We start from the raw sequence: 273,847 nt of genomic DNA on the forward strand, positions 1-273,847 counted from the left end.
TATGTGTTGGGAAGTTGTTTCCTGTGCATTATTGTGTTCATATTTTAAATTTATTAGTCAAAGATGGTCTTGGTGAAATTAATAATATCATTGAGAATGTGGTAAGCGTGTCAAATTCATTAATCATTCTGAGGCAATCAAGACTTTTCCTAAAATTATGCATCAATTACAACTAGGTGCAAACAAGTTGGTCATTGATTATCAACTCATTGGAACTCTACTTATGACATTTATCTTCTGCATTAAAATTCAAATACGTATTTCCTAAATTCTTAGATAGAGAGTCAACTTAATATTTTTGCCAAGTCTTATTGAAGGGGAAAAGGTTAAAATAGTGTGAAATATTCTAGAAGTATTTAAAGCAATGACTAATATCATTTATGGGAGCGACGACCTTACTTTTAATTTTTACCTTGTGTGAGATATATAGGGTGAAAAAGTTTGAATCTTCATTCTATGAATGACAATGGTTTCAGAAGGACAAGGTCAGTAAAATGAAAAGAAATTTTGAGAAGTATGGGGGTGAATGCAACTTGTTAATGGTTGTTGCTTCAATTTTGGATCCATGGGTCAAATTAAGGTTGATCAAAATATGTTTCCCAGAGACAAAATGTGTTTATCAAAGATATATTCTGAAAATGGAAGTTACATTGAATGCAAACTTAGTTCATAAACTTTATTTGAGAGTCCATGTAAGCTATGCAACATCCATCATATCCAACTCACCACAAGTCTAAAGGAATCTTAATAATTCAAGATTTCAAGAAAAGTTTCTTGTCAATTTGGAAAATAATATTTTAAAAAGTTTGTTATCACTTAGGAAGAAAATATATTCCTTTGAAAAGTTTGTTGTTCACATGTATAATTAATTAAGGTGTCTGTGTAACTATATAAAAGGATTCAATGAAAATAAAACATCATCAAGAGTTCAAAAAATAATTTACATGTTTTGCACTCTTTGTATTCACTACATGAGGTGCCTCTCACCTCTTCCCATCCCTTGCAGACTGGTCCCTTAAGTGGTATCAAAGCCCGACATCATGTTTTAAGGCTTTGATGACGAAGAAGATTACAAATAATCCGAAAACAACTTGAGGTAGTCCAAATGTGAAGGGGAACTTCTCAGCTAGGTAATAGACCATCAAGAAATGGATGATATCATTATGTTCCACATACAATAATACCCAAATATGTATTGCAGAGAATTGTTCAACGAGTTGGTTTGGTATGACATATGGAAAGAAAGGTTGTGTAGAGATTTCCAGAGAATCAATTTGATTGAAGGGGATTGCATCAGGGTCTATCATGATGAAGTTGAATGTGAAATGAAATCTGATACCCAACAAACAAGTTTTTTCCACAAGTTCTAGAAACCCAAGAAACAATGAAAACTTGTCAATAACGCTAGAAGAGTCCATGTGGGCTATGTGACATCCATCATCTCCAACTCTCTAGGAGTCTAAAGGAACCTTAATAATGCAATATTTCACAAAAATCGGTTTGTCCTATTAGAAAGGAAAATTAGTGTAGTAATATTTTTAAACAAATTGTCATATAGTAAGGGAATATATTTCTTTTAAGAGTTTGTTATCCATACGTAATTATTCAAGGCATCTATGTAACTATATAAATGGAAGCAAAACATCATAGAGAATTCAAAAAACATATTGCATGTTTTGCATTCTTTGCATTCACTACACAAGATGACTTTCTTCTCTTCCATGCTTTTGCAAACAAATCCCTTAACTAGTAACAAAGCCAAGGTAACATACTTCAAGAAGCTTAATGTTGTTGGTTAGCATGATGTTTGAAGTGGATAAAATTGATGAAAATTGGGAACTAATCGAAAGTGAGGAACAACAACAAGACTTAGTGGCTAAAGATGAAAATTTTGAACTAGAATCATAGTCTTCGGGGTTTAAAGAAGCAAGTTGAAATAAAAGTTTTTTTGACTTCAAACAATTTAGACGAAGAAAAAGACACGTTGAGTGCCAAATCATCATTAGAAGACGAAAATTCATCGTTTCTTTACAATAAAGTATTATCTGATTCAAGTGATAGTAATGATGAATGCAATATTGAGCATTGAGAAAAGTTAGTATTCTCTTAAGATGAAGTAAAATCAAAAGTCCTTTAATGTACGCTTTCCTAGAGACTACAAAAAGATACCTCTAAAGTTAAACAATTTTTTCCTAAAAAAATTGTATCTTTAAAATTTGTCTTCTAATCTTTTAGAACAAACTTCTTCTAGTCTCTTAATATGGCTACATCAAATTCAAAAATATTATTGTTAGAATATGGGCCCAAGCCTACACGATCAAAGAAGACCCACACATCCAAGAAATGTGGAAGATGGGCTCAAACCTATAACACTAATGAAGGCCCACATCTCCAAGAGATATGGAAGATGGACTCAAGCCCATAGAGCAATGAGAAGGCCATAGGCCCACAAGTGATGGCATGATAGTAAACAAAGTCATCTCATAAAAATGGTATTGATGTAATTACTTTAAGTTTTAGGGATATTATAATAATATTATAATCTTATTCATCTGTAAATTGAGCCTCAGGGGGAGGGTTAGTACACGAGTCTATAACCTCTTTCTTCCTCCAATTTTTCCCCCAATATTTCGTGTCTCCTTTTCTCCATGAGCTAATCCATGGAGTCCTAAAAAATCAAGATGGTATCAGAGCACTGATTTTCAGGACTCACAACTATGGTTTTTTAGAATTTCAAACTTGCTATTGCTTGGTGGATGATCGATTTGCTGATGGTATCTTGTTGGTTTACAACGTTGGTTTATTAGTTGCCTTCGATGGTTGCTACCTTGCTGCTGATGGTATCTTGTCTTTGACGGTTCTTTGCTATTGTTGCTGCTGAGTTGAAACAATTGTGCGTCTATCTATTTCGAGTTTATTGCTATCAACTTGGAACTATTGAAACTCTTTTATTTGAATTGATGCTTATGGCTAGAGAAGTTGAACTCGGATTCTTCTAATGTTATGCTCGGGACTAGAAATTGCTCTTTGGTGGATGAAACTTGTTGTGTATAGCACTGGTCCTCTCTTGGTACCGTCTGTGGTTGTTTCGTTTAGCCTATAACATTGTTGTAAACACATCTGCCTTGTTGGTGATTTGAGGCTTCGGGCAGAAAACTAAGTATGTTGACTCGAACTTGATACTACTTGAGTATTCGTGATACTATTTGATACAAAATCCTATAACCTTGTTGGCATCTTTCTTATTTCTGGAAGTTTTGCTCTGCTCAAATTCATCATGTTGGCTTCTTGAAAGATTGCCTTTTGAACCGAATATTTACAGCTATAAATTGCAAGCCAGATTGGTTTTTCCATTTCTGTTTCTCGTAATTTGCTGTTGCGTTGTCTGATTTCGTTCTCTGGCTTGCTGTTATTAATCTGAGCTTATTCATCTCGTTTACTACCCGTCTATACCGATATTCTGCTACTACCAGTTACCGGCTGTTAGGATGTCTACCAAAATAACAGTTTGAAAAAACTTATTTATGAAAACAATGACAGCATCAACTTATTTGTAAAAATACCGAACTTTGACCGGTCCACTGTACATGTGGATAGTCAAAGACAACACGTAAGCTTTGACTGCTTATGTGTCACCACGTCATCAGTGTGATACGCTAGATGAACACATCGGCTGACACGTCATCTGCCATGTCAGTTGCCATGTCATGATTAAATTTTGAATAAATTTTAAAAAATAAAAAAATCAAATACATTTTTTTTACCTTATATCTAAAATAATAAATTATTTAAAAATTTAAAGAACAATTAAAATTTTAACCTTATTTTAAACCATTTAATATCAATTAAAATATTTACACTTTTCATTACTTTATATTTTTAAAAATAAAATAAAATAAGTAAAATAATTAGATTTAAAATATTAAAAAAATTAAAATATTTATAAATAGAAAAAATCTTACTCAGTAAGTCTTACCCACATATTATCAATAATGAAAGGTATTAATTAGAATAGAAGAAGATTTTTAATAAATTTTAATTTTATTATAATTACATGGTAGCTGATGAGGCATGACAGTGACGTATCCAATGACATATCAGTAACTTGGTATTTGACGGTGATGTGGTAGCTTCTAATTTTGTATGCCGACGTAGCGGATGGTGTGGTACCACATCGACGCTAAATGCTCACCAATTACGTTTTAACTAGTGGAAGAGTGGACCAATCAACAAGTAAAAAACAGAGAGGTGCAGTATCATCATTACCTGCGTCACCAATTAAATTATTGAAAGAGAGAGAACCGTCGTCTTTTTCCGCGGAACTCCCCGATGCGCTGTTCGCCGACCGACGAAAGCTCCCCTAAATTATTGAGACGAAGGGACCACTCACTTTTCTCGTCTCCGTATTTCCATGGACGCCCATTCAATTATTAAGAGAGAGGAAGACACCATCCCTATCCCACTGACTTTTCTTGTCCATGTGTTTCATAGACACCATTAAATTATTGTAAGAGGGAGAGAGAGATAGAGTCACTAGTCATTGTTCTGTTTGACTCTAAACATGTGGAAAGAAACCCACTGAATTTTTTCCTCTCTGAATTATTGAGACACTCACTTTTCTCACTTTTCTCGTCTCTGTTTCTCCGTGGACGCCATTCAATTATTAAGAGAGAGAGGAACTCACTTTTCTCTTGTGGATGTTTTGATTCCACTACAAATAGAGAGAGGAAGAGGTGTTAAGCATTTTATCATCCTGACACTTTCTCGACCCGACCCAAATGGATCATGAGAGAAACGTAAAGGTGAAGGAAGCAGATTCTTTTTTTTTTTTTTTTGTTTTTTTATCTTTGGTGGCCGACAATATTTCTTCAAACGGGGCATCCAAAAGCGTGGATGATAGTAAAGGCCGACTGAGTATGAGCATGATCCACGCTTTTGGATGATAGTCGGTCTTTACTTATCATCCACTCTTTTGAATGCCCCATTTGAAGAAATATTGTCGGCCACCAAAGATTAAAAAAACAAAAGCATCTGCTTCCTTGACATTTACGTTTCTCTCATGATCCATTATTTACGTTTCTCTCATGATCTCTCATGATCCATTATTTACGTTTCTCTCGTGATCCATTATTGGCCTGCGTCAGATTTGGGTCGGGTCGGGAAAGTGTCTTCCTCTCTCTATTTGTAGTGGAATCAAAACATCCACAAGAGAAAAGTGAGTTCCTCTCTCTCTTAATAATTGAATGGCGTCCACGGAAAAACAGAGACGAGAAAAGTGATTGTCTCAATAATTTAGAGGTTTCGTTCATGATCTCCCTCTTTCAATAATTTAGACGTTTCTATTTTTCGGGGATGCTGATGGGTCAGGGTGGGGTTTTACTTTTTGGGTTTTCTTCCAGTTTCAGGGTCAAGGTTCAGGATAATTTTAATATCTTAAGTATTCTATTTTTTAGTAGAGAGTGGCTAAGATTTAAAGAATAATAGAAGGAGAAATTTTACAACCCTAAATCAATCAAAATTCTAACTTTTTTTTTTCTTTTTGTTGCCAATAACAGATCCTTTAAATTATTGAGACGAAGGGATCCACTCACTTTTCTGTTTTTCTGTTTTTCCATGGACGCCATTCAATTATTAAGAGAGAGAGAGAGAGAGAGAGGAAGTCACTTGTCTCTTGTGGATGTTTGATTCCACTACCTTTAAGAATTGGATTCAACCATCAGATTCTTTTTTTTTATCTTTGGTGGCCGACAATCTTTCTTCAAATGGGGCATCCAAAAGAGTGATGATTCCATAGAAGAGAACAAAGACTGCATTTGCATTCTTACAAGGCCCTTATCTCTAGTAAATACTTTCCCACCTCTATTTTTCTACTTAGAAATCGGTGTTCATTGTGATCTCATCCTGCATCGTTTAAAATTTCTTTTGCTGTTGGTGCTCTTCCTTATCATCACCGAGCCCAAGGAGTTTCTGCTTGATCACTCTCTCCTCTTTGCAACGGTGTCTGCAAAGCAACTTGTGTTTTTTATCCGTAAGTTCGTTTCTCTGTTCTCCATTTTGTGTTTTTGCTTTCTTTGTTTTATACATATCCGTAAGTTCGTCTCTCTGTTCTCCATTTTGTGTTTTTGCTTTCTTTGTTTTATACAGTTGTTACTAAAACAAACAAGACAAACATTAGAAAGAGGGATCAAGGATGGAGATGTTTTCGCTCGTTTTTGAACTTGGGAAGTGCTTATATGTTCCCTTGAAACGCCATTGTTGTTATTTCTTTCACTATGAGAAGAATGTCAATGAATTGAAAAGTGAAGCAGAGTCTCTGTGTACACGGAGAGATGATACAAATAGGCAGCTTGACGAGGAAAGAAGGTCCCAGAGATTGCCTTTACAAGCTGTGGAGGTTTGGAAGACAGATGTGGAGAAGGTTGTTGGGGACGTTGAGAGACTAACCGAGCAGATGAGTACAGAAGAGCACAAATGTCTGATGGGATGGTGTCCCAACTTGAGTTGGCGTTATCGTGTAGGTAAAAGTGCAGCCAAGAAAATGGATCAAGTTAAAAAGCTAAATAACGTTCGGAATGAGTTGGGTGTTGCATTAGCATCTGATGCTCCTCCCGCGGATGTTGTGGAAATTAGGGGGGATCCTATTGTGCCAAATGAGGTGGGCCAGACGGTTATGGAGCAGGTCATGAAAGCTTTGGAAGATGACAATATTAGATCCATTGGTATTCATGGCATGGGAGGCATCGGAAAAACTACCCTCGTTAGAGACATTAACAATCGTATGCAGAAGGAATCAACACTTTTCAATAAGGTTATTATGGTGATTGTCTCTCAAAATCCAGAGTTGAAAACCATCCAAGATCTCATCGCTGAACGTTTAGGAATGGAGCTTAAGAATAAGGAAATCAACTTAAGAGCACATCAGTTGTTCGAAGAGTTAAATAAGCAGAATAGAATTCTGATCATATTTGATGACGTATAGACAAAACTGGAGGTTGTCCAACTGGGCATCCCACGTAAAGATGAGCACAGATGTTGTAAAATTATTCTCACAACAAGGATCAGAGATGTATGTCGTCAAATGGGCACAGATGCAGAGTTCGAAATGAAGCCATTGTTGGACCCGGATTCATGGGTCCTCTTTGAATCAAAAATTGGAGATGTGATTTCAAAAAATCCTAAATTGAGACCTATTGGAGAGGATATTGTAAGGGAGTGCAAAGGCTCACCACTAGCAATTGTTACACTTGGTTCATTATTGGCGAAAAAGGAGGAGCAATATGTGTGGAAAGATGTGTTAAGGAGATTAAGAAGCTCAGATCCAACTGAGCTAGACGGTATTATGTCCCATGTGATTTCAGCCATTAAAGTAAGTTATGATTATCTACGTGATGAAGGAATGAAGTTTTGTTTCTTATTTTGTTCCCTTTTCCCAGAGGACGATAATATCAGCCTAGAGGATTTAAGAGTTTTTGGCATCGGAGAAGGTTTTCTACGCGGTGAAGGAGATTTGCTTCAGGCGAAAGTAAAATTAAGATCGTACATTAGAAGCCTCAAGGATTGTGGCCTATTGTTAGATGGCGATTACAGTAACCATGTGAAAATGCACGATGTGGTGCGGGACACAGCCCGCTATATTGCTTCAAAAGAAGGACATGGATTCATCGAAAAAACAAGAAAGAGCTTAAGAGATTGGCCAGAGCTAGAAAATGAAGAGCATTGCAAACAATTGTCTTTAATGCAAAATGGTAATATTGTGGCATTGCCAGACTCACCCAAGTTTCCACAACTCCGCACTTTATTCCTTACACACTGTATTGGAATAGAGCACATTCCAAACAATTTCTTCCTAGGAATGTCTACACTTGTAAATTTAGATCTTTTCGAGACAAGTTTGGTAACGTTGCCACAATCAATTTCATCTCTAACAAGCCTAAGAACTCTAAGACTATGACAACATTTTAGGCCTCGGTAAGCTACCATACCTAGTGCCAGAGTGGGTCATTTGTTTGATTCAAAAAGTTGAGTGCCTTCAATTGGAGTGGAGACCTGATTTGAAGAATGTTTTACAGTTGGACACTGTGAGTACATTGAAACACTTGAGAATCTCAAATTGTTCGGTTATACAACATATTGCAAACACAGAAGAAGCTCCACTTTCAGACTATGCCTTGGGAAGATTGGAAGTGCTACGACTTGTTAAGTTACCCAGTTTGGAAAAGATTTGCCAAGGGCTGCTACCAGAGAGGTTTGTCATGAACCTCAGGGTTCTAGATATCAAGGATTGTGGTAAACTTTTAAACGCCCTTCCCCATGATCATTTGCAAGCATTACAGTCATTGGAGAAATTGTATCTTCGAAATTGTGATGCAATGACGCATGTTGCCAGCACAACTGAAGAGCCAAGTAGATTAGAAAGAAATGCTTTGGAGCATCTTGTTGAGTTGTCGATTGAGGATATGCCTAATTTGCAAAGAATATGTGATGGGCCAGTTCCAGAAGGATTTATGAAGAAATTAAAACGGCTATGCCTCAGCAGGTGTGGGAAGTTAACAATTGACTTTTCTCGTGACCTAGTGCATTGCATAGACACCATAGAGCTGATTGAACTAGAGGGAATTTATGCAGTGGATAAAATATTTGACTTTTCTTCATATCTGACTTTGCCAAAACCATTGGAAAGATTGAAATCTTTATCACTTACCAATTTTAAAACTTTGACAGTGGTGTTCGGAGGTCCACGATCAACTCATTTCTTTCCCAATTTGGAGTCCTTCACCATTAAAAATTGTCCTGAACTAGTAAGCATATGGTCTTTTGATAATAATGTACCATCGGAAAGGTGTCATGAAGTTGGCGACCTATGCCAGTTGTCAAATGTGGTGAGCAACTCTGATGGGCTGGTACACTTGCACCATTCATTGACTCCTAAGTTGGCACTAAAGCCAGCAGTGTTCCCAAGCTTAAAGAATATTTACATCTCCAGTTGCCACAACTTGAATAAGCTCTTCTCATTGAGCATGGTCCGACATGGCCTCCAAAATTTGCAAGATATAAAGTTAAGTGACTGCGGCCAGTTGAAAGCAATCATAGCAAAGGAGGATGGAGAAAAAGAGGAGGTGGTTCCCTTGGAGAGTTTGTTTCCTCTATTAAGAACCCTCGTGATAAAGGACCTTCCTGAATTTTTGGGTTTTTGCAGTTGGGAGAGATTTCTTGGACCCAGTTCCTTGATAGATATGAGCATAAGAAACTGTCCAAAGCTGGGGAAACATCGTTCTCTGGAATCCTTGCAACAAAGGCAGATGCCTCTGGTACTTTTTGGAAACACATCGAACCTCTCACCTTATTTTCCAATGGTGTTAGGACCAGAATGTAATGTACAAGAACTACGGGTTGCTAATTTTAGTGAAATACGACATGTTTTCTGGTTGGAGAAAAGCGTTGCAGAAGTAGGCAGAATCACGTCCACATTCTCCCAATTGAAAGTTTTACATCTATTTCAACTACCAAAATTGGAAAGCATTTGCGTGGGTTCCCTACCTCTTGGCAGCTTCTTCCAAAATCTAAGGATGCTAAATCTTGTAGGTTGTAACAAATTGAGATACTTGTTACCTCTTGGTCTTGCCCAACAGTTGCGAAATCTGGATTGGTTGACTGTTGGGTCATGTGAGAGACTTAAGAAACTAATCTCATATGAGGAGGAGCCCGCAGGATGGACGATGAAAGAGGAGGTGCTTCCTCGGATGAACTATCTTGTCCTACTACACCTACCAGAGCTAACAAATCTCTACAGTGGGGAGAGTTTTCTTCAACTCCCATCATTGGAGTACATCCAAGTGGCTTACTGTAGCAAGCTAAAGCAGCTCTCGTTGGAACCCAATACCAGCCCCAGGCTTAGAGAGATATGTGGAGGAGAAAAATGGCTTCGAGGTTTGGAACAGGAGATGAATCAAGAGATGAAGAGCCATTTCAAGCCACTCTTCCGAGTGAGAGCAAGGTATGTAAGAATATTGGATTTGAGTATATTTTCATCATGTGTTTTATTACTTCATCTACAGTTTTGGAATATCAATTTTATCGATATGAGGTTTCTGTTATAGTGATTTTTTGGATGTCTTTCCTGTGATTAAAGTCGATACAAGGAAAGCAATTTGATGTTTCTTAATTTTCTTGAAATGTTTGTATTCATTTTGGGGTTTAAATTGATTAATACATTCATCAATATTTAATCATTGTTTATTTTGTGTATGTATTTGTCTTTTTTATTCAGTATGGAAGAAGCGTCGGAAACAGAAGAAGAAAATCAGGAATAAAGGAAAAGGTTACTCTTACTACTGCCAATTTGGAAAACCATAATAGGTGATGATCATGGCTTAATCCCTCTCTTTGTTAAAATCGTTAAATAATCGTTATTTACTCTTTCTTCAACTACACATTTCCATTTCTTGTGCAGGAAAAATGAAGAGGAAGATGAAAATGAATTGAGTATAAAATGATAATCAGCATGTAACAAAAAACGGAAGAAGAGCGGAGGACGATGATCAAAGCAGGTTGGGCTTTAGTACTCTCATGGACAGGCTTCGGAAAATAAAATAAAATAAAATAGAAAGGTTTCTAGACATTCATTCACCATTTGTCGACATTGATAGGAGTGAATATGGAGGGCAGAAATGTGCTCATATTTTAGGTTTTCTCGACTATGCCTTGTTTCAGACTTTTGTTGCTAAAATTTTAATATTGGGTTTGGAATGATGGATTTTTCTCAAATGCGCTTGATAATTATGTCTTGGAAATTCTGTGGCATTTTAGGATGCAGTTTGTGGGAATGTTGTGCTAATTGATGTTCTGGTGAATTATTTATTGAGAGGAAAAGGACCCACTCACGTTTTCTCATCCATGTATTTCATGGACGCCATTAAATTATTGAATAGAGTTTGTTGAAGTCTCTTAATGCACATGTAATAGTTCAATAGTTTATTCTTCCTTTTTTAATGGAATAATCAAGTCTTCTGTATACTATATATTGTATACATGTGCTATGTTGTATATGTCTTTGAATGTTTTAATAACAAATTAAAAAAATTATTTCAAAAAATACCCAACTTTGATGGGTCTAGTACTACGTTGGATAATCAAAAGAGACATGTTACCATTGATCGCCGATGTATTGCCTCATCATATGCCAAGTCGACAAACAAGTTAGAAGGTGTAACATCATCATAAATAGAGGCTCATTGTACTTAAATTATAACAAGGGTAGTTTAATTGTTATTGGGTTATACTTTTTTTCACTATTATAAATAGAGGCTCATTGTACTTAAATTATAACAAGTCAGTGAAGTATTTATTTTTTCTAAAAATTTTATAATTTAATTATCAAGTATTTACCCAAAATGATGATACTCACTCTGAAAGGAAGAGTACCTTGATACATAAGGTGTCCCTTTGTGGCTCACATGTTGTGAGTAGTCCATACTTGTAGACCAAACATGCTTACAGAAATCGGCTTAAGGGTCGAATGCATAGGTTGTATTTAGAGTGTATTCAATGGTGTCCATTTGTATTCAATGGCATCTGAGTCTAGAACTACTGAAAGAGCCATTGCATCTTCATATCTTAGTTTTTCATCTTACGACCATGTTCTTCAATAGAATGTTCATGTTCCTCGGCACAATATTGTACATTCCTCACTTGATCCTAATTTTAGGATAATGTCTCTTTAGTTTATCGCAATTCCTCCTCTGTATATGAAATCATTCGAAGAAAAAAGAAAAGAAGAAAAGAAGAAGAAAGAAAAAACAGGAGAAGAGAAAAAAGAGGAAAAGAAGGAAAAGAATGAAAAAGGAAAATAAAGAAAACGAGAAGAAGCGGAAAAGGAGAAGAAGGAAAAAGAAATGGAAATTAAGGAAAAGAAGGAAAAAAGGAAAAATATGAGAAGAAAAAAAGAAAAGGAAAAAATTGGAGGAGAAAAAAAGAAAAGGAAAAACAATGAACAATTAGATAGATTTTTTCAAATAGAATTACTGTGAGATAAAAATATCTAATTATTTCACATTAAAGAGTTTTTTTTAAAATAAATTAGGTAATACTAAATTAAAATAAAAAAAATTATTACTTTATTCGTTCATTAATTATTCTTGTAGCATACTTTCTAAGAAAAATCTCAACCATAGATCGATTATTTGAAGCCATTTCAAATAATTCAATCAAATCATTATCTTTCTCCACCTTTGAGGTAACAAAACCCCCGTAAAAAAATGGAATTTTGGCCTTAATAAACATTTGATGAGTATCACCATCCTACCCCGTGAATCTGTACATCATTACCAAGAACTCGCTAAACTTAGTCGAAACTGCAATCTTTTTCATTTGTGATTGACCTCCTTCATAACTATGAAAATATCCAGACTTCTCCTTCAATTTTCCATTGTATCGACAGAAGAACCCAACAATTGACGCCATATTATCTATAAAAACTACATACATTAGTAAGAGTTCATTTATGCACAAAATGATCTAAGTTTTAATTTTTATGATTAGTCCTAACAATGCAAAAACACACCTAAGTCCAAATTCACCAAACACCCCTGATAGAGCCCCATATGACTTCGCAGTCACTACGAACCGTACCTCGTTAGTGATGGGGGTCGGGTTTCATTGGCTAATGGACGCCCGTGCAAGCGACTCAGCCTAGTTTGAACCGGACTCAACCCACTTTCCATTACCCAACCTACTCTTAATCAGAATTTGTACCCATCCTAGTAACTAGGGCAAACATAAAAAAACAAAAAAAAAACAAAAAAAACCATGTGGTGGATATTTATAACACCCAAAGCTCCTCACCACATGGAATGATCATTCCATGACACTTCAAATTTATTTAACAACAACTAGCAACTAAAATTCCTGCAAATCTTATCTCAATAGAGTAAAATGCAACTGCATAAATTAGAAAATTAAACAAAATTAACTAAATTAAACCAGCAACTTCAGAAAATACAACATTCAATGGCATAGGAATCCATAAACTAAAATACAGCAAATTATACAGAAAATCCATAAACTAAAATTAAACTTTACTATAATTTTAAGTTATATGCAATTGACAAAAATTTCATTAACATAAATCAGAAATTAAACAGTAAATCACAAAAAAATAAATACATTAAGTAAACACCTAAATTCAAATCAACATTATAATTAGACACTGTAATTAGATTTAATTAACAAACGCCCTAAAAAATCATTTTGCTAAATCGGCTTCTGAAATTCAAATTCGGGTTTGGAGGGTGAGTAGGGCTTCGGTTTTGAGAGAAGGGGCGGCGAGAGAGTGAAATAATAGGGTATTAAGAGAGGGGGCGCTGAGGGGAAATTATAGGGTTCGGTTTTGAGAGAGGGGGCGACAAAGAGATGAAATGATAGTTTTCGGTTTTGAGAGAGGGGGCGACGAAGAGATGAAATGATAGTTTTCGGTTTTGAGAAAGGGGCGGCGGGAGGATGAACAGAGGGGAACGGAGAAGAAGAATGAGAGATGAGGCTGAGACGAAGTCTAGGTTGAGGTGAAAGAGAGAGCGGTTGAGAGGGGGGCGTCGAGGGCGAAGCCGAGGCCGAGCAGCGGCAGCAGGGGAGTGGTCGAGGCCGATCGGCGGCAGCGGGGAGCGGCGAGAGGAGAGGGGCCAAGACGAGAGGCGAGGAGAAAGATCGAGGATGAGATTAGAACGAAACACATAAGTGAGGGCTGACATGGCGGGCGCTTACGTAGCCCTAGATGACAGGGCAAAAGACAGTAATATATAATGATGTGGCAGATTACATGGCAGCTAATGTGTCGAGATTATAACCTGGCAACTTATGTTTTAATCTACTCACGTTACACTGATGATGTGGCAACACGTAAGCAGTCAAAGCTTACGTGTTGTATTTAACTGTCTACATGTACAGTGGTCCGGTCAAAGTTCGGTATTTTTGCAAATGAGTTAATACGTGTTGTCTTTATTTGTCTACATTTAAAATTCTCTTGTTTGATTTAATCTGGCTCATCTCCTTCGTTCGCCGAGTTAATGGTAGTTCAGCGAGTCTAGTCTGTTTCTAGCATATCTTCAAATTCTTTTTTTCGCTTGCTCCGTTGTAGAAACATTAGGGAAGCTGAGAGAGAGAGGGCCCTTTTTGAATTTAATCTGTCGAGTTAACTACATATCAAGCAACGAAGCTATGAATCAGTGAATTATCTACCCGGACAAGGTTAACTCAGTACCAGCGAGTCAACTCAAACCTAAGTCACTTGTTTTTTGCTTTGATTATATGGGTCCAAGTCCGGAGTTCTATACCGATTTCTTTCGAGACTCGGCTTGGTTCTTTTTAGGATTTTCATTGTTTGGTACGTGTTATTTGGGTCCAAGCCCAAATGGGAGGAAGTGAAATCAAAGTCCTTTGATGTACGTTTTCTCGAGACTATAAAAATATACTTATAAAGTTACGGGATTCTTACCTAACAGTTTTGCCTTTTAATCTTTTAGAACAAACAAGTAAAAAAGAAACAATTAAATTATCGAAAGAGAGAACCGTCGTCTTTTTCCGCGGAACTTCCCGATGCGCTGTGCGCCGCCCGACGAAAGCTCCTCTAAATTATTTAGACGAAGGGACCACTCACTTTTCTCGTCTCTGTATTTCCATGGACGCCCATTCAATTATTAAGAGAGAGGAAGACACAAACCTAGCCCACTGACTTTTCTTGTCCATGTATTTCATAGACACCATTAAATTATTGTAAGAGAGAGAGAGAGAGTCACTAGTCATTGTTCTGTTTGACTCTAAACATGTGGAAAGAAACCCACTGACTTTTCTCCTCTCTCAATTATTGAGACACTCACTTTTCTCGTCTCTGTTTTTCCGTGGACGCCATTCAATTATTAAGAGAGAGAGGAACTCACTTTTCTCTTGTGGATGTTTGATTCCTCTACAAATAGAGAGAGAAAGACACTTTCCCGAGCCGACCCAAATCTGACGCAGGCCAATAATGGATCATGAGAGAAACGTAAAGGTAAAGGAAGCAGATGCTTTTTTGTTTTTTGTTTTTTTGTAATCTTTGGTGGCCGACAATATTTCTTCAAATGGGGCATCCAAAAGCGTGGATGATCGTAAAGGCCCGACTGAGTATGAGCATGATCTCAGGTTATTATTCGCTAAAAGAGACTAACCAGTAGATCCTTAGAAGAGAGAACAAAGACTGCATTTGCATTCTTACCAGACCTTTCTCTCTACTAAATACTTTCCCACCTCTATTTTTCTCCTCAAAAATCGGTGTTCCTTGTCATCTCATCCTGCATCGTTTGAATTTCTTCTGCTATTCGTGCTCTTCCTTATCATCCTCAATCCACCAGTTCCCACTTATTCTATTTTATACTAGAGAGTAGCTATATTTAAAGTATAATACTAGGAACATTTTTACGACCTAAATCAATTAAAATACATAAAACTTTTTCAATTATTAAGAGAGAGAGAGAGGAACCCATTCACTTTTCTCCTCACTTTTCTCCTCACAACAAGGAATAGACGTGTATGTCGTCAAATGGGCACTGATGTAGAGTTCGAAATGAAGCCTTTGTCGGAGCGGGATTCATGGGTCCTCTTTGAATCAAAAATAGGAGATGTGATTTCAAAAAATCCTAAATTGAGACCTATTGGAAAGGATATTGTAATGGAGTGCAAAGGCTCACCACTAGCAATTGTTACACTTGGATCAACATTAACAAAACAGGAGGATCAAGATGTGTGGCAAGATGTGCTAAACAGATTAAGAAGCGCAGATCCAACTGAGTTAGACAGTATTATGTCCGGTGTGATTTCAGCCATTAAAGTCAGTTATGATTATCTACGTGATGAAGGAATGAAGTTTTGTTTCTTATTTTGTTCCCTTTTCCCAGAGGACGATAATATCAGCCTAGAGGATTTAAGAGTTTTTGGCATCGGAGAAGGTTTTCTACGCAGTGAAGGAGATTTGCTTCAGGCGGAAGTAAAATTAAGGTCGTACATTAGAAGCCTCAAGGATTGTGGCCTATTGTTAGATGGTGATGACATTAACCATGTGAAAATGCACGATGTGGTGCGGGACACAGCCCGCTATATTGCTTCAGAAAAAGGACATGGATTCATCGAAAAAACAAGAAAGGGCTTAAGAGATTGGCCAGAGCTAGAAAATGAAGAGCATTGCAAACAATTGTCTTTAATGCAAAATCGTAATATTGTGGCATTGCCAGACTCACCCAAGTTTCCACAACTCCGCACTTTATTCCTTACAGGCTGTTATGGAATAGAGCACATTCCAGACAATTTCTTCCTAGGAATGTCTACACTTGTAAATTTAGATCTTTACAACACTCTTATGGTAACGTTGCCACAATCAATTTCATCTCTAACAAGCCTAAGAACTCTAAGACTACCTAATCTTCATACATTGGATGTGTCCTCTCTTAGGATGTTGAAGAACCTTGAGATACTTATCAGCACGAATACGGTTACTGCTCTAGTAGAATTAGCAGAACTGACAAATTTGAAGGTTTTAGATCTACGATGTATGGATTTGGAATCGATACCGGCAAATGTCTTAAGTAAGCTACATCGCCTTGAAGAGTTATACTTGGACACTATGGCACATTGTCACGGAAAAAGGAATGACGGCACTGCTAGTTTGATTGAGCTAGCTTCCTTGAACTGCTTAACCGTACTGGAAGTGAATGTAAGTGAAGAAGAACTTTTGTGTCAAAACATCTCCAATCGGTTGAGTCAGTTGAAAGAATTCAAAATTATTTTTGGTGATCATATTCTAAGAGGTTATTTCAAATATGACAACATTTTAGGCCTCGGTAAGCTACCATACCTAGTGCCAGAGTGGGTCATTTGTTTGATTCAAAAAGTTGAGTGCCTTCAATTGGAGTGGAGACCTGATTTGAAGAATGTTTTACAGTTGGACACTGTGAGTACATTGAAACACTTGAGAATCTCAAATTGTTCGGTTATACAACATATTGCAAACACAGAAGAAGCTCCACTTTCAGACTATGCCTTGGGAAGATTGGAAGTGCTACGACTTGTTAAGTTACCCAGTTTGGAAAAGATTTGCCAAGGGCCGCTACCAGAGAGGTTTGTCATGAACCTCAGGGTTCTAGATATCAAGGATTGTGGTAAACTTTTAAACGCCCTTCCCCATGATCATTTGCAAGCATTACAGTCATTGGAGGAATTGTATCTTCAAAATTGTGATGCAATGATGCATGTTGCCAGCACAACTGAAGAGCCAAGTAGATTAGAAAGAAATGCTCTGGAGCATCTCGTTCGGTTGTTGCTTGAGGATATGCCTAATTTGCAAAGAATATGTGATGGGCCAGTTCCAGAAGGATTTATGAAGAAATTAAAACGGCTATGCCTCAAAAGGTGTGGGAAGTTAACAATTGACTTTTTTCGTGACCTAGTGCATTGCATAGAGACCATAGAGCTGATTGAACTAAAGGGAATTTATGCAGTGGATAAAATATTTGACTTTTCTTCATATCTGACTTTGCCAAATCCATTGGAAAGATTGAAATCTTTATCACTTACCAATGTTAAAACTTTGACAGTGGTGTTCGAAGGTCCACGACCAACTCATTTCCTTCCCAATTTGGAGTCCTTCACCATTGAAAATTGTCCTGAACTAGTAAGCATATGGTCTTTTGATAATAATGTACCATCGGAAAGGTGTCATGAAGTTGGCGACCTATGCCAGTTGTCAAATGTGGTGAGCAACTCTGATGGGCAGGTACACTTGCACCATTCATTGACTCCTAAGTTGGCACTAAGGCCAGCAGTGCTCCCAAACTTAGAGAATATTTCCATCTCCGGTTGCCACAACTTGAATAAGCTCTTCTCATTGAGCATGGTCCGACATGGCCTCCAAAATTTGAAAAATATAGAGTTAATTGATTGCGGCCAGTTGAAAGCAATCATTGAAAAGGAGGATGGAGAAAAAGAGGAGGTGGTTCCCTTGGAGAGCTTGTTTCCTCTATTAAGAATCCTCAAGATAAAGGACCTTCCTGAATTTTTGGGTTTTTGCAATTGGGATAGATTTCTTGGACCCAGTTCCTTGATATTGATGAGGATAAGAAACTGTCCAAAGCTGGGGAAACATCGTTCTCTGGAATCCTTGCAACAAAGGCAGATGCCTCTGGTACTTTTTGGAAACACATCGAACCTCTCACCTTATTTTCCAATGGTGTTAGTACCAGAATGTAATGTACAAAGCCTAAGGGTTGCTGATTTTAGTGAAATACGACATGTTTTTTGGTTGGAGAAAAGCGTTGCAGAAGCAGGCAGAATCACGTCCACATTCTCCAAGTTGGAAGATTTACATCTAAAAAAGCTACCAAAATTGGAAAGCATTTGCGTGGGTTCCCAACCTATTGGCAGCTTCTTCCAAAATCTAAGGGATCTATATGTTATTGATTGTAACAATTTGAGATACCTGTTACCTCTTGGTCTTGCCCAACAGTTGCGAAATCTGGAAACGTTGAAGGTTTAGTCATGTGAGAGCCTTGAGAAACTAATCTCATATGAGGAGGAGCCCGCAGGATGGACGATGAAAGAGGAGGTGCTTCCTCGGTTGAGATATCTAGATGTTTTTGATTGTAATAATTTGAGATACCTGTTACCTCTTGGTCTTGCCCAACAGTTGCGAAATCTGGAATCGTTGGAAGTTAAGTCTTGTGAGAGACTTGAGAAACTAATCTCATATAAGGAGGAGCCCGCAGGATGGACGATGAAAGAGGAGGTGCTTCCTCGGTTGAGAAATCTAACTGTTGTAGGTTGTAACAATTTGAGATACCTGTTACCTCTTGGTCTTGCCCAACAGTTGCGAAATCTGGAATGGTTGGAAGTTGTGTCATGTGAGAGACTTGAGAAACTAATCTCATATGAGGAGGAGCCCGCAGGATGGACGATGAAAGAGGAGGTGCTTCCTCGGTTGAGATTACTATTCCTACGACACCTACCAGAGTTGACGAGTCTCTACAGTGGGGAGAGTTTTCTTGTACTCCCATCATTGGAGCGCATCGAAGTGGCTTATTGTAGCAAGCTAAAGCAGCTCTCGTTGGAACCCAATAGCAGCCCCAAGCTTAATGAGATATGTGGAGGAGAAAAATGGCTTCGAGGTTTGGAACAGGAGATGAAACAGGAGATGAAGAGCCATTTCAAGCCACTCTTCCGAGTGGGAGCAAGGTATGTAAGAATATTGGATTTGAGTATATTTTCATCATGTGTTTTATTACTTCATCTACAGTTTTGGAATATCAATTTTATCGATATGAGGTTTCTGTTAGAGTGATTTTTTGGAAGTCTTTCCTGTGATTGGAGTCGATACAAAGAAAGCAATTTGATGTTTCTTAATTTTCTTGATCATATTTGATGACGTATGGACAGAACTGGAGGTTGTCAAACTGGGCATCCCAAGTAAAAATGAGCACAGATGTTGTAAAATCATTCTCACAACAAGGAATAGACGTGTATGTCATCAAATGGACACTGATGTAGAGTTTGAAATGAAGCCTTTGTCGGAGCTGGATTCATGGGTCCTCTTTGAATCAAAAATAGGAGATGTGATTTCAAAAAATCCTAAATTACGACTTATTGGAGAGGATATTGTAATGGAGTGCAAAGGCTCACCACTAGCAATTGTTACACTTGGATCAACATTAACAAAACAGGAGGAGCAATATGTGTGGAAAGATGTGTTAAGGAGATTAAGAAGCTCAGATCCAACTAAGCTAGACGGTATTATGTCCAATGTGTTTTCAGCCATTAAAGTCAGTTATGATTATCTAGGTGATAAAGGAATGAAGTTTTGTTTCTTATTTTGTTCCCTATTCCCAGAGGACCATAATATTGACCTGCAGGATTTAAGAGTTTTTGGCATCGGAGAAGGTTTTCTACGCGGTGAAGGAGATTTGCTTCAGGCGAAAGTAAAATTAAGGTCGTACATTAAAAGCCTCAAGGATTGTGGCCTATTGTTAGATGGCGATTACAGTAACCATGTGAAAATGCACGATGTGGTGCGGGACACAGCCCGCTATATTGCTTCAGAAAAAGGACATGGATTCATCGAAAAAACAAGAAAGGGTTTAACAGATTGGCCAAAGCTAGAAAATGAAGAGCATTGCAAACAATTGTCTTTAATAGAAAATGACGAAATTGCAGCATTGCCAGACTCACCCAAGTTTCCACAACTCCGCACTTTATTCCTTACAGGCTGTTTTGGAATAAAGCACATTCCAGACAATTTCTTCCTAGGAATGTCTACACTTGTAAATTTAGATCTTTACAGGACTCGTTTGGTAATGTTGCCACAATCAATTTCATCTCTAACAAGCCTAAGAACTCTAAGACTACCTAATCTTCATACATTGGATGTGTCCTCTCTTAGGATGTTGAAGAACCTTGAGATACTTATCAGCAGGAATATGGTTACTGCTCCAGTAGAATTAGCAGAACTGACAAATTTGAAGGTTTTAGATCTACGATGTATGTATTTGGAATCGATACCGGCAAATGTCTTAAGTAAGCTACATCGCCTTGAAGAGTTATACTTGGACACTATGGCACATTGTCACGGAAAAAGGAATGACGGCACTGCTAGTTTGATTGAGCTAGCTTCCTTGAACTGCTTAACCGTACTGAAAGTGAATGTAAGTGAAGAAGAACTTTTGTGTCAAAACATCTCCAATCGGTTGAGTCAGTTGAAAGAATTCAAAATTATTTTTGGTGATCATATTCTAAGAGGTTATTTCAAATATGACAACATTTTAGGCCTCGGTAAGCTACCATACCTAGTGCCAGAGTGGGTCATTTGTTTGATTCAAAAAGTTGAGTGCCTTCAATTGAAGTGGAGACCTGATTTGAAGAATGTTTTACAGTTGGACACTGTGAGTACATTGAAACACTTGAGAATCTCAAATTGTTCGGTTATACAACATATTGCAAACACAGAAGAAGCTCCACTTTCAGACTATGCCTTGGGAAGATTGGAAGTGCTACGACTTGTTAAGTTACCCAGTTTGGAAAAGATTTGCCAAGGGCCGCTACCAGAGAGGTTTCTCATGAACCTCAGGGTTCTAGATATCAAGGATTGTGGTAAACTTTTAAACGCCCTTCCCCATGATCATTTGCAAGCATTACAGTCATTGGAGGAATTGTATCTTCAAAATTGTGATGCAATGACGCATGTTGCCAGCACAACTGAAGAGCCAAGTAGATTAGAAAGAAATGCTCTGGAGCATCTTGTTGAGTTGTCGATTGAGGATATGCCTAATTTGCAAAGAATATGTGATGGGCCAGTTCCAGAAGGATTTATGAAGAAATTAAAACGGCTATGCCTCACCAGGTGTGGGAAGTTAACAATTGACTTTTCTCGTGACCTAGTGCATTGCATAGACACCATAGAGCTGATTGAACTAGAGGAAATTTATGCAGTGGATAAAATATTTGACTTTTCTTCATATCTGACTTTGCCAAATCCATTGGAAAGATTGAAATCTTTATCACTTACCAATGTTAAAACTTTGACAGTGGTGTTCGAAGGTCCACGACCAACTCATTTCCTTCCCAATTTGGAGTCCTTCACCATTAAAAATTGTCCTGAACTAGTAAGCATATGGTCTTTTGATAATAATGTACCATCGGAAAGGTGTCATGAAGTTGGCGACCTATGCCAGTTGTCAAATGTGGTGAGCAACTCTGATGGGCAGGTACACTTGCACCATTCATTGACTCCTAAGTTGGCACTAAGGCCAGCAGTGCTCCCAAACTTAGAGAATATTTCCATCTCCGGTTGCCACAACTTGAATAAGCTCTTCTCATTGAGCATGGTCCGACATGGCCTCCAAAATTTGAAAAATATAGAGTTAATTGATTGCGGCCAGTTGAAAGCAATCATTGCAAAGGAGGATGGAGAAAAAGAGGAGGTGGTTCCCTTGGAGAGCTTGTTTCCTCTATTAAGAATCCTCAAGATAAAGGACCTTCCTGAATTTTTGGGTTTTTGCAATTGGGATAGATTTCTTGGACCCAGTTCCTTGATATTGATGAGCATAAGAAACTGTCCAAAGCTGGGGAAACATCGTTCTCTGGAATCCTTGCAACAAAGGCAGATGCCTCTGGTACTTTTTGGAAACACATCGAACCTCTCACCTTATTTTCCAATGGTGTTAGGACCAGAATGTAATGTACAAGAACTACGGGTTGCTAATTTTAGTGAAATACGACATGTTTTCTGGTTGGAGAAAAGCGTTGCAGAAGTAGGCAGAATCACGTCCACATTCTCCCAATTGAAAGTTTTACATCTATTTCAACTACCAAAATTGGAAAGCATTTGCGTGGGTTCCCTACCTCTTGGCAGCTTCTTCCAAAATCTAAGGATGCTAAATCTTGTAGGTTGTAACAAATTGAGATACTTGTTACCTCTTGGTCTTGCCCAACAGTTGCGAAATCTGGATTGGTTGACTGTTGGGTCATGTGAGAGACTTAAGAAACTAATCTCATATGAGGAGGAGCCCGCAGGATGGACGATGAAAGAGGAGGTGCTTCCTCGGATGAACTATCTTGTCCTACTACACCTACCAGAGCTAACAAATCTCTACAGTGGGGAGAGTTTTCTTCAACTCCCATCATTGGAGTACATCCAAGTGGCTTACTGTAGCAAGCTAAAGCAGCTCTCGTTGGAACCCAATACCAGCCCCAGGCTTAGAGAGATATGTGGAGGAGAAAAATGGCTTCGAGGTTTGGAACAGGAGATGAATCAAGAGATGAAGAGCCATTTCAAGCCACTCTTCCGAGTGAGAGCAAGGTATGTAAGAATATTGGATTTGAGTATATTTTCATCATGTGTTTTATTACTTCATCTACAGTTTTGGAATATCAATTTTATCGATATGAGGTTTCTGTTATAGTGATTTTTTGGATGTCTTTCCTGTGATTAAAGTCGATACAAGGAAAGCAATTTGATGTTTCTTAATTTTCTTGAAATGTTTGTATTCATTTTGGGGTTTAAATTGATTAATACATTCATCAATATTTAATCATTGTTTATTTTGTGTATGTATTTGTCTTTTTTATTCAGTATGGAAGAAGCGTCGGAAACAGAAGAAGAAAATCAGGAATAAAGGAAAAGGTTACTCTTACTACTGCCAATTTGGAAAACCATAATAGGTGATGATCATGGCTTAATCCCTCTCTTTGTTAAAATCGTTAAATAATCGTTATTTACTCTTTCTTCAACTACACATTTCCATTTCTTGTGCAGGAAAAATGAAGAGGAAGATGAAAATGAATTGAGTATAAAATGATAATCAGCATGTAACAAAAAACGGAAGAAGAGCGGAGGACGATGATCAAAGCAGGTTGGGCTTTAGTACTCTCATGGACAGGCTTCGGAAAATAAAATAAAATAAAATAGAAAGGTTTCTAGACATTCATTCACCATTTGTCGACATTGATAGGAGTGAATATGGAGGGCAGAAATGTGCTCATATTTTAGGTTTTCTCGACTATGCCTTGTTTCAGACTTTTGTTGCTAAAATTTTAATATTGGGTTTGGAATGATGGATTTTTCTCAAATGCGCTTGATAATTATGTCTTGGAAATTCTGTGGCATTTTAGGATGCAGTTTGTGGGAATGTTGTGCTAATTGATGTTCTGGTGAATTATTTATTGAGAGGAAAAGGACCCACTCACGTTTTCTCATCCATGTATTTCATGGACGCCATTAAATTATTGAATAGAGTTTGTTGAAGTCTCTTAATGCACATGTAATAGTTCAATAGTTTATTCTTCCTTTTTTCAATATATAGTATACATGGGATTTGGCCTTATTTCGCTTTCCCAAAGCAGACAGTCACATCTCACCTGTTGGGAAGGCGATTGTAATCTTTTTCTTTGTACGGGTAGGATTCACCCTTCTTGCGGGACCCACCAGATCGTTGATTCCTATGGAAGTTCCGCCTATGCTGATTCCAAGAATCTTAAAAGTACATAATGAACCGAGGAAACCCTAGTCCCACAATCTTGGACCGGGAATTAATTGATACCCGGGTCCGGTCTATTATTTTGAAGTTCAGTTCTCAAACAAGCCTAAGAAATTTTTGTGGTTGGAAGTCCATGACGGAGGAACTTATTGTCATATTTATGTTACTTCCCCATTAATATCATATGTTACTCTACCACTTGAGAGTTACCACTTGAGAGTCGTTGTCCTATGGAGTGACACGGTGGTGGAGGAGGACACTTCAGAGAAATATCTTAGCGGCTAGGAGGGATTTACTCTCACTAATATTATACCAGCTGGGCCTCATGAACGAGAGCACCAACTTGAGGGGGAGTGTTGGAAGATGAAAACTTATTATACAAGTAATAGACTGGATCTGACCAGAAGAACTCCTCATCCCGTGCGTCGCATAGCTGAGAAAAAGACGACTTGATTCACTCTCGTAAGAACCGCTCCCGTATTCCATCTTTCCCCTGCACTTGTTCTTCTTTGCAGCTTTGAGTTTTCACTTATTAAGAAGAACGAACCGAAGCTCCGATGCAGTTGTTCTGATTCTGATCGATCGATATCCTCTTTCGGTGGTGGACAGATTCCGTTCTTGGCCGTGGATTCCAAGGTTTTCAAAGGAGAGCCCGGTAAATGAAAACGTGCCTTATAAGATAATTGTGGGTTTCAAATAAAAATATTTTTTATTAAAGAATAAGAAATAGTTATACGGATTTATCATTATTAAATATAAAATCCGTAAATTGACAAAAAAATAAAACGTTATGAATAAGCACAACCAAGCCGGAACCGAATTTGACAACCGGCCCATTAATTTAACGAGTGGCACGAGATTTGGAGGATTTGGGAGAGTCAAGATCGAAGCGCCGAGCGAAGCGAGGTAGAAAAAATTCTTCCTCCCCTCGTCACCGACGAGCCCCTTCGGCCGTTGTTGTGGCTGCCTTGTCATCGTCGACAGCTGCCTTGCCGAACGCCTTCTGCCTTTCCCTCGCCACCAATTCTGTGGCCGCCGCTCGATTTCTTCCCCTTCGTCTACCTTTAGCTTTGTTTCTGTCACCACCGTCTCCATCGTAACATATTATCCCCGACGAAAGTTCCTCGGCGGAAAACCAAAACCAATACCTAAGTTATGGTGAGAAATAATTTCTCTCCACCCTCCCATCACGAAGATAATTTCGCACGTACGAGATCATAAAGTTTGAATCTTCATTCTATGAATGACAATGGTTTCAGAAGGACAAGGTCAGTAAAATGAAAAGAAATTTTGAGAAGTATGGGGGTGAATGCAACTTGTTAATGGTTGTTGCTTCAATTTTGGATCCATGGGTCAAATTAAGGTTGATCAAAATATGTTTTCCAGAGACAAAATGTGTTTATCAAAGATATATTCTGAAAATGGAAGTTACATTGAATGCAAACTTAGTTCATAAACTTTATTTAAGAGTCCATGTAGGCTATGCAACATCCATCATATCCAACTCACCACAAGTCTAAAGGAATCTTAATAATTCAAGATTTCAAGAAAAGTTTCTTGTCAATTTGGAAAATAATATTTTAAAAAGTTTGTTATCACTTAGGAAGAAAATATATTCCTTTGAAAAGTTTGTTGTTCACATGTATAATTAATTAAGGTGTCTGTGTAACTATATAAAAGGATTCAATGAAAATAAAACATCATCAAGAGTTCAAAAAATAATTTACATGTTTTGCACTCTTTGTATTCACTACATGAGGTGCCTCTCACCTCTTCCCATCCCTTGCAGACTGGTCCCTTAAGTGGTATCAAAGCCCGACATCATGTTTTAAGGCTTTGATGACGAAGAAGATTACAAATAATCCGAAAACAACTTGAGGTAGTCCAAATGTGAAGGGGAACTTCTCAGCTAGGTAATAGACCATCAAGAAATGGATGATATCATTATGTTCCACATACAATAATACCCAAATATGTATTGCAGAGAATTGTTCAACGAGTTGCTTTGGTATGACATATGGAAAGAAAGGTTGTGTAGAGATTTCCAGAGAATCAATTTGATTGAAGGGGATTGCATCAGGGTCTATCATGATGAAGTTGAATGTGAAATGAAATCTGATACCCAACAAACAAGTTTTTTCCACAAGTTCTAGAAACCCAAGAAACAATGAAAACTTGTCAATAACGCTAGAAGAGTCCATGTGGGCTATGTGACATCCATCATCTCCAACTCTCTAGGAGTCTAAAGGAACCTTAATAATGCAATATTTCACAAAAATCGGTTTGTCCTATTAGAAAGGAAAATTAGTGTAGTAATATTTTTAAACAAATTGTCATATAGTAAGGGAATATATTTCTTTTAAGAGTTTGTTATCCATACGTAATTATTCAAGGCATCTATGTAACTATATAAATGGAAGCAAAACATCATAGAGAATTCAAAAAACATATTGCATGTTTTGCATTCTTTGCATTCACTACACAAGATGACTTTCTTCTCTTCCATGCTTTTGCAAACAAATCCCTTAACTAGTAACAAAGCCAAGGTAACATACTTCAAGAAGCTTAATGTTGTTGGTTAGCATGATGTTTGAAGTGGATAAAATTGATGAAAATTGGGAACTAATCGAAAGTGAGGAACAACAACAAGACTTAGTGGCTAAAGATGAAAATTTTGAACTAGAATCATAGTCTTCGGGGTTTAAAGAAGCAAGTTGAAATAAAAGTTTTTTTGACTTCAAACAATTTAGACGAAGAAAAAGACACGTTGAGTGCCAAATCATCATTAGAAGACGAAAATTCATCGTTTCTTTACAATAAAGTATTATCTGATTCAAGTGATAGTAATGATGAATGCAATATTGAGCATTGAGAAAAGTTAGTATTCTCTTAAGATGAAGTAAAATCAAAAGTCCTTTAATGTACGCTTTCCTAGAGACTACAAAAAGATACCTCTAAAGTTAAACAATTTTTTCCTAAAAAAATTGTATCTTTAAAATTTGTCTTCTAATCTTTTAGAACAAACTTCTTCTAGTCTCTTAATATGGCTACATCAAATTCAAAAATATTATTGTTAGAATATGGGCCCAAGCCTACACGATCAAAGAAGACCCACACATCCAAGAAATGTGGAAGATGGGCTCAAACCTATAACACTAATGAAGGCCCACATCTCCAAGAGATATGGAAGATGGACTCAAGCCCATAGAGCAATGAGAAGGCCATAGGCCCACAAGTGATGGCATGATAGTAAACAAAGTCATCTCATAAAAATGGTATTGATGTAATTACTTTAAGTTTTAGGGATATTATAATAATATTATAATCTTATTCATCTGTAAATTGAGCCTCAGGGGGAGGGTTAGTACACGAGTCTATAACCTCTTTCTTCCTCCAATTTTTCCCCCAATATTTCGTGTCTCCTTTTCTCCATGAGCTAATCCATGGAGTCCTAAAAAATCAAGATGGTATCAGAGCACTGATTTTCAGGACTCACAACTATGGTTTTTTAGAATTTCAAACTTGCTATTGCTTGGTGGATGATCGATTTGCTGATGGTATCTTGTTGGTTTACAACGTTGGTTTATTAGTTGCCTTCGATGGTTGCTACCTTGCTGCTGATGGTATCTTGTCTTTGACGGTTCTTTGCTATTGTTGCTGCTGAGTTGAAACAATTGTGCGTCTATCTATTTCGAGTTTATTGCTATCAACTTGGAACTATTGAAACTCTTTTATTTGAATTGATGCTTATGGCTAGAGAAGTTGAACTCGGATTCTTCTAATGTTATGCTCGGGACTAGAAATTGCTCTTTGGTGGATGAAACTTGTTGTGTATAGCACTGGTCCTCTCTTGGTACCGTCTGTGGTTGTTTCGTTTAGCCTATAACATTGTTGTAAACACATCTGCCTTGTTGGTGATTTGAGGCTTCGGGCAGAAAACTAAGTATGTTGACTCGAACTTGATACTACTTGAGTATTCGTGATACTATTTGATACAAAATCCTATAACCTTGTTGGCATCTTTCTTATTTCTGGAAGTTTTGCTCTGCTCAAATTCATCATGTTGGCTTCTTGAAAGATTGCCTTTTGAACCGAATATTTACAGCTATAAATTGCAAGCCAGATTGGTTTTTCCATTTCTGTTTCTCGTAATTTGCTGTTGCGTTGTCTGATTTCGTTCTCTGGCTTGCTGTTATTAATCTGAGCTTATTCATCTCGTTTACTACCCGTCTATACCGATATTCTGCTACTACCAGTTACCGGCTGTTAGGATGTCTACCAAAATAACAGTTTGAAAAAACTTATTTATGAAAACAATGACAGCATCAACTTATTTGTAAAAATACCGAACTTTGACCGGTCCACTGTACATGTGGATAGTCAAAGACAACACGTAAGCTTTGACTGCTTATGTGTCACCACGTCATCAGTGTGATACGCTAGATGAACACATCGGCTGACACGTCATCTGCCATGTCAGTTGCCATGTCATGATTAAATTTTGAATAAATTTTAAAAAATAAAAAAATCAAATACATTTTTTTTACCTTATATCTAAAATAATAAATTATTTAAAAATTTAAAGAACAATTAAAATTTTAACCTTATTTTAAACCATTTAATATCAATTAAAATATTTACACTTTTCATTACTTTATATTTTTAAAAATAAAATAAAATAAGTAAAATAATTAGATTTAAAATATTAAAAAAATTAAAATATTTATAAATAGAAAAAATCTTACTCAGTAAGTCTTACCCACATATTATCAATAATGAAAGGTATTAATTAGAATAGAAGAAGATTTTTAATAAATTTTAATTTTATTATAATTACATGGTAGCTGATGAGGCATGACAGTGACGTATCCAATGACATATCAGTAACTTGGTATTTGACGGTGATGTGGTAGCTTCTAATTTTGTATGCCGACGTAGCGGATGGTGTGGTACCACATCGACGCTAAATGCTCACCAATTACGTTTTAACTAGTGGAAGAGTGGACCAATCAACAAGTAAAAAACAGAGAGGTGCAGTATCATCATTACCTGCGTCACCAATTAAATTATTGAAAGAGAGAGAACCGTCGTCTTTTTCCGCGGAACTCCCCGATGCGCTGTTCGCCGACCGACGAAAGCTCCCCTAAATTATTGAGACGAAGGGACCACTCACTTTTCTCGTCTCCGTATTTCCATGGACGCCCATTCAATTATTAAGAGAGAGGAAGACACCATCCCTATCCCACTGACTTTTCTTGTCCATGTGTTTCATAGACACCATTAAATTATTGTAAGAGGGAGAGAGAGATAGAGTCACTAGTCATTGTTCTGTTTGACTCTAAACATGTGGAAAGAAACCCACTGAATTTTTTCCTCTCTGAATTATTGAGACACTCACTTTTCTCACTTTTCTCGTCTCTGTTTCTCCGTGGACGCCATTCAATTATTAAGAGAGAGAGGAACTCACTTTTCTCTTGTGGATGTTTTGATTCCACTACAAATAGAGAGAGGAAGAGGTGTTAAGCATTTTATCATCCTGACACTTTCTCGACCCGACCCAAATGGATCATGAGAGAAACGTAAAGGTGAAGGAAGCAGATTCTTTTTTTTTTTTTTTTGTTTTTTTATCTTTGGTGGCCGACAATATTTCTTCAAACGGGGCATCCAAAAGCGTGGATGATAGTAAAGGCCGACTGAGTATGAGCATGATCCACGCTTTTGGATGATAGTCGGTCTTTACTTATCATCCACTCTTTTGAATGCCCCATTTGAAGAAATATTGTCGGCCACCAAAGATTAAAAAAACAAAAGCATCTGCTTCCTTGACATTTACGTTTCTCTCATGATCCATTATTTACGTTTCTCTCATGATCTCTCATGATCCATTATTTACGTTTCTCTCGTGATCCATTATTGGCCTGCGTCAGATTTGGGTCGGGTCGGGAAAGTGTCTTCCTCTCTCTATTTGTAGTGGAATCAAAACATCCACAAGAGAAAAGTGAGTTCCTCTCTCTCTTAATAATTGAATGGCGTCCACGGAAAAACAGAGACGAGAAAAGTGATTGTCTCAATAATTTAGAGGTTTCGTTCATGATCTCCCTCTTTCAATAATTTAGACGTTTCTATTTTTCGGGGATGCTGATGGGTCAGGGTGGGGTTTTACTTTTTGGGTTTTCTTCCAGTTTCAGGGTCAAGGTTCAGGATAATTTCAATATCTTAAGTATTCTATTTTTTAGTAGAGAGTGGCTAAGATTTAAAGAATAATAGAAGGAGAAATTTTACAACCCTAAATCAATCAAAATTCTAACTTTTTTTTTTCTTTTTGTTGCCAATAACAGATCCTTTAAATTATTGAGACGAAGGGATCCACTCACTTTTCTGTTTTTCTGTTTTTCCATGGACGCCATTCAATTATTAAGAGAGAGAGAGAGAGAGAGAGGAAGTCACTTGTCTCTTGTGGATGTTTGATTCCACTACCTTTAAGAATTGGATTCAACCATCAGATTCTTTTTTTTTATCTTTGGTGGCCGACAATCTTTCTTCAAATGGGGCATCCAAAAGAGTGATGATTCCATAGAAGAGAACAAAGACTGCATTTGCATTCTTACAAGGCCCTTATCTCTAGTAAATACTTTCCCACCTCTATTTTTCTACTTAGAAATCGGTGTTCATTGTGATCTCATCCTGCATCGTTTAAAATTTCTTTTGCTGTTGGTGCTCTTCCTTATCATCACCGAGCCCAAGGAGTTTCTGCTTGATCACTCTCTCCTCTTTGCAACGGTGTCTGCAAAGCAACTTGTGTTTTTTATCCGTAAGTTCGTTTCTCTGTTCTCCATTTTGTGTTTTTGCTTTCTTTGTTTTATACATATCCGTAAGTTCGTCTCTCTGTTCTCCATTTTGTGTTTTTGCTTTCTTTGTTTTATACAGTTGTTACTAAAACAAACAAGACAAACATTAGAAAGAGGGATCAAGGATGGAGATGTTTTCGCTCGTTTTTGAACTTGGGAAGTGCTTATATGTTCCCTTGAAACGCCATTGTTGTTATTTCTTTCACTATGAGAAGAATGTCAATGAATTGAAAAGTGAAGCAGAGTCTCTGTGTACACGGAGAGATGATACAAATAGGCAGCTTGACGAGGAAAGAAGGTCCCAGAGATTGCCTTTACAAGCTGTGGAGGTTTGGAAGACAGATGTGGAGAAGGTTGTTGGGGACGTTGAGAGACTAACCGAGCAGATGAGTACAGAAGAGCACAAATGTCTGATGGGATGGTGTCCCAACTTGAGTTGGCGTTATCGTGTAGGTAAAAGTGCAGCCAAGAAAATGGATCAAGTTAAAAAGCTAAATAACGTTCGGAATGAGTTGGGTGTTGCATTAGCATCTGATGCTCCTCCCGCGGATGTTGTGGAAATTAGGGGGGATCCTATTGTGCCAAATGAGGTGGGCCAGACGGTTATGGAGCAGGTCATGAAAGCTTTGGAAGATGACAATATTAGATCCATTGGTATTCATGGCATGGGAGGCATCGGAAAAACTACCCTCGTTAGAGACATTAACAATCGTATGCAGAAGGAATCAACACTTTTCAATAAGGTTATTATGGTGATTGTCTCTCAAAATCCAGAGTTGAAAACCATCCAAGATCTCATCGCTGAACGTTTAGGAATGGAGCTTAAGAATAAGGAAATCAACTTAAGAGCACATCAGTTGTTCGAAGAGTTAAATAAGCAGAATAGAATTCTGATCATATTTGATGACGTATAGACAAAACTGGAGGTTGTCCAACTGGGCATCCCACGTAAAGATGAGCACAGATGTTGTAAAATTATTCTCACAACAAGGATCAGAGATGTATGTCGTCAAATGGGCACAGATGCAGAGTTCGAAATGAAGCCATTGTTGGACCCGGATTCATGGGTCCTCTTTGAATCAAAAATTGGAGATGTGATTTCAAAAAATCCTAAATTGAGACCTATTGGAGAGGATATTGTAAGGGAGTGCAAAGGCTCACCACTAGCAATTGTTACACTTGGTTCATTATTGGCGAAAAAGGAGGAGCAATATGTGTGGAAAGATGTGTTAAGGAGATTAAGAAGCTCAGATCCAACTGAGCTAGACGGTATTATGTCCCATGTGATTTCAGCCATTAAAGTAAGTTATGATTATCTACGTGATGAAGGAATGAAGTTTTGTTTCTTATTTTGTTCCCTTTTCCCAGAGGACGATAATATCAGCCTAGAGGATTTAAGAGTTTTTGGCATCGGAGAAGGTTTTCTACGCGGTGAAGGAGATTTGCTTCAGGCGAAAGTAAAATTAAGATCGTACATTAGAAGCCTCAAGGATTGTGGCCTATTGTTAGATGGCGATTACAGTAACCATGTGAAAATGCACGATGTGGTGCGGGACACAGCCCGCTATATTGCTTCAAAAGAAGGACATGGATTCATCGAAAAAACAAGAAAGAGCTTAAGAGATTGGCCAGAGCTAGAAAATGAAGAGCATTGCAAACAATTGTCTTTAATGCAAAATGGTAATATTGTGGCATTGCCAGACTCACCCAAGTTTCCACAACTCCGCACTTTATTCCTTACACACTGTATTGGAATAGAGCACATTCCAAACAATTTCTTCCTAGGAATGTCTACACTTGTAAATTTAGATCTTTTCGAGACAAGTTTGGTAACGTTGCCACAATCAATTTCATCTCTAACAAGCCTAAGAACTCTAAGACTATGACAACATTTTAGGCCTCGGTAAGCTACCATACCTAGTGCCAGAGTGGGTCATTTGTTTGATTCAAAAAGTTGAGTGCCTTCAATTGGAGTGGAGACCTGATTTGAAGAATGTTTTACAGTTGGACACTGTGAGTACATTGAAACACTTGAGAATCTCAAATTGTTCGGTTATACAACATATTGCAAACACAGAAGAAGCTCCACTTTCAGACTATGCCTTGGGAAGATTGGAAGTGCTACGACTTGTTAAGTTACCCAGTTTGGAAAAGATTTGCCAAGGGCTGCTACCAGAGAGGTTTGTCATGAACCTCAGGGTTCTAGATATCAAGGATTGTGGTAAACTTTTAAACGCCCTTCCCCATGATCATTTGCAAGCATTACAGTCATTGGAGAAATTGTATCTTCGAAATTGTGATGCAATGACGCATGTTGCCAGCACAACTGAAGAGCCAAGTAGATTAGAAAGAAATGCTTTGGAGCATCTTGTTGAGTTGTCGATTGAGGATATGCCTAATTTGCAAAGAATATGTGATGGGCCAGTTCCAGAAGGATTTATGAAGAAATTAAAACGGCTATGCCTCAGCAGGTGTGGGAAGTTAACAATTGACTTTTCTCGTGACCTAGTGCATTGCATAGACACCATAGAGCTGATTGAACTAGAGGGAATTTATGCAGTGGATAAAATATTTGACTTTTCTTCATATCTGACTTTGCCAAAACCATTGGAAAGATTGAAATCTTTATCACTTACCAATTTTAAAACTTTGACAGTGGTGTTCGGAGGTCCACGATCAACTCATTTCTTTCCCAATTTGGAGTCCTTCACCATTAAAAATTGTCCTGAACTAGTAAGCATATGGTCTTTTGATAATAATGTACCATCGGAAAGGTGTCATGAAGTTGGCGACCTATGCCAGTTGTCAAATGTGGTGAGCAACTCTGATGGGCTGGTACACTTGCACCATTCATTGACTCCTAAGTTGGCACTAAAGCCAGCAGTGTTCCCAAGCTTAAAGAATATTTACATCTCCAGTTGCCACAACTTGAATAAGCTCTTCTCATTGAGCATGGTCCGACATGGCCTCCAAAATTTGCAAGATATAAAGTTAAGTGACTGCGGCCAGTTGAAAGCAATCATAGCAAAGGAGGATGGAGAAAAAGAGGAGGTGGTTCCCTTGGAGAGTTTGTTTCCTCTATTAAGAACCCTCGTGATAAAGGACCTTCCTGAATTTTTGGGTTTTTGCAGTTGGGAGAGATTTCTTGGACCCAGTTCCTTGATAGATATGAGCATAAGAAACTGTCCAAAGCTGGGGAAACATCGTTCTCTGGAATCCTTGCAACAAAGGCAGATGCCTCTGGTACTTTTTGGAAACACATCGAACCTCTCACCTTATTTTCCAATGGTGTTAGTACCAGAATGTAATGTACAATATCTATGGGTTGCTGATTTGAGTGAAATACGATATGTTTTCTGGTTGGAGAAAAGCGTTGCAGAAGCAGGCAGAATCACGTCCACATTCTCCCAATTGATAGTTTTACATCTATATCAACTACCAAAATTGGAAAGCATTTGCGTGGGTTCCCTACCTCTTGGCAGCTTCTTCCAAAATCTAAGGATGCTAACTGTTGTAGGTTGTAACAAATTGAGATACTTGTTACCTCTTGGTCTTGCCCAACAGTTGCGAAATCTGGATTGGTTGAAAGTTGAATCTTGTGAGAGCCTTGAGAAACTAATCTCATATGAGGAGGAGCCCGCAGGATGGACGATGAAAGAGGTGGTGCTTCCTCGGTTGAGATCTGTAATCCTAGGACAACTACCAGAGTTGACGAGTCTCTATAATGAGGAGAGTTTTCTTCAACTCCCATCATTGGAGCGCATCGAAGTGGCTTATTGTAGCAAGCTAAAGCAGCTCTCGTTGGAACCCAATAGCAGCCCCAAGCTTAATGAGATATGTGGAGGAGAAAAATGGCTTCGAGGTTTGGAACAGGAGATGCATATGGAGATGAAGAGGCATTTCAAGCCTCTCTTCCGAGCGACAGCAAGGTATGTAAGAATATTGGATTTGAGTATATTTCCATCATGTGTTTCTTTACTTCATCTACAGTTTTGGAATATCAATTTTATCGATATGAGGTTTCTGTTAGAGTGATTTTATGGAAGTCTTTCCTGTGATTAAAGTCGATACAAAGAAAGCAATTTGATGTTTCTTAATTTTCTTGAAATGTTTGTATTCATTTTGGGGTTTAAATTGATTAATACATTCATCAATATTTAATCATTGTTTATTTTGTGTATGTAATTTGTCTTTTTTATTCAGGATGGAAGAAGCGTCGGAAACAGAAGAAGAAAATCAGGAATAAAGGAAAAGGTTACTCTTACTACTGCCAATTTGGAAAACCATAATAGGTGATGATCATGGCTTAATCCCTCTCTTTGTTAAAATCGTTAAATAATCGTTATTTACTCTTTCTTCAACTACACATTTCCATTTCTTGTGCAGGAAAAACGAAGAGGAAGATGAAAATGAATTGAGTATAAAATGATAATCAGCATGTAACAAAAAACGGAAAAAGAGCGGAGGACGATGATCAAAGCAGGTTGGGCTTTAGTACTCTCATGGACAGGCTTCGGAAAATAAAATAAAATAAAATAGAAAGGTTTCTAGACATTCATTCACCATTTGTCGACATTGATAGGAGTGAATATGGAGGGCAGAAATGTGCTCATATTTTAGGTTTTCTCGACTATGCCTTGTTTCAGACTTTTGTTGCTAAAATTTTAATATTGGGTTTGGAATGATGGATCTTTCTCAAATGCGCTTGATAATTATGTCTTGGAAATTCTCTGGCATTTTAGCATGCAGTTTGTGGGAATGTTGTGCTAATTGATGTTCCGGTGAATTATTTATTGAGAGGAAAAGGGAGCGAACGGGGAGAGCAACCAGACGAGAGGGAAAGAACGGGGAGCGCAGCGCAAACACCAGTCGCACTTGATCAACACGACGACGTTGCTCCAACTCCTATAATATATTTTAATGGACGCCATTCAATTATTAAGAGAGAGGAAGTCACCCGACCCGTCTAATTTATTGAGAGGAAAGGAACCCACTGACTTCTCTCGTCCATGTATTTCATGGACACCATTAAATTATTGCAAGAGAGAGAGTCCCAATTCATTATTCTGTAGATGTTTAACCCAATTCATTCTTCTGTAGATAAACATTAGAAAGAGGGATCAAGGATGCAGATATTTTCGCTCGTTTCAGAACTTGGGAAGTACTTCTATGTTTTCCTTAAACGCCATTGTGGTTATTTCTTTCACTATGAGAAGAATGTCAATGAATTGAGCAGTGAAGCAGAGCCTCTATGTACACAGAGAGATGATACAAATAGGCAGCTTGATGAGGAAAGAAGGTCCCAGAGATTGCCTTTACAAGCTGTGGAAGTCTGGAAGAGAGACGTAGATATTCAGGATATTCAGAGACTAACCGAGCGGATGAGTACAGAAGAGCACTATTGTCTGATGGGATGGTGTCCCAACTTGAGTTGGCGTTATCGTGTCGGTAAACGTGCAGCCAAGATAATGGATCAAAAGCTAAATAACGTTCGGAATGAGTTGGGTGTTTCATTAACATCTGATGCTCTTCCCCCGGATGTTGTGGAAATTAGGGGGGATCCTATTATGCCAAATGAGGTGGGCCAGACGGTTATGGAGCAGGTCATGAAAGCTTTGGAAGATGACAATATTAGACCCATTGGTATTTATGGTATGGGAGGTACCGGGAAAACTACCCTTGTTAGAGGCATTAACAATCGTATGCAGAATGAATCAACACTTTTCAATAAGGTTATCATGGTGATTGTCTCTCAAAATCCAGAGTTAAGAACCATCCAAGATCACATCGCAGAACGTTTAGGAACGGATCTTAAGAATAGGGAAATCAACTTAAGAGCACATCATTTGTTGGAAGGGTTAAATAAGCAGGATAGAATCCTGATCATATTTGATGATGTATGGACGGAACTAAAGGTTGTCCAACTGGGCATCCCACGTAAAAATGAGCACAGATGTTGTAAAATCATTCTCACAACAAGAAATAGACGTGTATGTCATCAAATGGGCACTAATGTACAGTTCGAAATGCAGCCTTTGTCGGAGCGGGATTCATGGGTCCTCTTTGAATCAAAAATTGGAGATGTGATTTCAAAAAATCCTAAATTGAGACCTATTGGAGAGGATATTGTGAGGGAGTGCAAAGGCTCACCACTAGCAATTGTTACACTTGGATCAACATTAACAGAACAGGAGGATCAATCTGTGTGGCAAGATGTGGTAAGGAGATTAACATGCTCAAAGCCAACCGAGCTGGACGGTATTATGTCCGGTGTGATTTCAGCCATTAAAGTCAGTTATGATTATCTAGGTGATGAAGGAATGAAGTTTTGTTTCTTATTTTGTTCCCTTTTCCCAGAGGATGATAATATCAGCCTATAGGATTTAAGAGTTTTTGGCATCGGAGAAGGTTTTTCTACTCGATGAAAGAGATTTGCTTCAGGCAAAAGTAAAATTAAGGTCGTACATTAGAAGCCTCAAGGATTATGGCCTATTGTTAGATAGCGATTACATTAACCATGTGAAAATGCACGATGTGGTGCGGGACACAGCCCGCTATATTGCTTCAAAAGAAGGACATGGATTCATCGAAAAAGCAAGAAAGGGCTTAAGAGATTGGCCAGAGCTAGAAAATGAAGAGCATTGCAAACAATTGTCTTTAATGCAAAATGGTAAAATTGTGGCATTGCCAGACTCACCCAAGTTTCCACAACTCCGCACTTTATTCCTTACAAGCTGTTATGGAATAGAGCACATTCCAGACAATTTCTTCTTAGGAATGTCTACACTTGTAAATTTAGATCTTTTAGGGACTAATTTGGAAACGTTGTCACAATCAATTTCCATCTCTAACAAGCCTAAGAACTCTAAGACTATCTGCACCTGGACTTGTTACATTGGATGTGTCCTCTCTTGGGATGTTGAAGAACCTTGAGATACTTATCAGCACGATTATGGTTACTGTTCCAGTCGAATTAGCAGAACTGACAAATTTGAAGGTTTTAGAACTAAAGCGTATGCATTTGGAATTCATACCGGCAAATCTCTTAAGTAAGTTACATCGCCTTGAAGAGTTATACTTGCACACTGGGCCAATTTATGAAAGAAGGAATGGCGACACTGCTAGTTTGATTGAGGTGGCTTCCTTGAATTGCTTAACCGTACAGGTAGTGAGAGTAAGAGAAGAAGAATTTTTGTGTCAAAACACCTCCAGTCGTTGGAGTCAGTTGCAAGAATTCCAAATTATTTTTGGTGATTTTTTTTCCAATCAGTTATCCCATATATGGCAACATTTTAGGCCTCGGTAAGCTACCATACCTAAACTTATTAGCTTTTTAGCAGATGGATGGTCAGTGCTCACCTATTACTTTTAACTATCCAGCATAAGAGTGGACCAATCAAAGTTGAGTATTTTCCTAAATAAGTTTCTAACTTGGTCATTTTCTTAAATAATTTTTTAATTGGGTAATTTTCTAAAACTTCCCTTTTTATTATATACATGTACAAGGTGGGTGTATATATATGGTATCAAATATTTAAATAAATTTTAGGAATTTCAATTATATGTGCATTATTTAAAACACTATTTTAAATGTATATTGAACTCAACCAGGTAAAAAAACAGAGAGGTATATATATGTCATCATCACCTATGTCACCAATTATTAAGAGAGAGTAAGTGTTAGAAATTCCTTTCGTAACACAATAGGCCGAGTATCAAATTCAGGCCCAAACATAGGAGGAGGAAAAAGACTTACCTCGGGTGGATCCAACAACTTCACAGGTGCGGTGACAATTGGTGCTTCACGGGGTTGAGTAATATCTCCAGTAAACGGCATGAGCGGGCATGGAGTGGTAGGAGGAAATGTAAATCCTGGAGGAGCCTCATGTGAGGAGTAGAAGGAAGTGTCTTCAAAGAAAGTCACATCCCCAGATACCATCAACCTTCAAAGGGTAGGATTATAACAAATATATCCTTTCTGAGTTCGAGAATACCCAAAAAAAAATACACCTCAGAGACTGATGATCAAGTTTACTTTTTTGTGATGAAGTATCATGAACAAAACATGTGCAACCTGTTGAATTTAGGACCACTTTTCCAATATTCCAAGCAAGGGAAGAGGAAAGAAAAAGGAGAAAAGGGGAAGAAGGCTCTTGGGTAGAGAGAAGAAGAGATGAGGAACAAGGTGTGTGCCAAGCAAAGAGAGAGAGATTTACTCAAGAGAGAATTGTAGAACTTGATTAATTCCGAATTACAACACCTCTTTTTATCGTAGAGGAGGTGATAGAGTCCTTATACAATTAACCTTTAAATCTCCTAATTACATTCCAACTCTAACTCTTTAAGATAAGTCTATCATGAAAGGATAACACAATCTAATAGAGTTCTAATATAAGTTGAACTATAACTCTTCTTCAAGAACATGGACATAACGGAGGAGGCCAACTCGTGGCCTTATCCTTGTGGATCCCACACGATCTTCCAGCTCATATTGATAAGATTCCAGCTCGTGGTATCTTTGTGGGTCCCACTTGATCTTCAAGTCTTCTAACTCATTTCAGCTTGTGCTTTTTATCTTCTTAACTCGTGCTAGCTTGGGTGAGGACTCTTCTTGGCATCCCACGTCCTCAAGGTGGGTCCCACCAGCACGTGCACCATGGTGGGTCCCACATTGCAACACAACCAAACACTTTAAGAGGAAGAGAAAAAGGATCTTCACCATGAAACAAAACAAAATACAGAGTTTGATTGCTAAGCACTAGTGAAGGTGACCAATTGATGAGAAAATTTGCTGTAAGAATAGCATGAGGCTAATCAAAGTAGGGTACCTTCATGGAGTAGAGTAGACCCCGAGCAACTTCAAGGATGTGATGATTCTTTCTTTCAGCAACACCATTTTTTGACGGGTATAGGCACATGATGTTTGATGAACAAACCCATTACCCTCACAAAATGATTTAAACTCATTAGACAAATATTCCTTAGCATTATCAGATCTATGGATTTGAATTTTCTTCCCAAATTGCTTCATTACCATTGCATGAAAGATTTTAAAAATAAAAAGGAATTTCTAATATTTCTAAATTATTAAAAAATATTTTAGTTAATTAAAATTGTTACAACACCTTTTATTATCAATTTAAAATATTTATTAACTAAAAAAATAAATGTATCGATAAATTTGTAGGTTTAAAGCCCTCGATGGAAGCATTGAAGCAAAAAATGTTAAATTATGGTCAAGGCACAAAGGAAAGTAAATGTTGTACAATGATGTCAAAGAGATCGTTAATGGGATCCATGGCGTCCCAACATATTTGACATGGGTTCGAAATACTGAAATTATATTTCTTGAACCAAGTTATAGCACACCCAGTTTTTGTAACAACCTTCAGAGGACGAACCAAATAGACTCAAACTGTAAAACAAACCCAACATAGAGGACAAACCTAATTTATTTAGCAAGATAAAATTATGCATTCAACAAGTTTAAAAGTTGTCTCAAGTCTCAGTAGCCAAAGGTACACCTAGCTCATTCATCATCATCCTTCTGCCAAGTAGTTTCATCAATAAGAGAAAAATTAAAATCTCCCAGTGACTCTCATCTGATATCATTACATGACTCCATGCATAATCTACAAAGCCATTCTGGTCCGTCTCCAAGTCTATCCACCCATTACCAATCTGCACACAGTTTTCAATCTTTTTTTCTTAATTTGAAAGCTCTAAATATGATCAATGGAAAGTCGTATATTAATAAATAATTTTACATCAAAATGTCAAAGAATGTTAAAATTCTCATTCTTCTTTTGTCTGATTATAACAAAGGGCCTTGCCTGAAATTTCTTCATTTAGATAAACGTATCGGTCTTGGTCGGAACAACTCTTCCTTCTCTGTTTTGAAAAAGGAAAAGCATATTGAGGCATGAAAGTGAGGGACCATGAAACTAGTGTGACTTCCATTACAAAAAAAGTTAAAGAGGGAGAGAGAGTACTCACTTTTACAGTGTTATCGCAATGAAACTCATCGGCTCTGGTTCTGATGTTTAGCCATTTTCTCAAGACAGTTTTCGTCCATGATGACTGAAAAGGATCAACTTCAATGAGGGGTTCAAAAACCCCACTTCAAGCCCTTGTGTATTAAACCTATATAGATAATAGTTTGTACTAAAAAACAAGTCATGTAAACTTAACAATTCATATCATAAATATACAAACATAAATACTTACTCCTGTGTACGTGGTAATTCTTGTTCTTGGGGACAGGATGTTTCACTAATAAAGTTTCGATTCCTCGTACCTTCCCTTCCATGGGCTCTTTGTCTTGGGACCTTTTCTAAGAAAGGGGGCGACGAAGAGATGAAATGATAGTTTTCGGTTTTGAGAGAGGGGCGGTGAGAGGATGAACAAAGGGGAACGGAGAAGAAGAATGAGAGATGAGGCTGAGACGAAGTCTGGGTTGAGGCGAAGAGAGAGCGGTTGAGAGGGGGGCGTCGAGGGCGAGGCTGAGGCCGAGCAGTGGCAGTAGGAGAGCGGTCGAGGCCGATCGGCGGCAGCAGGGGAGCGGCGAGAGGAGAGGGACCGAGACGAGAGGCGAGGAGAAAGATCGAGGAAGAGATTAGAACGAAAAACATAAGTGAGGGCTTACGTGGCCCTAGATGACAAGGCAAAAGACGGTAATATATAATGATGTGGCAGATTACATGGCAGCTGATGTGTCGGGATTATAACGTGGCAACTTATTTTTTAATCTACTCACGTTACATTGATGATGTGGTGACACATAAGCAGTCAAAGCTTATGTGTTGTATTTAACTGTCTACATGTACAGTGGACGGGTCAAAGTTCGGTATTTTTGCAAATAAGTTGATACGTGTTGTCTTTATTTGTCTACATTTAAAATTCTCTTGTTTGATTTAATCTGCCTCATCTCCTTTGTTGGCCGAGTTAATGGTAGTTCAACGAGTCTAGTCTGTTTCTAGCATATCTTCAAATTCTTTTTTTCGCTTGCTCCATTGCAGAAACATTAGGGAAGCTGAGAGAGAGAGGTCCCTATTTGAATTTAATTTGTCGGGTTAACTAAATATCAAGCAACGAAGCTATGAACCAGTGAATTATCTACCCGGACAAGGTTAACTCAGTACCAGCAAGTCAACTCAAACCTAAGTCAACTGACTCTGTCAACTTGCTTCTTGCTTCGATTATACGGGTCCAAGTCTGGAGTTCTATACCGATTTCTTTCAAGCTCAGCTGGGTCACTTTTTAGGATTTTCGTCATTTGGTACATGTTATTTGGGCCCAGACCCAATTGAGCATTAAGAAAAGTTAATATTTGCTTATGAGGAAATGAAATCAAAGTCCTTTGATGTACGTTTTCTTGGAGACTACAAAAAGATACTTATGAAGTTATGGGATTCTTACCTAAATTTTTTGCCTTTTAATTTTTTAGAACAAACTTCTTCCTGTCTCTTAATATGGCTACATCTAATTCAAAAATATTATAATAAAATATCAATTTATATATTAATTTAAAAAAATCTTCTTATATTCTAATTAACACATTTTTATTATTGATTTAAGATATTTTATAATTTAAAAACTCAGTAAACAAAATCATTTTTATTTTTTAAGATCTTATTTGTGGGTAAATGTTTATTACCTTATATTTATTATAAAAAAATAAAAAAAATTATATATTAATTATTAAAAAATATCTTCTAATTTAATTAACACCTTTCATTATTGATTTAAGATATTTTATAATTTAAAAATATTTTAAAAAATTGTTTCTTCATATTCTTCAAGATTTTTTAAAAATAAAATGATTTGTCAAGTCAAAGATTTTTTAAATCAATAATGAAAGGTGTTAATTAGAATAGAAGAAGATTTTTAATAATTAATATATAAATTTTAATTTTATTATAATTACATGGTAACTGACGAGGCATGACAGTGATGAATCCAATGACATGTCAGCAACTTGGTATTTGACGGTGATGTGGTAACTTCTAATTTTGTATGCCGACGTAGCAGATGGTGTGGTGCCACATCGACAGGAAAAGCTCACCAATTACTTTTAACTATCTAGTGGAAGAGTGGATCAATCAAAATTGAGTATTTTTCTAAATAAATTTTTTATTTGGTAATTTTTTTAAATAATTTTTTAATTGGGTAATTATCTAAAATTTCCCTTTTTATTATATATATGGTATCAACCTAGGTTAAACTATTTTAAACATATATTGTCCTCAACCTGGGTCAAACTCGAATTTGAACTCAACAAGTAAAACTCAAGAAGTAAAAAACAGACAGGTGCAATGATAGTTTTTGGTTTTGATAGAGAGGGCGACGAAGAGATGAAATGATAGTTTTCGGTTTTGAGAAAGGGGCAGCGAGAGGATGAACAGAGGGGAACGGAGAAGAAGAATGAGAGATGAGGTTGAGATGAAGTCTGGGTTGAGGCGAAGAGAGAGCGGTTGAGAGGGGGGTGTCGAGGGCGAGGCCGAGTAGCGGCAGCAGGGGAGCAGTCGAGGCCGATCGGCGGCAGCAGGGGAGCGGCGAGAGGAGAGGAGCCGAGACGAGAGGCGAGGAGAAAGATCGAGGAAGAGATTAGAACGAAAAACATAAGTGAGGGCTGACGTGGCGGGCGCTTACGTGGCCCTAGATGACAGGGCAAAAGACGGTAATATATAATGATGTGGCAGATTACATGGCAGTTGATGTGTCGGGATTATAACGTGGCAACTTATGTTTTAATATACTCACGTTACACTGATGATGTGGCGACACGTAAGCAATCAAAGTTTATGTGTTGTCTTTAACTGTCTACATGTACAATGGACCGGCCAAAGTTCGGTATTTTTGAAAATAAGTTGATATGTGTTGTCTTTAATTGTCTATATGTAAAATTCTCTTGTTTGATTTAATCTGGCTCATCTCCTTCATTGGCCGAGTTAATGGTAGTTTAACGAGTCTAATCTGTTTCTGGCATATCTTCAAATTCTTTTTTTCGCTTGCTCCGTTGTAGAAACATTAGGGAATCCGAGAGAGAGAGGGCCCTTTTTGAATTTAATCTGTCGAGTTAACTACATATCAAGCAACGAAGCTATGAATCAGTGAATTATCTACCCGGACAAGGTTAACTCAGTCCCAGCGAGTCAACTCAAACCTAAGTCACTTGTTTTTTGCTTTGATTATATGGGTCTAAGTTCGGAGTTCTATACCGATTTTTTTCGAGACTCGGCTTTGTTCTTGTTAGGATTTTCATTATTTGGTACGTGTTATTTGAGCCCTGGCCCAATATTCGCTCAGGAGGAAGTGAAATCAAAGTCCTTTGATGTACGTTTTCTCAAGACTACAAAAATATACTTATGAAGGATTCTTACCTAAAATTTGTGGCTTTTAATCTTTTAGAACAAACAAGTAAAAAAGAAACAATTAAATTATCGAAAGAGAGAGAACCGTCGTCTTTTTCCGCGGAACTTCCCGATGCGCTGTGCGCCGCCCGACGAAAGCTCCTCTAAATTATTGAGACGAAGGGACCACTCACTTTTCTCGTCTCTGTATTTCCATGGACGCCATTCAATTATTAAGAGAGAGGAAGACACCATCCCTATCCCACTGACTTTTCTTGTCCATTTATTTCATAGACACCATTATATTATTGTAAGAGAGGAGAGAGAGAGAGAGAGTCACTAGTCATTGTTCTGTTGTTCTGTTTGACTCTATACATGTGGAAAGAAACCCACTGACTTTTCTCCTCTCTGAATTATTGAGACACTCACTTTTCTCGTCTCTGTTTTTCCGTGGACGCCATTCAATTATTAAGAGAGGGAGGAACTCACATTTCTCTTGTGGATGTTTGATTCCACTACAAATAGAGAGAGAAAGACACTTTCCCGAGCCGACCCAAATCTGACGCAGGCCAATAATGGATCATGAGAGAAACGTAAAGGTAAAGGAAGCAGATGCTTTTTTGTTTTTTGTTTTTTTGTAATCTTTGGTGGCCGACAATATTTCTTCAAATGGGGCATCCAAAAGCGTGGATGATAGTAAAGGCCCGACTGAGTATGAGCATGATCTCAGGTATTCGCTAAAAGAGACTAACCAGTAGATCCTTAGAAGAGAGAACAAAGACTGCATTTGCATTCTTACCAGACCTTTCTCTCTACTAAATACTTTCCCACCTCTATTTTTCTCCTAAAAAATCGGTGTTCCTTGTCATCTCATCCTGCATCGTTTGAATTTCTTCTGCTATTCGTGCTCTTCCTTATCATCCTCAATCCACCAGTTCCCACTTATTCTATTTTATACTAGAGAGTAGCTATATTTAAAGTATAATACTAGCTCAACATTAACAAAACAGGAGGATCAATATGTGTGGCAAGATGTGGTAAGGAGATTAAGACACTCAAAGCCAACTGAGCTACACGGTATTATGTCCGGTGTGATTTCAGCCATTGAAGTCAGTTATAATTATCTACGTGATGAAGGAATGAAGTTTTGTTTCTTATTTTGTTCCCTTTTTCCCAGAGGACTATAATATCAGCCTACAGGATTTAAGAGTTTTTGGCATCGGAGAAGGTTTCCTACGCGATGAAAGAGATTTGCTTCAGGCGAAAGTAAAATTAAGGTCGTACATTAGAAGCCTCAAGGATTGTGGCCTATTGTTAGATGGTGATGACATTAACCATGTGAAAATGCACGATGTGGTGCGGGACACAGCCCGCTATATTGCTTCAAAAAAAGGACATGGATTCATCGAAAAAACAAGAAAGGGCTTAAGAGATTGGCCAGAGCTAGAAAATGAAGAGCATTGCAAACAATTGTCTTTAATGCAAAATGGTAATATTGTGGCATTGCTGGACTCACCCAAGTTTCCACAACTACGCACTTTATTCCTTACACACTGTTATGGAATAGAGCACATTCCAGACAATTTCTTCCTAGGAATGTCTACACTTGTAAATTTAGATCTTTACAACACTCTTTTGGTAACGTTGCCACAATCAATTTCATCTCTAACAAGCCTAAGAACTCTAAGACTACCTAATCATGATACATTGGATGTGTCCTCTCTTGGGATGTTGAAAAACCTTGACATACTTATCAGCACGAATAAGGTTATTGTTCCAATAGAATTAGCAGAACTGACAAATTTGAAGGTTTTAGATCTAAAATGTGTGCATTTGGAATTGATACCGACAAATGTCTTATGTAAGCTACATCGCCTTGAAGAGTTATACTTGGACACTATGGCACATTATCAAGGAAAAAGGAATGACGACACTTGCTATTTTGATTGAGGTAGCTTCCTTGAACTGCTTAACCGTACTGGAAGTGAATGTAAGAGAAGAAGAACTTTTGTGTCAAAACATCTCCAGTCGTTGGAGTCAGTTGCAAGAATTCAAAATTATTTTTAGTGATCATTTTCTTGTCGATTATACGGGTCCAAGTCTGGAGTTCTATACCGATTTCTTTCGAGCTCAGTTGGGTCACTTTTTAGGATTTTCATCATTTGGTATATGTTATTTGGGCCCAGACCCAATTGAGCATTAAGAAAAGTTAATATTCGATTATGAGGAAGTGAAATCAAAGTGCTTTGATGTACGTTTTCGTGGAGACTACAAAAAGATACTTATGAAGTTATGGGATTCTTACCTAAAATTTGTGTCTTTTAATCTTTTAGAACAAACTTTTTCCGGTCTCTTAATATGCTACATCTAATTCAAAAATATTATAATAAAATATCAATTTATATATTAATTTAAAAAAATCTTCTTATATTCTAATTAACACATTTTTATTATTGATTTAAGATATTTTATAATTTAAAAACTCAGTAAACAAAATCATTTTTCTTTTTTAAGATCTTATTTGTCGGTAAATAATTTTTTAATTGGGTAATTATCTAAAATTTCCCTTTTTTATTATATACGTGTACAAGGGTGTATGTTAATTAGAATAGAAGAAGATTTTTAATAATTAATATATAAATTTTAATTTTATTATAATTACATGGTAACTGACGAGGCATGACAGTGACGAATCCAATGACATGACAGTAAAAGCTCGCCAATTACTTTTAACTATCTAGTGGAAGAGTGGACCAATCAAAATTGAGTATTTTCCTAAATAAGTTTTTAACTTGGTAATTTTTTTAAATAATTTTTTAATTGGGTAATTATCTAAAATTTCCCTTTTTTATTATATACGTGTACAAGGGTGTATATATATGGTATCAACCAAGGTTAAACTATTTTAAACATATATTGTACTCAACCTGGGTCAAACTCGAATTTGAACTCAACGAGTAAAACTCAAGAAGTAAAAAACAGACAGGTGCAATGTCATCATTACCTGCGTCACCAATTAAATTTTTGAAAGAGAGAGAACCGTCGTCTTTTTCCGAGGAAATCCCCGATGCGCTGTGCGCCGACCGACGGAAGCTCCTCTAAATTATTGAGACGAAGGGACCCGTTCACTTTTCTCGTCTCCGTATTTCCATGGACGCCCATTCAATTATTAAGAGAGAGGAAGACACCATCCTTATCCCACTGACTTTTCTTGTCCATGTGTTTCATAGACACCATTAAATTATTGTCAGAGAGAGAGAGAGAGAGAATCACTAGTCATTGTTCTGTATGACTCGAAATATGTGGAAAGAAACCCACTGACTTTTCTCCTCTCTGAATTATTGAGACACTCACTTTTCTCGTCTCTGTTTTTCCAAATTATGGTCATTGTTCTGTTTGACTCGAAATATGTGGCTATTGAAACGACAAGTCCTCTTCCAAATGAATATCAAAACCCAACAAGGACTGCATTTGCGTTCTCTCTATTAAATGCTTTAACCTACTTTCCCTTGTATTCGATGGACACCATTAAATTATTGAAAGAGGGAGATGAATCCAACTCCTCTAAATTATTGAGACGAAGGACCCATTCACTTTTCTCGTCTCTGTTTTTCATGGACGCCATTCAATTAATAAGAGAGAGAGAGAGGAAACTCACTTTTCTCCTCACTTTCCCGACCCAACCAAATCTGACGCAAGCCAATAATAGATCATGAGAGAGAGCTCCTTTCCAGCTCCTCTAAATTATTGAGAGCAAGGGACCCACCGGCTTGGGATCTTCTTAGAAGAGAACAAAGACACTGCATTTGCATTCTTACAAGCCCTTCCTCTCTAGAAAATACTTTCCCACCTCTATTTTTCTGCTTAGAAATCGGTGTCCCTTGTCATCTCATCCTGCATCGTTTGAAATTTCTTCTGCTGCTGCTCTTCATTATCATCCTCAATCCACCGAGCCCAAGGACTTTCTCCTTGAGCACTTTCTCCTCTTTGCAACAGTGTCTACGAAGCTACTTGTGTTTTTTTATCCGTAAGTTGCTCTCTCTGTTCTCCTTTTTTTTTTTTTTTGCTTTCTTGTTTTATACAGTTGTTACTAAAACAACAAGATAAACATTAGACAGAGGGATCAAGGATGCAGATATTTTCGCTCGTTTCAGAACTTGGGAAGTACTTATATGTTTTCCTTAAACGCCATTGTGGTTATTTCTTTCACTATGAGAAGAATGTCAATGAATTGAGCAGTGAAGCAGAGCCTCTATGTACACAGAGAGATGATATAAATAGGAGGCTTGATGAGGAAAGAAGGTTGGGGAGATTGCCTTTAAACGCTGTGGAAGTCTGGAAGAGAGACGTAGATAAAGTTGTTCAGGATATTCAGAGACTAACCGAGCAGATGAGTACAGAAGAGCACTATTGTCTGATGGGATGGTGTCCCAACTTGAGTTGGCGTTATCGTGTCGGTAAAAGTGCAGCCAAGAAAATGGATCAAGTTAAAAAGCTAAAAAACGATGGGAATGAGTTCGGTGTTTCATTAACATATGAAGCTCCTACCCCGGATATTGTAGAAAGTAGGGGGAATCCTATTGTGCCAAATGAGGTGGCATCGATGGTTATGCAGCAGGTGATGGAAGCTTTGAACGATGACAATATTAGATCCATTGGTATTCATGGTATGGGAGGCATCGGAAAAACTACCCTCGTTAGAGACATTAACAATCGCATGAATGAATCAACACTTTTCAGTAAGGTTATTATGGTGACTGTCTCTCAAAATCCAGAGTTGAAAACCATCCAAGATCACATCGCTGAACGTTTAGGAACGAAGCTTGGGTATAGTGAAATCAACTTAAGAGCACATCAGTTGTTCGAAGAGTTAAATAAGCAGAATAGCATCCTGATCATATTTGATGACGTATGGACAGAACTGGAGGTTGTCAAACTGGGCATCCCAAGTAAAAATGAGCACAGATGTTGTAAAATCATTCTCACAACAAGGAATAGACGTGTATGTCATCAAATGGACACTGATGTAGAGTTTGAAATGAAGCCTTTGTCGGAGCTGGATTCATGGGTCCTCTTTGAATCAAAAATAGGAGATGTGATTTCAAAAAATCCTAAATTACGACTTATTGGAGAGGATATTGTAATGGAGTGCAAAGGCTCACCACTAGCAATTGTTACACTTGGATCAACATTAACAAAACAGGAGGAGCAATATGTGTGGAAAGATGTGTTAAGGAGATTAAGAAGCTCAGATCCAACTAAGCTAGACGGTATTATGTCCAATGTGTTTTCAGCCATTAAAGTCAGTTATGATTATCTAGGTGATAAAGGAATGAAGTTTTGTTTCTTATTTTGTTCCCTATTCCCAGAGGACCATAATATTGACCTGCAGGATTTAAGAGTTTTTGGCATCGGAGAAGGTTTTCTACGCGGTGAAGGAGATTTGCTTCAGGCGAAAGTAAAATTAAGGTCGTACATTAAAAGCCTCAAGGATTGTGGCCTATTGTTAGATGGCGATTACAGTAACCATGTGAAAATGCACGATGTGGTGCGGGACACAGCCCGCTATATTGCTTCAGAAAAAGGACATGGATTCATCGAAAAAACAAGAAAGGGTTTAACAGATTGGCCAAAGCTAGAAAATGAAGAGCATTGCAAACAATTGTCTTTAATAGAAAATGACGAAATTGCAGCATTGCCAGACTCACCCAAGTTTCCACAACTCCGCACTTTATTCCTTACAGGCTGTTTTGGAATAAAGCACATTCCAGACAATTTCTTCCTAGGAATGTCTACACTTGTAAATTTAGATCTTTACAGGACTCGTTTGGTAATGTTGCCACAATCAATTTCATCTCTAACAAGCCTAAGAACTCTAAGACTACCTAATCTTCATACATTGGATGTGTCCTCTCTTAGGATGTTGAAGAACCTTGAGATACTTATCAGCAGGAATATGGTTACTGCTCCAGTAGAATTAGCAGAACTGACAAATTTGAAGGTTTTAGATCTACGATGTATGTATTTGGAATCGATACCGGCAAATGTCTTAAGTAAGCTACATCGCCTTGAAGAGTTATACTTGGACACTATGGCACATTGTCACGGAAAAAGGAATGACGGCACTGCTAGTTTGATTGAGCTAGCTTCCTTGAACTGCTTAACCGTACTGAAAGTGAATGTAAGTGAAGAAGAACTTTTGTGTCAAAACATCTCCAATCGGTTGAGTCAGTTGAAAGAATTCAAAATTATTTTTGGTGATCATATTCTAAGAGGTTATTTCAAATATGACAACATTTTAGGCCTCGGTAAGCTACCATACCTAGTGCCAGAGTGGGTCATTTGTTTGATTCAAAAAGTTGAGTGCCTTCAATTGAAGTGGAGACCTGATTTGAAGAATGTTTTACAGTTGGACACTGTGAGTACATTGAAACACTTGAGAATCTCAAATTGTTCGGTTATACAACATATTGCAAACACAGAAGAAGCTCCACTTTCAGACTATGCCTTGGGAAGATTGGAAGTGCTACGACTTGTTAAGTTACCCAGTTTGGAAAAGATTTGCCAAGGGCCGCTACCAGAGAGGTTTCTCATGAACCTCAGGGTTCTAGATATCAAGGATTGTGGTAAACTTTTAAACGCCCTTCCCCATGATCATTTGCAAGCATTACAGTCATTGGAGGAATTGTATCTTCAAAATTGTGATGCAATGACGCATGTTGCCAGCACAACTGAAGAGCCAAGTAGATTAGAAAGAAATGCTCTGGAGCATCTTGTTGAGTTGTCGATTGAGGATATGCCTAATTTGCAAAGAATATGTGATGGGCCAGTTCCAGAAGGATTTATGAAGAAATTAAAACGGCTATGCCTCACCAGGTGTGGGAAGTTAACAATTGACTTTTCTCGTGACCTAGTGCATTGCATAGACACCATAGAGCTGATTGAACTAGAGGAAATTTATGCAGTGGATAAAATATTTGACTTTTCTTCATATCTGACTTTGCCAAATCCATTGGAAAGATTGAAATCTTTATCACTTACCAATGTTAAAACTTTGACAGTGGTGTTCGAAGGTCCACGACCAACTCATTTCCTTCCCAATTTGGAGTCCTTCACCATTAAAAATTGTCCTGAACTAGTAAGCATATGGTCTTTTGATAATAATGTACCATCGGAAAGGTGTCATGAAGTTGGCGACCTATGCCAGTTGTCAAATGTGGTGAGCAACTCTGATGGGCAGGTACACTTGCACCATTCATTGACTCCTAAGTTGGCACTAAGGCCAGCAGTGCTCCCAAACTTAGAGAATATTTCCATCTCCGGTTGCCACAACTTGAATAAGCTCTTCTCATTGAGCATGGTCCGACATGGCCTCCAAAATTTGAAAAATATAGAGTTAATTGATTGCGGCCAGTTGAAAGCAATCATTGCAAAGGAGGATGGAGAAAAAGAGGAGGTGGTTCCCTTGGAGAGCTTGTTTCCTCTATTAAGAATCCTCAAGATAAAGGACCTTCCTGAATTTTTGGGTTTTTGCAATTGGGATAGATTTCTTGGACCCAGTTCCTTGATATTGATGAGCATAAGAAACTGTCCAAAGCTGGGGAAACATCGTTCTCTGGAATCCTTGCAACAAAGGCAGATGCCTCTGGTACTTTTTGGAAACACATCGAACCTCTCACCTTATTTTCCAATGGTGTTAGGACCAGAATGTAATGTACAAGAACTACGGGTTGCTAATTTTAGTGAAATACGACATGTTTTCTGGTTGGAGAAAAGCGTTGCAGAAGTAGGCAGAATCACGTCCACATTCTCCCAATTGAAAGTTTTACATCTATTTCAACTACCAAAATTGGAAAGCATTTGCGTGGGTTCCCTACCTCTTGGCAGCTTCTTCCAAAATCTAAGGATGCTAAATCTTGTAGGTTGTAACAAATTGAGATACTTGTTACCTCTTGGTCTTGCCCAACAGTTGCGAAATCTGGATTGGTTGACTGTTGGGTCATGTGAGAGACTTAAGAAACTAATCTCATATGAGGAGGAGCCCGCAGGATGGACGATGAAAGAGGAGGTGCTTCCTCGGATGAACTATCTTGTCCTACTACACCTACCAGAGCTAACAAATCTCTACAGTGGGGAGAGTTTTCTTCAACTCCCATCATTGGAGTACATCCAAGTGGCTTACTGTAGCAAGCTAAAGCAGCTCTCGTTGGAACCCAATACCAGCCCCAGGCTTAGAGAGATATGTGGAGGAGAAAAATGGCTTCGAGGTTTGGAACAGGAGATGAATCAAGAGATGAAGAGCCATTTCAAGCCACTCTTCCGAGTGAGAGCAAGGTATGTAAGAATATTGGATTTGAGTATATTTTCATCATGTGTTTTATTACTTCATCTACAGTTTTGGAATATCAATTTTATCGATATGAGGTTTCTGTTATAGTGATTTTTTGGATGTCTTTCCTGTGATTAAAGTCGATACAAGGAAAGCAATTTGATGTTTCTTAATTTTCTTGAAATGTTTGTATTCATTTTGGGGTTTAAATTGATTAATACATTCATCAATATTTAATCATTGTTTATTTTGTGTATGTATTTGTCTTTTTTATTCAGTATGGAAGAAGCGTCGGAAACAGAAGAAGAAAATCAGGAATAAAGGAAAAGGTTACTCTTACTACTGCCAATTTGGAAAACCATAATAGGTGATGATCATGGCTTAATCCCTCTCTTTGTTAAAATCGTTAAATAATCGTTATTTACTCTTTCTTCAACTACACATTTCCATTTCTTGTGCAGGAAAAATGAAGAGGAAGATGAAAATGAATTGAGTATAAAATGATAATCAGCATGTAACAAAAAACGGAAGAAGAGCGGAGGACGATGATCAAAGCAGGTTGGGCTTTAGTACTCTCATGGACAGGCTTCGGAAAATAAAATAAAATAAAATAGAAAGGTTTCTAGACATTCATTCACCATTTGTCGACATTGATAGGAGTGAATATGGAGGGCAGAAATGTGCTCATATTTTAGGTTTTCTCGACTATGCCTTGTTTCAGACTTTTGTTGCTAAAATTTTAATATTGGGTTTGGAATGATGGATTTTTCTCAAATGCGCTTGATAATTATGTCTTGGAAATTCTCTGGCATTTTAGCATGCAGTTTGTGGGAATGTTGTGCTAATTGATGTTCTGGTGAATTATTTATTGAGAGGAAAAGGACCCACTCACGTTTGACTCTGTAAAGAAGATAAAGAACTTTTCCCAGCACATTTGGGAAATTCGCTGGGATTCTTCCAACGAATTTTGTACGAGCTTCAGAGGGATTAGGGCAGCACATCCTTGCTTGAAAGAAACTGTTACCATACATTAAAGAGGCGATCTAAGGAGACCTTATCAACAACACCAGAGAAGAGGAAGAAAACGAATCATAACAAAATCATGGAAAATTAAACAAAACAACGAATTTACCGTTTTTAACCTCCCTCGATAACGAAAGATGAATATGAAAAACTAAAGTAGTAGACTGGATCTGACCAGAAGAACTCCTCATCCCGTGCGTCGCATAGCTGAGAAAAAGACGACTTGATTCACTCTCGTAAGAACCGCTCCTGTATTCCATCTTTCCCCTGCACTTGTTCTTCTTTGCAGCTTTGAGTTTTCACTCTCTAATTAGGAAGAACGAACCGAAGCAAGGATGAAAAACTAAAGTAATAGACTGGATCTGACTAGAAGAACTCCTCATCCCTCGCCACCAATTCTGTGGCCGCCGCTCGATTTCTTCCCCTTAGTCTACCTTTAGCTTTGTTTCTGTCACCGCCGTCTCCATCGTAGCATATTATCCCCGACGAAAGTTCCTCGGCCGAAAACCAAAACCAATACCTAAGTTACGGTGAGAAATAATTTCTCTCCACCCTCCCGTTACGAAGATAATTTCGCACGTACGAGATCATAAAGTAAAAAAAAAAAAAATTCTTAAATTCTCCTTCCTCATTGCTTTTGAAGAAATTTAAAATACATTTTAGTAGAAATAAGTTTCTAGGGAGTATTAGTGTCTCAAGTTTTTTGTAAATATTTTTTTAATTGAAAAATCTTATTAAAAAAATCATATAACTTTCTAAGTAAGATTTTTCTACCAAGATGGGCGTATAGAAAATTTTTGAATAAGTATTTGACAATTGATGTTGTAATACTTTTAGCATGGGGCAATTTTCATAGTAATTTTGTGTTTGATATTTTATTTGATTAAAAATTTATCGATAAGTATAGTAATATATTATATTGATTATTAATTTTTATTTATTTCCCTATAAGAGGCAATAAGAGGTCCATTTAATTTTCCTAAGAAATTTTTAAAATATTTCTTGTAATTTTCTAATAACTCACTAATAGTAATAGGATTTTATTTAAAGGTTTTTTTGGAAATATGTATCATAGGAAAAAATATTTCTAGTTTTTCCTAGAATATAAATTTTCAACTAGGGGCACTAAGGACGCCATAGTAAATTTATGGTCAGATTCAAAAATTACAAAATAAGTTAGACAACATTTGGAATAAAAAAAATTATTATTGGTGCGTTCTAATCCACTATTGAAATTTGTTAGTGTTTGTAGGTTGTGTTAAGTATTTGGCTTTTCGCACCTAACAGACCGGTCTTTTGGGTTGTAATGATTAGGTGCTTACATGGTATCACAGCTGGGCACGCCACGTCCCACGTTCACATCCAGTTTGGCGCGGTGACTTTGCATTTGACGGGGTGAGTGTTAGTGTTTATAGGTTGTGTTAAGTATTTGGTTTTCCGCACCTAACGGATCGAACCCTAAGCCAACCATACAATCCTGAACCTCCCCTATCATTATTTTTTAAAAATGTATGCATAATTTTATATATAATTTATTTGACATATATTTTATATAGATTATTAAATGTAGGTTAAGCTCAAACTTGAACTCGGTTAAAATTATTAGGCTTGAGTTCGATTACAATTTTAGGTTCGAGGCTTGGGTCGGCCGAGCTCTAGTTCAAAATATTTAAATCAAGCTCGACCTGAACAAGGTTCGGACTCAGCTGGATTCAATACCACCCTTATGTCCAATTTTAAGTAGAGGTCATTCTCAATTTTATGTAAAATATATATATAATTTTATATACAATTTATTTGACATGTATTTTTTGAAAAGTTTTAAATGAAGTTAAAATTATTAGGCTCGAACTCGAGTTCGAAATATTTAAATCAAGCATACGGGCTCGGCAAGGCTTGATGCCACCCTACCGGCTATAACTCGTTTTTTCCTCTTTTTTAAATTATTAATAAATAATTTGCCTCCAATCACAGACCGCGAGTCCAGTGAAAGGCGTGGATTTGCCTTCGACGCCACGCTGATGCGAAATCTCGGCCTCCGTCCCGCTGTTCTTTCGGTTTTTGGCCTTATTTCGCTTTCGTAAAGCAGACAGTCACATCTCACCTGTTGGGATTTGGCCTTATTTCGCTTTCGCAAAGCAGACAGTCACATCTCACCTGTTGGGAAGGCGATTGTAATCTTTTTCTTTGTACGGGTAGGATTCACCCTTCTTGCGGGACCCACCAGATCGTTGATTCCTATGGAAGTTCCGCCTATGCTGATTCCAAGAATCTTAAAAGTACATAATGAACCGAGTAAACCCCAGTCCCACAATCTTGGACCGGGAATTAATTGATACCCGGGTCCGGTCTATTATTTTGAAGTTCAGTTCTCAAACAAGCCTAAGAATTGTGAATTGTGACCACACAAGTCATAGAAAAATGGTTTTTTTTTTGTTTTGGCTAAATTTTAAAGTGAATAAAAATAAATTTTATATTATTTTAATTAAAAATAAAAAAGTTCTAAGGTATATTATAATTTTTTTATCATTCACCTCTTATCTTATTTTTATTAATAAATTTTTTTTCTAGACATAAATATGTAATTAGTTTTAAATATTATTTTATAGCAATATAAATGCAAAAACCTGTCTAATATTTTTTAACGAATATTTTAATCAATAAATAAATAAATATTTTATTATTATTTTGGTTTGCCTACGGCGTTAGAAATGGGTTCTGGTCTGGACTTATTCTCTTATCCGTCTGAGATGAATCGAACCCGGTCAGGAAACCTGCAAGCTCCTTCGCGAGTGGGAGCCAACCCAAACCCGGGGCGAGAAGGCGCGAGCAACATCACCAACTAATGTCCGCACAGATGTCATTTTGGTAATTTCAAGAGAACGGCATCGAGGGTGGTCGGCAGAAAATGAAAATCAAACGGAGGAGAGGTGAATTGCGGAGGGGATGAGCCGTGGTAATTGAGAAAGAAAACGACCCGGTGGCTAGCTGCTCGCCTTCCTCGTCGCTGCCTTCAGGAATTGAAATTTGCTTAAAATTCGCGTTATTATTTCACTTGTAGAGATCATGCAAGTAAATTAAGGAACGGTCTATCGAGACAGCGAGCGCTTTTTTGTCTTTTGGCTACGGCTCCCACAGCTCTCCCCCAAGGCAAGTCTCTCCTTCTCCCTCTCTCTTTCTCTCTGTTGTCTATCCCGTTCCGTTGCCGGGAGTCCTTTAAGCGTAACCGGTCATTTCATGAGTTTGTATTTTTATTCTTTTATTGATTGCTTCCGTTTTGGGAAGAGTTGAGTTTGGGTCTGTTGCCGGGAGACTTCAACAAATCAATGAAGTTGTGGCGCTGCTTGTGAGTTTTCGTGCTTGGGGCGCGTCGTATTTGGGTTTTTTCGAGGACCCATGAATGAATTTTGTTTGTGAACGGAATCGGTGATCGGAATTCAGCGTTGAATTTGGATACTTGTGCGTGTCTGCGTTGCGGGTGGCAGTGGATTATTTGGTATCTGCGTTTGTTTGTAAGTGGTATGTATAAGTCTAAATTTTGTAGCTTCGTGATTGAAGTTTTTGGTATCTCATTAGTTGGTGATCCAGTCTTTTAGGATTATAGGCTATCATGGTTCGGGCTTACGAATGAATTCTCTGTTTGTATTTGAAGTTACTACTAGGATCTCTGCTACTCCGTCTCTGTTGTGCTGGTTCTTTCAGCCAGTTGGGTCTACCTCCCTCTACAGCCACTTTATTAATAGAATTCGAGTATGAGAAGAAGTTTGAGTTAAGGAACTAATTCGGATTTCTAAAGCTAATTAATTTTGTGTTTATACACAAACTTTAATTGAGTTCTAATCCTCCAATATTTGATGTTTTGATAACTCTAACACTCCACTCAAGCTGGCACTTATGGGTCATAGATGCCCAGCTTGTAACAATAGGATATGTGCTGACCCTTCCTGAGCCTCAAAGTATTGCATGTGTGAAGAAAAAAAATTGACCCATTTCTACTATAAAACAAAACTATAAAAGATTTGAGGTTTTAAGTCTCATGATGAAAATGAGAAGATAGTTTACTATTTAAATATAACTATTATTGCAGGTCAAATATGCTCCTTTCATTACAAATTCAAACAAGGAGCCACAAGTGGACTCATTCAAAATGTATAAGCTAAGTTTCCAGGCTTTAGCAAAAAATTGGCAGTTTTATGTTTCTCTTGTTTGAGTGACCTTAACAAATATTTGGTACATTTACCATTTCAGAATTTTTTTGTATTTCATTCTTTAGTCATAACTTAAGAGGTAAATTTCAATTCAATTTATGCATTTTTTTTTTTCTTTTTGAGTTTTGCTTGATTGAAAATTTCAAGCTATGTTTACAACTTGTTTAACCAGGGTCTTGGAGGGTTGTGGAAGAGCTGAGGAACCTTCAAAAATCAATACTGCATTGTTGGCAGTGATGGAAGAGAGTATGCAATCTTTTTTTGCCCATGATTTTCTTCTTTATCTGTATGGTTCTTTAATTTGGAAACACCATCTTATTCTCTTAGATGTATCAAACTAAATCCGTCCTTTTACTTACTTAGGTGAGTTATGCTGGCACTATGTAAGTGGGACCTGTTATATGTTATTTGTATCTAATGCTTGTGCTCCTTGTGGAGGAGCCTTTGTTAGTTTTCCTGTAAGGATGAAAAAATACAACACAAAGTAGACGAAATGCAAGTCCCAGAAAATTTCATCACAGCTTATTTGTGCAATAAAATTATGTTCCAAGATGTTCTCCAACTAAACTTGTCTACATCTACTGTATTGCAAGCTATTATTTTCAAACAATCTATTAAAACAGGATTACTAAGAAACTGGATAACTGTTTGGTGACACTATTCCCATAATATGCTGCTCAATATAGCTTTTGAAACGAAATCCCCTGATACCCATTTTCAGTAACCAGCTTGTGCAAAAGATATTTCTATACTTCACCATTTGAGCAAAGCTTATTATTCACTGGCATTCATAGTATGGCAGTTTGATACTTCTGTTATACCCTTCTACCTCTTAGCTGTCATCAATCCTAGATTATAAAAGTTTCATGCACGAGTTGTGGTTCAGCATTTCAATCATACTGTGTACCTACTTTTGTCAATGCGGTAAATAATACCTTTAAGCGCCAAGCTCTCATTTTCAGCTGATTCTACTCATGCTGGAGAGGAGGGTTTTTTTTGTTAGAAACTGAAAAGCATATCAGAGTTCATGTTCCTTAGTAGAAAATGTTATTATCATTAAGAAGTATAGAAATGGAAAGTAAATTATTTTCATTTAGCTCATAATTCTTTGTTTTTTAATGTTGTTCATATTTCTTATTATTATAAAATTGAGTGTCAATTTCAGAGTTTTCGGTAGTAGAAAATGTTATTATCATTGAGAAGTATAGAAATGGAAAGTAAAGTATTTTCATTCAGTTCATAATTCTTTGTTTTTTAATGTTGTTCATGTTTCTTATTATTATAAAACTGAGTGTCAATTTCTGTTTTAAGTCAATTCAATTTGTTGATCTTTTTTTTTTATATACATATATAGAACAAGCCTTGGGAAACAAGGACAGTGAAATAACATATCCCCTCATAAGAGATCCAGAAGAGTTTCAAGCAGGAATATATGACAAACCCCTTCCATGCTTTGGCTGTGGACTAGGATGGTTCTTGTGAGTCTCTCTCTCTCTCTCTCATCCCTTCAACTGCAGCAAAACCTCTGATATGCTGCTCGATACCTCTACAGGTTTCTTTTTGGATTTGCCTTCCCATTGATGTGGTACTACGCTACAATTCTCTACTTTGGAAACTACTACCGCAAGGATCCAAGAGAAAGAGCAGGCCTTGCTGCATGTGCAATAGCTGTAAGTGCCATCTTACTTGTCACACCTTCACACATCTCCATAGCACACTAAAGATGAAAAGGGTGGACAATGGAGACTACACTGGGTCTATTGCTGTAAATTATCTGTCACCCGAATAAAAACAGAAAGCATGGATAACGTGGTCTTATGCTTCGGATAGTTTTCTATCATCTTTTAACCATAAGAGGAAGCTGACCTTTTTGTCTGGTTGGAAGATGTTGTTTGCTCATGACCAAATATCACCCTAACTGTCCAAACAAAACTAGTTTCAGTACTCATTATTTAGGATTATTAAAGTTCTTTACCCAATGGATGGAAATCCAACGCACAGTGGCTTCAGTTCATCTACCTCGAAGATGTCAGTTGACTGCTCTTTTTAGATGTACTGTGTTATGTGATTTCTAGACTCTCTCTAAAAGGTACTTCTTGATGCAGTAAATTGATGGAATTACAAAATCACGTTAAAATTCAGAAGTAAACAATCAAAATCATAGTAAGTTAATAAATAAAATTGTGAAGGAACTAGCTTATGTGATACTAACCAGAATCTTTCTCTCTTCCCTCGCATTTCGGGAGCTGTTGATCACTGCAGGATCCAACTGCATCGTAATTTAAGATTATGCTCTTGTGGTCAATGTGAATAGTTTTGCTTTTTTTATTTCTTTGTAATAGGTATTCATCCGTCCCAAGACCATTAATTGATCATCTAATATGGCCGAAAAATTGCATCTTCTTACTCGAGAACCATTTTTAGCTCTTCTGTACTCACTGACGTCAATAAGAAATTCTAACTCTGATCTCTTAGCATTACTAGCGCATTTCATTGTTTTAGTGTGATTGTGTTTCATTTAAAAAAACAAATTAATTATACATAGGCATTTAAATCACAACAGGATTTCTTATGTAGTTTCACGACTCTTGCTAACAGAACGATGTTTTGCAGGCGTTAATATGTTCAGTGGTGGGGTTGATAACAGTTGCTGCAATTGTATTCTAAATCATTGAAATCGTTGGTGGACGCCTTCTGTAAATCTTGTATTCTATTGAGCAAAGAACTGAAGAGGTAAAAAGATCTTGTTCGTATGTATAAAGTACCAATAAAAGAGAACAGGAGCAGTTAAAATCTATTTTGTGCAGAAACTGTGTTTAATGCTATAGATCACTGATCTCAGTGTGGCCCAGAGCTCCAAATATGGAACAATTGCAACAGCTAATGGGGTAAATTAACACTAACATACAGTTTTTTCAGCAGTTCCTACTGACTATTTCCGTGCTGGGTTCCAACCATCATCTTCAATTCTAGATAGATATGGGTTCACATTCAATAGTTGGTTTTTAACTGTTAAAACCCAATGTAACCTTCTTCACCTCCCTTTTTTAAAGAGAGTATCCAACTAACAGGGACTGTTTGTTCCCGCCACCAGAGGAAATTTAAAAAAGAAAGAATTATTAACCTTTGACCAATTTCTTTATTTTACCAATTTTCATGTGTTTGTACCTTGTTAGTTTATTTTTTCACTAAAATCAGAACAAACATTAGAAGATTTTGGTCCAGCTATAAACTTTCTGTTTGCATTTTCCCCTATGATTCTATCTTGGCACAGTTCCATCCTAATTGTGCCTGCAAATAATTTGTTTTCATTCTATTCAATCGTTTTGAAATAAAAAAAGGAAATGCAGTTGTTCAAAAAAAAAAAAAAAAAAAAAAGATGAATCAAAATGCAATGCCTCAAACCACAGTGCTTTATAGCCAAGAAGGTTGTACAGTTGGTAAATCAACATCAAATGTTTCATGCATAAGTCCTCAATACTATCAGACACATAAAAAATCCTTATCACAAAATTGCCTCAACAAAGTAATACCTCTACGGCCTCAAGATAGAAAAAAAAGGAAATGACCACCGCCCCCAAAAGGAACAATCAAGGATAATCATTGATGTTCCACTCATCTGAGGCTGAACCCAGGATTGTATACCCAGTCCCATATGATGAAATGAAAAATTGTGATAGACCACTCACGCCAGTTTGCAAAAGTATATGGCTTTGGATATCAGGATTCTTACCTGGATGCTAAGTGAACAAGTTTCTTATCAATAATAAATCGGGAGCTTGATTCTATCTGCAACACCCAAAAAGTGAAATATGAACAAGTGCAGGCTATACTAGATCAAAGAAAGAGATATCAGGTTGACCTTAATACCATTTACCTTGTGCGTCAAAGTGTCCCGAACTTCAGCCTCATCATGGGTAACCCCTGACTCCTGTAAAGATTTCAGGACAAGCTTCTGAAGCTTTTTTATCTTCAGAGCATTGTCTGGATCCTGCAAGCATAGAATGACAAAATAAGCGTCAAACAAGGGCAATAGTTGTGTTATAGATGTACGTGTGTAAGCACTCTGACCAAATAGCTGGATGCCTTTTACACAAATAGACTTCATCTCACATACTGTTGTGTAGAACATTTTGCCAATTGATGAACAGGTGAATCATATCCTAGATCTGAATCATCCTGTGCAAAGACTTTGTTCTGAAGTAGCAACTATTACCCTGACAATCCTAATCCTGTTTGTGATAACTTTGAATATTCCATATATCCAAATGTTTTAAGAACTTAGTGCCTTGTCACAAAGAACAAAACTTCCAAGTAAATAATGTTCAAACACCAGCAATGCCATGCATTTAAATAATTCATTATAACATTCTCTTGTTTTAAGACGTAGCAAGCAAAGCCTATAAGATTACCAAATCTTGCTTCCAATGAGAAAGTCTAAAAGATTTGCTGATTACTATTAATATTATACTCCAACTTTAACGTTCATCAAAATGATTAAGTCTAAACAAACTGATCATTACCATTTAGATGATGATAATCCAACAGAAGGCATAAGAGCACATAATCCAATCTCTAGTTTAACAGAAAATTCTCCATGGCAGCACAGCTCAATGCTATGTTAGGAACATATCTTTACCCCAAAGAAATGCAATAATTTTTCATGTGACGAATTGTCTCCTTTACTATATGAAAAATGCAGCATAAACAACAGAATAAAGTTCAGTCTGTTGTGATATGGTACTCACAGATTTTAAAATTGAAACAATAAGCTTCTTCCACTTGATTTTCTTGTTTGTTTGACTATCACAAGGTGCCAAGGATTTCATGGATTTCTGCTTCTTCTGCAAACCTTCAGACCCGTTTTCTGCTTGAATGGCCTCAACATTGCCAAAATCATGCTCTGATGCATTTAGTTTCCTCTTTTTCTTTGACTGAATTTCTTTCTCCACCTCTAAGCTAGATATGACAGTTTCTTTTTGCTGATCAACTCCATTAGGTTCATCCATCTTCCCCGTGCCATCTTTCCTTATTTCTCCATTTTGACTGCCATCAACAAGAGCGGTTTCCTTTGGTACAGATTCTTCTGCTTCCGTGAGTTGTTTATTAGCTGCATGGAAAGCCCGGGCTTTTGCTCTATGTTTCTTGCCTTCAGCATGAAGCAGCAATGTTTGTTTACTTGTGGTGTTCGTATTACAAAGGCTGAGTAGTTTACAAGCCAATTAAAAACTAAGTAAGTTAACACTGAGATATGTTTAAACATCTGCCAGTCCACTGCAGTTTATACTAAGAAGTCAAGCAAGTTTCGGGACTTGCCTCGAAATTAAAGGAGTAAAGCTAAAAGCAAAGACCACATCAATTCATTGTCTTTAATGATCATAACAAGCTAGTTTCTTTCCCATTGATTTTTTTTCACTAAATTCCAATATACAGTATTAAAACATGGATAGATCTACAAGGATAACAGGCAAAAATTAAAATCTGCATCTTTCCAAGCTACCTACAAGCCCAATAGGGGGCGGGAATATAGCCTAATATTTCTATAAATATCAGAATTTTACTTGTTTTCACTTTTGGGCTTTGCGGGTTTACCATTTGAAGCCTTCAAATGACCTTTTGGAAAAGGAGAAGAGCTAAAAGGGAAGACCACATTACTCATTCTCTTCAATGATCATTTTTTTTTTTTTTGAGAGGGGCGTGGCGCGATTCGAACTCGCGACCTGACGCACCTGGTGTAAAGAGAATACCACTAGACCAAACGGCCTTAGGTTCTCTTCAATGATCATTACAAGCTAGTTTCTTTCATATTGGTTTTTGGATGAGTTTTCTCACTAAATCCCAATGTACAATTTATTAAGACATGAATAGATCTACAAGCATGACAGGCAAAAATTAAAAGCTGCATATTTCTAACCTACCTACAAGCCCAAGGGGGGTGGGAAGATAACCCAACATTTATTTCAACATCAGAATTTTGCTTGTTTTCACTTTTGGGCTTTGCTGGCTTACCATTTAAAGTCTTCACTTGACCTTTTGGGCCATACTTTTCCTGAAAAAGAAATATAATAAGAAACTCGTCTTCTATTTGGTCAATAGTAGAACAAGACCATATCTAATATCTTCAAGCAGACTTGACAAAGAAATAAACATTTGCAGATTCCATGTGTCCTAAATATTATCCAATTAAGAAAAAGTGAGTCACCATACATGCAATTGACTACAACATAGTAAAAAATGGGTCGGAGATGACAATGAATGCATCTGAGTCTCATGGGGAGAGTCTCAAAATGCACATTGAGAGAAATATTAAAAAGATAAATGGTCAGGTTGTGAAGAAATTATAATCAATTAAGAACAACGAACCGCTTCAGTCATGCACTGAGTGTGACTTTGGACACTTTGCTGGGTGAACATTTCCCCGCAGTCAATGCATGATAACTGCAATAAAAGGAAAGGAAAGGAAAGGAAAAGGATTAGCAAAATATCTCTAAACATATGAGAGCAATAGACATATCCGTAGGAGCGATGTTCCATGACGTAATACGTAACACTGCCTGAATTGTTTAATCAACTTACTTCCAATGCAATTCAAAGGTCATCGATTATTGCATCCTAGCAGCTTATACTAGCTCCCGACATCTCACAGATTCAAACAATGAAATAACCGAAGACATATAAAATTCGACAAAATGGTAGCATGGTTTTATAAATAAGTATAGCAGAAACTACTGGCAAGGCAATGTGATTTATACAAAGTTATAAGAGAAAGCAAATATTTGAGAATAACGGATTTCAAAAAATATCAAATAACCGGGATGGGAGAAGGCTAAAGAGAAGGTTTTTTTATAAATTTTTGGGCTGTGAAAAGCACCTTCGTTGCCGAGCAACCTCTGAAGTGATTTGGCAGCTTAGGCTTCTTCAAATTCTCACCACAGTCCTCGCACTGAAACCAGACCATCTTTGGCTCCTTTAGAGGAAAAAGGAAACCACAACGTTCAAAAGTAACGCAGAAGCAGGCGTATCAGAAATGAGAATCACGAAAGCTTCGCGCCCCTGAATCCAACGAAAGCGAAGGGGCCAGAGCGTTTACCCGTAGATGTCAATAGGGTTTTTCTCTCACAGGGTTTAGAACTTTCCGGTCTTCCAAGAGAAAATATGACTTGTTTTTAAGTTTTTAACCAACACGAGGAGGCCATATGCGCGACTTGCTGTTCTGATGAGCAAGGACGAGTTGAACCGCCCTTACTGACCCGCTCAACCCGTGAATGGTCCAATGGGTTGAGCTCGGGTTCCCCTAAGAAAACTGCACGAAAACTGGGACAAAATATAGTGTTAAGACTTTGAATCGGTCGGTACCTAGTTGGTTAGTAACTTCTGAGTCGAATTATGACTTTGGCAGACTTCCTCAAACTCAGAGAAGGTTGGGGCAAGACGCAGAGTTTGAAGGGTCGAGTTAGACCCCTGACCCAACTCATTTAGACTTAAATTTGGTGAATCGTAATGATAAACTGAACTGTTAAGGTCAATATTTGATTTTAAAAATTTAAGTTTATGACTTTATAATTTTAAAAGTCACAGGTTAATGTGTGGATTTTATAAGAAAAATAAAGATTTATTTGTAAATAAATAAAATAAAAGGAATACTCAACTTGAGTTGGTTTTTTTATTAATGAAAGTTAACATGGAAACACGGTAAGTCTTCATCGAGTGATAAAATAAAAACCATTTTAATATATAAATAAGCAAATAGATTCATAGAAATTATAATACATAATCAGGTCTATGTAGAACAAAATGATAACAAAATTATTAAAATTCTTGCGTTTGTATAACTATCAAAAACAAAAAAAAAATCACTTTAAATAAATTTATCTATACTTAAAATATTATTATAAAGTTTGGATCAATTAGAAAAACTTAAGTTCTATCAGATCAAACACTTATCCGGGGCTTATATATAAGAGTACCGGAGGAGTACTTAAGTTCAATCATCTAGGTTGTTAGTTTGAACTTGTTTCTTATTGCATTCCACTAAGGTAGAGGGAACTTTAGGAGGTTTTGGTGGTAGATGTCGAAGGGTGACTAATGGAACGATGAGTTGTCTTTTATTTTGGATAAATATCGTTAATTTTAATTAAAAACTGTATGAAGAGATATTATGAATGTTTGTGGTGAACTTCGTTTTTCTTTTTTATTGGCTCGATCAACATTGAATATTAACACCTTCTATTCTCTTCGAATTAGCAATTAAAAATTTATTATTGTTAATTGTTCTAAGTTGGATTGTATATTGCTTTAGGATATTATTTATTTGATTTTTTTACAATTTTTAATCATTTTAAAACTTTTTTTTTATATAACCCCTTGAACTGGGTTTTTTTTTTAGAGGGGTGTAGCACAATTCAAACTCACAACTTGACACACCTAATGTAAACTAAATAGAATACCACTAGACCAAACGACCTTAGGTCTAAAAACAGGTGAGTGGGTTAAAACCAGACCCAATTACTTCATCGAGTTAGGGATCGAATCAGGTTTGATAACATTACTTAAAGCAACATAGAAAGATTTATAAATAATAAAATACTCAGTGAAGATAAAAATACAAGTGGTTACAACCACTTTAATAATTTTTAGTTCATTTTGTATATTTTTAAATATTTATTATTGAAGTAGAAAATTCATTTTCCTACCACTTGAAATATAAGAGGGATCAAACAAATTTTTTTATTCTAAATTATTGCACAAGCTTCATAAATTTGAGTCTTTAGAATAAATTTTTTCTTGTGAGCGAGTTCTGACCGAGTTCCTTGGATTTACTTGGAGTGATCGAGTGGCCGAGTTCCTAAAAAGACTAGGTTGATTCGATTAATACAATTTTTTCAGTGCTCATGCTGATCCGATTTACCTTGGGTGCGCCAGAGCGAGGTACCGAGTTGCTTCTGAGCTTGTGAGTTAAGGTTGGCCTTGTTCTCTTTTGGAGAATGATTTGAAGGTTTTGGTTTGGTCTCGCTCGTTTCCATGCACGCTTCTCTTGTTGTCTTCACGAGCCACTTCAACGGCCACAGTCACCCACTAGGGAGAAGACTCAACAAGGGAGGGTTTTAGATCTCCATGGCTTCTCATACGCCTCTCGACGATGTAAGTTCTTCGACAGCGTCCACTATTTTAACTTTCAGTACGGATTGTCACTCATCATGTACTCGTGTGACATTTAGGAGGACGATTTTGGCCGCGATTTCCCTGGCAGCCACAGCGGCAGAAGACCTGGTATAGTTCATACTTTTAGCTTGGGATCTGTGCCTGTTGTTATACTTTGTTGGTTTTCTATTCTCTGAAATTTGGATGTTGCAGGCCGTAAAAGAAGTTTTGAAGATCTCGATGACGACGACGAAGATGTTTTTGGTTCTAAGAAGGTCCACTTTTACTTCGTTTGTATCTGAAACGAGAGTAGTTTATTAAAGCGCATTTTATCTTGCTGCTTTTTAATTCTCAGAAACTTCTGTAAGTTGGTTGGAACCCCTTTAGTGCATTCATTGTAGGCTGCGTTTGTAAAACTTGCTTGTGAAACAAGAGGTAGTTTTAGGATGGTCTGTTGGAACTGTTATTCTAACTGAAAGGAAAAAAAAGGTACGCATTTGAGGGAAGTGGAGTTTCAAGATGAGGTATTGTATACGGTTTTATGGTTCTTTGCCTCAGTCTCAGTGCTTAATGAGTATTAGTGGACTCAGCTTGGGATAGTCATTAGTAGAAACATGCCATGCTAGGTGAAAGGTGGTTGATCATGTGGAGAGGATCTAGGTGGTCTCCTCTGTCTCTTTATCATATCCCGTAATCTGATGACTTGAATTAGTGTTCTGATTTTCTATTGTCTTTTTCAAGAAGATGCAAAGGGTTTTCTGAAACCAAGATGAAAAATTAATAGTATGCCCTAATAAACAAATTTAAGTTGGTCTTTTTTTTAAAAAATAGAGTAAATTTTTAGAAATTTCAGAGTTATTTTTTGGGTGGCATGTGGATAGATTAATGACCCCATATGGTAAAATTATAAGTATCTGGAAAGCAAATATAGGTTGTATGCATGATAGCAGCCTTTTTAGCTTATGTGTGAAAGCTATAGGGCTGTGAGAGGATTGGTTGAATAGGGTTTATGCAAGAGTGTGGGAGGACAAATGCAGGGAGATGTTGAGGACTCAATAGCTAACCGAGTCATACAACGGAGGCGCACTGAGTTACAGAGTTAATAGCTTTCTTTCCATATTTTTTTAAATTCGTTTTTATGTATTATTTAAGTTAAATTGTCATAGGGGTAGAATTGTAATATTTAACCCTAAAACTAGAGGGGACGTCAAGCCTACTTAGAGGGCAAGGGAACGAGAAAAAAGGCAAGTCTTAAATTAGGTTAAACAGGGTTTAGAGTTATCCTTGACGAGCTCTTGGTTCCCTCTTGAATCTGAATATCTTTTCTCTCCTAGTTTGATTGCTGTTTTACATTGATCAATACCGAAGAAGAGAGGGGAGTTGCTGTCCCTTTTCCGAGTTCAAACAGAGGCTTCAGCCTCCCTTCCATCATCAGCAGCAAGAGAGGGACTCTACCCTCCTTTCTGAGCAAGGGTTGAGGTTTCTCAATCCTCTTATCACGAGCAGCACCAGTAATAGTTCATCTCAGCCTCAAGGCCAGCAAGAAGAAGGTTAGGAACCCCTAATCCTTGATCCAAAGGTTATCCAAGTTAGAGGCTTTTCAGCCCCTAACACGAGCAGTAGCCAAGAGGGTTCCAAACCCTTTTTTCCGTGAGCAAAAGAGGAGTCTTTCCCCTCCTGTCCGAGCAGCAGCAGTAAGGGTTCTCTGCCTTTACCCAAAACAGCATCATAGATTCACAAAGGAGGCTGCTTTCCTCCTATCCGAGATCAACACAAAGAAAGGCTCTTTCTCCTTCCTTACCAAGACCAGCGGCTCTATTACAATGCTGGATTTACAAATCCCACGCCGAGTTACTCGATCCATGATTAGGGACCATAACAATTTGGTATTAGAGCGGGGTAACATGGGGGATACATCCAGCAATGAAGAACTTAGAAGCATGATAAAAAAGATTGAAGATGAACAGGCTGAAGTACGAGCAAGTTTGGAAAAAATTCTTGGTATGAACTTGCAACTCCATCGACGGACTAGCATGATGTCTGATCTCATGGCAGAGAGACACTCCATTCCAGACCCAAGGAGGGAGAATCATTCGCACAACCTAAGGGAGGAGCAGTTAGCTGGGCGCACTGCTGTCCAGGCACTGCAGAGTGGAGGTACAATGTCCAGGTACACAAAATTAGATTTTCTTACCTTTACTAGGTTAGTCGACCCTTTAATTTGGTTGCATAGATGCGATAATTTTTTTTCAAATCAAGGAACTGCTGAGTTTGACAAGGTGGGACTTGCCGCCTTCCACATGTTAGACGAGGCACAACTATGGTTTCACCAAGTGGAACTAGAAAGATTGGTGTTGGATTGGAATGAACACAATTTGATTTCGCCCTCCCGCCCACAACAACATCTTGGGAGATTTGGTCCTGTTGAGACAAACTGGGTCTGTTGAATTGTATCAAAAACAGTTCGAAGAAAAATTGGCTCGCGCTGGCCAGTTGGTACGAGTCGACCAGTACGTCCACTTATTTACAGCAAGCCTCACTAAATCTCTGAAGTTAGAGGTGAAACTTCATTCACCTTCAGATTTGGCTCGGGCAATGAATTTAGCTCGAGCAATGGAACAACGACAACGGCTTCAGCATCGTAGGCCAGTTTGGCAAGGGGAATGGAACATTACCTCCAATTGGCAAGGGCGACGAAATACTTCTCCTCAGGTGCCACATGCAGCATTACCACCTCCCAGAAACAATCCGAGTACTACTCTGTTAGCCGACATGCGCTCTAGTAATTCCCCACCTCAGTATATAAAAAAATTAACAAGTTCCGAGATGGTGGAACGGAGGTCCAAGAATCTGTGCTACAACTGTGATGAACCGTACAAGATAGGTCACCAATGTAAAAAGTTGTTCTGGCTCGAAGTGGATGAAACAGAGGATACAGAATATAGTGATGATCTTATTGAGGAGGAACCACCGGCAATCTCTTTGCATGCCATTACTGGGCAGAAATTTGCCAAAACTATGCAAGTCAGAGCTCGAGTCCTCGACCAGGAACTTGTGGGACTAGTGGATTCGGGACATACACACAATTTTCTTAGCTTGATAGCTGCTCAGCATCTTTAGTTATAGATCCTTCCACACCCAAAACCCACGGTTTCAGTGGCCAATGGGGAGAAGGTCCCTAGCTACGGGATCAACAAAGCGGTAAAATTTTCCATTGGTACTACTTTATTTCATTCAGAATTTTTTTTCATACCTTTGGCAGGATTTGATATGGTGTTAGGCATCAAATGGTTACAAACATTGGGACCCATACTGTGGGACTTCTCTGCTTTAACTATGAGTTTTGTATTGAGTGGTCGCCAAGTGCTATTACAGGGTAGTCAGGTGGACAAACCCCACCACCTTCATACCATACACACACAGGACCAACCGGACAACACTATTAAAAATCTTCTCGACGAGTTCTCCGACCTCTTCCATGAGCCTTCCGGATTGTCTCCCTTGAGACACTGTGACCATAGGATCTGTTTAAAACCAGGTTCTAATGTGGTGGTAGTTCGACCGTACCGGTATCCCCACCTACAGAAGGATCAAATCTAGCGACAGTGCCAGGCTATGTTACAACAGGGCCTTATTCGCAACAGTCGATCCCTTGTGTCTTCACCCGTCTTGCTCGTGAAGAAACATGATGGCACATGGAGATTTTGTATCGATTATAGGGAGTTAAATGCTCAGACCGTGAAGGATAAGTTTCCTATTCTGGTAGTGGAGGAGCTCCTGAATGAATTACATGGGTCGTGGGTCTTCACTAAACTGGATTTACGCTTTGGATATCATCAACTTCGTATGCACCCCTCCGACATTGAGAAGATAGCCTTTTGCACACATCACGACCATTTTGAGTTTGTGGTCATGCTGTTCGGATTATCAAATGCACCATCCACTTTTCAAGCACTGATGAATGATGTATTTAGCAACTATCTTCGGAAATTTCTTCCCCGGACTTGAAGAGCATTTAGCACATTTACAAATAGTTTTTGAATTGTTACGAGCCCATCAACTCTATTTGAAGAAATCTAAATGCTCTTTTGCGGCATCACATGTTACCTATCTTGGCCATATTATATCACATGCGGGGGTCACTGTTGATCCCGAGAAGTTTCAGGTAATTCATGATTGGCCACAACCTTAGTCTTGCTTAGCTTTGAGAGGATTTTTGGGCCTAGCCGGATACTACCGCAAATTCATTCAGAATTACGGTCCCTTGGCAGCACCATTGACCAGTCTCCTCAAGAAGAATTCCTTTAATTGGAATGAGGAGGCCACACAGTCCTTTGAGGCCCTCAAACGAGCTCTCACCTCCACTCCTGTCCTACAACTTCCCAATTTTGAGGACTTATTTTTGGTTGAGTGCGATGCGTCCGATGGGGGCATTGGGGCCGTCTTACAATAGCAGTCACACCCCATTGCATATTTCCGCAGGCAGTTGGCAGCACGTCATCACAAATTGGCAATGTATGAAAGAGAATTAATCGGGATGGTCAAGGCGGTCCAACACCGACGTCCTTACTTACGGGGCTGTGCATTTCTCATCCGTACTGATCATTATAGCCTTAAAATTCTTACTTGAACAACGCCTCACGACTTCGCCACAACATCACTGGATCAATAAATTGATAGGATTTGATTTTTCTGTTGAGTACCGTTTGGGGAGATTAAACAAGGTAGCGGATGCCTTGTCACGGCGTTTTGAACACCAACAGCTCATATATGCGATCAGCCAGCCTCGTTTCCTCATCCTAGACTTGGTGAGAGAAGTCCATGCCACTCTTCCTGTTCTACAGGAGCTACACAGAAAAATTACAGAGGGGACAATAGATTCTAAGTGGTCCATCCAGGATTCCCTTATTTGCTACAAACAGCGGATTTATCTTCCCCACACTTCCGAGTTGATTCCATCCATCTTCTCTGGCTACCATGACAACACACATGAAGGCATCTAGAAAACTTTGCAGCACATTCGAGTAGATTTTTATTGGCAAGCCATGAAGACCTCCATAGCCACATATGTCTCAGCATGTCAGGTATGTCAACGCAACAAAGCCGACCACTTAAGTCCAGCAGGTCTTCTACAACCTCTCACCCTCCCTACACAGGTATGGGCCGATATTTCGATGGACTTCGTTGAGGATTTTCCACAGTCAGTCGGAAAATCAGTATTATTTGTGGTGGTCGATCGGTTCTCCAAGTATACACATTTTATTCTTATGGCTCATCCATATACAACATCACGAGTGACAGACCTTCCTTGAGCATATTGTCCGCTTACATGACATTCCAGAATCTATTGTCAATGATCGGGACGCGGTATTTACCAACACTTTCTGGCAGGAACTTTTTCGTCTAAGCAGCACAAAGTTGAAATTTTCCTCTTCATATCATCCCCGGACAAATGGCCAAACCGAGGTGGTTAACCGCACCGTCGAAATGTATCTAAGGTGCCTTGTGGGTGATCGTCCGAAACACTGGGTTCAGTGGCTACCGTGGGCTGAATACTGTTACAACACTTCATTCCACTCCGCCTTGCAATCCACACCTTTCAGGGTTCTTATGGTAGGGATCCCCCCTCGGCTACTATCTTATACTTCGGGGTCCACCCGCGTGGACGCCATTGATCAGGCATTCAAGGATCGCGAACCAGGTATTACAAAATATTGCAGAATGCCTACGGTGAGCTCAGGTTCGCATGAAAGATGCTATGACAAGGGACACCGAGACGTCTCGTACAAGGTAGGGGATTACATTTGGTTACGCCTACAACTGTACCGCCAGCAGTCCATTGTCGGACCACCACGCCATAAGCTCTCACCCAAGTACTTTGGGCCTTTCTCCATTATTCGACGCGTGAGACTAGTGGTCTATCAACTACAACTTCCAGCCACGACCAAGCTGCATGATGTGTTTCATGTATCCCTCCTGAAACCATATACGGGATCACCGCCCACATCCACTCTGTTCCTTCCTCCAGTGGACAACGGACACGTCATTCTTACAACAGCCGCGGTGTTACATGCCCATTTAGTCAATGACCAGTGGGAGATTGTAGTCCAGTGGACAACTACAGAACCTGACGCAGCAAAATGGGAACACTTGGACACCTTCAAATAGGTCTACCTAGCTTACGAGCTTGAAGACAAGCTCTTTCTCCAAGGGGAGGCAGATGTTGAGGACTCAATAGCTAACCGAGTCATACAACGGAGGCACACTAAGTTACAAAGTTAATAGCTTTCTTTCCATATTGTTTTAAATTCGTTTTTTATGCATTATTTAAGTTAAATTGCCATAGGGGCAGAATTGTAATATTTAACCCTAAAACTAGGGGGGACATCAAGCCTACTTAGAGGGCAAGGGAATGAGAAAAAAAGCAAGTCTTAAATTAGGTTAAACATGGTTTGGAGTTCTCCTTGACGAACTCTAGGGTTCAGAGGTCTCCTGGATGAGCTCTAGGTCCAGGTTCCGAATCTGAATATCTTTTCTCTCCTAGTTTGATTGCTGTTTTACATTGATCCATACCGAAGAAGAGAGGGGAGTTGCTGTCCCTTTTCCGAACAGAGGCTTCAGCCTCCCTTCCATCACCAGCAGCAAGAGAGGGACTTTACCCTCCTTTCCGAGCAAGGGTTGAGGTTTCTCAATCCTCTTATCACGAGCAGCACCAGTAATAGTTCATCTCAGCCTCAAGGCCAGCAAGAAGAAGGTCAGGAACCCCTAATCCTTGATCCAAAGGTTATCCAAGTTAAAGGCTTTTCAGCCCCTAACACGAGCAGTAGCCAAGAGGGTTCCAAACCCTCTTTTCCGTGAGCAAAAGGGGAGTCTTTCCCCTCCCGTCCGAGCAGCAGCAGTAAGGGCTCTCTGCCCTTACCCAAAACAACAGCATAGACTCACAAAGGAGGCTGCTTTCCTCCTATCCGAGATCAACACAAAGAAAGGCTCTTTCTCTTTCCTTACCGAGACCTGCTGCTCTATTACAATGCTGGATTCACAAATCCCACGCCAAGTTATTCGATCCATGACTAGGGACCATAACAGGAGAGAGATTGAGAAGAGGCTCAAAGAAGACAAGTTTGGGTTTGCATATGTTACTCAATCAAAAACTTTTCTTTAAAGAGGTTCTTACATAGGGGTTAGGGGTGGGCACGGGTCGGGTCGGGTTTGGGTTTACCAACACTCGAATCTGAACCTGATCCTTGAACCCGAAAAACCCCGATTCATCAAACCCGAATTCGACCTGATCACCATCCTCGTAACCCCGTCTCTGCCCCGCCCCTGCAAACCTGAATTAAACTTGACCCGTTCCCACCCCATCCCTGTAAAACTCGACTCGTCTCAATCTCATTTTATATATTTGTCTCATATGTGGGTTGGGTTCGGGAAAACCCGTTCTTGAGCTAAAACCCAACGGTTTTTCTTCTGCCCCGTCCCTAACTCGCGGGGTGAAATTACAAACCCGAACCCGAGTTTCTTTGGGTTGGGTTGGGTCGGGTCGGGTTCCCCATAAAACCTAACCCAATGCCCAACACTAATAGGTGTGGACACGGGTCAGGTTGGGTCAGGGTTGGGTCCAATAGCCGAATCCGAACCCTATCCCCGACCCGAAAACCGAACCCAAAAAAAACGAACCCGACCTGATCACCGTCTTCATAACCCCGTCCCCGCCCCATCCCCGTAAACCCGAATTAAACCCGATCCGTCCCCGCCCCATCCCTGTAAAACCTGACCCGTCTTAACCTCGTTTTATATCTTTGTATCATATGTGGGTCGGGTTTGGGAAAACCATCCCCCCACTCAAAACCCGATAGGCTTTTCTTCCCCGCCCCATCGCCGACCCGCGGGGTGAAATTACAAACCAGAACCCACATTTTTCGGGTCGAGTCGGGTTGGGTTCCTCGTAAAACCCGACCCGATGCCCACCCCTATTCTGACATCTGCTATCTTTGCTGAATTCAAAGTCGAATTCCTAAACCTCCTAACTTGACTTAATGTAATATTTAAAGTTAAAAGTCCATTGGGGATTTACTTACCTTTCTTAAGCTTAAAAAACCTAATTAGAGACTGACTCGATATGATTTTTAATTGGAAACTTACTAAAGCATTCACCCTTCTTTGGCTTCCTATGGTTCCTATCACTTCACTCCCTTCAATTGAACCTTATAGTCAAGGTTGGAAATTGGGAAATCGATGAAGAAAATCATCTTCAAGTTCCTACTTTGTCTCTTCTCTGGGCCTCATGTCCACTGCACAATTATCTTAGTTCGTAGATGGTTGCTATGGCAAATTTGTCTTGTATACTGGATGGGCAGCAACTGTGGAATCAAGTCATTGTTGTCTGTCTAACGTCAGTAGATTCCTCTTTCAGCTTTGAATAGAAAAAAATAGCTATATGGTCAGTGGCTGGTGGAAGATTTTTTTTTGTTGTTTGCGGAAGTTAATCTGCTTAAGACAGTTGATTATTTTTCTGAAAAGCTAATATTTGGGAAACATTTTTGACTCCATCAAGTGAGTTTGTCATAATATCACCCAGAGTATAGCGGGGTCACTGGGGGATCTTTTAAAAAAAAAAAGAGTTTGAGAATGCATATGAAAATTTATTTGGCTTTCTGGATTGCATTAATCATATACTTATTTGACCAATAAAATTTGTTGATTGGCTAAATTCTGTAGTATATTCTCTTGTTCTGTATGAAATGAGTTGGTACTTCATCCAAGTAGCAAAAACATTTTATTTTCTTTTTGGAATGTGAATCAGAAGGGAGAAGGAAATATTCCTGGTGGTGCTACTGGAATGATATTGTCTCTTCGTGAGAGGTATTTAAGATCTACAAGAAACATATTTTCTTGCTTTTATCACAAATCTGACAAACATAAATACATTATCTATTCTGTTTGCCATTTTCTTCATATTTTTCTTGCAGCCTTCAGAACTGTACAGACAGTCTTGCAACTTGTGAGGTATGTTATCCCATCAATTGCTTGCTATAATCTGTATCTTCTGTTTATTATCTCTTTCTCATTTTTTGTTATATTATATGGCCTGGCATTTTTTTTGAGTAAAAAGGTGTGAATATAATATGGCCTGGCATATGAAAAGGTTATTTCAATGTTGAGCATGGTTACTGTTTTCATTGTGATGTTGACAATGTATCAAGTTTTGCTGCCATTACTATTAATGATACGACTCTGGAGCATAGTTCTCATGGATTTTTTGGTGGAAACATGTGTTTTTTTATGGAAATGAAGCTTTCCATGGGAACTTTGGCTAATGGTGCTGTTCTGAAACTGGAGTAAACATAAGCCCAAGAAACAAATTATGAATTTAGGAAATAACATGATTTTATGAGACATCTCTGAAGATGCAATCATTCAATTGATTTTTTGTTCTTGTTTCATGACTCGTTTTTTTTGCTGTTAGATCCAGCATAGACCTGGTCCCTTGTCAGGGTCTCCTCCCCCATTCTCACTGCCAACGGGGAGGGACCCCTCCCTCCATGCTGGTGCTCTATACTTCTGGTTGCCGGCAAAAGGGGCTCCCTCCCCTGCCCGTTGACAGTACAAACAGAGAGGTTGGGAAGAAGGGAGGCTCCACCCTGCTCTTCCCCATTCCTTATGTCGGCAGTGGAGGGATCCCTGCCTCCCTTTCCACACTTTGGAGGGAAAGAGCAAAGGCCCCTCTGCTTGCAGAAAGAAGATGGAGGCGCTGCCCCACCCCTCTGGTTTTAGTTTTAAACGATATGATGTCATCCTGGTACTACCACAAGCTTTTAAGGTTGAATAGATTGAACTGACAACCATCTTTCCAGGTCGTTGGCCTCTCTAGTTCTAATAACATTCATTGTTTTCACTAAAATGATGGGGCTGGTCATAGAAATTGGTAGAGTTGTTCATCTTTCTTCTTGAAGATCTCTCTTCTCTTCCTGTGCGCATAAATTTCTTTGAATCTATACCTGTACCCCGTTTTCTTAGGTGCAATAATTTATAACTCTCTTTTGTAAGTGCACACTTTTCTCTTTTCCATGTTTGATATACTTGTGTATGATTGCATACACTAGCATTGGATTGCTATCCGATTTTTATATCACATTTTTTGTTGGTAGTTATTTGAGTCAATTCATAACTTTTTTTTTTTTTTTTCAGAAAGAGCTTGAAACAACTAAGTCAGAAATTCAAAAATGGCGCTTAGCCTTTCAAAATGAATCAGCTATATCTCCTGGCGCAACACTAGGTAGAATACATTTAATAGTTATCCATTTTTATTATTCTATGTTATCTTTTACTGAATTTCTTTGTTGAACATGCTTGCACACACATGTGGAAATATGTATAGCGTTTTTACATTTTTTTCTGAAACTCATAATGTATTATTTCGGTGTAGAACCTGGGTTGGTGTTGGATTCTCTTCGGTATTTAAAATCTTCTGAAGAGTCATTAAGGGAACAGGTTGGTTGCTTCTTATTTTTTAATGATTAGAAGTAATTTTCTGCACGATATATATAAAAAACATCACAAATAAATTTGGAGGCATTTGCTTCATTAAAATTCATGTATCAAGTTTATTTTCTTTTTCAGCTGGAGAAAGCAAAGAAAAAGGAAGCTGCATTTATTGTGACATTTGCAAAAAGAGATCAAGAGATTGCAGAATTGAAGGTATGAGTTTGTCTACTGGATAAGTAAAGTTAATCACAAACGGTGAACTTTATGCTTTTCCTGAAAGACCATCTTTGACTTACTATATGAATCTTCAAACTGAATTACTTTGTTGCATTCTGTTACTTGGTTATTAGGTGAAGTTTGATGTGGCATGTAAAGTAAAAAGATTTATTTTACTGTTTTTATTACTTTTTATTTTTTGAAAAAGTGTTTTTAATAGCTTGTAATTGGACAAAAATGTCAATTAACCGAGATGGTGAGGAGCGACTGTAGAATGCTTGACAACCAGCACGACGGAAGGATCAAGATGTTGATGATAATTGACTGCAGGTCGCCATGTGACCAGCGTGACGGGAGACTAGGATGATATTCGTGGCTCCAGTAATCTTGTTGGAAAACAAGACCTGTCATGGGAAGCGACTGATCGTCGAGACGGAATGAAACAGAATGTCGCCGTTGTCTTTGATGACACCTGTGTTGCTGTTCCTGCAAATGTTTCAATCCTTCCTAACCAGAAGGAATCGATTGGTGTATCGTGAGTTATTAGAACTCCCATGATCGCCGGAGGTGCTTCTGATGGAGCAACTGCTACTACTAGAGAAGAAGATGATGCATGAGGATGGCAGACAGGGAATCGACACAAATTTAGCAGACGGCGAGCTCGCGGAATTAAGGAAGTTGTTAACCTGGCGGCCACCTTCCGAGTCAGAAATACTGACTTCTCCTTCTTGCGTGCCTCTGATTGTGCTGGCTAGATGGTTCACATCTTCTCTTCGACGGGAGGTAAACGATACTTCGTTTCCATCCCGTTCATTGCCTGCAATGCTTTCATCACCCAGTTTGACACTCGTATGCAAAATTCGATGCGGGCCTCCAAGGAGCTCTGGACCGGAAGCATTGTCTTCCGAATTTCTGTGCATATGTACATAAGAGCTCAGGAATGCAAGATTACTCAATGCAGTGACAGACTGATAATGGGGAGAATCAATTCCCAGAGTCATCTAACTCTGGTTTTGGATGGGAACAGTTCAAATCGTGCATCAACTGCATTTCTGGTATCCATGCTGCCAACCCCCCTAAAAAATCTCAAGCCAATCCCTTCCTGCCTTTGCCAACCCCAACATTTGCGCACCTCAACCCCCACACCTCACCTCCACCCACCCCAGCTCCTCCACCCGCTGCAAAAACCCCCACCGCCCTCCAACCACTTGATCCATCCTCTGTTTACTTGGACTCCCGTCATCTCAGCACTGGAACAGAACTGCTCTCTCACTCACTCATCATCAAAATTCACCAGCCCACCTTTGATATCCTGCCAATCCTTTCTTGGCTAACCAATACCCATCGAATCACCTACCAACCCAACCATTCCTATCTGAATGACCAAAATTGGCTTATCCATCTCTGAAATCGAACTGATGCAGACCTAGCTCTGCACATTCCTCTCACCCCAGACTCGCCTATCTTCAAAATTTGCTGCCGACCCCCCTTCCACCCAGAACTACTCCTTGGTCAATGGATTTACATCCTTGGCCTCCCTGCTAAACTTTGGCGGATGGATATCTTTCGTCGGATTGCTGAAAGATTTGGGCATTTCATGATGTTGCATGATGATACCTCCCGAATGTCTCGCCTTGACATGGCTCGTCTTTTCATCATTCCCACACAGCCAAATTCTGGATCTTCTCTCCTCAAGATCACCATTGATCCCCATGTTTTTTGGATTCTGGTCTTCTTCTTGGGCTCGGACCTTGGCTCCACCCCGACAACCGGTGATGGGAGTGCTAGGGGAAACCCGGGTCCGATTGGGTTTGGTGGTGTTATAGAGATGCCTCTGGTACTATTTTGTTCTCCTATGCTGGCCCAATGGGTGATTCGGATTCTACTGCTGCTGAACTCTTGGCCTTATAGCATGGGCTAGCTACTTTTAGTGAACATCTCCACGGCCCTCTCATTGTAGAAGGTGATTCCAGTGTTGTCATCCATTGGTGCTCCACTGCTGCTACTCCCCCTTGGAGACATTGGCATATTTATCACCGTGTTTCTGACTTTGCTGCCAACCTTACCTGTACTTGGTTGTTCAGCCAATTCTTTGGCTGACGGTTCGGCTAAACACGGGACCTCCCTCCTTTCTCTGGTTGTTCCAGGAGGCCCCCGTTTAGTGTAATTTTTCTCTTGTTTAATACATTCTCACTTTTATAAAAAAAAAAGCTTATACTTGGACAACATTTTTCCATTCCAATGCCATGGCTTCTTGATCTTTCTTAGGCATATTTAATGTCTTTATCTTTGTTAATTTTCAGTCTGCAGTTCGGGATCTGAAGGCACAATTGAGACCACCGTCAATGCAGGTATTCTCATTTCTGGCTTATGCTCTGTATGGTGGGATTGTTAAAAGTGAATTATATTTATGAAAAAGCAGAGAGGAAAGTAAGAAGGAAAGGATGAGACTCCTTTCTTGAAACTGGTGAGAATTTTATGCTGATAGAGGAAGGAATACAGAGAGCACATGTGAGGTAAGAGAAAAGGAAGAGAGGAAACATACAAAAATAAGTCCAACCCAAGTAGCTCTTAGAGGATTAATTATGTTAAGGAAAGGAAAGATAGGATCTGTTGAGCTTGTTCCTCAGGACAGTCAATCTCCCTATCTATGACTATTAAATTTGAGTAGTAGCACAATACAAAGTGGACAAATAACATGACTCTAACTTGTAACTTTTTTTTTTTTTTTGAGAAAAGGACAAATGCTTTTATTAGTAACAATTAGTGATACAAGAATCAAGTGACAATGTGGACAACCCCTAAGTTACAGTGACAGATGTCTCCAAAAGCTAGTTCTCTTCAGTATACTACTAACTCTTAACTTAGTGGTTCCCATTTCTAACTTTCATATCAACTAATAACTCAAATATGGTGAACATAGTGCCACTATACTTTCTAAATACAATATAATTTACTATTTTTCTGTAAACTGGATTCTACAAGAAATATTTCATCTGATTTCTGTTATCGGTTTTAAAGATGTGGCTGTTGATCTAAACTGAATCAACTAGTTCTCTCGAAAGTAGTAGTTTTCATGTATGTATTCAAGCAAATACTTGCTCAATATATGGTTTATGGTATTAATGCTTGCTGGACTTGGGTACCTTTTTAATTTCAAAAGGAAAACAAATGTAAAATGCTAAATAACCTTAATATGATAAGGCACCTCAAAATGAGAGAAAGGAATGAGGCTGCGCACTGCTCTTATATATATATATATATATTTGTGTAGGTGTGTGTGGGGATATGTGTGTGTGTGTCTATATATAATGTATATATACATATTACTAGAAAATGAGGTAGAGATCAGGTGTGACTATTTGCTTAGTATTAAAAAAATTAATTAACTGTGACAATTAACTTTTCTCACTCTTTATCCCCATATAAAATGCTCTAGCTTCGTAAAGTGATTTGTGGTCTATTCTATTTTGGGTAGGTTTTGTTTGAAGCAGTATTGGTATCCATTCCACAGAACTTTGATTGGCAATTTTTGCGAACTTCCTCTTGCTATCCTTTTCAATTTATGACGAATTCTTTTAGAAGTGCTCTTAATTTAAATCAGAGGCGTGGTAGTTTTTTGTGATTAACATAAACTGTTAAATTTGATTGCTATAGATAATTGCATTCTCCTTGTGAGCCTGCAGTTTTCTTTCCCTTTCTTCCGCAATTTTCGACACTTTTCTCTCAAATTTGTGCCATTACATCTTTACACACTGAATTTTTTGTATTTCCTGATCATGCTTTCAGTATGGTCTTTTATACTTCTGTGCTACTGACTATGCCCTTTTTTTTCTTTTTCTTTTTTGTGGTCACTGGCCTTGTATAGGCAAGGAGGTTATTGCTTGATCCAGCAATACATGAAGAGTTTACTCGTTTAAAGGTAAGCATCTGTGTTTCCAACAAAACAGTTGAGTATGATTTGTGATTTATGTTATGGTTTTTGACTGTCAATAATCAAGTTTACTGATCCTAATTCTATCTGTTTATTGTTATGTTTAGAATTTAGTTGAAGAAAAAGACAAAAAACTGAAGGAGTTGCAAGACAATATTGCTGCTGTGAACTTTACTCCATCAAGTAAGATGGGTAAGATGCTCATGGCAAAATGTAGGACCTTACAACAGGAGAATGAGGAAATTGGCCAGTTGCATTCTGAAGGAAAGGTATTGTTTGTTTTCATTTGATCAAATTTAGTGCAAATATTCTCTCCCTTGAGTCTTGTAGCCTGGTGGCTTTGTTTTCCTTTTAATAAAATCATCCTTTATCAAAAAATGAATTAAATTTGAGGAAATTAGCTTTTCCCAATTTACCAATGTATTGGAAGTGGGATATGAAATATCTCTGTTTATTGTTTTTATGTTTATTATAACAATGAGAAAGAGGATTCCATTAAGAAAGCTCCCGATGGAGATAGATACGACAAGAGAAAACACAGCAAAGAAAAAGGAAAAGGAAAGGGGATTCAAAGGGGAGAGAGGTTCCAGCAGCAAGGTGCTGCCATGGAACCTCTTCCGTAGCCAAGGAATCCTAGTTTTATGGTCATGTGCCATTATCAGTGTCTTTTTACCTTTTCTTCCTTAATTGTACTTTCCTTTTGGAGAAATGAAGATCTGTTACCAGCTTTTCTTTAATGACAGTGGTTTCAGAAAAATCCTAGTTTCACTATCAATTGAAATAATCAATTATGTATTATTAAATATGGATAGAAATACAGATTTCTTTGGTTTTATTTGATTTGAATGCACAAATACTTGGGTTGAGCTGATCTCATAAATGCTTAAGATTTGTTTTTATATTGTTGGTTGTTTATTTGTTTGTTTGTTTGGTTTTATGGATCTCCTAAAATTTGTTTTGAAAAGGGAACATTGCAAGGAGAATACTAAACTGTGGGTTATTGTTCTTTGTTTAACTTATTGGGTTTAAAAATAATTTATTGCATGTCAGTTTGGTCCTATAATGATGGGTGCTGTTGAATTCAAGCCAGAGCTTATGTAGCTCTTTTAGTCAAGCAGGGAGCTGTCTTATGAAGAAGTTTTTAAAGCATATATAAGCTGATTTTCCCAACCCTATTATTTCCTTTCTAATAACTCTCTCTCTCTCTCTGTTTCTTCCCCACCACCTCCCCATGTCTGAGTGCTTATCTAGTAACTTGTTTGCTGAAATGTGGAATTGTAGATTCATGAATTGTCGATGAAGCTTGCTCTGCAAAAATCTCAGAATGCAGAGCTGAGAACTCAATTTGAAGGTTAGTGTCATGCATAGTTAGTGGATGTGTGAGTCAGAAAGAAGAAATTAAATTGAAAATTGGTAAGTGTAGGAAGAATGATTCACTCATTAAAAACATTTTTTTAAGTAATGTTTTTTCAATGTGGAATGTCCTTGCAATATGGTAAGAGAAAATTGAACTATTGTATTTTACAGATTACTAGTCCTTTATCTCAATATATTTTATATTTTAAGTTTTTGTTTTGTTAAAGTTGGATTTTGGTCCATTTCAAAATGCCTACGAGAAGTTAGGAAGCCTTTGTCCAACTAAAAATCATAGGATCTTTCCTGGCATTAATCTGTGTGAGATTATTCCCACTAACACTCCTTACATCTGGCCTTGCACAAATGATTAATGGCCCTGAGACATGAACAACAGAATTGGGCATAAATCAGGCCTAATAGAACAGATTTTGTGCTTTGTTTTCTTGTTCAAGTTGGATCCAGGTCTATCCAAAATAACTAGTTGAGTTAGGCAGCATTTTTCCAACTTATAACCACATGATTTTTCCTGACATGAATCTATGTGGAATTTTTTTTATTAACATCTTTAATTTAATATTTAATGTAGGAGTCATGCACTCTCTTCATTTAGTACATTTAATTGAAAATCACTTTCATTTTCTTACTAGTTTTCGGGGGTTGCCAGTTCATCTATTTTATCTTTCGTAAAATATTCTTAGAAGTTTCTGACCCCATTTTCGTGCATTGGTTTTCCTATCTTGGTTGTATTTTTGAAATCCAATCCCCATTTCCTCTTTGTTTTTCTAATAGGTTCTTTATTATGTTTGTTTCTTGTGTCTCAATTGGTTTATGAAGGGCTTTTGTAATGCCATCTAGGGTGTTAGTAGGATGACAGAGATGATTTCCAGAGCTTGTGACTAGGCTTCCCATAAATCTTTACTTGAGGTGCGCACTATTCTAAATTGTTTTTGCTTTTACTGTGCAGGACTATGTAAGTACATGGAAGGATTGATAAATGATATGGAAAAATCAAATGAGAAGGTATATTTTTTATCTGTGGCTTCTTTAAATCTAGAATGTTTTGGCGGGTTAAGAACTTAACTCAATAATGATATGCAAACAGCACAGTCTTAGGTGGTAAATGATTTGTTTTGCAAAAAAGAGCTAGGTCTATTCTCATAGTATCAAGAACGTCCAAGATTTCCTCTGGGGTCTGCAGAGGTTAATCCGTCTTGTTTGTGATAGGACATGATGCTAGTATAGGCAATCTGCAATTTTTTCAAGTCTTGCATAAGTGGTCTGGATAGAAAAACTTCTGGTCTCTGTAATGGGTTTGCTTGCCAAAATCCCTTCTTTAACAAATTGAGGCTCGGATTGATTTTTCCAACATCTTGGAGTTAAAAATTTTGTAATCTCTGTTACAGGGGCTTATTTTGCAACAAAAGATGGCTGAGAAAGATTCTGAATTGACTAAACTAAAAGAAAAGCTGGTCCAGAAAGTAGTAGCTGAAGGAGGAAAATATTTGGTTATTGATAAGAAAGCTATAGACGAAGAGGCTATAGTGGAGATAGAACTTGAAGTCTAACAATCTCAAGGAAGGGTCCCACCATTGTATCTTTTACATTGATTTTATTTCTAATATGTCAAAACTGTGAATATAGCGTTTTGGTTCATTTAAGAAGAATAAACTTTAAAATGTTTCCTTGTCTATTTTGCTGGGAGATGTACCGATTATGCCACAAATTTTGAAGAATCAGTAGGTTTGCTCAACTCTACTTGCTTCCTCCTCAGGCTTCACTTGCAGGCATATAGAATAGCCTATAAATAAAAGCTGATTTGCCCATACTTTTAAAGCTTTATTGTATTTTCTAAGGAAAGAAAGATTATTTCCAGAAGGGTGAAAAAGGATTTTACATTAGAAAGAAAAGTAATAGGAAGAACAAATAGGTTATATTTTTTTACAGTTATTTTGATAATTGATTATGGCAAATGATATGGAGAGATGCATCTATCAAACTGATAGGGCCATCCTTTCAACACACTTGGGGTGAAAATAATTTCACATTTATTAAACCCTAATAATTCTTCATCTGTCTTTTGAGTGAATAGTACACTTGTCTATAGTATTGCTGATTCACTTGTCTAAGCTCACTGTCAGAGAGCCTCAATTGAGGCTTAGACCCCGCACTAACGGTTGATAAAAAACCTTTGTTTCAACCTAGATCTTGCAACAAAGGTAGTTAGAGAGGTTCAGCTCCGGCCTAGAAACCTTTGAAGGTGGCGATGAAGCCACTGGTTGGCATCCCTTAAGAGTATAAGGGATGCTTCTTCATTTTCACATCTACTATGGGAAGACAAAGGAAAAGTAAATGACCTCAACACCACACAATGACAAAGATGTTCTTACCTTTCTTTTTTTAATGTTGATTACAGAAGTACGCTTACATAAAAAGAAAAAATCGAACAGCTCGAAGGCACCTCATAGGTTTGAAATTCCAGTTTACTATGAAAGAACTAGTTTTACAAATATTTTGGGACTATTTACAAGAAATTCATTACGGATAGATAAATATGTCAATCACGGAAAATCTGCATGAACTCTTCTTTGAACAGAAGAAATAGAATTTTATTATTTCTAAGAATATAGACTTTCGTTATCAGAATACCGTTTGAGACCCATTCCAAAAGAACCCACATTTCCATAATCTTCAGCAATTCAACTCAAACCCAATGACAATCCTCTCTAGCTAGTTTCTTACGTCAACAAGTAATTGATGAAACCACAAAAGAGCGCACGATCGGACAGAAAAACTAAAAGAGAAAAAGATGGAAAGAGAGCCATAAAACTGTATGCAAGTGTCCATGTTTCATACTGTTGTTTTACAAGCATTTTCCCATTAGCTGCTAAATCCCACAGTAAAGAGTGAGATCCGCCCACCACTGTTACCAGAAACAAGAAAACTCAGCAAGATCAAACTTGAAGTGCCTAGAGTGACTACCAATTTCCAACTAGTGATCATAGCATTTAAAAACTGCTAAAAACACAAGTGGGTGGGTTCCCTATCAGCCAATGTTTTGAGATCCATCTCTCATCACCAAGACACCGTGTTGTATTTTATTTAACAATACGAAAATAAAAATGTGAACATAATATATTAAATGAAATAAAACAAACTACAAATATATCATATTGGCTGCACTTAACTGTTGGGCTAGACAGGTCAGTCCACCTACTCAAACGGCAAGGTCGGTTCCCACAACATTGGTTCCAGCCCCATCTGAATCAAGCCAAACATGCTGCATCTCAACATGGTCTTATACCAGCTTTAGTGCTTTTAACTACTGACTTCAGTATACTTGCATCAGTTTGGATCTGACACATGAATTCCGTGACGCTTGAAGAATTCCCGAAATCCATATGCACTGACATCATAGTTGAACTAGAGAGAAAAAAAAATCAACAAAAATATATATCCACTACATGAACCTGCACAACTGCTACTACTTGCCATGAATATTAATAATCAGGACTACAAAAATGAGCCAGATATGGTACAGTTTACCAATTTAACCATCTTTTGACATGAAGAGGCATTAAGTTTGAGAGTGTCCAGATCTCGTGACCCACAAAAAGAAAAATTGTAGCACTTCTCTTACAGTATGAAAGGCAATGTCATGATTGAAATGCAAACTCAAGTAAAGATCTAACGAAGTCCAGAAATGATTGAAAAAAACATCAGAACTTACAGGTAAAACTTTGACAGAGTACTTTGTAATATTAGGATCTGCCACCCTGCCTTGGTTGGCTGCCTGCACATGAAATAAAAAAAAGCTTCTCAAATAGCCAACATCAAAGTATTCTTTCTAGGATAAAGCTCCTATCTTCTTTATTAAAAAACGGACAATGCATGAAAAAATTTACAGGATTGCCAAGTAATCAAATATTTAGACAACACAGTTCAATTTACAGAGTCAACTTTCAAAAAGCAACCAAGAGAAAAGCTAACACAATATTTATTCATATGCCGGCTGAACAGGGTTAAAGTTACTCATACTGGTTAGGTATGGCTTAACTGCCTATTTCAAAATTTGATTCCGTTACCAGAATGTAATAGAAATTTTAGAGTCCAGATTAATGGTAAAAAAAAAAAAAAAGATTCTAGATTAATATACTTCCTGTACCTTATTGAAGTAGAATCAGTATATGTCGAAGAACATGGCTGTGCATAAAGAACTCACCTGTCCTGGGCTGTGAAATATTTCAATGAAAGGATAATCTTTCTTCTGGCGTGTTATACAAAATCCTGGATATTTAGGGCACTCAACCTGAGAGCACAGCATGTAGAACATTCAGGTAAGACAAATGAAGAACATGAAATAAGTCAGTACGGGCAATTTGATTGCATACAATTGAAATTTTGGAAATTGCTTAAACATTAACAATTGTACAAGAGAACATAAGCAATGGGCATACACGGACAAACTTTATTTGTGGATAGAACTCAGCAGCTGCTTCCTCCAATACTTGATCAAGGTGTCTAGTATAAGTACACCTGCCAAAGAACTGAGTTAATTCCCATTATGCAAAGAGAAAATTATGCACGTATTCAGGTATACATTTGAAAAGAATAAGAAACACGCTGAATACAAGAAACTAGACATGGAAAAGTTACTTGATTGTAAAAGCAACGACTACTGGGCGACCTTCATGCAGGATTTGGACAAACTGCCGCTCAGATGTAAAAGGAATAACCCGTGATGGTCCAAGATCCTTCGGATAACCAGTGTGATACCTTCGATCAATGCAGAAACCAGTTCTTATGTCAGTTAGAGGAACAACTGAAAACAGCATATCTAAAAAATAAGTTTATAACAAAACGACTAAGTGGACAACATGTAACAGGACCAACAAGCATACTGTTTCATGAATATATTAACAGGAAGCATAAGGCACATCTCTCCAGGTGTATGCATGATGAAAATAAGGAACTTCTAGCAGAGCTAACCATACTATATTATGCAGAATAAGAGATGAAAGAGTCATCCGTCAATGCAATTGCATTTGGTGATTTCCAGAGGTCTCTCAATTCTTTCTGTGAAAGGAGCTTTTAGAGCAGAAAACCCCAAGATATGAGCATACAAAGACTCATCAGTCATTTCATTCTACGTGACCTCAGATCTGCTAAAAAATGATTAATTATTTATAATCCCATTTCTAACTTATTCTTTGTCATATTTTCTCAATTTCCACATGATCTTACATTTTGTGCATAGTTAGTGATTTATGTATTTATGTGTAGCAAAAGGCCAGCATACCAAGAAGCCATTCAGCTATCTAAAAGGATGTAAGATATAAAACACCCAGAAAGTGTGGGAAGAAAAGAATGATAAGCAGAACCATTTAAAAAGCAGTTATATGTGTAAACAAAAAGGTGGACAAGAACCTCTTAGCAGAAAGAAGACATCACAAAAACTGAAGATAAGAATAAGTTCAGTGCTCTGACCTGCATGTTGAGTGAAGGTGACTGACCATCCTACCCAAAAATGATGCCTCATCCATCTCTATTCTGAAACTCTAACAAAAGTGGATTTGTGCTTTCAGAATTGCCCACAAAAACATATGCATTATAAACATGAATATAAAGTATGAAATGCAAGGGAGGAGAGATTAGCAACACAAAGAATGAACTCAGCTCGATACATGAGACAAGACGAGTGGTCATGGTATTAGCAAGAATACATTTATTGGCAAAATTCGGAACTTTCCAACAATCTCTCATTGTTTGGGAAGACTTCCCTCCTTTGTAAATTGCTCTTTTGAGCTTTTGTCTTAATAAAAATCAGCATCATTTAAAAAAAAAAAGAATACAGTTGCAGTGAAAATTTGAAGGTAAGTGCACTATACTCAAGCAAGTGTCAAGTTCTAGAGATAAGGAGCAAGCATTTGAAAATGAATCTATTTATACAAGCAATCCATACCTGAGGTAATCACCCTGACATTTCATTACTGATGAATCCAGATTAAGATTCAGATTTCTATGCTGATAATTTACATTTTCATTTTGAAATTAAGAAATTTTGAAACACCAGAATCATTTTTCCTGTCTTTGTTGTGTGGTCCTAGCACCAAATCACAAGCAATTTGAATGATTGCTATCTTAGCTCATAGGGGGTGGAAAACTTCACTGAAGCATCCCTCCCACATCATTTATGACATACCGAATTTCCTCAGTCCAAAAGCATTTGGGTTCCAATCAAATTCTTATTGTTATAGTACTGGTCAACAAGAAAAGAAGGATTCAAAATAGCACGGTGAAAGAAAGAAAGGTGCTTTTGGCTACTTTTTTTTTTTGGTGCCCAAGGAAGTATGTACTCCCACTTCCCCATGCTTATGTCCAAGGTCAAAACTCTTACCACCTTCTCCTACATTTCTTTTGCAAAACGGAATTCTTTTTCTCTGGAAAGTCTAGAGGACTCTACCTAATGGCTGCTAAGCCAAGAATAAATGTAAAGGGTAGACATCCGTACATTTTTTTGAGTGCTCAGCCAGAACTTAATTTAGGCAAAAACAAACTTCTCTAAGAATATGGAGCAAACACAAATTTTTTTTTAAAGAGTGTGCGATGTCATTAAGCCCAAAGGCAAAACAATAACCAACAAAAAACCATCAAGGAGGAGGATCCTTATAATGAGAGATGGGCGGGTGGCCCCTCCCTAGCAAGAGAATAAGCGACACTAAATAGCTGATTTAGAAATATGAATCCAACTACATACTACGTTCTTAGACCAATTCAACTTCAGTCCAACTTACTGGAAGAAATAGGGTTTGAGGAAGATGGCACCAAAATAACGAGAAAACCTTAAAGCATTTACACTATCCCAAAAGGAACCTACTTTCGTCAAATACCTCCAAGTTCTTTAGAAAACAACTTTTAGAGCTTCCAATCGGCTATCAGGAGTTTCGCATAAGCAACTGTTGGAAACAAAGCAGATTAAAAAAAAAAAAAAAAAAAAAAAAAAAAAACAATACTCAAGTTAACTTTTAACTTGGATCTCTTTCAACAAAAACCATTGTCGTTAATTTATAAGAATTTGTAAGAGATAAAAATCAAACCACTGGCAAAAGTCGGGCAAAAATGACATGGCGCTGGTGTAAACATACACTGACACTAAAAAAATTAAACAAACAAATGCCGCCCTTTTTTGCGACAAGTATGGAGCCTCAAAATCTCAGAGCTTAGGCAGTGCCGAAGTGGGATGTTTGCTGCGCAATATTTGAATAGAGTTCTCGCTATCTACAATTACAACGTCACAGGTACCAGCGACGTGGTAGCCTACGTGGAAACAGTTTCACATTACTGATGATAAGCTGAAATAATAGCTGCTATATAAGTTGTTTTTCTAAACTAGTTACAGAGAATTTCCGGTCTATTAACCCTTTCCTATGTGGAGTAGTTTCCTGGTGGGGCACTACTGCTTTTGTGAGATTCAGAAACAGGGATAGGATAAAGAATCAGAAAAAAATAAAAGCAAAAGCAAGGATTTGAAAGATTAGAGAACACAAATGATTAAGGATTTCTTACGTAGCAGAGATCAAGGAGACTGAGATGAGGCACTGATGGACTCTTGGCACCAGACGCAGAACGCCAAAAAAAATAAATGGGAAAGAGTAAGAATATAAAGATGAAGCATCTGGGCGGTGGTGAAGAGGAGGTTGTCGTGATTCGTGCAGGGGGTCGTCCGTGACGGGAGAGGAGACGGGCACCAGACCACCATTCTACTTAGGTATAATTTGACGAAAATGCCCCCACTTATAAAAGCAAAATTGATACCCTTTGTGCGCTCTATCCGCGCATCTTCTCTCCCGCTCGATTCCTCGAGTCCGGACTCTCTCTCTCTCGCCTAAAACCCTCCCCTGCCAAGTCCCATGCTCCACCTACGTCGGAAGCTTGCTATAGAACAGGTACGCATCTTTTCTCTCTTCGTTTTGCTCTTCTGATTTCAATTATTTTATATTTGTTGCCCGAATTACACACAGCTGTTAGTTTCTTAATCTTTCTCTGCGTAGTGTCTTATCCGTGTTAGAGGTATGGTCGAACCGAAGGTCCATGTTCTTTAATTATATTAAAATTAGGATTCTTTTGACTCTGAGCTTCTGCACTGAATCTTAAATTGAGTTTTTACCTTTTGGATCGTCCTATGTAAATGTGGCGTCAACAGCACTCTCAGCAAAGTACTGATTATGTAGTTAGGAGGATTTAAAATTTCTTGAACCAGCAAAAGGGAGGTATATGCTGTGGGTAATTGACTTACACACTCAGTTCATACTTCTTTTTTCTCTCTCCCCACTGTATGCCAATTTCGAGTTACTTGTGTCCTCTATTTGCAGCGGTTCATTGTCTCTATTCTAAATCTACAATTTATTTCATAACATCTTAGGGTACTCATTCCTTCTGTTATTTACTTAATTTTAAGGTTAAATTCACTCCACTTCTCTGTTTGAGTACTATGATCCAATGTATGCAACTTTTAGGAAAGGACACTTGTATTGGTGTGAGAGCTGAAAAGAAAAGGTTTATATGAAGTTGCAAATGCTTTCGTTGCTTAAAATTGAATGTTTGTGAAAGTCCTATAGAGCTGTTCTTTTTTAAAACAGACATTCAATATTTACAAGTGGTATAAACTAGTCGTCTTCAAATGTGACTAGGTATCCTGGCCAAGAATGCAGTCAATAGCAAACGACATTCTCCATTTAAGGAATTGGTTAGCAGGAGATGGAGATTTTCAGGACTAGCGTCTTAACCTATATCTTTACTCCTGGGTAGCAATTGTTGTAGCCATTTAAAGTTATATAATTTTACAGTATAAAAAATTCTTTAAGAAAAGGAACGATTTGTCTTTGGTAGTCCGTTTCTAGAAGGTCAACAAGAGTGTAATGGACCACATTGTCTCTGAAGGGACCATAGAGGCTTTCAAATGATTTCACGTCCTTAAATCAGTGCAAAGGGAGTTGTTCTGGGTGCTTGTTTGAGCTCTGGCACAATTGTCTCTATTGGAGCTTCAGCATTGAGGTTCCTGGTACCTGTCCTACTTCAGAGGCCTGCTCCTGCACCCATCAGATAATTAGGATTCTTTATGTCTTCACTTTGTTTTTCTAATGCTGATGTCAACAATGGCATGTCAGTTCTTTTAATTACCATCTTGTTACACGGTACATCATGAAGGATCAATTGTTCTTTTTTTGGAAAAATCAAGGAACATGCAATATGACAATCCAACTTTTTTTTTTTTTTTTAAATGAGCAATCAATCCAATTTATTAATTCAGAAATTCTTGTGCAATGAATTGAATGTTAATTTAAGAGTTCTGAAGTGACAAAAACGACAAAGCTAAAGAGAAATGGGAGATGGTTTATGTGTGTCGTATATTAAGCTGAATGAACAAACTGGGTATGGCTACAACTATTTATAGACAAAACAAAAGATATAGATTATAATAGATATATGATACTCCGGGAAGTTGGAACTTCCCAAATATGAGTTTGTAAAATCTGGGAAATTTATGCTATTCTTCACACATCCCCTTCAAGATGGCATTTAGAGATTATGGATGCCTGACTTGTCAACTAAATATTAAAGTTGTACTGTTTCGAGTAACTTGGTAAATAAAAAGGCTAGTTGTCACTTGTAGGCACATGAGCAATTTCTATAAGTCTGCATTGAATCGTCTCACAAACAAGATGACAATCAAGCTCGATATGCTTATTCTATTCACGGAGAACAAGATTCAAAGTGATAAGAAGAGCTGCTTGATTGTCACAAAAGAGAATAGTTGGTTTGTCTAGGGGACCTCTAGGTGAAATAGAAGATATGTGAACCATATGAGTTCACAACTTGCTGATACCATAGCTCTATACTCAGCTTTTGCTGATGATTGAGAAATTGTACCTTTTTTTTATTATTGGATCAAAATATTTCACATACAATTCATACACTTTTTACAAATTGCTTTCTTGAGAGAGATTAGGGGCGAGTGTACTCTACATAGCTTTAGAGGTTTTGCAACTCATAATTTGATCATTAAAGCTAGGCTTCATGCTATTCACTAACCAGGTCATAACTTGATTATCTTCAGCCTCCTAATCCTCAGTTATAGAGTTAGAAGGATCTTCTTTAAGGTTTTTGCCTTTCTTTTTTCTTCAAAAACATGAATACAGATCTGGACCAGTTTACATGATTTTATCCATTTAGTTTCACTGAAGTAATTTAAATTGAATGAGACTCTTTACTCTCTGAACCCTCAATTGGTTTAATAGGAGCAACAGTTTTTACAGAATCAGCCATTATACTGCTCAACAATCCCAAACACAACTTCTACTCAATGCTGGGATGGCAAACTCAGCAAGGAAAACCTTATTTCCTTCTTAACTTGTGCACATCAAGTGGGCTCTACACACTGAAAATTAGGGCATAAAATCAATTTCACACACCTTCTGACAACTCTTGTCTTTTCAAAACCATACAAGGAGACTTTAATCCAAATATTCAGCAAGTAAACCAATCAAAACATTAACTAATTCCAGATTTTTAGGGCTGAGGCAAACATAGGGATGATGACACAGGTAGTATTTCAGGGCAGAACTCAGAAATGAACCCTCTTTGGGCAGTAATAGCATGATAAGTAACTCAATGAGCAGTAGTAACCACTAACCTCACGGTTATGGCAGGGAAAGTAGGAAAGATCTAACTTTTATTAACTCAAGAAGACAAATTTCGAAGAACAACCTTCTTGGAGTGATTGAATCTTGAGAAGAAAGAAAAACCTTTGCACTGAGGAACTTGATACTTGGAACTATTGCTCTGAGACCATGTTAAAACAAAGGAAAATAGATAGGAGAAGATGAAGAAGTAGGAAGAAGAGAGGAAGGATGGGGATATCAAAAGCAGCATAAAAAAGGCTGTTCGATTAGGGGATGAGTTCGATCCCTAATCTTCTCTATTAACTTAAGTGAAAGGGGTTAAAAAGACAGAAATTCTCCTCTCCTACATTCTTACATAATACACTTGAAAGCAAAGTAGAAAAAGAAAAGAAAAAGACCATAAGATACTCTTGTAGGCTAGTTCCTAACTACATACCTGGCCGCTCAGAGACAAAATTACATAGGTAAAAGTGCCAAAATACCCTGTATACTATTTTCTAACAAATTTGAATTATAATTTTATAATTTATGAAAGCTTATAATTTAAATAATTTCATGTAAATTGTAAAATTTACAATTTTATTCTAATATTACTCTTAATTATTTTTTTGGAATGTTGGTTGTCTTTATTTCTTAGGAATCGAATGATCAAAGAAGGAATCAGCCCTCAAGCTGCAATTCAAAAGGAATTTCCTATCACTAAAGAGCTCCAATAAACTCCCTCCTTGGCCAACTTCATAGATACATTATCGGATATAAAATATTAATTATGTTGAAAATAAAGTTATAATTAGGGAAAAGAAATTAATGTTGATTTGATTAGTTTAAATTATATAAATTTATTTTATCTACGCCATTTTATTTTAATTTTATTAGAACACAACTATATATTTTTTAAGTTATTGTATTACATAAATATTACATAATTTGATAGCAATTGTTTTAGATGAGTTGTTAATATTTCTTATAATTATAAATGATATTTGATGACATGATAGAGTATACTAATTTCGTTGAGATAATATTTAAGTTCATTATTAATAATTTCAATTATTTATACTAACAATGTTAAGGAATAGTCCCACATGGATTAGTGAGTACAAAGATCTTGAGTTTATTAGTTGGGAAAGAGGTTTCCTAAGTTGACTAGTCATTTTGGGATAGGGCCTTGGACCCAATTTAACATGGTATCAGAGTCGGTACTCATATGTGGGCCTGCACCTAAAAACTATCTACTTGTAGAGCCACAAAAGAGGGCCTACACCTAAAACTATCCACTTGTAGAACCACAAAAAAAGGCCTACACTTAAACTACCTACTCCTAAATTATCCACTTGTAGAGCCACAAAAGATGGTCTACACGTGAGGGGGAGTGTTAAGGAATAGTCCCACATGGATTAGTGAGTACAAAGATTTTGAGTTTATTAGTTGGGAAAGAGGTTTCCTAAGTTGACTAGTCCTTTTGGGATAGGGCCTTGGACCCAATTTAACAAACAACATAATTCTGTACTTGGAAAAGGGAATAATAATTCTTGATGTTGCACTAACTTTTGAATCATATATACAAAAGATATTTGTTTTAGAAAGTCATTTTTAGTAACAAAATTTCCAGAAATTCAATTCTAAACACACTGACCCCCCTTGTTTGATTTGATTTCATTACTCTTACTCTTTGAAAATTTTCCATTTTAGTTGATTCTTTTTTCTTACTCTTTCTTGTTGCCTTTACTTTTGTCTTCTTTCACTTTCTCATACCAAACTGGACCTCAGGTTGCATTTTGTTTTGCAGTTTATAGAACCATAGAGCCCAATGCCCCAATGCACTGCTAACATTTCATGTTTTCTGATCTTGCTAGAGTGCGCTGAGGGTATTCACACAGAAAGAAAAGTTCAGTGAATTTTGGTAGTGGAAAAAGAAAACAAATGCCAAAAATGAGAGGAAAGACCTGCTAAGGAGGCCAAAAAGAAGAGCCATGGACTGTTAATGGGAGAAGTAGTTCAAAATTCGTCAAACTTTGGGTCTAGAGATAAACATATGGTAATTATCCCCTTGATTGCTTGGTAGGGTATTACTTAGAGGCAATTGAGATTGAAAGGACTTCACAACTTAGTCCAAAGATGAAGACAGCCAAAAGCACAAGGAATGAGAAATAACCAAAGGAGGATCAGGCATAGAAGAATTAATAGAAGAAACAGATAGAAACTTTGCCAATTTTTCCATGGAATGGAGCTAAATCTGATACCAGCGTTTCAGCTGATGATTTGGTTGAGAACTTCTTTCAAGTGACAGAGGCTGATGGGAAAACTTGATCCTATGAAAAGAGGAAGGAAACAAAAATCAAGATAAGTGAGTAACAACCAGGGGGACAGAAAGAGAGAGAGGTTGCAAGAGTTATAGTGAGCAAACATAGTGCTTTTGTTTTCTTTGAGTGCTGGAGGGAGAATACGTTTTGAGGGCTTGAAGCTGAAACAGCTACAAGATCTAGTCATAGGCAACGAGGAGGAAGCTGAAAGTGGGAGTTACTTGTGTTCAAGGAGGGATAGATAGCACAGGAATATCAATGGAAGAAGAGGGTTCATCTTTGGCTGATTTTGCACGGCATGAAGACAGAACTGTTGCAGTTTCAGATGATAACATCAAAGAGGATCTCATTGGAGTGATAGAAGATGAAAATACGACAAAACCTGGTCCTAGAAAAAGAGGAAGAAAGCCGAAGGCAGGAAAAATGAATAATAATGTGGGAAAGGCTGCAGAAGTCACAGTGGAAGAAAAAGATATGACCATGGCCGATTTTGCATTAGAAAGAAGTGTGCCTATTGCTACAGTTTCGTCTGGTCACATAATGGAGCATATCAGAGGGGTAGTAGCTGTAAGTGCAATGAAGTCTAGTCCTAAGAAAAGAGGAAGAAAGCCGAAGGCAGGAAAAATGAATAATGTGGGAAAGGCTGCTGAAGTCACAGTGGAAGAAAAAGATGTGACCATGGCTGATTTTGCATTAGAAAGAAGCGTGCCTGTTGCTACAGTTTCGACTGGTCACTTAGTGGAGCATATCAGAGGGATAGAAGCTGTAAGTGCAACGAAGTCTAGTCCTAAGAAAAGAGGAAGAAAGCCGAAAGCAAAAGGAATACTTAATGATAATGGAGGATTAGAGAGCAGAGAAGTACTTAGAGAAGACGAAAATCCTAGTATGGCTGATAGCGCATCAAATGCAGGTAAATCTGATGCTAGATTTTTCTTTGATTGCTCCGAACAAAATCACTTTAATGGCATTAAAGCTGGAAGTGCAGCAAAACCTCTTCCTAAGAAAAGAGGAAGAAAGCCAAAAGCAACAGGTATGAATAGCAACCAAGGAAGGTTAGACCTCATGGAAGTAATAATGCCATCAGATCCAGAAATGGTTGCTTTTGCATCAAATAGTGGCAAAGAGGCAGGGTGCAATTATTCAGAAGGTAATCACCTTAGAGAGGTTGAAGTTGAAAGTGCAGCAAAACCTGGTCCTAGAAAAAGAGGAAGAAAGCCAAAAGTGAAAGGGACAAATAACGACAAAGTAGGGTCAGAAGAAAAGGTCCAGGAAGTACTAACAGGAAAGGAAGATCCGAGATTGGCTGATTTTACATTTGGAGGCCAATCTGGCATTATTGGTTTGTTCGATTATTTGAAGGAGAACCCTTGTAGTCAAACTGAAACTGTCATTGCATCAAAACCTAGTACTAAGAAAAGAGGCAGAAAGCCAAAATCAAGAGAAATGAAGAATGGAGATGGAGACTCCACAGGATTAGTAATAGAAGAAGTTGATCCGAATTTGGCAGATTTGGTATCAAATAGAGGCAAACATGGGGTAAGGGTTTCATTGTTTGATTATGCGGTGGAGAGTCACTTTGAAGCTCTCAGAAGAATCTCTTCTCTTTGTAAAATAGTAGAGGAAGACATTTTTGAGGCAAGTGTAGCTAAGCATCTATCAGCTTCAATCACTTTCTTGGAGTGAGTTTCTCCTTTTATAATTTATTTTCTATTTATTTACTTTTTTTAAGTGAATTGCTTTAACCTTATGTTGTACATATTAATGGAGTTTCATTCTCCATTTATGTTCTCCTTGTTTTTTACTTCTTAATTAGAACCTGCTAGACAATTTTGTTGACTTTGTCAGACAATGGAAAGATTTCTGCTACGAACCAAAAAATATCAGGTTCAGTTATGAAACTGGAGGTGCGCAAGGGACGCATTACATTGATGGGACAACCTTGCCTCAGTTTTCTTCTGTAAGTGTGCCTGAGGTAGGTTTGAGACAATGGCTGTTTAAGCGTAGAACACATATTTAATAAAGTGTTAAAAATTCCTGCATATATTTTTGCATTCTTCAATGGTTTCCAAGGGTTGTTTCTCTTTTATGATCGTCATTTGATTAACTTGTTTGTAAATTACACAGATGGTGACACAATCTTGCAGTTCTAGCACTTTGACTTATAGGTATGTGAGATTTTCATGTTGTTGTTTTGGAGACTGTTGATGTTAAAAAATATTTTATTAAACCTCTTGTGCCTCAGTTTGAACTTAATCTAGTTTTATGTATTTCTGCATTAAACAGGGTCAATGTTGTTTGCCATCTCTTATTGTTGATGTTTCTGGAATTATTGTTCCAAGAAAGGACCATTTCAATATTTCATTCTCTATAAAAGCTATTGCAACTTCTAAATAACACTAAATTTTTTCCCTTAAAACTTAGGGGTTTTTAAAATTTCATGTTGTTTTTGATATCTTCCATATGATGCTTTAGGATGTCTTTAAACTTTTTTTTTTTTTTTTTGGTTTACTCAGTGCATCAAACTAATACTGTTACAGCAATGATTTCATTTTGCACGTTGGAGGGCCAGTTTGGGCATTGGATTGGTGTCCTATAGCTCAAGTGGTTGACCATCATATTAAATGCCAGGTATGTTGAAGATTAAATGAATATAATTGTAATATTATTTACGTGTTTGTACTTTGAATTTGGTAGATTGTTTTTATCTGAACTTTTTTTATTATTCTAAGCTTTCCACATGGTTGACATGTTCTAGAGTCTGACTCTCCGTTCAGTGTCCAGCTATGATAATTTTAGCTAGCTTTTATTCTATATTATGGGGCAACATTTCTAAGTTGCAGGTCCTGTCCTTTTGTTTGTCAGTATCTTGCAGTTGCTGCCCATCCCCCTGATTGTTCATATCATAAGGTGGGTGAACCACTGACAGGCAGAGGCCTCATTCAAATATGGTGCATTTTAACTGTTGATGACGAATTATCTGTATCTGAGACCCCAAGGAATGGTAGAAAGAGAATGTTGAGAAGTGGATATCTGGATGTTCTTCAACCTAACCCTATATTGGCCAAAGACATGTCAAGATTGTCCATTGTGAGTGACTTGGTGGTGCCTACCAAGCAAGATGCAGCCCTTGGAGTTGTTCATGGTGACTTGGAGGGAAAAAGTAAATCAGAATTTTCTGTTTCATTTCAGGAGAATTGCTTGAAAGCGGACACAGTATTGAGGGATTTCACAGAGAATAATTATGCAATCATACAATCTAATGAGAACAAAGAACCTTCTAATGACCCTAAGCAATCAAAGGACATCTCTGTTCAGGATGAGATTAGCGCCATAAATTATTCTGTTCCAGTGGATGTATCTTTGCCAAGGCTTGTTTTAGGTCTGGCACACAATGGGAGAGTCACATGGGATGCAAAGTGGAAGCCACAGACTGTGGAGGATTCAAAAGACAAACATCGTATGGGTTATCTTGCCGTCTTGTTAGGCAATGGTTCCTTGGAAGTGTATGTTATTATCCTTTCAGTTGTTATTGAAGTTACTTTTATTCTTTAGTAAATTCTTTTTTCATATTTTTTACTTATCAAATTCTTTATAGTCGTATTCAAATTGCTAATTCTTTTTACAATAAGATGCATACCATTTTTGTTTCACAGTATCAAATTCAGAGTGTCCTTGGTGCAGATAACTAGGCCTCCCATCACATTACTACCTATGTGCATATTATACCGAGCTTAAAAGTAAATTCGAAATAACCCATTTATTGACCTAATTTTACTTGTCCAAAAGGGATAAAAAAGTGGAGGTTGGGAGAGAAGGATGTCATGGTCTACTAGAATAATAAGAGAGTATGCAGGTTGTTGATTTGTTTTTGGTTGGCAGATATCGACATTTGTGAGATATTCTGTGTATTTTTGTGTGTATGTGATTCATTGTAAGTGGTGTAAGGCATTTGGTTTTGTTGCAGTAGACATCCAAGAAGTGGACTATGAGTGAATAACATCCTTTCCTTCATATAATTTGCATTATCTCATCTATTCCCAAGTTTGACAACTTTTTTTGCTGTATCGTTTTAAAATTGAATGCAATAGTTCTTGTAGACACTGAAAAGCCTTGCAACTTATCATAAATCATGGGATTTATGCATGAGTGTGAAACTATTTTTTCTTTTTTCAAATGGATGAGTATGAATCTATTGTAGTACACATTCAGTAAATATTATTTGTCAATGATGTTGAAGTTTCTTCCTTAATTCCACTTGTTGGGAGTCATGTAACCTTCTATATCCCTTGTAATATGGCTCATATGTTTGTGGCTTTTATTGAGATTATGTAAAAATCTTACATTACTTTCTTCAACTCTTTAAGTAGTACAAGGACATTTACAATCTTATAATTGCATGCAGATGGGAAGTTCCATTTCCTAATGTTGTTAAGACCTTGTATGCTTCTCATAAAAAAGAGGGTACAGATCCTCGTTTCGTGAAACTGCTGCCAGTGTTTAAATGCTCAAAGATAAACCGTGGTGGCCACCAAAGGTAAGGAGTAATTTTATAGTAAGATTGGCCTCACATGAATTAGTTACCAATTGATCCTTTTTCAGACAAGACCAAGTTACAAACTAACTTGCAATGATAGACTATTTAACTGTAAAATGGGTTCAAAAGTGGATCCCCCCCCCCCCCCCCCAACACACACACACAGTCCCATGTATGTTATGCAGACTCATTTAGATGTCAAGTTTAATGTCTAAGATTTTATTTATTCTTGACTATTTTCCTGCTTCTATGAAGTCATAATTAATATTCCTCGTAGTCTATTTTTTAATTATTTATTAAACAATAAATTGAAGATTATATCAAACTACTGAATATAAGTAAATCAATGGCAGTTTCACAAACCCCCCCCCCCCCCCCCCCCCCCCCCCTCAACACACACACATACAGAGAGAGTCCACGTATGTTATGCAGACTCATTTAGATGTCAAGTTTAATGTCTAAGATTTTATTTATTCTTGACTATTTTCCTGCTTCTATGAAGTCATAATTAATATTCCTCGTAGTCTATTTTTTAATTATTTATTAAACAATAAATTGAAGATTATATCAAACTACTGAATATAAGTAAATCAATGGCAGTTTCTAATATTTATAAGATTACTGTTTAAAAAAAAATATTTATAAGATTACCATTCTGCTGCCCCTTCTAGTTATAAATTTAGGTGCAAGGCCTGTGTGTGCAACTGGGTGCATCAAACACTGGGAATGACATAGTTTTGATCCTTTTCTCAATAAGATTTTCTCATTTATAGTCAATAAATTTTTGGTGATTAATTTGCCCCCTTTACCTGTACCAATTATCAAATCATGAATTCATTAACCTATTGTTTGACAGCATTCCTCTTACTGTAGAGTGGTCATCTTCAGCTCCTCATACTCTATTATTAGCTGGGTTCCATGATGGTACGGTAAGAGTTTATCCAAATTTGTTGATTGATCCATGATCCTTTGTACAATTGACATGTGTCTTTTTGAATCTTTTACTGTACTGACAAATTTGTAGCAAAATGGATGTGGATATTTATCTACAGGCATGAAGGATTGATATGTTTCAATTTTATATTGTTTAGGTTGCATTATGGAAGTTCATAGCAAGTGCAACTCTGGAGTATCAAGGTATGGATGTCTCACTTTCCAGACCTGTAATTTGCATATAATGTGATTTTTTAGTGCCACTGTCATCTGCAAAGGCTTTTCTATTGGATATATGTATGCATAAGTTGTCTAGGTTTAACATGACAAGTTGGATCTATTTCGAAAATATAAAAACTTGATATGTTGGATCTATTTCGAAATTATAAAAACATGATAAGTTGGATAACACTCTGGAATCTGCTAATTAGCTGTCTTATGAATGGTATGATTTTGTGTATAGTTCCTCCCAGCGAAGATAGTTGAATAGAACCTGCAGTTGGTGGTCTAGCTACATGTAGCTACATAAATTGATTCAAGCAGATGTTTTTCATTGGAAGTAGAGCTATGGCAAAACTGTATCAGTCCTCTCTTCTTCATCCTGATTTCATGGCACCTCCTTACGGAAATGCTAGGAATGTGGAGCACTTACCTCTGAGACTTTTTGTGGAGAATGTATACCTTGAAATTTAATAGAAATTAATCTGAGGCATGAGGAATGCTGTCACTGCTTATGATTTAGGTCAAGAATCTTTTTTTTTTTAATTTTTTTGAGAAGAACTATTTTTCTTCTCCTGTTGATTTCAGTTCTTTCAATGGGCAGATACAAGGCCTTTGCTTTGCTTCACGGCAGATAATGTTCCTATAAGAGCTCTTGCTTGGGGCCCTGCGGAAAGGTTGGTGGTTCTTTATTATTGCAGATTTTTTGGATCAACATTTGCTTCATGCATTCTCTTTCCAAAATCATTTTTCCTTTGGTAGATATTGTCCTCATATGTTGCATTGCCTTCTTAAAACTACTTTACTCCCATAACATTTCTGAAGGAAGCATTTTTATATACCGACTTCTCGGCCAAAGTTGTGCTCTCTTCCCTTGTGGTTGAATTGTCTGAAATGGCATATAATGGCATGCAGGAATGAAGATGGTGCAAATTTGATTGTGACGGGTGGGCATGAAGGTTTACGGTTTTGGGACTTACGGTAAATATGTTGTCCTTCTATGTTTCTGTTAGAGTTTCTTGGAAGGTGCTGCAAGAGACTATGTTTTTCTGTTTAATTGGTAAATTGCCTCTTATTGCATCTATGTGCAATTTCTGTATGATTTCTTGGTAAATGTATCCTTTTCTTTTGCAGTGATCCTTACCGGCCTCTGTGGGACCTCAATCCAATAAGAAGGGCTGTATTAAGCATAGATTGGCTGCAAGATCCTGGGTATTACTTTGTTTCTTCCTTCAGAATTATACTTGCTCTGATCTCATGTTCCTAATTGCTATTTCTTTTCTTTATCCCATTTGTGTATGTTCTTTTTTATTCTCGTGTGGGAGGGGTTTTGTTTGCTTTCATGGCGAGTACTGATTTTTTTTTTTTTCTCTCCCTAGATGTCTCCTTTTAGCTTTTGATGATGGCACTCTGAGGATTCTTAGCATGTGCCAGGCAGTGAATGACACACCTGTGAGTGGAAAACCTTACCGTGGGAGCAGCCAGCAAGGATTGCATTTTTATTGCCATTCTACATTTCCGATCTGGAGTCTTCACATGTCAAGACATACAGGTACAGTTATGTTGATGACATGCTTATTTTAGAAGGGAACTCTCTTTATTGTTTAATAACCATACTAGCAGTACTTCTAAGGAAGTGCAGTCCATTCTCCTTCCCTCCCTCCCTAAAAAAGTGAAGATTGGTGGTAGTATCCCCAAACAGCTACGTGCACTCCTACCTGTCATGGCTGTAGAATAGGAAGGCAAAAATGGGATGAAATACCAGGTACTGAGAGAGGATGCATCAAAGTTGAGCTTAATGAAGCCCATCTCAGGCGGAGACCAAATTGCTGATGGAGGGGACTTCACCAGTCAGGAGAGAGCGGCAATTTGCAGCCAGTTACTTCTGAGGTAGTTGAATGTATGTCTTCAAAAAACTCCAAATAGGCAAGCTGGGATATAATAAGGTTGAGGATCCGGTTAAAAACCACTCTCCAAAGGGCTGAAACATTCTGAAATTGTTTTTGATTTCTCTCATACCTCATGACCCCCTCTGGATGAATGCAAAGTAAGCCTTGAGCAAGCTGATAAGATCACCGAGGTTGCTGGGAATGCACAGAGACATATTAAAGACCATGAAGAAGGAATTCCGGATTTGCCAAGAAGACCTGCATTGCACGAGAAGGGCTGCACAAAAGGCATGCCATGGAATGAATAAGGGATCCCCGTCGGGCAAGGTTGGTTTTGGTTAAAATCCTGCTATGGAGGGCACTCTAAAGAAAGAATTGGACTTTTGGAGGGGTGGAGAGGGTCCAAAAAGCAGCAGCCTAATGGTTCATGTATCCCGGTGATGGTAGCATATTGTAGCAGGAAGATACAGTGAAATTACCGTCAGAATCAGGACACCAGATCATCCTATTAACACTGGATTGTTTGATGCAATATTCATCAAGGAGGAGAGTCATGTTACTGAAATTCATAGCGTCCTCATCAGTTAATGCCCTTCGGAATTGGATGCTCCAGTTTATGGATTGCCTGTTATTGCTAGTGATGAAGCTGACCAGGCAAACGTTCTGATTTCTGGCAATGGTATAGAGCCGAGGGTAGACAATCTTCAGGGGTTCATCGAGTAACCATCTATCATGCCAAAATCCTATGCCAACTCCACTGCCAGTGTATAGGCAAATACTTTGAGTGAATAATTTGAACCGGAGATTTGTTTGAAAATTATCTTATTTAGATACGTAAACTATAAATCTAGATCAAAGCTCCAACCAGGAAGTTCTGTCTGTAAATTGCCATTCTAAGATAAATCTTTTATTGGGACCATAAGGCTGTCCGATGGATAATCCCCTCCATTGTGGGACCCTTGTGCATGTGGCCTTCCAAATGCTGCCTTATGGACCTCTAACATTTGTTGATCTGTATATTTGCTTGGGGATCAGAGACACATCTAACGGATGGTCCTCTCCATGTGCTTCTAGTGCATCTGTAATTCCAAATGCATAGGCACCAAAAGATCGACCATTGAGTATAGTTGCTCTGTTGTTGTCCATCTTATATGTTCACATCTTTTACTTCTTAATGCTTTTCATAACTTTACATTTGGAAATATGGTGGCATTGTTATTTATATGTGTTTATTGGCCCAAATTTTCTGTTCTAAGCAAGATATAATTGAAATTCAGGTGTAGTTGCATACTGTGTTGCAGATGGTTCAGCTCTCTGTTTTCAGGTACATTACTGTCTTCTTTTTTCAATTGTTTTGCTTTATGATAGTCCTAGCGGACCTGAGGTAAAATTTTGCAGCTAGTCAGGATCTAAAGGCAGTCTGTGATGCTTGGCTTCTCTTGATAATCTGTCTTTTGATTTAATTGGTCTTCTTTTTTTATTCTTTTCTATTTTGTTTCTTTTGCATGGCCTGAAATTAGCTTCCAAGAAAAGCAGTGGAGAAAGATCCAGCTAGACATCGAGCACAAGTTTTTCTGTGTGGGTCCATTACTGAAGAGGACTCGATATTGACAGTCAACACCCCTATGTCTGGAAGCTCACTCACAATGAGGAAGCCTTCTTGTGGATCAAAGGAAACTCCTAGGAGTGCCCAAGCCAAAATAACAGATCCTCAATCAGCAGGTAAGTTTTAGAACTGCAAATCACTTGTATGGACATTGTAAATGATAGAGATTGAGTTCTTCAATGTTTAATAAGTTCTCTTTATCAGCTACGGTTGCCCCCGACAGTGAACCTGTTATTGCCACCCATGAATCTCATGTTGCTTCTGAAGGCAAAAGGTTGTCAAGTCACTCGCCAGATGAGACAACTTCTGATGGGGAAATTCCAGCAAAGTCAAAGATGAGTGATGGTGTGGAGAAACCCGTGAAACCCGTGGCTGAATTTGAAACTTTCCCTTCCAAAAATGTTGCCATGCACCGAATTAGATGGAATACGAACAAAGGTAGTGAGAAATGGCTGTGTTATGGAGGAGCAGCCGGGTTTGTTCGTTGCCAAGAGCTCAGCCTGAAGGCTGCTCAACGCAAAAGATAACGGTTATACTTTTAAGTTGATTCCTTCTTCATTTATTCTTTTTTAATTCTAAAGTTTGTTTTTAAATTCATTGCGTACATTAAGTTGGTGTAAATACCCAATAGCAGACTTGGAAATGTGTATTTTCGTTAGTTGACTAACATTGAGTGGAAATGATTTTTTTCATATAATTAAAGAGTTTATTTTACTAGTGTTGTTCTGTGAGATCGTCTCTCTTCATTGTTAGACTTTTCAAGATGTTGATTAAAAATTGGAGGCAAAAGAGGCCTAGAAAATTGCAAATCAGAGCTTAGTCTAAATACCTCGACCAAGGAGCAAAATTCATGGATGGACAATCTATTACTGGCAATAACCAGGCCGATTTTTAGATGACCAAACCGAACAGGTACTTTTAAAGAAGGAAACTTGAGGTACACGAACCAGTTTCAAACTAACAAGAGTCAGATTGACAGGTAAGGAATCATAGCAGACTGCACAAAACCAGCAACGAAGTATGCTGCAGAATCCAAATGGCTGCTCACGTGTCGAGTCAATCTTATGACAAAGATGAAAGGAAGGCGAGTAAGAAGGCGGGACAAAAAATGTTCAAGGTGCACACCCCCTCCAGTTGGGCTCCAGTGCTTAGTTTAAACTTGCTAATAGGTTTTCTTGTTCCAGCTCAATGGAACCCAACATCGTATACTTAAAACTGTAAATAATCTGATCATTCAAAAATACAATACCCAAAATTTCTGTCTGAACATCTGGACCAAGTTACTAAGTCACCTAGGAAGTAAAAAGCTATTTTAGTTGCATCTACCCAAGGAAGTTCATAATCACCAAATGGAGTACAAGATTGCAGAGCACAAAATCTGCAAAAGCACGTTCTGGTGGCAAATCCTGAAATCAATTGCCAACATAAGTGATCATTTCGTATACAAATACTAAACATGAGAAAGATCTAAATAAGAAAGAAGACCCTCAAACAAGAAGCTAAGCAATTTTAAATGTGAAGGTATTCGTGATTCATGAAGAAGAGAAAAAACAATGGGTGAGTATGTCCTAAAACTTGCATGCAAACGTGCGCGCATGTGTGTGTGTGTGTGTGTGAGAGAGAGAGAGAGAGACCTTGAATTCCTTGTTCTCTTTGTTCACTTGAATGCGGAGACAAACTGCACCATGAGACAAAAATTTCAAGTCTTACCAAACTGAAAAAAAGTGAACCACTGATTACAATGAAGTCCAGACAGGCATAATGTCACTACCTGCAAGCACAGCAGTGCCAATGCAAGAGAGAACTCCTGAGAGAAATGAATTGAACGGAAATGATCCAACAATGGCCATATAAGCCACCTGTTACCATAACAAATCCAATACGTTTCTCATTAATGAGTATTGCCCATTAGTATCAAAAGAAAAGATATAAGTCCATAGAAGATCCTGTAGCAGGGTGGGGCCAAGTTCTAGCTTTCAATGCAAATACATCTAGAGAAAAAGGAATAGAAGTAAACAGTCACACTTTCTTTACAAACTTCCACATTGACAGGATTCAGCAAAGTTAGGTTGGGAACCTGTCCCGCTATTTAAATTTTGATACTCGTTTTATCAACAGATTTTCATGTTTCACCATCTTATTTCAGTCAATTATCTATCCATGTTTTAATAACTAAGACAACTGATGCTTCAGTATTTGAAGCAGAATTGGTACAAGAAAAAACAGTAATATTCACAAAATTGATTTCCTCAATTGACTGAACTCCTTGAACATCTAAAGGAATGGACAAATAGTTTGTAGGGCTACTTGGACACATAAAAGGAATTGCCGGTCTAAAACATACAGATATGGATATAGATAGACACAAATTCCTTATTACCAATAGGTTAACAGAAATTAAATTATAAAAACTAAGATTACAACTAGACTAAGAGGAATTAAATTGAAAGTTAAGTATCTCAGGGCCATAAAAGCAGGCAATAAACAGCTCAACATGGACACAAAATAAAAAAGAAGTCTTCTATTAAATTACCTGGATCACTGCAGTAAGGACCGCAAAAATCACATAAAGATCTATGATCTGTAGAAGGAACATGGCACTGACATTAAGAGAGAGAAATAGGTAGAGAGAGATAGAGAGAGAAATGAGTGACGGATATATATATATATATATATATATATATATATAGAGAGAGAGAGAGAGAGAGAGAGAGAGAGACCTTAAGATTAGTAGGTGTAGCAGAATAGGCTGAGCGCAGAGATTGAACCAGCACTTGAGCATCTTTGGCTGTAGATTTCGCCATTATTCTCAACTTTGTCTCTCCCTATTCTTGACTAATGCTTGTGAAGCTATCTGTCATTAAACATTATTTTTTTTCTACATCACTCAACAATTCTTTTTTATAACACTGTCCATTTTTCTTTTCATTTATACCAATCAAATACCTAGAACATTAAAGGAATTAAATGATGGACATTTAAGACATACGAAAAAAAAAAAACAAATAACACCCACTAAAATGGCCTTGTGTCAAAATAAATATCAAGTCCCAGAGAATATACATGAATGGGATAAAATATAGCATCAACAAGCAGCAAGAAGCCAGAGTAGTCAAAAACAGAACTATAACTAAAATTCAAGTAACAGAACACCTATATGATGTAAAAAGATCTGTTGCAAGTTGCTTCCATGATTGCTTAGAAACTGATAACTGCACTAGGAAAATCTAACAAGTACAGAGTGTATAAAGGTTAATAAATTGGATATTTTTTAATGAATCTTGACCTTTGTGGAAACAAATAATTAAAAAAAGCTCCCCAGCAGAAAATAATGTACAGGCAGGCAGTAGAATACTCAATCAAGGACTTGAGTACAAGCAAACAATTCATGAACTCTGATTCATCACCCAAGAGATTTTATGCCATGGAATCCCCTCTAAACAAAAAGAAGTCCTTCACATTCAGCCACCGAAAAGCTTAGTGGTCAAGACACCACATGAGCTAGTCCATCTTGCTAATATCATATGCACCACGTTCAACTCAAATTTCCATAAACTAAAAACTTTAGATAAGCATTATGTGATTGACTAAGAACGATGAGAGCTACCTAAATTTTTCTTACAGTCAAAGAGGAAACAATTAACAATAAACCCAAGTCAAAACAGTAATGTCACTCTAAAGTTGTTTTACAAAGCAAAATAATTACTTTTATAACAGAATAGTAAATAAACGATAACAACACATCACACAGACGTAAAGTGCACGAAGAAAGTTGTGCCACCTAAGGGAAGAGAAAGTGAATAAAGTGAAATGACACCCTTTTGCAGGGCAATTCACATTCACTCATTTCGGCTCAAATGGGTGAAGTGATTACCCTGCAAGAAGTGAACTTTGCCGCCATTTCCAAGTGCACCAACTCTCTGGGTTACTTCTTCTGGGAAGTAACAATATATTTGACTCCTTGAATTCCAATTAATTTGATCAGTTACAGTATGAACCAGAGTAACAAGTACTGAAAACAACTATCTTGAGATCAAAGGAAGAATCAAATTGATTGACAACAGATTTGCTTGTCAATGACTGAAAACTAAAAAAATCAACACAAAGATAATTCAACGTTGCATTGAGAGGCCATTGATCCAATCATAAATGGTTCCCTTCACACATCAGAATTAAGAAAAGCATCACAAAAAAACAACCCTATTCCCAACAAGGCATTTTTTCGGCATTTGGCCGACTTGAACGAGTCCTTAAGACACCGGAAGAAATGCCTCCGACTCTTTCATAAATAGCAAAAGGAAGAGACGACTAAATTCAGAATTAAAAACAAAATTACATCAGCGCTAATAGCGGCGGATAAGAAGCCTACGACGATGAAGACGATGCGATTTCTTACCCCGGATTTCGATTTCGATCCAGGAATGCGCTTCCGAATTCCAAATCTTTCCTCTAAGCTGTTTTGCTCTCCCAAACTGACTAGGGCATAGAACCGATGAGGATCTCAAAGAAGTTAAACCGGTATTTTTCAATTAAGGGCTCAAATGTTTAAGAATTACCAGAGAGGACAAAAGGTTAGGTAAAAGAGGTAAAGCTAATTAACTAATTAATTATTAAAAATAAAGTAATGTGTGAGACAAATAAAATAAATATAATAAATTCTAGAGTGACCCCCTTCCACATTTTAATTTAATAAAAATATAATATATAAAAGGTGAAACTAACTACATTATTTTATCGCCTTGTAACTTTCTCCCTAAAAATCCAACAAAATAAAGACAAAATCCTTTAAAAAAATCAATTTTCATAAGGTATATACTCTTATATCATAAGGCTCGAAAAAAATTAATAAAAATCTTAAGCCAAGTGCTTTTTATTTTTAATGATTATTTTTTATATATTTAATTTTTAAATATTAAAGATATTTCTAGACACATAAATTAACATTGTTTGACATTTGTGTAATGTAACAAAGCAAGAACAACCAACTGTCAATTTTAGGGTTAATCATAACTATAGTTCCACTAATACAAGTAATTACAATTATGCCACTATGGCAATTGGGTTACATGTACATAGTTAGATACACTAGTCACAACTCCATCTTATTGTAATTACACAGATATGAGGCATAATTGGGTCATGTCCATTGTCTTCATTATCTTCAATATGCTCCCTCAAACTCATGTTGCGACTGTCATTTGCTTTTCAAGAATTTATGTTTCTCTCCCCAAACCTTTAGTGAAGATGTTAGTGACTTGGTCTCTGATAAGAACAAAAACTAACATATTCTATTTATCTTCCATTGTTTGTCCAGCAAAATGGCAGTTTATTTCAATATGTTTAGTTCTATCATGAAAAATTAGATTAATAATAATGATCAGGACACTCTTATAATTATAAAATATCTGGCTAGTATCATCAACACCCGTGATGCTGCATTTGGTTATCTTGTAACAAATCCAAATTGCCAACAATGGCCAAGACACTCTTATTACACAGAATATCTAGCAAGTATCATAAAATCCAAACTACTTCAAAAATTGTCATTACAAGTGCTCAATATTTGCCACAATACATCATAGCTTTTTTGTTTTTGCTCTTCCATGACACCAAATTAGGCCCAATTATATACAAAAACCTGAAACTAAATAATGAGTATGTAGATTCCTTTCCCAACCTAAATCGGAGTATGCAATAATATCTGACAAGATGCAAATTTCTTGAAATTATTAATGAACATAATACCATGCACCATGGATCCTTTGGCATATGTCAGAATCCTCTTGATTGGATCTCAATATTCAATGAATCGTACTGTTTATATACTAACAAACTTGATTAACAACAATGTTAAATTTGGTCTAGTAAGGGCCAAATACTAAAGAAGTTGAACTTCCATTACTTTTAGGAAATTGAAATGGAATACTTAAAAAGTCTTTTGTGTTTCATAGAATGAATTGTAATCATTGGTATCAATTTGGCTTTCTCAATTATCTCCATGAAATAGTCTATTTGAAGGTAATCTCCCTTTTTGTTTAATCATTTTTCAATCCCCAAAAATATTGAAGAGGCCCCAAATCCTTCTTATGAAAATATTGATCGATAATGAGAAGTTGTTTGATGAAGGCAAAGTCACTTCATGTGATAATGATATCATCCAGATATAATGAAACCCACACAAATTGAATGAGTTTGTTCACCTTTACTATTAAAGTTGACTTCTTTTAAATTCTAATATTAATATTATGTTTGTTCACAATCTTAACTACTATTTAATGTTTAAAATCAATTTCAAAGTTAATGTACATACACAAACATTCAAATCCGCAAAGAACACAACTTTTATAGCGGTTCTATATTATATTTTGGAACGCTAATCTAACTCCCAAGGTGTTTTTCACCTTGGAGTTTTACTACTATATTTTGGTTTCTAAACGCCACTTGTAAGAAATTATCGCAATGGCCAATTATGATATTACCCATCCTAGGACTTACACTACTCAATTGGCCACACCAACCAACTTATATAAGAATACATCAGATAGATAGATTTATAGCAACAAATCCTTCACACCAGGCCTAAACCCAAAAATGAGATTTTCAACATTGTATGCCCACACGAGGACTTAACGACCCAACATAAGCAATAACAACAAGACTGTTCAACCTTTTTTCCTCAAGAATAAAACAACAAACTAAGCAACAAATTAAATCAAAGGATTTTATAACAACTACTCCTTAGCAACATAGGATTCTCTTAATCGAGTTAAGATGAGGGCGGTTTTGCCTTGCCAAGGCTTGACCCATTTTACAAGAGTTACTGGCATACTCGTTAGCTCAAAACAAATGTCTCTCTAATAGATAAATTTTACAATTCAAACACAATGAATAGATACACAAATCCACAATACTTATTCTATATAATAGCAACTCAATATTTCCTTAATGATTTGATTTTCGAAATTTAAATCTCAAGTGGAAATCAAATTGATTCCGAAATAGGGGGGTAGTGAATAAAGAATAGCTCAATATAAACAATGATATCAAAGTATAAGCTTACAAGTAGTAATGTGAACTTAACACTTATTTTCAAAGTTTAATGACTCAAGTTTAATGTACTCAACCAAGTTCTACAAGAATATATCAAAAAATAATCATGTGGAAACTTGGATTTTGTAATGCATCTCAAAATTTAGCCCTGACCAATCAATATACTAGAATGCATGAATGATTTTAAATACAAATGCAAAGATTCTAGTACAAGATTTGTTATTATAAGAGTACAAAATACTTAGCTCTATGAAAGCTGGCTACTTGATAACTCAAATCTAATCTTTAAGGGGGGGTTAATCCACAATAAAGTGGAAATGAAGTGGAAAATTGAATTGAAGTGAAATGAATTGCTTCCACTTCAACTCATGTTTGGGTGTTAGTATAGACGAGTTCAAGTGGCTGAAAAACAGATTCCAGTGTTAGTGCCCCCAAATGAAAAATATGATATAAAAAAGAGAATAAGTAACATTTTATAATATACTTAAATAGAACATATACCTAAACATATAATTAACAAAAATAAGCGTGGTTACTACACTTATAAGTGATTTAACGTGTAGTATTAGAATATATTAATATCCTAATTAATGAAAAATTATATTATATTACTTAATGATTATAATTTATTATAAATTAAAACAATAATTATGGTTTAATTAATTATAAAAATTGGATAATTAAACCAATTAATAATTATAGTTTATTATAAATTAATATACTAATTACGTGTGACTAGAATAAATTATTTAAAATAAATAAAAAAGTTAAAAATAACATAAGTGAATATAATAAATAAATAAATTATTCTGTAATAACATAAAATATAGTTAGATTCCAGTGTTAGTGCCCCCAAATGAAAAATATGATATAAAAAAGAGAATAAGTAATATTTTATAATATACTTAAATAGAACATATACCTAAACATATAATTAACAAAAATAAGCGTGGTTACTACACTTATAAGTGATTTAACGTGTAGTGTTAGAATATATTAATATCCTAATTAATGAAAAATTATATTATATTACTTAATGATTATAATTTATTATAAATTAAAACAATAATTATGGTTTAATTAATTATAACAATTGGATAATTAAACCAATTAATGATTATAGTTTATTATAAATTAATATACTAATTACGTGTGACTAGAATAAATTATTTAAAATAAATAAATTTTTAAAAATAACATAAGTGAATATAATAAATAAATAAATTATTCTGTAATAACATAAGATATAGTTTAACATTAAAACTCACTATTTTAATAAAAAATAAATAAATACATAATAAATAAATAAATATATTAATTTATCAATAACATAATATACATTTTAAATATTATTAATTAATAATATATTTAAAAAATGAAAAACTAATGGTTTAATTAATTGGATAATTAAACCAATTATGACGATGTTTAATTTTTCCAAACAGGAAAAATTAAACATCGTCTTCGTCTTCCTCTGCGGCGGGCTGGGCAACGGCGACGGCAGCAGGCAACGGCGACGGAGGCGACGCTCCGACGATGCACCGAGAGGGAGAAAATAGGGAGGCCGAGAGAGAAGAGAAGCCAGGAGGCCGAGGGGCTCTGGCCTCCCGTGCTCTGCGACGGAGGTCGAGAGAGGGAGGAAGGAAGGTCGACGGGGGGGAGGCGGAAAGAGAGGGAGGCCGAGGGGCTCTGGCCTTCCGTGCTCTGCGACGGAGGTCGAGAGAGGGAGGAAGGAAGGCCGACGGGGGGGTGGGGGGGGGGGGGGGGGGGGGAAAGAGAGGGAGGCCGAATAGGGGGGCAGAGGGAGGCTGACGAGAGGGAGAGCAGAATAGGGGGGGGAGGGGGGCGGGGAAGCAATGTGCGTCGCGCGTGGAAAGCTGATGATTCGCAAAATAGTAGAAAACAGTCCCCCGTTTTTTCCTGAGCCAATGAAATGGTGTTATCTCACTTCAATTCAAGTCATTCTGGACTAACGCTATAAGTGGGATGAACTAAGTAATGCGGGGGGAATTCATTCCACTTCATTGTGGACTAACCCCCCCTAAATTGATTTCAAAACATGAGTGTTTGGGAGCAATTGCTTTAGGCCCGAAAAAATGACTTTAATAGTTGAGTTCTCAATGTTAAAAAATGGAATCCTTGAGCTCAGAAATGGATGTTTTGTGCTTTTCAAATCTCCACTAAAAATTATGGTAAAATGCTTATAGTATCACGATGAACTATTGATCACATAGATCACTTTCCAATTTTGGAGACATATCTTGGTCGAATAAAAACATTAGATCTTGTTCTACAACTATTATGGAATGTGCCATTTGAACGGTTTGACCAGGTAGGACAACCTTCATTTGACACCTATTTTTCTTGATACCTACATGCATTTTGCTTGTTCGATCATATAGGCAAATGATTACAACCTAAGTCTTTTCTCCCCTATAGTTCAACCATATCATAATGGAATGATTGCCTTCAGTGACACTTTAACTAACTGCTCACATATTTTGCATGTGTTCTCCAATCAATTAGGTTTTGATTGATTGACCATGGTAAATTACTTTTATGTATTTTCTTTTAAGGCATCCAATCAATAGGTCGAATATGCACTTACCCAAACTTTTCTTTCTCATCTCTAACCGGTCGAGTCCTATTTGAATGGATGGACTCAGCTCAGTTGCACAGGTTTTTTGGATAGTATGGTCGTTGTACTTTTTGGTATGAACTGCTTGTTTCCCTTATTGTAAGGGTCACATAGTCTTTCATCAACCAATCGAATGGATAGATTACTAGAAATTTTCGCTTTTTGAGTTGCAAGACATAGTTAATACAAATTACAAGTAAGTATTTGTTATCATCAGAATTGTTTCAATGGGGATCTTGAGACCAAAAAAAAAAATATATAAAAATACATTGTTGAACCTTAATTAACAATTTATCTTTCCAGACAACATTTATGTGAGTCTTATAATCAGGTTTCTTCTAATATAAACATTCAAAATGTTAATATTATTCTAAAATGGTGTAAGAAACCTATTGATGCTATGCATTGCAGTATGAAGGTTTCAATTACAAATATTTGGGCAATTTACTAGTAAATATCATGGATAATGTTGTTTCAGTTGTGTCTATGCTTCTTTTCAACTACAAATATTTACGTTATTATTTGTAGAGTAAAAGCAACAAGAAATAACATTGAGTTAGCTTATGATATTCTACAAAATTGTTGGGGGCACTTGCCTTCGACTCTTTGTTCCTTAAAAAAATATGAGATGGCATGAAAATTAGGTTGGCATGACAATGGATGGTGAGTTGAGAAATTGATAAAAGATTATATTTGAAAGTAGGGATGTAAAAAACTTTTAAAAGATGCAAAGGAAGTATGCAACATAATGTTACTTATGTGCTTGATTTTGTGGGAGGTATCATCACGAGTTATAACACTACTAGTACCGATATAAGGAATGAAATAGTAAAACTTATCTGGGTTATTGTTGATATGGTGTAAAACACCACTATCAACAATCCGTCTCTTGTCAATAGGAAAGGTAATCGTATTATCGAACACTTACTTTTAAGAATCTAGACATTGAGAAGTAGGGAGATAAAGCATAGTAATTATTTACTCATTATATTTTTTAAATACAATTAATTATTTTTCATGAATAATTTTTTTTTCTCTTAATGGATGCTTATATTTCTAATGGATTAATATTGGAGAATGGTTATTCATATATCAAAGCAGCATCATTTCGTTGAAATAAGAAACCAATTTTGTCATTTTTATAAAGTGGCCTTGCTTGAACCTTCAAATGGTGAATCAGGACAATATAAAGCTTAAATAAGTACTTGCAGCAATCCTTGGACTGGTCTATCGAACATGGGTGGAATGCAGACAAATACTTGAATTTTCAAATTTCAAACACTGATACAGGTGTTGTTTTAGGCAGGTCCCATTTTGTTGCTTAAGTTTATATGCTGGATATAGAATTGATAGGATTTAGCTTATGATAATCTTGGGCTTTATGTAATTAGAATGATTAGTCCATTTAAAGTAACAACAAGACGTGACTAAAAAAATAAAGAAATCCAACAAATGGCAATGTAGAAGCAATTGGGTATACAAATTGAAGCATTGGCTGATCCAACTTAGAATTGGTCGATCCAAGTTAAGAGGGAAACTGTAATTACATGGCTTGGAGAAAGGACAGTGGGAAAATAAGAGGATTGCTTGCTTAAAATTAGTGGAAACATGGAACAAGACTGCAAAGGAGGAAAAGGAACAAATTGATAAGAATAAAGAGCACAAATACAATTTCGTGTCCTGCTACATTTCCTCAAATGAAAGAAAGTAAAAGAATCTCCATATACATTTGCAGTTCTCAAAAGAAAAAGTGACAACATGGAAATCTAATTTGAAATTGCTTGTAGAAATGTGAAATAAAAGTGAACAAGAGATATAAAATCCCGAGGCAAAACAAACCCCCCACAGATTGACATTGTCCAGTTATAAAAGCCATAGGCTCAAGAAAAACCATAAATAAAAATAAAGGTTTACTTCCGGTGTCAAAACAAGAGAAGTTGCACTTCCTTAATGACCTGGATCACCAAATGTTTCACCATCCACAAGACCATAAGCTGATTTCCTTGAACGTATTTGGTCTTGTGGTGTGGGCTGCTCACAAAAAGATGAGGACGGCATTAGAACCAAAGCAGGTGATTAGGAAGCATAATGCTTTTTAATGAAAGAAACGGCCCAAAAATTAATATGTGGAGGTTCAATGGCTATGCTCTATCATGATTTGTGCAAAAAAGTTTCTCTTCTTTCATGCGTGAGTCAACAAAAGAAAGTAATACAAAACATTGTGTCTTAGGCAGTGGGAAAACAAACAAACTGCTGACAACTGAGGAGGAAAAATGGCAATAAGAAATTTGGAAAGGCAGGAGTAAATATCACTTACTTGCAATTTTGGTGGAAGTGCCTCAGAATCTTCAGGTGTTTTCTCGGTTTTTCCACCTTGCTGCTATGATAATTAAAATCATTATACACCAACACCAACTATTAACTTCATTAAGGGCACTCAATTAAATAGTGGCTAGATAAAAATCTGGGAAAACAAATTTTCAATACCTTCTCCAATGCCCAATCAGCTGAGTCAAAGTAAGCCCTTTCATTATCCTGAAGCATAAATGACTAAATTGTTATGCTCTCAGTTTGTATGCATACAAAATTTCAGAAGCAAAGTACAAAAGAATTTTCAACATCTCACTGGTTTGTGAACAATGCTCATATTCAAAGATAAATAGATTACATAATTCAAAATTTATTTGGTAGGGAAAAATAAATCCAGGTAAATGCCATAAATAAGCAACATAATCAGACAGAAAAATAAAACAAATTGGGAGAATATTGATTACCTTGCTTATAAGTGGGGGCTTCTTGGGTAGCATCCCACCATACTTCTTCTTGATTGCTTCCTCCTGTAGAACATAGATTTGCATATGCTTTTAGTGCATTATTAATGGCCCTGGAAGCATGGAGGAAACAAATCGTAGAATGACTTATCTTAGTTAGAAATAATAGCCAATTACCTCCTCTTCAAATGAAGGCATTGCATTTTCCCCATTTTCTGTGCTCATGCTTTGAAGTACTTCGTGTAGATTATTTTATAGCTGCAAATGTAGAATCGGTTTTCTTATTGAGCTTTAACAACGACATATAGCAATAAAGAAAATAGAAATTTAACTAAAAAAAGGGGAACTTGTTGAATAAGACAGTAAAAGAAAAGAAAACCCCCCACTTTGATGATTTGAATAGAAAGCTTCAGCCTGATCTTTTTATCAGTCATTCATCATAAGGTCGATATCATTGTAGAGAAATGATTCACAAACATGGATCCTGCCTCTACAGAGCTACAGATCCCCACCGTTGAAAATTGCATTAAGAATTGCAAAGGCTGACTTTTTTACAAGCCATGGCCCAACTCTTCATAGAATCAATTCATTATGTTTGGACAGAAACAGAAAATCAAAGACTTGAATCAAATAAAATGTGATTTTCACCGTGATTATACATCATCAAACAACAAGAAAATAAGCAGATTACAAAATGCGAAATTCTACCCATAAAAAGTATTTGATACAAAAAATCGAAAAAGGAAAAGAGCTAAAAGAAAAACTTACATTATGAGGCGTTGAGATGAAGTAGTTGACACTAGAGAAGATGGAGAAAAATAATCGACGAAATGGAGTAGGAAAAGATGCGAAGCTCTTTATACTTGAATCATTCACCATTCGTGCCACCGAAGAAAATTGACCTCTATTTCATCCACAGAGAGAGCTGCACCTGCTGTATCTCTTTGAATGGGTCCGCGAGAAATTCTCTAAGCTCAAAGTGGGAAAAAATGGACTCTGGCCTGCAACTGAAAATATTTAAAGGCTAAATATAGGAGAGGGAAAAGAGTCAAATTCGGTTGTACTTAATATTTTTTTTATACAATTTAATTAAAATATCATTTACCTCAATATTTTTCCAATGAATAAATGTTTTCGTGTGATGGCATAAACAGTCCCTAAGTAGAAAACTATGCATGGGAAAGAAAAAAATAATTAAAATTAAAAAAAAATTCCAACTATTTAATTTTTCAAAAAAAATAATTTGATCTCACTCCTTTCATTTTCCTTCCTCATAAATCGCCATGGAATTTTGATATCATGCCCCACCACACATTTCCCCATCCTCAGCCAACATCAAAACCAGGTGTTAGAGCTCGATCGCTCTCTTACGCTGATCATTTCGAGACGCATGCAGCTGCTTATAGATTGCAGTGAAAGTATTTCGATTATTACACTCACCCATGAATGACTGATAAAAACAGGGAGGATCTGCCTTATGTGTCAGACCCATGGTAAAATCATTCTCCTTTTCAATCTCCATTTTTGCAGTATCTTCTCCTTGATCAAGATGGTGGTCATTTTCAGTTCTGGTTAGGTATGGCTGGTCCCAGTGATTGAGATGTTCCTTTTTCAAAGAGGCATCATTATGCGCTCTGCATCAGCTCAAACCACTGCCGCAATAAACAAGAAAGCAGCAAAAGTTAATTTCATTTACAACAGAACTATATGAGACACCGTGCTTCTCAGATTATTGTTGCTTGTCATTGATAAAATCTTGAGAGTAAGTGAACAATTAAGTACCTGTCTCACTAAGTCGGACAGGGTCCTTGGAAGAGCTTCTATGTTGTTCAAAACAATGTAGTAGGGGAAAGGAAATGAATCCAGATACATAGAAAACGGAGAAGAAGCACCACTTCCAAATGAAACCACCTATAAAATGAAGAGTAAATCTGAAAAAAAAAAACTTTTGCATGAAAATCTATTCCAGCTATCACTCGAGCAAAGATAAATATTTACCTGAAGGTCAACTATAGAACTATCCAGAATTATGAAGGCTACCATGCGCTTCTTTCTTAAAGCATCCCAGACATAAGTCTTCACATTTTCCAACTGCATACAAACAAAGCCTAGTTAGAGAGAGAGAGAGAGAGAGAGGGAGAGAGCATTAGTGAATCAAAATATTAAAAAAAAAGAAGGAAAAAGCTTTTACTGAACCACAATTCAAAAGTAGTGAGAAAAGACAGGTTTAAAAGAAGAGGAAGATCAGTAGGTACTTGCTCATGGAAATGACCATCCCCTATGATCAAAATAAGCTGCTGGAGTGGGTCTTGTCCGGAGGGAAGGCGTGCACCGGCAGCAGAAGCATCAAGTTTGTTGTTTAAAAACTTGAGCAGATCAGCAATTGGAGCATCTGCTATCTTGTTTTCTTGCTTGAAACCCAAACTCCCAATCATCTGGTTCAGGAACAATGTTAATCAGCACAAAAGATATAACCTAAGATAACCAAGGAAACTTTCAACTGTGTTGCTATTTCAAGACTTCGAAGCTTTTACTGCAGTATTGACACACTTACATCCATATCTTTGTTTTTTCCCCTCCATAACACCCACAAGCAGTGAAGAACTGACTAAAATTAAACGTAGAAAGCTAAACATACCTTGATGCCTGCTTCACTTGTAAAAGGTGTATGAAAATCGTGTAAGACTCTTATATTTCCCCTCTGACCAAAGCTTACAGCTGCTAACTGCCCTACTTCAAGTTGAGACATGGCACGACATACTGTAATCAAGGCTTGCCTTGCAAACTCGCCACAACTATTTTCTGACATACTGCGAGAGTCGTCAACAGCAACCACAACTTGATAATCCCGCTTGTTGGGACGTGTCCGCCTCAGCCATATCTTGTCTTTTCGGAAATGGCTTGCAATATAAGGAATTACCTAATGACAAGGTCAACCAAGGTTCAAAACAAAAACTTAATAAGTCCGACAAAACATTAATTATTAACAATTCAACACTGAAACCAGGTGTGAAACAATACTATTTCCTCACCTTCTTCATATTTATTCTTTTACCAGTCTTGTAATCTCCTTGAAGCTTGCTCGCTAGGGTGGGTTCCATAACCAAACGTAGTTGCTCCGCCAATTCCTGCGACAGTCTTAAAGTGTCCAACTCGTACCTTCTCCAATCAGAAGTCGAATCACCCTCTACAGTTCTTTCCATATTGTCTCCTGTACCCAACTCGTCATCATTCACCGAAAGATTAGACATCTGCAATATTTCACCCTTCGAGAAATTGCCTAGAGAAACCAAATCTCCTTTCCTATTTTCTTGAAGTTCATCAACTTGCACTGCTTCTTCCACCAAAGCTGAATCATTTCTCTGTCCGACAGAATCCTTCATTTTTTCACTGATAGTTTGTCCAAAGGAAGGTGTGCATTTCTTCATTTGGTGTCTTTCAGCATCCTCCTTTTCAATCTCCATTTTTACAGGATCTTCTCCTTGTTCAAGATGGTGTTCATCTTCAGTTTTGGACTTGCTGCCTGTAACATCCTTTTCGATCTGGTTAGGCATGGCTGGTCCCAGTGCTTGAGATGTTCCTTTTTCCAACTCGGACACATACCTGTATTCCTCTGCCATCTCATCCTCCACTTCGTCAGGAACTTCTGGCTTCTGCTCCATTGACTCAGAAGACACTCTAATTCTTTCTTTCCATTCCTCAAGTGCATCTCCAAGACTTCTGTAAGGATTGGGATGTGTTCTTTGAACGGATGAAACATCATTCACTGGAGATTGAACCTTTTGCTGATTGTTTGTCACATCCCCTCTTTCACTCGAATCAAACATGGCTATCTCTGTTTCAGGGACAAAATTTGGCTGCAAACCTCTAGAAGGAGCTAGCCCATTTGTCAGATCACTACTATTAGACCAATGCATTTCTAGTGCTTGAATTGAATCTGCAATTTGAGCACTATCGACAGGATCTGAATGATCCACACTTGAGGAAAGATCACGCAGTGGTTCATCCATGCCCTTCTGTTCTTCCTCAATATCCATTTCAGATTTTTCCATCTGATCATTGTGAGGATCAACACCCCCAACATCTCCATCTGCAGTTTCTTCTCCCATTTGTTCATCAATCTGATCATTCTTTCCATCTTCATCACCAATGTCCTTCACATCATCATTAATGCCACCTTCCAGAGTATCCTCTTCAGGCTCATCCATATTCATATCATCTTTAAAATCTTGAGACTGCTCATCAATATCTATCCCAGAGGGACCCTCAAAAGCTTCTGGCTTGTCCATCTTCATTTCTTCCATATTTTCATTAGAGGGGACTTCCTCATCAACATCAGCATTTAAATTTTCTCCAGGTCGATCAGACTCATCATCCTTCGGTTGGTCAACCTCAGGTGCAAAATCATCTTTAGCTCTCAGTTCTCTCAAACTTGAATCTTTTTCTCTCACAGATGGGCCTGCTTCATATTTTTCTTGAGATTTATCAGGATCTCCATCTTCCTTGTCCCAAAGTTTTTCGTCGATTTTTTCCTGACCATCTAAGCCTTCACCCATTACAGAGTCCAGGTTAATATCCTCAGCATCTTCTTGACCTTCATCATCTCCAGAGTCCTCGCTAACACTAAATGTATCCCCGTTAAAATCCTCCTCCATTTCTATGCCTTTGTCCTTCTTGCCTGGTACTTCATTAGGGGCTTCTGCATGTTCACCCGGCTGTGGTAAAAAAGAGGGAAAGATAAAGTTAGAAGACAGTCAATATGAGAACAGTAACTTTATGGACATTTTTCTTACTTGGCACCTTTCTATCACTCCACTAGGTTATTGTAGTACAAAAATAAAATAATACCTTTTCAGATGTTCCAAGAAGTTGATCTTCATCGTCTATTTGATCACTCACATCATTGAAGCCTTCACCTTCCCCCATACCAGTTCCACTAGCGGGTTGGGTTTTGCCACCATCACTATCATCTAGTTCATGAGACTCAGGAGTACCAAATCCTTCCAAATAGATGGATGCAAACACACTTGCAAGCATTTCAGTCATTTCTGAGACCTGCATGAAGATGATAAGAATAAAGCTTGAGTAGATAATTAAAATACTATTCTTAAATTAACAAAAAAATTAAAATGTATTGATATAAAATATGCTTATAATACAAAGACTACAGTAGCAAAGCATATTGAAAAAAGAAAAAAAGTAACAAAGGAGGTTACTTACTGTCTTATGCATAATAACAAACTCAGAAAGGAGGTCCTCTCCTAAGATTAAAATAAGATCTAGTAACATGTAAAGATCCGCTAGGTACATTTCAATGGATGAGCATAAAGTAGGCTGGGTGAAACCACAATCATTTATGAGTTTGCGCTGCAGAAAACAAAAATCAAGAGATCAACAAATAGTCGACCAAAAAAATTATGTAATGAGCATATACTAGTTCTTGATTTTATTTTATTTTCACTTAATTTAGTAATGAGCATATATTAATGAAATATTATGAAATATATACCGCAGATATAATTGTCGTCTCCACCAAATCATATATGATGTCCAGATGAAGATTCTCAAAGCACGATTTCCATGATTTCATGCTCTCAGCCAATGATTCTTCAAAACAGAAGTTTTGACTAGTAAATGAGCCTAGCTTCTCCAATGCACTCAGGATTTGCTCAAATGCTCTAACAAATGATTCCTTCACACTCTCAAAGCAGATCAGTGAAGAATCTTCTTCAGAAATATGCTTCTCCTGGGCCACCTCTAACTTAAATGCTTCCATCATCAGCTTCCCCTGAAAAAGGTAATGAGTTGATCCTTTAGCTACTTTCTCAAACTTTATTACACAATAATGCAAGTACCATACCTTATTTATTAGGCTTGCATACTGGCCGAGCCAACAGCTTTTCACACATCTTGGTTCAATACCTCGTTCAAAGAGGTTGTCAATAACCTTCCCAATCTCATCTATAAGTCCAAAATTTTCTACTACTAATTGCTCCATTTGTGCTGACACAACAAAAGGAGAAGCACAAGTGTCTGAAGTGGTTAATGTTCCTAAACCACCAAGAAGATAGCAATCAAGAGCTTCCTGTTGGATAAAAGAGTGTTTCTTCATTAGGAGGTGGCCAAACAACAAGTATAGGGCATTATTGACAATCCAAGAGAAACTAATCACCTTAGATTTCTGAAGCTTAGTAATTGATTTATCAATCTCCAACAGAATGCTGTGCGCTTCCAACTTAACACTATCGCATGAATCCGAATGAGTATCTTGGACAGTTTTCAACAATAAAGATGCATCCTTTGACATGCCATGCAGGCTGTCCAAAAGTTGCTGCAAAATTGGACAAATAAAGATATAATCAATGCTTCGGGTGGTGAAAATAGAGCAAGCTTCATAACCCACCACAACAAAATAAAGTTACCTTCTGATCCCACATGCATTTCAGAATCGCATGCTGGTTTGAAGTTACTGAACATCTTACACCAGTTAAGGAGCTGAAATCTCTTAAACAAATGGTTTGTTTTCTCAACTTTTCTAACTGGCTAGCAAACCCATAACCAAGATATCTTTGATCTTGCTGAATCATAACCAAGTGCTCGAGAAAAGAAGCTGAAGAATCAACCTATAAAACATATGATAACCTTTGATTAAATAACTGCCTGTTTCCATTATAATATCACTATATCAAGAAAAAATACCTGCTCTCGAGGTAAGTCTTTGTGAGATTTAAAGCGGTTTTCCCATGTCTGCTCCACCATTGAGATACTTCGGTAATAGTAGAAGTTTGCAATGCCCCAGCTCCAATCAAGCTTTTCATCAATGGAAGAAGTCTTTAGGAAATTTGAGGATCCACACAACAATAAGTGGGTTACCTCATAGAATGGCTGAAGATAGAAGCTTGCAACTCGGTTGGATCCAGGGTCCACCTATTGACCAAAACAATAATCAATAAAAGAAGGAAGAAAAGGTTAGCAAACATTACTGCTTCAATGATCCACACAAAAATTATTGCAAGGGGAGGTTTCCCTTGATGTAATTTTCTCTTGTTTGCAATATCACCTTTTCGCAAAAAAGAAAGTTGTAATAAAAATCGCAAAACTTTCAAAATAATAGAAGTAGACACTTTATACCTCATATTTCTTCAATAAGTGCTTTGATAAGCCACAATCTTCTTGTAAAACCTTAAGAAGGTGTCTCCACATGTTCTTTTTCTTGAGATTCCGAGTTTCATGTTTCATCAAATGAGCACACTCCATGACACTTCTGCAAATTCTTCCATATGACATGCAACCAGCAACCAATACTCCAATACACCTCTCACACGCTGACTTTGACTCTATGTATTGTCTGATAAGATTTGTTGCCACTGTAAAAGAGCAAAAAAATTTTACCATTGATCAGCTAGAAGATAAGGAACCGAACCACATTTTCTAAGTCAGACCAAGATGACACAGAAAGTAAAGGGTGAACCTTCAGAGTGCAAGCCTGTACAAGTACTATCAAGTTTCTTTCTCCAGTCACCATTCCAGGACGGTCTGAAAGGGTTAAAAAGAATAAGCAACTTCATAGTAGCTACTACAATGAAGAGAAATCATCACTAGCCCACAAATAGATAAAACAGCTGACCTTTCAGAGTCACCTAAATGAGTTAAATTAATCACATCTGAGGACATTTCAGCTTTATCATCAACACCATCCAGAAGCTTTGGCTTAAGCAAGGTCGGAAGTTCAGCAATGCTCCTTTGCATTTCATCTTGTTTAAGGACATCCAAAACAGGTTGTTGCAGAGTAGTCTAAACCATGTGGTTTAAGATTGATCAGATTTAAGTCACAAAGTGAGTTGAAAAAACCTTAATGAAGATTGCTACGTTATATTAGCCGTGAAAGTTCTAAGCACAGATCTCAAAAACGAAAAAGCATGAAAAATTATTCAATTGAAAGGAGAAGAAGATCATGGAAAAGATATCTTTAGGTCTAGCAGATTAATAGAAAAATACCAGGAAATTACTAAATAATATTGAATATTTTAATGTACGTAAAAGTTTTACATCTGTCATTGGGTAATAAGCCTCTTATAGTAGCTAGTAATTTTGGGATCAAGCTGGACCCAGTTTTAATAAATGACTGAACAAAAACATGACCGTTCAAGGCACTATAAACATCAACATCAAGAAGAACAAAAACACTTACAAGGGGTCCTATCAAAATGAAACTCATGTTATTAAATAAACCAATCTGTTATTTCAACAAACTGAGCAAGCACAACTTAGAGAGAACCGAAAACACCAAACTGAGGCCAGACTTATTCCTCAAATCTTCACAGGCAAGTAAACAAAAACTGGACAACTTATTCTGCAAAATACTGTCCATATTATTAGCACCAAATACTATACAGAAGAAGCAAAAAATCTAACCCCTAGAGGATAAAGAAAATCACAACCAGCAAATGTAACACTAAGAATAAGTTTTCAAACACCGTCAGAATGAAATGTTTTAAGAGAAAGTGCGAATGTGTGTGTTACCCTTTACATAAGCAACTTAGAAAAAAAAAATTATCTTCTTGAAACTGAAACGCATTCCTTACATTGAATTTCTCTACAAGCTTCCAAAGTTTCTGATGAAAGCTTTTAGAGTAATGGCATGGATCTTCCCATCCACTAAGCTTAGAGAGTTCTTTTAGATCTTTTTCAATATCTCTTCTGCTCCTCTCTATGTAATCTGAAATTCTGAAATAAGCAACAACACTTGGATAGTTATTCCATGAACTTGTACAAGAACTAGATCAGTAAATTCTTCGGCTGATAGATTAGTTAAACTTGGAACCTCCCTGCAATCTCCCATTGTATGGGACGGTCCCCCCACCATGTAAATTTGCTCTTTGCAGCTTTTTAATATAACTTAGCACTATTTAAAAAAAAAAAACACTTGTACAAGAATTAACCTCTACAAGACACAGTTGACAAAATAAAAGATAAAAGAGAAGCAAGAACTTACAAAGGTAAGAATTGCACATAATACCCAAAAGCATTGTATAAAATCTTCAACTTGTCCATAAGAAGGGGGCTGAAGTATCAAAATTAAGAAACAATCACATATATAAGAAAAAGAAGATATAAACCGAATGGAAGAAGTTTTGTTGCAAGCTTCCTCTTGAGATGAAAGTAATTGAGGCAGGAACCAGGATGCAAATGTTACCATGATGAAACATTCAAAATTAAGCTAGTTTTGAACTGGCCATAGAAAGAAAGTATAAGCTCCAATCTTTTCTTGAATTCCCCAACACTGGATTTCTCAATAATAAACTCCTTTAAGCTGCAGTTCAAATTGACAGACATTTGAGAAGACTCTGGAGGACACAAATTAATAAGATAAAACACAGAGGAAAGCAACATGCCTTTCAAATGTGGATAATTTGTAGCTGTCTAAGTCACCACCAGAAATCTCACGATGAAGAACCGAGTGCAAGGGAAACCATAGCTGCATATTACATATTGACAAAATTAAAAGTTGAAAAATGAAAACATAAAATAGAACCATTAGAGCTTAATAAAAGGAGAAAAAAGGGAAAATAGAGGACAAGCAAAAAGATACTACAGGATAGAGGAGCTAACCTTCTCTGCATTACCCTCATACTCTGCCAGTATTCCATCCAGTAGAGCAGGCCAGCAGTCAACCTCAAGTCTTCTCCAGGAACTCACAAGAACGGAAATTGCTTGCAATTGATCTAGAAGAAAATGTTGTCAGATTTGGAGCCAGAAGGAACGCAAGTAAAACACAACATATCAAGAAGAACTGCTCACCGGAAATAGACAATTTTGAACCACTTTCTTGTAAAAACTGCACTCTGTTAACTAAAAGTTGTAGCCCCAAAAGAGCCTTCAAATAGCAGATTTCTCATATAAGAAACACAAACTTCCTCAGAAATTAAAAAACCATGATATCACAAAAAAGATGGGAACACAATTTAGCATTTGGGGGGAAAAAAGTAAAAAGAACAGAAAAAGACAGATGACCAGCTACCTTTGCAATAGGAGTATCTGATGGAAGAGACAAGAGCACTTCAATTATATTATGTATCTTTTGGATTTCTGGGTGTTCTGGCCAATCATTTAGAAGAGATACAACCCGTTGTTGAAGGGCGATAAGGGGCTTTACCATTTTAGATAGTACTGGAGCATTTGGGTGCTGGAAGTCAGAAGGAAAAAAAGTTTCGAATGATCATGAGAGCAACAACTAATTTTTTCTTTCATTTACAATTTGACAGACAATAAAAATCAAAACAAACGAAAAAGACAACTAATTGACTTGGAATATATCAATGTTAATAAATATTACCTTATAAAAGTTGTAAATATAAACTGATAGATTGGATGGACAAAATTTTTGGTAGTACTCCACACAGACACGGAATAGGTGTTCAGGCAAGAGATTCATATCCAGGTGAGTGGACAAAACATCTGGCAATCCTGCAGGTGAAAAGATGAAACTTTAAAAAAAAATTCACTGAAAAGGTAATCAACATACAAACAACCAAGGTAGCATCTTATTAAATAGTCACCTTTAACAATGCCTCTGCTTATTTCATAAGAATATATAAAGGACCGTAATTTGTCTTCATCAGTAATGTGAAACTTTCCAGGCTAAAACCAGAAAGTAAAGAATCAGATACTAACTTGCAGAATCTGAAACAATATACCACATTAACAAAACAGCAAATATTTACATGTTCAACAAGATTATTTGACCCAAACAGCTGATTATGAACACAAACTATTCTCTTTGATACCGAATCCTCGATGTCCATCCAATCTTCCTCAGGGCTTTCATCCTTTGCCTGGACATTCTGAAATAAATCAAGACAATCACTGGAAAAAAATCACAAACAAAGCTTCATAACAAAAGTATACCACAGCATCAGGCTCCTGTCCCCTCAAAGCTTCTTGCCACTCGTATGATAAAGTCCCATCTGAAGCAAAATCCCTCAATCCAGATACATCAATTTCCAAAATTTCTTCCACCTTAAATGCACGGGACCTGAACTTGAATTGTTGTGACTCATAATCCCTTTTGGTCCTTATCTTGGATTTCAAGTTAAACCAAATATTGGAAAAGCACTTGAATATCTCGTCCACGAACTATAGAAAACAACAACAAAGTCAAAGATTGAAAAAGGGCAAGAATGCTCCGTAAAATTAAGTCCTCTGCACCACAACAGATTAGGTTCTTCAGATAGTTTACCAAGAATGAAGCTTTATCCATAAGTGAGGAAGTATTTAAAAAATGTGATACGCGTTCAAGAAGAATGAGAAGGATTGCAGTTTCCTGTCATAAAATAGTTTGAAAAGAAAATGTGTCAAAATAAGCACATAAACAACTAATCAGGAGTCACAGACTAGAAAAACAAGTAGAAAAGTCATAACCACATTATCAGAGCTTGTATCTTGGGAAATAGAAACCAGCTTCTTCAACAAGTTCACATCCATCGCCAAAACATGCTCTGAAACATCTTGAACACAGGACGGAAACTCAGGTTGCATAGTATGAACCCCAATTGAAATGGGCTTTGCAGTGTACCCCCTTGGAAATCGTACTAATGAAATGACAGTGCCCTACAACAGAAGGCGCACAAATTTGAATTTAAAAAGAAACCAGAAATGCAACTCGTTTTGCCAATACAAAAAAAAACAAAAAACAAAAAACAGAGACCATGCACTCACCACAATCTGGTCAACTTTGTTTTGCTGTACATGAAACAGGAACTGTTTCTGTTGAGCACTTGAAATAACCAAAGCCAAGCCTAACTTCATTTCAAATACTGCAACTTGAACAGGCTGAATTACATCATTAAATGAGGCATATTCTTCTGATAAACGACTTACAAAGGAGGTCGATGTATCCTGAAAAATCAGAGTTGTTTTCAAGATTATGAGACAGAAATTGTAAAAGAGACAGAAAAGTAATATTCTGAGATGGATCACAGCTACAAGAGAGGAAATATACTACAGATATTTCCTACGGATTCCACAGGAAAAATATCTACCTGCCAGTTACAAGCTTCGTCTATCAGTTGAGTAAAATTTCCATCAACTGAATCATCCCCATATTCAAACCTTTTAGCCAATACCAAAGAAGATTTCACCCATTTCAAAAAATCGGCACAATCACGTTTTATTTTCTCATACTTTGCAGGTTCAGGGCGATATACAAGCTGCAAGGAAGAACAAACTTGATATGAATCATTTAGGTAATCCAATCAGGAAATTCCAGAAATCATCTCCCTGGGATAGGAATTCAGAGAAAAGACTCATAAAGGCAAGTCATGCTTTTAATAATTAATACTCTTTCCAACAACAAAAATAAGGTATTGAGAGCATCAAATGCAACAAACAAACTTAAGTCAGAATATCCATAGTGAAATTTATTTATTGCACAACCTTTGCTTCTAGCCTTTTCTGCTCCCTTTCAAGATTTTCAAGTGTTGACATAAGTTGGCTCTGGCTTTCTCCTGCGGAGTTCATTCCAGCTAGAAGAGCACATTCTTCTCTCACCTATAGGACAAAAAAAATTGTCTGATGAAATTATCATACTAAATTTCATAGAAAGGATAAAAAAGGAAAGAACAAATTGACTAGAATAGTCAACATATCCTGTGAACATACACTAGAAAACCCTGGTGCCACACTCTCATATTGTACTCAACAAAATGAAATTTATCTCAAGCAAATAAATATAGACACTTCATACCTCAAGCTCAAGCTTAATCATGGAGATCCTTTCTTGTAACTGGAAGTACTTAATCCAATATTTCAAGGTGGGATCAAAGTCATTTGAGTCATATTGGTTTCGCAAGAGATGAAATCGTAACTCCCCGAGGTGTAACCAAGCCTTACCAAGGTGGTAGACAAAACCTATGAAGGAAACAAAAAACCTATTTGTTAGTAGAGAGAACCCCAAAAATACATTAGTTTAACTTAATGAAGAAAAATGTTCTTTTAATTGAATTTCAAATGAGAAAAAATAGATATTGAAAGTCAAAGGAGGAATTTCCGTTCAACATCTTGCTGCAACTAGGGGTTCCTTTTAGCTATTCACTCTGTCACTACGTATTTTTTGAATTTTTTTAAAGGCAATGGACAAACAAATCAAGGAGAGGCACCCCTTACAATTAAGGATTGGAGGTTACCCCCTCTTCAGCTAAAGCATTAGCAACATCATTGATTAATCTAGGGACTTGACTCCAATCACAAACTACAACTCTGGACAAGTCTTGAATTTCAAAAAAAGAGGACCAATGGCACCTAGGAGATACTTCTTGCCAGAGCACCAGTTGATGACACACTCCACATGAAGCTTCCCATGAAAACCCTCGCAGAATATTATAAGCCCATTCCTAAAAGCTTGAAGCTTAGCAGAGGAGTCAGAGATACCAAGGGACCAGCAAAAGAAACAAATGTCTCAGCATTGGATTTTTCTAAAAACATCCCCGAAACTGAAAGAACTAGGATTGACAAAGGAGGATCATTGAAATTTAACTTGAGAGAGTTTGGCAACCAAAATTCCAATTACTTGTATTGAGCATACCCTTAATCTCCTCAAAGTCTTCAAGTGACCAAAGCAAAGAGACAACATGAGACTTAATTTTCTCAGCAACGGCAGTCCAAGTAGAGGAACTTTGATTGTAGCATATTTGGTTTCTTTTCCCACCAGATCCCCCAAGGAATAAAAGCTAGGCATGCCAAAAGCATGGTTCTGCCCAATAACAGCAGGGAAAACCAGAGTAAACAGAGATTTAGTCGTAAAGAAAGTGGGATGAAATAAGCATATCAAAAAGGCTAATGAAATAGCTCCTAATGTGTCAAGAATCTGCAGAGGTATCAACTTGACAGCACAGCAAACAGGAAGTGCTTGACAGAATTGAGCCACGCCTAATTAAGTTCACTCATCAAAATTGCCACCATGAAGTACACTACATTAAAAAAGTTTGGGGGGCCAGAATGAGACCAAGCGGAAGAGACAGTAAATCAAGTAGAAGGAACTCCAGTAACCAACTTCTCATAACAAGAGGCGACAGTAGATTGACCATCAGCCAAAGGACACCAATCATCTTATCTGCCTGAGTGCTCTTACTATATGTTCGTTACAACTCCTGACAAGGCTGCAAATCTCTAAAGCTTCATCATCATTAAAATCCGGCCTGAAATGTGGACTCCAATTGATGCTCTGAAGACTATCATTCTCAATGACGCTGGAAAGAGAGGCATTCTGATTTCTGGCCAGACTATATAGAGCCTAGATTTTTCAGAGATGCATTTAGAATCCAAAGATCAGACCAGAGATGAAACTTACTCCGGTTGCTAGCTGAGAAATGGATGTTCGGATTGAAGTGATAGAAAGTATGGTGAATATACCTCCACATAATGGATAAGCGTCTGAGAGAACCTCCTCCAAACCATCATTTGCTTCCATCTTCTTAGTGACAAAAGAAACCCATGGAAGAGTTGGATGGCCATTGAGTCTCCAACACCATTTAGTGAGAAGGCCTACATTAGTTTCTATAATTCTTCAAATTTCCAAAACACCCTCCATGACAGGCATACAAATATCATTCCACTTAACCAGGTGATATTTAAACCCATCTGAAGATCCTCTCCAGAAGAAGTTCCTCACAAGCTTCTCCACGCAATTAGCAACACTAACAGGGCAGTAAAAGGAGAGAATATGCTGGAATACCAACGAAACATGATTGAATATGCTGGAATCCATAGAGATATCAAGTCCTCCAGTGAGAAGAGGGAATCCCAAATAAATACCAGGAAGAGAACTGGAACTATACCCCAACTGAGCGCCATGGAGTCAAGAATAGATAGATGGAAATTAAAACCATATAACGTAGTCTTTTGCCCCGACATCAACTCAAAGATGTTTACCAAAGCTTTGATACGAAGAATCTGCTCCATTATACCATCACCAGAGATAACAGTATCATCTACAAATTGGATGATAGAGTTATCCATCATGTCATCCATAAAATTGAGCCAATTCCATTCCCTTGCTAGTTTGAACAGACTTGGGAGACCCTCAGCAAATATATTAAACAAAAGAGGAAAGAATGGATTCCCTTGATAGAGACATCATGAGCTCTTGAAATAACTGCTTGCACTACCATTTATGGGAACCAAGTACATCTCAGAAGAAATAAACTATTAGTCCAATTTCTCCATTTGTTCCCAAAGCACATGTTAAACAGTAAGGAATCAAGATATCAAAAGCCTTCTTGAAGTCAAGCTTTAGCATGCTTCTTGGGGAATTATTGCGCTTGAAACAATTAACAACTTCATGAACTGCCATAGCAGCATCTGAGATGAAATTAACTACATAAACAAGCTTTGCTCCTTACTATGATCTGAGGCAGGATGACTTTCAGCCTATTAGCCAAAATTCTTAAAATGATATGTAAGAACGAGAGATCCAGCTAATAGGTCAGAAGTCTGAGACTTTGTCCACATTTTTTTTTGAGATTTAATTTCTCCTTTTTTTTCTTTTTATTGTATTTCTTCTTGTAATTAGTCTTGTACATACTCTTTTGCTAAAGATGAAATCTCTATCCATGTCACGAGTAAGAGAACTTGCCTAAATACACAATTACATAAAATGGAGATAATTAATGTTTAGCTCCAACTTTTACCTTGATCAATGCTTTCAGTGTATAGTTCTCTCAGCAAAGGTTTAACACTCAAATCAACCAAAGAGGCCAACCCACTATGGTTCGAGGACTTGATGAGCAGCTCCAACAAGGAAAGTTCTTCTGGCTGCAACCCAGGAAAACAAACAGTTACAACAGAAAAAGGAACCTCCATAGATTTTATGTATGTAGTAAGCAATACCAGAAATATATTATTGCAGTGACATCATTATGTTTCTCTTGTATTGACCATTTCAGGCAGCTCATGGAAACATTGCAATTTGCATAAGCAGTTTTGAGGATGTGTGCGGGCTTTTAATAGATCAACACAAGAAACCGACTACTTACATCCCATGTATTACAAAGAACTGAAACTCAAGTTAGGACCAATGCCATGATGGCCATCGGCAAGCACCTAAAGTTGATAGGGACTAACAACACCAGCCATCCCCACACATAAAATTTGGGGAAGCTCACCAAAATGTTAGGTTTGTTTTTTAAATAAAATTCAATCAGGCATGCATTTTGTGCACATAGCCTTTGACCATCACAAAAGGAAGACCATGAAGGAATAACCTAAACATTCATCATGTAGACCATCTCTACCGCAACTACAGTGCCCCACTCTCATTGTCTCCCTATGCCTTCCCACTCCCTCACTCCTGAGTCTTTAGGTTTTCTTTCATAAAAAATATTTTGAAGTTCTTTTAATGAGGAAGAACATACCATAATGCCATTCTTATCAAAGGACTTGAAGATTCTCTCAATCGCTTGAAATTTGTCAGCTTCAAAAGCTTTCTTGTGTGAGAATATAATCTGAGATAAACGAAGAAGTTAAAAATTTTAATTAAGGAATAAGACAAGCTTAAGGTTAAATTCATAAAAACTTGACTTTACAAGAGTTATACCTGCTTGAAAAGAGTCCAACACAGAGATAGAAGAATGACAGAAATATCCCCATCAAAAGGAGCATCTTGCCAAAGATTACCAGAGGAAACTCTAAGCTTCAAACAGTGGAAACGATAATCCTTGATGGGATACACACTTCCACTAGATTGAGCATACAATGGAACAAGAAGAAGAAGAAGATATACACCAGTATAAGTAACTTTGTTTCAATAAAATTCTCAGCACTTCTCAAAAAACAAAAAAAACAAAAAAAGGAACAACAATGTGATATACTACATGTGCTTAAAAAATAAAAATAAAGATAAAAGGAATATAAAATAACTGTCATATTTAAAATGAGATGAGAAAACTCGACAAGATAATAGTGTGCAACCAGAACAGGCTTAAATGGGAAAAATATTTATGCTAATCACTGAATCCAATTAAAAATAATAATAATAATGCAAATTATTACTGCTATCACAGTGCAGACAATGAATTTTTTGACATTAGGCTATGATTGAGCATTCAAGAATGAAGGTAGTAACAAGTGAAAGACATTGTCGAAGTTCACCAGAGTTGTAGTGGCTAACACATAACATGACAGGTTAGTTACTGGACTGGCAGTTAGATGGACACTACAAGATCCTTACTCCAAACCTGCTCTTTTCTACTCTGTTTTATTTGCAGTAATCTTTAATAGTCACTGACACATGGCAAGTGCACATCCAGCCCAAAATTTTGTGAACAGCCCCAATTGGGCCAATAATATACGTGTTGACCAGCCAATCAAATTTATTTGAAAATGGTGGAAGGACCCAACAGCATGAACCAAAAACACTATAATCCATAAAAACAGAATCAAGACACATTAGTTAGCATGTTGCTGGCAATTATACTGGACAAATAAGGGTCACAGATTTATAAATACATTTCAGAATAGATGTTCAATTATCAATGGCACAAAGCAGTCTCCGCAAGATAATGAACATTTTTCATACAACCATGTCATCCCCTAATTAGTAGGATGGTTAGATTTATCTGCATGACATTTTCTAAAAGTGATGCATCCAGCTGGGACACCCTCAAATGATGGTCAACATCACTGACAACTTGGATACCAGCAAATTGAAATATACCGTAGGCAGGGTTTTTTATGGGCACTTAACATGAGCCAAGTTCCTGCCACTAAACTTTTTTCAGACAATTTCATCATGCCAGTATAGGTCAACAGAAAACTAACAATCTTACTGGATCAACTCACAGAATGGAAAGAAAAACCAATGTCTCAAAAATGTGGACTTACAGAATCTGATTGACAGTTACTGCTATTGTAGGCTTAAATAGAATAGAAGGTACCGCAGCTTGCTTAGAGTTCAATTCAGCTAACTTCTGCAAGTAGAGCAAGAAAAAGGCGAAGATGCTTTAGAATCTTTCAAAAACCATAATAGCTATCTAAAGGAAAACATCATAGAACGAATAAGTTACCGCAAAGTGTTTCTGACTATGGATCCACAATGAAGAGTGCCATTTAAACCACATTTCACAAACAAAGCTGGGCAGTGTTGCACCCACTCCTGAAACAAGAACAAAACACAATGAGAATCACAAAGAACAGAAACAGAAATAATGAGCAGGAGATACTTCATGAGTCATCCCCACTTGGACATGAATCGACAGAAGGAATTGCATCCAGTATCCACACAATTTTCTGATGTGATAAGAAGTCTGTTGGTGGTCTCGACGTGAAAGTCAGAGAAAAATCAAGGGCATACTTCAAACGCTTAGAGACATTGGATAGAACCTGCCAGTTGAAAAAGAAATTGTATCACCAAGATATCATTTGTCATTGATGCCATTCCCCCAAAACAAAGAACAGGAGTGTCTTTCAAAGATACTGTCATGCTGAGAACAGCCACACGATTTATTTATAAAACAATAACTATAAACGAGAGTTAATCTTACCAGCTCCACTCTCTCTCCAGGGTTGATTAAGATGCTTTGTAATAGTACTTGAAGTAGTTGCAGATCAAGGGCAAAACTCTTCCTCTCAAGTAAGGGGAGAGTCTCCAACCAACAATCTACTGCTGGATCACTATACAAGATCATCGGCCCAAATGCACAACAAACTGATGCAGCATTATCTTCTTGAGTATTCTCTTTGACCACTGCTAAAACCCCTTCGAGATTATGCTTTTTATACTGAAGCATCTACAAGCAACAGATCCAGAATTCAAGCAAGAACAAGTCAACAATAAAGTCTGTACTCCTAAAATATTTGTCTGTGCTTAAGTTATATTTTTTATTTTTTAAATGTTCTTTTCTTATGTAAATTCTCTACTTAGGTTATAACTCAATAAATGAAACTGACAAAGCTTTTAAACATATTACACTAGAAAAAACAGTGAGAAATTGCATGAAATAGAGTTGAGATAGAGAGAGAGATGAAGAGGGAGTAAGGACAGAGACCAGAATTGAGGAGACGTGATTCCGGATTAGAGGAGAAAAGCACGACCACTAATCTTTTCATAATAACTCAAGTGATGGATAGAGGAAAAGACACCTCTACCCCTATATACACCTTATATTTCCTTATACACAAGTCCAAAACTCATGTAAATTGGACAATAGGCACTCCTAAACTCCCTGAATCCAATGACACTCTTCTAGATACAATCAGAATATTGTGAAATGACGAAACCACTCTCTAGTACATTTAACAAAAACGAAAAAAAAAAAAAAAGACCACAAAGTACAGCTAGGTCCCTGCCCCACATATGTGTGGAAGCTCCAATTTTGACTCAAGAACAGTATTTCATGAAAAACCATCAAGAAGTATTTCAACCAAAAAAATCATTAACCTTTATCGACACAGAGCTTTCCATGTCAAGGGACCAAAAGAGGACATCTCAAACTTAGTTTTGCAGTACACCTTCGTTCCCAAAGATTTTTTGTTGTTGAGAAAGAGTGCAAACAGAGTAAAAGCCAGTCTAATTTACAAACCAAAGATAAGGCAGAAGACAAAGACCCTAAACTAGAGTAGTTAAAAACTGACAACTAAGACATTGACCACAAGCCAGGTCAAGTGGAACATCCACCATTTTTGAAGAAATTCAGAACCAAGGAACTCATGCTTAGTGATGCTTCAAAATAGCATGTCTGGTAATTAGTCAGCTGAGAGAAATAAAGCAATACAATCACAAAAAATAGCATGTTTGCATGACTTGCAAACATGATCTAAAAAGCATTTTCACCAGAATACAGTCATGAACAAGCTCTACAGGTAGATTCAGGAGGATTCAATATAAATGCTTTAAAAAAGTTGATTACAGATGCATGCTCCTCCTTCCCCTTTGTAAGACTTTCACTCAAGTCCTCATACTTAAAACCTCCCATGTGACTAGTAAGAGTCAAAGGCCCAAGTCAGCAGAAGGTTCAATATTTAAGCACTTCTTCCCTTGAGTGATTTTGTCCTACTGTATTTTATCAGTCCCTTTGTTCTAGGAATTTCATAAACAAATCCTACACACATTATTCCCACAAAGTAGCATCAGTGGCATAGGGATCCAAAGAAAAAAGTAAACCTGAGATATCTCCTCCAACTGATTAACAACAGCACCAGCATCTTGACAACTCTGAGTGGTAATATAAGAAGACATGCAAACACCTGCAAAAGCACACGCACATACACATCATATGAATTATACAACTTCATGAAGAAGGTAAGCTTTAACCAATAGAAGAACAGGAGAAATCCCAACAGATGCCAGAGAACAGAACAGATACCTTGCAGTGCTAGGTGTTTTAGTTCCACATTAGTTGATAGAATAATGGCAATCAAGTCACGACTTTCTGAAAAAAATTAATTAAATTACTTTTCAGCTGATGCCTATACATATTTGCTTCATGATAAAACATCTACTTATAAATTTAATGCACATAAGTTACCGTAACACATTTTATTCCATGATCTCATTCTCAGAGGCCACACAGAATCGCAAAATATTAGGAGTTCCTGCATTTTAGAATATGCACCAGCAGAAGTTGGCATAATTGGATGACCTCCATGTAACCAAAGCAAGGACTTCGATGAACTAAAGTTCCAAACAGAGTTCTCCAGATTCCTGATCTCCATCTACAACAATAACGACAATTAACCTAATGAATTTGAAATTGATTGAACACCACCAAGAACTCAATTCATTTCAATTTGTTTATAGTTGTTCCAGACAGTCTTTCTTTAACTGCCAAACTTGAACAGAAAAAAAATAAAGAAACAAGAACTAGAACAGGACAAAAACTCAACAAACAAACAGAATGTTACAGCAATAGAATTCCTTCATCTAGTGAAATTATGTTTACAATTTTCTGTCATAACAAAGGATATAGGAAGCTGCTGATTGAGGGAGACTTTAAAGTGGTCATCAGCTGGTGCTTTGGTTCAGCCTCCCCCCCTGGCAGCATTGGCCAATTACTTCATCTATTGCAAATATTGTACCTTCCATTTGTTGTACTTGGAATCACATTCCTATGTCAGCCAATTCTGTGGCTGATAGGCTAACTAAATTTGGAACCTCCCAGCAATCTCTCATTGTTTGGGAGAGTTCCCCTTCTTTGTGATCTTGCTCTTTTGAGCCTTTTAATATAACTCAGCATTATTTCAAAAAAAAAAAAAAAAAAACAAAGGTTATAGGAAGAGAGCTTCACAGAGAGATCTATGCATTTTGGTAATTATTGTAAAAGATCCTTTTTGTAGGGAAGCTTTTAGAAGCCTTACATTTCACATCATACTCTTATTATACTGTTTATTGAATGTTGATTACACACACATACCCCTGTTATCCCACTAACCCAAAGGTCCAAGCCACTTACGGTACATTTTTAAACGAGGAAAAAGGAAAATGAAAAAAAAAATGAAGGGCAGAAACAAATATCTTAATAACATTGACATTTTAGACATGAGTATCATTGCCACCTTTTAATATATTGTCTCAGAATGTGTCAAAATCACTTTCAAAGTGCTGAAGGTATCGAAAAGGTATAAGATTGAGAAAAAAAGGTTACCAAGAAAGAGTCAATGGCACCCAGTATAACATCCGCAACACCATGGAAAGTATCAACACAATCAACATGTATATCGCGTAATTTGACCACTTGCTTCTTCAGATAATGCCAAGATATCACCATCATTTCTCTCTCCTCAACTTTCCGCGAGTCACCTGAGCTAGGACCTCTGACTTTAATGTATGCAGCTGAGCTCCATGTGGCTTGGCCTACAACCTTACCATCATTACTTCTGCAAGAAACAGAAGCATCCCAACACATTCTGTGTTGTTCAATAAGCTCACCAAATATCTGCTGCAGTAGATCAAAGCCAGCAGATTCTACAATGACATTAAGCACTTCCTGTTCCACCTTTCTCAGGGATTTAAACACTGGCAATATAGCCAAGTACAACTTTTCACTGAATGCAAAGTTATCTTCTCTGCACCACTGTTGCAAAGCATGCCTTAGCAAAGCCACAGAACGGATTGAATTTCCCAGAAGCATTTTTTGAGTTGTCAGTTCATCTTTCGTTGCAGCTAATTCTACCAACTCCAATGAAAGCAGAGGATATGGTTGCCTTTCAATGTCAATTTGGAGATTCAAAGCAATCTCTTTCCAGAAATTAATGACATGTTTCCATATTATGTGATCTCTTTCATGATCAAGAATGGTACCTAAACAATCAAAAAATGAGCAGAAGGGTTCTAGTTTTGAACCATACAATTTGAACCATGATAAGTACAACGTGAGATCGCTTTCAGTAGCTTGTTCCAATACCCAGCTAGCTGCAACAAAGAGCTTCTTATTCAAAACATTAATGTATTCTGAGCTTGTTAAATTCGATATAATCATGTTCAACCTCTGAGGTTCCAAGAAAGGATAAAGATGATGGTATAGCACATTAACAGGAAGCAATGCCAGCAAGTGTTGATGTTCACTAGTCTGTAAAATTTCCTTGTTTCTAATGGCAACATTATAAGCAGCACATTGAGCTCCCAAAAATTCCACATAAGTACAGTTTTGTTTGACACAGGCCTCCTTCGAGTACCAAAGAAAACATCTCAACTTACGTGGCATTGGCCATCCTCCAGGCAGAAATATCGAACATCCTTCTGAGTCATGTCCTGGAAGTTTAAATTTTAACAAGATGTTTTCTTTCACAAAGTTAACAATACCCGCTCCCTCAGCCCCACCTAGAGAAGAAAGATATATGTGCTCCCAACTTTTATGCAGAGCCCAAGTAAGCTTATTACCAACCACTAGAAGCTGTTGGAATAGCTGAACCCAATAGTTAAGCTCCAAAAGAGTAACACTCACCCCGATAAGTGAACCTTGATCTCTGGCATATATATGAGCTTTAGCCATTGCATCAATCAAACTCCTAACTGGAATACCAGAAACAACTAAAAATCTCTTCAGTTCCTGTTCCTCAGCTTCCTCACATTTACAACTATCAAGTGCCCAATGAGGTGGCATCATATACACTTCCACTCCTCTATTACGCATTGCCCTTGAAATTTCACCATACTTAGGATTGACAGTAATGAACAGTTGAAATTTTGGGTGGGCCTGAAGAACCACAGGCTTACCATCTACAAGACCACACTCATTCACTGTGATTGACCCAGTTGGCTCCACCAAGGAGTTGATTCTGTCAAGAACAGTGGGATTGCAAAGATTTGCATTCTCCAAGAGAACCCATTCACCACACTCAATAGCCTTGACTAATCCTCCTATTACCCACTCAAATTTAGCCTGAAAGGACTGGATCTTATCATTTTCTTTCAACTTTAAAATAATCTTCAGGGATTTATCTAAGTCTATACATGACCATGACAAAGGCAAGGGATACTCTTCAATATCAAGCTTCAGTTGTTCAATGATCTCAACCAACTCTTCTAGCAAAATGTGAGGCCTACTTTTCCAGTTCTCTGCAAATGCTGAATGAAAATCTGAAACAGATGTACTGTAATTTATTTGAGATAAAAACATAAACCATCGAGAAATCAAACCCCTGCAGCCTCTTGTTAATGTTTCACTTGAATATTCTGAAAGCAGACTACAATACTCGTTTACACAGTCCTCAACTTGACCAATCACTGCACGAAAATGACGAAAGGCATTATACTGCTCAAAGCATCCAAGCAATTCGGAGATATCTGTTCCCGATGAAAGATTTAACTCATGCAAGGTGTTTCCAGTCAGTTGGGCAAGTAATCTGATCATTGAAGTTTTCCCAGATGATGAAGGACCCACCACAATGCACAACCACTGGTGCTGTACACAATGAAGTGCAGTCTCCAAACTATGCCTAATATGGGGCAGCATATTGAGCTGGCTTTTCATCATTTTGGTCGGTTGAAAATGATTTCTTTTGCTAAAGGCAGAGCCAACGATTACGTATTGAGGATTAATTTTAATTTGAGGATAAGGATTTATCAATGGCCTCCTCCCAAAGACCTCCTGATAGAGACGCAGAACTTCTCTCCGATCAATCACTGAACGCATCCTTTGAACGTATAGTGTATTCAGAAAGCAATCAGATTTAGATTTCTCAGGTGCACCTAAAAATTCAAATGATAGAAAAGGGTCATCCCAGTACAAATGTAAAAGTTTTGAAAGCAAAGCCTATGAAAGATAAAGCAACCATCTGACCTTCAATCATCTGACATGATCTAATAACATCTCGAAGATTGAACTCCCAAGGAGAGCCGTCCAGGCCATACTTACGAAGCACCATAGTTTCCTCGTATAACCGGGCATTAAAGCAAATCAGCTTCAAAAGCAATGATCTTGGAATTGATGGGTAAAGTGAACTGCATATGGAAAGGTAGTCATGCTCACTTAATTCATCCACATAGACCTGCAAAGTAACAATTGAACTTCAGAACCTCATTAATGACAGCATCCAGTGCTATGGAACAAAATGAACATTAACTCTAGTTTTTATCCGTAAAGCCAATGTTTTTCCACTAAACCTATAACATAATCTTGATTAAGAAACAAACCTTTGTGAAGCGATTGAGGAAGGACTTAGGTAAGCCTTTTCGCCCACCACCCTGAGAAGGAGGATTTTGACAGGCAAAAACTCTGAAGGATGCTGGACACTTAAAAGTGACCCCGAGTTCTGGAATGTAAACCTCAGTCCTGTGGTCTAAAATAGCATTTAAACCCTGCAAATAACATTCAGTAAACAGTAAGTTAACATGAACAGGTAAAACCATGGAAAGGAAAACGAGAAACAAAAGGAAAACCTCCAAAACAGACTGAGGAGCCAAATTAAGTTCATCCAAGAGAACCCAACTTCCATTCTTTAGAGCCTAACATAACAAACAAAATGATGAAAAGTTTAATTAGTTTCTTCAACGAGCTTTCACAAATGTATTTTAAAAGCAATGAAAAAGTAAATTCATTAAGAAAGATCAAATAAAAGCAGGAAATACATGGGAAAGAAGTTAACCTGCAGAAGGATTCCATCAGACCAAGCAAATTCCATCCCGTCCACACTCTCACTTTCAACAGGCAAGTCTGACCCCAACAGATCCATGATATCCGTCTATACAGAACAAACATTTATTAGAACAAAGCAAACAAATTTCTATGAGGTGGTATCAGAAAACATTAGTCACAAGCATATAAAAATACTAGAACCTGTTCAGATAGGTTTATCCGCACAACAGCATTGCCTGAAGATTCAGCAAGTGCAACAACCAAACTTGTTTTGCCAACACCAGGACTACCTTCTAATAGGACTGTAAAACAAAAAACAACTCAAGCTCTACAGAAGACCAGAAAACCCAAATTTTCAGAAGTAGAAGAAGAAGATTTGGACAACTTGATCCAAAAAGAAGCTAGACAAAATAACCACTATTAGAGCATACAGACCAGGCTTTGGTAGTTGCAATGCCCGTAGTACCCGCAAGGCATTCCGACATGTGGTTGGTGCCATAAACTGAAATCCACCCTGCTTGCATGGCTTATCACCTGAATACACAGATGTATAGCAGTATAAAGCAATTTACACTTCACAATCTCAAGACATTGAAATGAATGGTATCCCAATCAAGTAATACAAGAGTGGATTGATAGCCGCCTCCTATTGGTTTTTTTGAAGTTGAATTTTAGTAGCAGTTATTCATGAACATAAATATTGCAACATGCTCTTTTAGGGCCTACTGAAAGATGCAATTCCCTGGAGACGAAGAGTAATCCTGTGGCATCTAAAGCATTTTATTGATGAGTTCATTGTTACATTACAACTCAAGTGATCAGGAAGTGTATCCCTAGAGCAGCAAACCAAGTTTCCGATAGTGTAACCAAGAGTCAAGTTCCTAGATCTTTGTGCTATTGAAGGGGTCACTTCGCCCCAGGGACATGAGCTCTTTCTTCTCTCCCCTCAAAAATATTGCTTCATTAGTTAACAAATACTTTCTTTGAGTAAATAATTAATTAATGAACACTTGCAACAGTTAAAAAAAAGAAAGAGAAATGTTTTCAAAAGAAGAAGAAACATTTCAGAAAGAAGACAAAGAAGGAAAAGCATGGTTACGATGAGTATTATACTAACATAGAATAGTCATAAAAGAAAATGGAGTACCTTTAGAAATATAGAATGGAGTGATACCAAATAAATGATCTGATCCATTGCAAAGGGAGGTTCCTGCAATCTTTTCTGAATGACCCCAGCCATAATTTTCAATTTCAGAGAGCCGTAAATCAATAAGAGGCAACTTCACCTAGAAAAAGACAGTTACTGATCAGCTTCCTATGCAGGAATGTTTTTTTTATGAGCCAGTTGAGCTATGAAAAATGATAACACAACAGTACACATATGTATTGATAGAAGATAAGAACAAAGAAATAACTAAGTTGCTTGACAAGTTATTGATTTTAAGTTAGTACCCAACTTTATGCTAGCCAGGAATATTTCTATAACTTGGTGGCTAAGACACATTATTAATAAAAAAGTGATATATAGAGGACCTTCTATAACTCATTGTGTTTTTCAGGACTGTTTATCTGCAAGCCAACCCATCTGTAGCAAAAGCAGCAGCCACCAACCCATTATGACACACCAGGCTTGGTTACTCCAGTTGTGACAACATTAGGTTCCATCCTTCAAGTCCATGTCTGACTTATAATGTGAATGGTGTTAATTTAATAACCATCACCGTACATCCTATCCAGAGAAAGATGTTTGAGTCCTTTTTTTTTATTCTTGTCAAATGAACTAAGCATGTAAAAAAGGTTTCTCACTTTCATCGACTTTGTTAATAATATGAATAGTTATTCCAGAGCTACCAAGCTTCTTTTTTTTTCTTTTTTTTTTTTAAATGATCTTTTTTAGAAAAATTGCTTTCAATTTTAAATTAGTTTGTCCCATGGAGAGTATCCAATATAATGCTCGTTTGGCAGATAAATCCAAAGAATATTTGTGTTATAAAATCTACTTAGGGGTATTTTGGTCATTTTAATTCAGTATGTGTTACAGATTTTTATGTCATCTAACTGTACAAGTCTATAGTTTGAATTTCATGTGTTTTGAGTATGTAGAATGGGAAATATAAGGAGTCAAGTTATTAACTATAAGGACAATTGTGTCAGTTCTTTCTGGAGCTCTTACTCCCATCTCTTTTTCTCCTTTCTCACTCTCTCTCTATTTCATCTTCAGTTTTCACTTTTTCTAATTTGTCTTTCTAGTTTCATCTTCTGTGTCAAAAGAGGCATATTGCACTAAATTCACATGCCTACACACCATGCCAAATGATGTGCTCAAAGAGAAGAAAAGATTCCTGAATTTTGTTTGCTTCTTGCTGGAATATAATCTCACCTTTCTCAAATAAAATAAAATAAAATAAAAGAGAAAACGAACACTTATTTGATGTAGCAAGAGCGCTACTACCCAAATGAATGCCTCAAGCGTTAGTTTCACCATATGTTGCCTTCGTTAATTGCCACCACAGTAACAGGATGTGTCTATTACGCACTGAAATACCTACTTCAAACCAATTTCTTGGTAACAATCCCTTTCCCCAGACTCCATGTGTTTGATGGTGTCTCCTTCGTACATTGTTTGATCCATAGTGATAAGAAGCTTGACCTTCATACACTTCGTGTTTTTTTGTGATATTCAGGATATCACGTTTATTGCGCTCCTCATCTTACAAAATTCTATTGATGTCACCTTCTATGAAGATACTCTTTTAAAAAATTACAGTGTCTTCAATAAAAACTAGGTCCCCTCAAGTAGTCTCCAGGGGTACTATTACCATTGAAAAGAGAATCACTTCTTTGCCACCACTGAAGGTTAATGCATGACGATAAAAGCAGCAAGGAACTCCACAATCACATAATAAAATGGCCGCCTTTGTATTTAAGAGTTTTGTGGTAGATTACCAAGTGCTTGTGAGGAAAACTGGAAGTGTTTTGATGCTTAGGGCAGTATATTTGGATGACAGTATCATCAATGGAAGATACATGAGGGAAATTAGAAAAGCAAAGGCTCATTTGCACAATCACTTACACAATGTAATCTAGATCGCATCTATTAAATTATTCTCCACTCTCAAACGCAACACAAAAACAGGGGAATTAATTTAGTCCACATTACACAGCTGAACTACTTAGCAGGCATACATCATCAATTAGCTTATCTAAAATCTTCCTCAACCTTCATGAAAAATGAAAAATTAAGCCACTAAATCAAATAAACATCCACTAGGTGAAACATGATATAATAACACTGGCACACAAAAATCACCTGCAATTGCTCGATGAGATATGATAAACATCTCTCTCTCAACTTGCTTGCCTCTGGTCGAGAAATACCAGTACCTTTATATACCATGAAATTGTCAAAAACAAGGTTAAACACAGAAAATAGAAAATATAACGATGTGCTCAATTCCCATATTCAGTATGACATACAGCAGGTTGCCTATCATGATTTATTTATTTTTATAAATATGGATTTATATTAACAAGAGAAAATTTACAAAGGAAGCCTATCATGTATTTCACCAAAAAATTAAAGAATGCAAGCTACAGAAAGCATTTTTATGGATCAAACAGAGATATTAATAACTTAGACCCGTTCCATACAATAATTTAAAAGGTAATGGCAAGAAATGATTCTGGAATGCTTTGCATAGCAAGTACCAGTTACAGGGACATTTTTAATGTAATGTGGCACTTGTAAAGAAAGGTTTCGTACATATTCCTAAAAAAAAAAAATGACCTTGAAAATCACAGTTCTACTTAATTATGAGAAAGTGGAGTATTCCTCTAAATTATCTCCGGGAAATGTTTAAGGAACTGGACTTATGCTATTTATGTAAAGAAATGCGTATTTTCATGAGAAAGTAAGAAATCGCATAGAAATGATTTACAAAAGATTCAAGCTTGATTTGCAGTTGAAAAAAGAGAATTTCTCACAAAACATTTTTCAGAAGATTTTTTTTTAAATTAGTGAGTAGCTTGTATTGATCTCTCAAGGCAAGCTTAGAATACAACAACATAAAGAGTAAAACATAAGGTACAAATAGGCCTAAACCAATGGAAAGTCCAAAGCAGAAACAATCTTAGATACACCAGCTTTTGCAACTATCTGCCACTGAATTAGCAGATCTAAAAATCTTTATCCCAGCAATGCACCATTTAGACTTGACCAGCCAAAAACATGCTGCAGCCTCCAAAAGATGGGGGACTTCCTCCTTGACCAGCCAATAGCTAGGGCAGAATCACCATCCACACACACACTCAACAAAAAAAAAAAAAAAAGCTGGGCCTGGATTGCAAATAGAGGAACCATCAAATTTTTTTTTTTTTAAATGATGCTGATTTTTATTAAGACAAAAGCTCAAAAGAGCATATTACAAAGGAAGGAATTCCTCCCATACAATGAGAGATTGTTGGGAAGTTCCGAATTTAGCCAATTTATCAGCCAAATAGTTGGTCGATCTAGGAATGAGATTCCAATTACAATGCAAAGAAGATACAATGTCAGCAATAATATCTGTGATGGGCTAGTGGCGCCAAGGGGGGAGGCTGTCTTTGGAACACCAACTAATAACCGTCTTCGAGTCGCCTTCAATGATTAACTTGCAATGGAGACGATCTCTGAAGATTTGGAGGCCAAACAACAGAGCACTAACTTCAGCAGTATTAGAATTGGCAATGCCCACCGGGCCCGCATAAGAAAGAATGGGGTCTCCATTGTGACCTATGAATATACTACCTGCTCCTGCTGGACCAGGACATCCAATAGCACTACCATCAAAAGTCAGCTTTGTGCAGTCTCTGGGGGGAGAATCCCAGATAACCATTCTAGGAGCTCTGCTAGGGCCAGACATGTGAGCGAACAAATTCCAATTTTCCTGAAGGGAAACCCCTGAAAGAGTGGCAAAATCCTTCTTTGTATGAAGCCAGCTCGAGATAAGGCCGACGGCATGAGAAGTCGTGTTATCTGAGGTATTAGCTTTGGAGTTGAATCTTCGGTTGTTCCGCTCGAGCCAAATGCACCAAGGAACATGCGCAAGATAGGCTGAAAGAATTAACTTGCCCAGCCGAGGAAGGAGAATCCCTCGAACCATCTAAAAAGTGCCAAAGAGGTCCTGATGTAGCCCCAATTGGAGTCCGATTTTTTGAAATATCTTCATCCAAACTTGCCACGAAAATCCAGTGTAAGAGGACATGTTGGACTGTCTCTTCACACTCACCGCATAGGGGACAAGAAAGATCGGGGGAAGTGAAGCCTCTTCTGTGAAGGTTGTCTAAAGTAAGAATCTGTTATCTGATGGTTGACCACACACGAAGAACTTGATTTTGCTTGGCGCTGAGAGTTTCCACGCCAAATTTGCCTTGTGCTCATGAGGACTATAGTCTTGCTTTCTGATATGAGAGTAAGCTGAAGTGACAGTGAATCGACCATTATTACTGGGCTTCCAAATCAGCTCATCAATTGAGTGCTCCCGAATAATAGTACTATTGTGTTTAGTAAGGAGAGAACAAAAAGCCAACGATTCCTCATCATTTAATCCCCGACGAAACTGAAGACTCCACGAGTGATCACTCCATGAATCAGCAACAGAGCAAGAATGGTTTTTTGCCATCCTATGCAGCCCCGGAAAGTCCTCTGAGAGAGATCGGGGGCCACACCATTCGTACGACCAGAAGAGAAGGGTCCTTCCGTTGCCCATGTGAAATGTGGTAGCATCTCTGAATACTGGAAGGAGCTTGAAAACTGATTTCCATATCGGGGATAGGAGGGAAGCAGCGCCACCCTCTCTCCACCATGCACCCGAAAACTGAAGGTAGAATTTCACCATATTCTTCCATAAACTGTTGTGCTTTTTGTTGAAATTCCAAATCCATTTGAGCATAAGAGTTTTGTTCATTTCTTTTGTAGGCCGGATGCCCAATCCTCCCCTATTATGGGGCATGCAAATATCCTTCCAACTGACAAGATGGTATCTAAAGGTATCTTCTGAACCCTTCCAAAGAAATCATCGACGGATGGTATCAATTTTGGAGCAAACGGAGGCCAGACAGTGCATGAATGATAACAGATAATTTGGAAGCCCCGCCAGACAAGACTTGAGGAGAGTGAGACGCCCCGCTGTTGATAAGAGTTTACCCCTCCAAGTGGCTAGCCTCTTTTCAAATTTCTCAATGAGGGGGGACCATAGTGAAGCCGAAGGCCGAGAATCAAAAAGTGGGAGCCCAAGATACGTAGCTGGCATATTTCCCACAGAGCATCCCAGATAGTCCGCCATATTCCGAAGTCCAGCTAGATCAATATGATAGCTAAAGAGAGTGGTTTTTCCCCAGTTTATGCTCTGACCAGAAGCCAATTCAATAATCCCAGCACAACACGTAATTTTCTGATCTGATCCATAGTACCAACCCCGAAGCAAATAGTATCATCTGCAACTGGAGAATCGGAATATCAAAGGTTGTGCAATCAGTGTGGTAGGAGCCATCCCATGTTCTTGGCCGAGTAGATCAAGGAGGATAGGTATTCTGCCACCACATTGAAGAGCAGGGGGGAGAGGGGGTCGCCCTGTCTGATTCCTCTAGTTCCCTTAAAATACCCGCAAATTGTGTCATTGAGAAGGACTGAGTAGCTTGCGGAGGAGATGCAGCTTTGGATCCAGAAGCGTCATTTTTTTTCTGAATCCCATCTTCCCCAGGAGGGTATCCAGAAACTTCCAGTTAACTCTGTCAAATGTCATTTCGAAGTCAAGCTTGAGGATGAATCTGAGGAGCTTTCGGACCTTGAAATAATGACTAAGTTCATGACATGCCATGGTTGAATCAAGAATGTTTCTTCCCTTAAACAAAGCACTCTGACCATGGTGAATGGCAATAAGGAGGATTGCCCTCAGACGACTAGCAAGGAGGCGCGCAATAACCTTATATGCACAGGTAGTGAGACTGATCGGCCGGAAGGTCGATGGGAGCTCTGCCCCATCTTTTTTAGGGATGAGGGCGATGAAAGAGGCTCCAATACTCCTATATCTGATGTCATACTGATAAAAGGAGCGGGCCATACTGGAAATGTCTTCTCTGATGAAAGGTCAACAACGACGATAAAATTCCCCATTGAATCCATCCGGACCAGGAGCCCGATCCAAAGGAAGACCAAGGGCTACAATTTCAATTTCCCGCGTAGAGAAGGGGAGCTCGATGAGACTAGTTGCAGCTGATGGAATAACCTGAAGGTTAACCCTTTGGAAGAAGGGCCGAAGTGGCTAGTGATCCGAGTATAAATCTGCAAAAAAATTCACCAGTGAGTCAGAAATAATGGCTCGGTCCGAGGTAGCCTCACCGTTGAAGCTGAGCGTGGCAATGTGGTTGGCCCTTCTTCGTGCAGAAGCGACTACATGGAAGAATTTTGTATTAGCATCCCTATCGGAGAGCCATTTGAATCTTGCAAGTTGCCCAGTGCACTAACTCGTTGTGGGCGAAGGACTGCAATTGCCCTTGAAGGGCGTACCTCGACAAGACTTCCGAAGAAGAGAGACCTCTGACTTCCTCCTCCGAGTCGAGAATGGCTATCTGAGCAAGAACATCGGTTCTCACAATTGAGGAGAAGGCCTTCTTTTTTTGAAGCCCAAGACCTCAGTAGCGGGTTTAGCATCTTAAGCTTGATTGGGAAGGCCCACCTTCTCGGTCCTTCAACGGTCATATTCTCCCAAAAGGATTGGAGAGATAGATCATAAGAGGAGTCCGCCATCCAATTATTGTTGAACCTGAAAGAGGGGGGATTGGGAGGGGGGGAAGACGACTCTATTGAGCACTTTGCCAGAGACGTTACTGTAGAGCTGAAGCCAATCTCGTCCAGGTCCCAGCTGCCAATAAAATCAGTAAATAGCCTCATGGAGGTAGTGATTCTCCGGGACAACGGGGATTTCTCATGGCAAAAGCGAGTGACATTGAAGTCACCCACAAGCATCAGAGGAATAGGCCACTTCTGACAAGTCCTCGATAGATCCTCCCAAAATAAGTGGCGCTCATGGTGTCTGGTAGGGCCGTAGACACCAACTAGGCACCAAATGTTCCCCGAACCTTTGTCTCGCAGCTTGATGCCAAGGGAGTAAGAGCCACTGCAACGGTCAAGCACCTCAGTAATACTGGTGTCCCACATCAGTAGGATACCGCCTGCCGATCCCACTGCATTCACTAAAGCCCAGCCGGGCTCCTTTAGATGCCACAACTCGCAGATGTATCCAAGGGGTAGAGAAACCACCTTGGTTTCTTGAAGAACAACAACATTTGCCTTGGTAGAGGCAAGGAGGTCCTGGATGGAGGCGCGGCGACGCAAGGACACAATTCCACGGACATTCCATGAGAGAATAATCATTGATCATTTTTCATCTTTTATGACTTCTCAGATGAGTGGTTATCTCCCAGGAGAGGCTCCGCGAAGACGGTGCCCATCACCTTGGCAAGTTCCACTATCGGGGCCCAGGTTTCTAGGTCATATTTGTGTTGATATGACTGAAGAGTTGCCAAAAGCACCTGAGCTCGTTCACCCGGCTCTGGAATGATGAAATCCCCCGCCTCTGGGTTGCAGGGGTATCGAATGGTGGTACTAGGTCCTCCCTGTAGAACCTGTCTCTGCTGCCCTCTAGCTCGACGCTGGTAGGAACCGTCAAAATTTAGCTTTAGCCAAACTGAAGGAGGGGACTGCCATGACACTACAGGTGGCTTGTGAGAGCTAAAATGAATTACCTTAATCTAGAACTTCTGAACATCTGACCATGGGAAAGGAGGTAACCCATATAAAGTATCGGCCACAACGGGGTGCTGCACACAGCCTTCTCTACAACTCCCCCGAAAGAGCTGTTTCAGTCCTTAAAAGTTCTGCTATTCCTTTCAGCCCATAACTGCCAAGGAACTGCTGCTAGAGCTGCCACCAAAGGGCCCTACAATAGGTTGGCAAAGGACAGGTGGACCACTGTTGAAGAAACTGGCCAAAGGTACTGGGCTTGCACAATCAAATGCCGAAATTCAGGAAGAAGGCATTCCAGACTGCTGTGCTGAAATTGCAGTGTAGCAATATGTGGCTGCAGCTTTCTACTTCCCCGCATAACTTACATAGTGAATTCACAATCATCTGTGCTCTTTTAGCTAGCTCAACACAGATAAGAATTTTCTCATATGATGCTGTCCACAAGAACTGCAGTACTTTCCTGGGGTCAATTAGTTCCCATCCCAAGCTAGCAGCCACGTCCTCATCAGAGACAAGTGGGAACTGGCTTTTGTAGAAAGAGATGCAAGTGAGAATACCCCAGATGGCAGTGGATCCAAACTATTTCATCTGCTCCTCGGGCTGAAACATAATGACATTCCAGAAGCTGAAGGAGAGATGAGGAATTCAGTAGCTTCAGCTTCTTCCGGGGTTTTCCTAAAATGAAAGTTCCAGCTCTATCCTTGCTCTTAAACTTTGGAGTCCAGGACTGAGGTAGTCTTGGATTGACTATTCAAGGTTGAATACCTTGCGTTCATTCAAAAGAATAATGAAACACGTTACAACATTAAACAGGGGAAAGGGAACATTGAACGAGGGATTTTCTCCAAAACATTAGAAAATACCAATCTATGCATTTGTCTTCACAAGCCTTGCATCATGGCCTCAGAGCTTTTATTTCTTCTATGGAAACTCCCAAATGATTAGCCAAGTTAGGAGGACATTTCCAAATAATAATCATAGGATTGTCTTAAAACTTATCTAGGTGGAACTATTCCCACTAACTGCCCCTCATGTCCAAGTTTACACAGTTGGCCAACAGTTCTGAGACATGGACAACACAAAGGGGCTATAAACTACATAGAGCACAAATTGGGCCCAATAAATAGACCTGCTCTGGTACCATATTAAAGTTGGATCTAGCGCCATCCCAATGATTAATTATGTTAGGTGGTCATTTCCTAACACTTAAGACTTATCTATATGGGACTATTCCCACTAACATTCCAATTACTTCATCACCCTGAGTCTAACTCAATGTACAAGGTTGTATCTAGTATCTAGCAAATTTTGGATATGATAGCTTCATTTCAGGTTACATGGCAGTACATACATCGATCAGTAAATTCAGCACCAAACTCTATGACAAAGGGGTGATAGTTTTTTTTTTTTAATTAGCTTATTTAAATAGTATGGGCTTCAAGCCTCACTTTGTACTTTTTTTGTTTTTTCTTTCAATATAATTTCACCACCACTAAAAAAAGGGTTCTAAAACTTCGGTGGGGTCAATGTGGACTGGGTTCATTAAGAGCAGAGTTGAGGTTTTAGCTTATTCTAGCAGGTGATACCCTTCCTAGAAAATTACAGAAACATGTGTACACATCAGGAATATAGCAATAGAGGATACACATTAAGAATATATTTCATGCCTATGCAACCATGCAACATAAAAAAATATGGGAACATATATAGAAGAAAAGAGGTTACCCAAACTAAGACCATCCAGTAAAACAAGAAAGGCGCCATGCAGAAATGCAGAATCTGAACCAAGGCTGCCTTCAGTGGCATTAATGAAAGCAACCCAAGCCAAGAGGTCTCTCACAGTCAGAACTCTCCCCGTTTGCAACTGATCAAACCACTGTCACAAAAAAACAAGATAACACAGCAAAATAAGCACTGCATTTCCTAATAAATCAATAAAACGTGACAATAACACCAAAAATTAAGATGTTACATACTTCCCAGAATTTCAGCATACAATCAATGAGGTAAGAGAGTTCCGGTTTGTCCAATCTGCACAAGAAAAATGACATATAAAAGCTAAGGACAAAATGCCTTATCAAATGAAAAAGTGAGGACGACATACCTCTTCAAAGCTATCGCTTTAAGCTCATCTAGCTCACTGACAGGTGGAACCCAAATCTGAGTGAACCTATTCCGAAGTGCCGGTGACAGTTCCTTCTTCCCATAATCACCACCGGGATTCATTGTTGCTAGAACAAAAAAGTTTGAATGCGCTGAAATCTCCTCCAACTCAGTCCCCCCTTTCTCAGCTAAAGTCTGAATAAGCACACAAACAAAATTAAAGAAAAGGGTAGAATTGTCTATTCCTTTTTTATAAAAAAAAATCATGAATTAGAAAGAAAAAAAAAGCAGATATTAGCACAGACAGCAAGCCAAACGAAACATCTGGGAAAAAATAACCCACCAGTTTTCTTTCAGGCTCCAGAACACTATTTAGCCTTTCCAGCACGCTATCATCAGCCAAGGAGATCTCATCAATTAGAAAGAGGTCACCATTCTTCATTGCTTGCACAAGGGGTCCATCCTGCCACACAAATATGGTCTGCCACTTATGCTGCACCTCCATCAGGTTAGACAGCAGTTTATCAAAAGCATCAAGATGCTCCTGTTTGACTTTTCTGTGTGAAACCAGTGATTGTTTATAACTACTACTAATGTTTTTCAGGTAGGCTATGGTTGAAGAAGCATGCTCAATTTCAGAAGATACAGCCTGCAGCCAAACAAGAGCAATAGAAAAAGCAAATAACTCAAAAGATATTGAAAACAGATGGCTGAATTTTTTAGGGTCAGAAAAGAAAACTGCATTACAGAAAATATCCAGTTAATACTATGTCAAAAAAATCACATACGTCATTCCCTGGAAAATGCACAAAAACCTCTGACTCCATTAGCTGTTCAACAAGATTTTTGAATTCTGCCAGCAATCTTGACCTATCCCGTACAGGATAGTACCCCTGGATAACATATTACATATGAGTATAATTATCTTTCACAAATCCAATCAGGATAAGAAATAGACAAGAAAAGCAAATTTTAAAGTTGGCCAACCCCTATAAAGTCAGAGGTCTCTGTGTATTGATGACAGTTTAGGATGTGCAACTTTGACCCCAATGCCGTGCTTAGAAACTGGCAAATAGTCGTCTTCCCTCCACCAGTTTCACCAACAAGAAGAACAGGCTCTCGCAATATGTAACAACGTGCAACAAGAAAACAAAGCCTCCACATACTTCTACTACAGATGATACTGTAAATTGTGATTCAAGTAATGAGGGAAAAAATTAATAATATTTGAAAAAAGCGCAGAATAGAAAAGTAAAATAGGCACTAAGAAAGGCTTGGTTTTTGCATTTCTCTACTTTATGTGGTACATGGGAGAGAAAATGAAAACAATCAGTAGTCTTACTTCTCAAGCTTTCTCATTGCTCCCAAAACTTTCTGCAAATCCAAAATAGAGTCACACCCCGATATTGCCTGCATTATGAGAAGCAGAAAAAGATTCGCCATGGGTTACACTAGGAACAAGTTTTGAATATGTCATTGAAAACAAAGGAAAATTTTCAGCAGAAAAACTAGAATTATAAACAAAAAACTAACACAATCCAGCAAATTTCAGAGACTGGAAACCATAAACAGTGGCAATCAACCAGATGGCATAAATTCACCAAATACCAATATATATACAAGTTGGAACCTTTCGTCACCTTGAGTTTCGCACATGCTCACACCCTAGCCTCCATTTCCTACCTATGCAAGTTAGAGAATTAGACTCACTATGTTCATGTGTAGTGACTGGTCTGGTTTGTTGAGTTGCCGCAGGTAAAATGTCAACTGTATTACCCTAGCTTCTAAGTCATTGAGGGGTAGTTTCATCATTTCATAATCATAACATGTTAAAAAGGTTATGCTCGTTTCCCCCTCTGGTTTCGCTCACTACCGATAGTTTTCAATCTCTCCTCTCTACACCATGCTGTAAATAGAAACCAGTCCCTTCTTTCTCCTTTCTAATGAAGGAAAACACACAGTATAGGAACCTAAAATTGTACCAATGCACATGAAATGTCATTCTAGAAACATAACATGGATAATGATATGAAGAAAGACACCCAATTCAAATGCCCAAGCTTATTGTACAGAGGCCGAAACCCACATTATTATGCTATGTTGTGGAACATTTCATAACCTATGTGGAAATAAACTTACGGTGTTGTGAAACATTTCACAACCGATGTGGAACGTTCCTCAACACCACCCATCATTTGTGGGTTTACATTGTGACTCCAACCAATTTGGAATGTAACAAAATACTCCCCATCATTTGTCGATTGACTTTGTGACTCAGACCTCTTCATCATTTTGGATGTATATGCCTTGTAAGCCCTATAAAAGATTGTTGTCTCCTTAAGCCGTGAAATTTATTTCTCTAGAATATTCTCAGACTCAAAAAGGGTATAAATGTTTCAGCCTAGTCTCACAAAAAAATTTATGCTTCTATGACGTAGCTTCTTTTGAGAATACTCTTTATTGTTCAGATGAAGTGAGTGGAAAATTGATCCTGCTCTTACATCAATCTCTCCAGTTTTGTTGCTAGCCACCATTGCCAAGGGAACAAGAAACAATATCACATCTTACTTTTTTTTTATGGAATATGTGAATATTATAAACAGAGAAGAAATACAACCCATAGAGAGGGGCCACCCTCCACAATAAGGCTTTGGAGAGAGGGAGGATCCCCATTTAGCATGAGAATCCGCCAAGTGGTTGGCAGATCTAGGAAGGTGGATCCATATACAATTCAGGTAAGAAGATATATTACAAATTTCAAAGAAAACATCTCAATGCCGCCGTACAAGGGGGGGCTCAGTGCTTGTGGAATCGGAGATACCCAAAGGACCAGTGAAAGAGAAGAGGAGGCTATTATTTTTATCGTGGATAACTCCACCAAATCCAATGGGCCCCATGCAGCCTAAAACACTGCCATCGAAATTAAGCTTGAAGTGATAGGGGGAGGGGACCACATTGTCATATTTGGGGCACGAGAGATGGCAGCAATCAGGCGCCAGTTTCCTCGGAAGTCAAAACTACTGAGGTGGAGGAATTCTTTCTTCATGAGGCCCTCAATGTGTTGGCAAACAGAAGCAAGACATAGTATGAATGATAAAAAATAGTTTGAGAGACAAGCAACACAAGAGTTAAGGATAAAAAGTCTACAAGGTTTAGAGAGCAATCTTCGTTTCCAAATGGTGAGCCGCCTCCCAAGCTTCTCAATCATCAAGATCTAGAAATTCTTATGAAGCCGGCAATCAAACAAAGGCATTTCGAGGTAGGTGGTAAGAGGGGAGGTTAATGTACATCCCAAGTAATCGACCATAGATCGAAGTTCATCAAAATTGATATTATATCCCATCAGCGTGGTTTTTTGCCAATTGATTTTCTACCTGAGTATAATCTCAAACCATCCAAGAAGAGCTTTAATGTTCTTAATGTGCTAAAAAATCCTTTCTCCAAAATCAATGGTATCATTAGCAAATTGAAGAAGAGGCACATCAAAAGCGCTCTGATTACGTACAGGACTAGGCCACCCAGCGGATCTCGTCAAGTATATCAGGGAAGATAGATATTCGGCAATCACATTTAAGAGTAAAGGGGACAAGGGGTTGCCTTGTTCGATGCCTCTAGTGCCTAAGAAAAATCCACAAATAGTGCCATGAAGGAGGAGGGAATAGGAAGCCGAAGAAATGCAGCTTTTGACCCAGAAATGCCTACAATGTCTGAAACCCATGCATCCTAGAATGGTAGTGGAGAAGGACATGGGTGGTGGATTTTGGGGTACTGCAGCTGAGGGGACAAGTTGCATCTGGAACATGAGTCCCCCGCCTAATGAGTGCATCGGAGGTGAAAATTTTGTTTCTACAGGCACACCAGGTCAAGAAGTTGGCACGAGGAAGAGCAAGAAGAGACCAGGCCAAAGCAATAGGGTGGCGAGTCTAAGAGGTGTTGGGGACATTCAGTAGATTGTCGGCTGACGCCACAGTGAAGGAACCTTTAGGGCAAGGGGTCCAAATAAGAGTGGGATGTGGCCGTAGATTTTAACATGGGCAAGACAGGAAAGGAGGTTGGAGGTCGTCAGGGCTTCAGAGTCCGTGAGGGTTCTGCGGTGGAGGTTCCATCCGCTAAAACAAGACCAGATGTTCGCAATGGAAGCATAGGGGAGGCTTGAGAGGCTCGAGATGGAGCTGAATTTTTTGTCCAACAACTTATCCCCCAACCACCAATCCGTCCAAAATTTTGTAAGATGCCTATTCCCCAGGCAACTCTTAACCGCCTCCGAGAATTTGGGGAGTAGGAGGGCGATTTTCCTCCAAATAGGCAACAACATATAACAGCAGCCGCCATCAATCCACCAACCAAATGTCTTATTGGCCTTGGCAGCGACTAGGGCTTTCTAGATCAAATCAGAAGACAAGTTGAATCCCCATATCCATTTGATGAGGTAAGCAAAGTTGGTATTTGCAATGTTTCTTATGCCAAACCCAACGAGATGCATAGGTTGGCAGACGTCAGACCACTTAACAAGATGATATGTTCTTTCCCCATTGGGCCCACCCCAACGAAAACGCCACTTGAGGCCTTCTAACCAATTTCTGACAGAAGCAGTAGAATGAAAAAAGGGAAAGAAAATAAATGGAAATACTATGAAGGCGAGATTTGATGAGGGTGATCCCTTGGGATCCACAGAAGTGCCCGCAAGATTTTTTGTTGACCAATAGGGAGTAAAAAACATTGGAGATGCAGCTTCGCATCCAGAAACGCCAACGAGTACCGGATCCCAGTTGACCAAAAAGGTGGTCAAGCAACTTCCAGTTAACACGATCAAACGCCTTTTCGAAGTCAAGTTTTAAGACCTCTGGGAAGGGTGGCCCGCTTGAAGGAATCAAGGAACTTGTGAACTACCATTGCAGAGTCCAGAATGTTACGGCCTTCGACGAAAGTGCTCTAGCAGGGGTGAATGACTTGCAGGAGGACCGCACAACGGCGATTAGCCAGGATCCGAGCAATGACCTTGTATGTACTGGTGGTGAGGCTTATTGGCATGAAGTCGCAAGGGTGCTCAGTGTTGACCTTCTTAGGAATCAAGGCAATGAAGGAGGCACTAATGGCACGATGAGTGATCCCACAACGATGGAAGTTGTTGACGAAGGCAAAAACGTCGTTGTGGATGATCTCCCAGTGATGGCGGTAGAACTCCCCTTTGAAGCCATCTGGGCCTGGGGCACGGTCTGTCGGCATCCCGAGAGCAGCCGGGTCAATTTCCGTGGGGGTAAAGAGGAGCTCAAGCTGATCAACATCCTAGCTGGCAATGCAGTGGTGTTGTAGTTGATGCAGAATAGGTTGGTTGTATGTTTCCTCTGTGTAAAGATTTGAGAAAAACTTAACAAGGACATTAGTGATAGAGAGACTATCTGTAATCATTGGATCCCTACTATTTAGAGAGGTGATACAATTAGCTCTCCTTCTACTCGAGGAGATGGGAATGGAAAATTTTGGTGTTTCCATCTCCATCGATCAGCCGGTGGAATCTGGCCTGCTGCTTCCAATGAATGGCTTCACTGTAAATGATATCATGAAAATCACGATTAAGTTGGTTTCAAAGAGTTAGCTCAGGGGTCGAGAGGTGTTGAATCAAGACTCTACTACTACTGGTCAAAAAATTAGCAAGGTAACTTAAACTACACAGCATGTGCCTCCAAGAGATGGTCTAATTGCAGCACAGACATTTCTTCATTGTGAATTTGAAGACAACAATAAATAACTTTTCTTCCTAATACCCAATTGGTAATGATGGCAGAATCACCGACACACAGTAGCGCAAAATGATTTGGGTATAAGAGGAACCCCTAAAGGAGAGGGGGAAGTTCTGTTTCCATCAAGTCACAATGACAAAGTGGAACACTGTACCAAGTCTTTTTGAAATTGGTGAGCAGGATTTATTGATAATGCAGAGCAAGCTTAGGTTACAACAACATAGAGCACAACGTAGGATAAAATTTGGCCTAAGTCAGTCGGATGGAAGGCCCAAAGCAGAGACTAGGAATTTTTATCCTAGCAACCACCAGTCAGAACTTAAGTCAGATATCTAATAAAAAATATGGCACAACCTCCAAGGGGTGGGGAACTTCACTTCACCATCCAACAACTAGAGCAGAATCACCTTCCACCAACAGAGGCCCACAAAATTGTGCTTAAATAATCTGATTCCTGTATGTCACCCGTTTGCCTCTGCTTCATTTGAATCACAACCATCCTGCAGGCCCCACCAGAGTCATGGAAAGTGCCCTTGCCCCTAAAGGCCCCTTACAACCCAAGCTGCCATCATCATAACCGAGCTGAAACCATCCTTGATTGGGTACGAAAGGTGGACAGAGTACAGCAAATCATCCTAGAAGTATATTACAAAAGCCAATTCTCATGCCCACCTGAAGTGGGCAGCTGGTTGGGTGTTCAGATTGAACCCAGTTGTATCCAAAAATGACTAGTCACTTCAAAAGCCTATCGTTCAACCTTATGTACCAACAAAATTGTCTTACACTTATAAAGGTGGGATTAATTCCAACTAACATTGAGATGTGAAAAACTACTAAAACAAAAGAGAGGGATGATGCGTCTTCTGAATGACAACACCAACATAGCAAGATTTTCCTTCAGAAATTCATAGTTAAGCATATTTCCTGCTCCTCAGGAGACAGCAACAACAGAAAGCTTTTGAATAAGATTACCTGATACCCCAAAAGGGACCACAACTGGCTATTTCCAAGAGAAAGGAGCAAGATGAGGGAAAGCAGAAGAGAAGAAAACAGTGAAGAAGAAATATTTCAACACTTTTTCTTTTTAATTACGTAACATATGAGTTATATAGAAGGAAAATGCCCTTCACAAAATTGGGAAGTAAAAAAACAAAATTAGAACCTAGAACATTGAGTTCCCATTTTATACAATAACACAGCAAATGACACCAGAATCTTTAACATACAAGGAACAGGAAAGTACAGCTGCAAACAGATAAACTGGGAAGTTATTATATTAGCAACGAAGTTAAATAATTTCAAGGTGGACATAAACAACAAAAGATATGTTCATACTTCTAAACTACATTAAATCTGAATGCACATCAATTAGCCACAAAACACATATCTAGTAAATAGAAACTATAGTTGCATACATACAAATAGTAAGTGAATGAGGAAACAACTTGCATAGAAAAAGTGAACAAAGGACATAAGCAGTAAGAGATATGAATATGCACTTCAATTATGATTTCAGAAATAGAACAGGAAGATGCTAGAAACAAGAAAGCATATTCACAATATAGATAATCAATAAGTACATTGTAGGAAATTAAATAGCAATAGGAAAGAAAGAAAGAAAAGAATATAAGACAAGAGAGATTAAAAACAAAGGACATGCTCATACTAATCTCCATAGAATATTTGTGCAGAGCATTTTCATTTCAGATCGTGCAGGGAATTACCAGAAATAAGAGAGAACAGTTATATATGGATAGAAGGAGGCTATGTAAGCTGTAAAAAATAAGAGCATAGGGAAAAAGAGATAAAACAGACCGGTGTATATAGCTCATCTCTGTCTGGCATAGCTCTAGATTTTTTCTGAAAAACATGCTTTTGCAGAATTTCTCTGACAACATTCTTCTCACTTTCATCTCGCAACCTCTCAGCCAGAAGGTAGTAACCATCCCTCACCAAATCTTCCTCAGTGAAGGATTCAAACTTCCTACAACGATCAGCCCACCGAAATAGATCCCGTGGGGTCATGAAGCCATGTTTTCCAGCAAAGACTTTACTACTCTGCCGGTGCAAATGCAAGTCTTTCATAACCCCAACCATTTTCACTGCACGGCTTCTAGGTATTTGGCATCTCCCTTCCAATATTGCAACCAATTCATCTTCTGGAATTTCATCAACATGAATTTCCAAAAATCTGTTTCTAAAAGCTCGGGAGAGCACTTTTCGTCCAGCATATAAAGTTGGAGGATTTTGAGTGGCAAAAAGCATAAAATTTGGGTGAGCTGGAATAGTCTCTAAAAGCTCAGGAACAAAAAGCTCTCTGTTGTCATCTAATAGTCTGTTCAAAGCCTCCAGCACATCTGATGGAGCTAAATTAAGCTCATCTAAAACAATCCAATGGCCATTGCGAACAGCTTTAACCAATGCACCTTCTTGAAATTTGAGCTTCCCCTGAGAATCTGGAATGTATGTACCAAAATATTCCTGCAGGTCTGTGTGTTCATGATTATTTATTCGAACAAATTCATGGCCTGTAACTGCAGCAAGATAATGGACAAGACTTGTCTTCCCACTAGAAGTGGGACCTTGTAAAAGAACAGGATATCTTTTAATGAAAACTGCGCGTGCAAGGTTTGTCAGGTGTTTCTCAATGCTCTTTGTTAAAACATAATTCTTTGGAAAAACATCAGCATATTCCTTATCAATGTAGTAATCAAAGCGAACATCCTGGGGCTTTTTCCCACCTAACAAATCATCTATGATCCACTTGCTCATCAATTTGGCACTGGGACCATCTAATGATGTAAGAAAGAACATACAAAACCCATCATAGAGAGCTTTATCAAAACCAAAACTGCTTTTTGCCTTCCTTAGATAAGCCAAAGCACGAGCAAGAGACCTTAGACTGAACTGTGGTTTCTGATAAGCTCCATCCTGCAGCTTCTTCTCTGACTCCACCTTGGCTTTCTTGTAGAATCTTACAATGCTGTCCACAACAGTTCTCTTGCCATGAACTGTATCCATGTAGCAACCAACAAAGAGAGTCAAATCTTCATCACTCAGAACATCATCTACAAAGTATTCCGAAAATCTGCTTCTTATAGAATGTGGCAAATCTTTCTTCCCAGCATCTGTAGCAGGATTCATGCAAGCAAATAAACGAAAATTAGGATGACGGATAATATTATCCACTTCACCCTTTTCTGACAAGCAAAGAGTACCCCCCTCCCCTAGAAGTCCAACAATTCTCTGCAAGGTCTCTGGTGGAGCCAAATTTATTTCATCAAGTAAAATCCATTGACCATTTCTTATAGCAGTTACCAGAGCGCCCTCAACAAAAGAAAATGGAACCACAGAGCCACGTATCTGATTTAGTGCTGCATCAACACGTGCAGCAAAAGCCTCCCAACGGTTCAGGATCTCATCTCCTAGAGGCCTCTTTCTCTTGATTCCACGTCCAGATTCATGCCATTCCTGAACTTTCTTCTTATGCAGATTGAAAACAGCCTGAAATTGAAGTAATAGCTCTTTCCACTTCCTCCCACTCAAATATTTTGCAACCTTACCGAGAATAGTCTCATTTACCTAAAATTACAATTAGTAAATAAAAGTTAATCAGGTGACATAACAGAACAGAAATCAACTGATTATAATGTGCTTAAGTTCAATATATAAAATGTTAATTACACACAATCACACCCCCTTACCCCTGGTGAGACTTTTTTTTTTATGAAAATGGGAATTTTATTAAGAAAAGAAATAGATACAAAGGCTATCAGGGCAATCTCTCAACAAAGAGAGTTTGAAGGGAGATTTGAACTCATGGCCTCACACTTAAAACCCAATGTAACCACTGAGCCAAAGCTTAAGCCACTGCTTAAGTTCACTAGTACCAAAAAAAGAAAGAAAGAAGAAAAAGGAAAAAAAAAGCAAGAAAGAAAGGAGGAAGTGGTACTGTCTTTCCCATGATATTTTACCTTCTTAGAGTAGGACCTACAAAAGAGGTCCTTAAATTCTTCATAAAGTGTGATGCATATAAACCGTGCATCAGTGGGCATAAAACCACCCAACAAGTTAGCCGCATCGGTCTGCTGGCTCAAGTTCTGCAAGAACATAAAAAAAATAATGTAAAGTCAAGCAGCATTTGGTATCAAGCCACGTGGAAGTAAAAAAAAATCCAGTATAAAACCATACCACGACTGTAAGATGTTGCCCGAGTCTTGCAGCCAGACTTTGTACAAGTGTAGTTTTACCAGTACCAGTTTCCCCGACAAGTAGAACTGGCTCATTAAACTTAATGGAACATGCTATACGCTCAAGATTTTGTACCGAACTGCAGATTTCAACAAACTCCTTTGACTGGACATGGCAGCACTGATAAGGAAAGAATGCCACATGTTATAAATCTAGCAAGCAAACAGTAAGCTAGAGACATTTTATGCAATAGAAGACACGAATATCACATGGTATAGACTAAAAGTAAATATTAAGTAAAAAAGTAAATTGTAATGGCATACACTTTCAGCTGCTTGCACATACTTCATTGTGACACGTCCAACTTGTAAATCGAATCGCAAGCTCTGCAATTTAGGTACAGATATGAAGTATATGCTAAAAACAAAAAATAAAAAAAGAAAGACACCATTGAGGCACAACCAAAACCTGAATGGTAGGTTTATTGACTGAGTACAAATTTTCAGTTTCCATTGCTGGCAGACCCCATATTTTTGCAATTTCTTTCATAAGAGACAGCCGGTGATCAAAAGAAGCAGTGGAAGCCGCAAAAATGTCCACAGCCTGAAATGAAGGCTCACTAATTAGTCCACAAAGAAAAGAAAGGAATAGAAAGAACAGGGGAACAGGCTGAACCATTTAAACAATCAGATGTTCACCTCTAGATAAATACTTTTACAATGTGAAGGTAATAAAGAGTGCCCAGAAAACCTATAACCTGAACCTGTAATTCTCCTGCACCATTTTATGAGATCCCTGCCAACAAAATCCACAAACAGTAAGGATAACAGAACGTATGCTGGTGTCTTACTGAAAGACATTGTTTGTCATCTGCATAACAATAATAAGAAGAAGAAGCAGACCCAACTACAGCAAAAATATTACCTCAACGAGAACCTGCTGAGAACAGCAAAGGAGTCAGACATGTCAACCTGTAAAGGTCCCAGCTGGCACAAAGCCATAAAGTTGATCCTTTTATAGGTATCTACCAAGCAAATGGGTCATCATAAGTGAAAGCTCCACAAAAGCAAAATAAAAATATAACTGTAATGTAAAGATTGAGATTAGATGCAAGGGAGAAGAGAGAAAAGATAAGAACGAAAGGAGAAAACAGGAGAAGAAAATCAACCTAGAGGCTGCTCTAATTAGGGGGAGAATTTGCCCCTAACCTAATTTATATCACTTAAGTTAAGAAGGGACAAAATGGCTAAAATCTACATGAGCACAAGAACACATAATACACCACATATAAAGGCATAAAATGAAGAGAATATAGACCAAACTTATGGACTAATTTCCTATATTGCTATCTGACAACTAGAAGCAGCTATCACATAAGTAGAAATACCAAAAATACCCCTACTCTCATTTTCTAAGAGCAACAAAATGAAAAAGCTAACTAAGTAGTACCTATGAGCTTCTGAGATACCAGCTCCAAGTCTGCAAAACATGTTTTTATAATATCCAACAAATCTTCATCAGTTGGGCTCTCCACTCTTACTTTTCTCCACTGTGACCCCAAGAGTATTTTACCTAAACATCAAAAGAAATAAAAGCTCAGGGTGACCACATAATAAGAATAAATTGATGACCATCAAGAAGATCTAGACTTATTTTGTCAGCGAGGCTTTTGGCCATTGGTTGACCGCTTCAGGAGGAAACATGAATAAGCCCATAAATACCTTCTGGATAATGATAGATATCATGCTTTGAAGTTGATGCAGTAGCAAACAACCGAAAGCTCTCGGCCACTTGGATTGCCTGGAAAAACTCCAGCTGTTTCAGTCGGGCATACAATACTTGGGAGGGAACTTAAATTAAATACATAGAAGTAAATAAATAAGTAAATAGCTTATAGAATCCTTCGGTTGCATTAACATTGAACTGAACCATGGAACACTGAGAGCAAATGAGTCAGAGAAGAGGATGAGAAAAAGAAAAAAATTGACAATAAAAGATTAAACAAGCACAAGTTGGAAAGCAGAAAGAAAACAATCAGCCAAGTTCTATAAAGGGGTCAATTTTCTTAATGTTTTTAAAATCTTAAATTGATCAGTACCAAAATTACAAGGCTGACAACAAGAATAATGGTAATTATACTAAAGCAGGAATACAGCTCCTTTACCAACAATGTTCCACCCCAAAAATACTATTTTTCAGACGAAACTATTTCTCAGTAACCTACTGTTTCACAGTTATAATTCATGCTTGTAAGTTTTATTTAGTTGAAAAACCAGTCCAGGGGTATTTTGGTCATTTCAATTGATCGGTAGATTTATTATTCTATGTAATCTTGTTCCTCATGTTGAATTATGTCTATGGTTCAAGTTTCATGTACATAGGACATAGAGAATGGGAGATATAAGGAGATAAGGCATCTTGTTTAAGGGCATTTTTTGTAATTTATGAAGACCCACTTAATTAAATAGAGAGGGGGTCGAGCACGACCCCTGACGAGCTCTAATTTTGAACTTCTCTCAATTCTCTCCTTTCTCTCTCCCTTCTCTCCTCTCTTCAACTTTTCAGAGTTTAATTGTGACTTTAGGTATGGGGTGATGATAGAGCAATGACAACCAGAAAGTAGAACAACAAGAAGATAGCAAAGCAAAGAGACTTACAAGACCAGAAAGGCGACAATTCCAACGACAAAATTTCCGGCAACGATGGTCTCACATTGATCCAGTGAAGAAAATGCAAATTGGGATACCAGAAGCATGCTAGAAGTTGATGGGAATGGTGAACAAGAGAAACCAACAGAGAGCATGCACCCGAACAAGAGGAATCAGAAAACTTCTGGCAGAATGAATGAGGACAAATTGCATAGAGTTTTCAATCTCGGATACACCTCCTTCATCTTGGATATTATCTCAAAGGAGGAGAAGGTATACACTTTAAAAGTTACTAAGAGAAAACAAGGAACCTGAGGAGTGCATTCAGTATTACCTTACCCGCACTATGAATTTTGCTTCCTAGATGAGAAAGATAATTGACAAGGGAACCCCACCAAGCAAAGGGAATGAATTCTGAACAGGTTTCTCCCGTTTAACATTTGGGATTGCATAACACTCTAAACCTTCTATTTCTAAAAAAAAAACATTAACCTTCTTCCTCTAAGGCAACTAAGGTAAGTGATCTACATCTTCAAGTTGTTGTCCGTAAAGTGTCCGTACATTGGGGGCTGTCATTGGGTATATATGATGTAGAAGGATCTATTTAAAGGTGTAAAACTTGTCTTGTGGCTATACCCAAATTTATGGTGTGGGTGCGTTTAAAACTTTCTCCGTTGTAGCATGGTTATCCTTTGTTTAGGTTCTTGTTTTAGTGGCAGTGATGCAAGGTTGGCCATTACTTTAATTGGACATTGAAAATGTATTATTATATGGTAACCTAGATGAGGAAGTGTATCTCAAGCAAACTCCTGAGTATGTTGCTTAGGTGGAGATTGAGAAGGTATGTAAGTTGAATAAGGCCATGTATGATCTTAATATGTAAGTTAAATAAGGCCATTTATGGTCTTAAACAAAGTCCCAAAGCATGCTTCGACAATTGTAGGTAGGTAGTTATGGTACTGGGTTTTCTAGAAGTCATTGTGATCATTCCTTATTTCTTTTGAAAAGACATACTGGAATTGTGGTGCTACTTGCCTATGTGGATGATAGTACTCTCAGGTAATACCAACAAGGATTTAAAGAGGTGAAAGTGTATCTTGCTAAATATTTTCAAACTAAAGACTTAGGGTCACTAAGGTATTTTCTGGGCATTGAAGTTGACAAAATTGAAACAGGAATAGTGTTAACTCAACGAATATGATACAAGACTATGGGCTACTAGGGCAAAACCTGTAGAAACTCCTATGGAGGTCGACCATAATCTCCATGAAAATGACAATGCAAAACTCAAGGACAACACCATATTATTTATCCTATCACAACACAACCAGATATATCATTTGCAATTAGTATGGTCAGCCAATTTATGCTATGTCCCATAAGAATCATTTGGAGGCAATTCAAAGGATTTTACAACATTTAAAAGGAGCACCAAGGAAAGGCTTATTGCATGAACCCCATGGTTACTTAAAGATTGAGGACTACGCAAATGCAGAATATGCAGGATCAAATTGGATAGAAAATCCACTACAGAATTTATTTATTTTTTGATAAAAGTGATAATTTATTAAAGGCAACAAAGAAAACAACAAGCTAGAGGGGACCTCCCGTAACAACTAGAGATTGGAGGGAGGCCCCTTGCTTAGCAAGGCTACCAGCTAAGAAGTTAGCTAAGCAGGGAACATGGGACCAGCTAACGCTTTACTGTACAAAATTAAGTCTCGGACAGAGGATCTCTTCTGAGCAGAACCAATTCCCCAAGGATTCCAAGAAAGAATGATCATTGATCAGACCGTTTGTTGACTCCAAAGTTGCGATTGACCCCAAGAAGGGGCCCTTGGTAAATGACACCCATAATCTCCACAAGCCTCATCATCTGATTCTAGGTATCTTCGTCCTATATGTGCTGCTCAGATTGAAGTGCAGCAATGAAAGCCTGTGAGTTTTCGTCAAGCAATGGCAAAATAAGCCTCCCTGTCTCCGGATCCGTAGGGTATTGAGTAGGCGGGTTGCTGGATTCGCCTGGTTGAAACCGCCTTTCCGGGTGAGAGCAAGGATCCTACCTCGTCACTAATAAGTGATTACTCTAGAAGGAGAAGGGAAGTTTTATGGCGCTCTACTAAAGCCCCAGTTCAACCTAGAAGGAGCCAGCACGTGGGTACTGGATTCGATATCAAATTCCGGGTTAGTGAAATGGGGAGGTAAGTGCGGACTAGGCGTACTGTGTTGGACTAAGGAACTGTGTCGGAAGGGGATGAGGGGATGGACATTTCTGGATTAGTTTGGGGGTTTTGGGAAAACAAGTGCTTGGTGAGGCTAGAAAGGGTATATCAGTTGCTGGATATTTTCAGAGGGGATTGGTTGTTTCTAACAGTGTCAAGAAATGCACTGTTGGATGAGTCGGTGATGACTTTTGGGGACAGTTGACCCATAATCTTGGTCAGCACAAAAACTGGCATTGGGATTAATGATGTTAGTTGGGGGCTCCTTCCCATGCATCAGAATCAGGACGTAGTCAGAATGGTGGAATGCCAAGTGATTTTCAAAAAAACCACAATGGGCAGTACGGTTGGCAGAGGAAGTGTTTAGGTAGGGAGCCAAAGTCATTAATATGGGATCAAGTTCGACAGTCTAGGCATTTGCCAAAGGATAGGTGGGCCATTTGAATTTGAAGAGACGTGCTTTGGTTTGACAAACCCAGATAGGAAGGTTCTGATTGGTTAAATTCAGAGGTGAAGGGGGATGGTCACTACACAATGGACAAAACAAGTGAGAATGGTGCTGGTCCTCCACTGAGGTAACTTAGGCCGCCGGAAAAACACCTAGGTCAGAACCCAAGAAGCAGATTCAAAGCCAGAAGACATGGGAGCCAATGGTGATTTTGATGAGTGAGGAATGGGAGGAAATGAGGAAGAGACTCACCATGTTGAGTAAGGCCATTCAAGCAGTGTCATCATGCAACATCACGAACCGACCAAAGTGGTCTGCAATCTGAAGAAAAACTTCCATTTGCAAAAGTTCGAGACCAAGGATGTCCAAGGAGAAGCTTGGGATAAAAAGGTGTTCGGCTGCAGATTTTGTTGACTGGCCAGTCAGGGTTGATTGGGATGCCCAGAGCAAGCTCCATATCCTTGTGGTTGCAAAAGTCAATGAGCCAATTATGGTTATTCAGGTAAGAGTGGGTACGACGATAAGTGAGCTGAACAGTATTGGTTACCCAAGAGATAGTAGGGTAGATGTCAGTAGTTGGTTGACGTGTGGATACGATGAGGGAGAGAGAGCAATTCACTCCTGGTATTAAGATGGTGGGTGGCCCAATTGATGGTTGATCAAGTGGTTGGTGAGTGGTGGGGGATTTTATACTAGGGGTCGAGAGGTGTAGAAGCGGAGCATTTGTGGTTGGGTGTCTAGGACGGGAGTTCAGTAATGGGGGGAAGGGGGTATTTTGAGGGTGGACAAGGGAATTGGCAGAAGGAGGAGAAAAAAACCAAAGGATGTTTGATCTCCCAACCGAAGCCATAGTTAGATGCCTCTGGAATATAGACCCTTCCCATGACCGTCCGATCCCAGCATTGGGTGATTTTGCATTCTTTGGTTCCCTTGTACATAAACACCAAGAGGTGGAAGACAATGCTCCAATCCACAGTTCCTTGGAGATCCTTTCCAAAGGCTGAGAGAGAATGATAGAATCAAACTGGATAATAAAGGCTTCACAAGCAACAAGGGAATGGAGGTCCAACAAAGGGTTGGACCAAAAACCCTACACCTCACTCAGCTACTATTGAGGTTTCTTGTACTGCCATACGGGTCTCATTTCTACCTGGATACACTCTAGAAAGGAATTTTGGCACCTCTTGTGCCCCTCCACACCAACTGGAAGGTGATTGCTCAGATGTCTACTCCCCCACATCCCCTCGGATGTCCTTCTCTACTGTCAATTCGCTCATGCCGTCTAGGCCAGCCTCCTCAACAGAATCTGGATCCAAATCTGCATTCCCCAAAGCTTGTCATCCATGATCCTCACCATCACAAACTCCTGGCTCCCGAAGCTTGGAAAGATGCTCATATCAAGTTGTGTGGGCCGCATCCCCTGGGCACTCTGGAAATGAAAGGAATGAAGATTCCAATTTGAAACCCCCTCTGGACGTACTTGTGGAAAACATTGTTGGACATGTCTCCTCCTGGCTTCTAACAAAGAAGGATTTTATTCACCTCAATAGCACTGATTGTAGAGGGAACTGGCACCTGATCGCCACGCTTGCAGGGCCTTCTAGCCCCCCCCCCCCCATCAAGACTATGCCCCACACACACACACACACTCTGATCACTTCAAGATGAACTTTGATGGATGGAAGTGCATTTGGCTGCCCTGGTCTTGCGGGGTTCGGCGGGGTTATTCATGATGAAAATAGTCGTCTCCTATACTCCTTTACGGGCCCTCTTGGTATCACTTACTCCACTACCACAGAACTCACTAGGCTGCTTCAAGGCCTTTTAGTCTTCTAGGACCCACTCTTTGGGCTCCTCATCATCAAAGAAGACTTCAAGATCGTCATCGATTGGTGCGCCAAGAAAATTTGACCCTCCTAGCGGCATTGGGATATCTATTTTGAAATTTGTAATATAACTTCCAATCTAAATTGTACATGAATCCATACCCCCAAATCTGCAAATCACTGGCAGATTTTCAAGGAAAACGAGGTTCTTCCCTCCAACACCTTGTTGTGGAAGACGGCCCATCGTGCTAGGTTGTATTCTTCTCTTCTTGAATAAATATTTACACATTTTTCCTCCAAAAAAGAAGGAAGGCCTCCCTTAATGTTTCTTTTTCTTTCTTGAATTAATATTATCACCATTTCAAAAAAAAAAAATGAAGGATCGCTTGTTCCCAATGATAGAGGAAATACAAACCACCTGACCGAAGCGGTTAGAGGATCGAGAGATGGAGAAAGAAGTTGCTCTAACCTAAAAGGTGGTTGCAGACTCATCAAGTCCTCACAGATCACGTACTCGCCTTCTTCAGGTTGCTCGCCGCTCGACCCTTTGCCATCCCAATAGCACCTCCCCAACCTGAGGATCTTCATCAACAAGCCCAAGTTCATCCAAGGATCTTCGACTTCCACTCGCACCGAGAATCAAAGGATTTTCCAGTCGAGTTGGTTCTCTTATTTCTCCGCAAGGATCATTAGCAATCTGTCTCCCCCCTCCATTCCAAGCTTCGAAATTCCTCGTTGCTTCTCTCCTTTCTCCGCTCTCCTCTCTCCATCTCTCTAATATGGCATCTTTGCCATTCTGATAATCCACTACTGAATATTGTGTTTATGTTGGTGGAAACTTGTGAGTTGGAAGAATAAAAAACAAAATGCAGCGGTCCACTCAAGCATAGATACTTAGTACACACCAATGGTTCATTCTGTTAATGAACTTATTGGATTAAATCAATACTACAATAGTCGAGTTTTCATACTACAAAACCCATGACTATACACTTGATAATCGCGTTGTAATCTTCATTACTAGCAAACCTATGTTTCATGAACGAACAAAACATGTAGAGGTTGATTGTCATTTCATACGTAATGTTGTGATGAGTAAAGCAATCTTCATTACTAGCAAACCTATGTTTCATGAACGAACAAAACATGTAGAGGTTGATTGTCATTTCATAAGTAATGTTGTGATGAGTAGAGCAATAGCTACACCTTATATTAGGTCTGCTAATAAGTTCACTAAATCCTGGGACAATAAAGAGTTTAGGGTTTTTTTATAACAAGTTGGGGCTTCTGGATATATACGCACTATCTTGAGGGGGAATATTCAAATCTATTTAATGGTATTCTGGTTATTTCCTTTTTCTGGTATACATATCTGGAGATAAATAGAGGTTATGTTTTTCATCAAAAAAAAAAAAAAAAACTAGATGTTATGTTTCGTGTTAGGAACCTATGGTCCAAGTTTGGTGAGATCTAGAGTTGGATTTATTAAATTACAGGGAAGAGGTTATGAGGAGTACTATCGCGATCTTGTAACAGATTTCACTTAAGTTAATAAAGAGAAGGGCTCAAAAATCTCCTTCAACAAGAGCTGCATTCACACACTCTTCCTTCTCTCTTCGCTCTAGTTTCTGTTTCTCTCTCTTTCTTCTCCAATTTCTTACTTTTTACACCTACAACGAAATTATTAAGGTAACAAAAGGCAACTTCATTCTCAATTCAGAAAAGGACAGGTAAAGTACTAAGAACGTTACCTCCCCATGCCCGGTCACATATGAGCCGGCACCTTCAAGAAGCGGTAACAAGAGAGAATGTAAATCAGGTGGTGCTTTGTCTATGTCTTCAATCACAACCCAAAATCCATTTAGAAGTGCCTGTCAAGAAGTTTAGATAAAAGTTCCAATGTCTGAAAAACATAAAATGGGCATAAGATATTTGATCAAGCAAAGTTATCCTGTGCAAAGAACAAACCTGTGTAAGAGAGCCAGGCTGCCACCTGAACTCACCAGGTTGCTCACCACAAATATAATTTCCTATCAGTGCTTTGGTATCCATCTGTTCATCCATGTACAGGAAAAGAACTGTAAAAAAAAAAAAAGTGAGAATCTTAAACAATTACTAATCCTGCCACATAATTGTGGAGTTTGAGAAGTCCCCACAAAAAATATGGCATTGAATATCATCGAGTCATTCTTTTCTTTTATGACAGATGTACAAAGAATTAAATTAAAAAGATAATAAATAGACTGCATACGTCAAAGATATCATCAAAGTACATGAAGAGCAGGAGGAGGTTCCTCCCTGAGGCCCAGCTGATCATGAGGAGTTGAAACCCACTCCACCATCACAGCAAAGCAACAAATGAAACAATAGAAAAAAAAATTAAGGATATAGAAATAAATTCTATCTAGATTTATTTTTGAATCACCTACATTGTCACTTACTTTCTTCCATGCCTTAACACCTTGATCTTGGAAGAAAGATGCTCTAGTGAGGAGCAGACTAGACAATCTTGGTCATCTCTCCATTATGGAGACATATTCATAAAAAGAATTCTTTATTTGTATCTCATATTCAGTTTCATGTTGGCTGTGGTTCCTCATTTGTTTTTGGACTGATCATTGGCTTCTTGATACGCCTCTTAAAGTTAAGTACCGGTTGTTCCTTCTTGCTCAAAATCAGTATGCTAAGGTATCGGATATACTTAAAAATGGTAGTTTCAGGAATATTGACTGGAGTCATCATTTCCGACGAGACTTAAATGATGTTGAGGAACAGTTGGGCTCAGGTAGCTTTACATCATTCGGTTTCTCTCCCTAAGATGGATAAATGGTCTCCTCTTGGTTCTCATCTTATAAAATTAAATTTTAATGGTTCACCTTTGGGAAATCTGGGCCTTCAGGTGTTGATGGAGTCTTTAGATACTCTTCCAACCACATTGATGGACTCCTTTTCAGGGCCTATTGGTATCTTCTTCAGCTGAGCTTTCTTTCTATTAGGCAAGGCCTTCGCATTTTTCATGATAAATTTCAAGGCCACCTTCATATTGAGGGAGATTCTGTAAGTGTGATTAGTAGGTGTGATAACACGAAATCTTCACCCTAGCAGCATTGGCATTGTTTCTATCAGATTCAAGATTTAGCTCGTCTTTTTGTTTGTAAATGGAGTTTAATTCCTTGATCAGCTAATAGTTTAGCTGATTCTTTAACAAAGGATGATCCCTTCAATCTCTCATTGTCAGAGATTTCCCTTCTTGATGTTTGTTTTTTGTGGTTGCCTTTTGTCTTAATTAAATCGCATTTTCTCTCAAAAAACAAAATCCAATTGCTTAAGATGCGAACAAGGAAAAAACATCAACGACATGAAAATGTAAAAATAAAATACCTCGGTTTCCACTAGCTTCAGCCAATTTGTTGATGAGTGATGTCTTCCCAGAACCACTAGGTCCATGCAGAAGTATAGACCATTTTTGACTCAAAGCCAAACAGACAATCTCAAAGCTTTTTTTCAGGGAAGAAGTAATAACAAACTGACACTTCTCAGGTTTTGTGTCACTTCAAAAATATAAACACATATACTAAGTTTAGACAGAGAAATATGTACTGAGACACTCAAATTATTCAATAGAGACAGATATGAGAGCAAATACCATGTGACCTTCTTGGAGACCTTTGGTGACCGAGTCTCTTGAGAATGTAAGGAATCGACCAGCAAAGGCTTTTCTTCAAAAGAAACCATATCATAATCTAGTCCATCAGGAAACACTTTGATTTCATGTTCAGTGAAATCAAGATATACACTAGCCTTTTCTACTGCCACATCTTGACAGAAATCTTCCCACCTGTGAACATAAAAAAGAATGACACCTACTATTGCAACTGCAAGTTCAAGTTCTAAAATTGTTCAAAGAAGAAGGTGGCAAAGGAGAGAAAAAAAAAAAAAGTAAAAAAAAACTAACCGGGTGCAGCAAATAAGAGCTGTTTCTGGTTCAAAACCAAAACTAGAAATGGCCCTGTCACTCATTTTTAGAGCAACAGATAGTATCTGCACTGCACACCATTTTATATCCAAAAAAAATTTCAATAGCACTGAATTGCCACCTAAATCAATATTTGGAGATAGATGCACCAAGTCCAAGAAACATGACCAATTCCAGATTTCCGAAAACACCTTCGGCTCCATTTGAAGGAAACGGAACGATACACGAACAGCATCTAATAAATGGATCATCTCCTGGAGACACAATGCAAAAAGAAACTCTGACTGCACAATCTTAAAAATTATAAAGATTTAGTAAAAGAACAACAATGATAATTTAGTTCAAGAAAAATAAAAGGAAAAATTCCTATAAACAAGATGAGAATATTACCAATATATTATAATTCGCAAGTCTAATAATTTGATTGAATTTGATGACACTAATTCATTAACAAGCAACCTTATTGAATCTGATGACACTAATGCATCACTAGCAATCTTACTTTTTCAATATATATTTTCTAACAATTAATATTGTTCTTAAAAATAAATTACTATAGTTTAAAATAAAATTACTTAAAAATTCTAATTTGCTAAAAACATAAATTAGCCCATCCAAAAACATTAATAAACCTAAGTAGCACAAGACATAATAGCAATATAAATTAGACAGACACACATTACCTCTATGTTATTCTAGTATTCAATGTGAGCATGATCTAACCAAGCTGATCAAGTCACCAAAAACTCTTTATCCGTGTAGAAATCTCATTTCCCTGACAAGCAATGCGAAATTGAAACCACACTTTCTTTCTTTTTTTAATTGTCCCTAGATCATATTTGACATATTTTAAAAATGTTAGTTGTTCAGTCTCGTCAGTACCCAATTTGACGTAGTCCAATTGAACCCAATTAAATTGGGCTTAACATCAACCAGGGTTAGGCAACATCTAATGCCATAAAACTTCAAATTTTGTCAACACCTCATGAGGCAGACGATAGGGAATGACAACTTTGTCCAATCAGCCACCTTATCGCTTGACCTGCTCGTTTATAAGCACATATGTAAAAAATCTCCAAATGTATAAGAATTCAAGTAAACTTGTCCTCAGGGTAGGAATAACAAGGTGTTTTCAGATGTTCACCATACATTTGTAAGTTTTACTTTTCCTAAATTTTTATCGTGATTAACATTTCCTTCTCCCATTCAATGTCCCATTTCTGTCTCTATTAAAGTGCAAACTATTGCCAAAGACAATGTTCGTGAGATAGAAATTTAAAAATAAACAAGCAAACATGATAGATTTATATCAGACAATCTCAACCAAGATATAAAGGTTAAGAACTATTGAGACTAACCTTCTCTCGAGGACAAGAAGATGCAGACATTGTTAGAATGCGTTGGAAAGGACTAGGAGCAAAACTGAAATAACTTAATACAGACCTGTGACAAGTGAGCAGGATAAATTATCCACTTAATAAATGAATCGCATATTAGATATGTCAACTGCACAAGCTACGATAGGAAATAACCAAACAGGTGGAAGACAATTACACGAGCAGTAAAAATTTAAGAGGTTTAAAAGCAAAAACAAGTTGGACCAGAATATTGTAACTTTTAGGGAAATCAAAATCTAGAGTAACATGATTTAGTAGAGAAACATCAAGTAACATCTGAATTCAATAAGTCTCCATTCAGGTAGATATTGTATAGTGGAAAGCAATCCTACAAAGCAATATGACTCAAATAGAGATTGGAAATATCATCCTCATGAATTGGCGAACTTGCCATCTGGATTTGAACCAGCATGGATAAAAAACTACCATAATTCGACTGGAATAAGTCTCACATGCAGGTAGGTATCGTAGAGTCAAAAGCAATCCCCCGAAGTAGTTTGACTAAAAAAGATAAGTGATGTTTCCCTCAAGTCGCTACTTCAAAAATAGATAGAACATCCTAACAACAGAGTCGGAAACAACATTCTCATGAGTTAACTCGACTTGAACCAGTATAGACTAAGACTGATAAAACTCAGTTGCCCGGAAGATTAAATTCTAGGTTTACATATGGTTCAGAATTAGCATCCATTGTAACATCCATACGTCATTCAATTGCCAGAACGACAACAACACGACATCTCATTTTCAGACTTTTCAATCTGGAGTTCAGAAACTCACCGCAATAAGAAGGGCGCCAAATCGAGAGCCCTACACAAAGCTAATGATACAATTTCATGAAGCTTCAAAGCCCTTCCACTCCTTCGATAGAACTCCACTACGCGAACTTCGTCTTCGCCAACCTCTGCCGAGCCATCCTCATCAACCGAGTTCGACTTCAAATCAGGAACACGTCGAAGTAAATCCACAGACTTCTCGACAATTTTTCGTCCAAGAGGGCGAAAGCAGCCAAACAAAGGTATCGTATAAGCCGGGTGAAGAAACGGCTCGGCGAGATAATTCACAAAATCCTCTTCCGTCAAATCGTCGGCCTGGAGAAAACAGAATTGAAACAAATGAATTCGATAACGAAATAAGGCTAGAGGAAGTAATATACTTAAAACAAACTCAATTTGTTTTCGGACCCTCTGAAGAAGAGACTGAAATATGGGATTCTGTTCAAGCCTGGGGCAACGAGAGAGGAATCTCTCAAGCGCAGATTTGCACGTGAAACTCCCGTCTAGAGACATTTTCTCTGAACTAGAAAAGACGAGCTGCGAGCAAAAACCCTTCAAAAACACGGGAACGAGTTCGAAGGAGGAAAAGGAAGATGGCGCGTCGACACGAAGGGTTTTAGGGGTTTAAACGATATATAGCAGTGCCGATGAACTTCACTCGCCTGACGGCATAGGTCTTTATAGCCCGGTCCGGTCCTGACCCCATTATTTATCCTTTCGAGATGCAACCGGTCTGACTCTTGCTGCTCCAGTTCCAACACGGCGGGAGATTTGGAAGTCAGGCTTCAAGGACGCGCGAAACTTGGGAAGAGCCGGTACGAAGGAAAAACTCTGACGAACTAGTGGATATAGATTATGGATACTACTTACAGCTCCGAGTCTCAAGTTGGGGGCCTTTTTCCGTAATTTATTGCTGTAGAGGCTATTACACATTATTGACCGATAAATTATTTTATAAATCATCTGTGATTATTAAATCAGCGTTTTGTAAATGGGCAAAATAATTTCTTGTTTGACTCGGGTGTATATCTCACCGCACGTTCACTTATAATTTAATGAGTATTTGTTGTTCGCTTTAAAAGGTTTAGATTTATAGGATATTTGTATCTTTAACATGTTTCAAACATACATATCCATATTTAAAATATTTTATGATCAATTAGAAATCTCTTTATTATCAAATTCCAAACCTTTAGGGTTGAACTAGTAGAATTTCCCAAACTTGGACAACGAAACATTTGTGTTCGTTTGTGGTGTATGAATAAATTTTCTTTACTTATATTTTTTATTGTTTTTTATTTTTTCCACACATAAAATCTAAAATTTTTATTTTTTTGTGGTCTATTTTGCCTTTATCTTCTTGTTTACGAGAGAATCGGAAAGTGAAAACTCAAAGTTTTGATTTAAGAAAAAAAATGTACATCTAAAATGGAATGGAAATACACAAATGTAGAGAAAGATAATTTCAATAGTCTTTGTAACTTTTAGAGACTGCAAACTCTATTAGTTTTTATATATTAGGTTGTGCAATGATCGGGAAAAGGGGGAGGCAGGGGATTTTTAACTGAGCTTTCACTCCCAATCCATAAATCATTTCTTACAAAAACATAACCCGTTACGCATGATTAACGGATAAATCACTTTACAAATCATCTGTCATTGTTAGGTCAGTTTTTTGTACATGGGCAAAATAATGGCTTGTTTGACTCCGGTAAATATCCCACCGCACGTTTACTTGAGAATTTAATGAGCATTTGTTGTTCGCTTTAAAAGGTTTTGATCCATAGGGCATTTGCATATTTAACATATTTCAAGCATGCATATCCATATTTAAAACATGTAAGGATCAGTTAAAAATCCCTTCCTTATCAAATTCCAAACAATTAGGGTTGAACTAGTGGAATTTCCCAAACTTGGACAACAAAACTTTTGTGTTCGTTTATGGTGTGTGAATAAATTTTCTTTACTTACATTAGTTATTGTTTTTATTTTTTTCCATACATAAACTCTAAAATTTTCACTTTTTTGTGATCTATTTTGCTTTTATTTTCTTGTTTATGAGAGAATCAGAAAGTGAAAACTCAAAGTTTTGATTTAAGAAAAAAATTTACATCTAAAATGGAATGAAAATGCAAAAATGTAAACATAGATAATTCAAAAAACTCTCTGTAACTTTTAAGGACTGCAAACTCTTTTAGTTTTTATATATTAGGTTTTGCAATGATCGGGAAAAGGTGATGCAGCAAAATTACTCATCTGATTACAACAGAATTTATATTGATTTCTCGGATCTCATCTGATTTTTTTAATTGGATTTCAAATCTGATTTTTTGGAGGACTTTTTCCTCTTGATTTTACTGAAAAATTCCTCCTCCTAGAACAGCTAATGTCAACAATCCCTGTGCATATAGATCTCTAATACCCAACTTATCAAATAAGTTGTAGAAATTTTTGTTGTATACTGTTTTTGTAAGTATGTTTGCTAACTAGACTTCATATTTAATAAACAAAAATCGAATTATCTTGGCCTCAAGGTTTTGTTTAATAATATCTACTTTCACATGTTTATTCCGATCATATTGAACCGGATTATGCAAAATATCAATAGTCGTCTTATTATCGCTTAATAAGTCCATCTCACAACTTGGGCCAAAACCAATTTCAGTTAATAATCTTTGAAGCCAGAGAAACTCAAAAAAACCCTTAGTCATCCCACGAAACTCAATTTCTACATTTGATAACGTTACCGCCTTATGCTTCTTACTTCTCCATGTGACTAAGTTCCCTCTAACATGTAAAATAGTCTGAGGTGGATCTTTTATCCTAAATATTTTATTACTCAATTACCATTTGTATAACCTTCAACCCTTAGGTGATGGTTTATTGAGAAGGTGATGGTTTATTGAGAACACGAGTCATTTTTCCCATGGGAGGACTTTAGGTATCGAATAATTTGACTCACAACATTCATATTATTTTCACTCGAACAATGCATGAATTGGTTTACTACACTTACTCGAACACTTCTGCGTCGAAAGGCACTTTTTGTCTCCCACTTTCGGAGAAGACAACAACTCCCCACAGCAGGAGCTTCCAAAAATCGGTTCCCGAGAGGAAAGGAGACGGGAATTTTTCTCCCTACGTCATCACCAAACGACCTCTGGCTATTCTCGCTTTGATACCGTGTAAGTTTTCACCAAAAAAAAACTTTCTTTTCATTTTATTTCATCTTTCGTACATTTACAACATTCTTATTTATACATAGAATTACAATCGGATTTCCTCTGATTTCTCGTATCTGATTTCAGCTTTGATTTTCTGAATGACTTTATTCCTCTTGATTTTACAGAATAATTCCTCCTCTACAACAGCTCATGTCAACATACATTGCATCAACCAGCTAACAAAACTATGATTGAAAAGAGCAAATCAACACATTTAGCAACTACAAATCATAACCAATCAGCTGGATTGCGATTATCTACAAGTTACAAAATATTTCATTTTATAAGTGAAGGGGGTTAATTAGTTGAGTTTATGGTTGGAACACAGGCCATGACCAAGGGAGAGGAAGGTATGACTCTTTTCTTTGTCTGTGGCCACGGATGGAGAGATTGAGCTCTCTCATTTTGAACATTGTTTATTGAAACTTTACCCAGGTCATAAGTTTTGTATCACGGTCTATCACAAAACAATGAAGTTTGAACTATTGTTTGGTTTTATTCTTCAACCATCTTATCATAATAGTTGTTGGACAAAGCATAATAGATAATAAGAAAATCTTTGACGATTGAGATTAGGTAATAACATCTAACCAATCCCAAATGCCATCAACAATGATTTGCAGCACTGGAAAATTTTTCTGATAAGATACCCAGATCAAAACTGTTTCAAAGCTTGATAATGCTTAAGGTTGGATTTATAATCAGTGAAATTAAAAACTACTCGAGTCTGATTAAGGAGCCTGACTCCATGGCCCAATGGATAAGGCGCTGGTCTACGGAACCAGAGATTCTGGGTTCGATCCCCAGTGGAGTCGTTGCGCGCTTTTCGTCATTATTTTTCTTTGCTCTCACCCGTGTCTCATTCTAATAAGGAAATCTCTCGCATGCTTGAATGATGAATCGTCGTCCTCCAAATTTTCTTTCCTCTATATTTTTTGAAAAGAAACTGGTTTTCTGCTCCTATATCGGCTCTTCCCTGCCGGTGACTTCTGTTCTCCTTTCTGCCCGGACGGGCGAGATTGCTTTCTCCTCTATCTACCCGAAAACAGCTTCGCCACTTTTTTATTTCTCTGACGTTAACAGATTTCCAAACTGTTCTACTTTCTACTCCACCCGATAACATCAGATATCTCACGTCTCTCCTTCGAGAAAATCCTCTTTTAATAAGGAAATCTAATAAGGAAATCTCTCGCATGCTTGAATGATGAATCGTCGTCCTCCAAATTTTCTTTCCTCTATATTTTTTTAAAAGAAACTGGTTTTCTGCTCCTATATCGGCTCTTCCCTGCCGGTGACTTCTGTTCTCCTTTCTGCCCGGACGGGCGAGATTGCTTTCTCCTCTATCTACCCGAAAACAGCTTCGCCAATTTTTTATTTCTCTGACGTTAACAGATTTCCAAACTGTTCTACTTTCTACTCCACCCGATAACATCAGATATCTCACGTCTCTCCTTCGAGAAAATCCTCTTTTAATAAGGAAATCTAATAAGGAAATCTCTCGCATGCTTGAATGATGAATCGTCGTCCTCCAAATTTTCTTTCCTCTATATTTTTTTAAAAGAAACTGGTTTTCTGCTCCTATATCGGCTCTTCCCTGCCGGTGACTTCTGTTCTCCTTTCTGCCCGGACGGGCGAGATTGCTTTCTCCTCTATCTACCCGAAAACAGCTTCGCCAATTTTTTATTTCTCTGACGTTAACAGATTTCCAAACTGTTCTACTTTCTACTCCACCCGATAACATCAGATATCTCACGTCTCTCCTTCGAGAAAATCCTCTTTTAAATTATTCCACACTACTACTGATTAGTAATCAGCACGGCTCCAAATTTGAAGGCGCAAATTTTGTTGGCTCTAATAAGGATTTCTTGGCGTGGTGTCTTCTACAGATTGACAACTTCTGGTTACATTCCAAATACGTTTGCTCGAAGGTAAGATAAATGAAGAGGTTTCTTTTTTCCAAATAATGCATCCTTTCAGATGAGTTCGAATTGTTTCTGCAAGGTTGGAAGGATGGATGAGTCTTTAGTGCTTCGTTTGACGTTTTAGATTACGATATCTGCTCTTTCGATCATTTTGATTGATGGGTTTCGTAGTGGTGAAGTTCTTTACCTCGAATATCCCCTCTTGTTGGAATTTCATATTTAATTTGGTTTTATTATTTAAATAAAATCATATTTAACTTGTGATTTTGGCGAATCAATTCATAAACCGAGCCAATGCACTCAATTTTGGAAACTCTGTGTAGGGTTGTCCTAATCCGATTTGATTTTTTAAAGTCTAATTGCTTAAGGAGTGCACGAATCATTCAGTTTTGGAAGTCACTGAGTTAGTGTAGGGGGTGGAATCACAACCTTTGTTTTAACTTAGGAGATTTGATTGTATCCATAATTTCAAAGTATAATTGTTTAAGGAGTTCACATTTTCATTTAATTTTGATTAGGGGCAGAATCAGGCTCTTAGTCTAACCTCAATGTGCCCACATTCTATCTCGCATGGATTAGTAAAGCAAACAGTAAGGAAGAGTGGTGACGATGATACAGAGAAACGCAAAGAAGTAGCAAAAACGATTACAGATTGTGTGCTAAAAAAGTTGAAGAAGGTTTCAATGGAACTGTAAAGTTTCAACAACTTTGCTGGCAATTTCGTACAGAGGAGAGAATCTGAAAATCTGGTTGTCGGAAGCGTGGGCTATTCCTAAAATTCCAGCAATTCCCGGACAAGAATACGCCCAAGTAGCCAGTTACAGTACAGAGATGCCTTTATTAGAAAGCGGAGAAAAGAACTCCCGTGTGGTTTTCTTGCTTCTGTTTGCTGGCTGACAATGGCCAACAGAGTACTGTTGTGATGACTGCTCCTTTCCCTGTCTCTCCTCTCTCTGCTCATTGGATGTTTGTTTTTATTCCCATACTAATAAACCAACCCCTCCGCAGAAGCTTGCGGGAAGTGTCTTTACTCTTTCCGTGTCTGGATCGAAAAGAAAATGGAAAAAGAAATCCCCTCTCCGCCTCCACTCCACCTCCATTATAAACAATCATTGCCTCCTCTTTGTGTCTCCACTTAATAATCTCATTCCGCATATTCGAAAAGTGGCATAACGTAACCACTACACCTCTCTCCCTAATGGAGGAGGATAGAGAGAAGCCCCCCGGGTCACCGCCCTTCTGGGAGCCACAGGCGACTCGTCGGCGGGACTTCAAATTGTGGGTGTTTGCTGTTTTTTTTGTGTTGATTCTTTCTCTGCTTTATTTCTATCTGCCTCCTTTTTTTGCTAATGTGGCGCGGATTTTTCGAGCCTATCACGTTAAGAAGAGCTGGGATGCCTTGAATCTGTTCTTGGTTTTTTTCGCGATCGTGTGTGGGTTCTTGAGTAGGAACCCGGCCGGCAACGGTGGGTCTGGTGAGGTTGCTTACGCGGCTGTCACCCCGACGGCTGTCGAAAATAATGGGGGTTTGGACAAATCGACACCTCGGTCGGAATCTCGGCCGCGGAGTCCCGGGATTGCGATCCCCAAATGGTTCCAGCAGTATAACTACAGTTATGGGTACAATGTCATCCAGACGACGGAGGAGACGGAAGGAAGTTTGAGATGTAGGCCACTAAGGAGGAGTAGCAGTTCGTATCCGGATCTGAGGCAGGAGGAATGGGCGACGGAGAATCGCCGGAGATTTCATGATGATACAGAGGTGGCCGCCCGGCCTCGATCGGCCCATCGTCGTCGCCAGCATGGCAATCTTAATGAGGTCAATGACAGCAAACTCGCGGAGCCTGAGGGTGTCATTTCCGATAACGGTATCGCCTCCGCGACGATGGTGACTCCACCGGAAGATCATAAAGCTGCCGAAGACTCACTTCCCCAGGTGCCGGACGTTTCCCCCCCTCAGAGAAGTCGATTGAGAGAAAGTAGCTCTTATCCCGATTTAAGGAAGGAGGAACTGAGAGGGTCGGAAACCGGACGACTATCTTGGGACGACAGTGAGGTCAGCAGCCAAAGACGATCGGAGCATCGCAGGCACCGTCGACGGAGATCATACGGTGGAGATTTCGTCGGTAATCATCGGGACGTCCCAACGATCTTCGTCGATAAGCACGTCCTTCATCAGTCGGGAAGCGGCGTCTCGCCACCGTCATCCTCGCCACAACCGCCAAAGCCGAAGAGCAGTCACAAGTTCGAAGCGCTTTCTCGCGTAGCCAAGTCCAAGTCCGAGTCATACGTGAGAGAAACCAGGAAGAAACCCCCTCCGCCTCCGCCGCCTCCACCCCCGAGAGCCGATCACAAGAAGTCCGACAAGACAAGGACGCGAGGAGCTGCGAAAGACATCGCGACGGCATTGGCTTCTTTCTACAATCAGAAAAAACTCAAGAAACACAAGAACAGAATTTCTAATTCTTCTTCAGGGTCAGACGAGGCACCAACTGCGCCTTCATATCCCCCACCACCGCCGCCGCCGCCGCCGCCACCGGCGACGTCTGTTTTTTATAATTGGTTCTCTCAAAAGAAATTGCACAAAGCTAAGAAAAACCATGCCATCAAAACATCCTCTCTGACACCACCACCGCCGCCGCCACCGCCGCCACCTCCGCGGCCGTCGAGAAACGAGGCACCGCAGCCAGAGTTTTCAAGAAGCAAACATTTTGATCACATGAGGACACAAGGTTCCCTGAGCAGAGGTGGCCAGTCACCTCTGGTATCGGTGGCGCCGCGGTCTCCGCCTTCCCGTCCGCCAAGAAACGTGGTACCCCGACCGGAGTTTTCGAGAAGCGGACATTTCGATCACCTGATGGCAGGAGATTATCTGAGCAGCGGTGGCCAGTCGCCGCTGGTACCGGTGGCGCCGCCGCCTCCGCCGCCGTTTCAGATGAAGGATGTGAAATTCAAACGTAAGGGTGATTTCGTGAGGGTCCGGAGCCTTCTCGGCGAGGTTTCGGATTCGGAGGCGGGTGATATTTCGGACCGAGAATTCGCGGAAGATCGGAACGTGTCGTTGTTCTGCCCGAGTCCGACCGTTGATTTGAAGGCCGACACGTTCATTGCGCGGTTCCGGGCAGGTCTGAGGCTGGAGAAGCTGAATTCGCTTAGAGAGAAGGAGGTGGGACCCGGTTCCGGCCCGAGTTAGAGATTTGCTAATATAAAAAAGGGAGTGTGCCACGTGTAAAGTGAGATCAGGGTGGTCCGGCAAATGATCTAACGATGAGCAGGCCCGGCCCACACTTTTAAAGGAAATAATGGGTTTTCATTTTTTTGATTTGATGACGATAGGGCGTGAAGAAGCTTGGGTAGATGGGAGAGGTTGTTGCTTGTCATTTTTATTTTATTTTATTATTATTATTTTTATATTGTGACCATACGTGAAGAGGAGGTATTTCAATGCCTCGTATTTAGAGAAAAGAAAAAAAAAAGAAAATTTCGTTTATTCTTTTTGTAATATAATATAGATTTGGAAAATATTTGTTTTTCTTGTAATTTTCTTTAAAAAAAAAAAAAAAAAAAAAAAAACTCTGGTTCCGTTTGTATCGAGTGGAAAGGTCTTAATCAAATGCTTGCTTGGGGAAGAGGAAAATGCAGAATATTTTTTTTGTTAGAATGGCATCATTGTCGCAAGAGGTGGGGCCAGAAGCTTTTCCCCCGCGTTTCCTCGAACGTGTGGTTCTTATTATTTATTATTTTTTAATAATGCAATCGTGGATTGTCGCCGATTCGCCGGAACAAGAGTTTTACGCTACGTTTTGCGGAAGATTAGTTGGTACGGGCGTCAGCCTCCGCAATTTCTTGATCCTTGACTAAACTAAAATTTTTATCCACGAATGCTAGCCGTTGGATTCAACTGATTACAGCGTTCAGACGGGCTCACAGACTTTTTTTGTTTGGTGGGATGCCTCTTAAAGAAAAAGTGTCTACATTATTGTGAGTTGAGTTTGAACGTTTGACTTGGTGCCACCCCTACCAACAATCACTCCCTATTCAAGACCCTGTACAAGTGTATGTCTAATGGATACATTAGACCTCAATATCCAATTAGTACTCACAAAATATCATACAAACATGTTTCAAGTATCTAATTTCATGAATTTTTTGCATTCGTTTATGATACCATACATAACATATGAAACCGTTACAAATACATATGCTTTCCTGTTTGGTCTCATGACTTTACAAAAAAAAATCAGATCCATGCTTTCGACAATTACAATGAAACCGGTTACAGGTTGACATTTAATTAGTAAATTAGCTATGTTGTCCTTTGCACAAATTTGATTCACAACAACCTCTTGTTTCTACAACATATCTCAGACTTAAGGCCTATTTCTCGTCAATGTGTTTGAGATGTGGAGTGACATTTCAAATCCTTTGTGATATTAGTCTCTCCACATGTTTCACTTTATGAAGGCTTTGAAGAAATTTCTAAAGATATCCCTAGTAGTTATGCTTATAGCCACCTATGGAACCAGATTAGACAAGGAAGACTGCAAAAATACCCATAAAGATGAGATGAGAGAAGGACTTCACTTGGATACTGAAATTCAGGAATGCATATCAAATCACGGTCCAGCCTCATGTTCCCTGGAGGAGAGAACCCTACATGAGCTTATCTTTCACTATTTTCTGACTGACCCGACTGCCAAACAACCGATGGTTGAAATACAAAATCAACTGGGTCATCCAGTGGTCTATCAATTTCTTAGGGTTCCAGTCTGAGTCTTCGAACATCGATTTTGCACTTTGTTCAATTCTTTTTTACTCTTTCTAAATGGTTGGCTTTTTAGTTTTTGCTTTACAGGTAGAAAAAAGAAAAAAAAGTAGAAAACTAAATTCATGAAAAATGGACAAATTCCAGAAAACAATCTAAACAATGCCCAAGGTACACCACCCTTCTTGAGTAAATTACAAAAATATGTGAGATGTAGTGTACATGAATATAGATTACTGTACACTGACAAAATCAGAAGAAGAACGAATTGTAATTGTTTCTTCTCTTGTCGTGTACTTAAAACCTTAAATGAACTCTTTCAACAGCCCTATACCTTCTAATTACCTACAGCTAAAGCAGCTCTAGCTTCATGTAGTTCTCTACTAAGATACAGGTTACAACAAAGGATAATGGAAGCTGAAAGCCTGAGAACCCAATTACCTTCAGACATTGGCACACTAAGTGAGTGATTTCCCTGCCCACTCTCGTTCTCGGCGCTTTAGCTTTGCTTGCGTCTTATTGAACTTCTCTTTACCCTTCTCCAAAAGTGGATCATGCACTAGATACTCGTTAGGGTCATCCTTCCGGGACATGGCATCCTGCATAGCAAACGTTCTCTCTCATGGGTATCTCATGGGTATCTCAGAAAGGATCAGTATATGGTGTTTTAAGAAATTTCACTCAATGTAACATTCCAAAAAGTTATGGAAAGAAAAAATGACCAATGCATGCAAATATAAATTTTAGGCACCTTGTTAGAAGGGTCAGACAAAAACTTCAACTTATTGGAAAACCATCCAGATTCACCCTCCTCATCGCCAACACCAGGTTCACTATTTTGGACTGTATTTGAAGAAAGGGCCTTCTTAAAATTCTGCAGCCTTGCTAGTGTCTGACATGAAATAAAAAAGAATCACAACAGTAAAACAGTAAGGCCCAGACTTTGACACCGAACACCTTTTTAAAAAAAATAAAGGAACTCACACACAACCAAAACATACAGGAAGAAGCACAAATATTAGTTTAAAAAGTACTCAATGGCAAAATACACTGGTGCACTACGGCCATTAGGTCAGTAAGTTGTTTTGGAGATCCCACCTTCGGATGATAACAAAGGCATTATCCCATTTTAAATGTAACCCCATAAAAAATAAAAATAAAAACATTTTAAATGTACCATTTCTACAGAGGCATAAGAAAAAGGTTTACTTGCACAATGGCAAGAACTTACCAAGTTATTCGAGGGGGTGCAAGAAACAAATTCACAAACACAAATAAATAAATAAAGAGATCAGAAAAGAGAACTAGCTTAAATTTTCAAACAGAGTACCTCTTCTTCACGTCCCTGCACTCTGCGTTTCCTCTGTTTGTGCATGTATCTTTCTTGCTCAGCTTGGCCCAAAAGCTGCAAGTCTCCATCAGCTTTAGCCATTTGCTCAGCTCTAGCTTCTGATCCAATGCCCTTTTTCTTTAAAGAGAGCTTCTCCTTCTTGGGTATGCTTTCAAGATCTTCACTCTTGACCCTGGCCACCATAAAACAATTAAAAAACCAAGTGATAACCTTCAAGACAAAAATCATCAAATGAGGCTAAATCTGCAAAAGACTCTTCCAAGACTTCATTGAGTATAACTATAAAGATTAAAATTGTTCAAATCTACATAAACTAAATCAGCAGATAGCCCATATCGCTTTGCACCTATCATGGATGATTGAAGTGCCTGCATTCAATAGAACCCCTTATTCTATGTTGTTCACAAGGTTTGAACGAAAAGATATCTTCCAAATCACCAAAACTCAGAGATTATAGCACGAATTATATCCTCATCATTTATCTTTTAGCAGTATTCAGAATAAACAGATTACTCTTGAGAGTTCCACAATCAAATTAGTGGCATAAGCATCATAAGCACTATCCAGTAAGCAGTAAAAGAAACAGTCTCAAGCTTAGAAACTAATCCCTAAAGCATGAAGCTTACTGGACCATTTAATAAGAAACGAGTATTAGAATTCTGCTTTTGAACTACCAAAACAGATAAACCTTTTCATAATGCCTTTACTCAAGACAGCAGACTCCAATACAAAGCAATTGAAAGGTCACAGCTGGGATGGGAACTCAATGTCAGTAAAATTGACTGGAAACAGTTTTGGTGAAGCTAGTATTTGGCCATCAGAGACACTTCAGCTGGCATCTTCACTGACTGATTACTCATATTAACACTCAGAAGATAAGATAAGAAACGATAAAAACTATGACCAAAATGTATACCTTGGAGGAGAGCTTCTTCGTTCCTTCAAACTTTTTTTTTCTGCATTAAAAGTATAAATAAAGCCACTTAGAATAATATCTAAACAGGAGACTGTTTTTCCATGTGATATACCAAACAATCAAGAATATTTTAAATAGATAACGCATGCCTCCATTTTGGAAACCAGGTTCTGCAAGTCATTGAAGAATTTATGTGTGATATAACAAGATATACACATCCAAACACCAAAGATTAAATCCAAATAAAAATAACAACAAAAAAAGAAACCAACAGGAAAAAGTTAAGTTAAGATCCATTTAGATGAATTGCTAAGCACATATACTGATGCATATCACGTTCATAATGCATATGGGAACCATGTTTACTGTTTTACATCACTTTATTAAAAATGAAGTGTGTAATGGATCATGTAAAGCCCCAATTTGTAAAGAGTTTCAAACAGTAGTCCACAAAATTCGGGCTTGCAATGCAACAAAGGCCATTGACTCGGGGGGGTGGGGTGGGCAAAGAGAGAGAGAGAGAGAGACTGACTAGAATGAGGGTGTTCGCTTTACATAAAGATAATCATTTCATATGTTAGGAACACCTCACACACTCCATGCTCAGTCTTTGTGATTGAGATGCATTTCTTGTGATTTATGACCATAATCTATTACAAAGAGGTGGCACAAATGCAATTTTTATGATTTAGGGTTTTTGAATGGTAACTAAGAGCATATTGAGTTCTGGGCACATTAGAAAGGGAGTTCCATGAGCATAAAAATGGGGATTTTGTGTTCACAGGCAAGCTGAGTTGCCAGCAGGGGTACAGTGAGCACAAGGAATAGCAAATATACATAGAAAATGGAGTTATCCAAATCATATAAAGGAAGGAGTTGACATTTACAGAAAGAAGAGTTGTTATCACAGATACAAGTCATAGAAAATTTGAGAAGATACAATCTTCCCACCATCAATAACATGGATGGCTAGAGTTTGCTCTGTTCCCTAAAGAAGAAATACACATGATGTGGAACTTTGGCATGCATGGCATGCTAAAAAAAACTCAGATCAATCAAATCAAGATAAGTTTTGTCTAGAAAACCTTAATTGGCATATAGAGGAAGAGGCACTACATGTACAGTGCAGACTTTATAATCCTAAATGCCATGACCTACAACATCTATGTCTCAGGCATTGCCTATAATTTAACCCCAACAATTCAAGGTAAAGGTAAAACAAATACCTGTAGACGATTTTTCCACAGTAGGGATGTCACCAAGCTCCTTCCGCTTTTTCAGAATTTGTAAGCGCATGCGCTCATCAAATTTGGCCTCATCTTCATCATCAGTGAGGTCATTAATATCAGAAAGAATAGTATCTGCTTCTTTCTCCCCAGCATCTCTTTTAGTTAGAGCCTCTCTAAAGAATCTCTGCATATCCTTCACTTCCGACAAGTTCTACACATAGAACATGTACTGATATACTTTTGAAACATTTGAACAATTACAGTCTGATAGAAACTGGACTATGCTCTGCATGGAAATCAGAAATACCCACTTTGCCTATTCAAGAGATAATCAACACCAAATGTACAAACATGCATCAATGTTAATGTGGTGATGAGCAGCCTCACAAATGGATGATAGCTCCCCTACCATTTATTGAACTGATTAAGATCATAGTGTGAGAAGGAATAAGGTATGTTTATGTTATGTTTGCATAGTTTTCCCTCAAGTTTGGACTCAAAGATGGGTCACTTGTCTTTACATTCTCGAATAAATGATACTTTATTTTTGCTACTTTCCTTGGTACTTTCCTTGGAAAGATTCTCAGCATATGATTAATCTTCAACAGCATCACAACAGACTCAAATGTCATAAAGTTGGAACAGGGAAATGATAAATGTATTATTCTGCATTAGCATGGCTTTAGGTACTGAGACTTGCCAATCAACAAACAAAAGAGAATGCAGGCAGCACTTAAAAGTCCAGAATCAAGGAAGGCTTTATGGAGAAGGCAGGAACAGGCTAAGTGCTTAAGTATAAGAAATTCTTGCTCCTTGGGAGACATATGGAGATTGACAATCTTCCAGTGTTTTCATACTTAACTACAATGGGGATTCCTATCTTTTCAATCCATAGCTCCTTATGCCCTGTTAGTCTAAATTATAATGGAAGAGCAGCAGTAGCAAAAAATAAAAACATAAAAATTCCTCAAATAGGCCAAAAATATGTCCGACCAACCATCAAAGGAAAGTTTTCAGGGAGCAGCTGTTCAGCTTTCTTTTTTTCCCCCAAATACTGACCATAGAAACAGACAGTCAATTAACCCTGTGACCTGTGAGTCTAGAACCCAAGATTCTACATTAAGAAACCTCTGAAAATGAACCAAAGATATTATCCAAATATCCTAACTTTCTCAGAAACTAACCCCGTAACTCAGTTTATTTCTGAAAACCTCTGTTCCAAATTTGACCTCCACCAGCAAGTGCATGCTGAAAAAAGCAGTTTGAATGTCCCTTGGACATTATTAGGACATTCTCTTGTTTGCTGAAGCTTTAATTCTCAGCCTTGAGTAACCTCTATCAAGGAGGACATGTGCAGTACATGCCTGAAGTGGAAAAGTCTTCGAAAAACAGAAGAAACTAACTTCTTCGACCCATCTGATCAAATCCTACTAACTTAGACTAACACTTTGCAACCTCCTTTACACAGCTTTTTAAACTCCTTGCATGAAAAACTAAATCAATTGACCTGATTGAGCAAAAAATGAAGTCCGACATCAAAGCTTAACCTTCAAGGAAATTATAAATCCATGTTACTTTTAGCTACTTCTAGCAAAACTAGGCATACTTAAAACTATAGCATTTGGATGAGTTCCATGCCAGCCCTGAGACAAGTCTAATCAAGTGGAACTCGAGATTTTTAAGCAGGCCAGATTCCTTAAAAAGTCTCCAAGTCTCATTCAAAGAGTAGAGTAGAGTAGAGTACAGGATTAGTAACAATGTGGCAGTGACATCCCAAAATATCAGAAATTTACATGAGCCCGCTAAATTGGTATAACATGATAAAATCACATTAGGTGTTTGTGTCGTCACCTGTTCCTTTTCTGATGGTTCTTTCAGGAGACGTGGATCATTTAGCACATCATGACTGCTTTTAATTTTCTCTTTCACAGTTGCTAGCTCTTTCTCTTCTTCTTCGGCTTCTTCTCCAAAAGAAAGCAAATTCAGCTTCCTAAAAGAGCACAAAAAGCAACCCTTCTTTCATGTGTTGTCTTACATATAAAACTACCTTCAAACAACCATTAAAGAGAATCATTAAAAAATAATCTGCATCTTATTGCGGTGCGAACAAGATGGACCCTACCTTACACCATATATCTCGAGCCATCTAATGGATCCTGACATATACTGCCAGTTGCTCAAACTTTGATTAGACCAAACAAAAATAACCATCCGATCTGTGGCAGAAAAAATAGATGTTTGTTCAAACAAGATTTTTCACACTAGCAACTGGAGGGTTAGAAAAATAGATTCATGATCCACCCACTGATTTGATAATCGAATCCATGTCCCGATCATCCATCTTTCAAATGTGAAGAGTTCGCACCACAATATGATGAGAAAAACTCCTATCAACTCTTGACAGATGACAAGGTCACCCAGTACAAAGGTAAAAGTAAAACTTACTTCACGCCTTTCTTCTTTTGATCTTTCCCCTCAACATCATCAGCCAAAGATGAAGACGATAACTTCCCAGATACCTTTCTTGTAACAATATCATCAAAAGGATTCCATAGTACCTGAAGGATAGATTTTAGTAGATCAATGGCACCAAAGAGAACAAAGCAACTGCATCAGATAAGATCCCTGAATCATTATAGCTAAGGGTCTGACATGAAACTAAAGCATGCCCATCAAATTCCTCAAAAACCTTAAAAAAATCTATAATTACCGAAACTAGTAATTGTTTTCAAGGAAAGGAAGGAGAAAACCTCCAGAGTAGGTTACATGTGATTACTGAAAACATATTTGGCTGTATACGGATAAAAAAAGAAACCAAAAATGCAGAATTATGCACTAAGCTAGAGTTAGATTTTAGTTATTCTATTTCTCTACATCAAAATGCAGAAGTTCCTTAAGTTGCTTTTTCCTCATTCTACATCTGATTTTGAATGTTAGTAGTAGTATTAGTAGTAATAGTTGTGGCAGTAGTAGTAGTAATTTAGTATTGGTATTAGTATTATCATGGAAGAAATGTTGTATATGTCGTAATAACAGTAGTGTAGCAAAAATACCTCAACTGAGAGAATTCTGGGAGGAGGGTCCAATGGCCTGTCATTCTTATCAGTCTCTACCTCACCTAAATGTAGAAGATTAAATACTGAATCCCCAGTAACCTGCATTTTGTATGAAAAAAAAATTACAGGAAATAAAATATAAATTACCCTCCAAACAGTAGCAGAATTCTTCTTTATTTTTTTAAATGAGCAGAGTTCTCTTATATTAAAAAATGAAACAGATTGTCAGTTAATTACCTTTCCAAATATGGTATTCTTCTTATCAAGCCAATCACAGCGGTCCAAAGTTATAAAGAACTGACTACCATTTGAATCAGGGGACCCAGCGTTAGCCGATGCTACCAAACCCCTATGCTTGAATCTTAGGCGGGAATGGAATTCATCAGGAAATACACCGCCATATATACTTTCACCACCTGCAATTACAAAATACAGGACAGTTTCAACTGTCAACATATGCTAATGGTGAAATACATTAGCCTGGAAAACCAATAAGTTCCAATGTCAGCTATCATACGACTGCTAATTAATCAGTAGTCAATGTGAGCCCCAACAAAAAGCATGTTTGAACATATAGCGGTGTTTAACAATCAGGAAAACAATACAACTTCTCAACATTCTCCACGCTAAAAATGGGAAACTTTGAAATTATCATGTTAACAGTTGAACACTGTAACACTTTTTATAAAATTTTCCTACTAAAAAATAATAATTAGTACCTTAAAATTTTTCTTTCAAGAAAAAGCTTCATCCACATTACCTATCTATAAAATCATCCACTAATGGCAGCTTAATCTCAAGCGAGTCTGTTTTTTTCAATGCTTTCTCTTTTTATGGTAAACCAAAGAGTAAACTCAAGTGTGTCCTTTTTTCTCGAGGAAAAAAATAAAAAAGCTTCAAAGATCAAGCACCGTCTATATTTTTCAATCTTGATAAAATAGGAAATAAAATTTGACAAATTTCAACTACCATGTAAATAAATTTGTTAGTCTAAATCTTCAAACTCCTAGGGAGAAGGAAGTTAAGGGTTTTTCGTCATCGGTACCACTTCCCGAGCCGGTGGGATCGCCTCCTTGGACAAGAAAAGATTTGATGACTCGATGAAAGACGGTATTGTCGTAGTAGCATTCGAGGCAGAGCTGCACAAAATTTCTGACAGTTTTGGGAGCTTCTTTCGGCCAGAGCTCAATGTCTAGGGGCCCATACGTGGTGTGCAGCACCACTTTTCCTCTCGTCGGAGGCTCCAACACGTAGACGGAAGACATCCCAGCTTTCGGTTATGCGGCAGAAAACCGATCAAGGTCCTCAGTTTTAAGAAATCTGTAACAGGGAAGACGAGCTTAAGAAATTGGGGCTCCTCTCTTCAGAGCCCTACTGCCTTCTCCGTTGGCAAAACCTCTTGGTGTACTTGAAAAGCAGATTGTAATTTTTGCTAGCTCATATATATATAGTACAAACTGTAGAAGGAATTTATTAATAAAATAATCTAGAGTAAGATAAATTTTCTTTATTAATTTAAAAATTATGAAAATTTAAACTAAAGTTATTTATTTAATTAAATACATAAAATAAATACTTAATCAAAGCCTTACTTTTATAATATTTAAATTCTCTCTCATGATTATTAATATAATATAATATTAAATATCATAAAATCATATAAATACAAAAACATAGAATTTTTTATAAAATTTTACCAAAAATAACCTATGCTGAAATTTTAATTTAATGATAATGTAACATTGACATATTATCTCTGTAAATTTTTAAACTTAATATAAAAATAAAAAAGCTACATGTTTGTAAAAGGGCACAATTCATATATAAATTTACCAAAATATTTTTATCGTCGATATTAATATATTAAATATTTATCTTGGGAACACAATATAAGGCTAATTTCAGTTATATGTGTTGATAAAATTTGTAAAAAGTTTTCTCATTATATTAGATTCATTGTTCAATATTCAACAAAAGTGGAAGTCGAAGTAAACACATCGACATAAAGTATTTGGCCATAAGAGAACGTATTAAAGAAAAGAAAGTGGTCATTGAGCACGTCAGCACTGACTTAATGATCACAGATCCTTTGACTAAGGGCATTCCACGGTTTAAATTCAAAGATCATGTTGTGAATATGTGACTTGGTTCCATTATGTAATTTTTTCATTGTATGAACAATGTTATTTCAGTGAAATTCTTAATTAATGTGATGTTTTTTTTTTCTAATATTTATGTGCTCTTTCATTTTGAGAAAATTTATCTGTGTTGGACCAAGAGTAAACATATGGTTTATTCTTAAAGTATAAGAAATAAATACATAGTAATACATGGAAGATAATATTCGTCATTAGATGACCTATCGCCATGATTCATGTATTTATTACTTAAATTCAGATTATCGATGGGTTTAAGATTATATTAGAAGTTTGGACCAAGTGGAGAATGTTAACCGTTTATTATGAGAAACGATTTTCTCATAATCGTGGTCTCAACTTCTGGCAGTTGCAACTCCTTCAGTAACACGAAACCATGAACAACCTTGATGGGAGGTTGGCTTTAGATTGTTGTTTTTGGGTCCCCTGTCTCGTCACTCAAGCCCTTTCAGTTTTAGCCATCGCCGAGAGTGTTCAAAGATCGGAAGCGCCGAACAGAGAATAGAGAGAAGGAATCTGAAACGTATGAAAGGAGGTATAATTTTGCTTCCGTTTAAAATTATATGATGAATTTCATATTGTTAGAAATTCATGTTTAGGCTTACAATTCACTCTTTCCATATGGATGACAAAGATTCGTTAAATCTCTTAATTTTAAAGTTCACATTTTTGGACTAACAAAGAGACATTTATGGTCGAATTCTTTTACTCTTGTTTTTCTCCATATTATTTATCTTAATTAATTGTCACATTAAAATCGAAACAATATTAGAAGTTTATTGAAACATACAATAATCATATCATATAAAAGTTTCTTCATATGCCATGGACGGATTTACAGATAAAAAACAAGCATCAGCAGCAGCCATCACCTCCCATGAATTCCTCGAGACACGTCTTTGCAGGAAAATGATTTGAGTACCGGTTCAACCGAGTCGGTTACAACAGAACAAGAGGAAATCAGGAACAACCACTCTTTTCTTACACTCCATTTTTGTTCAATTCAACTTCCACTGCAACAAACCCAGAAAGTTTCTAACATGGAGATCAGGAGCGAAGATGAAGAAAATCAGCCACGGAAGTGGAGCAATAACAATGTCATTGTCACCGTCTACGTCCAGCCGCCGACGTCATGCTGGAGGACGACGGTCACCGATCGGAACGGGACAGACCGGAAGAAGTTCGATTGGAAGCCGGAGAAATCAAGACCGGGGTGCAACAGGAAGGAGCAGCTGCTCGCCTACTCGCAGCAGTTGAGGTCGTCTGGCTTGAACGAGAACCAGAAGACCGGTGGGAGATGGAGACTTAAAAGCAAGAAGGTGAGCAGCCTTTTTAAGGTCCAATGGATGCGTTAAACAATAGATGCTTTTCATGGGTGTTGTCCAAATGAGATAACGGTGATGCAAACCGCAGGAAAAGAGGTACAGATCTTCTGGTCTGAAGCCGTGCGGTTGGTTCCAGCATCTTGTCTTTCCAGTGAGAAGAAGGTGGAGATACGAGAAGATCGAGTGCGAAGAGGAGAAGAAGAGTTCCAAATCCAACTGGAAGGCATGGCTCAATTAATTCTCCTTTTTTTTCTAACCTATCGACATTCACTTTTTACCAGCGTTGATCCGCCATTAAAATCCAACACTCCATTTCTTCCCAAATATCAGAAGCTCTAACTCGGGGAAAGTATTTGTGATTGTTTGCAGAGGAGACTGAAGAAGAAACTGAAACTGCTGTCTTGGACTTGGAGGTGCAACAGAGCCTAGCGCTCGGGAAAGCTCTGTTGGACTTTGCAATGGAAGAAAAAGGTAGAACAGCTGCAGTGACAGATTGTGGGATTTCTTAACGAAGCATACCAGATCCAGATATCCGCTACTGGGGAAGATTTTTTTTTTTTTTCTTTAATGGGATCAGGATTTTGATATAGAAGCAATACTGTTACCGAAAAAGATTTGAATTTCCATGTATTGAGTATCTGTTCATAGCTGATATGTTTAACCTGTAACCTGGTGCAAGCAAGTATCAAGAATATTTAACTGTCCAAATCCTAAATTTTGCCTATACAAGGTAGAAGAAAAAGGTGAAAAAAATAATTTTTTATCAACCAGTGACTGAAAGATTTGAGAAAACCCTTCTGCTAGGTGATCATCTTCTTTAAATGATGATGAATATTGATAAAAAAAAAAAAAAAAACCTTCCGAAGTGTAATCTACTGCTTTAATTCCATATAAAAAGTAAGAGAAAATGAGAAAGACAGAAGAGAGAGAGAAAGGTTCAAGAATGAGATGTTCGAGCTTGCAGGAAGTCCAGGGAGTCCAATTTATGAAACAGAAATACAAATCAAAGAGGCCAGTAATGACAATTGATGCTAGAGGGCTTGCAAAAAAGATAGCGTAGGAGGTTGATTTGCCATAATACATGAGGTCAAAACTGCATCCATGTCTCATTGAGAAATGCTGCTCCATGCTGCCATTTCTGATCTAGGCTATCTGGCATATTATCACAGTAGAAGTAAGTGCGATGGACAAGCTAACCACCTCAAGAGTTCAGAGGCATTTTGTTCTGTGGATCAGGTTTCTCCCATCTCCTGTTTTTTCTTTTTGAGAGAGAAGGTGTTTTAAGATGAAAAACATGGAAAGAGCAAAAGTATTTTGTACAAGGAAAAAGGAAAGTAAACGAGACCTAGAAAGCAGGGACTGCCTAACAAGTCATTGTTCTGAAACAATAGTTCCTATTTCCAAGCGAAAAAAGTTAAATATAAAAACATGTCCATCAACAAATTCTAAAAGGCTCCAGGTCCTCGGGTACCAGCAGCAAGCATGACCAAAACTGAGAAAATGGCTGCTGGCTGGGATTAGAACCCAACACCATAAATAGTAGAAACTACATCTCCGGACATACACACAACCCTCATGAACCCAGAGCATTCTTCTTTTCCTCCATAAGCTTCAGCTCTTCGAGCAAGCCTTCCAACTTCGCCAACTTATCCAATTGTTCCGGTTTTAAGTTGTCTTGCTCTGTTTTCTGTAATGCCTCTGTGAGTCGAATCTGCACCATAAACAGAAATCTGTTGAATGAAGATCAAGTTCACTTTGGTTCCTTTTTATATATATATATATCTATATACAACTGTAGTTTTCTATTGGCAACAAAATTTGAGAGTAGTGTTTCAGAAAGTTGAAGTCATTTATGAGGAACATCAATGTTACACAGAATTATTTACCAAGTTTAAAGGCTACCCCTGAAACTATTAAGGCTGAGCCAAAAATTACTGCAAAAGGATAAAATATACCTTCTTTTTTAGTGCCCGGATTTTCTTATCAAGATCTAAAGCAGGATCCCCAGAGTTTGGAATCTCAGTCGAGTGTGCTGATGAATCTATCGCAGTAGGTGTTTCGGAAACAGCTAAATTATTCATCTGATGCTCAATGGCTTCCGCAGCCTCCAATCTGGAACCCACACCTTCACCGAGATCAACTTCACCAGATGCCTCTTCATTCAGGTCCTTTCCCTTTTCAAGGGCAGCCTGTTCAGTAATTAACAATAACTTTTTTTAAATGAGGGAAAAATACAAGCCAGAGAGCCAAGAAAAGAAAGATACTACAGTGAATGGGCCACATGCAGTAGAATAATGTTTAACAGCTTTTTCCAATACAGTTTAAGATGTTCCGTACAGGAAAAATTACGTCAATATTTTTTTTTGTGTTGATTACAGAAACACAACACTCTTGCCTGGAGAGACTTAAACCCAAAACTGGAAATTCCCCCTCTCATTCCCCACAATGTGGCTGTTGAGGGAAAGGTCCTATCGCACAAAACAATGTCAATATTCATCACAAATTAAGATTATACTAACTCTGAGAAATGAAGAACATAAAATTAAACAGCAGAGATGAAAGTAACTGATGCTTAACAAAGAAAAGTCACCTGGTTCATGGTTCCACTTGGTATAGTTACTATCCAAGCTACATATGTCAACTCTCTCATCAAACTATACTTTTTCCATACAAGAGTACTGTGGATATCCTTTTTTTAGTAGCTAAGTTTTTATTCAAACAAAAGGAAAAAAAATAAAAATAACAGGCCAGTTCAACGGCAGTTAAGGAGGTCAGCAAGCCGAGTTAAATGGGGAAGCTCCCGCACTAAATGCAAACATGGGACCAAGATTAAAACACAGTCCAGGTTCAGAGGCCAGTTCATCAGCAGCTAAGGGTGACAGCAGGCTGGGTTAAATAGGAAAACAGCCCCACTAAATGCAAGGATTGGGCCAAACTTAAAACCCCATGCAGGATGGCACACATGAAAGCAGGTCTTGGACTCATGATTTCTCTGACCATGCTCTCCAAGGTTTTATTACTTAGATACCCCTCCAATATTTTTTTTGAAAAGGGCTTAAAGTTTTTCAATCATTCTGGGAATACTGAAGGAACAATTATATATACATAAAAAAACCTGTCCTTTCCCCCTTCAAAATCAGCAGATAAGGAAAGAAAAAAATGAAGGAGAAGACTCAAAGAAGAGCCAAGAAGAGATTTGCGCCATGAATCAGTGATCTCCTGGGGGTTTTCTAGTAAGACGTATTGGATCTGAGCCTCACTAGACCTGGACCTTTGTAAAAGAACTCAGGGACTTCGGGAAGAAAACTCTTTCGCTACTCATGGTAGCAATCCTCAATTTATTTCATGCATTTCAACCACACTCAGAATTTCATAAACTGGTTAGATAGCCAAGTAGATAGAGAGATAGATGGGTATGACATATATGCTTGGTTAATATAAATTTCTGTGGGAAAATTAGCCATAAATATGATAACAGATATGCATGTCCAATTGATAACTAGTTGATTAAGCATAAAATATGCCAGTTCCAATCCTTCTTACAAACGGATTTCACTTGTCATATGTATCCTGTTCCCAGTACATGATGTATCTCTTCTTTTTACCCGTAGTCTGAACCTTTCCAATTTTCTCTATTTAATATCCTTTTCTTTGACAGATTTGAGAATTGAGATTAAAACAGGATGAAAAAGAACAAAGGAGCTCTGAAGGGAAGGTACAATGAAACAAAGGTAAAAAGTGACTAAAATCATGAGTAGAAAAGAATAGTAAATAACACCAACACAGGAACAAGAGGGGCAGAGCCAACAAATAGCTGGAGCAGAAGATTCCCATTCATTGGAGGGAGCAAAGCCAAAAAGGTTGGCTTCATGAGGAATATGCACCCGTAATTGATGTCAAGAATCTCAAAAAATTAAAATAATAAAAGAAAAGGTCCAGCCACCATGGAGGCTGGGAATGATCAGAATATCTGTTCCACTACCTTTGGTAGCATCTACAATATCAGTGCTTTCATACAAGCACGGTTGGGAGAGTGATTGAATCTCGCAAAGGGTTTTCTTTTTTTCAACATATGGAAGTACGTTGTCTCGGACAATGAAAAGGATCTTAAAGTAGAAAGATTATCCATGTAAATAGTACTAGTTTCAATCGCTCCACAGATGAACACTAATGTGCTGTTCACTTCTACTGGAATTTTTTAATATTATTCTGTAATCTGACATTACATATGCACAGTTCACCTTTCTTAACCTACAGTAATATCAACACTGCTGAGAAATAACGTTACAAACCATTCTCTCCCCCAATGAGGGTAATAGTGTTTAAAAAACATAACGCTAATTTTTTTAATACTTAAAAAAAAAACTACGCATACCTCATTATAAGTTATTCTTGAAAATCACAAAAATAGCACACACAGCACATGAAGGCCTTCTCAGTGAAGATAACTTGGACCATATAGAATAAGCTTAGTTAAAGACCAATATTTTGCCAGCCCCTTAGGCTGAATAATGGGAGTACTAAAAATACTCAAACGACTACAAAAGCTCCACTAAAACAAACTAAATTAGATAGATATCCCAAAACCAAACACTACAGATCTCAAACCACGTTTTTGTTTGAATGATGAACAAATTTTGTTACAACAGCAAACAAAACAAAAGGAATACAATAACTAAGGGAGGGAAAAATCCTGCAAACCGTCAAGTCAACTATTATCCACGTCAGTGCCACAGGTTTCCACTTGTGCTGAAAAAATGAGCATTATCCTTCGAAGCGATAACTTACTAGAAATTCGATCAGTACCTGCTGCTTCTTTTCCTTCTTCCTTTCATTCCTCTTGGCTGCTTTAGTCTTGGGCTTGGCATCGAGAACCGGATCATAACCCGGGGGCACCTCCTGTACTGAGTTTTTCTTTAACTGCGAAACAAAAAACAAACAGTTTGATGAACAAAACGAAGCGATACTACCAAGAGTATCAACAACCCATGAAAAAAGACCAAGCTGAGGAAAACATAGCGACCGAGGAGTCAGTACCAGAGATCCTTTGGATTGATAGATAGCGACCTCGTCTTGAGGGACGTAGCCAGCTCGAATACGTATAGGTTTTCGAAGAGTACCGTCGGGCCTCCTCGTGGGAGCTAAAATCCTCTCCCCCTCCTTTAGGGTTCTGCCCATAAGGGCAACCTGCTGTTCCTCGGTTATACTGCCCATGGAATAAATCCTTCCTCTCAGAATGGCTGTACAAGGAGGATCATTGTTCGGGGCTTCCTCGGAGAGACGCAGGAAATTAGGGCATCCGTTTCATCTTCGATTTGAAGTTCGATAGTTCGAAGCAGAACAGACTTCCCCAGATTTAAAAAAAAAAAAAAAAAAAAAGGTGGGCTTTCGCTTTTTTCGAAGAAAATTGCGAACTTGGGCTATTTGTAGCCTAGCACGGAGACAGGAGAGAGTGGAGCTACGTACTTTCCCCTGCTTATACGTCATTGAAAACTAACCAGGATTTTGGAATCCGGTATTTTGGTAAATATCCTTTTTATTTTATATAAAATTACATAATTAAATATTTAATTAAAAAAAGTTAAAAGACAGCCAGTCCTCTGGACAAAGGGCCGATTATCCCTCTTAAAGAAGGATCGTTTGATTCCTTAATTGTTCTTGACTAATTTGTCATTAGTTTCCTAAATTATTATAGAATTTAATTCTAAAATTAATTTAAAAAATAATTTAATTTCTATCTTAATAAACCCGACCCATCCCCGATCCATACCTATCTCGTTTTATATCCCCAACCTGAAACCAAATGGATTTGTTCTTCGTCCTACCCACAACCCACTGGGTGAAACTTGAAATCGGAACCTAGGGTTTTTGGGTTGAGTTCCTTATGAAACCTGACCTAATACCCACCCTACAACTGAATATAAGAGTTATAAGAGGATACAAGAGAACAATTAAGGTGCTTTTGCACTATGCAACAAAAAACTTAACATGAGATTTGTACTCTCATTCATGGGTTCAAATCCTACAAAACTCTTCAACTAAGATATTATCTAGATATCAAATGGGACCATATCATTTCAGATATTTAGATGTTAAGATATCTATGACAAAGGCTATAGCTCGGTTAGGTAGAGTACCTCGTTAGACGTGTACCCATTTTTTTAGGGGATTTTCTCATGCAATCAACAAAATTGATCTTATTGAGAAATCAAAGATGTTTTGGAAGATGTTGATTTCTAGGGCCAACACATAGACACGAGAGATCTCAAGGGAAGGAGCGAAGGATAAACTCTAGCTCTTGGGAGAGAGGATAGAAGAAACCAAGGGAGAGAAAGAAGAGGAAAAGAGAAAGAGGTGTAATGACTACAATACCATTAGGGTTACATGCTTCGAAAGGAAAAAAATATTAAAAGGACGTACACTAGTTTGTATATTTATAATTCTATGTTATCTTTATGAAACGTTCTCTTATTTACTAGGTTACATATGTCGATATCTTTTAGTAAAAAAAATAATGGAGTTGACCCCGACTAGTAGTTGATCCCTTAGCATAGGAGTCAACACACACAAGCAGAAAATGAAGGAAAAAGAATAAAAGGTGTTGACCATGTTGAAGAAGCCAAATTATGGAATCTAAGACGAGTCTCATGTAAAATATATCTCATAAGCTTCATGGAGTTTAAGGTGAATCTCATACAAGAAAAGTTTCATAAGAGAAGCAAACTCAAAGGAAAAAAAAAAACTAGAATCAAAGATGATGTTTCCTAGTTGTATTTTGTGTCTTTTATGTTTAATTAGTAAGTTGTATTTTGGGTGTATTTGGGTAACTAGAAAAGTATAGTTAGTTTGTAATTATGAAACTTTTTTATTATTATTAAATAAGAGTATTGTAAGGGAGAAGAATCAACATGTGATTCTCCATCCCCAATTTCTCTTCCTTCAACATGCCATTGTCTTTCTCTTCTCCCTTTTTCTCTTTTTCTCTTCTTCCTCTATCACATGTCCTGTCAAACATGCCCACCTCACTAAATTTAACATAGTATTAGAGCAGGCAAACTTCTAAGATTGAGAAGAAAAGTAAATGGAGAAACAAAGAGGAAGAAGAAAAAAAGAAAAAGACAATTTTTTTTCTTTCCCAACAACCATTTTTGTCTTTGGAATTTTCTTATTGTAACACAATTTTCATGTTTCATATTATATATTTTTAGAAAGATATTTGAGTTTAGTTTCCAAATAAAAAAGAATTGTTTTAATCAGAGTTTTATACAAGCAAAAATTAACATTTGAAGCAATAAAGCTCAAACAACATGAAGAATTCATGCCGTAGCAGAAAGCTTTATTTTTTGAAACATTTTGCACCTTGAAGAATGAGAATTTATATAGAGAATTATATCTAAAAAATATCTATAAGTCTATTTTTCTAACCTATTGAATTGTTGATCAAATTTGATGTTTCTAGAGAGAAATATCAATATTAGAAGAACTAAAGATCACACTAGTAGCTTGTTTGTGTGCGGGAATCTGAATTTTTAGACAATTCTTTCCTTCACTGTTTTGAGTAGCTACTTTTATTTTTTTCAAGTCTCCTATTTTATTCAAACTCTAGTAAAAGTTTTTACAAACATGAATCCTTTTTGCTACTTTTCTAAGTTGTTTTATCCCTTTTTGAATCAAGATTGGTAACTTTCATTAATTTATTAATTTGATGAAGGCCTCCTTATTATTTGGAAGTATGAGTTTTGCATTGTGCACTTCTTTTCATTTGAAGTGTGAGTATTGTTATTTCTTTTTTACTGACATCCTTGAGTTCATGTAAGACCTCTAGTATTTATTTAATTTTTAATTATTTTTTATCACTACAAAACAATACCTATTTACCCACTACTTGCAAAGAACAAGAGTGCGTCCAACATCCAGTGTGAGTTAAGTTTTTTTTCACCTAAATGATTATTTTTTTCTTATCTACCCTTAAATTGTGATTATTTCTTATCTCTTTTTTTCGTGCCCTAAAACTTGAAAGTTCTTTGAAAGTGATCAGATTATTTTTTAAACATTGACCCTTTTTTACTAGTGTATGGAGTTTGCTATTCGACTAGGAATAATTTTTGTCCTTCATATTTATTTTGTCCAATTCAAGTCTTTTTTGCGATTTTTATCCCTAGCTCCAGGGGGAGAAATAAAAAGAAGAAATACAAGAAAGAAAGGTCTTATGGAAAGGAGATCTCACAATTAAAGCAAAGTCAAAGAAGAAGAGGAGTTTTGATGATAACAAAACTTAGCCAAATTGAGAAGATGCAAAATGCTCCTCAGGACTAACATTTGCTTGGACTAGTTCAGAATTTTAGAAAACTCTCCCCAAAACCAACTGATGTCCATTTCTAAACATCACAATTTGTTCCTCAAAAAGGAAAATTTGTTTGCAGGTTATTGCTAGACACAATTCTAACCATCTCTAAACCTATGCACAAATATGAATAGATGTACATGTCAAACACACCCAACAATAGAGCTATGCTAAATGCAACCTTAAGTCATTAATGGCTTAATGTGACTCACCTTCATTTGTTGTTCGAAAACATGAACTACCAGAAAATGATTATGCAATTTAAGCTATTTTTTTTGTTAATTTTAGTCTGGTCCAACTTTGGCAATCTATGATAGAAACTAAGGGATGCATGTGTCACTTTGAAACCTTTCCAAAAGACCCAAAAGATGAAGATGATTTGAAGGAAGAAATTACTAACCTATAGTCTCAATATAGAAGCCAAAATGTGGGACAATATGTAGAGTGGAATAGTTCATTTAACATGACTAATTGTTTCTAGATTAAAAAAATTATACTTTGTATTTGACGTCTTAATTTAATAAAAAATTATCGAATAAACATAGTAATATATCAGAGTGATTAATAATTTCCATATATTTCCTTGGAAAATGCACTAATAACTATAAGAAAATTTTAAAAATTTTCATGTAATTTTTTATGAAGGCTCTAATAGGTATTTTATAGTAAAGGTTTCTTGGAATTGTAAATCTAAGGAAAATCATTTTTAAATTTTCCTCAAATATAAATTTCCAACGAGGAACACTTAGGTAAAATATTTGAGGCATTTTATTGTAAGAATCTCAAATAGATTTAGAATTAAAAAGAAATTATATTTAAGGGAATTTTACTGTGCAACCAATATTTTGAATTAATTACACAAATAACAACTTTTGAACTTAATATCACAAATACCTATCTTTGACCGGTCAATTGCACATTTGTATAGTCAAAACTGACATGTAAGCTTTGACCGCTTACATGGTGACACAACATCATGCCACATTAGCACTCGAAGAGGCTGGGCACCACATCATCGTCCGCATAGGATGACATGTCAGCATGCCTTGTAAGCATCCACATCAGCCAAGCCTCTGCCATCTATTTATTGTAATAAAATATAAACTTTATATATTAGCGAATAAAAAAATATAATTATATATATAAAAGTGTCGTTTAAATTTTAAAAATATTAAATTTTTTTTTAAGTTTTTAAAAATCTTATTGGTCAGTACGTGTTTTATTACCTTTTATTTATTTTAAAATATGAATTATATATATTAACTAATGAAATCGACAATTAAAGGTATTAAATAGATTAGAATATAATTTCTAATTGGTTAATACATAAAATTTTTTATTTATTAAAAATAGAAGGAAATAAAACACGTACAGACAAATAAGATTTTTTAAAACTTAAATAATTTTTTAAAACATTTTAAAAATTTTATTTTATTTATATATAATCGTATGATTATTTTATTAGTTAATATATAAAATTTTATATTTTAATAGAGTGAAATGGAAGGTAATAAAACATGTATCAATAAATTAAATTTTTTTTTAAAAAATAATTTTTTAAATATTGTAAATATGAAAATATATTAAATCGATAATGAAAGGTATTAAATAGATTGGAATATAATTTTTATTTAGTTATGATATAAAATATAATTTATTTAAATAAATAAAAGGTAATAAAACACGTTACACAAGTAAGATTTTTAAAAACTTAAATAATATTTTTCTAATATTTTTAAAATTTAACTACGTTTTTTCAATATATAATAAAATTTTATTTATTAGTTAATATATAAATTTATATTTTATTACAATAAATAGGCGGTGGCGGATTGGATGATGTGGATTCTTACAACGCATTTGATAACGTGGTGTATTGACGTATCATCCCTATGTGGTTGATGGCGTGACATTCAGATGATATGATAGATGACAAGGCATTGGACTTTGTGTGGTAATGTGGCATAACGACATAACACCGTGTGAGTAGTTCCGCATGAGTAGTTGACGGGTCAAAGTTGGATATTTGTGATATTAAGTTCAAAATTTGGTTATTTGTTTTAAAAAAATGGGTAGTATAATAAAATTCCCTATATTTAATCACTTAGAACAAAGCTAAACCCAATTTTAACATTTCCAATTGGGGTGTAATTCCAAGCAATGGGGTCCATTCCTGATCATCTTGTTACATTATTAATAATCAAAATCCACTTGGGAAGTTTGCATCTTAGTTGATATGTCTGTGATTTTATACATATATAAACTAGAAAATGGAGAAGAAAACAAAAAGAAAAAAAAAATCCCCATTTTGAACTAGGTATCCGCAGCAAACCCCCTTACAAAATACATCAATAATACAAAGAGCATCATCGTCGTCTCTCTTGATGCATCAATCTGGTTCATCAAGGAACCATTCTTCGTGGCACTAACCTTCCCCCGCTACTGTACCCATTTGGAATTCTTGCTCCACCATCATCTGTTGAAGAAGACCGGTATTGCGAATTTCCCTGGAGAGGACTACTGATTCCTTGCTGCAAACCATGAAATTTAACAGAGGCAGTAGTGGTCGGAAAATTGAACCAGTATTTTAAGTGCTAGAAAGAATTGTCCTAAAGAAGAAAAGAAAACTTACCCTAGAACGAGGATTGGAGGGGGGTGTACCAGACCGCGCGCCTGTAACATAGCCACTCCCACCAGCGCTGAAGGTGCCGCCGTTGAGACTCAGGTTTATGTCTTCATAACCGTTCCCCAGTTTTCTTAACCTGTTCAGCTCCGGCAAAACGACAGTCACGAGGTCCGGCCGGTCTTTTCTTCTCAGCTCCGCGCACTTGAGAGCCAGCTTTGCGTACCCTAATGCCTCCTCGACCGGCCAGTCCGGCACCGTGTGGTCCAACATCTCGGCGAAGGTTCCCTTATCGATGGCACGCTCGACATGATGCGTTAGACCCATGGGCGGCTTCGCGGTGATGATCTGCAGCAGCATGATGCCCAATGAGTAGATGTCGGATTTTATCCCCAGCATTCCCGTCTGCTGGTACTCGGGATCTATGTAGCAAAACGTCCCCGCTGTGGATGTCATCCGGTATTGGGTGACGGAGTCGGCGACCGACGGCGGGACCAGTCTGGCTAGGCCGACGTCGCTGATCTTGCTTACGTAGTTGCGGTCGAGGAGGATGTTGGCGGGCTTGAGGTCTCGGTGGACCAGTGGCTCCGGCTTGGCCTGGTGAAGGAACAGTAATCCGGTGGCGATCTCCGCCGCAATCTTGAACCGGATTCTCCATGGGATCGGAGGGCTGTTTCCCCGGCGGAACAACCGGTCGTCCAAGCTTCCGTAGTCCATATATTCGTAAACAAGGCATCCATATTCTGGGCAAGCACCCAGCAGTAAGACCATGTTTGGATGCCTGATGCAGCTCAGAATCTCAACCTACGTAAATGAATCCACCACAAATTAAAATCGCTTTCGTAAATTCTCAATGTTTGTTTCTGAATTCTACTTCTATTGTTCTGTCACTGTAAAATACGTTACCTCTTGCTGGAATTGCTTCCTGCCCTGAGCTGCGTCGGGTCTCAACACTTTAATGGCGACTGGCGTGTGATCAAGAGTTGCTCCATAAACTGGGCCATAGCCTCCTTCGCCGATTTTTAGCGACTCAGCGAAGAAATTCGTCGCGACTTCGATCTCTTCAATGGTGTACTTTCTATATCGAACATCATTGTTGTTCAAAGCATCTAAGGCTTTCTTCTTCTCCTCCGCTGCAAGCTTTGCCTTCATCTCAGCATTTTTCCTCCTCTGCGCCTCCATTTCTGCCAGTCTCTGTGCTGCCTCGGCAGCTTCAATGGCTGCTCTGCATTTGACCTTCTCCACCTCGGCTATAGCCAAGGCGGCCTCCTCTGCCATCCGAGCTTCTTCGAACTTCCGGGCTTCTTCCATCTTCCATTGGTGATACTGGTTTGCCTAGAAAGGGATTTAAGTGGAACTTTCTTTCAGTGAATATCTCTCTTTGTTTCTTCTTTTTAACAAAGAAATTGCAACGTGACGAAAAGCATAACTGAAGGCCGAGATTGTTGAGATTTCAGGTGATTTAATGAGATGATTCCATTCACCTTCTGTTTGGCGGAGACAGCTTCTTGCATAGCGGTGCTGTACAGATCCATGGTGTTCTTCAGCTCCCTCTTTAGCCTTTTCATTTCAGCCTCCACATCTTTCTGAATCAGATAAGATCACAGGCATTGCAGGCAGTTCATTGTTTTTGTACAAGACGACAAAGATAGAGAAAGGGAAAGAGAGATGTTACCATGGACTGAATAGAGAAAGAGGATCGAGGGCTATCGCTGGAAGTGATGGAGAAATCCAGCCCTTCGGCGGAGAAGTCGGCAGACTGGAAGCCGGAGTATGAAGGGAAATCGAGGCTGTCCGAGATGGAGTCTCGGCCGTAGGGAGTTCTGGCGGAGCGAAGGAATGCATCCATGTCCACGCCCCCACCCCCGCCCCCGCCCCCACCTGGCGGAGCATTCCTCAGCGATGGTTGCGGCCTTGAGGGAGTCTTCGTGAAGTCACTTAACCTATCCGGGTTTCTCCTATCTAAATACACAGGGGCCGGGCCCCTCCAACTCGCCACCGCCGACGACGCTGCTGCCGCTGCCGCTGCCGCCGGCGCGGCCATCCCTCTCGCAAAGGGAGTCCTGTCTTGTTGCAACAGAGATCCAATTAACGGAATTACGAATGAATTTTATCGGATCTTCTCCAGTAGCTGAACTTACTTCACTACATCATCCGCCTCGAACTGAGAGGGAGCAACAGGTGGTGGCGGTGCTGGAGTCGGTGCTGGCCGTGGGGCTGGCGCAGGGACAGGCCGACTCGCTGACCGGACTGTCATCACCTTCCCTTTTGCAATCACGTAGACAGTGCAGAAGTCCGGTGCAGTTCTGCCCAATGTACTTGGTACGTCAAGATTCTTGAATTTCCTGCGTTTACAGGGGAAAGAAGAAGGAAAATAAAGTGTCTGAGATGAAGGAGAAAGAAAACTGAAAACCATAGAAGCATCGTTGATTGAAGACGAGCATTCATAAGAGCAACCTAATGAATGCATTTCTGCCAGAGGCACCCACGACGACGTTGTGGAGGCAGCTAGAGTTTATATAATCGACGATGGCCTTGGAGACGTCCGTGTCTTCCAGAACAACCTCTGTTACTGTAACCTGAAAGCATTACCAGAAAATCCTCTTGAGTTCTCAGTTTTTAAGGATTTTTACAGCTACCAAATCCATGCCACATTACTGTCTGGTAAAGATCATATTGCGGAGAGGCATTTGTGGATTAAAAATATTTATGAGTAGCTTGCCTCAGACAATTCTCCAGTGCCACCCCTGCTCCAAAGTATGTGTAAAATAAGGTATCAAGAGTCTCATTCGTGGCTTAGAAGCCGTATACTCTTACCCCTTTACGAGCGCAAAACCCACGGAAGGGAAGGTAGAGCTGCTGCATCTCGGCTTCGATTTGCTCGCTGTTCGCATCGGCATTTGTTTCCGTCATGGAGAAACTGGCTGCAGGTGGACAGCCGCCGAAGAAGAAGGACAGAAGGAGACGGTTAAGAATGGAGAAGGTGAAGAAACGACTACGATAATGGATCAAATGATAACAAAAACGAAAAAGAAGGAGAGAGGTACCTACGGGCAATGGCATTTTTGTTTCGGACATGGATGAGGATGATGTTGGGATTGTTAAGGAGGAGATGATCGACGGCCCACTTGACGGCGTGTTGGCTGTTCTTATTCCTGTCAATCGCAACCGCCGTCGTGCGGATCACCGGAAGCCGTTCCTCTGCCGACTGGTTATAAGAACCCATTCCAACTTCCTCTTCTCACAGCCGATTCAATCCTGCGTCTTTTGGGTCAAATTTGATTTTGCTTTCCTTCGCCGCTCCCTCTGGAAACTGGTAAAAAAAGGATGAAATGAATAAACACAGGAGGGACGTCGGAGAAGAGAGTTTCTGCATCCGCGAAGCTCCTTTTCCTCTCTCTCTCTCTCTCTTGCTGGACGAGCTGATAAGCTGCCTTTGTAAACCAGAACAGCGACTCCTTACGTGAATCGGGTCTTCGTCTCCGGTGGAAACATCGAGACAACGATCCGCGATTTCGTTCTTGTTTGGAAGGTCAAATCCGTTTCTCAGCTCTTATTCTCTCTCCAGATCTCCCCTTCCTGCTCCGATCATGGCTCCCCTTCTGCAACGTGTCGTGTATTCCCCTCGGCTTTTGACTTAATCAAACCGTTTAGGGAAGCTCATGAAAGTCTCACCCCAATCTTTTGTGAACATCAACTCCATTATTTTTTCAGCATTTTTACTTAAAATAATTTGGTTAAATTAATTAATTCATTTAACCAAATTGTTTATAAATCTGTGCTTCTTATTTTGTTTTTCTCATCATTTCTTATTGGAACCTCACCTAATATTTGGAGAATGCTGGTTGTAGGTTCCATTCTTGAAATGGTGTGATTCGAATAATCCCATATGGTATTAGAACAGGTATTCATATGTGGACCTCTATCCAAATTATCCACATATAAGAGTTCAAAAGGTTTACACGAGAGGGAGAGTGTTAAAAAATAGTCCCATATGGATTAGTGAGAAAAAATATGTTGAATTTATTAATTGGAAAAAAGATTTTCTAAGACAGACAATAAATCTCTTTGTTTTGACATGTTCAAGCATGATCCCTCAATCATGTAGCTCATGTAATTATATTATATTGGGTTGAGGTAATCCTTATTATTCTATATTTTTAATTAAAAAAATTATTCATATTGCACGAAATTATACCCTAGAGATGAAAAATAAGTATATTAGTTTAAATATGTATAAAAATAACTTCGTATATATTTAATTGAAAATACCCTTATTTTTTTCTATATATTGTGGAAAATATTTTAAACGACTTAGATATTTAGATCCCGACAAAAGAGAAGAGATAAGTTCGTCTGGAAAAAGGCTGTTACTCAATCATTACTCCATGTGATCACCGCGGGCCACGTGGCAACGCGGATTCCGGCACAGACCGACACGAAACTAAGGACGCCCGCCTTATGCGATTCTTACGTCATTTTCTCCTCTTCCAAACGCCGGCTCCCTTATTCCCTCGACAGCGACCTTTACAACCTTCGGATCTCCGAAGTGCCACGTCAGCTACCACCTGCATTGAGGCGGTGGGGGCACCTCTCGTACGTCACAAAGAATAACGAAGATGCCACTGCCGCCGCTTTGTTCGGAACCACGTGTCTTCAGAGGTCAACATTGACTGCACCTCGGCAATCATTTGTCTATAATTTCAAGGTTAATCCGTGATTATCTATTTATTTTTAAAACAAAAGATAGTGTTCATCGACCGTATCCACGTGGGTGGACGGGTCGGGTCTGAATCCAACCCCGAACCCCGCTCCTAAAACTTGAACCCAAAAAAATCTAAAACTAATCTGAAATATCAAACTTAACTTTAAGCTAGGGACGTTCTAGAATGCATCCGATCTGGGGGCGGAAAGGGGGATGGGGCCCGCTTATATTAACCAATAAAAAATGACACGTGCAACTAAACTAATAAAGAAGAGGAGGGTCGTGTAGCACACAACGGTAAGACACTTCCCCGCTGCTTCTTCTGATTTTGACCAAAAATTCAACCCTCGTTCTGGGTCGACTTAGAAGAAAGGAGTAGGGGTGAAGAAAGGCAAAGCGTGTCTGCAGGAGAAGGAAATGCCTCTACCGAGTAACCGCGTCGCGCTCGTTTTCCTTGAAGCTGCCTCGCCCGAGGGGCCGTGTTCACACAACCGCGGCGACGGGAGATATATAAGGGAGTGCCAACTGCCCACCATTTTTCAGCTCGTAAACTCGTCCGGTTCGACGACGTTCAACATTCAACATTCGCTCTCTGTTTCATCTCTTCCCTACTTTCGTTGTCAAACAAAGGTAGATTTTAACGGAGTTGGTTCGATTTGATTAATCGATTCAGTTCGTATTGGAAATCAGTCTGTGTGTTGGGTATATATGAAAATCAATCCGACGGAGGGAAACAATCTGTCACTCCCCTCCCAAGACGACTTCTCCTCCTTCTTCTCTTCCCTCGACGATTCTCTCTTGTTTGACTCCTTCATTCCGGCGATGCCACCCAGGAAGAAGCGGAAAGCCGAGGAGAAGTCGCCAGAGAGCAAGGTGAAAACTATTACCCATTTGGTGTCTTCGCTGCTGATGATGGACGAGGAGGAGAGGTCGCAGCAGTGTGAGTTGGAGAAGGCGGAGGAGTTACAGAAGAGTGTTTTGGATTCGACCCATAATTTGAAAACCGAGGCCATGTTACAGTATGATTCTCAATGCCAGGACCATTATTCGGAGACGCTGACGGAGACGAACCGGCTCAGGGCAAAACGGGGGAGGATGGCGGCGGTGGCGGCTACGACGGCTGCTGCAGCGGCGAAAGGGGGAGATGCGGCGTTGCAGCAGCAGCAGCAGAGGCGGCTGTGGGTTAAGAACCGGTCCCGGGCTTGGTGGGACGGCTGCAACCAGCCGGACTTCCCGGATTCGGAGTTCCGGCGTGCGTTCCGTATGGGGCGGGCGACGTTCGACATGATTTGCGACGAATTGACAGAAATTGTGGCAAAAGAGGATACCATGCTCCGGGCGGCGATTCCCGTCAGACAGCGGGTGGCGGTCTGTATTTGGCGGCTGGCCACCGGGGAGCCGCTCCGATTGGTTTCGAAGCGGTTCGGTCTGGGGATTTCCACCTGTCATAAGCTCGTTTTGGAGGTTTGTGCCGCCATTAAAACGCGTTTGATGCCCAAATTCCTTCAGTGGCCGGACAATGAGGGCATTGCCCAAATCAAGCAAGCATTCGAATCTCTTTCCGGTATACAGAATGTTGTAGGGTCGATGTACACAACACATGTCCCCATTATAGCCCCGAAGATAAGTGTAGCAGCTTATTTCAACAAGCGACACACAGATCGGAACCAGAAGACTTCTTATTCGATTACAGTACAGGGGATGGTGAATCCACAAGGGGTGTTCACGGACGTCTGTATCGGCTGGCCAGGATCGATGCCGGACGATCAGATATTGGAGAAGTCAGCACTGTACCAGCGGGCGGAGGGTGGCTTGCTGAATGGTATGTGGATTGTGGGGAGCTCCGGCTATCCGCTAATGGATTGGGTCTTGGTACCGTACACCCACCAGCATTTGACATGGACCCAGCACGCATTTAATGAGAAAATTGGGGAAATTCAGAAAGTTGCCAAGGGCGCGTTTGCCAGACTCAAGGGAAGGTGGTCATGCCTGCAGAAGCGGACGGAGGTGAAATTGCAGGACCTCCCGGTGGTCCTTGGGGCGTGCTGTGTGCTACACAATATCTGCGAGATTCGTGGCGAGGAGATGGACCCCGAGCTGAATTACGAGCTTGTCGACGATGAGATGGTTCCGGAGAGTGGACTCAGGTCGATGAGTTCGATGCAGGCGAGGGACAATATTGCTCACAATCTCTTGCACCATGGACTTGCGGGTACAACTTTCGTTTAACGTTTAAACGGTTATTGGTTTATTCTTTTTCTGCTTCTCCAATCCTGCTTCTTGGTTTTTTCTGTATAGTGGGAGAATTGTATGTGTGTTACACAATGACCTAATAACAATCAACAATTCAATTTTGGTGCTTCAATTCTGATGTTCTGAATACTACAATGTGATGTCTAATAATGACTCAATATAGAAATTCTTCCGCTGTCTGCTTTTCAACTGGCAGCTCTGCGACATGAGATTGTAAGTGTAGTGGTGGCAAAGGAGCTAGATTAACCTTAAAACATTTTGAATATTTAACTCTAAGATAAAGGCTGTTACTGGCTGTGAGTATTCAGATTAAGAAGCGGATTTGGGTACTGAGCAGTTACCTTCAACGAAATGATATGGGAGACGGATTTCTACCATTGAATGGTGAATGATGTCTGTTCAGTATGAAATCATTGATAAAGTAACTAATCACTGTCTTTATCATTATCATCAAACCTTGACTACATGAAAAGTATTCTCACTTGGTCTATAACGACAAAGGGAGAATGGAGTAAATGCTCCTTGAGTTAATTATGCATTCTACAAATTGTTAAATGATAGTAAAGTCTGAAATGAATTCAACTTTGTGCGTGCCTACTACACACTGTTCGGGACTGGGTCTCTCCTCTATGAGAACAACCATTTTGCTCATGTCTGAGGCTTTTTGTTTGAATGTTTGCGGAACTCTTTGACTGTAATCAACATCAAAGTATCTTCGTAAGAGAGCATGTTACTGAGGCAGACAACCCAAGTACCTGTGGCGGGAATCAAAACAGACTTTATAGCTCATCTTCCAGTAGGGACTGAATCTTTTATAAAAATAAAATAAAAAATCAAAGCTACTCACAGAAAGCATCTCTCCTATTAATGTCACTTTAAAAGAAAGGCATTCAAACAAAACTGTTTTCTTTAAAATGCCAATTTTCTTCAGTTTCTTAAACTTGTCTTAGCATCCTCAAGAAGGTGCTTGGGGGTTCCAATTCCTTGGAATAGGAAGCGCTTGTTCTCGAGTCATCGAGTTCTATATGATATCTCTTACTCTTGTTTTCCATCCATTAGTTATTCTCATTCATCAAATTTGAGGTACTTTCCACTCTCATGTTGTTAAGATAATTTGCAAACTGCTGTAATTGGAGGGCTTGTTCCCAAGCAATAAAGCCAACCAATGTTTAAAAAAAAAACAAAAAAACAAAAAAACAAAAACAAAAGCAAAATAGAGACTGTTCTGGTTAGTACACTAGCAGCTCAGGAAATTGATGGGTGATTGTATATGATCTCTACCTGTGTAAATATCACAGAAAAAGGAAATAAGAAGTTATGGAGAAGGTTGAGGGCTCCTCCTCAGCTCTCATGTATCTTAAAAAGGTCCCATGGATTGTGAATCATATCATTGCATTTATGAATCACTTAAAACCAGAAACTCTATGGCTGTGTATGTAATGTCATAGTTATTGTAATTTTTTAATTTTATGGTCCAGATAGTCATTGTAATTGTACTTAGGCATATTAGCCATTTAAAACTTTTTTTTGTTGTTATTGTTGTTTGTGTGAGAGAAAATGGGACTTCTGGGCCAGGATTCCTGGAATGTTACTCAATCCATCCAATTGTTTATATTGAGTATTTAGTTGGAAGATCATTATATGGAATTAGTTAGGTTCCAAAGTGTCATATTTGGTGATTGAGAAGTGACTGTGGTGCAAATTAAAGATAGTTTTGAAAGAGCAGCTAACTGTCCTAATCTAATCTACAGTCTTGCATTCATTTTATTCAAGGAGCCTTTTCACAATTTATAAAACAGGTATTAATAAGTTCATGGAGGAGTTTGAGAGTTTGAACTTTCTGTATTTGTAGTCATTATAATCACTTCTAACTCTGATGGACAGTCAAAGAATTGGGTTTTCGTGGAATTCTGCACAAGGAGATCTGTACTTATAAAGGGGAGGCCTATTGAATTTGACCACATGCATTAGTAACAATGAGATTTTATGTTGTATTTTATATTTTTTAGGACTCCTTGTCAACCTCCCACTGACATCTCTACTCTTTTTGCCTGCTTTTAACATGATGTCATGTGCTGAAGAACATTAATTTGGAAACTACATTGGTACTTGTCCTTCCACTCTCTGAGAAATGTAAATTGATTTTTATGTATAACACAAAAAGGTTGGCAGTTTCCCCATTTAAGTCAATTTTAATCCTTTTATAGTTTATTTATGTTTGGAAGCTCATGTGATCACAACAGCTACCTTGTGGGATGGATTAAAAACTCATGCTAGACCAAATTCATTAGTTGGAGTTATTATCTGATCAGGCAAGGATAGACCTTTACAATATCTAGAAAGACAAAAGTTATTATCTGGCTTCCTCTTATGCTTCTCTTCCCAAGGGGAACAACACCCTTCCCAACTCCCGGCGATGGCTTGGTGATTTTTCTGCCCCTCCCAAAAGATTAAGGCCTTCATGTGGCGTGTTCTCAACTTAAGGATGCTTTCTTGCACCAGCTATATCAGGGAGGATTCTGTCCACCTGTTGTCAATGCCGCCTTTGTGATAATGCCATGAAAAGTATAGATCAATTATCTTCTCGTTGCCCTTTTGCAGCTGAAGCTTGGAGGTCTTTCTATTAATAGGTTTGGCCTCTCATTATGCTTTCCTGCTACCCTTGCTGAGTTGCAGCTGAAGTTTTTTTAATGCCCATTCCCGGATATGGTAAAATTCTTAAGACTGGCTATCACATGGAGCTTATGGGTGGAGCACAATGAGAAGTTTTTCTTGTCTCACAGGTCCTCTCCTGTTGCTGCCACTGAAAAGATCAGGCATGTGGTTCCCTGTTGGGCTCAGCTTACTTTAAAGGCTATACAGGGGATTCCGTTAGATTAAATTGGAGGAATCTTGCTACTTGCTGTCCTAGGCCCATTCCTAGTGTTGTGAGAATTTCTCATCGCTGTTGATCAGTGAGGGGGATTCAATGGTTGACTCTTGGGGCAAGGACTCGGCTGATCCTTCTTTGTTACCCATTGCTGATATGGTTGTGGATATTCAAGTCATTGGGCTCACAGTCCTCACTTGGCAAACTCCATTTCGGTCTCTTGCAAAGGAAGTGACTTCTGATCAACATCTTGTTGTGAAAATGGCCCCTATTTGTAGCATTTTTTTTTTATTCTTTTAGCTTTTGCATCGTTTCTTTGGGCGTTCTGTCCCTTCTTTGTCTTCTCTTTTCTTTTGCTTAATAAATTTTGCATCATTCAACAAAAGTTTTATTTATACATCTCAAACAGTCTAACAGTTATCTTATTCAGCAAGATGATACTGAATTATTGATGTTGGTTCTATTCAAGTACTGTTTCAAAAATGTGTTTCTGTTCAGCTGATCAGTAATATGATTTTGTGCCTTAGTTTGCTCTTTAATAACCCTGCAACGGTAAGTTTATTATAAAATAATAGAATCGTTATTTACCATTTTAAATTAATTAAACAAGAGTCAATATCCAATGAATGTCCAATTATGTTTTATAGTTTAACTATAAGATTTATCCTTAAAATATGAATTTGACCCTCTCCTTTTCCTTCTGTTTCTTAGGGCTTTGTACCATTCCATTTTGACCATCTCAATGTTGGCAACTCAGACTTACTTTGATCTGCAGATTTTGTTTGACAATTTCAGTATATAGAATCTTCAGCTGAGACCTTTATCTGCAGGAAATGTTTTGGTATTGGTACCTTTTTTGACTTATTAGGATGCTCATGAGACAAATAGAGTGCTATACTGTTAGTATTATAATCGCAGTTTGAATCTCGTCTTAGTAAACTAAATGATTGCTTTCGTCTTCAGCACCAGCAGTCATTTGCCAAGGTCATGGCATATGAACTGCTCCCACAAAAATTTGTTTGAGGCAGTCCCTGTTGAATTCATTATGAAGCAGAATTTTTCAGCTTATATTAAGGTGACGGAAAGTACTTGACTACATGAGTCTGAAATCATGATTCTAAATATCTCCTAGGTCTGACATCCATTGGATCCAGTACTTCCCAGCCAAATTTGGTTTTGCATGGTCTGTTACTGCTATTGGCATGACATTTAAAACAAAATTGAACTGTTGTCTAGGTCTTAGGTGGTACTTCTGCAGCTTCAAGAAAGATGGAATGGGAAAAAATGTGTAAGAAGGCTCAGGTGGAAGGAGCAATTCTAGGTATTGCAGTTAGCATTGGGTGTTTTGACAGGAAAGATGAACTCACCATGAGTCAATGGAGAGAAATCATCTCACCACTAAGTCAAAGAAGTGACCGTGAAAATTCCTCCTGTCTGTGTTATAAACTGTTCTAAATTTACCATAAAACTTTGTACAGTCAGAAATTATCAGGTCCTACTGGAATGTCTGCTTGAGTCCCTTACCTTTTCTTTCTTTTTTCGTACTGTGCTCTATCTATGAATCAGGTTCCAGAAGGGAGTTATCACTCTCACGCAGTGAAAAGGAGGTTCTTAAATGCAAAGTGCAAAGCCAGCGTCCATAAAGGTGAAAGTGGGATTTCCTTGAGCAAAGCTAGTTCAGTTCAAAGCCAAAGCATTGATCTTAAATGTCATCAAAACCATTCTTCATACTCCAAGTATGTTTCCAAGAAGAACTCTTTTAGTAACCAAGAACACAAAAGAGAGAGCTAAAAGATAAAAATAGCTACTAGAATCATCAAATATGACTACTAAAGAAACTTATTGGAGCTTAAGAAAAAAGCAACAGATCACAATCTTACTGGTAACAGGTATGCAGTCTCTTATTACAACTCCACCGAGAAATTTAGTTTACACCAAGGAGGATCACACCATAAGAGAAGAACACAAATATGATAATGGAAGCAAGAGAAGGCAGTGATCTAGAAGGTGAACCTTCAGAGTAGAGATAGTAGTATGGATATGGGTAAGGAACATTTGGCGGTGTTGATGCAGAAGGCACTTTTGGACTCTTTTTCAATGGAGGTGGAGGACATCCCACTGAATATGTGTGGAGGGATTGTTCACTACCCTTCGGATCGTCGGCAGCTGAAAGGCTGTATGCAGATAATAGTAAGATCACCCATATCAACAGGTGCGTGGAAGTTACACTCCTTAGAGGAGAGATCAAATCATAGCCATGACCCATTTCTCTTCCAGTCAGGAGCTACCTTGGTTGCCTGAAACTTTGATTCCTGTTGGAGTTATGTAGGCGTGCCAGCCCTGATCTAGATGCTTGATGCTCTTCTCTAGTGCTCTAGAAGCCACTGATGGAATAGATTATTCAAAAAGATAATATGTGGAGTATATGGCTTGCTGTAAAGAAGGAACTAAAATACTTCCCAGGAATTGTTCTTATCAACTAAAGGGAAGGTGCTTCATACTTTACAGAAAAAACCAATGTGGAGATATTTAAAAAATGGGATGCCTGCATTGGTGGGAGAAAACAAGCCAAACATTGGGAGTATGTTGGATAGATGTAAAAATTGTGAAATGGTCTAGTCTAGGAGTGATGAAAGAGATTTTATTCTTGATTAACATCCTAAAGATTGGTATAATAGACTAACTGCTTTCTCCTGTCATTTGAGGATTCAATGAGGTTGTGAACTGTAAAACTTTCTTCAAATTTGGAAAAAGTGTTCTAAAAGATCCTGAATGATGCATTTACAGCTTGCCAGTTCCCACATATTGCTATAAGCCCGGGTTGAGTGGAAGCAAGCAGCTTGTCTAGAATTTATGATTCATACAGTAGATTTCTGAGGAAACTTAGTCTCTGCTTATAGAACCCAATATTTTTTCGACTTTTTGCTTTGCCAGATCTTTATTATTTTCTGTAAAAGTTAAAAGATAAAAAAGTTTTTTTCTTCCAACAGTAGAAAAAGAAAAGGATAGCAACCATCTGTATGAGCTTTTACAGGGAGACGACACAAGGTAAAATGGGTAAGCTGGGGTGTTCTATGAATTGTTATAATGAAGATATGCTTCACGGAGAAATGCTATTATTTTGCCGTCTGGCGAATCACAGAAACTTGCAGAGAACAAAAGTAAAAAGTGTGCAAGATTGAAAAGTGGGAGAATATTTCTGTGGCTCTTTTCTTATTTTTATTTCAATTTCTTGTTAAGAATCTGCAACTCCGTGTAGGCTATAAACGCTTTTGAGCAAACCAGTTGCATGAGACTCAGAGAAGAATCCCTCCTAAATTTTTTTTTTTTTTTCCTGTTTTGTGGACCCTGCAGCGCAAGTCTCTTTAACCATAGTGACGGGTCAGTTCCTCTCCGTGCATGAACAGAGAAAGGGTAGGAGATGTGTTTTCCCTTCTTTTGTTTTGGAATCGAAAAGCCTTAAAGAGCAAGAGTCTCCATAGGCTGGGACTGCAAATGTCGGACCATGTTGCAATGTGATTCCCGTATTCTGTATTTTGAAAACTTACTGGTATATTTTATCACTTTGTCATCAAAGTAGAAGAAAAAAAATTCCAATTCTCTTTAGAGTCTTTGATGTCATCTATTCATCTCGAGGAAGAACAAGAAAGCTTATGCAAAAGTTAATCCCTGCAGATATTTACAACAAAAACGCGTCTCTACCATGAACTCAACTTCACAAAAGTAAATTTGCAAACACGCCTTCTTCCTGAAGCTCAGACCTGCAACTCTAATCCAATTAACTGGAGAAAATACATGGCAAATATATCTCCATTTGATTAAGAACGTTAATAAAAAGTTGAATTATGGCTACAAGAATCATCATACGTAAGGAAAATATAGAGTTATTAACAAGAAAATATAGAGTAACACAGCAATTTACAGCCTGATCACCTCACTACTATATCTCTTCAGCAACAGGTTCATCTCATACCCAGAAGAGGGACTAAACAAGAAGAAGTTAAGATCCCAAGGAAGATCATGGAAGTGATGAAGAGTGACAACTGAGGAGGTGCACCTGAGGCATAGTAGTAGTAGTAAGGGTAGGAAGAGTAGCCACCCCTGGTGCCCATAGTGGGTGTTGACACAGAAGGAATGTTGTCACTGGGACTCTTAGTGGAAGGAGGTGGAGGAGTTGTAAAATAGTTGTAGGACGTCGGTGAAGGTGGAGGCGGCAGCGGCGGTGGCGGTGGCGGTGGCGACGAATGCTGCTCGACTTCGGCAGGTGGGTTCGGCGAGTAACTTACAGTTTGTGGAGGAGGGGAAGCACATACGGTAGGACATGTAGCACACTCACTAATGCAAAGTATGCCTGTCGATGGAAGCCCTCCGGTGGAGTCGTCGGCGATAGAACGGTCGACTACCAGTAGTGACACTGTGATCAGCCATGTCAAGAGGTTGATGGAGAGGGCACTTCTTCTCCGAGGGGAAACCAGGCCATGACCGTTCTCCATATCTCCTGCTACTTCATGAAGTTCTCTCTTACTACATAAAACCCCAGACTCATGGAGTCCCTTCGTTTTATATGAAGCTTTCCAGCTCCAGCCCATCAGCGAGATACTCTCCTGGTTTTGCTGTAAAGCTGGCGTTGCTTTCCCTTGAAATATTCTTCTTAACCAAAGGTGCTGACTTACTTTTCCATTAAAAAATCTCAGAGATGTCTAACAAGATTTTCTGAAGATAAACATTAACCAAAAGTTTGAAAAAAAAAAAAAAAAAAACTGATCATCCGTGAAGAGAAACGGGACCCATCATGACAAATAAACCAATTTGCAGCGAGGATTGAAAATTTCTTTGTTTCTTTCGGTGCTGGTGGTGCACGGAGATGGACTTTTTAGACAGAAAAGGTTGAGGAAGTCATCAACATGAGATCGTTTGTCGGATCTTCTTGATTTACGTGCCAATTTCATATGAAATTGAATTTGATGCATGTCCTAAAAAATATTAAGGGGGTAACTGAAAAACGGCGAAGTTTGAAACAAAATGATCAAATTCATGAAACAAAATGATCGTATCAAACGGCTAAGTTGAAATTTCTGACAGGTCCCATGTGATAAACAATTGCATTCTTTACAGAATCCTTCCCTTTTTTTAATCTCCAAAAGAGGATTAGGAGGAGTTCTTTTTCATGAAAAAGAATCCTAGGGGTAACGTGTGGGGACAGTAGTTCCACCCAGCTCCCTTTCTGCAAACACAATCCACCCTTTCTGACGAAAAAACGGAATCCCATCTGTTTGCTATGATTCCAAGTTTCTTCTGATTGTGCTTTCCTTGCTCCTTTTGGTCAAGTTGAATGCATGGGTCTACTCTGTCGATTCTTCTATGGAGTCTTATCATGAGAGGTATAAAGGAGAAGCTTCAACTAGCCCGATCAATCTCAACTGAGTCAATCTCAAAGTACCCGAGATGAAACACTGTACAGATTCGAGCAATCCTGATTTCCAGCACATTATGACCCTTACAATTCTCTCTTCGAAGTGGAATCCACCACCCCCACGTTGGACATTCAAAAGGAAAAAAGAAAAGCTAGTGTTTGAAAGAATCCTTCCCAATCCCAATAATTGATTTGGGTTACAACAGCTTCTTTAACGGATCAAACAGAAATCTTTGTATTTATTCAAGGATTCAGTCTCACATTTCCCTATTCCTTCTCTCCTTTGACTTCAATTTTAAATTTATCTTTTTCTTAGAAGCAATTTGAGAACTTTAATTGAACTAGAAAAGTTATTTAGATTTACAACCACTTGACATATCATAACTGTAGATTAGCCATTGCAACTGAATACATTTTGCTGAAAGTTAATAACATAAATAATTTTCCTTCAGAAAAAATTATTAACACTTGCTGAAATCAATCACATAACTGGAATTCATGAGGGAGTCAAAGGAGATCCTGCAAGGAAGGCCCTGAACAAAGTCAGGGCTTGTGATGGGGAAGTGAATGGGACTTCATGAGCAGCACCTCTGACTGTGGCAAAAGTGAGATATGTCACATTTCTGCCATCTCTTAGTGTACCAAATGACTGTGCCCATCCTCCCACCTGCATCACAATTTTGGGTTCAGCAGTTCTAATTCATAATCCATTTGCAGAAATGATACTTGGATGCTCTTAAAATGATTATTACAAGCCCTATAGATTTCAAGTTTAAGAGTTTAATACCTGCTGCTTGTCATACCATGGACCATACTGTGTAAACTCCTTGAGCTGCAAGCCTTTTGCAAGTTTATTGGTGATTATCCTTGTTTGAGTTAATGGGATTTTTGTATCTTGATCGCCACTGCAAGAACGATATCGGCAAATCATTGCTAAAAGAATTTATTTTGTTTATGAGGTTTTTTAAGGAAGGTTTTCTCAAACCTGTAAAGCATAACTGGGATGCCTTCATGGATTAGGTAAGCCACCACTGGTATGATATCCATGTCTACGTTATCTTCTTGGTACTCCAGAGGTCTGCCACATTTGTAACAAGGTCAGAGAGAGGGAGAGAGAGAGAGAGAGAGAGAGAGAGAGAGAGAGAGAGAGAGAGAGAGAAAGAGAGAGAAGAGAGACCCTAAACAAAAATCCCAGTGGTAGGGAAGGTGAGTAGTGTTGGCATGCAGGGCGACCTGCACTTGTGGAAGGTTAAGATAAGCAAATACCCTATCCCCAAGGCATGGATCACCATATTTTCTTCTGGCAAGCTGTTCAGAAACATTAAAAACCCCATCAATGTAAAGTTCGTAATACCTTTCAAGTTTTCATGACAGACTAGATCCACGGGTAGCATGAAACTTAAGCTGTGTTAAAAATTGCCATGAAAAGTAAACTTTGTACTCTATTGTTTAGCAACAGTAGCTGGTTTCTCTTCCAACTTAAACAGAAATCTGGTTACCTTAGCATGTATTTGTCCATGTTTGCCTCCGGAGATTGCTTGCTGAGCACCACTGGAAGAAAGACACCTAGGTAACAGGAGATCACCACGATCGATAACGTCGCCAATCTCGTATTCAACTCTGTTAAAAACATCATTGCATTCTTGGGACCATTTGTCGTGGTAATACTCTCTTAAGTATCTTGTATCATCACAAACAGTCTTCTCAAGCTCTAATGTCTTATCAGAAATGGCACCATGAGACCATAGATGATCGCCGGCCTTCACACTAATATCCAGATCTAGGAGTGGGTTCCCCAGCTGCAACAGAAGGGAATTTAAGGGAAAAGTTTGTCAATTACAGTGATAATGATACTAAGACTAGAATGGATTGGAGAATTACAGCAATCGCCTTGAGATTGATCATCTTGTTCGGTTGTTGTTTGTTGTATTGCAGTATAAGTGCTGCTAATTGAGGTATGTAGTGACCTGTATAAACATTTAACCACAGTGAGCCTAAAGATTTATGAACCAATCTCTGTTTATCATTAAAATTAACGAACAGAGATGAAACCTGCATAGCTCTCCCCAGTTAGGTATAATTCTGAGTCTTTGTACATAGGGAACTCTTCCAGCCAATTCAATATAAACCTCAAATTCTCTTCAGCTGAAAACATGAATAAGCTAAATTTTCTTTGATTTTGTTCTATAAGACAGGCTATTGTTGAGGAAAATGAAAGGGGTGCTTAGAAAGAAAAAAAACATGTAGAAGGAACTGACCAGTTTTAATATCATTCCAATTGATATAGTTTGAACTTGTGTTTGAGTAAGAAAACCCAACCCCAATTGGTGTCTCAACATATAACACGTTTGATTCTGTTCACAAACAGCATTAGAAAATGGGTGTCTTCATATGAAGAAGAATAATATCACAAGGGGAAAGATCTTAAAATATTACCCAGATTCCAAGAGTACTTATTCTGTACCAAGGCTCCATTGTCACCAGGCTGGAAAGGGCCATGCTCCATGAATGCTCCAAAACCCAGAGAAGAACAGCCAGGGCCTGATATTTCACATAAAACAGTGTTAATTCTTGAATTGATACTTAAAACTTAATTAAAGCCCAGAAGCTCAGACCTGAATTCATCAACTAGAGATCAGGTAATGAAGACAGAAGATAATATATCAGAAAAAGAAAGAGCAATGCCCACAAGCTGAAACATTATTCACCAACCAGCTCAGGTGATCAATTGAGCTCACTAACTACAGCTGTGTCTCAAAGATATCACTTAAGAAACTAAACTAAATGCAGCAGCTCAATATCAGTAGACTCCACCCTGAAAAATCCAAGAAAGAAAGAACTCGGAGATGAACAAACACTGAATTCACACAGAGTTACTAACCTCCATTGAGCCACAACGTCAGAGGCCGAGAGCAAGGATCGGCAACGTCTGCTTCAACAAAGTAGTAAAACAGAGCACGGCCATCGTGGGGATCAGTCACAATATACCCAGAGTGCTGGCTAAATTTAACATTCGGTGGCTGGCCCGGCAGAGCGGTAATGAGCTCAGAACAGGTCTCAGAGACAAAAGACGAGAAGAAGAAGAAGAAGAAGAAAGAGAGGAGCAGCCACCAAGCCATTTTTTCATGCAGAATTGAGAAGCACAGAAGATGTAATATAGAGACACAAGTGAACTAAAAGAAATGGTATTGGTAGTAGCGTTTGGTGGCTTCCTGAGCTCCGTTCAAACCAAAGAATGTTGTTGAGGACTGCAACATACTATTCTTTATTCGATTTTTTCATGCAAAACTGCCGGCAATCCTCGTGGGTCCTCCGGATGCAGTTTTTTACTTAACAAAACAGCAACTTTGGATCAAACTGCTCCAATACAGAAGAAAATCAATGGAGAAAAGTGATTTTTTTCTAAAACAAATGGATTTTTGCTGTAACTAGACGCAAAGGCACATGAACCACCCACATGCTTGACCGCTAATCAATAATTGAGTTTTTAAAAGAAACTGGATCATCATGCAAACCTATTATATAATGCCTAGAGATTCATTCATTAAACTCATCTTGATCCAACTCGTACTGGTTGACTGGAGTTAGAAAAATATTGCAGAAAGTGGGTTATTTACTCCAATTCAGATTTCGAAGCAGTTCTGCAGATCAAAGTCAATTGAAATGGTAAAAACTCTAGGACTGGATTTGCTTCTTGAACAGTTTACCAATAAAGGGATTGTTTACACCTTCCGAACAGTCGATGAATGGTTACCATGTTAGACATGATCTTATTAGTTCTTTAGAAGCTACAAATAAAACTTGTTTAGATATGATTCAAACTCCCACAAAATGGGGCTTTAGAAATTTACAGGAGATTTAACATGGTAACATTAATCTAATCTAAAGCTATTTTTAACCTCTGTCTTCATGCTGAGACGTGACTCAAAAAATCTCTGGGATACGTTAAACATAGGATTAATTAATAACATCCTTCAGAAAATTATGAAATTACGTTCACTTATTTCCTACATTATACTGAACTCGGTCACCCTTTTTTTTATTTGTAAATCAATAAACTCTGAAGTCGTCATAACCAAAAGGCAGAGAGTTTCAAGCCAAGTTTCCCGCTGATGATCAAGCCGTCGTTGGTGACGAAGGCCTCCAGAACGAGTCCTCGTATCTTCTCCGATACAAGAACGATGGAAGTGTTGGTATTCCCGAGAAAGAACTTGCAGGCTACAGAAGGCCAGCTAATTCCTCGAACATTCCACACACTGAAGCTCGTTGAAGAAGGATCAGGTACTGAAGCAATTAGACAAAGATTGCTCCATATCTCATAAAAACTTCGGTCCTGACACTGCCCCAGAAATCACTTTTCTTGAAGCTGTGAAAATTTTATCCACTGAAACACAGTATTAGAGATGAGAATATACTGGACATGGCGACTGGCGACGATGGCCGGCAGCCCCAGAAATCCTGTTTCTCATAAAAACCCATTTTTTCCTGTCTCTGTATTTTATTTTATTTTCACCCCATCTCCATCCCATCGGTTAACCTCTCTTTATAATATAGTGGAACTACATGCAGACCAATCCTGACCTGACCAGACCTTAAAACAGAAACAGGATCTAACTTTCTTGAAAGGATAGGGGTGGGGAGACTGGTTTTCCTTACCCCGAGTACTTCAGTCTTATTACCATATAACTCTTTATAATTTATATGGTTTAGAAATACAATTTTTTTAAAAAAAAACTCGAACTTGCAGTAAGGAATTTGAATATAAATGAAACTTGTCACTTCCCCTTTTAAGTATAGTACCAAACCAAAATGGGCACAATACCAGGAGAAGACCACAAGAACCAGCTCCCATTGCAAAAAGTGAATTAGCCTCCGATCCCTTCCAATGCTTTTATTACATCCTTTGAACTCAAAACAATAGGTTCATTATCTATCCACTACATCTAATCTTCAGGAACAATTGCATTTACAGAATTGAATGAACACTATTATCGTACAACCAAATCAGCTTCAAATAAATTATGTGGTCAAGATGAACCTCACCGTGAAGTTGACTAAATACCTATGTCAGTAGTAGTGTCTGCTGCAAAATTCAAAAGACGATGAGAAGATTATTGTCATAGCCATTAGCGTTTACAATGGGCCGCAGAGGGTCAACTCTCCACGAGCCATCCACAATGAACTTAATCTGCAAACATAAAACATTATGAAGGGTCTCAATACAGCAATATGCAAAGGAAAACATTATGACTGAAACTAAATGTAAACACAACTCACTTCATATTGACCTGGATACAACTTTATATTCAAGGAAAATATGCCGGAACTAGATCTATCCATCCTTCTCTGCAGTGTCCCACAAATAGATGCCAACCAATATCAGACATGCATAATATACTGAAGAAAGAAAAGACTATGCTTCTGAAAATAAAACTACCACTCTAAAGCCCTATCTAGTAGAGAAAATGGAGTCATTGGGTTCATTAATACAACACACGATATTATGGATCCAGCCATGGGATATCCATGAATATTTCAAGATGACTGAATTGGTGGTTCCTGCTCCAGTAACATGATATGATAACAATCATGAAGGGCACAGATGTCCCAAAAGTGGCACATATCCCCCCTCATGACAGGTGGCATCCCACAAAGTAGTTGTTCCTTATTACATTACAAGGTAAAAGCATAAAATTGTCATTAATAATTACAGCAATTATATGTCAGTAGTTGTTGGAAGTAATATTGGTGAGGTACAATGTCTACAAACTGAATCTGCAGAACTTACTTTGTGCTTGTCTCTTAAAGAGGCCTTAGTGTGTTAATGAAACAAGAACTGCTAATATTCCAACAAATCTCTAGAATTCAGTTAGCATCCCAGTTCATTTGCAACAAAATAGAAATCCTTCCCAGAGAATACAAAAACTGTGTTTCTTTTAGATTACAAGACAACATTTATAATAAAGAAGTGAAACCCTTTAAATAACAGATTGAGGTCAATACAATTCAGTATGAACAACTTCCACATCCAGATTTAGTCACATGATAGAAGCAAATGGCAACTACAAAGCAGAAGCTAGCATTGAGGAATAGCACTCAGCATCATTATCCTGGCCCTGATTGCTTACCCATGTGAAGAACTAGATAGCCTTAGACAATGAATATCTTGCGGTAGAAAAGTTTTAGGTGATTCTAAGAGGACAAACCTGACTAATCCAGCCATCAAAAGATCCAGTCAACAAAACCTCTGAGGCCGAATTGGGCCAAACAATGCATGCAGTCCTCAGCAGACATAAAACCTTTTGTGCATTATCAATCTTTTTCTGTTTCCCTTCAACTGCTCTCAGCGTGTCTCTGTGAACAGAAGATAGAAATGTCATTATGATAATAGAGAAATCTATTTTTCATGATACAGAGGGAAGCATACATTATCTTCAGTGCAATCTTGCCTTCCAATATGGCTAACTTTGCACGGGTAGACCGTAATTGATCTCTAGCTTTCATAATTTCATTTTGCTGGAACTCCACAGCATCAGAGAGTGACTCCCAATCTTCTAGATGATTCCCCAAAACCTAAAGGCACAAAAGCTTTCAATGCAAGCATGAATACATTGCACCCTTAGAATAATCTAAAAGTTGATACACTTCAAGCATTAAGGTTACAGAGCAAAAAATGTTAACTAAAATGATCTTGCAAAATTATTTTGAGTTCTATATGATAAAAAAAAAAGAGGCAAAGGTATTAGGACACTAGAAGAAGATTTTACACAATGGATTTATAGGATAAATCATTAAGTGCCAAGGAGAATGACTAATGACAAACTTCTGAAGTCCTTCAAGACCGTTTGGTGCCTTTTTTTATTTTGGAAAACGAACACAGTTAATCTAAGTAAACAAAAATGTTGAATTATGAAATGTTAAACAGTGATTAAAAAAAAAAACCAACAACAGACCTGCTCAACTCTGTGCCATTAAATCTTCCCGAGGAGATATGTCAAACCACTATTTTCTTTTTTCTTTTTCTTTTTCTTTTTTTGCAAAATTGTCAAGCCACTTATTGGTCAAATAGACTTACTTTTGCATAAAAAGGGTGCCCATCCAACTATGTGAGCCCTTCTACATCTCTTGCCATGTGATCTAGACCAAAGTTGGTATACAAGCCCAGTTATTTTTCCAACAGACTTACTTGTACATAATAAAACAGGAACCAAATAACAATTATTATCTTTCTTGGTCCTTTACTTTATGCCATGAGACCAGTGTTGCCCATATCATTAAAAATGTCATGTATCGGGCATGTCAGATTTTGAGGTGGATTATATGATGCCTAAAATGTGTTGGGTATTGAAACCACTTTTTTTAATTATTTCTTTTTCCTAAGACCTGAAATAGCACAATTCAGCAAAACATGTCAGCACATCATGTCAGATTTCAAGGGTCTCACTACCATATGTGATACAGACTGGGGATCCCTATGAGTCCTTCACAAGCATTAGTATTTGGGCCCATCTATGAATCTAATGGACCCACTCGTGCATGACAAAATGAGGCCCTCCAAATTTTTTGCAAGTGCAATCTCCAAAACTTTGTATCATAAGTTTTTCACTGAGGTTGGCATTTATTAGTCCACTGGACCTACACATGGGTCCACAAAGAGACTGGTGCTTTCAGGATGAAGCTTGTAAGCCCAAACTTCAGTGGACCTTTTCGGAGTCCATTTGGAATTGCTCTTTTTATTTTTTATGGATGAGTAGTTCATATCAAATATTAGGTCCATCATTGTAAGTCCATACTCATTAAAAGACATTCCAAATTCTAGAAGTGCAGAAAGAAAGACTTAGACTCTTGACACACTAAAGCCCCATTTGGTCAGTCATTGATAACATTGATTTCTTTTCACCAATGTTCAATCTAGTAAGATTTTCATTTGGTTTAATATATTAGCTTCACATAAGAGAATCTGTAACTTTTCATATCATTATACTACAACAAGATGATTAAAGATAGTCAGAAAGAAAGGTCATATGTTAATATTTCTGCACCCAATTCTCTCTCAATATTCTGTTTTTTCTTTTCTTTTAATCAGATATCGCCAAAATCAAGTTTAGGACTGACCTAGTCTAAAATTGATAGGATTTACCTAAGGTGGTGTGATTATAAAGAGCCAATAAGGATCTGAGAATGCACCTTAGGTGAAGCAACAGCATCTGAATCAGACCTGAGCAGGTTAAGTACAGAAGAAAGCTCTTGCTCCAACTGCTGAAGACGAGAATTTATCTGATATTGAAAATTTTGCTCATTTGATATTCTGAGATTTTTCCTTGAACCATTGACTTGATATGAACCTTCAGCTACCTCATATATCTTATCACTCATATCACCAAAGGGACTGCTCTGTGGCCTTCCATTTCCCATATTGAGTGGAAAAGTTTCAGCAGCTGCAGAATAACGAAGTTCAAGACAGACTTTAAAGGTATACATTAAAACTAAAACCTTGTGGTAGAAGTAAGCTACCTTCAAATTCACCCTCTAGATAGCCTGCCCTTTGAGAACTCCATTTTCTCCATAATTGCAACTTACTAGAGCTTCTTTTGGTACAGTAGTTGTCCATGAACGATCCATTTTGAAAATAAGCACCTTCTGAATCATTGAACAATTCTTCACTAGCTGTTAAGGGTGTGGACCAATCGCTTATACCAGTGCCTGCAGCCATCTTTTACAGGTAAAAAAAATTTAAACTTCATCTTTTGCATTGGAATAAGGGGAAATGAAAACATTGTTTCTTTGCTACTTTTTTTAATGCACAGCTAACAAAAGATACAAAATAGAAATGATCAACATGTAACCATAAATGCAGCAACGAATCCCATCACAATCGTGCTAACAATGACGGACAAGATCTATCTCTGTGGATTCAGAAGTTCTGCACTTGATTTTAAAACTTATTTCAGAATTGTTGAGCTCAAGACATAAAAAATTGATGGACTTTTCAGTTAAACTAAGACCAAAATATTTTCCAAGGTTAGAATACATTGCTATTGACCAAGGACAGAAAAATATTAGCATATAAAAGAAGGTAGAAGAAATAAGACATATCTCTCTTTTTCTTGTTTTAGATGTGGACATTGATAAGGGATTATCTTCCCTTTTGTATTTATCCTTATCCCTTTGGTTTAGGAGATAACATCTCCATGATTGTATTAATAATTTCTATTCTAAATTGTATAAATACCACTCTTAATCAATGCAAAGAAGTGATTCAATTCAGCATCTCATATGGTATCAGAGCAGATCGATTAATCCTTTGCATCTTCCATCTACCAATTTTTTTGTTCGAAATCCTCTCCGCCCGTCACTCCCTCTCTGCAATGCCCTCCAACAATTCAAGTTGAACCACTGGAAGTGATGGATTGAATCCCCGCCATCTCTTCCTCTTCCCTTTCTCCTCTGCTCATGTGACATCTTTGATCCACGCCGCATTGACGACCTCGTTATACCCAAAACCTCTGATTTCTCATATACCAAATGGCAGACACTTCAGGGATCTCTACCCAAGAAGATCAAACCATGGAAGAATGGCGTCTACCGCATTCCTCCGCCCCTCTTTGCCGCTAGTACGGTGGACCCATTGACTGTCTGCCGAGTCATGCTCACCGCCCATTTATCGTCCTCTTAGAGCTCCGGCCTTGAATGCTTCGCCGTCAAACATTGAATCCATCATCCTCACATCGGTGCCTCAACAGCTACCAGTGCCACGTCTCTCCCCAAGAACACTCGAAACACATCTCTTCTTTGGACAATGCACATCATCTTCCTCTCCTCCCTATTTGGCGTTCATTTCCTCGGGTTTGTGGCTGCGCTCTCTCACTCCATCCATGGCACCAAGGAGAGCCCCCCTCCCCCCTCCCCCCACACACACACACAGAGGAAATCTTCACAATCAAGGACTGCCTACTCACTATTTCTCAGTTTCAACTCACTACAAATCTCTCCCCAAATTCAAGTTTTTCCCTCTTGGCTCAAATTCGCCCTTATCAGATATGATCCCCTTGGATACGTTGATGGTTCCAAACCTTGTCCACCAAAAACCCTCACTGCAAATCTCTCCCCAAACTCAAGCATCTCCCTCTTGGCTCAAATTCGCTCTTATCAAGTATGATCCCCTTAGATATGTTGATGGCACCACATCCTGTCCACCCCCCCCTACCCACCTACACACACACAGAGGAAATCTTCACAATCAACGACTGCCTGCTCACTGTTTTTCAATTTCAACTCACTACAAATCTCTCCCCAAATTCAAGTTTTTCTCACTTGGCTCAAATTCGCCCTTATCGGATATGATCCCCTTGGATATGTTGATGGTTTCAAACCCTGTCCACCAAAAACCCTCACTGCAATTCTCTCCCCAAACGCAAGCATCTCCCTCTTGGCTCAAATTCTCTCTTATCAAGTATGATCCCCTTAGGAACGTTGATGGCTCCAAATCCAGTCCAACCCCCCCCCCCCCCCACACACACACACACACAGAGGAAATCTTCACAATCAACGACTGCCTGCTCACTATTTTTCAGTTTCAACTCACTACAAATCTCTCCCCAAATTCAGAACTTTTCCCTCTTGGCTCAAATTCGCCCTTATCGGATATGATCCCCTTGGATACGTTGATGGCTCCAAACCCTGTCCACCAAAAACCCTCACTGCAAATCTCTCCCCAAACGCAAGCATCTCCCTCTTGGCTCAAATTTGCTCTTATCAAGTATGATCCCCTTAGGTACGTTGATGGCTCCAAATCCAGTCCAACCCACCCACCCACACACACACACACACACAGAGGACATCTTCACAATCAACGACTGCCTGCTCACTATTTTTCAGTTTCAACTCACTACAAATCTCTCCCCAAATTCAAACTTTTCCCTCTTGGCTCAAATTCGCCCTTATCGGATATGATCCCCTTGGATACGTTGATGGCTCCAAACCTGTCCACCAAAAACCCTCATTGCAAATCTCTCCCCAAACTCAAGCATCTCCCTCTTGGCTCAAATTCGCTCTTATCAAGTATGATCCCCTTAGGTACTTTGGTTAATCCAAATATTGTCCCCCCCCCCCCCCCCCCCCCACACACACACACACACACAGAGGAAATCTTCACAATCAAGGACTGCCTACTCACTATTTCTCAGTTTCAACCAACTCACTACAAATCTCTCCCCAAATTCAAGTTTTTCCCTCTTGGCTCAAATTCGCCCTTATCGGATATGATCCCCTTGGATACGTTGATGGTTCCAAACCCTGTCCACCAAAAACCCTCACTGCAAATCTCTCCCCAAACTCAAACATCTCCCTCTTGGCTCAAATTCGCTCTTATCAAGTATGATCCCCATGGGTACGTTGATGGCTCCAAATCCTGTCCACCAAAAACCCTCATTGCAAATCTCTACCCAAATTCAAGCTTCTCACTCTTGGCCCAAATTCGTCCTTATCGGGTATGATCTCCTTACAAAGCCAGTGCCACGTTCACAAGTTCAGCTGCACAGAGACAAGATTGGCCTCTATAACTGTTGCCTATCTTAAGGGCCATGACAAGGAATTATATTCCCTTTGTATTTATCCTCATCCCTTCGGTTTAGGAGATAAGATCTCCATGATTGTCTGTATCTTTTCTATTCAAAATTGTATAAATACCACTCATCAATGCAAAGAAGTGGTTCAGTTCAGCATCTCATAGACACATCAAGATCATAACACAATCATGATTCACCACATTAGAGCATGTAAGAGACACACATACACTAGAAAATGTTGTTAAAAAATAGACCCTTGATAACTCGGATTTATACAAGAAAGGGTAAAATGGGAAACAACAGCCCAAAAGAGAGCATGGGGAAAGCATCGGGTCCCACAGATGGGGGACCACTGGACTCCAGCACCACTGTCCTTCCAAGGACAGTTCGTTGAGCATGGAATCAGCAGCAACGGAATAAGGAGAGGGGGAGGAAAGGAAAGGGGGTATAACAGAATTCTGGAATTAGGAGGACCTAGACCCTCGAAGGCTAGCGAGTATGTCTCTTCTCTCTGATGGGTTCCATCAAAAACAAAATTCAATTCAAAGCCTGAACAAGAAACCACAATTGGATTATTCTTTAGCATTCTTTGGGAAGCAAATTAAGGTGAAAGTTTACGAAGGCTCAAACAGATTATAACAGCCATTTTTAGTATTTTCATCTAAGGAGAAAAAAGAAAAGGTCGGGATGTAAATCAATAGCCAACACACCGCATTCAAACGCAATCCTCGCAGTTCATCATCTTTTTCTCTGGGTCCCACGGCAAAAGATTGGATTCTTTCTTTCTCCAATCGACTCAGTATCCCCTCGATTCCTGTGTCCTCCACATCTCTTTCCATTTCCCTACAGGAAACCGAAGTACCGACCCAAAAGAAATTAGCACTCATTCTCCATGTCCAAAATAAGAAACCAAAAGAGACAGGAATTTCCATTTCCCTTTCGTGCAAACAATACAAATAAGCAAAAAAAATGAGTATTGACTCTATATCCACTTAACAGGCAACCTACGTTAGACTGCTCGACGAAGCAGCAACCTCGGAAAAACCACTCCACCCACCACCGTCCAATCTCTGCTGAAAAATCCTCTCATCATCCTCGTCTTCCCCATCCAAGCCCCACCCCAACGCAAGCCAACCTCCCTCCGCTATAATACCCTCCACCAAATCCATCCTCCCCGCAGCAATCAACTCCTCCTTAGTAGGGAACCGCTCGGGTTTCGACGACCTCCTCATGAAATGAAAAATCTCTTCCTCCAAACGAACACCACTCCCGCTCTCCGACTCCCAAACCCGAGTCACCACAGACAAAGGCCGGGAACATCGAACGAGACCCAGAGAGACAACCAAGCGGGAGAGTCTAGGGTTTCCTGAACGGGACATTCCAAAGTTCGAACCCGAGCTTTTCATAAAGCAGAGGAGAGAATGCGAAGCGGCGGCAATCATTTTGCAGCATATCCGTAACGGAAAGAGTGAGACTTGTGCAGGGAAATTGAAAGAGGAACCGGAGGGGAAGAAGAGGAAGAAGAAAAGAATATCATATTAAAGCGGGAAAAGAGCCGAAACAGAAAAACCGATAAACCGAAGAACGAAAAGTCTCTCGGGTCGTCCATGTTAAATATCCTTTCCTTTAACCATCGGGCAAATTTCTTGCTCGTCGTCTCGTTCGTTTAGGTTCTTCAAAAACTCAGAGAACCACTTATCATGCGCAGTGTGGTGGTTTTTCAGTTATCCGCTAATCCTGCGCTCTGGGCACCTGTCGCGACGAGACTGCGACTGCGATATTTGAGAATAAAGCGCGGGAAAAAGTCGGGAAACGTCGCATTCTGCTTTGCCCACCCCACTAGTCAATGTCGAGACTAGGATCCAAACTCAGTATTAGGGATATGAATTTTTTATTTAATAATTATGTACATACCTAGGAGTTAGGACCATGGATTAGGTGAGACGACCCCCGGCTGGAGAGAAGGCTACAACACCCTTTGTTAGGTGTGAACCTCGGCTCAAGTTTGGTTAGATGGGGGACCTGACCTGATTTCAATAGAAGGCTACAACACTGTAGGTAACACAACTTAAATAACCTAGTTTGAGTTGGAATTTTGGGTGCTCGAGTAACCTCTCAAGTTTATGTCAGAAAATTAATTATGCTAAAGACATGGTTCAATAACCCGATGTCATGGTATTTAAAGTTCAGTCCAATTTAGTTGAGGACCCAAACTCAGTTGAATAAAACCTGGTTAATCCAATGTTTTACTCGTGTCGTACAAGTTTAGCCCAGGATCAAGCATTTCTCCCTAGTCACACCAAGTGTAGGTCAAGTTTGTTACAAGTCATACTTGTGATCATTTATCTACTTCGAATTGAATCGGGGAAACCAAAATCGATTCGGTTTGTTAGATTTGTGAGTTAACTCGGTGAGTCATTATCATAAAATGCCAAATAAAGTCGGTATCAATGTATACAAATCCAAATGTTGTGACAGGCCTAACTCTTAGATCCTCCCACCCATATTTGGAATGTCACAATTGCTATAATGCAGCCAAAAGGGAAGAAATAGGACCATGCAAGCAATTTATCATGTCTTTATTAACTATTTTTTTATGCTAGGAATATGTGATGAGCAAATATCCACATCAATGCTAATTTGAACTCCTTACGTTTGAATGCTTCATGTGGCTTAAGTATGCCAAGAAACAATTTATATCATGAGGTTTTGTTATGGTTTTGTTAGCTTCGAGTCTTTTGTAGGCTACAAGTGAACCATCAAGGTCTACTATATTTCATGATTTTCTTCTTTTTTTCTTCTCCTTGGACTGCCTTCTTATGGTTCATGTTTAACCTTTTGTTCACACTTGAAACTTTCGTAATGCAAGTCACATGTGGAACCATTCAAATCAATATCTTTCTTGTTTTTTTTTTTCTTCTCCTTGGACCACCTTCTCCCACTCCAAGCCTGGCCTTTTGTTCACACCAGCATGCATGTGTACCTCGTACCTTGCTCGAATGTTATCCTGTGTCACTTAAATTTTATTTTGAACTTTGGGACCCAAAATATATTAGTGGAGCTTGAAGTGGACTCTGTAGAATTTTATAAAAAAAATAGATTAGTATATTTAAATGGTTATACTTCTTATTCTTTAAGTGACACCCATACTAGAAATTGTTGAATCTAAGTTTTCCCTCTTCCAAACACCCCTTAGATTGTATAACCTGTAACATTAATCGTTTTATGCTTGTGTAATATTTGAAACATACATTTACATAGTATAACGAGTAATATTATGTTATGATTGTGAAACATTTGAAACATTTTGCCCTTTGCCATAAAGGAGGGCAAGAAGGCATTATCAGGGATCTAATATTTTTTTTGCCTCCAAAATCGGAGATAGGTCCAATGTTACACATTATATATGTAACATTAATGCATGCACCCCTAGTCGATTTGCTTAAAAAATAACAACAGAAATAGAAGTTTGGTGTAAGGGAGTACATATTGGATCAGCTGGGACACTAAGGAGGCCCAACATTAGGATGGAGGAGAGATGGGCTCTACCTGCCCTCCCCGACCATGTGAAACAATGAGTGATGGCTGCCCCCTTTTTTCTAAAAAACAAAGGGGGAAGTGACTTGCCCTATTTATGAACAAGCAAGGTGTTTGTTGGTCTCAAAGATCCTCATTAAGATAATTTTGATGATAATAAATACTTAAGTTACTAATGATGTGTATTATGTATATCTTGCATATAAAAAAATCTTCAAAGAAAATTTCTAGCAACATATTTGTTCAATCAACTCATACAAAACATGATAAGTAACTCATGTCGGAAAACACACTATTTGTCCCAACAATACCATTTGATTGGTCAAGAGAGTTAAGTACTACAAACAATGCAGAGTCATTGATCAGACATCCCTTGTTAGACTAGACAGAAGAGAAGAAAAGGCTTTGAGAGTCTGTTAGCCCTAACATCCGAACAACCAGTCCAATGAAAGCAAAAAAAATGATAAAACAAGGCCATGCAAAAAAAGTCGTTTGACTAGACTATCCATGTTTGAATAGCTTGAGAGAAAAAGGTATTGTAAGTACCCATTCAATCATCCCATTGACTACACTAAAGAAGAGAGAGGTAATTTATGAACCAACCAGATTGCCCCTGTCCAACCTATGGAAGAGAAAATATTCTATTTGAAATAGTCCACCTAAACAAAGCATCCCTTTTTTAGCTCAATTGTTCAATTTTTTAATGTTGAGAACTCAGTTATATAAGTCAATTTGGCCCTAGTTTAAGTCTCTCCTGACTCTTAAAGCTTCCAAAGTACACTCAAACTTTATATCTAATTTGGAGATTGGATTTGAGTCTCAAAAGGGCAATCCCCACAAAGTCAAGTATTTTCAAGTTTATACTTTTAATCTTTATAGTTAGCCTATTTTATGCCAGAATCTTTTGCTCTCACACTTTAAAATAAAAAAAATGAAAAATCATATTATTTTGTTGGGGGCATTTGAAGGGTTTTTTTTGTATTGCCTAGAACATTTTTGGGGTGCGTTACATGAATTCAAGTATCAACATGTATTTACATGGAAATATTATCAAACTCAGTCGAGTTCACTAAACTTATGTCTTCACACTTTGAAATCATTTATCAAAATTTAGATTACTACTCATGGCTTATACTAATCATTGTCTACATTGAATTGCTTTTATGTGTTGGGTTCCAATTGAAAAACCAATCAATTGTTCACATGAACTTTAAAATTTGAAATAAAGTCATTAAGGACCACTTGAGTTCTTATCATATAGAATATGTATTTTAGATTGGTGTATCTATTTATTGTGCTTGAGTTGTGAGATTTGTCAGTTGAAATACTATTAACAATAGGTTGAAATTCTAAGCAAATGACCCTTGCAATTTGGGTTTCTATACTCATCTTAATTTGATTGAGAGAAGTTGTGTATGTGGTTAGAGGTGAAGAGGCAGTAAAGTCTCTTCTACTGGAGGTAGGTTGTGGTAAAAATCTTTTTCTGGGGTCTAGACCTATTGTGATTTGTGAGTTGTTATTGAAAATTCGTAGGGTCTAGGCAGGATAACCTAGTCAGTTGTTGAAGATCGTATTGTAGGTTTAGGTAGGATAATAGTTTGTTATTGTAAACCTATATGAGGGTGAGCTTACATAAGTATGTTGTTGTGGTCAATCGAGTGGGATAAGTCCTTGTGTGTACAACATTATAATTGACCTTAGGCAATTTGTTGTAAGTGCCACTTCTCAACCTAAACATAGTCATGGAACTCTATAAGAATGGATTAGCCATCTAAGATAGGATATGAAACCACTAAATTTTTTTTATGTTCTTTGTGAATTGAATGTTTGCATATGTTTCTTTGATGTTGAAATTGATTATAAACATTGAAATTACAAATTAAAATTGTGAGCATACATAAGACTCAGATTAAAATAGAAAAAAATTAAATTTAGCAATAAGAGTCTATCTAGATTTGTTACTCACCAAATTTGATTGAGAAAAAAAACCTATATTTTGATTTCAAACATCCGTGCCAGATGCTTCGTAGGTTCGTAGATTCTTTTAACAATTTGATGGTGAATTGAGGAGAATCGCATACAGCAAAGTGATTATGCGAAGCTTTCAACCAACTGGTTGGACTATCCTCGTGGTAGGGGCGTCTCCGAATGTCGGCAACGTCAACACGGAGGTGCTATTTCTCGATGAAGGCAAACCCTGTTCTCTCATTTGGAATATGACTCACAAAGAATCGACAATTTATCGAAGGGACTTCACTGAAAGAGAGAAAACGACGAAAGCTTCCAAAAGAGGAAAAAAATTTATCTAGTCTCTTCTAACAACAGCAAAAATTTGTCTGGTTTCGTTGAAGGCAAACCAGGTTTTTCGATTCAATTATGAAAAGATCAGATTTGATTAATCGTCTCCAGTTCCGAACTTCCAACTGCCATTTGATCCAGAATGACCAGTGGAAAGAACCCACTGAGCTCACATCGTCACTGCTGACGCAACTGGTGTCTGGAAGACGGAGAGTCGTTGGGAGAAGAATCAGGAATTCACAAAAGTATATTTTGTTTATCGTCCACTCCCAATCGGGAATGTGTCGATCGCTTCTCTTTGGTAAAGGCAAATTCCGAACCCCAAAAGGAAAGAGCCCTGTGGAAAGATATCATAAAATAATAACTCAAATTGACATGTCGATGGAGTTATTGGATGCTTCCCCATTTCCCCTCATGAGGGAAACCCAGATTGTCGCGATGATTTTGAAGCAGCGAATCTTCAGACCCACATTCCCTTCTCTAGCCACCGCTAGAGAAGGGAATCCAAAGAGATCAGGACGTGGAATCCACCATTATTGATGACTGTATGATTGTTTCCACGAAAGTGGAGTTGCCGCGTTGCTCCCATTAATCTATTCATGCATGGAAGTGGAAAACATTACGTAACTACGTATCAGGCTTTGCTAGCAGAATTTTGGTTAGTTTAATGAAAAGCAAGATGCTGTGATGACTTTCTTGGGTTGCTTATCTTTAATCCTCTTCACTAGTCCGTCGACCGGAGAGAAAGAGAGAGAGAGAGGGGTGGGAGATGTTTCAGGAAATGTTTAGAACTACAAGATGCATTGGTCGTCTGTTGGGATCAATCATATTCTCTCTTCTTTTTCTTGTTCTGAATCAAAAAATTAAAACCCATATCAGAACCAATCTTTCTAGAGCGTGTGCCTTATATATATCACACAGAACCAGTCTCCTAGCCCCATTCAATCCATGTCTTGTGTATACTTTTCTTCATCACCTCTCTCTATGTCTTCTCTCTCTCTCTCCCTCTCTCCCTCTCTCTCTCTCTCTCATTCTGTCTTATGTAAACTTTTCTTCATCACCTCTCTCTCTAATCTCTCTCACTCTCTAGGGTTATCTTCTGTTTATTTGTGTATATTTATTTATGTGTAGGAGACTACGAGCTTGGTGACAGAAGAGAGCGAGCACACATGGTTCTTTCAGGCATGAAGGGAATGCTTGATGCTCTGCGTGCTCACTCTCTGTCTGTCACCTGCTTGCTTAGCTCTTAAATCTGTGTTTTGTACATGTGACTGGTGATAAGCTTGGTGACAGAAGAGAGTGAGCACAGATTGCTCTTTCTTGCATGGAGTTCATGCTTGAAGCCGTCTGTGCTCGCTCTCTATCTGTCACCCCCTTGCTTCAGTCGCATCTTAAGCAGGTTTTTCGATTCATCGATGTTTTATTTGTTCTGTTAAGAATTTTCAGAGAAAGGAAAGCTAGAGGAAGCAATCTACTTACAGATAGCAAGCTTGTCCTCGTCACAGTAGTTGCAGACGATATTGATTTATATATATATTTTCAGTGCTTACAGTGGTTTCATCCATTACAATCGAAATAAAAGTTGGGTAATATGTGATGTTGTCCTCATTTCCCTTTTCTGTAGCTTGACACGATAAAGAGAAATGAAGTGCAGTTGTTCATCTTCTTTTTCCAGAAAAGAAGCCTTTGTTGAAAAAAACGATCACTCCTTTCCTCTCTATCTGTCTCTCTGAAATTTCTTCACGCTCAAACAGGAAGAAGAACAGCTACTGATAATCACCAGACAAACCTCTCTTACTTGGCAAATTTATTGCCACACACGTTGCTGTTCTCCAAACTTCTTGCCAGCACGACAAGCTTATCTTTTGATCAAGAAACCTCTTTGAGTTGCCAACTCATCTCTTGATCAAGAAGCTTCATTTAATTGTCTTGGGTTAGAATTTATATGGATCAAGTTTATAATCCAACAACCTTGACATCCGTTTCCTGGCTCTCTCTTAGAAGCTTCTCCACTTCTCCAACTCAATATGAGGTGATCTGGAGTCATTTTCTGAGAAACCATCCTGGTTCAGAGAAATAATGCAGTTATCATGAAGCCATTGGCGTGGCCATATCATATATAGAGCAGTTTTTGCCATGGAAAAAATGACAGAAATCTAGTCATCTTCATTTTCTTCTTCCTGGTTGTAGTTGTCTCTGTCGTTCTCGCTTTGTATAATTCCTTGCCTGATAAGAGAAGGAGAACAAATTAAGCAGAAATCTAGGTAAGAATAATGGAAAGGAAAGATTACAGGAAAAAAATAATCATTCTCCAATGTGGGTAGTTCTCAGTTGCATACCTGAAGTATTGCTCCTTCACAATTAACGACTCGACTGGGCAGCAGCACGGCGGCTCCTCCTTCCTCTGTAACCTGATTCTTTCCAAATATGAAATCTTTTTGCAACCTAGAAGAGTCATATGGTCCGTCTTCTTCTCGAGATTGATGTTTTCGTGGACATGAAAAGACATTTCTTAGTAAAATTAAAGGTTTCAATTACAAATGTAGTTTCGTTTATAGTAAAAAAAAAGTTTCACAGTTTAAAATATTTGCAGAAAATAATTTTTTTTCTATGAAAAACATTTCCCAACTAAATTCAAATTTCATTGGTTGTGATGATTTTTACCAATGAATATTTTTTTTCATTGGTAAAAACCATCAAAATTTTGAGGTTGGAAGCATCATTAAAACACTTGATTTTGTCAATTTTTTTAGCTAAGTGGGGGAGGAAATTTTTTTCTTGAACTACTTTTTTCCTTAGAAAATACACACTAGTACAAAGTGAAGCATTTATTAAAATTATATTCTTATTTTCATTTTAACCAATTTAATAATAAAAATAAAAATAATGATATATTAACAAATTAGTAAGAAAAAAATTAATTAAATTATTACATAATATACAAATAAACTATATAAAAATAATTAAATTATAAGAATACTACATAAAAAAACAAAAAAAAAAATTTTAAAAATTAAATTACAATATTTACATAAAACTCTTTCACATCAATTTGGGGAAGAATATGTAGAATGACCAATCCCACACTCTGCTTGCACCTCATGAAAAAACTAACGCATCTCATTTTGGAGTTGACACTACATACCTTTCATCATATCCTCACACTCATCTCATAGAGACTTTAGGCACTCTTAAGTCAAGCGGTCAGAAACCTCAATTGCTCTTGAGTTTGATCTAACTCGTTCATGATCAAACGACTGAGATAGTTGTTTCACATGTTTTGCACCAAATGACTTTTCATATTGAATCAGTCGTGTATATATATATATATAGTTATAAGATATTAGATTTTGTGTCCGTTACACAAGCTCTATTTCTAGTACCATAAAAAACTCCCTACTTATTCAAGGTATAAACTCCCTTTTCAATTTGTTTCCCTATTTGAAATAATAAATGTTTTATTTTAAAAATTAAATGATAAAATGTGGTAAAAATTGAAAGAAAAGTGAAGTGAACTAGACTAATTTTCTTTTGAACCAAAATCGAGTCCTTTTGGGTATCCTAGCAGATTATCAATTTGGATATGGAACTATGCATCATAATATTGCTCAAGAGATCAACACATTGGATCTACACACGGTTGAACGCCGAAAAGCTAGTACCATCATATCAGGTCTACAAGCGATTTTTGTGTCAAAGTCAGTTTCTAAAACCTAATGAGCAAACCAGTGTGGTTATTCGGGCGAGTCATGCCAACTTGTCATCTACCTCTTGATGAACTGCGATATAGTGGTAGAAAATCGGCAACCATGATGTCTTTTTCTATGGTTTTTGACAAAATAGGAAGCAAAATTATCTAATTTTTATTTTCTTTCAAGTAGTTCCTTCAATTTTAAAGCAAATAGATGACATAACGAAAATGAAAGTTTCAAAAAGTTTTCTCCTATCGATTAAAAACTCGAAATTCTTAACCATTTCTTAATGGTTTGACATGAAATATGAGGTCAAATATTCAAAAGGAATCGATCAATCTATTAGATGAAACAATTTGAATAAGAAAACATAACAGACATGGGCAAAATAATTTGCATGAAAATTGATGAAAAAACAAGATTAAGTTAAAGATCAAACCTTCAGCTCTAATACCATGAAAGAATCTATACTAAAATCAAATGAAACACTAATCCTTAACTTTTCGAGGAATTCTTCATCAGTGGTTGTGAATGACTAACTTTTTCAACCTTTTCGGCCTTGATTCCGTAGGACCAAGTCAGAAAGATTGAGAAATAGAACCATCTGATTTGATTCGTTCTCAATAGCCATGAGATGATCATCTTGGAGTGATCCTTTTGTCGACGGATGCCCCTATTACACTTGTAGTCTCTGAAGGATGAGAACAACCATGTAACATCTACATCGATAATTCAAGTATTATATATGTCATTAGTCCGATCCTTTGTAGGAACTACCCTTTGTAGGAACTACCCATAATAAAAATAAAAAGTATAAAGAAATTTAAGTGGTTCAGCCCTGAGAGCCTAACTATAGACAAAAAGAGAGATTGAGAGATTTTATTGTATCATGATGATGCCTTACATCAATTACATGCCTATTTTAAGAATATAAAAATTCAAATTCTTACCAATGATTCAATTTTTTATTTATTTATGCAATCAATTACTTGATTTGTATAATCAAAGTAATCAAGAGATTTTCTCTTGGTTTTAGCAATAAAGACATGATTGAATTTTCTAATTTATTATATAAATTGACACAAATATAAAAAACTATTTCTCTCTTCACAAGAATTTTATATGAGAAAATATATAATATCATTTATAGGGATTGTTTTCTTTTCATGTATCAATGTTAAGAGTTAATTGAAGGAGTACTTTAACCCTATAAGTAAATATTTTTCTGATATTAAGACTTAAATCTAAAAGCCACTGGAGTATAAGTAATTAACAATAATTTACTAAAAGATACAAAAATATGAAATTTTATTTAAAAAAAAAAAAAAAAACCTTGGCGAGTTTACATCTTATTGTCAAGAACATCATACCAGAGAGGAGAAGGGCCTACCCTCAATTGCCACCACCATAAGATTTTTTTCTGGATCAGCGCTTATCTTTATCACTTGTAATCAGGTTTACTCCCATTATGCCCTGTGGAAACGGAACCAGTTTGCTAAGACTTCAGATGCTTTATCGTGAAGCATTGGAAACCCTTATCCAAGGGAGAAGAATCAAGAATGAAAGAAAGTATGTTTAATATATTACCCACTTCCCAAAATGGAATGTATCCTACTTTCTTTTTCTGTGAAAAGAAAAGCTTGTTTCCATGGAAGGATAACGCTTTTACAAAAGATAGAAACACTTTTAAACAGATACAGTTGGGTGTATAAGTAAGCTCAGAGCTTTCCAATTTGGCCCAATCCTGCAAATTCATTTGGGTTTTGCCTAGTTTAACAAGTTATGAAGTGGTTACGATGGGATAATTAATCTTCCAAAGCAAAAACTTTTGAGGTTTAATCTCTGGTACTTGATGGGAACTATCTATACTGGCTATGCAGCATCATGTGAAGCTTAGAGGCTTCAAAAATGGAGAAACAGGTATAAATTTTGACACAGTGTGAGCATTGCGCTGATAGGTTGATCATCTTGAAGCATTCTTTGAAGAAAAAACTGAAGTTCGTGTGAATGAAATAGAGTGACAAAGTCAAGCTCTTCGGTATTGGGCAAGCACACCTGATCACTGATCAAATTCCACTACTAAATTTCAGAAGCCTTTGAGGTTCCAAAAGGACCCAGTGAACGCCCTCTAGGCCAGACTAAATAAATTTATACAATGTAATTGTAATGCAAAAGCAATGCATGATTTTAATACCTCAGGTTTTTTAATTAAGTTTTCAGAGTTTCTGCTTGAGGTGACATGAATCAAATCAAAAGATTCTGGATTTCAGCTCTATATACAACATTCTTTACTGTTAAATATTGAAAAAAAATATCACATGCTCTCTCTCTGATGATAAGCCTTCTAATGGTGGGTACCTCTATGGTAGATTGGATATGGAGGAACCTGTGTGTATCAGAGAAAGGGAGAGGAGAGAGAGAGAGAGCGAGCGAGCGAGAGAGAGAGAGAGCATGTGATAACATTGAATGAGGTTTGTTGGATAGAAATGTAAGAGATGCTGTGATTGGATTAAGAGGTGATAAGCCTGAGGTGGGAGTTGTGGCAAGAAAGTTTAGAACTACAAGAAGCATTGGTAAGAGAAATGGGTGAGGTAAGAATAAATGAAACTGATTCCTATCAATGGAGCACCTGTCCTCTTTTCTTATAAAAATGTAATAACTGAATGGAATCCTTCAACCCCATTTATTCCAGTCAGAGCAAAATGCAACCCTCCCATTCCCAACTCCCTATATATACCTCTCCACTCCCATTCCTCTCCCACCCGCAATCACTCCTCCTCCTCCTTCTTCCTCGGTCTCTCCCAGTTGTTTGAGGGGTGGGTGTTATCTTTTGATTTATTCTGCTAATGTATGTAAGTGTACTTGCTTGGCTACACTCCGCTTGGTGACAGAAGAGAGTGAGCACACAGTGTTCTTTCTCGCATGAAGCTCATGCTTGAAGCTCTGCGTGCTCACTCTCTATCTGTCACCCACAGGCGCTCGGTGACAGAAGAGAGCGAGCACACAAGGTCTTTTCATGCATGGAGTTCATGCTGGAAGCTCTGCGTGCTCACTCTCTATCTGTCACCCGCCGGTGCTCGGTGACAGAAGAGAGCGAGCACACAAGGTTTTTTCATCCATGGAGTTCATGCTTGAATCTTTGCGTGCTCGCTCTCTCTCTGTCACCCACCTGCTTCGAGCAGGTACTTAAGACTGCAGTACTGTTGCTTTTCATTTAGTTGTTTTTCATTGGAAGTTCATCCATGAGGGTCCTGATCTCTGAGCTTCAACCACTGGGTACGTAAAGAACTCTTCACACACATCAACTAACTCTCTCTCCACCGTGAAAGGGATGTCAAACGCTCTTTTTCATCCATTTTCAGCATTCAAAACATTCATCACAGACAATGACTCAATGTTTTGCAGCTGCAGAAACTCGGAAGGACAGAGCCGTGTTCAAAGGAGTTGCGTATAAACCATCCTCCGCACGGCAAAAGGAAAGATTACTTCTGGGTCCTGATTGGTGAAAATCCAATTCTTCAGGCAGCAAAAGCTTCATCGTGGTGATACCAATACTGGGTTCTTGATGATCAAACCTTTTTTTCTACCAGACTAGCTACATATGGAGACCTGGGTTTAATTCCCAGTAAGAAGGATGCTTTCGTCCCACATTTAAGCCAGGCATTCGTTTTGATGGCCACTCTTGATATCCTTTTCTGGGTATTAATTGAAGCGAGAGTGATAATTGGTTTCTACAATATCCTTTATATATGGTGCTGGACGTAAATCTTGCAAATAATTTTTTTTGTTTAGTGTTCATATTACAGTTTCTTGTGATTGAACAAATGGACTTGAGCAGAATGAAGTAATTTTCTTTACTTTTTTTGGTTTTGAATTTCCAAGAATTGGTTTTTCTAAGTTTATGTGTCACTCTGCATTATTTCTTTTGTATGTACATTTTAATTTGTTTTTAAAAAATTTCCTGTTTACAACGGCAAGAGCCTCACATTATGCAAAAAAAAAGCCAAGTTCAAGCCTCACATTATGTAAAAAAAGCCAAGTTCAGCTGAGGCCCCGTTAGTGCCCTTAGTTGGAAATTTATATCCCAGGAAAAACTAAAAAGACTTAGGATACTCATTTCCAAGAAATCTTCAAATAAAATTCTATTAGAGAAATTACATGGAAATTTTTAAAAATTTCCAAGGAAAATTAAATGGACCCATTAGTGTTTTTTCTAGGGAAATAAATAAAAATTAATAATCAATCTCATATATTACCATACTTATTTGATAAATTTTCAGTAAAATAAAATATCAATTAAAAATTGTTACAAAAAATTGTCTTGTACTGAAAGTATTACAACATCAATTGTCAAATACTTATTCAAAAAAACTTTATATGATTTTTTGGCCCGTCTTGGCAGAAAAATCTTACCTGAAAAAATTATATGATTTAAATAATAGTAATTTCACTATTTCCAAATGGTTAATGTGATTAATACTCTAGTACAAATATGGTTGTGAATATGAGCGTGGCTGATTATATTTGCTATGTCACAGGTAAAAAATCTTACCTATTAACGAAAAAAATATGGGAGAACTTATTTCATTGTCGTATCACATACACAGAGTACTTTCCATGGCTCATGGCCTCTTTGTTAGAAAGATTAGACCAGGAAAAAGTGAAAATTAATATTGTTAAATGTGGTGTCTATCCTAGAGCACTTTAGGGTTAAACATGTACATATTTGATTTAGAACTTGATATTACAAAGAACTAATTAGTTATTAGACATTAATTATGATTATGAATATTTAATAAAATTAGATATTAATTAAGTAATATATACTAATTTTTAAAATTTACATGATTAAAAAAATAGTAATAATAAAAATCCACATTGTAATTTAAAACCAAATAATAAATATTAACTATGATTATAATTATGAGATTTCTTTAAAAATAAAAAACTATTAATACAATAAAAATCATGTTTAATGGTATTTCATTGAAATTAATACTACATATAATATTTAATTCAATAGTACAATATTATATCATGTTTATATTTAATTTATTAATATATATTATTACTACTGCTTCTACTTATTTCATATTACTTATTGATGTATTATAATATGATTAACTCTTAATATGCTAAAAAATGATTGATTAGTTACAACTTTTAAGAGATGATATGTCGAAAGTTGTACTTCTTACTCTTGCAATTATCTTCTCAAAACAACAAGAGTTATGAAGGAAAGGGATACAATCCCTCCCTTGGTTTTTGGAGAGGAGAGGGTGGACAACTTGTCTTTGTAACCTTATATTCATGATAACTAAATTTTGTGTTCAATTCTTCATTTTTAATGAAAAATTATTATCATATTAAATTAATATAATGTCTTATATTATAATAGATTATGCTACTAGGTTAATAGTATATTTAGATTAGATCTTATTATTAGATAAATAGTATGGTAAATAGTGCATATTTTATTTTTAAAAAAATTAATTTATTATAAAAAAAATCAATTTTTTGTAATTTCCTTTTGCTTATCTAGTTTTTTTCTATTTTAAACAACAATGATTTTACAAAAATAGGTGTATTTCCAATATTTTCTTATTCTTATGTATTTTATAAATATATATATATATATATATATCTAAAATAAATAAATAAAACTAAAATTTAATATTTTTAAAAAATTATATCTAAACTAAATAAAGGGAATTAAAAATAAATCTATTTTAGATTTTGTTTATAAGTTTTGTATCATCCGTACTGGGCGACACGGAAACTCTGGTCTTCCTCTACCGCTTCAATTCAATCATCAGCTTCTCTGCTTCGCTCAGCTATCTGCTCACCATTTTATCTGACTCGTCTAAAGTCCGAGCAAAGCTTCTCCCCTTCTCTCTTCTATTACCAAGAAATACAGTGACCGAGCGGCGGTCTTCGGTTTCATCCTCTGAGACCCCTGAAACGCGGTGCCGAAGTCTCCATGCCGAAGGGACTATCAAAACCAATCTCAAGCTTGCTCTACCTTCCTCTGACGGGCACTCAGTCGCCAAATTCGTGTCTTTAATTTGTCCTCGTTAGATTTTTTTTGTGTTTTTAATGTGGATTGTAAAGGACGTGTTATTTTTGTTTTTACATTTTCATGTATTTCTGGTCTGGGGTCGAATGTTATGGTCCGGACGGAGAGCGGGACGTTTAAGGTGGGGGATCTTTCGGTCAACAAGGATGGTTTTCGAATTGTTTCTGAGGACGGGGAAGAGAAGGTAAAGTAAATCCTTCTGGTTGTGATTTTTTCCAGTGATTGTTTGGGTTGGTTGTAGTTGACTCAACTTTTGAGTGTTGCAAAACTGTTAAGTGATTGGATCCTCTTGGTCTGGAAACAACTTTTTTCTCACGCGTACAAATGTATAATTCTTCGGTTTACTGAAGGTGTTGGTTTTAGTAGCATTAGAGAATAGTGATTAGCTTGTTACTGAGGGTAATGTAAGTTGCAAAGCTGTGTGGCTTGAAATTTTATCCTGAGCGTGAAATCTTTTCAAAATTTTTGTCACTGTTTTACGCAGAAGGTAGCGATGTTATATGTGCTTTAGCTACTGGGAGTGCCTAAGAAATCTTGAGTTCAGCTGTAAAATTTTAAGAGTTGAATTGAACTGCACTAAACTAATACTCTACTGAAACCTCTGTACATGTTGGTTGGCAGCCTCAAAATGATAGTCTATTTTTGTTCTTTTTGAAGAACAACAAAAGAAATTATTTTCTGGCTTGTGTATCTTAGGGGTTGTGGAGAGATTCCCGTTGTCAAAACCCTAAAATTATTTCTATGTCTCTTTATTCTCTAACATATTAAATGCAGGCTCCTTGATTCATCAACATCAGGCTCTTTAACTGTGTGTTTATTTCGAGGTGCAAATGTTCCTTTGTTACCTTTAACTGTCGTTGTAGAGTTCTTTATGTTCCTTTGTTACCTTTAACTGTCGTTGTAGAGTTCTTTATGTTCCTTTGTTACCTTTAACTGTCGTTGTAGAGTTCTTTGTTATATCACGCTACTTCCTTTCATGCTATTTTTTTGTACATTTTTTTCCTTTTCCTGCCCCTTGCATCTTCTTCTTAAATCTTAACCTTACATCTTTAAGGTCATCAGACAACTAGCTCACTTTAGCTGATATGGACACAATCAGAGTGGCCGGAAAGGGTAGTGGTGGAATTGTGCAACTGGTGCACCACAAGTTCACTGGGCAATTTTTTGCAATGGAGGTCTTATAAGGGTCACTCCCTAATCTTGCTTCAAGATCCCAATTAGTTTAATCTCGCGCTCTTTCTCTCTCTCTCTCTGCGCTCTGCACTGCTCTTCGTTTTTTCTTGCCATACTTACTAACACTTCTTTTTTCTGCATCAGCTGCCTGTCAGTGAACCTTACCTCTTTGTGTTAAGTGACTTCTCTCAATAAATATTAGTAACCTTCACTCTGCCAGTGGAATAGGCTGTGTTATGATGCATTTCATGTGTTTTTATTAGTTTTTTTTTTTTTTTTTGTGTGTGTGTTTGATATCTAACAAAGATGGACCTGTGACATATGTTAGAGTCATTTATAGTAAGCTACTCTTGTAATTATACTAGCGATGCTGAGTAATAAAATGGAAATAGTTTCTATGTTTAGACAATGACCTATAATCTGAGTTAGGCCCTTGATTTGTTTCCATTATCTTATTTTTTATTTGATTAACTGTTTGATTTGAAATGATTTTTCTCTGTTTTAAGAGGTCAATTGATCATTTTTTTCTGTTTTAAGAGGTCGATTGAAATGATAACAAATAGAGCATACTAACAAGTTGCATTCCGCCTACTCTTTTTTCCCTGTTTTTCCTTCTCTGAACGTGCCTTTTCTACCTTATCAAACATCTCCTAAAGTCAATGACAACCCTGCATAGAAGGGATGAGGTTATGATGCTGATGATGATGAGAGAACTAAGTGATATGATTGTTGAAGAAATGAGCTGTCTCTATGAATGCAACTCCTTTGGACCAAAAAGCTGTAGTAACTCATCATAGAATGTTAGCAGATCATGTAATGCTTGCCTTCTTTGTCAAATTATACTATCACATTATAACAAATGTAACTTTTGGAAGAAGAGAAGGATTTTGATGTAGTCTCCTTGGAATCTGCTGGTTATCCAGATGAATGTTCTTGAAAGTGTTCACAAACAGATTGCACAGGAACTCAAGATTAGCCAATCCTCACAGTCTCCATATATTGTGGTGTGGCACCAATCTTTCTATGATAATGGTGTCTTCTCTATAATCAAGGAGTACATGGATGGTGGGTCTCTTTTAGATTTTTTGAGGCATGTCAAAACAATTCCTGAGCCATATCTTGCTGTGATTGTAAGCAGGTCAGTTCTTCATGCACAAAGAAATATCATGTTTCATACTTGACTCTTTATGTGTGTCCAGCATTCAGTAGAATATGTAACATAAACCTTTGTATTTAAAGTGTCTGACTTGGTTAGTTTGTCAACAGGCAGTCAGAGCATATTTTTCTAATAGTATCAAAAGAAAGAAAACGTAGTATCTTATACGAGCCTTACAAGTGAAAGTTTGAGAGGTTCAGATCTTGGAACTTCCGAGACTATGGCCCATGATTTTGGGATCTTTGAGATCCTTATCACATGCACTACATTCATTCAGTTGTATGATCTCATTTTTTTGTATATATCGTGTTTACGGTAGGTTATTCACGTGCGTTGGTTAGGCCTCCCTAGAGCATTAATAGCATTTTTTTATTAAATTCAGGTTTTGCAGTTATTATTTCAATTGGATCTGGGATTCTCTCTTTGAAAGAGCTATTTTCTTCCTAAATGCAGGTTCTTAAGGGTTTGATATACCTCCATCATGAGAAACACATAATCCACAGTGACTTAAAACCGTCAAACCTCTTAATCAACCATACAGCAGAAGTTAACTGATTTTGGTGTGAGTGCCATATTTTCTAGTACCTCTGGCCAGCGTGATATCTTTGTTGGTACTTGCAGTTACATGTCTGTGAGTATTTCCATTTGTCATTCTAGTAAATGATTTTCTTGACAATTGTGACGAGGTTCTGTGAAGCCCCATAACAAGATGACTTGTATTGCCTTATGTTCTGTAGCTCTTTAGTGAGATTCTTGGCTGATCTACTGTCTAAACCTCTAGTAGCAACATATGCATTGTTCTATTGGAATAGGGTTCATGACCCCATTTATTATAAATTTTTTATTTGTAAAGCATCACTTCTATGGCATTGATTGCTGATGATCCCATTTTATTTTAATCAACTTTAATGTATAACCTAGTTCTTTATGTAGAAGTTTTTGTTTTGACAGCCAGAGCACATCAGTGGAGGCACATATGGGTTCCAGAGTGATTTTTGGAGCTTGGGCATAGTTTTGAATTGGAGTGTGCAAGTGGCTGCTTTTCACATATGCCACCACATGAACAGGGTCAATGGGTCTACTTTTATGAGCTTTTAGAAGCAATTGTTGATCAACCACCACCTTGCTATCCTTTAATCAATTTTCTCCAGAGTTCTGCTCTTTCATTTCAGCTTGGCGAGGAACAAAGCTAAGGTCTTTCAGCCGTTATATTTTAATTGTTCACAGACATGGTCTACCAAAAGCAAATTATGCAAGCAGAGAGGATCAAACATAGACAGAGAATCTACAAAGTTATATGAAATATGTATACAAAGTTGAGTTCTGGTTACTTAAAAAAAAAGTTAGGATCTAGGTTCACCCTTAAATGAGTAGCTCAAGTTAGGAAGGCCGTTTTTCGACGAATAACCATTGGACATTTTCAAACATTAACCTATGTGGGATTATTCCCTCCGATAGTCCCCCTCACATCTAGACCTATACAAATAGATGATGGGACTGAGACATGAACAACATAAATGCGTCATAAACTAGACCCACTAAAAAGACACCCTGCTATAATACCTTGTCAAAGTTGGGTATATGTCTATCTCCAAATGATATCCTGAAGTTAAGAAGTCTTTTTTTACTAATAACCACGGAATTTTTTGAAACTTATGTGAGATTATTTCCCACTAATGGTGTGTATGAACTTCTTGTTGTTGGATTTGTTGGCAAATATCGTTTGTTTTTTATAATTTTCTTTTAATTTTTCTTGTCCAATCAAATATTTATTTTTTGTCACTAACATGTAATCCTTATTTATGTCAGTGTGCAGAAGGACCCAGAAAAGAGAAAGTCAGCGCCAGGACTTCTGGTTTACCATCTTTCTCTGTCTGCTATTTCACTTATGTTTTTTTATCATACCCTAATCCTGTCCATTATATGTTTGTCCATATAAAAAAATATCCCTTTGTGAACATGTATGTGGACTTAGATATAAATCTCACAAGTTATTTCACCACCGCCGGGTCACCCTTGGCCACATTCTGAATACGTTCTTAGAAGTGGAGACATACTTTTCTCTGATGTTAGGTAAGTAGAGGATGGTGTTTCTGAACCAAGAACTTATAGCATGAACACACTCAACAATTCATCTACTTTTCCTTTATAATACTCAATACTTGAGCATCTTATGAGCTTCTTCAGAAGTGCAATTCTCTTGTATCTGGATGCTCAAATGTTTATTATGTTGTGTTATTGTCATACGCCTAAAATTGTGGTCAACAATGATTCCACCCTACAGAGAAGAGTTAAAAAGTTAGCTGGAGTCCCCTTGCACCATATTTTGTATGTTTAATACTTTCTTGCAGTACTAATTGGAGTTAGAGCAGAAATTTCTTTGCTTAGATCTTCACCCTAGCATCAAGAAGTTGATGACCTCTGAGGACTCTCTGAATATTCTGGGCTTCTTTTTTCTTATTGTTATAAAAGAAATAAAAGGAAAAGTGTGCTGTTGACTTTTTTTATGAGATGATAGAAAGAAGTTCCTGTCAAATCTTAGTTGGGGAAAGTCAAGGAGAACTTCAGGAAAGTTCTAAGCATGGGCCTCACGATTCTAAGGGCACGAGAAAATTCGCACTTAAGCTCAAGGATCTATGTGTCAACTTGGTCTTGAGGAAACTAGACTAGGGTGGTTAGTTGAACTATATGTGTAGTATGTGCTTGTCTTAAAAGGGAACTAGACCTTGCAGAACGCAGTAGTGTGGATTCAATTCCTTCTGCAGTCAAATCGATCAAAACCATCAATTACATATTTTTATGGAACTGCTTTTGTGTAACCCATTGGTTTATTTAATTGGTTCTTTTCATTAGCTTTAAAAGTACTGGATCGGGATCATCCTGGTGAAAGTTTGGTGTTGAATGCCGGTAGTTGTATTCTCAACAAATTTATGTTCTGGCTGTGAACTTGGGAAGTGTCCATTACTTTCATTTATCACAAAAGTTCCATCCTTCAGATGCATATTGGTGGAAACATAACAAGTTCAGATACACCATGACCACAGAAGATAAAATGATGTATTTGAAGCCTGTTTTGCACTTACAAATTAAGAAGAAAACATTTGGTTAATCGAGCAGTCCAATCTGCTGAGAATTTTGATGCCAGTACTTGTTCTTTAAGAGTAGAGGGGATTGCTTCTCCAAGTTATATGTGATGTCTGTCTATTTTTAATGTATTACTTCTTGTTAAAGCAGATAACTTTAATGAGAGATGGGTTCTTTTCCTCCAAAGTTTTGTTATTTCCAAATCCAGATGAATGTATTAGTTTTTTGCTTAGACTCTTTCCATTTTGATTGCATCAAATTTTTTTAGTAAGTTCAATAACTGATAATATTTATTTTGTTGGTTCTTTTGATATCAGTCATCAGCTTATTTTACCTTTTCTTGGAAAAGTTATGATCAAGATTCTTTTGTAAGTGCAGAAAATTTCCTGTCATAAGAATAACATCTTTATTCACTGGAAACTTTTTGCTTCACTTGAACTTCAGTGATAGTGAGATGATAGTGAGATGAACAATGCTGATACATGGATGCCTAACTAAAATATAATTCAGTACAAAAAGGTCAATTTGGCAATCCCACCTATAGACTTTTAAGATAGTGTGACTTTCTTAAGAAAAGAAGAAAAAGATACTATAAGGAGAGGTAGAAAAGGAAAAAAGAAAAGAATGGTTATGATAGGAGGCTGTGAAGTATGTATGCAGTCAAGCAGAGGAATCCAAATGCTTACCTCCATGAATTTGCCAGGTGAAAATCACAGGACAGATGGTTAGAAGTGTCAAAACAGAACTTAAGATTTATTTCTGAAAATCTGAGAAATAAATGTTACTGAGCAGATCCTCTGAGAGAAAAAAATGAATTAAAAAGGGAAGGATCCATCACTGCCAGCTTGGGGAGGGTACATCAAGTACTTAAGGTACATTGTTCACCATACCTGGTGTCTTTTGATTGATACCAACGATATTGGCAGGACAAATTTGCTGGGTCCAGTTGTTGGCAAGTTAATAGCTTAATTGAATCAGGAAGCTTCTAGTATGGAGATATTCTCAACCATTACTTGTTCATCACCTTTCTCAGAGTATTCCAAAACTGTTTCTTACACTGTCATGGCATTCTTAAGTTCCCTAAAGATGGTGATTCCATGAACATATTATCTTGCTTGAAAGTGGTTTACATGCAGGATTGCATCTCCAGTTCCGTAAAAACATTACTGGTTCAAAACTCACTTTACAGTGTTCATTTTAGAACAACTTTGATGGGTTGTTTTGGGTAGCCACGGGGATCAGATTCATGGGTGGGTCTCAAAATCTAGTTTCCTACATGGAAGAAGAAGATCCGAGGTCCGTAACACCAACATCATTTTCTCTGTAAAAGGCCATATTCATGTGGACGGATTGTGGTGAGATAAGTATCGCCACATTTGCCCACCTACTCTCAGTGGTTATCCTTGTTACAGCCATCAGGTGGTCCTCTCTTGGTGCCCATTTGTGTCCGGGTTCAAATCGGGAAAGATGCACAGTTCGGAGTCACAAAGAGGGAAGAGGACGGAAAGGTGTCGATCCTCTTATCGGGGGATTGACGCCACTGTCGGTTTGGCGGGGCACGTGTCGAAGCGGCGATGGTCTGGTACACGTCAATGTTCGCGCGATGGGGACACGTCCAGACACATCGATCCTGCTGTCTCTTTACCCCACCGCCTTTTCCCCATTCTCTCCCCTAGCTTTCTTCTTAATCTCCCAATCCCCCAACAGATCTCCACCCTCGATCACGCAGATCCCAAATCAACGGGGTGACACAAACACAATGGGCCCCACCATCATCTTATTAATATAAATCATAATTAATTATTTAAGGTACAAAAAGGGCAAGAATTATTAGACTCCAGGGGCATGGAAGTCAATTCACGACTTCGTCATAGACGGGTCCACTTTCGTAGTTCAGGCAGATGACCAAATCGGGCATCTGTGGGGCCCGGAGAGTCAAGATGCGCCACGTGTGCGGGTCGGATTCCTGGGAAAGAGGGGGAGAAGCTTCGTTGATCTGGATTTGGACTTGTTGTGGAAAAATAATTGAATAGGAAAACCAGAAAATGGTGCTTTTATTGATTCCCGCTGCCGGGCCCACATAAAAACCCTTATCATATCTTACAAAGCACGGAAAATGGGGAAATCTGGGGAGATATTTTTTCTCTCCGCCGGATGGAGGCCAGCGTCCCTCTCGGTCTTTTGATTTGGTGGGCCCGTGGAAGGATCGATGACGTAGAGGACATTTCAGATCTGGTATGGGCCCAGGGGACCAGAAACCATTCGAGCATCGCGCGACAGGTGGTATTTATTACGGCGGGACCACGGCGCCGTTAGCCTGGCGTGACGTGAAAAAAGGGCAGTGGGAGGGTGATTGAGTAATTTTACACGGGAATTAGAGATAATTGGGGAATTTGGAAAAAGGAGAGAAAAATGGTCTGAAAGGCACACGGGAATCGATAGGTGGAAATGCCTTTATCAGTGTCTTTGCTTCGAACACTTGTCGCCTGCTTTCTCTCTCTACCCATTTCTGCCTGCTTTCAACTCCCCTCACCAGTCTTCCCAACAAAAATCAACCCGAAGTAGAGATTACTCCTGGAGAGAGAGAGAGAGAGAGAGAGAGAGCGAGAGGGAGGGAGAGAGTGAGGGAGGAATAACTGAGGAGAGAGAGAAGAAGAAGCAGCTGGCTCAACCTCACTCCTCTCCCACTGGTAAGACTTCTTAATACCCCCATGTTTGTGGAGAGAGAGTGTTGGTCTGCTCAGATTTCTAGAAGTGGGGATGCTTTCCCTCAGATCCGGGGAACTCAGATGGAAAAAGCACTCCATCTTTTGCATTTTTCCTGTGATGAAACGACTTTCCTAGGTCCTTCTATCGTCTTTCTTTTCCGCTTCTGCTCTTCTCTTTCTTGTGCTTACAGATAAGCTCCTTGATTTTGATTTGCAGTCTCTCTGGATTCATTCACAAAAAGGTGCTCGAGTCGATCCTTATCTGCCGGAAACGCAGCTGAATTTTTTTATTTTTTTTTGATAAATTAAAGCAACCCTTGTGTTGTGTTGTAGAGATAAGCAGGCTCTGGGGCCTATTGGGAGAACATTTGGGTTCTCATGGAACTAGTGAGGGCAGTGCTAGAGATATGATTCAAGGATATGTGAATTCAGGAGAGTACAGTCACGGGCCAGGAGAAGATTTTGATGGAGGAGATGGCTCCAGCTGTTGCGATTCCGTTTAGTATAGGCAGCTCCAACGCTCCAATTGCACCTGGCATGGAAATCACCCGGCTTAAGCTCATTACGGACACTGCCGCCTCCCTCTTGGCGGAACCCGCCCCGGAGGGTTGCTCTCCTGGCGATCCACCCGAGGTTGAGGTTGTTGTACCGGAAGACGACCAAGGGTTGTTTCGTAGTTGGGTTGGCGGTAGCGAGGAGGTGGTGATTCAGGAAATCGAGGAAGATGATACCTTGTCTGTGGGGACTGAGCAAGTTCTTGATAGCTCCTGTTCGTTATCAGTGGTTAGTGATACTAGTAGCTTATGTGGGGAAGAAATCTTCGGTTTGGAAGGTGGCTTCGAAATAAGCACTCCCACCTCCATAGATATCGACAAGAGCATCGAAAATGTTCAGCTGATTTCGCGCGTTGATACGCCCTTGGACCCCATGATCGATCTCCTTGATGGGCCTGCACTACTGAATGGCTTAGAGCCGAAACCGTTGCCTTTCGCTGTTGAGCTGCCAAGGGAACATAGGATTGCAGCTGGCCCCAAAGTCTTTGAGTTTGATTGCTTACCACTTTGGGGTAGCATTTCGATCTGTGGGCGTAGACCTGAGATGGAAGACGCCATGGCGGCCATACCTCGATTCTCCAAAATACCTGTTGGGATGCTCACGGGCGATAGTGTGGTGGATAAAATGAACCAGAGTTTGAGTCACTTGAATGCCCATTTTTTCGGGGTATATGATGGCCATGGTGGAGCACAGGTATACCAACTGTGCCAGATTCTCTATTTTCTCTCATGATTTGATTTTGGATGTTGATCTTCATTAAATTCTTACACAGAGAACTATAAAACTAATTTAGCACTTTCCAAATTTAGTTTCTTCCTGCACTTGAACGGATTCTAATCCTACATGTTGTATTCAAGATAATTTTGACGTAGTCTGATGACTATGGATATATTATAGAGCTGATGCAAGTACGTTAAGAGGATATGTTCAGAGATACCAATTGCAACTCATATCAATGTCAAATAAATATGTAGGATGCCAATTGGAATTGGCAAGGTCAAAATTTTAAACCATCTGATAATAGATCATAATCTCCCATTTAGTAAATCTCATTTTAACTCTCATACATTTCAGCCCAATGGATGGGGCATTTTAACTAAGGCCCTGAAGTGGTGAACCCTGCAGTTATGGGCCTCAGGATCTTATTCCTTGAAGGGCTATATGTCAGACAACATTGATCCTTCAAATGAAGCTTGTAAGAGGAATACAAGGGTCATCCACGTGACAGCAAATGAATTTTGTTGATGTCTTTGCATTGTAAGCTTATTGAATCTCATCTTGTCGATAACTTCTGATTTTACTAATTGATCTCTTTCTATATGGGGTTACATGTCACTTATAGGTTGCGAACTACTGTAGAGAACGTGTACATTCTGCATTGATTAAGGAGATAGCAACTGCCAAAGAAGGTTGTTCAGAGGAAGTCAATTATGGAGATACCTGGCAGGCAAAGTGGGAAAGAGCTTTCATGAACTGTTTTCTCAAAGTTGATGCCGAGGTCGGAGGAAAGATTAGTCGAGGAAATGGTGTTGTCCCTGAGGGGGAGTTAGAACCTATTGCCCCAGAAACTGTTGGATCAACTGCTGTAGTTGGTATTGTTTGTTCATCCCACGTCATCGTTGCAAATTGTGGAGATTCAAGAGCTGTATTATGTCGTGGAAAAGAACCAGTACCATTATCCGTGGATCATAAAGTAAGCATGCATTCATGATTGTGTTTTTGTGTAAATTTAATTTTTAATTTTGGTCGTTAACATAGCTTAAAACCAATAATTTCGTGCACCTCAGCCAAATAGAGAAGATGAATATACACGGATTGAAGCTGCTGGAGGGAAGGTTATTCAGTGGAATGGATACCGAGTGTTTGGAGTGCTTGCTATGTCAAGGTCAATCGGTATGTTTCATTAGCTTTCTCTGATCAGGAATATATTGCAAAAATACCCTAATGCTAGTCAAAATTTCTTTTTGATTTCTCCCATTTTATCCCTTTACAATGATACCAATGTTGTATTAATAGTGATGAAATGAGATATCGTCACTCCTCGTTGCTGTCTCTACCTTTATCTTGGTAGCTTCTTTGTGAAAGTTGTCTTTTCATCTTCTTTCTTTCCTATTTACTGTTACGACCATGCAGATATCATCCAAAAAGAAAGAATAAGAACATTGCCATATGCATTTCAAACAAAAAATAAATAAATAATAAAGTTTTAATGTGGTGTGCTATGTAAGAATTGTGGAGGGAGGCCCCACCTTCTAGGTTATATTTTCTCTCTCATTTTCTTTAATAAATTCACTCATTCTATAAAAAAAAAAAAAAGAATAATTATTGAATCTTGACTTATTTATCTAGTTACGAGTTATTGTGAATGCTCTCCCTGGGAAATTTTGACTTCTCTGTCTAGTTTCTTGTTTTCCCTAGAGGCTCTCTAGTCTTGTTAGCTACTGTTGGTACTCTTGAAGCATAATAGGTGGATGATGATTTGGTAATCCATGAGACTGTCACTCACCATCTTGTTCAGGATGCCACTGAAAGAGAAGGGGAAAATTTTCTCTGTTTGACTTAGAATGCATCAGTATGAATAGCCTAAAGACATGGATGCTGTATTGTGTTTTCCACATTGGAAAAGCAGGAACAGTCTAACGACCTTTATTTACCCAGCAAGTGCAGTGCAGCCTTTTTGAGCAATTTTTGGATAATGTGATCATGCTGGACTTCCATTTGTTGTGCTGTGCTTCTGAGCTGGATCCACTACTATGGATCCAAATCCTGACCGCTCCTTAAAGGAGCAGTATGATAAGATGACATTGCCTTATTTGCAAGAAATTATAATTTGCAAATCACCATCTAAGATATAGCTATAGCTTGTGTTTCCAATAAAAAACTGGAGACCGCATGTGCTAGCAATCCAGTAATTCCCGTTGCAACTTGTGTCAGTCACTTCTCTTGCACTAACTTTGGCTTAAAACTGGATGGTTGTTGACAATTAAAGTAAGAAAAAGACCTAGTTATTGAACTCCTGGGAACTGTAAATAATATTTAATGCAATTTTTCTGTGGGTACAGGTGACAGGTATTTGAAACCATGGATCATTCCAGAACCAGAAATCATGTTTATCCCTCGAAAGAAAGAAGATGAATGCTTAATTCTAGCCAGCGATGGGCTATGGGATGTTATGACCAACGAAGAGGTCTGTGATGTGGCACGCAGGAGAATATTGTTATGGCACAAAAAGAATGGAACGAATATGACATCTTCCACTGAAAGAGGTGAAGGAATGGATCCTGCAGCCCAAGCGGCGGCCGAATGTCTCTCCAAACTTGCCTTACAGAAAGGAAGCAAAGACAACATCACAGTGATAGTGGTGGATTTGAAAGCACATAGGAGGTTCAAGAGCAAAAGCTGAGGGGTAAGACTGTCTTTCCAGATGGTTTTACTTAACAAAAATTGCATTTAATCCATATATGCTACCTTACCTTACCTAATTAATATGTCGCCTGGCCCATCTGTTTTTGTCATTTGGGTCCACTTAATAGTTGCTGAACGTGAAATGTTATTCTCAGTGTACTATAGTGTCTGCACCTTACTCAGCCTGCGTTGTTTAGTACTTGCAAAATACACATATTGTAAATTTTTAGGTGTCATAGAGATAAAAAGGTCAGTGAGGATTGAATCCTTCCTCTCAAGACTGAACACCCTCTTATTGTAATTTCTTTCCCCCCTCCCAAGTTAAAGGCTCTGTGAGGTGATTCCCCTTCTTTCTGTCTTTTACTTTGTATCTCTCTCATGCAATGCCTGATAGTAAAAATCATTAGAGGGATTATGAAAATGGGTTGCTGATCTCAAATTGCATAAGCTCTGCAACTTTTCCCTTGAGATAGGGCTAATCTCTGCATTCCAATAGAAATGCACTGCGCCATGCTCATAGTATCAGCGTTCTGTTAAGTCTGTACAAATAACCTAGGACCACTTCTGGATGCAGTTGTGCTCCTCTCTTGTATATGAAGGGTTCTTTGATTAATGGACCATTTTGGGCAATCTCATTTACCAGGCATTTATTATCCTTTGCTTCTGATATTGGATTAGCAGTTCTCGTACTGAATTTGAAACAAGTAAATGGACATTTGTTTTTTTCTTTTTCACTTGCATGTTTTTGGGCGATGGTAAGTGAAATGGACATTTTTCTTTTTGCTTTTTCGCTTTTGCGGGCATTACGGAACTGTGAAAACATGCCCAGGCCTGAATCTGGGTGTTTCTGTAGAAGGGTATCAACTTACAAGGGAACTGGAAAGAAAAAACCTTTTGACTGGTCCGAATCTGATCCCTTTCGTCAGTGTTGGGAATCGGCTTTTGGCTGCAGTCTGTCACAGCTTCTATAAGAAACAACCCAAGAAGCGAGGATGTTGTGGCTTTCTGAACAAAGAATTGAATTCTCTGACCAAGTCATGAAAGTAACGTTTGAAAAAAATGCCCGAACCAGAACTGATCAAGCCACCATTCTAATGGCCGTCTGGACTTCATGGATATTCATAAACTTTGAGAAAGCTCAAAGAATCATAGAATTTAAATTTTTTATTCAACCCACGTCAATCGTGTACAGGTCTCTGGTTCCTTGTGTCCTCCACAAATTTCACTAGGATTGCCAAACTGTTTTGGAAGAGAAGTGAAGCGGAAGGCTTAATCTTTTCATGGAAGTTAAACTAGAAGAAGCCATGAGGGCCAGCCATCGACCTGAACGCTAGAAATATCAGTATTTCCGGTCACTCAATATGATTAACCTTAATATATCTCAGATGAATTTCACAATTTGAATTACGCAAGTCGATAATGAAAGAGAATATTTCAGACTACAAAATACAAGATGTTTAATGCGGAATTCAATTCTAAATAACTCTTTCCATCATACCACTCAGTGCTAGAAAACCAAGAGCTGATAATCCCGTTGCCTGCTTCCCCTTCTAGGTTTCCATCTAATTGGTCATTGTTAGAAGCTCCCGAGGACCATCGATCAACCAGCTTAAATCCAAACTGCAATGCAGCTGAAAGTATAGATACTTCATCAACCCTCCGAACTACATGGCATAAGATCAGAGCCGGCTGTGATTCTCCATTTGCTCCATCAGATATTAATGCCCTTGCGGTTTGGAACAGAGGAGAGATTGCTTCAGCTACGTATGTAACATCTGTACCTATGATTACTTCAAAACCATTGGGATGCAATTCCTTGATGGCGTCTATCTGCTCTCTATTGCCCCATTCTAACCTCTTGGTTACCAGTCTTTCCATAAGCATTGGTTCAAGATTCAGGGATACATTCTGGTTTAGCAGTTCAATCGCTTTCAGATCCCCATCAGTCGCAACCACGAGATCAGCGGATTGTACAGCCAGCATGGAACAGACACCTGCAGAACCGCAGCCTAACTCAAGTACACTCTTTTTGGAAACGATTTTTGAAGGGTTTTCTGCCAACAATATGGACATCAAACGAGCTGATTCCCACAGCATTAGGCCTGTCGATCTGCAGGTGTGCTGGAATTCCTTGGGAAGAGCTTTTATTGTGAAACAAATGTTCTTCAAGTTGATGTCCATTAGCTGCTGAAGAGGATGTGTGAAAATAATTAAGTGACAACTGAAAGGTAAATTCATTAGAAAAAAAAAAAAAAAAAAACCAAGTTGGTAGGGTATAATGAAAGAATAATGACAGGATATAACAAGACAGTATTAGTAAGTTTCTTGAGATTCAGTTTATTGCTATGGAAGATTCATGATATTCAGCTTATCATAGGGTGAGAAAAACAACCTCATCGGTGGATTGCGAAAGGCCAAACATATCAAAGACGATGCTTTCTGATATGTCTATTTCAACACCATTTGAAGTTTCCTTGGCATCTGCATTTCTCATCAGAGATCGACTACTTTCTGGAGTTTGGGTTTCCATGACTTTTTTAGCATTTGGACTAGCAGAAGATTTCAGGCCATCAAGAGAAAACACAGCTTGTATCCACCTCCTTAAAATGAATGGAACAATTATATTAGGCAAATATATAATTTGGTCCACATTCCTAGATGAAAACAAGTCATGGCAATACACAAGCAACATAAAGGTTTAAACAGGTTCCCAAGCCAATGTACCGTTGATAACCAACTGAATATTTTTCACTTTACAGAAGGTGAAAAAGAGAAATGAATTTGCTACTCTTCCTTGTGCATAATTAGATAAGTTTGTACATGGTATATCCCGAAATAAAAGGGGATGTTATGTGTAGCTCAAAACTAAAAAGACTGTAATTAGACTCTTCAATCTAGTCTGAGGTGACCGAAAAGGAGCAGAAGATTGAGAGAAGTTCAAAGATGCACCCTAGTCATCTAAGAAGGTGAAACAATGTAAAGTTAATTGTAGACAATAGCTTTCTCTTTTTTTTCTTTTTATCAAGAATATGAAATAAAAGTACTAACTGTGCTAAAAAGAATGACTCACAGTAGTGTCTAACAAATCAACTAGAAATAAGGTTCAATAACAGAAACACTTGAAAGATGATCACACCTGTTCATCACAATCTCACGGGCCCTGTTCTCTACTTGTTTGCAGCAAAGGCCCATTTCATCCACAATGAATCCACTTGCTTGGAACAACTTTGTCATGAAGTCTTCAGAAAAGTAATATGCTCGCTGGAAGCATCATTTGGGAAAAAAGAGTAGGAAAACTGAGCAAACTTTATTACAGAAAAGAAAGCTTACCATCAGCACCAAAAACTTACAGTACCATCTCCTCTGACATAGAAATTCTCACTTATTTCTTGATCCTTGCAAGTGAGCCTCTCCTGGAAGATGGTAAAATTGCAGAAAAAGTTAGTAAAATAATCACAGGTCCCCAGGCAAAGAAGAAATTATTATGCTCACAAATGATGATGTTGTTGATACAAGACTTCATATAAACAAAAAACAGACAGAATCACCTTCAAGTCTTTATCAATCTAACAAAAAACTGACAAAAATAAAAATGCCTATCAATAAATGGCTTTAACAACTGACCCTTTTTTTTTTCTTCACACATTCATTGTACTAAAAAAAAAAAGGAAAGTCATATGGTGTCATGAAACATTATCAGTCTGAACAGAAAACTGAACAGGAAAATCATGAAGTGGTGGCATTCAGGGGAAAGTAGTGGCACTGACCAACCTGAGCAAGATCACCAGTAGCATAATCTCGAACCATCAAGTGGCCATTTGGCTGGAAAAGGAGGACTTGCATCAAACCCAGTATAGCATAAATTAATAAATAATACTATATGAGAAACTCTCCCAATATAAATAAATTTTTAGGTGACATTCTTGTTTGGGTCAATTTTTTTATTCCCATAAAATTTTGCTAATAACTACTTTAAACAGTGATATTCACAAAACTTCAATTGAATCAGTAGATATTCCAATTTACATACATTTATGCAATAAATTATAGCATCAGATTTCACATACAAATTTCATTCTGTATCATGATTAAACCATGCTATATTTTGAAACTCTTAAAAAGCAATAAGGAGGATGCCAGCAGTGCTATGGCCCATCTCCAGAGAAATTTTTATATAGGGCCCTGCAATATTTGGTGTCCATTGCACACCAGGTCAAAAACCTTGTAGTTCCACCTATGGCTACAATGATCCGATGAGAAAATCTTAATGGACCCCATTTTTGTCGTGCCTTGTCATGCCTTGTCATGGCTCCATGTGAGGCTCATAAAGTGAGTTTGTTGACATTTTACACTTTCAAATGCTTAACATCAAAAGCTTTAGAAGAGTATCTTACCTTCAGCACCTTTCTGATATTCTGCAGTACTAAAGGCATCTTTTCTGGAGATATTGCAGACAAAACGAATACCTGCTTAACATATCATATATGACAGTGAGCATAGTGACAACAAACACAAGATATTTGACTTGAAGTAGATCAGGAGGGAAAAAAAATATCATACTCCTCTGCCAACAAACTGAGACTTGCATCTGAGAACAAAATTTTCAAATTTAAAGAAAGGAAAGTCTGCTCACATACCAAGGTCACAATGTCCACAGAAGATGGTGAAATCTTTTCAAGGAGGTCATCAACTGTGAGATCGCAAATAAAAGCATTAACTTTGTCCTCCCTAAACTCTTTGTGTGACTACAACATCCAAAAACCCAATTTGTTGAGCTACATCAATCATCTAAACATATTAAACACTAATAACAGCATAAACATCTTCATTAAGAAGCCTACCTTAACCAAGGCAATAGCACGTGGAGAGAAATCACAAGCATGAACAAAAATATCTGGATAAGTGGCAATCAGAGGAAAGATAGTATTACCTGCTCCACATCCAACCTGTTTGATAAACACAGCTTTAGGAAAATAATATGAAACTTTTCATTGGTAAAAACTAAAAATCAAAGAGAGATTCAGCCAAAAGTTACAAAATCAATCGCATGAAGTCTATAGATAATACTAAACTTGATATCCATGATTTTTCAGAAGTACAATAAAACCTCAGTGAATTGAAAGGAACGAAACTGTTAAGAATAGTCCACAAGATCTACAATTAGAAAAAATCATTGGCTTAATAATAAGAAACAGAGTATAGCGGGTCTGCACTAATTTGAAAATCTTCACAGAGAATATTGATCAAAAGATACTAGACTCCAGTGACGTGCTACCCAACAAGCTTACGGTGATCTAGTGTATCTCATCCAAAAGCTGTCACTGGATGGAAGCCTCCCTGATAGACCAAAATTGAATAAAATGTTGACAGATTTGTTAGGGAACTTCCACCAATCTTTAGTGAATTTTGTGCCTCTTTTGAATATTGTGTGACTTTTATCAATCACATTTCAAAAAGTAAGACATTTTCAGCAGAGATGTGTACATTGCTCCATTGGTATTAACACATATGGTTATCACTTACCTCTCAAGGTAAAAGAGAAACACTCATACATTTTTAATGTCAGATCCACACGAAGACAACTAGATGAGTGAACAGAAATATTCCAGGCAACCAGGAAAAATAAAGATGAATAAATTTAAATTCAAATGCTGACCCCGGATGTACAGTATAACAGGCACATTCTATCAGTTTCCTTTTAAAATATCCAACAAACAAAACTTAAAGCAAGAACCTCATAAAGTATATTAAGATTTTGCCATATCACAGATAATACATATAAAAAGTAGAGAAATTACGAAGAAAATAATTGGACTGATAGGGGTTGAAGCAATCAAACATTACCTCCAAGACGACCTTTACACTCTTGGCCTAAAAAAAAAACATAAAAAGGTTATTAGCAAAAACGAAACAATTGATCACAAGACCAGAAACTGTACCTAATTTCACATGGCTTACATCGAAATAATGACCCCACTCTTTGTCCAAGTAGTGCCTGTCCTTAAAAAACTGTCAAACAAAAAAAATAAATAGCATCAATGACAGCAACAGGTTGCAATTTCATGATGACCGCAGTACCAAAAACCCGAATGCACGCGTTCTAATTGCTAAGTTCCAACCTTGTCCTGATGTCGCTTGTAAAAGATATCCCAGTACTTCTTAGCATCCCTTTCATATTTGTCTGTCTCAAAAGGAACCTCAATCATCATCCAAATAATCTAAACGCATCATAACATTTACTATAGTTGCAGAGCGGAAAAATATTACCTTTCCAGAAAGCGCTCACTCTAGAGCTAGAAGGAGCATATATTTGCAGCCGTTGCCCGTCAGCCATTAAATTTAATTACCCTAGTCCTCTCACTTCTTTTTCCAATTCTGTAACTTCAGCTGTAAGATTCAACACTTCTGCGATCTTTTCCGCCCGAATTTGAAGCAGCCAAGCGGATTCGCTGTAATTGCAACTATAAAAACCGTCCGAACTAGTTCAAGACGGAATCCGAACTCACCCAGAGACAGGGAAAGGTAAAAATGAGAGATTGGCTTCCGGGTCGAAACAACAGCGGCGAAGACAAAAGAAGCAGATCAGCAGAAAACTCGAACAGGGTTACTTTCCGCGAAGAGGAACCGGCGAACTGAACTGCTAGGAGCAGAAGATCCGATCTCCGAACAGGATCCGCTTCCACCTATTGAGTTCCGTTTCTTTGCTTATGACAACATGCATGCAAGCAAATAGATCAAAATTTGAAAATTTCTTCACTAAAACATAATTTATATATATATTTTTTATTTTCTCCTAAAATGTCACAATTGAACCCAAAAATTAACCTATATTTATGGAATTTCAATATGTTATTGTCTAAATTAATGTAATGAATGGAAATTGTAGAATAAATATTGGAAGTAAAAATAACATATAAGAAAAAATTGGAATATTTCATTAAATTTTTTTTTAAAAATATTTTATATTTAATTTGTTTATTAATTGACTACAAGGAGAATTAAGAATAAATGCATCATATTTTATAAATTTGAAAATATAAAAAGGGGTAGAATTATTATTTCAAATTCTTTTTTCCGACCACGCTTATTAACTCGAAGAGCATTTATTATAACCTTACAAATTAGCCTCCATATTATTTTTTATCATATTTTAATTTCTAATTATAAATATTTAAATTTATATAAATGATACATAAAATACTAGATATGGTTACTAAGTTTTTACATAATTCATGTGGGTTGGCACTAAATAACTCATAAGTATACATTATAAATTACCAAAAAATGTCATTTTTAAAGGTATTTTTTCTTTTAAATCATAATTAAAGTTGAATTAAAAAATATTAAAGGTAAGGTCTTTCATGTTACAAATTTAAATTAAACTTATAATTATGTAAATATTAAGTTAAACTTATAAGTTTGTATCAATGATTAAACAAGCCATAACTTAAATATACAAAAATAAAAAAATTAAAATAAAACTATTTGGTTAATGAATGAGAAAGGGTTGCCTTAATTTTGACCAAAAGAGAATGTGAGCTTGATTCCTTCCATCACCCTTTCGTCTTACCAGTCACAGCATCTCTCTCTATCTTGAGAATATTCTGCATCCAACCAGAGCTTCAGAGACTGAAAATGGAGCTCACCTTACGTAAGATAATTGGAGAAAAGATCTTAAAAGATTGAGTACCGATACTCGGAACATCTAAAGAGTTAAAACATCGATAAAACAAATGGAGAATTCATTCAACCCACGATAGAGCCTGTGGAAGCTCCGTGAATGGATTGAAACTGTTCCAGTATCTGTTCCTGGGAAGTTCATGACGTTAAGCTCATGGCTGTTTGATGTAAGTGTGACTTAGTCAAGATTGGGATGAATATAACTAGTGCTGCTTTTAAATATGTTTCCTTCCTTACTAAAGTGTTTTAGCTTGTGTTGTGCTTTTTCTTTAAGAAATAATGAGTAAAGCAATTGGAGACATTCTTGATTCTTCTTTTTGCTTTTCCATGTCTCTTCTTTGAAGATGTCTTGCATCATCGTTGAAGAAGCAACTGTGACTACAGTTCCAGGACCTAGCAAGTATCAATTATAGGATCAAAACCCTAAAATTTGTATCTGATTTGGTTTATCCGGTATGAACAGGTCGACTCAGCCTCAAAACAAGTCAAAAGAACAACAAAAAAGTTGATTTTTTTTACCGAGTGAAACCACACTACTTCTATTACAAGACCGATTTGAAACCCTCAAACCGAAACAACTTGGTGAGTCATAGAACCATAATTTTGGATTTTTTAATTTAAATCCACATTGATGATCAATATTTGTAGAGGATTAGATAGCTTTTGTTCAAATAATTACTAGGTATAATTAATGAATTTCAATCATTTTTTAAAATTTATTATCTAATTTTACTAATGTTACATCCATGTGATATACATTTGGAAATTACTCTATAGTGGAGTTAAAGAAATCAAAACCATGCATAGAATATGTTTATCTTGGTGAAGTGCCATTTCATCTCATTGAGTAGTACAACCAAAACAATTTGGAAGGGAAGGGCATAATCCCGAAGGAAAGACCGATACTCCGCCTCCTAGCTAGCTTCGTCCCTAATCATCTCATTATACAGATCATAAGCAAGAAACATGATAAAAACTGATATGTTAAAAGGTTGTGACATATGCAACTCTCTTATTCTTTCTATTACATTTACATCAGAGCTATTCTCCTCATCTTATTTATGATTATTACAATTTAAGGAAATGATATAAGGAATAAAACAGGCGCTTAAAAAAATAAGCAAATTAGATCAAAATCTAATGATTAAACTAGATGCATTAGAACTTGATTTTCTCCTTATCTGAATGCAAGCATGTAGTAGTTTATATTATAGAGGCTTGGTAGCTTGATTTACCTCTTGAACCCTAATGGATTCAGGGAATTTTTATTAATTTTATTATCAAAGTTACCAGATAGGCCTTATTATTCAGTTAAAGGGACTAACCCAATATTAGTCCATTTACTAGCGAATATCATCCCCTTTTCTCCTTCTCTTCTTCTCATTTTTCATAGATAGCCCAAGCAGAAAGAATAGCGGCTGGCAGAAAGGAAGAGCAATTGTAGATAGTTGGTATGGGTTGCCTAGATGCATATAAAAAAGAGAGGATAAAGAGATATCAAATTTAGTTACAATTGACTTTGATGTTATCTCTATGTGTAGAGTTATGTGTTGTGTTCTAAACACAAGATTCCACACCTAGAAGTAATTTTGCAAATAATAATGAAGAAAAGATGTATTTGATAAGAGATTAGTATAATACCACCTTTAATCAATTGTAAAGGTATGGTTCAGTTCAATATCTAACATGGTATCAGAGCAGATTGATCTTTCGTATCTTTCGCTTTCTCTACCTCACCACCCGTAACTCACTTTCTGCCACACCCTCCCAAGCTGAACCACCCACATGATGCGCACTTGATTTTGTCTGCCATGCTCTCTTCCACCGTCACACCAGGCCCGACCTCCGCCAGTCGCACCTCTCACCGACACCAAGCACATTCCTTTGTTTCCGAAATTTCCATCGTCGCCGTCATCACCTCTCATCAACGGGTTCTTTCTCTTCGCCACATCTCACGTTGTGGGTTTGCTGTACCCTAGCCAGAGCGGCTAGACCTTCTCAATCCCAGCCATTTATTCTTGATAATTTTATGTTTTATTGTTAAATATAAACAGGGGGTGCATTCCTTTTTCAAGTAGTATTTGGAGTTTGTATCTCTTAACTCTCCTGTGAAAAGAGGAGAGGGAAGGAAGAAAGAAAAGAAAAGAAAAGAAAAGAAAAGAAAAACAGTATCCCTTGCCTTAGTATGCTCCTAATGCCTTAATCTTCGTTTCAAGCTTGCAGAGCACTACCTTGTCCAACAATAAGGGTTAAGATGAGTACAAATTATAGGAGATTAACAAGTTTTCTTTTTCTTTCTTTTGTCATAGAAAGTGTTTGGCCTTTTTGAGCATGCGTCCCCTTCAACGAGTAAACAAACAAATACTTTTGATCATTCTTGATTCGTCTTCAACATAATTGCCCTTTTCAAAACTAAAAAACAAGGCTAACGAAGCATCTTCTTCTTTCCCTTTGGATTAACATAACTGCCAGCTACTAGGGTTTGCTGAAAAGCTTCCAAAGAGTGGTAAAGCAAGAATGCTTTCATGGTGAAAGTTCAGACTGAGAAAACAAGAAATAATAATCAAGAAAGATGGAAACATGAAATGATAGATGTCTGTATGAGGGAGACGGGTGACCATAGACAGTGTTAAACTGAGGAACAATGATGCTTCAAAGCATAAAAGGAAGCACCAGAAAACTAACCCTCTTCACTGTCTGGGTCTGGAACTCTTTCTGCAATATCCATGATCAAGAATTATGTAGCATTCACCATTATTGAATGCCGTTGCTGGAATTCAGAAGAAGAAATTTTATTCCATCTAGGGTCTGTTAGTCGCAAAATGAGTCCATCAATGGATGCCATGACAGATATAGATTACCTGATGGAAACTCCATAGATTGCAAAGCTGAGAGTAGAGCCACCACCGTAATGTTTATCTAGAATTCACTATTCCTGCAAAATTTATGAAACAGAAACACTACGAGAGTCCAAAATCCACTCAACAAGCAAACTGAGCAGGCAAGTGACGGATAGAGAGAGAGCACGAACAGCTTCCAGCATGAGCTTCATGCAAGAAAGAGCCATCTGTGCTCACTCTCTTCTGTCACCAAGCTGAGAACAGTCCAATGAGAGAGAGAAAGAGTGAGAGAGGGAGGAAAGAAAGAGAGAGTTGTTCATGACCATAAAATCAAAGACATGCAAGAGGGTTTCTTGGAAATTATAGGGTTTCTCATGAAAGATAAAGCAGATAAAACTTCTGGGTGCTTGCATCAGTTTTAGAGTGAAGCAGGTTGACTACAAAGTAGCAGAAGCGAGACCTGACATAACCCTAGAAACCTAAACTTGATAGAAGATTGATGATGATAAAGGGAGGAGAGGTAGAGCTATTTATAGAAGACACGAGAGGAAAGTGCTTTGATCTTAATGCTAATGAAACTAATTAGGGTTTGTGCGTTATGACAGGCTAATTCATCAATATGAAATTACAAATGTAGACCTCTGACGTCTACAAACAGCCAGTTCCATTTAATCTAATCCCCAATCGTTACCTGTTTCCACTTACAAACGCATCTTCTGGTAATAACCCTTTCCTGCAAATCTAATGCAGCAGCCTCATCCATGGCGTATCTTTGCCACTGCCGCAATATTTTATCTTGACAAGATGGCCCTTGTCCAATCATTAATCGACAGAATTTTCACCAAACTTATGCTCATGCAAGATATAACACAGGAAAGTTGAGCCATGATCTTACTTTTCATTAAACTAGAGAAAATTCCACGAACTGGAATTTCATGCTTTACGTTCGACCTTGATTTTTCTGTTTCTGTATGAAAGGTGGTAAAATCATTGGCGCATATAATAACCCCAACTCTTCCACGAGTCAAAGCTTGAAACTCCACAGAAATCATCAGCATTCTCTTTATTTCACTCAGAGAAACTTGACGCCATCCTTGCGTCACTCTCCTTGCCGTCGTTAGAGATGATCGGCCATGAACGCTCGATGGAATCATCTTACAGGTGAGTACAAAAACAGTTCCTTATAACTGGGT

At 37.9% G+C, this 273,847-nt stretch overlaps 24 protein-coding genes, 1 long non-coding RNA gene, 1 other non-coding gene and 1 pseudogene across 42 annotated transcripts; 15 read left to right on the forward strand and 12 right to left on the reverse strand.

The window, feature by feature from the left end:
- Positions 1-5,680: 5,680 nt before the first annotated feature.
- On the forward strand, positions 5,681-10,930 carry LOC137967174 (disease resistance protein RPV1-like). 2 transcript variants are annotated; one of them, XR_011116503.1, is made up of 3 exons: positions 5,681-6,028; positions 10,268-10,356; positions 10,451-10,930. XR_011116503.1 is itself a non-coding variant. In XM_068813645.1 (2 exons), the coding sequence occupies exons 1-2, from the start codon at positions 8,253-8,255 to the stop codon at positions 10,308-10,310; spliced, it is 1,785 nt and encodes a 594-aa protein (XP_068669746.1). In that variant the 5' UTR covers positions 6,985-8,252; the 3' UTR covers positions 10,311-10,357. The 2 variants fall into 2 exon arrangements, 1 of the variants encoding a protein (XP_068669746.1); XM_068813645.1 differs by lacking the exons at positions 5,681-6,028; positions 10,451-10,930 and adding an exon at positions 6,985-9,994 and having other exon boundaries at positions 10,268-10,357.
- Positions 10,931-13,740: 2,810 nt separating this feature from the next.
- LOC137935463 (disease resistance protein At4g27190-like) lies at positions 13,741-18,550 on the forward strand. The gene is made up of 3 exons (XM_068780113.1): positions 13,741-13,783; positions 13,899-13,956; positions 15,490-18,550. Exons 1-3 carry the CDS (start codon positions 13,741-13,743, stop codon positions 18,548-18,550), a joined length of 3,162 nt encoding a protein of 1,053 aa, XP_068636214.1.
- Positions 18,551-19,281: 731 nt separating this feature from the next.
- LOC137967102 (disease resistance protein At4g27190-like) lies at positions 19,282-23,826 on the forward strand. Of its 2 annotated transcripts, XM_068813535.1 has the most exons (3): positions 19,430-22,861; positions 23,135-23,223; positions 23,318-23,826. In XM_068813535.1, the coding sequence occupies exons 1-2, from the start codon at positions 19,542-19,544 to the stop codon at positions 23,175-23,177; spliced, it is 3,363 nt and encodes a 1,120-aa protein (XP_068669636.1). In that variant the 5' UTR covers positions 19,430-19,541; the 3' UTR covers positions 23,178-23,223; positions 23,318-23,826. The 2 variants fall into 2 exon arrangements, with proteins under 2 accessions (XP_068669637.1, XP_068669636.1); XM_068813536.1 differs by lacking the exon at positions 23,318-23,826 and having other exon boundaries at positions 19,282-22,861; positions 23,135-23,224.
- A 6,518-nt stretch (positions 23,827-30,344) lies between these two features.
- Positions 30,345-35,975, forward strand: LOC137967197 (probable disease resistance protein At5g63020; annotated as a pseudogene).
- Positions 35,976-36,113: 138 nt separating this feature from the next.
- Positions 36,114-37,819, forward strand: LOC137935464 (probable disease resistance protein At5g63020). The gene is made up of 2 exons (XM_068780114.1): positions 36,114-37,176; positions 37,295-37,819. Exons 1-2 carry the CDS (start codon positions 36,268-36,270, stop codon positions 37,817-37,819), a joined length of 1,434 nt encoding a protein of 477 aa, XP_068636215.1. The 5' UTR covers positions 36,114-36,267.
- Positions 37,820-48,275: 10,456 nt separating this feature from the next.
- Positions 48,276-53,448, forward strand: LOC137967212 (disease resistance protein At4g27190-like). Of its 2 annotated transcripts, XM_068813716.1 has the most exons (3): positions 48,277-52,572; positions 52,846-52,934; positions 53,029-53,448. In XM_068813716.1, the coding sequence occupies exons 1-2, from the start codon at positions 48,368-48,370 to the stop codon at positions 52,886-52,888; spliced, it is 4,248 nt and encodes a 1,415-aa protein (XP_068669817.1). In that variant the 5' UTR covers positions 48,277-48,367; the 3' UTR covers positions 52,889-52,934; positions 53,029-53,448. The 2 variants fall into 2 exon arrangements, with proteins under 2 accessions (XP_068669818.1, XP_068669817.1); XM_068813717.1 differs by lacking the exon at positions 53,029-53,448 and having other exon boundaries at positions 48,276-52,572; positions 52,846-52,935.
- Positions 53,449-56,525: 3,077 nt separating this feature from the next.
- On the forward strand, positions 56,526-60,595 carry LOC137934465 (large ribosomal subunit protein eL20z-like). Of its 5 annotated transcripts, none has more exons than XM_068778807.1 (6): positions 56,526-57,109; positions 57,678-57,739; positions 57,971-58,044; positions 59,153-59,276; positions 59,351-59,468; positions 60,412-60,595. In XM_068778807.1, coding segments are annotated over exons 2-6 (372 nt in total). In that variant the 5' UTR covers positions 56,526-57,109; positions 57,678-57,737; the 3' UTR covers positions 60,466-60,595. The 5 variants fall into 5 exon arrangements, with proteins under 5 accessions (XP_068634908.1, XP_068634909.1, XP_068634910.1 ...); XM_068778808.1 differs by having other exon boundaries at positions 56,526-56,740; XM_068778809.1 differs by lacking the exon at positions 57,678-57,739.
- A 598-nt stretch (positions 60,596-61,193) lies between these two features.
- Positions 61,194-64,945, reverse strand: LOC137934804 (UBP1-associated proteins 1C-like). Its single transcript, XM_068779337.1, has 6 exons — positions 64,670-64,945; positions 64,162-64,236; positions 63,717-63,847; positions 62,547-63,000; positions 61,676-61,789; positions 61,194-61,587 (listed from the first exon to the last, which is right to left on the reverse strand). Exons 1-6 carry the CDS (start codon positions 64,754-64,756, stop codon positions 61,528-61,530), a joined length of 921 nt encoding a protein of 306 aa, XP_068635438.1. The 5' UTR covers positions 64,757-64,945; the 3' UTR covers positions 61,194-61,527.
- A 1,900-nt stretch (positions 64,946-66,845) lies between these two features.
- Positions 66,846-84,606, forward strand: LOC137935047 (FKBP12-interacting protein of 37 kDa-like). Of its 2 annotated transcripts, XM_068779684.1 has the most exons (14): positions 66,846-66,939; positions 67,017-67,068; positions 67,153-67,214; positions 75,743-75,801; positions 75,909-75,945; positions 77,128-77,215; positions 77,366-77,430; positions 77,560-77,637; positions 79,944-79,991; positions 81,509-81,562; positions 81,682-81,843; positions 82,856-82,925; positions 83,895-83,950; positions 84,334-84,606. In XM_068779684.1, exons 1-14 carry the CDS (start codon positions 66,913-66,915, stop codon positions 84,493-84,495), a joined length of 1,020 nt encoding a protein of 339 aa, XP_068635785.1. In that variant the 5' UTR covers positions 66,846-66,912; the 3' UTR covers positions 84,496-84,606. The 2 variants fall into 2 exon arrangements, with proteins under 2 accessions (XP_068635785.1, XP_068635786.1); XM_068779685.1 differs by lacking the exon at positions 82,856-82,925 and having other exon boundaries at positions 84,334-84,422.
- A 1,393-nt stretch (positions 84,607-85,999) lies between these two features.
- LOC137934122 (uncharacterized) lies at positions 86,000-90,647 on the reverse strand. Of its 2 annotated transcripts, none has more exons than XM_068778359.1 (7): positions 90,494-90,647; positions 88,415-88,477; positions 87,584-87,703; positions 87,385-87,463; positions 87,150-87,236; positions 86,658-86,720; positions 86,000-86,350 (listed from the first exon to the last, which is right to left on the reverse strand). In XM_068778359.1, the coding sequence occupies exons 2-7, from the start codon at positions 88,468-88,470 to the stop codon at positions 86,273-86,275; spliced, it is 483 nt and encodes a 160-aa protein (XP_068634460.1). In that variant the 5' UTR covers positions 88,471-88,477; positions 90,494-90,647; the 3' UTR covers positions 86,000-86,272. The 2 variants fall into 2 exon arrangements, with proteins under 2 accessions (XP_068634460.1, XP_068634462.1); XM_068778361.1 differs by having other exon boundaries at positions 88,415-88,485.
- Positions 90,648-90,774: 127 nt separating this feature from the next.
- On the forward strand, positions 90,775-105,797 carry LOC137934121 (uncharacterized). Its single transcript, XM_068778358.1, has 16 exons — positions 90,775-90,873; positions 95,466-97,591; positions 97,758-97,884; positions 98,037-98,077; positions 98,450-98,540; positions 98,775-99,415; positions 100,315-100,446; positions 101,303-101,375; positions 101,538-101,583; positions 102,203-102,275; positions 102,514-102,579; positions 102,733-102,810; positions 102,978-103,150; positions 104,765-104,811; positions 105,008-105,209; positions 105,298-105,797. Exons 2-16 carry the CDS (start codon positions 96,171-96,173, stop codon positions 105,618-105,620), a joined length of 3,534 nt encoding a protein of 1,177 aa, XP_068634459.1. The 5' UTR covers positions 90,775-90,873; positions 95,466-96,170; the 3' UTR covers positions 105,621-105,797.
- Positions 105,798-106,245: 448 nt separating this feature from the next.
- On the reverse strand, positions 106,246-109,593 carry LOC137934519 (dolichyl-diphosphooligosaccharide--protein glycosyltransferase subunit DAD1). The gene is made up of 6 exons (XM_068778913.1): positions 109,490-109,593; positions 107,814-107,947; positions 107,627-107,674; positions 106,865-106,952; positions 106,728-106,771; positions 106,246-106,499 (listed from the first exon to the last, which is right to left on the reverse strand). The coding sequence occupies exons 2-6, from the start codon at positions 107,895-107,897 to the stop codon at positions 106,416-106,418; spliced, it is 348 nt and encodes a 115-aa protein (XP_068635014.1). The 5' UTR covers positions 107,898-107,947; positions 109,490-109,593; the 3' UTR covers positions 106,246-106,415.
- Positions 109,594-116,446: 6,853 nt separating this feature from the next.
- Positions 116,447-177,344, reverse strand: LOC137934665 (midasin). 4 transcript variants are annotated; one of them, XM_068779125.1, is made up of 82 exons: positions 177,141-177,344; positions 176,737-177,047; positions 175,918-176,002; positions 174,539-174,813; positions 174,230-174,421; positions 173,965-174,134; positions 172,552-172,661; positions 172,335-172,454; positions 165,161-165,239; positions 164,889-165,011; positions 164,364-164,463; positions 164,138-164,234; positions 163,908-164,042; positions 163,763-163,825; positions 163,440-163,619; positions 163,223-163,348; positions 161,064-162,830; positions 154,850-154,917; positions 154,495-154,690; positions 154,296-154,400; positions 153,851-154,156; positions 153,509-153,702; positions 153,381-153,435; positions 153,130-153,280; positions 145,930-146,003; positions 143,767-143,905; positions 143,055-143,153; positions 142,821-142,921; positions 142,630-142,725; positions 142,424-142,489; positions 142,178-142,342; positions 141,825-142,032; positions 139,188-141,733; positions 138,072-138,258; positions 137,910-137,975; positions 137,708-137,790; positions 136,089-136,334; positions 135,786-135,927; positions 135,612-135,700; positions 135,430-135,515; positions 134,144-134,285; positions 133,962-134,051; positions 133,239-133,362; positions 130,298-130,461; positions 129,988-130,101; positions 129,594-129,761; positions 129,271-129,450; positions 128,977-129,162; positions 128,792-128,875; positions 128,461-128,688; positions 128,277-128,387; positions 128,112-128,193; positions 127,889-128,019; positions 127,574-127,738; positions 127,354-127,429; positions 127,165-127,277; positions 126,948-127,030; positions 126,749-126,865; positions 126,548-126,616; positions 126,138-126,279; positions 125,180-125,346; positions 125,024-125,088; positions 124,684-124,919; positions 124,252-124,479; positions 123,975-124,175; positions 123,725-123,883; positions 123,413-123,637; positions 123,062-123,340; positions 122,773-122,919; positions 122,401-122,607; positions 120,585-122,267; positions 120,191-120,472; positions 119,808-119,987; positions 119,551-119,643; positions 119,335-119,463; positions 118,993-119,204; positions 118,321-118,559; positions 117,730-117,810; positions 117,556-117,618; positions 117,269-117,316; positions 117,099-117,158; positions 116,447-116,812 (listed from the first exon to the last, which is right to left on the reverse strand). In XM_068779125.1, the coding sequence occupies exons 1-76, from the start codon at positions 177,243-177,245 to the stop codon at positions 119,178-119,180; spliced, it is 16,383 nt and encodes a 5,460-aa protein (XP_068635226.1). In that variant the 5' UTR covers positions 177,246-177,344; the 3' UTR covers positions 116,447-116,812; positions 117,099-117,158; positions 117,269-117,316; positions 117,556-117,618; positions 117,730-117,810; positions 118,321-118,559; positions 118,993-119,177. The 4 variants fall into 4 exon arrangements, with proteins under 4 accessions (XP_068635226.1, XP_068635223.1, XP_068635225.1 ...); XM_068779122.1 differs by having other exon boundaries at positions 128,974-129,162; XM_068779124.1 differs by having other exon boundaries at positions 117,099-117,161; positions 128,974-129,162.
- LOC137935465 (uncharacterized) lies at positions 116,729-117,777 on the reverse strand. Its single transcript, XM_068780115.1, has 5 exons — positions 117,730-117,777; positions 117,556-117,618; positions 117,269-117,316; positions 117,099-117,158; positions 116,729-116,812 (listed from the first exon to the last, which is right to left on the reverse strand). The coding sequence occupies exons 1-5, from the start codon at positions 117,775-117,777 to the stop codon at positions 116,729-116,731; spliced, it is 303 nt and encodes a 100-aa protein (XP_068636216.1).
- A 3,354-nt stretch (positions 177,345-180,698) lies between the features above and the next one.
- Positions 180,699-180,771, forward strand: TRNAR-ACG (transfer RNA arginine (anticodon ACG)). The gene has a single exon. It is a non-coding gene; the product is annotated as a tRNA-Arg (tRNA).
- Positions 180,772-181,825: 1,054 nt separating this feature from the next.
- Positions 181,826-185,289, forward strand: LOC137934385 (formin-like protein 20). Its single transcript, XM_068778672.1, has 2 exons — positions 181,826-181,884; positions 182,397-185,289. Exon 2 carries the CDS (start codon positions 183,077-183,079, stop codon positions 185,069-185,071), a length of 1,995 nt encoding a protein of 664 aa, XP_068634773.1. The 5' UTR covers positions 181,826-181,884; positions 182,397-183,076; the 3' UTR covers positions 185,072-185,289.
- Positions 185,290-186,749: 1,460 nt separating this feature from the next.
- On the reverse strand, positions 186,750-194,589 carry LOC137934127 (peptidyl-prolyl cis-trans isomerase CYP57). Its single transcript, XM_068778367.1, has 10 exons — positions 194,241-194,589; positions 193,433-193,611; positions 193,193-193,294; positions 192,585-192,697; positions 191,991-192,129; positions 190,137-190,350; positions 188,911-188,950; positions 187,974-188,166; positions 187,395-187,535; positions 186,750-187,242 (listed from the first exon to the last, which is right to left on the reverse strand). Exons 1-10 carry the CDS (start codon positions 194,458-194,460, stop codon positions 187,102-187,104), a joined length of 1,482 nt encoding a protein of 493 aa, XP_068634468.1. The 5' UTR covers positions 194,461-194,589; the 3' UTR covers positions 186,750-187,101.
- Positions 194,590-196,382: 1,793 nt separating this feature from the next.
- LOC137967067 (uncharacterized) lies at positions 196,383-197,306 on the forward strand. The gene is made up of 3 exons (XM_068813492.1): positions 196,383-196,670; positions 196,765-196,899; positions 197,046-197,306. The coding sequence occupies exons 1-3, from the start codon at positions 196,392-196,394 to the stop codon at positions 197,103-197,105; spliced, it is 474 nt and encodes a 157-aa protein (XP_068669593.1). The 5' UTR covers positions 196,383-196,391; the 3' UTR covers positions 197,106-197,306.
- Positions 197,307-197,708: 402 nt separating this feature from the next.
- LOC137934283 (partner of Y14 and mago) lies at positions 197,709-202,077 on the reverse strand. Of its 2 annotated transcripts, none has more exons than XM_068778564.1 (4): positions 201,714-202,077; positions 201,465-201,596; positions 198,632-198,865; positions 197,709-198,387 (listed from the first exon to the last, which is right to left on the reverse strand). In XM_068778564.1, exons 1-4 carry the CDS (start codon positions 201,888-201,890, stop codon positions 198,250-198,252), a joined length of 681 nt encoding a protein of 226 aa, XP_068634665.1. In that variant the 5' UTR covers positions 201,891-202,077; the 3' UTR covers positions 197,709-198,249. The 2 variants fall into 2 exon arrangements, with proteins under 2 accessions (XP_068634665.1, XP_068634666.1); XM_068778565.1 differs by having other exon boundaries at positions 197,712-198,387; positions 201,483-201,596; positions 201,714-202,075.
- Positions 202,078-207,422: 5,345 nt separating this feature from the next.
- On the reverse strand, positions 207,423-210,869 carry LOC137935466 (U-box domain-containing protein 35-like). Its single transcript, XM_068780116.1, has 9 exons — positions 210,695-210,869; positions 210,461-210,567; positions 210,101-210,222; positions 209,785-209,988; positions 209,319-209,706; positions 209,128-209,229; positions 208,550-208,978; positions 207,653-208,447; positions 207,423-207,551 (listed from the first exon to the last, which is right to left on the reverse strand). Exons 1-9 carry the CDS (start codon positions 210,867-210,869, stop codon positions 207,423-207,425), a joined length of 2,451 nt encoding a protein of 816 aa, XP_068636217.1.
- A 2,057-nt stretch (positions 210,870-212,926) lies between these two features.
- LOC137934814 (protein ALP1-like) lies at positions 212,927-214,720 on the forward strand. Its single transcript, XM_068779349.1, has one exon. The coding sequence runs from the start codon at positions 213,057-213,059 to the stop codon at positions 214,575-214,577; it is 1,521 nt and encodes a 506-aa protein (XP_068635450.1). The 5' UTR covers positions 212,927-213,056; the 3' UTR covers positions 214,578-214,720.
- A 6,712-nt stretch (positions 214,721-221,432) lies between these two features.
- On the reverse strand, positions 221,433-222,059 carry LOC137935468 (leucine-rich repeat extensin-like protein 5). The gene has a single exon (XM_068780117.1). It carries the CDS (start codon positions 222,057-222,059, stop codon positions 221,433-221,435), a length of 627 nt encoding a protein of 208 aa, XP_068636218.1.
- Positions 222,060-223,253: 1,194 nt separating this feature from the next.
- Positions 223,254-226,099, reverse strand: LOC137934701 (serine carboxypeptidase-like 45). The gene is made up of 10 exons (XM_068779199.1): positions 225,765-226,099; positions 225,320-225,424; positions 225,142-225,237; positions 224,936-225,028; positions 224,765-224,850; positions 224,383-224,682; positions 224,061-224,191; positions 223,869-223,961; positions 223,671-223,788; positions 223,254-223,550 (listed from the first exon to the last, which is right to left on the reverse strand). Exons 1-10 carry the CDS (start codon positions 226,000-226,002, stop codon positions 223,380-223,382), a joined length of 1,431 nt encoding a protein of 476 aa, XP_068635300.1. The 5' UTR covers positions 226,003-226,099; the 3' UTR covers positions 223,254-223,379.
- Positions 226,100-227,768: 1,669 nt separating this feature from the next.
- LOC137934775 (protein PTST homolog 2, chloroplastic-like) lies at positions 227,769-236,069 on the reverse strand. Its single transcript, XM_068779301.1, has 8 exons — positions 235,459-236,069; positions 235,161-235,293; positions 231,398-231,596; positions 231,071-231,321; positions 229,311-229,456; positions 229,090-229,237; positions 228,161-228,229; positions 227,769-228,071 (listed from the first exon to the last, which is right to left on the reverse strand). Exons 1-8 carry the CDS (start codon positions 235,890-235,892, stop codon positions 227,976-227,978), a joined length of 1,476 nt encoding a protein of 491 aa, XP_068635402.1. The 5' UTR covers positions 235,893-236,069; the 3' UTR covers positions 227,769-227,975.
- A 13,754-nt stretch (positions 236,070-249,823) lies between these two features.
- On the forward strand, positions 249,824-254,548 carry LOC137934570 (uncharacterized). 2 transcript variants are annotated; one of them, XR_011109185.1, is made up of 4 exons: positions 249,824-250,237; positions 252,836-253,013; positions 253,334-253,576; positions 254,192-254,548. It is a non-coding gene; the product is annotated as an uncharacterized lncRNA (long non-coding RNA). The 2 variants fall into 2 exon arrangements; XR_011109184.1 differs by having other exon boundaries at positions 252,836-252,944.
- Positions 254,549-257,977: 3,429 nt separating this feature from the next.
- On the forward strand, positions 257,978-262,492 carry LOC137934024 (probable protein phosphatase 2C 6). The gene is made up of 6 exons (XM_068778207.1): positions 257,978-258,156; positions 258,392-258,416; positions 258,508-259,422; positions 260,072-260,422; positions 260,517-260,622; positions 261,792-262,492. The coding sequence occupies exons 3-6, from the start codon at positions 258,640-258,642 to the stop codon at positions 262,130-262,132; spliced, it is 1,581 nt and encodes a 526-aa protein (XP_068634308.1). The 5' UTR covers positions 257,978-258,156; positions 258,392-258,416; positions 258,508-258,639; the 3' UTR covers positions 262,133-262,492.
- A 1,015-nt stretch (positions 262,493-263,507) lies between these two features.
- On the reverse strand, positions 263,508-268,662 carry LOC137934693 (uncharacterized). 3 transcript variants are annotated; one of them, XM_068779177.1, is made up of 12 exons: positions 268,402-268,662; positions 268,254-268,315; positions 268,093-268,143; positions 267,979-268,005; positions 267,065-267,080; positions 266,772-266,824; positions 266,529-266,600; positions 265,906-265,956; positions 265,485-265,547; positions 265,271-265,395; positions 264,527-264,734; positions 263,508-264,321 (listed from the first exon to the last, which is right to left on the reverse strand). In XM_068779177.1, exons 1-12 carry the CDS (start codon positions 268,466-268,468, stop codon positions 263,569-263,571), a joined length of 1,548 nt encoding a protein of 515 aa, XP_068635278.1. In that variant the 5' UTR covers positions 268,469-268,662; the 3' UTR covers positions 263,508-263,568. The 3 variants fall into 3 exon arrangements, with proteins under 3 accessions (XP_068635278.1, XP_068635277.1, XP_068635276.1); XM_068779176.1 differs by having other exon boundaries at positions 263,508-264,318; positions 266,772-266,879; positions 266,976-267,080; XM_068779175.1 differs by having other exon boundaries at positions 266,772-266,879; positions 266,976-267,080.
- Between the last annotated feature and the right edge of the window lie 5,185 nt (positions 268,663-273,847).

The sequence above is a fragment of the Aristolochia californica genome, unplaced genomic scaffold (genome assembly GCF_029961685.1).
Source record: "Aristolochia californica isolate CCGP_79_NKW_82.1479 unplaced genomic scaffold, dmAriCali1.0.hap1 SCAF_6, whole genome shotgun sequence".
NCBI lineage: Eukaryota > Viridiplantae > Streptophyta > Magnoliopsida > Piperales > Aristolochiaceae > Aristolochia > Aristolochia californica.

Coding starts and splice junctions, on each gene's coding strand:
- LOC137967174 (XM_068813645.1), top strand. CDS start 8,253: ATGAACCTCAGGGTTCTAGATATCAAGGATTGTGGTAAACTTTTAAAC. Junction 9,995..10,267: donor CTCTTCCGAGTGAGAGCAAG/GTATGTAAGAAT, acceptor TTTTTTATTCAG/TATGGAAGAAGCGTCGGAAA.
- LOC137935463 (XM_068780113.1), top strand. CDS start 13,741: ATGGCGGGCGCTTACGTAGCCCTAGATGACAGGGCAAAAGACA. Junction 13,784..13,898: donor AGATGACAGGGCAAAAGACA/GTAATATATAAT, acceptor ACACGTAAGCAG/TCAAAGCTTACGTGTTGTAT. Junction 13,957..15,489: donor AGTGGTCCGGTCAAAGTTCG/GTATTTTTGCAA, acceptor TCAATTATTAAG/AGAGAGAGAGAGGAACCCAT.
- LOC137967102 (XM_068813536.1), top strand. CDS start 19,542: ATGGACACTGATGTAGAGTTTGAAATGAAGCCTTTGTCGGAGCTGGAT. Junction 22,862..23,134: donor CTCTTCCGAGTGAGAGCAAG/GTATGTAAGAAT, acceptor TTTTTTATTCAG/TATGGAAGAAGCGTCGGAAA.
- LOC137935464 (XM_068780114.1), top strand. CDS start 36,268: ATGAGTACAGAAGAGCACTATTGTCTGATGGGATGGTGTCCCAACTTG. Junction 37,177..37,294: donor GTGTGATTTCAGCCATTAAA/GTCAGTTATGAT, acceptor GCATCGGAGAAG/GTTTTTCTACTCGATGAAAG.
- LOC137967212 (XM_068813717.1), top strand. CDS start 48,368: ATGCAGATATTTTCGCTCGTTTCAGAACTTGGGAAGTACTTATATGTT. Junction 52,573..52,845: donor CTCTTCCGAGTGAGAGCAAG/GTATGTAAGAAT, acceptor TTTTTTATTCAG/TATGGAAGAAGCGTCGGAAA.
- LOC137934465 (XM_068778806.1), top strand. CDS start 57,948: ATGTTTACAACTTGTTTAACCAGGGTCTTGGAGGGTTGTGGAAGAGCT. Junction 59,277..59,350: donor TGTGGACTAGGATGGTTCTT/GTGAGTCTCTCT, acceptor ATACCTCTACAG/GTTTCTTTTTGGATTTGCCT. Junction 59,469..60,411: donor TTGCTGCATGTGCAATAGCT/GTAAGTGCCATC, acceptor GATGTTTTGCAG/GCGTTAATATGTTCAGTGGT.
- LOC137934804 (XM_068779337.1), bottom strand. CDS start 64,756: ATGGTCTGGTTTCAGTGCGAGGACTGTGGTGAGAATTTGAAGAAGCCT. Junction 63,001..63,716: donor CACCCCCCTTGGGCTTGTAG/GTAGGTTAGAAA, acceptor TAAACTACTCAG/CCTTTGTAATACGAACACCA. Junction 61,588..61,675: donor GGGACACTTTGACGCACAAG/GTAAATGGTATT, acceptor TGGGTGTTGCAG/ATAGAATCAAGCTCCCGATT.
- LOC137935047 (XM_068779684.1), top strand. CDS start 66,913: ATGGCTTCTCATACGCCTCTCGACGAT. Junction 77,431..77,559: donor AAGAGTCATTAAGGGAACAG/GTTGGTTGCTTC, acceptor TTTCTTTTTCAG/CTGGAGAAAGCAAAGAAAAA. Junction 77,638..79,943: donor AAGAGATTGCAGAATTGAAG/GTATGAGTTTGT, acceptor GTTAATTTTCAG/TCTGCAGTTCGGGATCTGAA.
- LOC137934122 (XM_068778359.1), bottom strand. CDS start 88,470: ATGGATGAGGCATCATTTTTGGGTAGGATGGTCAGTCACCTTCACTCA. Junction 87,464..87,583: donor GTCGTTGCTTTTACAATCAA/GTAACTTTTCCA, acceptor GTTCTTTGGCAG/GTGTACTTATACTAGACACC. Junction 87,237..87,384: donor CACAAATAAAGTTTGTCCGT/GTATGCCCATTG, acceptor CTGTGCTCTCAG/GTTGAGTGCCCTAAATATCC.
- LOC137934121 (XM_068778358.1), top strand. CDS start 96,171: ATGGAAGAAGAGGGTTCATCTTTGGCTGATTTTGCACGGCATGAAGAC. Junction 101,584..102,202: donor TGCAACTCTGGAGTATCAAG/GTATGGATGTCT, acceptor TTCAATGGGCAG/ATACAAGGCCTTTGCTTTGC. Junction 105,210..105,297: donor AACAGATCCTCAATCAGCAG/GTAAGTTTTAGA, acceptor TCTCTTTATCAG/CTACGGTTGCCCCCGACAGT.
- LOC137934519 (XM_068778913.1), bottom strand. CDS start 107,897: ATGGCGAAATCTACAGCCAAAGATGCTCAAGTGCTGGTTCAATCTCTG. Junction 106,953..107,626: donor TCCTTACTGCAGTGATCCAG/GTAATTTAATAG, acceptor TTATGGTAACAG/GTGGCTTATATGGCCATTGT. Junction 106,500..106,727: donor AAGAGAACAAGGAATTCAAG/GTCTCTCTCTCT, acceptor AATTGATTTCAG/GATTTGCCACCAGAACGTGC.
- LOC137935465 (XM_068780115.1), bottom strand. CDS start 117,777: ATGAGCACAGAAAATGGGGAAAATGCAATGCCTTCATTTGAAGAGGAG. Junction 117,619..117,729: donor TGCCTTCATTTGAAGAGGAG/GTAATTGGCTAT, acceptor TATGTTCTACAG/GAGGAAGCAATCAAGAAGAA. Junction 117,159..117,268: donor CTGATTGGGCATTGGAGAAG/GTATTGAAAATT, acceptor TTATCATAGCAG/CAAGGTGGAAAAACCGAGAA.
- LOC137934665 (XM_068779122.1), bottom strand. CDS start 177,245: ATGTCTCTAGACGGGAGTTTCACGTGCAAATCTGCGCTTGAGAGATTC. Junction 163,349..163,439: donor GGCAACATCTTACAGTCGTG/GTATGGTTTTAT, acceptor ATGTTCTTGCAG/AACTTGAGCCAGCAGACCGA. Junction 130,462..133,238: donor CACTGAAAGCATTGATCAAG/GTAAAAGTTGGA, acceptor TTTCCTTCATAG/GTTTTGTCTACCACCTTGGT.
- LOC137934385 (XM_068778672.1), top strand. CDS start 183,077: ATGGAGGAGGATAGAGAGAAGCCCCCCGGGTCACCGCCCTTCTGGGAG.
- LOC137934127 (XM_068778367.1), bottom strand. CDS start 194,460: ATGTCTTCCGTCTACGTGTTGGAGCCTCCGACGAGAGGAAAAGTGGTG. Junction 190,351..191,990: donor AACCATCAGAAAAGGAACAG/GTGACGACACAA, acceptor TTCTATGTGTAG/AACTTGTCGGAAGTGAAGGA. Junction 188,167..188,910: donor CGAAGAAGCTCTCCTCCAAG/GTATACATTTTG, acceptor TATGGTGGCCAG/GGTCAAGAGTGAAGATCTTG.
- LOC137967067 (XM_068813492.1), top strand. CDS start 196,392: ATGGAGATCAGGAGCGAAGATGAAGAAAATCAGCCACGGAAGTGGAGC. Junction 196,671..196,764: donor GGAGACTTAAAAGCAAGAAG/GTGAGCAGCCTT, acceptor TGCAAACCGCAG/GAAAAGAGGTACAGATCTTC. Junction 196,900..197,045: donor GTTCCAAATCCAACTGGAAG/GCATGGCTCAAT, acceptor GATTGTTTGCAG/AGGAGACTGAAGAAGAAACT.
- LOC137934283 (XM_068778564.1), bottom strand. CDS start 201,890: ATGGGCAGTATAACCGAGGAACAGCAGGTTGCCCTTATGGGCAGAACC. Junction 198,866..201,464: donor AGGTACTGATCGAATTTCTA/GTAAGTTATCGC, acceptor ATTACTGAACAG/GCTGCCCTTGAAAAGGGAAA. Junction 198,388..198,631: donor TCCGGGCACTAAAAAAGAAG/GTATATTTTATC, acceptor TTTATGGTGCAG/ATTCGACTCACAGAGGCATT.
- LOC137935466 (XM_068780116.1), bottom strand. CDS start 210,869: ATGGGTTCTTATAACCAGTCGGCAGAGGAACGGCTTCCGGTGATCCGC. Junction 210,568..210,694: donor AAACAAAAATGCCATTGCCC/GTAGGTACCTCT, acceptor GTCCACCTGCAG/CCAGTTTCTCCATGACGGAA. Junction 209,707..209,784: donor GAGGCGGATGATGTAGTGAA/GTAAGTTCAGCT, acceptor GCAACAAGACAG/GACTCCCTTTGCGAGAGGGA.
- LOC137934814 (XM_068779349.1), top strand. CDS start 213,057: ATGAAAATCAATCCGACGGAGGGAAACAATCTGTCACTCCCCTCCCAA.
- LOC137935468 (XM_068780117.1), bottom strand. CDS start 222,059: ATGGGCTGGAGCTGGAAAGCTTCATATAAAACGAAGGGACTCCATGAG.
- LOC137934701 (XM_068779199.1), bottom strand. CDS start 226,002: ATGGCTTGGTGGCTGCTCCTCTCTTTCTTCTTCTTCTTCTTCTTCTCG. Junction 224,851..224,935: donor AACTGGGGAGAGCTATGCAG/GTTTCATCTCTG, acceptor ATGTTTATACAG/GTCACTACATACCTCAATTA. Junction 224,683..224,764: donor TCAATCTCAAGGCGATTGCT/GTAATTCTCCAA, acceptor CTTCTGTTGCAG/CTGGGGAACCCACTCCTAGA.
- LOC137934775 (XM_068779301.1), bottom strand. CDS start 235,892: ATGATTGCCGCCGCTTCGCATTCTCTCCTCTGCTTTATGAAAAGCTCG. Junction 231,597..235,160: donor GAGGATTGCGTTTGAATGCG/GTGTGTTGGCTA, acceptor TACCTGTAAAAG/ATGGCTGCAGGCACTGGTAT. Junction 228,072..228,160: donor TGTATCCAGGTCAATATGAA/GTGAGTTGTGTT, acceptor TTATGTTTGCAG/ATTAAGTTCATTGTGGATGG.
- LOC137934024 (XM_068778207.1), top strand. CDS start 258,640: ATGGAGGAGATGGCTCCAGCTGTTGCGATTCCGTTTAGTATAGGCAGC. Junction 259,423..260,071: donor ATGGCCATGGTGGAGCACAG/GTATACCAACTG, acceptor TGTCACTTATAG/GTTGCGAACTACTGTAGAGA. Junction 260,623..261,791: donor TGCTATGTCAAGGTCAATCG/GTATGTTTCATT, acceptor CTGTGGGTACAG/GTGACAGGTATTTGAAACCA.
- LOC137934693 (XM_068779175.1), bottom strand. CDS start 268,468: ATGGCTGACGGGCAACGGCTGCAAATATATGCTCCTTCTAGCTCTAGA. Junction 265,396..265,484: donor ATGTCAGAGGAGATGGTACT/GTAAGTTTTTGG, acceptor TGATGCTTCCAG/CGAGCATATTACTTTTCTGA. Junction 264,735..265,270: donor CGTGAGATTGTGATGAACAG/GTGTGATCATCT, acceptor ATTCATTTTAAG/GAGGTGGATACAAGCTGTGT.